Source organism: Eubalaena glacialis, chromosome 15 (genome assembly GCF_028564815.1).
Source record: "Eubalaena glacialis isolate mEubGla1 chromosome 15, mEubGla1.1.hap2.+ XY, whole genome shotgun sequence".
NCBI lineage: Eukaryota > Metazoa > Chordata > Mammalia > Artiodactyla > Balaenidae > Eubalaena > Eubalaena glacialis.
The window spans coordinates 55,008,597-55,296,954 of NC_083730.1; the positions used below are offsets into that span (position 1 = coordinate 55,008,597).

A 288,358-nucleotide genomic window follows, 5' to 3' on the forward strand; every position below is an offset into this window, starting at 1 on the left:
ATTCTATAAATCTGGGTTTAAAAAAAAAAAATGACGCTATTGATAGACCTTTTAGACTTTGCTTTATGCCAGGTTCAAACTGAGGATTGCTGAAAAGTTGTCCTGTGATCTCAGAAGCAAAATCTTTTCCAGCTGGTTGGATGGCTTTCTGAATTTGTACCAGTGTTTTATGGAACTGAAGAGTCTTTTGAAGTAGTTGGGGAAATAAACCTTAAGTAAATTATTTTGGAATTGAGAGGTGTACTGAGCTGAATTCTGCAGTAAATCTTTTGACAGAATTACTACACCTTGAGATGGCTAGAAGTTTCCAATGATGTATGAAATATCAAAAGCAGGTTGGGCAAAATAGTCCTAGGGTTGTGTAGAAAAAAGGCTGTTTGATTTTAAGAAGTGTTTTTCTGGTGGGCATGGGGGTGGTTACATTGAGGTGATAAGGTAGTTGTTTTTATTTGACTGGTTGATGTCATGTATTAATAGAATTCCTAAAATTCAGTCATCTCTATGTTCCTTTTATCAATTTTACGTGGTAGTGGTGGACCACTTGGCTATGCCCATGTTGTGTTAAAAATGCTAACTTGTTTTAATTTAAGGTTTTCATGTATCTTTTTGTATATGAGATTAGAAATGTGTGTGTAGTGTGTGTATGCACACGCACGTGTGTGCACACTAGTTTTGTTATCAAGACAAATTTTGTATTATTTTGGGTAACTTGTTTTTTTGCTGCATTCTGGAACAGAAAAGTTATCAGTTATTTGAAAGCAGAGCTGTTCCTTCTGCCTGGAACACTTTTTAATCTCAGGTGGGAATATGCTTAATGCAGTCAAGGGATAGCAAGGGGGCCAAGATAACTGGAGCAGAGTGACCAGGGGAAAAACTAGGAAGTAGTTAATAGTTAATATGAGCCTTTGCTTTTACTCTGATTGAGATGGGAAGTCACTGGAAGGTTTTGAGCAGAGAAATAATGGAGCCTGACTTAAATTTTAAAAGGACTACCTTGGCTGTTTTGCGTAAGAAGCTGAAGGGGGCGGGGGATGCAGGGGAGGGAGGAACAAGGCTGAAGGCACAGTTACCAATTAGTAAGCTGTTGCAGAAATCCAGGTGAGGGATAGTGATAGCTTGGACCAGGGTGGTAGTGGTTGAGATGCTAAGTGGTCAGATTTTGGATGTGTTTTGAAGGTAGGTGGGTTAATGATGGCTTGAGTGGATATGAAGTTTAAGAGAAAAGTTGGGGATGACTCCAAGGCTTTGTTCTAAACAATTAAGGATGAACGTGTCATTTACTGAGATGAGGGGGAAAATCCTTTGGAACCTTTAGGTTTAGGAGGCAAGATTAGGGGTTCAGTTATTGATATGTTAAAGTTTCAGATGTTTAGTAGTTCAGTAAAAATCTCTCTATGGATAGTATTCCTGTGAGTTTAAATTTTTTGTATTTCAAATAATATTCTCTTGCATTTCTAGATTCTAGATTCTTTTTGTTCTCATTTTTTTTGACCTATTGAGTAAATTGGGGTAAATTATTTTCAGAATTTTCATTTTGGTGAGATTTTAAAGTACATTGTATGTGCATTCTAAATTTTAAAAAATGGTTAAAACCTTTATATGCCAGTAAAGCAGAGCTGTTGAATGTCAGGATAAATGGACAGAAATGCAATAGAAGTGGAGAACTTTCTCAAAAATTTCAAAGTAATACATGTACATTGTTATTAAAGTCAAATTGCACTAAAAGCCTTACGGTGTTGAATATCATCCCACTCCTCACCTTTCCGCATCTCCCAGTACCTTTCTCCAGGAGCTGCCACTTTCACTCTTCTAGCTGTTTTCTTTATATCTAGCTCCATGGTTTTGGTGGTACGCAACTTCTATATTTTGATTGATCAACTTCAGATGTTATTGGCTTTTTGCCTCCATAGTTGAGAATTGGCTCTCCTGCTTTCTTCCCCATATACCTTAATAGAGTTATATTTCAAATTGGTTAAGCCAATAGTGAGTGGTACTATAACTATGTAAATATTGTTTACTGCTGAGCTAAGTATTTTTCTGAAACTATATCCCCCTTTTCATTTTTTCGTGGAGTTAGTAATTGCCTCACTTTTCTTTTGCTTAATTTTCTAAGATGCTAGGGCAATTTTTCTCCCCAAATGTCACATGCCTGACAGTATTATTTTTCATACTCAAACAGCAGGTCCAATCCCTTCTCTAACCTACCCACACTACCTTCAAGGTTCCTTTTGGGATCCTTCATTCCATCTATTTCATTGTGGGTTGGTTGCTCTCTTGGCCTGTTCTCTAAAGTGTTTGTGCAGTTAATACTGCCACTGGCAGCAAATTACTCACATTCTTTGAATTCTCAGACTTTTTTTTGGGCCTCGTCATGCAGCTTGTGGGATCTTAGTTCCAGGGGTGGAACTTGTGCCCCCTGCAATGGAAGCATGGAGTCCTAACCACTGGACTGCCAGGGAATTCCCAGAATTCTCAGACTTTTAAATTTTAGCCCATTGTGGTGGTTTTCCATTGCCTTTTTGGATTTCTTTCTCCTTTCATCTCTCTTCCTTCTTTTTTTTTGTGATGAACTTTTTCAGATTTCTTGTCTGTTTTTTCCTTTGATTGGCTATTTTATTGATTTGTAGGATTTTAATAATATAATCTGTACATACTAGTCTTCTATAGGTTATGTTTTACATTTTATATCTATGATCAGTCCATTTGGCATTGGCTTTAGTATATGGTTTGAGGTAGGAATCCAGTTTCACTTTTTTCCCCATATGATATCCAGTTGTCCCAGCACTATTTCTTTAAAAAAATCTATTTTCCCAGCTATCGTACTGTATATCATAAACCAGTTGACCATAAACGTGAGCCTGATTCTGGGTACTCTGTTTTGGGTTTTTTTTCCCCCAACATTTATTTATTTATTTGGCTGCGCCGGGTCTTAGTTGCAGCACTCGGGATCTTCGTTGCCTCGTGCGGGATCTTTTAGTTGCGGCATGTGGGATCTAGTTCCCTGACCAGAGATCGAACCCAGGCCCCCTGCATTGGGAGTACGGAGTCTTAGCCGCTGGACCACCAGGGAAGTCCCTGGGCACTCTGTTTTGTGTCATTGGTCTGTCCCATTGGTCTATTTGTCTATCCCTGAGCCAATATCACACATTACTGTGGTTTTACAGTAAGTGTTGATATCTGGTAGGGCAGGTTCACCCACCTTGTGGTTTTCTTAAGTGTGATTTCTTATGGTTTATGTAAAATAGATTTTTAAAATTTCCAAACATCTGGGCATTTTCTACTTAGACTTTTGTGGGTTATTCATTTCTAGTATAATTGCATTGTGATCAGAGAGCACTTGTGGTATCATTCCTTAGATGTTTGTGGAGACTTGCTTTAGGACTTGTATTTGGGGACACCTTTGTAAATGTTCTATGTGTGCTTGAAAAGAATATATTTTGCAATTGTTGGGATAATGTGTATATATTTGTTTCTTTAAATTTATTTATTTTATTTTTTGGCTGCGTTGGGTCTTCGTTGTTGCGCACGGGCTTTTCTCTGGTTGCGGCGAGCGGAGGCTACTCTTCATTGCAGTGCCTGGGCTTCTCGTTGCAGTGGCTTCTCTTGTGGCGCACGGGCTCTAGGTGCGTGGGCTTCAGTAGTTGTGGCGCACAGGCTTAATTGCTCTGCGGCATGTGGGATCTTCCCGGACCAGGGCTCAAACCGTGTCCCCTGCATTGGCAGGCGGATTCTTAACCACTGTGCCACTGGGGAAACCCTGTGTATATATGTATTAGGTCAAATTTAAAATTACTTGTGTTGTTTATAATTCTGTATAATTAGTTCATAATTCTGTACATTGGATTTTTTGTGCATTTGTTTTGTTTTTTTGTCTGCTTGTTCTATCAGTTGCTGAGAGGGTGTTTCCAAATCTCTAAGTTACAGTTTTGGATTTATATATTTTTCCTTGTAGTTCTTTTAATTAGGGGACTGTATATGTCAGTTTGGGAATTACACGTTTTCAGACTATGTTTTTAGGTATGTGCAGTTTGAAATTGTTACATCTTCCTGTTGAATTGAAGCTTTTATCATTAAGATATGACTCTTTAATATTGCTTTTTGTTTTAAGGTTCTTGGTTTTTTGTTTTGTTTTGTTTCTTGCCACACCACGCCACTTGTGGGATCTTAGTTCCCTGACCAGGGATTGAACCCGGGCCCTCAGCTGTGAGAGCACGGAGTCTTAACCACTGGACCACCAGGGAAGTCCCTTAACAGACTATTTAATGCTTTGGTGTCCTCTAGAGCAGGCGCTGATGAACTGTTTTTTTCCTTGGGCCAAATTTAGTCAGTTCTCCTCCTTTCCTTCATTCCTCAAAATGGTTTTACATTTTTTTTAAGGGTTGTAAAAAAAAAATAAAAAACCAAAGAAGAATACGTAATCATGACTGTATGTGAGCTACAAAGCCTAAAATATTTGCTATCTGCCCCTTTGAAGAAAGAGAATATCATGTGAGTCCACCCATGACAATAAATAGTTTTATCAAGCCTTATATTCCATCTTTGTTGGTTTATTACCTTTAGATTCACTCTTGTTCTCCAGACTGTTGTTGACGGTTAGTATAGAGACTGTTTCCTCCTAGGACTGGTCTCTTATTTCTCTGGACTGTGTTGGGATCTAATTCTCATATGACTGGGGAGAATTGGTATGTATTTCCTTTTGAGGCACCTGCTCCAGGTGCAGTAACTGAAAGGTTTTAACTCAGAAGGCTGGTTGGGGGTGGGTGTACCTTTGTAGGCAAGGGATTTGGGAGTTTATAGAGTTTTCAGCCTCCCTGTGTCTGCCCTAGATGTCCCTGCATCTTTGTTTTGAGTTCCCATTTACTACCCACCTTGTCAAAAAATAAGAGCCCACTGGTAGTACTCAGCAGGGTGGGAAACTGTATCATTTCTAGCAGATATACACCAGAACAAATACTAATTTTTTATTCTAGGACCCTTAAATTTGCTAATATTTCTGTTTGTCCTTAAGCTTTGGGTGATTTAAGGAACATTCTAATCTGTACATGAATGTAGATGGATGAATGCTGCTGCCCCTCTTTACTTCCTGCTTTTGAGACCTGTAACAGAAATGATCATGACCCATTGAATACTGGGCACGAATCCAAGAAGGAGACTGTTGGTGGAGGACACTCATTTTTTTTCCTACTGTGAAAATTCCACTTTTTCCAAGTGCATCTTGTATTGCATAGGTGTAATGCACTGCTACTCTGTGTTCTGCCTATTTTAAGCATACAGAAATTGTAGTTGGATGGTCTGTTAATATCAAGCATAAAGTTCTCAAAATAGATTATAAACACAGGTCCCTCTGGTTAGGACCCCCCCCCCCCCCCGCCTTGGGTATCTGGAGAAACTGAGTAAAAATTAAAAGTAAGTAGAAGCCTCGGGTTGATACTTAATTCTGTCTTTGGAAGCTACCCCATATGGGGCAGCTGGTTCACAGAGACTTTGCTTCTCAAGAATGAGAGATGGGATTAGAAGGATGGAAGCAGCTGCAGCTTAAGGTCAGTGTTTTTCTTGTCTCCATGAAATTTGGTGCAATATACAGAATTGACAGTTTGCTATAGAGCAGTTAAAGAAACTGCTGATTTGCTGTTGTGCCTAGAAATTAAAGGTAGCCTAGTTTGCTTTTCTTTTTTTTAAAAAATGGTTTTAACAAGAAAAAAAGGACTCAGGTTACTAATGTGAGGAATGAAAGAGGGGATATTACTAACAACCTCACAGAAATAGAAGAGGATTGTAAGGGAATACTATGAACAATTGAATACACTAACAATTTTGATAACCTAGATAAAATGAAAAAATTCCTAGAAAGAGATTGAGTCAAGAAGAAGTAGAAAATCCGAATAGACCTATAACAAATAAAGAGATTGAATTAGTAACCAAAAAATCATCCAAAAAGAAAAACTCAGTCCCAGATGGCTTTACCAGTGAATTCTATCAAGTGTTTAAAGAATTAACACCAAGCATTCCTAAACTCCTCCAAAAAATGGAAGAGGAGGGAATACTTCTTAGCTAATTCTATGAGGCCACTGTAAAACCCTGATACCAAAATTAGACAAAGACATCACAAGAAAAGAAACTATGGTTCAATATTTTTTATAAATATACACATAAAAATTCCTCAACTCAGTACCCACAAACTGAATCCAGCAACATATAAAAAGGATTATACGCCCTGACGAAATAGGATTTATCCTAGCAGTGCAAAGTTGGTTCAACATATGAGAATTAAGAAGGTGATATACCATGTTAATAGAATAAAGGGGAAAAAAATCACATAATCACCTCAATAGATGCAGAAAAAGCATTTAACAAAATTTAACATCTTTCATGATAAAAACACTCAACAAAGTTGCAATAGAAGAACATCTATGAAAAGCCTGTATCTAACGTTATACTTACCGGTGAAGGACTGAAGGCTTTCCTCCTAGGATCAGCAATAAGACAAGTATATCTGCTTTTGCCACTTTTATTCAACATTGTACTGGAGGTTCCAGCCAGGACAATTTGGCAAGAAAAAGAAATAAAGGCTTCCAGATTGGAAAGGAATAAGTGAAACTATATCTGTTTGCAGATGATGTGGTTTTATATGGAGAAAATCCTAAGGAATCCACAAAAAACAACCTGTTAGAGCTAATAAATGAATTCAACAAGGTTATAAGATACAAGAACAACATACAAAAAGCAATTGTATTTCTCTGTACTAGTGATGAACCATCCAAAAAGGAAATTAAGAAAACAATTCCTTTTATAGTAGAATAAAAAACAATAAAGTACCTAAGAATAAATGTAACAAAAGAAGTGCAAGGCTTGTACACTGAAAATTACAAAACATTGTTTAAAATTATTAAAGATGACCTAAATAAGTGAAAAGATATCTATGTTCAAGAATTGGAAGACATATTATTAAGATGGCAGTATTCCTCAAATTGATCCTCAGATTCAGTGCAGTTCTTTATCAAAATCCTAGCTGACTTTTTGGACAGAAATTGACAAACTGATCTTAAAATTAATATCAAAAAGCCAAAACAATCTTGAAAAAGAAAAAGTTGAAGGAGTCACATTTCCTCATTTAAAAACTTAACTGAAAAAAGAGCCAATGGGAGTTCCCTGGTGGCCTAATGGTTAGGATTCCAGGCTTTCACAACACTGTGTGGCCCAGGTTCAATCCCTGGTCAGGGAACTGAGATCCCGCAAGCGACGTGGCGTGGCAAAAAAAAAAAAGAGAGAGTGCCAAGAATATACAGGGGAAAGGACAGTCTCTTCAGTAAACGATGTTGGGAAAACTGGACAGCCACATGTAAAAGAATGAAACTGGAACACTATCATACACCATACACAAAAATTAACTCAAAATAGATTAAAGACTTGAACATAAGATCTGAAACCATGAAACTCTTAGAAGAAAACATAGGCAGTTAGCTCCTTGACATAAGTCTTGGTGATGATTGTTTGACACCAAAAGCAAAAACAACAAAAGCAAAAATAAACAAGTGGGACTGCATCAAACTAAACAGCTTCTGCACAGCAAAAGAAACCAACAAAATGAAAAGGCAACTTACTGAATGGGAGAAAGTATTTGCACATCATATATCTGAAAATACATGATGAATTCATATAACTCAATAAACAGCAAAAAAACAGTTCAAGTAAAAAATGGGCAGAAGGGGCTTCCCTGGTGGCGCAGTGGTTGAGAATCTGCCTGCAAATGCAGGGTACATGGGTTCGAGCCCTGGTCTGGGAAGATCCCACATGCCGCGGAGCAACTACGCCTGTGAGCCACAATTACTGAGCCTGCGCGTCTGGAGCCTGTGCTCTGCAACAAGAGAGGCCGCAACAGTGAAAGGCCCGCGCACCGCGATGAAGAGTGACCCCCTCTTGCCGCAACTGGAGAAAGCCCTCGCACAGAAACGAAGACCCAACACAGCCAAAAATAAATAAATTAATTAATAATAATAAAAAAAAATCTGTAAAAAAAAATGGGCAGAAGATCTGTCTTCCAAGGAAGACATAACAGAGAGTCAACAGGAACATGAAAAGATGCTCAGAATCACTAATCATTAGAGAGATGCAAATCAAAATCACAATGCGATATCACCTCATACCTGTTAGAATGGCTGATATCAAAAAGACAAGAAGTAAAACGTGTTGGCAAGGATGTGGAGAAAAGGGAACCCTTGTGTACTGTTAGTGGAAATGGAAATTGGTGCAGCCACTATGGAAAACAGTATGGAGGTTCCTTAAAAAATTAAAAATAGAACTACTATATGATCCAGCAGTTCCACTTCTGGGTATTTACCTGAAGAAAATGAAAAACACTACCTCAAAAAGATATATGTACCCCCATATTCATTGCAGTGTTATTTGCAATAGCCAAGATATGGAAACAATCTAAGTGTTCATCCATGGATGAATGGATAAAGATATGGTATGTGTACACAATAGAATATTATTTGGCCATACAAAGAATGAAGTTCTGCTGTTTAAGAAAACATGGTTGGACCTGGAGAGCATTATGTTAAGTGAAATAAGTCAGAGTAAGATAAATACCATACAAATTAGGTCCCTGGACCCACTTCCATGTGTGTGTGTGTGTGTGTGTGTGTAGGTGTAGGTGTAGTGTTTCTCACACAACACCAAGCAATTCTTAAGACACCAGCAGGGTGTAATTCAATTCAGTTCTGACACTATCTGCTTAGAGATAGCATCAGATCCCACAGGTTATGGATTCAGTCGACAAGACTGCCCCTCCTCCCCCCAACACTTCAAAAGCCCTGGTTGTTACTTGGGGTTCTTACTGACCAGCTACAGACTGGAGGTTCCAGCAACCCCCTCCAACTCAGAATGCCAGTCACAAGCCCAGTTTGTTACCTGTACTTCTGACCAACTGGCTGTAAATCAGAGGTTCCCACGACCTCTCCTCTGGTTCAGTTAATTTGGTAGAGCAGCTCACCAAACTCAGAGAAATATTTTACTAAGATCACTGATTTGTTATAAAAGGATGTAACTGAGGAACAGCTAGATGGGAGAGATGCACAGGGCAAGATATGGGGGAAAGGGCTCAGAGCTTCCATGCACTCTCCGAGTACACCACTCTCTCCAAATCTCCACATGTTCACAGTCCAGAAGCTCTCCAGAATCCTATCCTTTTGGTTTTTTTATGGCAGCTTTGTTACGTAGGCAGGATTGATTAAATCACTGGTGATTGATTCAACCTCCAGCCCTTCTCTTCTCAGATGTTAAGGGATAGGACTTGAAAGTTCCAACCCTCTAATCACGTGGTTGGCTCCACTGACCACTAGCTCTGATCCTTAGGTGCTTTCCAAAGCCATCATTAACATAACAAAAGACACCTTGATTGCTCTCAACAGTTAATTCTACAAATTCCAAGGGCTTTGTGAGCTGTGAGCCAGGAACCATGGACAAAGACCAAATACATATGAGAAATATAGGTTGGTCATCTGATCAAATATATATATATTCTTATAAATCACAATATTGTACTGTGTGACCTCATTTATGTGTGAAATTGAAACAACAACAAAAAACCCCCAAAACAAAAGAAGAAGCAAGCTCATAAATACAAAGAACAGAGGCCAGGGTCAGTGAAATGGGTGCGGGTGGGGAGCCTAAAAGGTACAAACTTCCAGCTATATAAAATAAATAATTCATGAGGATGTAAAGTACAGCATGGTGATTATAGTTAATAATACTATATTGCATACTTGAAAGTTGCTAAGAGAGTAGATCTTAAAAGCTTTCATCATAAAAAAATTTTTTGTAACTATGTAAGATGACAGATATTAATTTAGACTTATTGTGATAATTTCACAGTGCATACACATATCAAAATGATTATGTTGTACACCTGAAACTAGTAAAATATGTCAATTATACCTCAATTAAAAAAACCCAAACCACAAAGCTACTATAATCAAGACTGTGGTACTGGCATAAGATCGTATGGATCAGTGGAATAGAACTTAGAGTCCAGAAATAAACCCATATATTTATGGGCAGTTGATTTTCAACAGGAGTGCCAAGGCAACTCAATTAGTAAAGAATGGTCTTTTTAACAAATGGCGCTGGTTCAGTTGGACATCTACATGCAAAAGAAGGAAGGTTTTACCCCTGCGTCCCACCAAAAATGAACTCAAGATGGATCGGTCATCTAATTGTAAGCTAGAACTGTAAAACTCATAGAAAACATAGATGTAAATTTTCATGGTCTTGGATTAGGTAATAGTTTCCTAAATATGACACCCTAAATCACAAGCAGCCAAAGAAAAAGTTAGATTGGACTTCATCAAATTTAAAAACTTTTGTACATCAAAGGACTCTTATCAAAAATGTGAAAAGACAGCCAATAGAATTGGAGAAAAATATTTGTGGTTCGTACATCTGATGAGAGTCTAATGTCCAGGTAAACTGTTTCAACTCAATGGTAAAAGGAAAAATGACCAAATTTTTATTTAAAATGAGGAAAGGATTCAAATAGACATTTCTCCAGAGAAGAAATACAGATGGCCAATAAGCACATGAAAAGATGCTCAACATAATTACTCATTAGGAAAATACAAATTAAAACTGCAATGAGATACTAGTTTACACCTAAAAGGATAACTAAAATTTTAAAAATTAATAATAAATGCTAACAGGGATGTAGAGAAATTGGAACCCACACACATAGCTGGTGGGAATGTAAAATGTTGCAGCTGATTTGGAAAACAGTCCCTCAGAAGTTAAACAGAGTTTCCTTATGGCCCAATGGTTATATTCTTAGGTATATACCCAGGAAACTTGAAAACATGTTCACATAAAAACTCCTTCAGGATTATTCATAGCATTATTCATGATAGCCAAAAAGTAGAAACAGCCCATCTAACAATCCATCAACTGATGGATAGGCAAACAAAATGTGATATGTTTATACAATGGAATAGTATTTAGCCATAAAGCACAAGATATTACTGAAACATGCTGCAACCCTGCTTGAACCTTGAAAACATTACGTTAAGTGAAAGAAGCCAACCACAAAAGGCCACATGTATTTATGATTTAATTTATATGAAACATCCAGAATAGCCAAATCCATGAAGACAGTGGATTTGTAATTGCCAGGGACTGGAAGGGGGATGAGGAATAGAGAACGACTGCTAATGGGTTTGGGGTGGCAAAAATATTATGGAACTACTGGCAATTGTTGTACAACTCTGAATATACTAAAACCTACTAAATTGTACACTATAAATAGGTGAATTTTATAGTCCTATCTCAAATTACATCTCAATTATAAAAAAATTTTTTTTTCTGACCACGCAACGTAGCTTGTGGGATCTTAGTTCCTCATCCAGGGATAGAACCTGGGCCCTAAGCAGTGAGAGGGCGAAGTCTTAACTACTGGACTGCCACGGAATTCCCGATTATAAAATGGTTTTTAAAAAATCGCTTTAAATTTAAAAATATATTGGGTGATGTAATCTAAATATTTTAATGATTAAAATTTGAGTATATTTTATTATAATGTACTGTTGGGAAATTGGATGTACTCTTAAATTCTCAGGTACTTTCTAACATATATCTTGTAAAAATTATCTTTCTATATAAATGTTATTGTGGGTTTTCCGAAGTGATCATTTTATGGTTTTTTCTGTTTTATTTATTTTTTATTTTTGGCTGTGTTGGGTCATTGTTGCTACGCGCAGGCTTTCTCTAGTTGCGGCGAGCGGGGGCTGCTCTTCGTTGCGGTGCGCAGGCTTCTCACTGCCGGTGGCTTCTCTTGTTGCGGAGCACCGGCTCTAGGCGCGCGGGCTTCAGTAGTTGTGGCTCGTGGGCTCTAGAGCACAGGCTTAGTAGTTGTGCATGGGCTTAGTTGCTCCCCGGCTTGTGGGATCTTCCTAGATCAGGGATAGAACCCGTGTCTCCTGCATTGGCAAGCGGATTCTTAAGCACTGCGCCACCAGGGAAGTCCCATGTTAAGTTTGATTATTGTTTTTTGGCCCCAATATTGATTTTATTAGAATTCTATTAATAAGTTGGCTCTGGGTTGTGGAGGGATCTTGTCAGTTTGTTAACAGGTTAGAGAATGCATTTCAGTCCTTGATTGCAAGATTTTATTGAATGGAAAGGGATGTTATTAAGTTGTATAATGCTAGGTTGATAATGATTTAACACGTAGGGCAAACTAAAGTGAAGTGATCCTTAGCATACCTGAACAAGTGAGTGACAAGTACTGTAGACTTGTGTATCAGTTAACCTTTTTATTAGGGTAGGTCCCAACTGCCAAATGTTAAAATATTTAGAAATTGCGAGGAAAAGAAGTAAGGTAATTCATCATTTTTAAAATTAAAATTCTTGGCGCTAAAGTAATGAAGGAAATTAAATGAGTTTTCTGTTTTTTCAAGTTACTGTACCTCTGAGGCTTAATCTTGGGTAAATATGGAGCTTCCCAGAAAATTTAACTGCAATATGTATTAATCAGTTATTGCTGAATGAGAAACTGCCCTACAGCTCAGTGGTTTAAAACAGCGGTTATTTTTGCTATGTATCTGTAGAGCTGCTGTGGGTTAGGTGACTTAGGCTTAGCTGTGGGTGTGTGGGTGGGCTTTAATTCTCCCTTTGGGTTGGGCTTGGCACCTCATTTGGGGTTTGGCCCAGTCTTACTGTTTGTGTTTCTTCTGGGGCTTAGGCTGATGGGGCAGCATCTACCTGCTGAAACTCTTCGTGTGGTGTTGACAGAGGTAACAAGAGGGCAAGACCAACTGCAGAAAGATATTTCAAACCTCTGTTTGCATACTTTCTGCTAACAACCTATTGGCCAAATCATCAGATGCAAGGCTATGGGGGCAGGAGAGTATGCTCTGTCCACCGTGAGGCCAAAGTAAGACATATGGTCAAGCTAAGCATCTGATGGGAAGAAAAATAATACACTCCTTACATGGAGGTGGGGTTTGAGATAGAAGGTAGTGGTTATTTTTGAAGAAAAACCAAATCTATTTTATGGTATAAAAAATGAGATGGTGACCATATTGAGTTGCATGATTTTTGTATGTCAAGTGAAAAATCGTCACTAGGCCATTGTTTAGTTAGTCTAGCTTAGTCTAAGTTGTTTTAATACTTAATAGACAGTTAATAGACAATACCATTTTTGTATTCTCATGTTTTTTAATAAATTGTTTTACTTTAGCTATAGAATTCTTCTTTTTGTTTTATTTTTTTAAGATTAACAACCAAACACACAGGAACTTATTAGAAGCATCATTCATTAGAAGCATCATCCATCAACCTGAAGAAAAAAGTTATATGTGATTTTCATTTCAGGAAGGTAAGTGGCCTGTACTATTACAATTCAGTGCCTTCAAAGATAATTGGTCAGTGTGCCAAATATACTTAACATATTCAGAGAAATGTAACTTTTTTTGACAAGATTATATGTTTACATAATAAAATGGGGTAGTTAGTGAAAAGTAAGGTTTTTTTTGTCACACTTCTCACAGTTGGTCCCGTAGTTCTCTTTCCCAGAAGTCTTCACTATTACTAGTTTCTTGTGTATCCTTCCATACCTGTTGTGTGCATAAACAAGCATATGTTTCTATATCTTTCCTTCCTCCCACTGTCTCCCTTTTTTTCTTTTTACGCAAAGGGAAGTACACCCTGTTATGCACCTTGCATTATTTGGCTTAACAATGTTTCTCGGCTGTAGGTCCATATCAGTTACTTACAGTTCTATTTTTTAGACAGATTTATTAAAGCATAATTTATGTATAATAAACTGCACCCTTTTAAAGTGTACAATTTGGTGGATTTTGACAGATTTACACACTTTTGGAACCACCGTCATAATCAAGATAGAGATCATTTCCATTACCTCCGAAAGTCTATCTCTCCCTCCACTCCTGACCCCAGGCAGTGACTCATCTGCTTTCTGTTACTGTAGATAAGTTTGCCTTTTCTAGAATTTCCAAAAAGTAGAATCATAGTCTGTATAGTCTTTGTGTCTAGCCTTTTTCATTCAGCATCATGATTGTGAAGTTCATTCATGTGGTTCCAGTAGTTTGTTCCCTTTGATTGCGGAGTGTTCTGTTATATTGACATACCACATTTTTGTTTATCCATTCACCCGACTTTTGGGTTGTTTTCAGATTTTGGTTATTGGACACAAAGCTGCTTTTAAGATTTTTGGACAAGTTTTTATGTGGAATGAACAGGATTCCTTCCTAAAAAATCTTTGTTTACCTCAGAGTCTCAGAGATTTTTGCCTTTTTTTTTCTTTTAGAGTTTTATAGTTTTACATTATGTCTGTGATCAGTCTCAACTTATTTTTGTGTGTTCTGTGAGGTAAGTGTTGATTTTTTTTTTTTTTTTTCCTACTTGGATATCCAGTAGTTCCAACACTGTTTTTTTCAGACTTTTTTTTCAACTGAACATAAATGTATGGGTCTATTTCTGGATTTTCTTCCATTGATCTCTGTGTCCCTTTGTCTTGATTACTGTAGCTTTTTAGTAAGTCTTGAAATCGGATAGTGTATTTCGAATTTTTTTTTTAAAGGGCTTTGACTACTGTATGTGGTTTTTTTTGGTTTTTTTTTTTTTTGCTTTTTCACATAAGTTTTAAAATCAGCTTGTCAGTTTCTGTATAAAAAGCCTGTGGGAATTTTGCCTGGAATTGAGTTGAATCTCATCTCTGCTTTGACATGATTGCATGATATAGTATGAGTGTATCATTAATTATAAAGCGGTTTATAATGATGGATGTTGTGGATTTTCAGTCTGTTGATCCAGTGTTCCAATGAATTTTGTATTTACTTGTGTCTTTGTGCACTTGTGCAAGTATATCTGTAATATAAAGTCTTGAAAATGAAATTGATATTTAGCATTTATAATATAATATTGATTGATATTGACAAATTGTCCTGCATAGACATTGAATCACCTGCAGTAATATGAGAGTAACCTGTCACAAATCCTTGCTAAGACTGTGTTGTTAAACTTCTTGATCTTTTGCCAGTCTGATAGGTAAAATATGGTATTTTGATTTGGTTCTAATTTGTTATTCTGTTATCATTTCACCAGCCATCTGTGGTTTACTTCTGGTGAATATATTATGGTGATAAGCTTATGCTGTTTCTTACCTTTATCTTCTATTGCTTCTATTGACTTTTTAATTTCTTTAATATTAGTTTTAATTTTCAGGAGTTCCTTTTGTACTGTGAACGTTCTTATATATTTGTTTCATGGATGAATTAACTTATTTTTAGTTTTTGTCTGTGCATTGTTTTTTTCTTCCAAGCTACTTCCTCCCTGTTTTTTTTTAAGGTTCTCTTGTATGTGGTGATTCTGGTTTTGCTCATGGTTACAAGTGAGACACTAAAAACTGATTGGAAACTGTGGATGGTGGGTAGTCTCCTGCTGGTAGGGTGTGAGTGAGTGAGTGTGTGTGTGTCTGTGATTTATGACTGTGAGCCCTATCAGTATTTTTTAGGTCTTTTCTCTAGTTTTGTCAAATTCATTAGAAAATGATCTTTTAGTTTCCTTCCTAGAAGGCATAGGCTAGGCTGCTGTCCTCTGGGAGTCTCTGAGTAGGCAAAGAGGGTTTGGGGTGGAAGGATTGGGTTTCAGTAATCAGTATGTGTACTGCTACTTACTCACTCTGTTGTCAGTATGATACTTCCTCCCTCAGCTGTGACTGTTGAGCCCACAGACCAAAGACCTTTTGTTTTACTCCTTCCAAAAGTTTATACCAGTCTTTAGGGAGTGATGTAGGGGTAGTCTTCTGGGTAGTAGTAATTGGAATGGCTGTGTGGCAGTCTTTCCCCTTTTGTGAGTCCCATTTTCCTCCCCATATCCCATCTCCTGGTACTGCCAATTTCTGCTTCTTGAGGGATTCTGTGGTTTACGTAGAGCTGCTTCTCACTTGGCTTTCCTCAGTTTCTAGTTTAGGATCAGGTTTTTTTGAGTCTGGAGGTTAGTTATTTGTCCTTCTTTGTAGCTTCTGTACGTTTAATTTTTATCATCTACACTTTTGTTCTTCATCCTTTGGGTTTATGGTTTTGTCTTGCTTCGTTTTAATCTGTTGCTTTTTTTTTGGTGGGTATTACATGAGAGTAGAGGTAAATGTGTGTGTTTAAATCTGCTTTTTTTATTGTGTGTCACTGTTTTTCTATGAATATAGTTATTTATGTGTACTGTTTTTCCTCAAAATAAGATTTTACGAGCTTAACCATTATATGTCTATATTATGAATTGTATTTTGTATTTTAAAACTTTTTTTAAAACATAAAATCGATTTCATCAATGAAATAGAAACGTTTTATTTCATTGGATACATGTACCATAGTTTACTTCAGGTTAGAAATACTAAAATTAAGTGCTATGTGTAAACTGAGCTCTGAAGACTAATGGTAGGATAGGATAAAATTATGGAGTATAGATTAACATGTTGGTTAATAGATTTGATGAGATGTAAATGAATGATTACATCTTTGTACCTTTTAAACATTTTAAAATATTTTACTTTTAGGTGCTGTGTAATGTGTTGAAAGGAAATTATAAGGAATGATTTTGTCAAATTTTTATGAGTTATGGTGGCTGAAAGATCAATTCTTTCTTGTGGGAAAGGAAATGTAAGTAACCTCAAGGAATAGATTGATTTTCAACTATTCTATGCTTACATAAGACAGGTTTTCCATTATTTATAAGACTGCACTTGGGATACTTTTTTCTGTTACCCTTAAGTATACAGACTAAATAATTCAGAAAGAGAAGTTAGAGTTTACGTAAGTCATGGTTATTTCTGTATAGTATCAGCATTGCTAAATTTCTTGAATTGTACAAAATTTAATTTTTATTTTTTTATTTTTCCAGAAATGGCAGCACAAAAGGAAATCTATATTAATAGACTATTTTATTAAACGGAAGTGGTTAGATAAGAACTTTAAACGAACAGACTCAACAAACAAGGAAAGAAACGTGTTGACTGTAAGACATGTTTCCAATGAATCAAAGTCCAATAACTGTAGACTTCAGAAGAAAAAAGTTTTCAAAAACTTTGTCAAAACAGACAGGTCAGTGATAAATAACTCCTCCAGTAATAGGGCTAGGCCTGAAAACTGATATTAATTGAATAAAATTTAAAAAATAGATCAAACTTGAATTAAAATTTTTTCATAAAAAGTTCTGAAAATATCAGATTAGATTTTAAATTTTCCTGAAATTTCTATTGCCTCGTCCAAAGTAAAGCAAATATCTTTCAGCCTTCATGCCAGCTTTTCTCATGTCATAAGGATGACAGAAATCTTAGCAAACTAGTATTTTTGTTGAAAATGTGTATCAGTATCAGTTGATTTTTAAGACTGCTGCTCAGTAATAGTACTAGACATTCAACATTTACAACTACCAGGACACAAAAATCTCAAAAACTACTCAGAAAAGGAGGACCTTACTCAGGAATGATGTCCATTCAGGAGAAATCAAAAGAAAATTCCTCCAGTGTTATTAAAAAGAGTGAAGATAAGAATCTAGAAACACAAATTCAAGGTTCTCAAAAGAATCTAGTAAAAAAATCAGGTCCAAAGGAAGCTATAAAATCACTGGTTAAATCTTCCAATGAAAGTAAAGTCAATCAGCCTGAATTAGGAACATGCATGAGCACAAGGTCAGCATCCAGTGATAAAAAAGCTAGTAAACCTATTAATAAAAATATGGTGACTGTAAAGGGACATTCACAACAAGAATCTACAAAGCAGAAGAAATTATCTCAGAAAAAGTCAGTGCACAAAACCCCTAAATCAAATGAACAGCTTAACCGGAGGTCACAAAGACTACAACAGTTAACAGAGGTTTCAACAAGGTCTCTGCGTAGTAGAGACATTCAGGGTCAAGTTCAAGCAGTTAAACAGAGTTTGCCACCAACAAAAAAAGAGCACTGTAGCAATACTCAGAGTAAATCTAATAAAGTTAAAACAAATCAGAAACATGTGAAAAGAAAAGTACTGGAAATAAAGTCTGATTCTAAAGAGGATGAAAATTCTGTAACTAATGAAGTAATAAATTCCCCAAAAGGAAAAAAACGCAAAGTAGAGCATCAGCCAGCTTATACTTGTAGTTCTCAGTGCATAAAAGGATCTGAAAAGTGTCTTCAGAAGAATACTAGAAAAGAGGAAACAAAATCTGTGCCTATAACTTCTTCTGAGATAAAAAGATCAAAAATGGCTACTTCAGTGGTCTCTAAAAAGAATGAGATGAAGAAGTCAGTTCATACACAAGTGAATACTAGTGCAAAATCCCAAAAAAGTCCACAGCCATCAGTGCCTGAACAAAGTATAGATAATGAGCTGGAGCAAGCAGGAAAGAGCAAACGAGGGAGCATTCTCCAGCTCTGTGAAGAAATTGCTGGTGAAATTGAGTCAGATACTGTAGAGGTAAAAAAGGAATCTTCACAAATGGAAAATGTAAAGGAGGAGAAGCCTACAGAAATAAAATTGGAAGAGACTGATACTGAAAGACAAATACTTCATCAGAAGGAAACAAGTCAGGATGTTCAGTGTAATCGTTTCTTCCCCAGTAGAAAAACAAAGCCTGTGAAATGTATTCTAAATGGAATAAACAACTCAACTAAAAAGAACTCCAACTGGACTAAAATTAAACTCTCAAAATTTAACTCTGTGCAGCAGAATAAATTAGACTCTCAATTTTCCCCTAAATTGTGCTTATTACGACCCAGTTTTTCACTGCCTGCATTAGAAATGCATCATCCAGTGACTGAAAGTACATTTTTAGGGTCAAAACCACATGATGATAAAAATAAAGCTTGCCAGCAGGAAGAAATGAAAGAAATTAATTCTGAAGAAGTTAAACTTAATGATATTACAGTTGACATTAATAAAACCCCCAAAAAGCCTCCTGAAAATTGTTGTTTGGGTAATCAGATAAAACCACCTCCTGATCAGCCATTGGATAACCAGAAGAAAGATTCTTTTGAATCAACACCAGATAAGGTAATCTATTTTCATCATGTACATAGAGGTGTCTGAGTACTTTCTGATAAGATTTAAGTGTTTACAACATATTTTAAGAATTAAGTTGTAAAATGTTAAGGAATTCTATTTTATTAACCCAATCTTGTAGTGAGTGATAGAACTTAATGACGCCTTTAGATGTCTCATATTTACATGAATGCTTGTCATTGTTTCCTTATTTTCACCCTTCATTTTTATTTTATGTGAAGCATAAACCTGTTGAAGTCTAGCTTTTCTTTTTCCTTTAACACACTGATTTGTTTCCTTTTTCTATTAATTGTAACCACAGAAACTGTTTCATAGTGAGTGACTAAAATGTAGAACTTGAAGTTGGGCCCAATTCTGAAGTTGGGCCCAATTCTGACCAAGTTGTTAAAATTAATTTCAGCTGGCACAAATCAACTTTCCCCACCTGATAAAATTTAAAAATTAAACATTGCTAATAGTAGAGATGCCTTTTGGTTTGACTTGTGTGACCATTTTAAACAATTGGCAAATAAAATGTCTGAAAGATGTAAATAATTCAGTCCTCAGGCTAAGAATAAAATTGTAGTGGCCAAGAATTTTTAAAATGGAAAAGTAAATTGAAAAACAGAATCTAAATAGCTGGAAGAAACTTGAATGATTATCTGAGAAGTAGTTTTGAAACCTTATAAAAGCAGCTGAGCCCATTTCTTTCCAAATTAAATCATAGGTAAAATACCAATATATAAAAGCAATAGGCAGAAATTTTATATGTGTCAAACTTAAGCGCTCTATAATACTGAGTTTTAGAACTCCACCAATTTGTTTTAGTTACTTAATTTTATAATGAGAAAGCTGAGAGCAATAGAGGAATGTGAGTTAGGTCACATGTTTGGTTGTGCAAATAGATTTGAATTCAGGTGTTCTGATTCTCAGCCCATCATTCTTTCTACAGTGAGATACTCTGAATATTAGAAGATCATTTGAGAAAAAAATCGTGGGTAGAGAAAAAAGTCAAGTCACCTTAAAGTTTTAGGAGTGATTTAAAGTTCTCTTTTGAGGCATTTGGGTCTAGAAGCAAATTTGAGTAAGGAGTCAGGGCTTGTGTCAGAAGCCCCGAAAACAGATTATTGTCTACTCTCGTGGACCAAAATTGAAAGTGAACTTAAAGGGAACAGATACAATGTGGTACTCTTAGATTTTATTTTCTGTGCGAACGTGAATGAAAGCATCACATTAGAAGACAATTAGACAATTAGAAGACAATTATTCAAATAGTGATAGTAATTAAGTAGTGAGTGGTAGAATGAGTAATAAGTGTGGCCTCTTGCAGGCACAGAGTGGCTTTCTCTTCAGGGTGTGCCTTTGTCAAAATTGACAGCTACACTCCAGGTGTAGTTGCAGAGTGTATCTTTTAACTCCTTGCTGCATAAATGCCTGTCAAAACTCAAAAGGCAGATAGTTTATGGGGAATATATTGAGAAATAAGAAATCCATTCCTTTGGACTAACTACTAGAATAGAGATGTTTAGTTAGACTACATTATTTTGATCTTCTGTAATGCTGCTTTTACTGAGATGTGCTTTGGATTTATGCAATACCTCTATCTTGAGGAATGTTATGAGAAACAGTCCTATGAAACTTGTGTTAAAATTTTTATTTACATACAAATTTACTTGAGAAGTCTTGAGTTTCAAACGTTTAGAATACTACAGAGAGACCAATATTATACTTGTGTCTACCACCCAAATTTGACAAAAATTAACATTTTATTGACTTCAGGTCTTTTAAAATAAGAAAAGTACATTACAGATATAAAGACCATACTTCCCTCTACTTTCCATTCACCTCTCTCCCCAGAGTTAAATATGCTTCTAAAGTTGGTATGGATATTTTACGTTTTTATTTTTGATTTCACTGTGTATGTATATATATCTATTATAAAGAATACTTAGCATTGTTTGTATTTTAAACGTTTACATAAATGCTAACATAGTTTGTGTGTGTGTATTCTATATATACATATTTTTTGCAACTTGATTTTGTGCACTCAGCACATTTGATATTTATTGATACATGGGTATTTTAATAGTTGTAAAGGAATATACCACAGTTTATTTATGTTTTCCTCTGTTAAAGCACTTTTAGGTTGTTTCCAACTTTTTCACTGATACCAACAATGTAATTACTATCACAGAGTGGTCAGGAGATATGGTGGTGACCACATCATTTCAAGACATATTTGATTGCTTGCTGCATCCGAGACACTGTGCTAATAAGGCTACAGAAGATGTTTCCTGCCTTTAAGGAATTTACATTGTACTAGTCACTTAGAAATTTCTCTTCTTCCCATAAACGCTAAGATGTTTTAGTTCAGCCATCATAGTAGCTTTTGTTTAATGAACACTGCCTCTTTGTTAGGCAGAGGAGAGCTTCATATAATTGTCACCACATTCTACAGCATGAGTTCTGTTATTATACATATATTACAGGTGAGGAGAGTGAAGCTTAGAGATTTAAGTGAGGCTTAGAGATCCATGTAAGTGATGGAGTCAGGCTTTGAACTGAGATTGGCTGGCTTCAGAATCTAGCCGGATTTATATTTGGGGAAATAGGAGAATGTAAAAAACAATCCTTAAATCATTTGAAAACTTTTCTGTGGCTGCTTGTAATTTTGCTCTTTTTATTATATGGTGTCAGTCTCAGCAGTACTGAAAAATGATGATGGTTGATAAGGCTGAGCATCTGATAGCCCTCTGAATTTTTTGGGCTGAATTTAAATTATTTGGATTTTATGAATTTTAAAGCTCAATTATTTTATGATTTGTTTTTGAAACTAGTAATTTACTAACTTCCCAATGGAGATTAAGTAGTAACATGTAATTGTTCTTACTGTTTTTAATTTTTCTGCTTTTTAATGACAAAAATAATGTTCATTTTTCAAAAATGTCATGTTCAAAAATAATGTTACATGTTCTTTGTAACAATCACAATACAGATAGATACACACACATACATACACATAGAAAGTTAATTATTCACCTCCTCATTTCCATTTCTTTGAGACAGCTAATGTTGATAGAGTTTGTAGTATTTTCCTTCGGTAGTTATTGAGTATCTGCTTTGACAGAGTTCTGATTTAGGGGCTCTTGGGAATACAAAGATAAATATAATAATAATAGTCTTTGCTCTTAAGAGTTATAGGAGATTAATAAAAAGCAAATAACTAATTCAAAATAGGAAGTGATAAGGGCATGAAAGACAGAGATGAAGTAGATGGAAAATTTGGGGAAAGGGGATGGGAAAACTTGGAGGAGACTTCATGGGAGGGGTTAATATTTAAGTAATGACTTGAGTTTATACAGGGGGTAAGGTGTTCTAGATTAGCACTATCCGGTAGAAATATAATGTGAGCCACATAAATTGTTTAAAAATCTCTGGTAGCCACGTTAAAAAAAATAAATTGGTAAAATTAATAGATTTTATTTAACTTGTCATATAAAAATACTATTATTTCAATGTGTCATGAGTTTTAAAAATTGAGGCGTTTTACTTTTTTTGTACTAACACCTCAAAATCTGGTGTGTGATTTACATTTGTAATAAATCAGTCATACTAACCACATTTTGAGTGCTCAGTAGTGAGATGTTACAGTGGCTATTAATGGACAGTGAGGTTTAGGTAGATGAAACTCAGAAAAAGTATAGAGCCAGGCAAATATGGAATATATCTGTTGGAGAGGTAAATTTTTCAATCTAGTGTGAAGAGGAATAATAGAAGTTGATGCTGAGGAGGGTAGCTTGTAGGGAGATCATAAAGAGACTTTTAAGGCATATCTGTGTGAATTACTCCATATATTATCTTAAATTTTCTTAGTATAGTGCTAAAATTCACTGAAAGTATTGGGATAAGACTCAAAGGTTGATATAAAAGCAAATATTAACGTTTTGAATTATATGTGCTTAGAATTGCAGCCTATGTTTGGAATCTAAGCTTGAAAACAATCCAGTGGAAAATACCACTACTACTGTTTCAACTCTGCTCAGTCAAGCAAAAATTGATACAGGGGAGAGTAAATTTCCAGGTAATACTTTGAAAATATTGTTTGGATTTCACAGTGGTCAGACATATTTTTGTCAGCATAACAGTAGACTATATCCACTACCAAATAAGCCTGTTAAATCCTTCTTTTAACCATTGCTTATGTTTTTCTGATGTGTGATTATCACCATTCTTTGAAGGGGGAGAATTGCTTCTGTTGATTGGCTTGTTTACAGTACTTAAGATGATTCTTTGATTCCCTACCAAAAATTCTTTTGTTTTTCAATCTTTTGTTTGTGCACTTACTTTCTGGAGAAGTGTTACTTAATGAATTGCTTAAATTAGTGGTAGCAGTTTATTTCTCAAGTATAAATGACTGTGCTTTACCACTTCAGGTTCTTTAACCCTTAATTACTCAGTTTTCCATCTTAGTAATTCTATCTTTGAATTAAGAATTTAATCAGTTGCTGCAGTGTGTCCACTTATACCATAAAACAACTTTATTTTTGTAACCTTATGAAAATTTTGGGGGGAATTCCCTGGCGGTCCAATGGTTAGGACTCGGCACTTTCATTGCCGGGATCCGGGTTCAACCCCTGGTCCGGGAACTACGATCCCGCAAGCTGTGTGGAGTGGCCAAAAAAAAAAAAAACTTGGGCAAGTATTATTTGAACTCTTGGATGGGGATTAGTTCACCTATATCAGATGAAGCACCAGGAGAAACAGAAAAGAAATTCCTAATTTCTGTTGTTTCTCTCTGGTAAAGGAAGGATACACTTGGAGCAAAATATTGAGTTCAGATAATTGCTTCCGTTTCATGTCATTTAACCTTTTCTCTTAGTGGGGGAAGGGGAAGTATAATATGAACACAAGAAATGCATTTATTCATTAGAAAATAAATTGATTATTGCATTATTTGATTAGTAATGTGATTAAAACTCCAGAGACTACAGGGTTTTTTTTGTTTTGGTTTGGTTTTTTATAAATTTATTTATTTATATTTTATTTTTGGCTGTGTTGAGTCTTCATTGCTGTGCGCGGACTTTCTCTAGTTGCAGCGAGCGGGGGCTGCTTTTCTTTGCGGTGCTCGGGCTTCTCATTGCAGTGGCTTCTCTTGTTGCAGAGCACGGGCTCTAGGCTCGCGGGCTTCAGTAGTTGCGGCTCGCGGGCTCTAGAACGCAGGCTTAGTAATTGTGGCGCACGCGCTTAGTTGCACCGTGGCATGTGGGGTCTTCTGGACCAGAGATTGAACCCGTGTCCCCTGCATTGGCAGACAGATTCTTAACCACTGTGCCACCAGGGAAGTCCTACAGGTTTTTTTAAACATGTTTTCATTTATTTCCATTTAGAGATTGTATAATTATGCAAGCATTTAAACAGTTTCCTTTATTGTTCAGTGAGTAATTATTGGTGAAACTAGAGACAAACTTGATCTACCATTAGATCTCTTTGCAGCTCTGTAGAGCCTTTTTGCCTCTTCTCTGAAGAGTAATTTCTAGGAAGGGGCTCTAATTTTATCAAATGGTGTTTATTAAAAATAAAGCATTTAGTGCACTGAGGTTTTGTCTTTATTATAATTTTTAACCATTAGGTGGAGAGCTAGTACAAAGGCTTAGTACATAACCCATCTTTTGATTAAATCACAGGTTCAGCTCCCAAACAGCACAATATACTCACTAACCAAACATCTAAGACCAGTGATAACAGGTAAGGTATTAGTTTAATATAAGTATAAATATGAGAACTTCAGAATTTTATACCTGCAAGTTTTGAGTTTGGGGGTTTTTTCCCCTGAAAGGTTGTGCTAGTAACCCTCAGTTTTTCACATAGAGGTGATACAAGTTCTCTTTTCATTTTAGTTTTTTCTATGTCTATACATACTATTTCGTAGCTTTTATTTTTTTACTTAATGTGTTATGGGCATCTTTTCTACATTCCTTCCTCATTCTTTTAAATTCTGCAGTAGATTTCACTGTGTGAATATTCCATTGTTTAACAATTCTCTACTTTATAGAAACTTTGGTTGTTTCTAGTTTGTTCCTATCAGAAAAAAAAAGTCCTGCAATAAACACATATATCTTTGTCCACTTACGTGACTATATCTAGGATAAATTCATAGCTATAGGACTTAAGCTGCATTGCCAAATTTCCCTGCAAAGTGGTTGTGTCTTATACTCCCAGCAACAGTGTTTGAGAATGCTCCTTTTTCCCAAAAACCTCCATGATATGAGTGTTAGCAACATGTAAAAGTGTTTTCAGTAGCTTAAAAGCTTTTTGTTGTCTTTAATTTCAAAATTAAATTAGTATGATTTTTTGGCTTTACTCATTACTGAAAACAGTATGTAGGACAAACTGTAGTGACTCAAATTGCTAAAACTATGAAATGTAAAACATACTATAGTTAGTGCTGCAGTTTTTTGTTTATTTGATGCAAGTTAGTTGTTTCTTTGGGTTTCCTTCCCTGTTTTGGTTTTTAAAAGGTTATTTTTCCCCCCTTGGAATTGATATTTGTCAGTGTTGTATAGAAAATAAGGTTTTTTTTTCCTACCAGTGATTTGAAGTGATATGGATCTATAACATTTAATAGTTTTTGTTTGTTTGGTTGGTTGTTTTTTTAAAGGGAGATACCACCAAATCATTCTTGGCCTAAGTGTAATTCCCATTTGGAGATAACAATTCCAAAAGAATTGAAACTAAAAGAAGCAGAGAAAGCTGATGAAAAACAGTTGATCATAGTAAGTATACAACTTGACCTTTTTGGTGAAATGTTATAAACATCTTATTTATGCACATTGTGAAGGAATAAATTCATTTTTTTCCTAAAGAGCTTTTTTGTCGCCGTTAAGTCTCAATTATGGAAATATTCTTGGTATTATGACAGCCACCCCCCCCCCAGTGATTCCATCCTGTAACAAATAATAAAAATTCAAATTTCCATACTTCTAGTTTTATTTACAACAGATTGACACTTTATTTCACATTTGTTATTTCTTAAATGTGTCATTTGATCACTACCTTTTTTTAGTAGTTTAAATATTAAAATAACACGGAGCTTAATAAATAAGATGATTTTAAATATCTGTATTTTAGTGTATGTTATAATTTTAATACTACATTTTATAGGAAGATAAACCAATAGTTAATTTGAATTAGAAAATAAGTACAATTAGGTGGCAAGGTGGAAAAGAGGGAGATATTTTGATTGATTAAAAATCTACTTTGAATGAGCACAGTATAAAAAAATGAAGAACCCAAAATAATAGCAACATTTAATGTAGTTCCAGTTAACATAATTAATAGGATTTTTTGGTACTAGATGATTGATTCTAACTTTAATATGGGAGAATAACTTTGTAAGAATTGTCTAGAAATTTTTAGGAAAGATTAGTGAGGGAAAAAGTTGTTTCATCGAATTTAATAATGTTTCTGTTGTCAAATCAGTATAATAGTGAAACAGGATTAGACAAGTGGAATCTAGAGCTGCACTGTCCAATATGGTAGCCACATGTGACTGTTGAGCACTTGAAATGTTGCTTGTCACAACTGAGGTATGCTCTATGTGTAAACATACATACTGCATTTCAAAGATTAGTACAAAAAAGCATGTGAAGTATCTCACTAATTTTTTAAAATATTTAATACATGTTGAAATGATAACATTTGGGATATGTTTTGTTAAATAAAATATATTATTAAAATTAATTTTACCTGTTTGCTTTTGCAGCCTTTAATGTGGCTACTAGTAAATTTAAAATTACCTTTGTGGATCACATTTCTATTGGATAGTGCTCGTCAAGAGTTGATGGTAATGATGATGTTAATGATCATAATAGCAGCTAATATTTTTGAATGCATTGTTCCATCTCCTCCACTTAATTAAGTTAAGCCTTATAAAAAAGTATGAGATAGGTACTACTATTATTTTCCATTTACCAGTGAGGAAACTAAGGTAGCTGCTTACTCATTACTGTGAAAACTGCCTTCTTGAAGAGGTATTTGTATGCCTGTATTCGTTATTCACAGTAGCCAAAAGGTGGAAGCAACTAAAGTGTCCATCAGTGGGTGAATGGCTGAACAAAATGTGTTGTGTATGTATACAGTGGAATATTATTCAGCCTTTAAAAAGGAAGGTAATTCTGACATGTTATAATATGGTTGAACCTTGAGGACATTATCTAAGTGAAATAAGTCAGTCACAAAAAGACAAATACTGTATGATTCTACTTATATAAGGTACCTAGAATAGTCAAATTCATAGAGATAGAAAGTAGAATGGTGGTTTCCAGGAGCTGGGGGGGCGGTGTTGGGGAGCTGTTGTTTAATGGGTATAGAGTTTCAGTTTTTTGTTTTGTTTTGTTTTTGTTTTTTTGGCCGCTCCTTGCGGCATGTGGGATCTTAGTTCCCTGACCAGGGATCGAACCTGTGCCCCCTGCAGTGGAAGTGCGGAGCCCTAACCACTGTACTGCCAGGGAAGTCCCTAGAGTTTCAGTTTTGCAAAATAAAAATAATTCTGTAGATTGGTTGCACAACAATGTGGGTGTACTAAATACTACTGAACTGTACACTTAAAAATAGTTAAGATGGTAAATACTATGTTTTATATCTTAACCACAATTAAAAAAATTTTTTTTAACGCCCTGAAATTTCAGGTAACATTTTTTTCAATAGTTTGAATCTTTTAGAATGAACTTCCCTTTAGTTTTATATACAATCTTTTATTTACCATTTGATTTCTCTTTGCTCTGTGACCCTAGCTGTAATGCAGTAGCATACAGTTATCTGAGATCCTTTTTTTTTCCTGTAATTAGCTGAAATTATACAGTTTTAGAGCAGAGAAAATAAAGGGATTATGCTTTTTTTAGTTAATATATTATTCTTAAGGTTAGATCATATTGCTGTAATTTTTCTTGTTAAGTAAGGACAAGAATAGAAAACCTTTTGGAAACAATTACTATTCTACAGCACAAGTATGAATTGCTGGAGTACAGGTGATTATAATCAGTCTTTCATACTTATTTGATATAAAGAAAATAGAAAATGTTTAATTTTACCTTTTCTCAAGAGTTTCTGGTGACATAAATACTCTTTTTAATATAACTAGAGCAAAACCAAAGATGTCTATGAAACATTATTTCTTCTAAACTTTAGCAGTGTAATTATTCACAGATACAAAATACATACTAGTTCTTATTTATAAAGTATTTGCTGTTTGGGGCTCTAGAACTAAGATTGTAGTGTTAAAGATACTTCTCAGTTCCTTTCAGTTGTTATTAAATGCTGTGGAGTGAGTGATTACTAAAATGGAAAATGGTTCTTAATAAAATTACATACAGATTTCAAAGATTAACATCTTAGTTTTTATAATCAACATTGAATGTTATTTTAAACACTTCTCACTCTATGTTCATGTTATAGCTTTAGAGGCTGATGTTCTGGAATTATTCTTTTGGGGGGGAAAAAACCTTCTGTTTGTTTTTTATAAATAGGATGCAGGACAAAAAAGATTTGGAGCAGTTTCCTGTAGTGTTTGTGGCATGCTTTACACAGCTTCAAATCCAGAAGATGAAACACAGCATCTGCTCTTCCACAACCAGTTTATAAGTGCTGTAAAATATGTGGTAAGTGGAATTCATGACTTCTAAAATGCAGAATCAGATAATTAGAGATGAATTGCCAAATTTAAGTCATTGAAACATTTTTGTCTTTAGGAGATGGTAATATATACAAAGCCCTTGTAGTATATATACAGGCTTATTTTAAAACAGAGCCAAACATAAAACCCAGCAAATTTATTCTGGCTGGTGTATGTTGTGGGATTTTTGAATGTAAGTTATATTTTTAAAGTGTTACTGAACCTCTTCTAACAAGTAATGCTGTTCAACTTGAGTATTTTAAAAATTTCCTTTGGTTTTAATAATTATTAACTATTGTTAAGCCTGTTTAATATTCAGTATAGCTTGACACACTTTTTATTTGAGGGATTGATAGTGCTGTATATTATACCAAATAGACTGGGGATTTCCTTAACTTCTCTTTGCTAACATGAGAGCTTTTCTTAATAAAATTAAAGAGAAAAATTCTTGATGGTTAAAACCTCAGAATTTGTAGTATACTTTAAAAAAAATCCCACAAAGTAAATAAGTTTTAGTATGTATTTTTTGATGTATGTGCATTTGAGGCATAATGGGTATTATTTAATACTTGTTTTTGGAAGTAGCAAAATTTTAAATAATTTTGAACCATTTCAGGTATCTTGTGAAAATAGTAATTTAATGTAATTGCTGTTTACCCATATCTGAAATGGAATTTATTTTTATTTTATACATGTTACCTTCAGTACTGTACACTCACATTAATAAGACCTCCAGGATATCTGAACTGAGATCACCAATTCATTTCATATAGGCACCAGATGTTGGATTATTTAAAGATCTTTATTGGCTTCAGTTAAATTTGTATCCTTACCTTTGGTTGAAGGATTTATATTCATGGTTTTATTTATCCAGTTACTTCTTCCCAAGATAGATGGGGTTTTCTTTTTTTGGTTCCCTTCTGTGATGATCCTTTATATTCCTTATTTCATCTGCTTTTCCACACATACACCCTCCTACTGCTTAACTAAATAAAATATAAGGTGTGTGGACATAGAATATCTATAGCTAGATATTGATTTGTCACTTGAAATTTGTACTTTTCCAATTTGACTGTATTAATATCCTTACAACTTGAAAAGAAAAATAGCTCTATCAGGCAGCTAAATTATAGAATACTTCTTTGGCAAAAATATTTGTTTATTTTACATACGTGAATCTGGTAGAAGTTAAAATGTGTTCGGCTCAAGTTACATTATTTGATTCTTGCAACCAGTTTCCTCAAATTATAAAAAGATTTGGTTTAAAAGACTTAATTCTTTATTTTAAAGGAAGTTCTTAATTTCTGACACAATCTGTAAAGAAATCAACCAGGAATTAATGTACTCTGCTCTTCCACAATACCAAAGGAAATTAGTTTATGGAGCAAGGTGGAGTCATCACCTTCTCAACAAATTCTGGCTCTTGCAAAACTGTAAAGCAGTAGAGCAACTTAGGGAAGACTGACTCCTGCCCCAGACCCCACCCCCGCGCTCCTTGATGGGACAGAGCTATGGGTTATTTTATTTATTTTTGAAATAAGCTCAAGAGAAGGAATCGAGTTTAGCAGTTGGCCATCCTTCACTAACATCAAAGTTAATGTTCTTATCTTTTGCTGTTTTCAGATGTGTAGGTATACATAGATTTTAAGGTAGAAACTCCTCCAGAACATTGTAGCATTCTTTTCTAGTGTATGGAGAGAGGATAAAAACATACCTATGTTAAAGATATTCTGCTGTGATCACAACCCTGGATTTTGGGTTGTGACATGAATCATTTATTGGGCACCTAATATTGTGCTTTTGCGTTAAGTACTCATAAGTGTTTGATGAAACATCTAAGTTTTTTAAATGCCAGTTCATCTGTTGTGTCTGATTCTTGGAGAGAAGCACATAGAAAAGAAGTCATTTCGTGCTCTGGCTTTTATTTATTTCAAATGGGCAGTGTTCAGCGATTGGAAATCAAGTTTTCTTCCACTTAGAATAAATTAGAATGAGTTATACTTTTTATATTTTAATCAAACATTCTTTAGAAAATAAGTAGTTTTTCCTTAGGGTAAAAAGTTTCCCTTAGACATGGTAATAATCTATGACAGGTAAAAATGGCTGAAGTCTTCTTTTCAAAAGATTAAAATAACATATAAATTATATAGCCATAGTATCAATAGAAATTGATGCCACAGAGGCTACTTTTGGTTGACTAGAGTATTTTCTTTTTCTTTTCCTTATCCTCCTTGGTTTGGGGTAGGGGAGAGAGTGATGGTGCTCTCTTTGTCTGTTCCTTCATTGTACTCCATCTGCCTCATTGACACCATTTGAGGAAATGTATTTTATCTGACTTACTAGAAACTATTTAGGAAGGAGCCCCTTAAGGCTTCAGGGGGAGCCTGGATTCTGGTTTAGACCTAGGTTCATTTCAGTTTCCCTTCATGAACTAAGATACTGTTTTCCTAAAGGTGTGAAGAGAAAGCAGGAAAAACTCCCCCAAGAACATTGAGCCATGTTGCTAGGCAAGGAACCTATCCAGAACTCATCTGTATTTTGAGCTTTTAGTAATGCAGAGGAGGAATAATGTGTGGGTTCTTTGCAGAGAATTTCCTAACTTAATCTTTCTTACCTCTGTCTTTCCCTTATCTCCTTTGAATTGATTAACATTTGACTGAATGCTTTGTGGAGGGCCTTACTCTCAGGGTATTTGATATACCCTTGCCTTCAAATTTAGGAACAAAGCCTGAAAGAAATGAAAAGTTAACAATAGAAGATTTAAGTAACTATTAAAGCAATAAATCAATATTAACTATTTAAATTAAATTATAAATTAGCTTTGCAATTTAGAAGTGATAATTACTTTGGTAGAGCAGTGGTCAGAAGAGGGGTTTGTTTTCATGTCTTGATGACAAGAAAAACTTTGAAGAAGGATTTGACCGATCCCTGATTAGATGTACAGCTGCACTATCCAGTATGGTAGCACTAAACCACAGAAATGAAAAATGCTGTTCTTCAGTTACAGTAACCAGTGCTCAGTCACATGTTGCTAGAGGCTACGTGTTAGTGTAGATGTAGAATATTTGTATTGTCACAGTGAGTTCAATTAGACAGTGCTGCTACAGAAAGCTGAGTCAGGGAAGCCATGATCCAGTAACCTTTAATTTCTTTTATGTGAAACTTGAATACATGTGAATTTACTTCTGCATACTTTTTCTATATTCCTTTTGAAGATAATTAGAACAAAGAGGAAACTGGGTGTGGAGCAGGAATAAGGATTTTTAAGTCTTGGGATTGAGAAAGGAATCCGAAGCAAAGTAGCCTTGGCTCTTAGAACTGTACTCCAGCATTGTTAGGGAATAGGGAGCCCAGGTATATTTGTAGGAGGAATTCAGAGAGCCGACTCAGAATTTGGTCTGAGTTTCATTGAGTTTCCCTGCTTAAAGGTTGAAAGTTGAAAGTTAAGAAGTAGTTTCTTTAGAAACAGGTAGGAATTTGTTACATAAAAATTACCAAATGTCTTATTTCAAGCATCCAAGTTTTTTTTCTCTCTTGCCTGACCCACATTTTTAGTTTTTCTAACTTATTATATCTTAAAGACATAAAATATTGTGGTGTATAAATGTAGAATGGGAGCAGTCAGAAAGTAATTTTCCTTTGGGATGTGAAGGCCATATATTGGAGAAAGAATACCTTTAGAATGAATGTTACATGCAACAAAATTTTACATTTTTTAAAATAAATTTATTTATTTATTTATTTTTGGCTGCGTTGGGTCTTCGTTGCTGCACGCGGGCTTTCTCTAGTTGTGGCGAGCGGGGGCTACTCTTCGTTGCGGTGTGTGGGCTTCTCATTGCGGTGGCTTCTCTTGTTGCGGAGCATGGGCTCTAGGCGCGCAGGCTTCAGTAGTTGTGGCATGTGGGCTCAGTAGTTGTGGCTCGTGGGCTCTAGAGCACAGGCTTAGTAGAAAGTGTTCACAAACTCTGGGGAGGGAAAACATATCTAGTGGCAAATAAAAGCTTCAATCTGTTTTTCCCCTACTTTTCTCTATTCCAGAGATGGTACCACCATTTACTTATATCCACAAGCTGAAAACTTCAGAACAGTCCTTCAGTTTTCTTTTTATTGTGCTTCTAACTCAATCCATTAGTGAATTTCACCTTCAAAATAGATTCCAAATACTCCCACTTTTGTCATGTCTACTGCTCCTGCTCTGAACCAAGCTGGCATCATTTTTTGCCTGGACCACTTGTGTAATGCTTTCCTAACTGGTCTCCCAACTTCCATTTTTGTTTCCCTGCAGTCTTTCTCCATGTTGTCCATAGCAATCTTTTAAAAACTTGAATCAGATTATGTCCTTCCTTTCTTTAAAATTTTCCAGTGAATTCGCATCACACATAGAATAAAATTCAGAGTACTTAACTGTGGCATCAAGGCCCCACATACTCCCCCTTCTCTAATCTCATCTCCTTACACTCTTCCCCTTACTTGCTGTTCTCCTGGTCATGCAGATCTTCCTTGTGTTCTTAAACCACTTCAACCACATTCCATTCTTGGTGTATTTGTACTTATATTACTTTTTCTTGGAGTGTTCTCTCAGATCTTCACATACTGGCTGTCTTCATTCTGGTCTTAAAGACACCCTCCCTGACCACCCAGTACAAAATAGCTCCCCTTGTCCCTCTTCTGTCTGTATAACTTATCACACTCTGAAAGTTTGTTGTGTGTATTCCCCACTGGAGTAGAAGCTGTGTCGAAGCAGAGTCCTTGATAGCCTGTTTATCATGCTGAAGAGCACCTGCCAATGCGTAGTAGGGGCTCAACAAATACATTGAGGGCTTCCCTGGTGGCGCAGTAGTTGGGAATCCGCCTGCCGATGCAGGGGACACGGGTTCGAGCCCTGGTCCCGGAAGATCCCACATGCCGCGGAGCGGCTGGGCCCGTGGGCCACAATTACTGAGCCTGCGCGTCTGGAGCCTGTGCTCCGCAACGAGAGAGGCCGCGATAGTGAGAGGCCCACGCACTGCGATGAAGAGTGGCCCCCCGCTTGCCACAACTGGAGAAAGCCCTAGCACAGAAACGAAGACCCAACACAGCCATAAATAAATAAATAAAATTTAAAAAGAGAAAAAAGAAAATCAATAATTAAAAAAAAAAAAAAGAATTAAAAAAAAAAAAACAAATACATTGAATTAAAGAACAGGTTTTGATTTGAAGCCACAGAACAAGAGTGGTGAGTCTCAGTTTTCTCATTTAAAAATGAGATTAAACCAGAAGATTTCTCTGGGCTTTGTCAACTCTGATATTTGTTGATATTAAATCATTGGGAGTTAATAGTATAAATATCTTTGGGGGACATGGAACATATTGTAAGTTAGAATAGTAACATACTTCAAAATATGTAAAACAGCCCAAATTTGAATTCATTGTGGCAGTTAGAGGTTTATTAACTAGGTTTGCATATTGAATTATATATCTGACTGAATTTAGGTGCTAAAATCGTTTGTTCTTTGTTTAGAAAAATAGTCAAAGTAATTTAACTCTTTTTTTTTTTTTTTGCTAAGATGTAAGAGGTCATTATAGATTATTTTGTACCAGTGGTTTTTTTTCAGTTGTATTTAATTTTAATTTTCTGTAAGATAAATTTTTCTTTATATATAAAAATAATGCTTCTAATCCTTCTATCACAGGAATTACATCTTTGAGAGTTTTAGTTTCTCTCCTGAAATTCTTCTTTCACATAGTTTGTCCTCTTGTCCTTTAAAATCTTTAGCATACGTGTAACAGCAATTTTAAAGTTCTTTTCTGCTAATTCAAACATTTGGGTCACACTGGGTCTGTTTCTATTGACTTTTCCCCTCTTGATCTTGGATCATAATTTCCTATTTCTGTCCATGGTCTTACTTTTTTTTTATAGACTTTATTATTATTATTTTTTTTTAGATATTGAGCTCCCTGTGCTTGCTTCACTAGCTTTATTTATTTATTTATTTATTTATTTATTTATTTATTTATTTATTTATTTATTTTTGGCTGTGTTGGGTCTTTGTTTCTGTGTGAGGGCTTTCTCTAATTGCGGCGAGCGGGGGCCACTTTTCATCGCGGTGCGCGGGCCTCTCATTATCGCGGCCTCTCTTGTTGCGGAGCACAGGCTCCAGACACGCAGGCTCAGTAGTTGTGGCTCACGGGCCTAGTTGCTCCGCAGCATGTGGGATCTTCCCAGACCAGGGCTCGAACCCGTGTCCCCTGCATTGGCAGGCAGATTCTCAACCACTGCGCCACCAGGGAAGCCCTAGACTTTATTTTTATAGAGCAGTTTAAGTTTATAGGGAAGTTGAGCCTACGGTAGAGAGAGTTCCTGTATACTCCTGCACATACATATGCTTAACATTCCACACCAGAGTGGTACATTTGTTGCATCTGATGAACCTACATTGACAAATTATCACCCAAAGTCCATAGTATATATTAGGGTTCACTCTTGGTGTTGTACATTTCATGGGTTTAAAAGATACATAATGACATGTATCCAGTAATGTCATACAGAATAGTTTTTCTGTTCTCCCCTGCTTCATCCTTGCCTAACCCCCGCCCCAGCCCCTGGCAACCACTGATCTTTTTAACTGTTTCCAAAGTTTGGCCTTTTCCAGAATGGTATGTAATTGGAATCATACAGTATGTAGCCTTTTCATATTGACTTCTTTCACTTAGTATTATGCATTGAAAGTTACTCTGTGTCTTTTCATGATAGCTCATTTCTTTTTAGTGATGAATAATATTTTATTATCCTGATGTATCATAATTTATTTACCTATTCACCTACTGAAGAACATCTTGGTTGCTTCCACATTTCGGCAATTGTGAATAAAGCTGCTATAAATGTCCATGTGCAGGTTTTTGTGTGGACATACATTTTCAACTCGTTTTTGTAAATACTAAGGAGTGCAAATGCTGGGTCGTGTGGTAGGAGTATGTCTAGTTTTGTAAGAACTGCCAAACTGTTTTCCAAAGTGGCTGTACCATTTTGCATTCCCACCAGCAATGAATGAGATTTTCTGTTGCTCCACATTCTTGCCAACATTTGGTGTTGTCAGTGTTCTGGGTTTTAGCCATTCTAATGGTTGTGTATTGTATCTTACTGTTGTTTTAATTTGCATTTCCATGGTGACAGAATAGGGAGCATCTTTTCATATGCTTATTTGCCATCTGTATATCTTCTTTGGTGAGGCATCTGTCCAGGTCTTTGGCCCATTTTTTAACAGGTTGTTTGTTTTCTTATTGTTGAGTTTTAAGAATTCTTTGTATATTTTGCATAACAGCCCTTTATGAGCTAGGTCATTGTAAATATTGATATCTCCCAGTCTGAGGTTTGTCTTCTCATCCTCTGGACAGTGTCTTTTGCAGAGCAGAAGTTTTTAATTTTAAGTTTAATGAAGTCCATCTTATCAGTTCTTTCTTTCATGGATTGTGCTTTTGGTGTTGCATCTAAAGAATTATTGCCATACCTAAGGTCATCTGGATTTTTCCCTTTGTTATCTCCTAGGAGTTTTTATAGTTTTGCATTTTACATTTACATCTATGGTCCATTTTGAGTTAATTTTTGTGAAGCGTGTAAGGTCTGTGTCTAAATCCTTTTTTTTTTTTGCACGTGGACATATAGTAGTAGTTCCAGCACCATTTGTTGAAAAGACTATCTTTTCTCCATTGTATTGCTGTTGCTCTTTTTACCAAAGATCAGTTGACTATATGTGGGTCTATTTCTGGGCTTTCTATTCTGTTTCATTGTCTCTTTGTTTCTTCTTTCACCAATGTCACACTGGCTTGATGATTGTAGCTTTACAGTAAGTCTTGATGTCCAATAGTGTTAGTTCTCTGACTCTGTTCATTTTCAATATTGTGTTAGCTATTCTGACTTTTTTGCCTCTCCATATAAACTTTAGAATCAGTTTGTCAATAGCCACAAAATAGCTTGCTGGGATTTTGATTGGGATTGCACTGACTCTATAGATCAAGTTGGGAAGAACTGACCTGTTGACAATATTAAATCTTCCTGTCTTGCCTTGTAAGTTTTTCTTGGACATTGGACATTGTGTATAAAAGAACACTAGCAACTGAAGTAGATAATCAGATAATTCCCTTCCCTGCCCCCACCCCCTAGCCAAAGCTTTCCCTTCTTTCTGTCTGGCAACTACGTTAAGGGGCTGATCTCTTAGATTTCATTAGGAGTTGAGTTGGGTTGAAATTTTAGTTATTCTATCCATTTGGATTTTTAATGTCTTAAGGTTGGGATCAGGTGCCTCTCTCCAGCAGAGGTTGAGGATCTAAACTCCACAGTACACAGATCTCTCTATACCTCCTAGCCCCACTCAGCAGACGTCCCATGGGAGAGAGTTGGTGGAGAATTACCTCTGTGTTTCGCGCTTCTCCAGATTTCAGACTTCCATGTCAGCTCACTTATGACCATTAAGAATTTGATTGATTTTTCCCTGTCCCAGTAGGAGACTTTTCTTGTTCTCTGCCTGTGGCAATCCTGCTCCTCTAAGACACTGATTGGTCAATGTCTTAGGGATAAAAATGGCTGCTGGTCTCTGCTCACCTAGGTAGGGCGGGTTCATCTCTGGAAATCAGTCCACAGCTCTTCATTGCCTTAAAAAAAAACATGCTTTTTAGTTTATTGGGTGTTTTCTTATTACAGCAGGACCAGTGATCTTTTTATGACCTTCTTTATCTTAACTGGGAGTGGAACTCCCAAAGATACACATTTTGAGAACATTTTTCAGTAATGGATTTGGGACTTGGGGTGGAGTGGAGTATGGGCCAGAATTTTTTAAAATCATGAGTGAAACAGAAGAGGTCAGTAGATTTGCCCACTAAGCCCAGATGACCTTGAGATGAGACTGACATCAAATGAAATATTTCTTATATACTGGGAGATTATTGCTACAAGTTGAAAAGTGCTTAATTGATGAATCCTAATAAAGGGATGTTTTGGATTCCTTAGTATTTGAGAATGACAGGAGAGAAAAGAATCTCATAATTCTTCATTTGACTTTGTTAGGTCTGACCCAAGTATACCTTAAGAGAAATATTATTCCTATAGTAATAGATTTGATGACGTAATTACAGAAGTTTTCTTAACTGACACGATTGGGAAAATTGGGTCAGTTAATCAAAAAAGTTGATTCAAGTGTAGATCCTTAGTATCAGAATACCCAGCTAATAGTAGCTTAAATCATAAGGATATATGTTTTCTTAAGAAGAAGTCTGGAGGTATATAGTCTTGGGGTTGTTCCATTCAGCAGTTCAACAATCAAAAAAATGTTTTTTAAAAATACCCAACATGAACACTGGGTATTTCTCCTTCAGTGCCCTTCTCTCCTTAGTGTGTTGACTTTTTAGCTTCATAGCTGTAACTTCATGGTCCATAAAGTAAACTCCTGTAGTCCAGATACCATGTTCAGATTTAAAGCAGGAATGTTGGTTGGAGTGGGTATTCTTTCAAAAAGAGTTCCTCAAGTGGTTTTTTCCTTTTATCAGTGAAGAACAGCATTTTTCCAGAAGCTCTTGCAAAGTTCCCTATGTCTCATTCACCGGAAGTGGGCCTGATAGCTCCCCTTAGCTGCAAGAGAGCTGGGAATGCAAGAATCTCTCAAAAAGAAGTAAGAGAATATGATTTATTATGCCAGTGGTTCTCAAGGTAGGGGAATGGGGTGTTTATTACATAACTTCTGTTAGGTAGCATCTGGAAATATGTGGAGAATATTGACATTTGGTGGGCAGGGTTTAGGGGTACTAAACTTTTTGCAGTGCGTGTGACAGTTCCAAAGAAGGTAGAATGTCTAGCCTAAAGTGCCAGTAACAGCCCTGTTGAGAAACACTGGACTATTTGGAATTTATTGTTGGAAATACACGTATTACCGCCCCAAACAAAATGGTCAAAAAAAGAATGGGAGAGAATGGCTTGGGATGGGCAAAGAACAATGTCTTCTATAGGGTCATTACACAGTTTAAACATTTTATTATAATTTGAAGCCTATCAATGTATGTTAAATGTAATTGATGGGGGGAAGCTGTTTCTTTGAGTATGGATCCTCTAATTAGTTTAGCTTTGTTTTTTTCCTCATATAAATCACACCCATAGCCATCCTTTATGGTGTACTTTTAAAAAAATAGAGGAAGAACTTAAATATTGCAGAGCAACCTGAGAATCTGGGTATAGAATTGTTCTTGTTGCATTTCTGATTTTTAGAAGAGACTTGGCCTATTTGCTTTTTTCCAGAGAGTCCTGCCTAACTTTCATTAAAACAATTATTTTTGCACTCTCGTTTTTTAAAGAGGAGATGCAGACCCAAATACCTGTGCTTTTTTTTTTTTATAAAAAAATAAGTTTATTTATTCATTTATTTTTGGCTGCCTTGGGTCTTCGTTGCTGCGTGCGGGTTTTTATTTTTTTCTAGTTGCAGCGAGCGGGGGCTGCTCTTCGTTGTGGTCCACGGGCTTCTCATTGCGGTGGCTTCTCTTGTTGCGGAGCACGGGCTCTAGGCGCGTGGGCTTCAGTAGTTGTGGCGCACGGGCTTTAGAGTGCAGGCTCAGTAGTTGTGGCGCACGGGCTTAGTTGCTCTGCGGCTTGTGGGATCTTCCCAGACCAGGGCTCAAACCCGTGTCCCCTTCGTTGGCAGGCATATTCTTAACCACTGTGCCACCAGGGAAGTCCCTGCACTATAATTTTGTCAGTTTATTTGATTGCATTTTATAGTTAAAATAATAAATAAATTGACATAAACAAGTTTAGGAACAAACAAATGACTCTTGGTAATCACATCGCTTAGTTTTGGAATTCCAAAGTAGTTGTTTACTGGTTGACAGTCAGTGTGCCCCAGGCATCAGCTTCTGTTACCCAGGGAAAACTAAGCATTGGGTAGTCCAGCAAGTTGATTAGGTGGACATCATTTAAGAAAGTTACTGCCATGTATTAAAATATCTAATTAGCTGAGCTCTAAACTTTTTTCCTGAATTATAAATTGGGTGACTTTAATAAAAACCAGACTTCATCACTTCTTTTAGATTTTTGTTTTTCTTAATCAGAAGCTATTAGAACTCCAAGTAGTTTTAAGATTCTACCATTTTACCCATGAAAATGTTTTGCTGTTCAGAACATATTAAGCACCTCTCATAAAAACCTATTTCTTAGAACTTAGATTTTTCTCAGGAAGTGGTGAAAACTATAATTTAAAAAAACATATATACACATGACAGGGATGTTAGAGAAATGGAAAATAACTGTTGAAAACAGATGTTGCTCTGTAAATCATTGAGTTCCTTCCAAAGTAATTTTAAAAATTGTATTTCAGAATCAGATGGTCCTTAGTTATGAAAAGGCATTAATGAAAAAATTTTCTTATATACCATTATTGTATTACTTGCAAGAAAGAGCATTTAAATACTTCTCTTTTTAACATGTGCTTTTAAGAACATTTGTTCTTCAAACCTCCATTGTGGAGAAAATTTTCCTTTCACATTTTTTTCCTTAAAAAGATTTTAATTTAGGTGAATTAAAGGGTGGCCTTCAAAGTTTTTATTCTTCAACTCATCTTTTAAAAGAAAATTTATAAAAGCAGTATGTGTACCTGGAAATGGAAATTTCCAGAATTGTAAGGTATAAAATGAAAAAAAAAAGCCTCCTTTTTCCCTACCCTATTTCCAGTCTCATTCTCCACTGGTTAAGCACTTTTGTCTTTTTCAGTGTTTCCAACATTGTATGTATAGCTTATATGTATATATATATATATATCTCAAGTTGTATATAAATGTGTTTTAGTAAAATCTTCTTTTCCCAGTTTTTACTAGCTATATTTTGATGTTTAGTTTTGTTGATTGCCTTTAATTTTAATATTTATAAATGATATTTGACTCCTTGGTGACTACATTCTCCCCCTCTTTACCTTCCAAATTCTGTCAGCTATAACTAAGTTTTGTAATTGTTCAGTAAGTATTATTTAATTCACTGTAACTTAGTGAAGTAGTTTTCATTCCTCTTTTATGGGTTACAAAACTAAGACAGAGAGGTTAAGTTCTTGGTTTTATGAATAGAGGCTTTAGTCCTTCAAGCACACTCCAGCATTTCAAAAATATTTATTGGTTACTTAATTTTCAGTGCTATGACTTGGGCTATAGTGTGTGTCAAACGAAGTCTTAGTCGTTTTGGAGCTTATGGTCTATATTTATAGTAAGTCTCATTGTAGGCCTCAGCAGTCTAGTCATCCCAAAACTCCAGATCCCTGTAGCTTAATCCCTGGATCAAAGAAAATTGGTCGTAGGATACAGGATTTATCAAAACAAATAGTTTTACTGGAGGAGTAGAAGCTTTTAGGGGTTCTAGCTTCTGTTCAGTTCAAATATTGCAGAGAATGAGAAAAGTACACTGGAGGAGATCCTGCTATCATAGCATACCTACAAAATGAAAAGTCTATAAAACATCTTTAGAATTGAGTCAGATTTTTCTAAAATAAAACAAATTCTTGTGTATATTCTTTGATTTCTGACTCACTTAATGAATTAAAAAACCCCACTGTGTCATGGGACTTTCGTTTTTCTGAATACCTTCTTTAAAACTATGAAAAATTAACTTAAACAGGTTGGCTGGCTTTTAGTGGTTAAGTCATTTAAAATGGGAAGCCATGAATCTTGAAATAACTCCAGTAGTAGTAAATATAGCTAACGGATTTGAAGGTTAACTTCAGATAACATTGTGCTTTATTTTGCTTTAATAGACTGATTATATCATTCATGCCTGGTTGACGGAACACAAATCAACATATAAGATATCTTCATGTTTTTTAATTCCCAGAGGAATTTTTTGGGGGTAAATGAATCGATACAAATTAATTTATTTTACATTTAAGAGGGAAAAGAAATGACATTAGTTAAGGTCTTTCTGTGTACCAGGGACTCCTCTAAGCATTTTACCCATATTAATGAGATGACCTTTGGAACTCACCCAAGGACGGGAGTTGTTTGCCAGTGGAGCCGACTACAGAGGGTTGGAACTTTCAATTCTCACACCCTGATCCTGGGGAGGGGAGAGGGGCTGGAGATTGAGTTCTGTTACCAGTGGCCAATGATTTGATCAATCCTGCCTCTGTAGTGAAGCCTCCAAAAAACCCAGAAGGACAGGGTTCAGAGAGCTTTTGGGTTGGTGAACACGTGGAGATTCGGGAAAGGTGGTGTGCCTGGAGAGGGCATGGAAACACATCTTCATCATTATTGTTGTTAATACAAGATTATTTTTGCAAAGTATCCAAACATGAATTAAAACCAGCTGCTTGGGGGTAGTTAAAGTATATTAATACTTTTATTATACCATTTTATTAAAGTAGAAAAAACAGGAAATACAGATAAACTAAAAGGAAAAAAATTAAATCACTCAGATAACCTCTGTTTATATTTTGGTGTATGTCCTTGCTGACTTTTAAAATATTCATAAGTACATATTTACGTTTAAAATTCATTTCAACAAAATATTTTTATATATTTCAAGAGTCTGTAATTTGTTTCTCTTATGCAGTTTTTCTGCAGTTTTTTTATGCTTTCTGCCTTGGGTACTGTCAAAAAGAGCATGTGACCGAATTTTCAATGAGTTAATTTTAATTTTTGTTTCTGAAGACTTAAAATTTTAAAAAGAGATGGTATTTAGAATATATCTATTTCAACATATAAAAAGTGTTAGACTTGCTGTCGAACTAAAAATGTCTGTTTTTCAAATTCCTTTAGTAATTTCAAGTAAAATTTTAATTGAAATACAGCATGTACAGAAAGGCACCCAAATAATGAGTGCTCAGCTTAATGGTGTAGTTTTGCAAAGTGAACACCCACATGACAAGAAACACCACTAGCATCTCAGAAGCCGCTCTGTGCCCCCACTGCAGTCAGTGCTTTTCCCAGCCTCAGGTCTAACCACTCTGCTGACTGGATTCATTTGACATTCATTTTTCACTTCTGAATAAATGGTATTTGAGCAAGCCTTGGGCCTTGGGCACAGTTTTGACAATGGGTGATTTGAACTTTCCAAAACAGTCTACCCCATCTCGCCCCCCATCCCCACCACCAAACAGTGAGTCCCCAGGTACTCATCACTTAGCTTTAACAAGTCACAATTCATGGGAAATCTTCTTGCATCCAACCCTCCTAATTATTTTAAAGTGAAACCCAGGTGTCACATTATCATTTTAGTGGATATTTTTAAATATGTATTTTTAAAAGATGAAAAGATTACTCTTTTTTTTTTTTTTTTTTTTTACCTTAAACAAGATTTAAAGAGTATAACCACACCTTTAAAATTTAATTCCTTAATATCAGATATTCCCTCAGGGTTCAGAATCTCCCCAAATATCTCTTAATTTTCTATACTGTTTGAATTAAGGTCCATATGTTGCATTGGTTGGTATGTCTCTTAAATCTCTTTTAATCTAAAGTTTCTCCCTCTAGGTCTTTTTTTTTTTTTTTTCCTTGCCATATTTGTTGATAATTTTTTTGAAAAGCTGGTTATTAGTTTTATTTTTCAGGGTATTCTTTCATGGGTATTTCCATTCAGCCTTTTATGAAGTGATTAGTATGAACGTATATAACTTGAACGCACAGATCTAAATGTTTGATGAATTTCAACAATTTTATACATCAATATATTCACCACCCAATGTATTTTGTTTTCAATTGTAATCTTTTTCAAATGGAAAAAGAGGAAAAACCCCTTCCATTCTTTAGACTCTGAAGTCTAGAGTAACTACAATGGGGTTGGGGCAAAAAAAAAATCATTGATTGCTATCAGCAGTGTAAAGCGTTCTGCTTTTCAGTAGCCGGATGGGTGAATTAAGAATATTTGGGGTTTGGAAAATACCACTTGCTAACAGAGGGATATGTGTAACATGTTAGAGCTACAGGTGAAAGGTGTAAATGCACTGCATTGAAATTTATATCTTTGCAAAAAAAGCTGTGGCTATTTGGTTCTTCCTCTAAATTGCATTTACCCTTCCCAAAACCTCCACCTCTGCCTCAGTTTCAAGTAGCAGACACATTTCATCTCATCTAAGTATTCTAAAGATAGGAGGATCATGTGGTTATTGACTCCAGGAAAGAGTTAACTGCAGTTGAAGCATATAAATGTCTTCAGTATCTTATTTGACAGATATTAGCCAACTTGGTTCTTTCATCTTTGCCTTGTCCAGGATTTGAATTTATTGTCGTATTTAACTTTGGGGACTTTATTAATTGTGTTTTCTTAAAGTAGTACATGGATTTTAGTTTGATACCATTAGGAAGGTAGAGTGGAAGTTACTAAGAGTTACTGAGTGGCTACTCTCTGTGAGGTATCATCTCTTAAATGCAGTCCTCTAAACTCCTAAGTAATGTATGTGATGACAGCGATTTTGTCCATAGCCTAGGTCAGGAAACAATGAGAGTTCCAGTGATTCGCCCAAGACCATATAGCTAGTAACTACCAAGAAATGGGATTTAAACCCTGAAATTTTATTCCAGAACTCTTAAAAAGTTTTCACTTAAATATGCTGTCTTCATGAACATTAGAAACCTAAGCAGTAATAACTCTGCCCTTTGCAATTCCTGCTTTCTTAACATGTACATGAAAAAACAATCATATTTAAAACATTTTAAAAAATTGTATCAAATCCAATTGTGATAACATTTCCTGCGTGAACATGCAAGTCTCAACTTGTTTCAAGAGAAAGTTTTGTACTAAAAAGTCAGTAAAGCAAAATAATTTATCTAGTGCCTACGGTGCAATATAATGACGTTAGACCAGTATTGTTATTTTTAAAGACAGTAGGAAAATAGCTTATCAAATTATCTTTAGGTAATTCAGTTCAGGACGTATGACTTTGTTATAAGTTGGGGTTACTTAAATTCTAGCTTTTCATTGAATTTGTCGTTTAGTTTTTAAAATGAAAAGTCTCCATTTTCATTTTATGTGAAATAGATTTATTTTTAAAACTTTTCCCAAAAATAACATATTAATGTAAATTTGTTTTTAAAGAGGGTGATATCTTTTAAGCCTTTTAAAAGCATTTACCTATATTCAAGTCTGGATATGATTCAGATTTCGTTTCTAGTTTGAAAAAAATGACCTCTGTAACTATTGTTTCTGCTCCTTTTTTCTTCTCAAATCTTGGGAACGCATTACCATCATAATTATAGTCTGAATTTTACTTTACCTTTGGGTGCTCTATTTTTTAAACAAATTCTGATTTTAAATACTTTAATCCAAATTGTGATTTATACCAAGTTTGTTTCTAGACTTTTTGTCCCCAGCTAAGATCCTGCCCTCTCCCAAAAAGACCATTCTGGATTATTTAAGAAAATCAGCCTCCTTTCAGACTTGCCATAGTATTTTTAAAAATATAGTTGCCTTTTTCTTGGTTTCATTGAGCTTTAATATTCTCAAACAAATCTCAGAAAGAAGATGCTGGTTTTCTTTAATAGAAGTACATGTTGCTTCTTGAAAGGCATTTTTATTTAAAGTTGGTTGGGTAAGACAAATGGAACAACCAGTTAAGCTCATTCCTTCTATACTTATTTTTAACTTCAAAGCTCCTAGTTTTAACCTCTGGTTCAGTCCCATCTTACTAGATTTAAGTGGCTTTTGTTTTGTTTTTTTTTTCATGCAGGTTCTGCTCATTAATCACCACGAGTGTGGATCTGAAGAAGAGTTTATTACCTCTCTTTTTTTGAGTATGTTTAACTTCAGATACACACAACGTAGCCTCTCCTTCCCTATTAGATTCTTAGAAGGTAGTTATATTTTTATAGTATCCTTCTTGTGACTTTGATAGTTGTGATCAATAAGAATAAAAATTATTCCTTACATATTGGGCTACTGCATGCAAATCAGTTCATTTAAAACCTCCTGGAGGTCTTTGGCATGCCAGACATAAAACCATGAGTGTTTGTTTGTGGAGGTAACGATGTTCCAAAGAAATTTAAGACTTTAATTCTCTTATCAAGAAACTGGGTGAGTTATCCTTTAGGTGCTGGGAATCACTGACCCTTAAGGGGCTTGCTTTTGGTGTGTCATTTTCAAAATTAATTTAAAATGGGAAATGATAAATTAGAAATGCTGTTGTGGTATTAGATCTCTTAATGAATAGTAGAGAGAAATTAGCTTGTATTATACCTATTATACAGATTAGCTGATTTATCATGTCTTATAAATATTAACGAGCATATACTTTTCCATGTCTGTGATTTTTAGACACATTGATATATTTTTCTTATTGTACATGAATATGATGTGTGAAATGTGCTAAATAAAATTAATTCTTTTTTTTTAATATATATGTCTAGGGTTGGAAAAAAGAAAGAATTCTAGCTGAATATCCTGATGGCAGGATAATAATGGTTCTTCCTGAAGACCCAAAGTATGCCCTGAAAAAGGTAAATTTCCAGTGAAATTTCACACAGAATGAATAGTATAATTTTGCAGCTAATTTTAAGAGTATAACTTATTGCTGGCAGAGCACATTTAAAAACCAGTTCTGAAAACAAGAAATAAGCATTTAGTCACAACCCAACTGAAAAATTATGCTTTAACTTTGTAGTGTATCTAGCATAAGTGAAATGAATTTTTAGTGGATTGATTGATTACTGTCTCATATTACCAGTAATTTGAGTGATGGTATGAAGGCATAGTAATGAATAATGCCACATAAGTGATTTCAAGAATCAAAATTAAAATAAAAATCTGAATCATAATTTATAAAATTAAAATTAATAAATGTCATTTTATTCTGAGAGTAAATTTCTAAATAAAAGCTTATTGCAGAAGGGGATATAGTAGTAGGTCATAGTTATCCTTAAGTTAAACATGAAGTAATCGTAATGTTAAGGTAGACAATCAGATATATTCTGATTTATAAATGTAATGGAGAAAACTTAAAATCCTCTTATCTAGTGTGAGCCAGGTTTTAGTCCAATTTAGGGTTCAGAGAAATGAACCAGAGAGATAATGAAGTCTGGAACCATTTTATTTATATAGAGTACCCTAAATGTCAGGAGACCATAGGACAAACTTATTTTTAATGAATATATTAATTACATTTTCAAATAATATACTCAAAATGTTTTTCCTCCAGATGCTTTTTCAGAAGTACCTCATAATGTAAAGGAATGGGTCTGATTGTTTATCTGAAAAACATAATTAAACTAGAGTGTTTTCAACATATCTAGAAACACAAAGAAAGTAGTTTATTTACTTTTCTCAGGTTAATAGTTGGACCTCTTTAGATTTAGGAATACTTCACCTGAAAGGGAGGTTGAAGAAAAACACTTTGAACCTGTTATTTGAAAATATAGCTAACATTCCACTTACAGTACAGTTGATCCTTGAACAACGGTTGGGGGAGGCAGTGTTAATCTACTTATAATTCGGTGTGCTAGGTTCCTCTGTATCTTCGGATTCAACCAACCACGGACCATGTAGTACTGAAGTATTTACTACTGAAAAATATCCATGTAAAAGTGGACCCATCCTGTTCAAACCTGTGTTGTTCAAGGATCATTTGTATAGTTTATCCTGTGGTTCCTGACTTTTCAGGTACCCTGAATATATAACTGAACAATACCCGATACTCAAATAAGCCCCCATGTTACCACTGCTGAACAGTATAGACAGTAGTATTTAGAATGGCACATAAACCTGTCTTGTATTTGAAACATTGATCCTTGCACAGAAACAAATACTTGTTGAATTAATGTTGGATTAGTAATTGACTAAATGAAAATTAAATTATGGAATTTTTGGAATTCCAACTGTTATCATTTGGAAATGCACAGTGGGTACTTTGCTTTACTGCATGTGGCATCCAGACATTTCTTACCAAGACTCCACAGGAAATTCTAATTTCCTCATTTTCATTTCTCAGGACAGACTCTTAGTAACCTATACAATTCAGTATGTTACTGGTTAGTAACCCATAATAGGTTAAAAATTAAAATCTAAGGAATTGTGAGTCATTTGCCTTTAGGAACTGAGTCAGGTATTGTATTGTGGGATATTGTTTTAGGATTAGGAGGACTTAAGTTTTCATCACTGAATAAGAGATGTATTACATGGTATTCTGCATGTCAGAGGTGTGAGTACTTAACCCTCTTAGGTGTTATTTGCATTTTAAACTTAGTGTCACAAGTGAATGTTTATTGGACTGAATATTTGCAGATTATTTTTTAACTGGGGAAGGAACTAATGTTTGAGTGCCTACAAAAATCTTGACTTTGAGAACCTATAAAAGTTTGAGCTTATCGTATTTGACCTTGACCACAATTCTAGGAGGTAAACAGAAGCAGTTTGATGCCATATTAACATTATAGGTTCAAATCCCAGAAATCCCAGCTTTTTGGTTCTAGATGTCCCATATCTGACATGGGAAAGTTACTTTTGAATTTTATTTCTTCCATATGCAAAAGAAACTATAAGCCTCTAAGAGGTGTTGGATTTAAATGAGATACTATTGATAAAGTGCTTTGCATAATGTCTGGCCTATAAATGGTTGATAAGGAGTAAACATTTATGTCTGTCCTCTGTGTTCACCTGCATTTTACTGATGAGAGTACTCATTAAGCCTTGCGAAGAAGAAAAGTGTGGCTTGCCTGGCAAAGATTTCAGTGAAGTTCTCTCCAATACTCAAACCCATGATCCTTCTAATGGGAAGTCTTTGTTCTTATTACCTATTGCAGGAGCTCTCACTCCTGTTGTTCCCAGACTGCTGGGCTTGACATTACTCTCCATTCTTTCCTCCTTTTGCAAATTGGTCCACAGGGCTTGAAAAACATTTATTGGTCAGGACAGTCATTCAGAAGCACTCTTCAGAGGATATCCTGCTTGGAATAATATACTCAATTTATTGAACTGAAATAGTATATTTTTACATATATAAAATGCTTTTGTTGTTAAAAAAAATATTGTTCTTTATTTGGCAGGTTGACGAGATTAGAGAGATGGTTGATAATGATTTAGGTTTCCAGCAGGCTCCACTAATGTGCTATTCCAGAACAAAAACACTTCTCTTTATTTCTAATGACAAAAAAGTAGTTGGTTGCCTAATTGCAGAACATATCCAATGGGTAAGTGATTTTTAAAGAGTGGTCGTATGTAGTATGGTGTTTAAGGAGTTACGGGAATAACATAATCCTGGTAAATTTTTCAGCATTTTATGTAAGGAAGAGTATGAATGCAAGAATTCCTGTGTGTAATTCTTTACTACAGTGGAGTTGTATCTTGCATGGGAATTAGTTTCTCAAGTCAGTATAAAGTATAAGAGAAAAATTCTATAAATCAAAAGTACTATTAAATTTTGTTCGGGAAGTTTCCTTGTTGGCTGCTAACGTAATGTCTGTCTCAGTCCCTTCAGCACTGGAATAAATCAAGGGTTGGCAAATTACAGCCTGAAGGCAAAATCCAGCCTGTTTTAATAAAGTTTTATTGTAACACAGCCATGCCCATTTGCTTACATATTGTCTGTGGCTGCTTTCACACTACAAAGACTGAGTTGAGTAGTTGCAACAGAGGCCAGGTATGCTGCAAAGCCTAAAATACTTATTGCCTGGCCCTTTATGAAAAGTTGCGCACCCCTGCAGTGGATCACCACTTCTTTGGTTGAGCTCTAGATGAGGACTTGGCTTGTATTTAAGAGCCAAATTGTGCAAAAAAACAAACAATAGTATCTTTTAGTTGCCTGCAAGTGCATGCTTCATCATAAAATTTTCTAATAAAGTACAAAGTCGAAACAAATCTGCGTGAGTTAATTTCCATATGTTAAGCTGCATTAAAAAAATTCAACCTGAAATTGTGTAGTTTATGAATCTTGCTGTTTGTAATTACAAATTTGATTTAAATAGCTGACAAAGTAGTTTGGAGATACAAATTTGATATTAAATGACTAACTCATAGAAGCTTGCCATACTGTAATTGAGTTAATTTTTGCATAGTACAAATCGTGTGGGTTTATTTTTTCATTGCAGTGGATTTATTCTTTGCTTTATCATTTATCCACTTGATAGGTCCCTGAGTCTTGATTGTCCCACTTTTAAGAGATATCAACAATGTCATGCTTGATTTTCCTGAATGCCACAGTGCTTTCAGTGTGTATTGAATAACTGTTGTGTGTTTAAGGATTGTCCTTAGCAACTCACCTCCCTTAATTTCACTCCAACTAGCATGATTTATTACTCCTGAGGAGGGTTAATAGTAAGATACCGACTTGAGGGAAGTATCAGTTTTTAGACAAAAATTGATGATTGAAACAAATGAAGTTAATTAGATGAGGGAAATTAAATATTTGAAGTCAGATTTGCACAGTGACAAAGATATTTGCAAATTTTATGATAGAGCATTCTTACATCTGTTTGGCAAATGACTAAGCATTAAAAGAAATTGCAGACATCTGTCTTGTTTTTGACTGTTTCTTACAGTTTTTTATTGGCTTGTTGTTGTTCACAATGAATGTTCTTTAGTAAACCCTTGTCGTTTTCTGGGGTTTTTTTTTTTTTTTTTTCTTTTTTTGCCACGCTGCATAGCTTGCGGGAGCTCAGATCCCTGACTAGGGATTGAATCGGCCACGGCAGTGAAAGCGCTGAGTCCTAACCACTAGACTATCAGGGAACTCCCCACCCTTGTGTTTTTTAAATTTTTATTCTACCTAGTTCCAAAAATGACTTGTAGCAGTGTTTAGATAGAACATAGTTGTGTAATATTTGCTTGTTTGTTCTTTGTTAACTCTCACTTGTGTTGTCTGATTGTTTTAACTTGTGTACCACGTCCCATCAGAAGGCTAGCCATGTCCCTTTTTGGCCACTAGACTGGCAGAAGAGATGTATGTTTTTTTAGAGTATTTATTTATTTTTTTAAGAGGTAGGAGTATAGGGAAAGGACCTTTTTAACTCTTGATTCCTCTGCCATCCCTCATCCTAGTTCCTGCACAGCTGTGAACCCTAGAACTATGGCAGCAGTCCCAGAAACAGTTGTGACTGCCGAGTTCTTAACATGTCCTTTTGCTGGTCCTAGGATATGGGAGGTAGAGAAAATTAGCATTCAGTTCCTATTATGTGCCAGCTGTGATGGCAGGCTGCTTTGTATATATTTCCTTATTTAATCTCAGCAATTCTCTGAAGGAGGTGGTGGAGAGTTCCAATTTATTGGTAAGGAACCCAGAACATAATTAAGTAACTTTATCTCATGGTCACATAACTAGTGAGTTAGAACAGAATGTAGATCCAGGTCTGTTTATTTCCTAAAATGAGGGTGAAAGCGTAAGTGGTTCCCATAGTTTGTTAAGAAGCCAGACAACAGTAGTGACCTCCTCACTAAGGTCAGTACTAGACAGTTGCTTAATAATATTCCCACTTTAAAATTCTCGCCCCTCCAACAATGTCTGTGTGTATAATGGAGTCACTTTGCCGTGCAGCAGAGACTGGCACAACATTGTAAATCAACTCTACTCCAATAAAAATAAAGTTTATAATTTTCCCCCTATTTTGCTACATATAGGGCTACAGAGTTATAGAAGAAAAACTTCCAGTTATCAGGTCAGAAGAAGAAAAAGTCAGATTTGAAAGGCAAAAAGCCTGGTGCTGCTCAACATTGCCAGAGCCTGCAATCTGTGGGATTAGCCGCATATGGGTGTTCAGCATGATGCGTCGGAAGAAAATTGCTTCTCGCATGATTGAATGCCTAAGGTAACTTAAATGTAATTCTTCAAGTCATTTTCAGTAGTTTAGGATTTAAGCAGAGTTTTATATAAAGATTGGCATTTAGTTAATTTTAAATGTGTAACCTTTATTTATATTAATTTAAAATCTGCATAAGATTGTCAGTATGTTGGATCTGTGAGTGCTTTTTATGTGAAGTTAACCTGAGGGGGAAGAAAGCACTATTGGTTAAGTATTATTAAACCATTTTAACTTTTTTAATTTGCATCTATGATATCAGGCCAAAATAACCCACTTATTTCAAACTGAGTTCAATATTAGAGAATTTTAAAGATAACCAAAGAAGTATGGGAAGTTTCTTGGGAGTTTAGCTTTTGGGAAAATTTGTCTTAAGAATAGTATTTGTAAATAATCTAAATCTCTTAATAGTTTTTCTTCTTGCTTTTATTGCTTGATTTTTAATCAAAGGTATAAAGGAGAAGATTCAGAAAATCACATGTTTTTTGCTCTTTAAAGCATCTTTGCTAAAGGATTAATGAAAGAGGTTTAAATTAATCATGCAAATGAGGTTTTTTAGGTTCGTCTCTTGTGTCTGTTTATTCATAGAATACCTATCTACTACTACTTATAGGTATAGCTTTCAAAATAATCCATTATTGTTATAAGTGAGATCCTAAGACTCTTAAGTCTCTTAGAGCCTTACTGTGTTTCAGGTCTCTCTCCCTTATTTTTATTTTATCAATGAGTAGTGATCCAGAAGGGCTTAGATCTACCTACCCTTCTCTTGACAAGAGGCAGGTCTATTTTTAGCTCTTTCAGAACTAAACCTGGAAAATGCAGCTGATTAAATAATTGTCCTAAATGAGGGTATTGTCCCTCCTTTAAATCTTGTAAAACTTAGGTCTTGTCAAAACCATAAGAGGGTTCTAGTTTATAAAAACATAAAACATTGTAGTCATTGTGTTTGTTCTGTATGATACTGAGATTGCCACTCTAAGCTTCCTGTTAAAACCATAGAGGTTTCTAACTTTTTTCATTTATTGTTCCTTTATGTACCCATCTCACCTTGTTACGATTACAATATGAAAATTCTACTAATAGTCTATATCCTGGCAAAATTTAAAACATTTAAAAATAACAGCTTTATTGAGATATAAGTACATAGCACAAAATTTATCTTGTTTTTAATTAACCATTTTTTCTTCCAATTTTATTGAATTATGATTGACATACAACACTGTATAAGTTTAAGGTGTGCAACAAATGATGTGACTTACATACATCATGACATGATGATCACAATAAGTGCAGTGAACATCCACCATCTCATATAGTTGCAAAATTAAAGAAATAGAAAAATTTTTTTCCTTGTGATGAGAACTCTTAGGATTTACTCTCTTAACAACTTTCATATACAACACACAGCAGTGCTAATTATGTTTCTATCATGTTATACATTACATCCCTAGTACTTATTTATCTTATAATGAGAAGTTTATACCTTTTGACTGCCTTCATCGAATACCCCCTCTCCCCAAATCCCCACCTCTCGTAATCATAAATCTGATCTCTTTTTATGAGTTTGTTTGTTTATTTGAAGTATAATTGACCTACAACACTATGTTAGTTCCTGTTACACAACAGTGTTTCCGTATTTCTATACATTTCAAAATGGTCACCACAGTAAGTCTAGATACAGATATGTCACCATACAAAGATATTACGTAGTTATTGACTATATTCTCCATACTGTGCGTTTCATACCATTGACTCATTTATTTTACAACTGGAAGTTTGTGCCTCTTAATCTCCTGCACCTATTTCTCCCTACCCCGCTCCCACCCCCGCCTTCCCTCTGGCAACCACCTATTTGTTCTGTGTATCTATAATTGTGTTTCTGTTTTGTTATGTTTGTTCATTTGTTTTGCATCTTAGATTCCACGTATAAGTGAAATCATACAGCATTTTTCTTTCTTTAACTTATTTCACCCTCTAGGTCCGTCCGTGTTGTTGTAAATGGCAAGATTTCATTCTTTTTTGTGGCTGAGTAATATTCTGTTGTGTGTGTGTTTGTGTCTGTGTGTATGTCTCTGGTTGTGTGTATACACACAACATCTTCTTTATCTATTGATGGGCATTTAGGTTGCTTTCATATCTTGTCTATTGTAAATAATGCTACAATGAACACAGAGGTGCATATATTTGTTTTAATGTGTATTTTTTTTCCTTTGCGTAAGTACTCAGGAGTAGAATTTATATGGTCATATATGGTAGTTCTATTTTTAATTTTTTTGAGGACTTTCCATACTGTTTTCCATAGTGGCTGCACCAGTTTACATTTCTACCAACTGTGCATGAGTGTTCCCTTTTCTCCACATCCTCACCAACACTTGATATTTGTTGTCTTTTTGAAATAGCCATTTCGACAGGTGTGAGGTGATACCTCATTGTGGTTTTGATTTGCATTTCCCTGATGATTAGTGATGTTGGACATCTTTCCATGTGCCTGTTGGCCCTCTTTTTGTCTTCCTTGGGAAAATGCCTTTGCAGATTCTCTGCCCATGTTTTAATCAGGTTTTGTTTTTGATGTTGAGTTGTATGAGTTCTCTGTATATTTTGGGTATTAACTCCTTACTGGATATATCATTTGCAAATATCCTCTCCCATTCAGTAGGTGGCCTTTTTGGTCATCTTTTTAAAGTGACACTTCACTGGGTTTTAGTATATTTAGAAGGCTGTGTAACCATCACCACTGTCTAATTCTAAGACATTTCCTTCGGTCGCCCCAAAACCTGATACCCAATTTCCCCATTTCCTTCTCCCCCAGCTTCTGGCAACCAATAATCTACTTTTGTCTCAATAGATTTGCCTATTCTGAACTGTTTTTTTTTTTTTTAATGTTTATTTATTTATTTAGCTGCATCAGGTCTTTGTTGTGGCATGTGGGATCTTCATGGCAGCATGTGGGATTTTTCGTTGTGGCGCATGTTGTGGCATGCAGGCTCTTCATTGTGGCATGGGCTTCTCTCTAGTTGTGGCGTGTGGGTTTTCTCTTCTCTAGTTGTGGCGCAGGCTCCAGAGTGCATGGCATGCAGGCTCTCTCGTTGAGGAGCACGAGCTCAGTAGTTGTGGCGTGCGGGCTTTGTTGCCCCGCAGCATGTGGGATCTTAGTTCCCTGACCAGGGATCGAACCCACGTCCCCTGCATTGGCAGGCGGATCCTTAACCATTGTGCCACCAGGGAAGGCTGTGTATTTTTATTTCTCTTGGTTAAGAGAGAAGTACTTGCATATGTATATTTATTTTGGTACATACGTAGGAGAATTGGGCCATATGGTAACCATATAACATTTTGAGGATCTGCTGAACTATTTTGCAAAGTGGCTGCACTGTTTTACAACTCCACGAGCAATGTTACAAGGGTTCTAATTTCTCCTCATTCTCACCAACACTTGTTATTATCTGTCTTTTTAGCCATCCTAGTGGGTATGAAGTGGTATTTCATTGTGGTTTTTGATTTACATTTCCGTAATAGGTAATGATGTTTATTGGCCATTTATATATATCTTCAGAGAAATGCCTATTCAATCAATCCTATGTCCATTTTTAAATTGGTTCATTTGTCTTTCTCTTGTTGAGTTGTAATAGTTCTTTATATATTCTGGAGATGAGTCCCTTATCAGATACATGATATGCAAATATTTTCTACCATTTTATGATTGTCCTTTCATCTTCTTCTTATTCTTTGAAGCACAGAAGTTTTTAATTTTGAACTCCAAATTACATATCTTTTTTTCTTGTCACATATCAAAGAAACAATATCCTCATCCAAGGCCACAAAGATTTAGGCCTGTATTTTCTTTCAAGAGTTTATAATTTTAGTTCTTATATTTAGGTCTTTGATCCATTTTAAGTAAATTTTTGTGTATGATGTGAGGCAAGATCCAACTTCATTCTTTTCAATGTGGATATCCAATTGTTTCAGCACCATTTATTAAAGAGACTTTTCTTTCCCATTGAATGGTCTTGCCACCTTTGTCAAAAATGATTGATCGGGCTTCCCTGGTGGCGCAGTGGTTGAGAATCTGCTTGCTAATGCAGGGGACACGGGTTCGGGCCCTGGTCTGGGAAGATCCCACATGCCGCGGAGCAACTAGGCCCGTGAGCCACAATTACTGAGCCTGCGCGCCGCAGCAAGAGAGGCCGCGATAGTGAAGAGGCCCGCGTACTGCGATGAAGAGTGGCCCCCGCTTGCCACAACTGGAGAGGGCCCTTGCACAGAAACGAAGACCCAACACAGCCAAGAATAAAAAAATTTAAAAAAATGATTGATCATAAATGTGAGGGTTTGTGTCTGGACTCAGTTCTATTCCATTGGTCTCTTATGCCGGCAGCCCACTGTCTGGAATACTGTAGATTTGTTGTAAGTTTTGAAATAAGGAAATGTGAGTTCTATAAATTTGTTCTTTTTTAAGATTCTTTTCACTATTCAGTTTCTCTTGCATTTTCATATGAATTTTAGGACCAGCTTGTTAATTTTTGCAGAGAAGCCCAGTATAGATCAATTTGGAGAGTAATGCCGTTTTAGCAATATTAAGTCTTCTGATTCATAAACGTGGGATGTCTTTGTTTACTTAAGTAGGCTTTAATTTCTTTCCACAACGCTCTATAGTTATCATTTTTTAGGTCTTGCATGTCTCTAAATTTAATCCTAAGTATTTACTCTTTCAGTGTTATTGCAAATGGACTTGTTTTCTAAATTTCATTTTGAATTGTTCATTGCAAGTGTATAGAAATACAATTAATTTTTTAATATCGATCTTATATCCTACAGACTTGCTGAACTCATTCTTTATTAGATCTAATAGTTATTTTGTGAATTCCGGAGGATTTTTGTATATAAAAGATTATGTCATCTGTAAAAAGAGATAATTTTACTTCTTCCTTTCCAACGTGGTTGCTTCTTATTTCTTTTGCTTGTCTAATTTTCCTGTTTTAATAGAAGAGGTGTGAGCAGACGTAGCCTTATTACCCTGTTCCTGATGTCTGAGGAACAGTTTTCAGTCTTTCTTTTACCATTAACTTTGATGCCTTTTGATACTCTTTATCAGGTTGAGGAAGTTCCTTCTATTTAGAGTTGTTGGAGTATTTTTATCGTGAAAAGGTGTTGGGTAAATGTTTTTAAAACTATGATTGCTTTTATAAGACAATTATTTTTAAGTTTCTAGAATATACAGCATTACCTAAAGTCTTTATTCAAATTTTATTTGACAGGTTTTTCCAATTTTAATGATTAAAAATAATATACTTTTTTTTTTTAAACCCTTCTACTCTCCCCCCCCCTTTTTTTAATAGGAGTAACTTTATATATGGCTCATACTTGAGTAAAGAAGAAATTGCTTTCTCAGATCCTACTCCTGATGGAAAACTGTTTGCAACACAGTACTGTGGCACTGGTCAGTTTCTGGTATATAATTTTATTAATGGACAAAATAGCACCTAAAATAAATTCATGCCTGCAGTACAGAAGACATCTACTAAAGAGAATGGATTGGTTGCTGACTTTAACCAGGAACTAGGGCCATTTTTATTACAATGAACTCAGGACTGGCAACAACTGTAAGGTTGTTCCATTTTCATAAAATTGGAAAAAATGCAGTAATTGCTTATTGTTGTTTTGTTTTTTAAAGAAGATATTTTATTATCTTTTACAGAAATTTATGATTGATGTATTTTATCTATAGTTATTTAGACATGTTTACATGCAGCAGATAATTGTTCATAGTGGACTGAAACTAATGCAAGGACTATGGTCTCAGTGATAAGTATATTTTGAAGTTCTTAATTATGGAAATATACCAGTGTAGCTTGGTACTGTATTTTTTTATATTGATCTGCTGATACCAGTTATAGTTTTAAAGACTGTATTTTCACAGAGTGGAAACCGATGTTTTTGCAGTATTACTCAAGGAGGGTGTGATGTGACCTGTTTAGGAACTCAAAGCTAATTCGTAAAGGGTCTGGTATATAATTTAGAAGAATCCTCACAAAAAAGCAAAGCCGAACTTTTTCTTCCATTTCTCTCTTTCCGCTTCTTGACAGCAGCAAAAAGTGGAAGGTGGAAAAGAATTGAGGCTTTCCTTCTTGGAGAGCTGTAAGTGACTAGAATTAGAATGGTACCCTCTACTGTATTTATTCTTTCATTCTGGTTTCACTTTTTAAAATAAATGGCAACTGGCACACTTCAGCTGTTAACAGTCCCAAAGAGATTTATAAAAACCTGGGGAATAGTTGCAAGCTAAATATGGAGGACTTGGTATCTGCTTCGTTACTCCTCAGAAATACTACACTGGGTATATGCCCTCATTATTGGACTTCATTTTGATACTTGTCTATCCTTCATAGTGCCCTCTACTTTTAAAGGGTTTATATGTTGAAAAACTGCTGTGGCCTTTTATGACCTGTATATAATGTAGAATAAAATAATAAAATACTTGATAGCTTTTTCTAAGTGATAAATGTGATAATGGTGTATTATTATTGTGCTTTTTCAGGAAGTTTGTTAGTTTTGATACCTTGAAATAAGATTAAAACACTGGCTTCTTAAAAGGTAGTTTTCACCAGTTTGCCATAGGATAAGTATGTCAGTAACATCTCCAAAAGACAAGATCCTAACATGAGAATTTTCTGCTCTTTCAAAGAAATAAAGAGCCATGGCCCAAGAGTGAAGCGCCACTGTGATTTAACATAGATTAATTTTATGAGCTGAAATTAAAACCAGCGAAAAATTAGGGCTTGTAAACTATGATTAACAGACAGGTATATATTTTATCACCCTTAGATGTGTGCTTTTAAAATTAATAGAGTGGTGTAAGGCTCTGTAGTCTTTATAGGGTGGAGTGGTAAGGCAGTGTAAATATTTCCCTCTGATTCATCATGGTGGTCCAACTCTCAACACTGCTTTTCTCTTTGGGCTTGAGACTCTTCTAGTTATCCCTGGTCTCAACGTTTGCCTGACAGAGACCATAATTTTTTAAAAACAGGATGAAATTTTCAGGTGTAGTGTAGATGTCCTAGTAACTGTTAATCTCATAATACAGGCCCAATTTCCATATAAGCAATAGTATGCTTCTTTGGGGAGCCAAACTTGGTGGTTTCAAGGGGACTTGGGAGTAGAGAGGCTATATTTATTGGTTGGTTTAAAGGTTACCATTAGTGGGAAAACGGTTTCTTTTCATGTTTGTATTAAAGACACAGCGCCTCAAATAAGTTTTACAATCTAGCTGTTTCTCTAAGAACAGAATTATTAATAATACTTAACATTTGAATGTTTGCCATGTGTCATACCTTGTGTTTAGTGATGCATTATTTTATTTAATTATCATGACAACCCCATGAGGTAGAGTTTACAAGTGAGGAATCTAGAACTTAGACGATAATTAAGAGCTTACAGTAGCAGTCTTTGTGAAAGTTGCTGAAAACTGAGCTAAACCTATGATGTGTGGGTGAAGATGAGGAGACAGATGAACTCTGAGGAGATAAAACTGAAGAATTGATAGAGTTGATAACTGACCAGAGAAGGATCATGACAGGAGAATCTAGGGTAGTTTTCATTTGGGTAATTGACTGAGAAGGGCATACTGGAGAACTAGGTTGGCAAGATTAGATGGGGAAGGATGAGCTCAGTTTTGCTCACAATTTTAAGGTGGTTGCAGAATCTCCAAGTGGAAATATCTATTTGCTATATAACTGAACATGTAGATCTAGAGTTTGGGAAAAGTTTGAACTAAGCAAATTTATTAATTTAGTTATTTGAAGGTTTAGAAGAGATCACCACCCTGAGGTTTATGAAATGAGAGGGTAGGAGAGAGTATTGAGGAACACCTGAGAATGCACATGCAAGGGAAGAACTATAAGAGAGTGGTAGAAACCAAGACTCAAAGAACGGTCGACACTGTCACACCACAGTTGAAGGCTGAAGAGTGATGACAGAAGAACGGTCTCTATGGAGTGGTGGAGGCACTGGTGGACACAGTGAGTAAACACTAACGGCCACAGACATCGAAACAGGTTGATTCTGTAATTGCTGATTATATAAAGGTGCCTGTAAATTTTTTCTCTGCTACCCTTGAATAGTTGTTGGTCCATTATAAAAATGTCTAGTGTATGGACATTATAGGAACCACCAGTATAGACAGGAACCATGAGCTCTTAGGGGTTATGCCCTTGTCTGCATGGACATACAATGGTTTTATTTCATTTTGTAAGCATTATAAAAATCAGTATTTTACCAGTTGGTAACATGCAAGAGTGCATTTGGTGTATCTACTAAAAGCATGTATCGTAAGAACAGTAAGTACAGTAGACATGCAGTGATATTTTAATTGTTGCTTATTTTGCATGGCTGCCCAGCTAGGGCGTCTGGGTAGGAACACGGCCACATTCCTGCCTAGCTGTAGTTCACCAGCAGTTAAGATGGCTAAATTGATTTCTGGGATAGCGACTGCAGGCATACATATACCTTCTACCTGTTCTCATGGCTCTTGGGCCTTCTGGCAGATAAAGGGAAGAATCGGTCTTATAACAACAAAGAAGTGGTTAGAAAACTTGTTTTTTCTTTCTTATTATTCCACCTGCTGTCATAATCACTGAAGCACAGTTGACCCTTGAACAACATGGGGGTTACCCCACACAGTTGAAAATCAGGTGTAACTTTACAGTCGGCTCTTCATATCAGCGGTTTGCATCTGTAGACTCAGCCAACCATGGATTGTGTAGTATTATAGTACATATTTTTTTGGAAAAAATTTGTGTATAAGTAGACCCATGCAGTTCAAGCCTGTGTTGTTGAAGGGTCAACCGTAGATGCTTTCCTTAGCTTACTACTTGACAGTTAAGACATAAGGAATTTATAGTTTGAATGGCTGTTTCCTTGGCCTCAGAGGTTCTTCCTGAAGTCATCTTTAGTGACGATTATTTTGTTTCTTTTTTGGGTTTTTGTTTTTTTCAGGGAAGCCAGTATTTCATTGTTTTATCAATATTCTCTTAGACTCAGAGGAAGCTTATGGGCCAGTTGCCATGACTGAAGACAAGCCTGAGGAATGTTTGTTCCCTGATGTTGTTCAGCTCTACGTAGTTGAATACAAAGGTACGGCAGTCAGAGTTTCACAGCTGTTAGTCTTTCTAAGGCAGCTGCTTTGGAGCATGGAGTGGAACACAGGCAGTTTCTACTTGATCCTGAATCTGTCATCATACTTAAAATAGTTATTGCCCCTCCTGAGGTAACAGCCAGGGGCCTCTGGCCCTGAAGAATGCTTTTATGGTTCTATATCAGTCTATTATTTTAGCACTCTTGATAATAATAGAACTGAAAGGCATTTTTTTTTTCCCCTGGAATAACAAGTTAACTCTCAAAAGTTGGTGAAATTAGAGTTTAGAAATCAATTGGAGAGTAACACCTTAGGGTTATACTGCACAGTTCTACCAACCCAAAGTCTGCTTCTCAGGACACGAAAGTGAGTATAGTTGCCATCTGTAAAATAAAAGATTGGGGATGTACCATGAATATTTCTAACATCTCTTTAATAATCATTTCTAGATCTGTTATTCATAATTGTGGCACTCTGCAAATGGGCATGGTATGTAGATACCTTATATGTGTGTATCTTCTTTGGATAAGCTACAGATTTTCAGTGAACAAATATTTACTTTCTTGGACTGTTATGCCAGAAGAGTATCTTAGAGTCATCCAACCTATGACATGGACTTCTCGCCTTTCTTGGACATTGCCGTAGTCAGCTCATTCCATTTTTGAACATACCAGAACGTGTAAAGAAAACAAACTTTCTCTTTGGGGGGGTGGGAGAGAATTTTAATACATTCACCAACTTAAAGGACAAGAACATACTGTAGACACAACTTAAGACAATTTAGAATCATAAACAAAATGTGAGGTAGACTGACTAGTGAAATTCACCAAATTTTGGTTAAGAAAATTTTACAGTAATAAAGTAACACAGGTGTCTCCTTTTCTAAAAATCACAAAAAGCATTTGCATAAATTACAGCCAAAAAAATTGAATACAACAATTCTCATTGTAATTTTAGTTTACATTCAGTATTAACCTGTGTGAACTGTCATATGTGGCAAGGTTCAACAGGTCTATAGGTCAGTTATTATGCAGGCCTAGTGAACACATTCACACCACAGTATTCTTAAGGGATGGCAAGGTTCGAAGTGGAACACACCAAGGTACGTATTAACCAATCATGGTGTCCTGTGCTTGTGCAATTTTATCCTTGCAGGAGAACGACCTAACATTCTCTAAAGAATTATACTGATAAGGTGATTTTAAAAGATCCAAACCTTAGTAAGATAGGCATTGAAAAGAATAGGCAGGTCAATTTGAATTCTCCATCATTGGGGTGATGGGCTTTTGGCTTTATTCTGGCATTTCTCTTCCCCAGAGTTAAATAGTATTTAAGAGATCATCATCATTTGATTTTTCAGAGTGCAGCCCTAACTCATATGGGGTCCCCTCAGGTCAAGTAACTACTTTAAAAAATTTTCCTTAGACTATGAAGCTATAAAGCCTGAAGAAACCCTGAGAGGCCATCTGCCCCAGGTACAACAACTGTTTTAGGATTATTTCAAGTATTTTATTTGCCCTATATAGTAAATATTTTTGGAATATTGCACAAATAGTGGGTTTCTTGATATCGTCTGCGTTAGGCCCTTTCAACAAAACAGGAACAACTGAAATACATTCATATCTAAATCAGCCTGCCTCAGAAGGTACTTCTTTGCCAAGAATTCTGCTGTACTAAAATTGAGTATTTTTAAAGCATCTATAAGGCAGGTCCTCTTTCAAGGTCAGTTAAAAATGGAGTTTAAAGGAATTGTTCATTTCAAGAGACATTTAAAGCATCATAAGTAGCTATATTAAAACCAAGAGATCTGAAACCATTTTCAGATTAGTACATGACATCTTTTCACTAGCTGTAAACTCCTTGTTATCACAAACTAATAAAGCTGGTCAGTTAACACTATTTGTTCGAAGTAAATGCAGGCTTCAGGCCATAAATATGACATCGATTCAAGTTAAAAATGGCCATTTAAAGTGGGAATAAAGTGGTACATATGGGCTAATGAGAAAAATGTCAAGAGATTGTATAATGATGAGAAGAGTAATTTAAGAGTAAACTTCCAATAGACCTAGTTTGTTCTAGAACATTTTCTAAAAATCTGTTTTTGATTAAAATATGTGGTAAAAAGTCTGTAGAAACTTATGCCTCCTACTGTTGATGATACTGAACAGAGACCCCCTGTTGATTTTAATGAGTCAAAGAGACTTACTGGCATCTTCTTTAACACACGCACACCCCACTGGTAGGATTAAGTAAAACAGCCTCTCTTTCTATGGCTCTGTTTCCCATTTCAGCAATTTCTGTGGTGTTGTCAGTATAAGGTAGCTAATATTCATTCAGTGTATCTTTTAAAGGAAACTCTGCTTTAGTCTTTGACAGGAAAGAAACTAGTTCCACTTCACACAGAAGCTAAGCCTGCCTGACATTTAGCTTTGCTGGTGCCAACTGCTAAATTCCAACCAAACAAACAGGGTGGGTGTGGGGTGACTGCTGAAAGCTTCTGAATTGGCTCAACTACTGAATCAGGCTCTCCTTGTGCAAGATTAATCACTGTTCATAAGAGACTGAAAATGAAGAATGGATAAAGTAAAAGAACTTAAGCCAGGAGAAGCTACATGAATACACACAATGCCTGCTCTGCATTTACTAATTTGTTTGTTCAGTTTAAATAGTAAACTTTTAACTCCTGTGGAAATTTTGCCAAAAGTTTCAATACATACAAGATTATAAATCTTAAACTAACACTGCACAGAGAAAGACAAAGCTACTTCTTTTTTTTTTAAATACAAATATCTTCTACATTCTATCATTTCAGACCCCTGAGTAATACTGTACCAAAGTACAGATCTGAAGAGAAACTGAGGGTTCAGGCCTCAAACGTTAATCTTCAATTAATTCCACACCAACGGTGTGAGTCTCACGTAACACATTCAGGCTAGCTAATGCTGAGAGTCAGTTTCCCCCCCCCCCCACCATAGTAAAAAAAAAACAATGCAGACTCCCTGTGGCCTCTCCAAAGCATAATCCTCCTCAGCCTCCCGTGGGCAGACCACATCTTAAGTAATTGCATAACTACCTAGGGTGGAGTTAACCTGAATTTAAGTCCTGAAATTGGAACTGAAGGAGAGTGATGCCCCCCAAGGATCTAGGTCAGATTTGGGGGGTTCTTTGGAGAAGAGAGAAATATGTTGCACTTGGCTCCACAGTGATTGTACTTTAAAGGAAAAAAAACATCCCTAATAATCGTTACTGCCCCACCCCACCTAGGCATCCCTTTGCTGGTTTTGGTCTCTTCCAAAGCTCATACGTGACGTCCGGTAAGAAAGTAGAGGGGCTTGTCATCGGCGCTGTTAGCAGTTTGAAACTCGTCCCGGAGGCGGAACTGCCACTCGTCCTCTAGCTCTAAGCGGACAATCGTTTGGCGTAAGGAACTTCGGTCTTGGCAGATGACACACAGAGTAGCACCTTCAGGAAGAAAGCAGAAGTGTGTCTTAGGCTCAGGGATTGAAATGATAAAGAATCTTACCACCTCCCTCTGATTATATCCCCTAAACTAACACATGTGAGAACCAACATACAAAGTAACCTATCAGATTCGTTCATTGTACTATTTATTTTGAATAAAGTAGTTATTACAAATTCAAAAGTTGAAAAGAGTGTAAAGTAAAAGCCCTCCTAACCACATCCCCCCGTCCCCTGTAGTAACCAGTGTTAAAACCCACGTCCTAACATTTCATGTGTCCCTGTAGAGCAGGTGTTCTCAACCTCGGCACTGTGGGCCGGACAGTTCTACTGTGGGAGCTGTCTTGCTCTTGTAGGATGTTTAGCAGCGTCCTTGGCTTCTACCCACTCTGTGCCAGCAGCACCCCGCCCTGTGACAACGTAAAATGTCTCCAGATATTGCCGAGCGTCCCCTGGGACGCTCCCGCCCACCCCCAACGCACACGCACAGCTCCATATGTATTTTACACACATAGAAGTAAATACAGTTTCTGTTCTCATAAAAATGGTAGCATGCTGTACACAGCATTATGAACCTTACTTTTTTCACCGACGTCAGAGGTCATCTTGTCAGGATCATTTGTGATGCTTAATCTGCAGTTTGTTCGTAGGCAAATTTAACTCTTTGTATGGTGCATACTTATTGAAACGACTTTAGCTTCTATACCAGAATCATACCTCATTAACCTGATTTTTATTAAAATTAGATTATATGAGAAGCATCACTTCTCTTCTTGCATTGCATCATTCCTAAAATTACTAGTGGCAAACATATTTAATATGGTCACAAACCTGGCTATATTTATCTGCATTTAGTCTTAACTCTCCCCCATTTAAAAAATCAGTGGCCTGGTTTAAAAGTAAGGTATTTAATTTACTGGCAAAATGATTGTTAAAGTGCTCTTTTATATCTTTCCCACTGTATTTTGTCCAGTGGGAACTAATAGCATTCACAAGCAAGATGCTAAATTTGATTTACCTTTTAGAAACTTAAATTTCTTAAGAAGATCAGCACCTACAAAAGAGTCACAGAGGTACAAGAGGAGTCCACTGAAACACACCCCTTCACAGTTGACATTGCTGGAGTGGGGTCTGGAGCTGACGTAGCATATCGCCACCTGGAATCATCAAGCAGAAATAGCACAAGCATTTCAAAAGCAAGCAAAACCTCTGCAACTTCAGCTGAATGAAGTAGCGCCTGCCTTTTTAGCTGTCTCAGGGTCAGGTAAAGGAGACACCTTCCGCGCCCACCCCCGACCCGGCACGCGGGATCCTAGCTCCCCGACCAGGGATTGAACCCGTGCCCCCTGCAGTGGAAGTGCAGAGTGCTAACCACTAGACCGCAGGGAATTCCCAGACACTTTTTTTTATTGAAACTTCAATGGGCTGGTTAGTTAAGCTTTGTACTCCCTTTATTTTGTGTGTCAAGTTTTAACCTATTTAAAGCCTCTCTTCTTTATTTCTCATAATAAAGGACAGTTATGAGAGAAATTGATAGAAGCAAAACAAGCCCCTCTATCTAATAAGAGTATCAGCCCCTTCCCCTTTACCTCTGGTCCAATGTTAAGGTAGCAGTCGATGGCCAACACGGGACTCTTGAAGTTATGGATAGCTTTGGGGAAGAGTTTGTATGAGGCGTGCTGAAGGAACTTCTCCAGGAGAAACTGTGCAGGGGCTGCCAGTAGTGTGTGTTCGCTGTCGGGAGCACAGACATACTGAAGGGGCAAGATGGGTGCTAAGCTCTCTGACACCTGAAATCAGAGCCAAGATGATCATGGGAAATGTGTCTGTCACTATGTGAAACTGGCGAGGAAAGCACTGCATTGCATCCTAACAGTCCGCAAGTAATAGTAGCACAGAGACAGATATCAGGCTCAAATGTAAGTCTGTTATTCTTGGGTTCTGAAATTTTTTTCCCTTGGAAATAGTGCAGTTGGATTTAACAATTTATACACAGCAAGGGCAGGAGCAAATGCAAAAGTAGGCTTCTTTGAAAGTAAGTGCATTTAGCATGTACACTGTAAGAACCAACAGGAAGCCTTTTACAGCGCTGCTGGGTGTGGATGGTCAAATCCCATCTCATCAGCACCAAAAAAAAAAAGCAAAGAGGTTTCTAAGCTCCACTGGGGAGTCCACATGCTAAAAATGATGAGATACCAGTAAATCTCTTAAACAGAAAAGGGTAGGCCCATGGAATTAACCCTTAACAGGTTTTGATCTGCCTTACTTTAAAAAAAAAAAAAGACTGGCAAAGGACCATGCGAGCAGCTTGATGTACACTTCCTTCATGTGTTACATAAAGAATGTAAAAATGTTAACTTTGCCAGTTTAAGAATATAGAATACGTTTGAAACTAAAGCTTTGATGGAGTTAAGCCTTAAATCTAAAGAAAGGTAGTTTTGTTGAATTTTCACAACTTATGTTTGGCCCTAGATGAGTCCTCAGTAAGGGAAACAAGACCGCAGATTTGACATGAAGAACAGGCTCCCTTGTGTTACTTTCCAATCAAGTGGCAAGTGCTTAATGCCAGTACCTGATAACAAAGATATTAATGAAAGATCATCTTACTTTCAAAAGTAGACTCAAGCTTGCAAACTTACCATGATCTTTGGTTTAATGATAAAGTCCCTTTGCCCTCCAACCTGAACGTGTTTCTTCATGAGACTGAAGTTATTAAAGCGGCAGATGAGCAGGCCACTACTGTTCGTTCTCAGGTTAAAGTCAACATCTTCACAGAAATACCTAAATTATAATCACAACGACAGGTTTCCTTGACTACCTGTCACATCTCAACTGTGATCGTTACACACAGAGAAATGTGTCGCAGATATTGGGAGACAGCCCCAAACAAAATCAACCTTTCCCCCTCATGGAGCTGGCCCTCTTGACACTGGCCTGTGAACCTCTTGATTTGGGCATTAACAGCCATTAAGGAAGGAGGAAGTGAGGTGACTGGTCCCAGACATTCCACAGCGCCTTAGGCATTCCTGAACTGAAATATGAGCGCACATTCTGTATACTCTTGTGGGACAGGAGTGCAGAGCTGCTCCCGGTTTTAAAATCCTGGCTGCAAACAGGATAAAGCATCTGCCAAATTTAAAACACAGAAGTGAAATAGCTACAGAATGTTCTAATAGCTACAGGGTTGGGGGTTGACATAAGAGGGACTTTATGGTCTCTGACATTCTTCCTTGGCCATTTCAGATTTTCCAAGATGTGGGCATAATTTATTCAGGAGGCAAGGCCAGGGCTAGCTGGCTTTTCCCTACAGGATCCAGATTTCAGGGTCTTGCTAACATCTGGGGAAGAGATTACCTTCTGAGTTCTGAGGGTAAATGAAAGGTTAATCTTGAATAGGTTTATGGGTCCACACACTGATTTCTGTTGATGAAAAGTTTTGTCCCTGTTTCAGTTCTTGTTGAATAATAAGATGGCCAAAATATGTTTTCTAAGCATTTCATATTGCAGCACCTATCATTTAAGGGTCTGGGTCAGTTTGAAGGGTGATGAAGGGGCACTTTGGGGCTTGTGATCCCCATTTCTCTGTCCGTATAAGGAGAGTCTCAGTTTCTCAAAGACACAGAGACAGGAATAAAAACATTGCTGAGGCTAGACCTGGGCAGAAACAATCAGTGAATGCCAGGATCACATACATCCAGGAGGCCTGACTTACCTGTTGAAGTCATACTGCACATTCTGAGTCAAGTCTATGTTGAGGAGAATGAAGTCGTGCACATGGCATCTGGAGAACGGGGCCTTCAGGCTCTGAGAAGTCATCTTGCTGCTCCATTTCTGTATGCCCAGGATGGCGTAGTGGATGATTTTCGGTGTTGCTTCAATATGCTGCAAGACACTCTTCAAGGACACATTCTTACTGAAAACTCCTGTTTCCATGGGCTGGCTGTGAAATGTAGAGTTAGTTTACATAAGATACCACTCAGTATTACTGAAGAGAGGGTCACTTATGAAGAGCTAACAGCACTGTACAGTATTAATACCTGAAGGATACAATTAGCTGATTGACTTTATATTAGTCTGGAATGGAGAAGGATGTCAAACCCGGTTTTCATGCTGCCTGTCACTCTTAACCTAGGGAAGCTGCCTTCTGGGGGCCAGGTTGATCACTTAAAGGCAGAGAGTGAAATCCAGCCCATTTCAAAGTGAGTAATGAACAGGGAGTCACCAAAGAGAGGTAGCCAGAGATTAGAAGCACACAAGTATACTTCCCAGTTCTGGTAATTACGGAATAATAAAGGAATATTTGAAAACTTCACTGGCTTCAAATCCACAGGGGAAACAAGGGCACAAAATCACAATGCCTGAGCTGGAAGGGTCTAGACCATCTGGCACAGTGTTTCACTGGGGCTGTGAATATTCGGGGCCATTTACTGCATAGGACTTCTCCAGGCTTAGCATTTCATGGTCCTCATGGATTCCTGTCACCTCTGCCCCAGGAGGAGAACCATTGATTTGGGCCCAGCCATAATTTTATATGTGCTAGAATTGAGACAGAGGTGAAGGAACTTCCCCTTTTCATCCAGATAGTTAGGAAGCAGAGCTGGGGCTAAAAAGCAGGTCTCCTGATTCAGAAGCCAGTGGTCTTTCTAAATAAACCATAGTGTCTTTCAACAGACTTTTACAGCAAACCTAAGCTGTGATGCACAAATGGTCCAGGAATTTAATGGTAGGCTGAGTGTCTAAATTAAAAAATTCCTAAGCCACCACAAAATGTGCTAGTGAGAGTAGTCTCACAGATGATTGTTTTGCTCTGGAAAGCTGTACCTCTCTTATTTACTTCCCTGTGCAATGAGAGCCAAGGAGAGGGTCTTCTCCATAGCACTGTGTCACACTCCTAGAACTGCATAGGAAGCACCACTACCTGCTCTGCTCCTGAACACTGTGAATGTTCCATAGGACACACGAGTCATCCATCACAACGATGAAAGGCCAGACACACTGGCGTTTAACTCCCAGCTCTTCCAGGCGGTTCCTCTCCAGCTCCAGGTTGTGATATGACAGCTCCTTAATAAGAAACCTGGCAGCACCTGAAAGGCAACACAACCAAAGCTTGTACATCCTTCGCTCAGGCATGGCTGAGGCCCTGCACACAGCTCACATTCTCTCCGTAAGCATGCGTGTTCACGTGGTGACCATGCACATGGGTGGGGGTCAACCAAATGTTCAGAGCAGTGGCTCTCAAACATCAGTGTAGATAAGAATCACCCAGGAAGTCTGTTTAAAATGCAGATTCCTGGAGCCCACCACCAGAGATTCACTCTAGTAAGTCTGATGAGGGGCCAGAAACCAGAGATGTCTTTGCAGGTGATTCATGAACTACACTTTGAGGAGTACTGCAAGAATCCAGCTTCCCGGATAGGACAAAGGATACCACATAGAGGAGATACTTACTACTGGTTTCTTAGAGCCATGATTAGATTCTCAGCAGCAGCCATTTGCATGTCCTGCACTAGGGAGCCACCAGGGCTGCAATAGTGGGTATGCCACTTACACTAAAGTGTCCCCTGCTTTAGGCACCTTTAGGAAACTGGCAGCAGCGTCTTTGAAGAAGACTCTGGAAACTGGTATCCTTTCCCTAGGTCTGCTTTTTTGTAAGAGGCATATGGTACAGTAAGTAAGAGAAAAGACTGGAGCCAAGCTGCTTCGGTCTGAATTCTGATTCCACTGCTTTCTAGCTGTGTGACAGTGAAAAAGTTAACTCCCCTGTGCCTAGGCTTCCCCACCTGTAAGAAGGCGATGATAATGTCTACTTCATAGGATTGTTGTTTGGTGCTCAGGACAGTGCCTAGCACTTGGTAAGTACTCAGTGAGTGTTAGCGATTATTAAGATGATGATCATCAGGAATTAGCCAGGTTTTATGAGTGGGCCACCCTAAAATGAAACAAAATGTAGATGATAATGAAATAAAGAGGCTAAAAAAACCCATTAAGTCTATGGAGGAGCCAGGAAAACAGTTTGAATAGATCAAGGGTAATACTAGGATTTAGGAGAATCTACCTTTCAATATCATTGTGTATAACAGTTTGCATTCTCAACATAAGGACCATATACGAAAAGCCCACAGCTAACATACTCAAAGCTCAAAGACTGAAAACTTTTCCTTTAAGATCAACAATAGGACAAAGATGCCCACCTTTATCACTTCTATTTAACATAGTACTGGAAATCCTAGCCAGAGCAATTACACAAGAAAATGAAATGAAAGTCACCCAAGTTGGAAAGTAAAATTATCTCTTTGCAGACATGATCCTATATGTAGAAAACCCTAACGATAACACGCACACTTAGAATAAATGAATTCAGCAAAGTTGCAGACACAAAAACAATACACACAAATCAGTTGTGTTTCTATATACTAACCACAACCTAAAAGGGAAATTAAGAAAAGTTCCATTTTCAATAGCATCAAAAGAAATACAATACTTGGGAATAAATGTTAAGCCAAGGAGGCAAAAGACTTGTACACCAAAAAGTACAAAACACTGCTGAAATAAATTAAAGACACAAATAAATGGGAAGACATCCCATGTTCATGGATTGGAAAATGTAATACTGTTAAGATGTCAATATCACACAAAGCAATCCACATATTTAATACAATCCCTGTCAAAATATCAGGGTTTGTTTTTTTTTTTTCAGAAATAGAAAAATCCAACTTTAAATTCACATGGAATCTCAAGGGGCTCTGAACAGCCAAAACAATCTTGAAAAAAGAACAACAAAGTTGGAGGTCTCACACTTGGCTGATTACAAAACTAGAGTAATCAAAACAGTGTAGTAGTGGCACATAGACCAATGGAATAAGAATATAGAGCCCAGAAACATACACTTGGGGCTTCCCTGGTGACGCAGTGGTTGAGAATCTGCCTGCCAATGCAGGGGACACGGGTTCGAGCCCTGGTTCGGGAAGATCCCACATGCCGTGGAGCAACTAAGCCCGTGAGCCACAACTACTGAGCCTGCGCTCTAGAGCCCGCGAGCCACAACTACTGAGCCCGTGTGCCACAACTACTGAAGCCCGCGCGCCTAGAGCCCGTGCTCCACAACAAGAGAAGCCACTGCAATGAGAAGCCCGCACACCACAACCAAGAGTAGCCCCCACTCGCCGCAACCAGAGAAAGCCCGCACGCAGCAATGAAGACCCAACACATCCAAAAGTAAATAAGTAAAATAAATAAATTTATAAAAAAACAACAAAAAAAAAACATACACTTGCATATATGGTCAAATGATTTTTGACAAGAATGCCAAGACCATTCAACGGATAAAGCATAGTTTCTTCAACAAATAGTGTTGGGAAAACTGGATATCCACATGCAAAAGAATGAAATTGGACCCTTACCTTATACTATATAAAAAAATCAAAATGGATCAAAGAGCTAAAACTATAAAACTCTTAGAAGAAAACATGGGGGAAAGCTTGATGACGTTGGTTTTGGCAGTGATTTCTTGGATATGACACCAAAAGCATAGGCAACAAGAGAAAAAAACTGGACTACATAAAAATTTAAAACTTCTGCACAAAGAATGCAATCAACAGTGAAAAGGCAACCTATGGAACGGGAGAAAATATTTACAAACCTTATCTGATAACGGGTTAATATCTAGAATATATAAAGAACTCCTACAAGTCAACAACAATAAAAACTTTACTAAAAAATAGATTCTCCAAAGAAGATATACAAATAGCCAACAAGCAAATGAAAAGATGATCAACACCACTAATCATTAGGAAAATGCAAATCAAATCACAATAAGATACCATCTCACCCATTAAGACGCCTACGAACAACATCAAAAATTCCCAGAAAAAGCAAGTGTTGGCAAAGATGTGTTAAAACTGGAACCATTTTGCATTGTTGGTAGGAATGTAAAATGGTACAGACATTATGAAAAACAACATGCCAATTCCAAAAAAAATTAAAAACGGCATTACCACGTGATTAAGCAATTCTACTTTTGGGTACATACCCAAAAGAATTGAAAGCAGGGTTTTTAAGAGATTTGTGTTCATGTTCATAGTAGCATTATTCACAACAGTCAAAAGGTGAGGAGCAGACCAAGTGTCCCTCAGCGGGTGAATGGATAACAAAAATGGGGAGTTAGCCTTTAATGGTACTGAGTTTCAGCTTTGCAAGATGAAGAGAGTTCTGGAGATTGGTTGCATAACAATGTGAATATACTGAACACTACTGAACCATACACTTAAAAATGGCTAAGAGGGCTTCCCTGGTAGCGCAGTGGTTGAGAATCTGCCTGTCAATGCAGGGGACACGGGTTCGAGCCCTGGTCTGGGAAGATCCCACATGCCGCGGAGCAACTGGGCCCGTGAGCCACAACTACTGAGTCTGCGCGTCTGGAGCCTGTGCTCCGCAACAAGAGAGGCCGCGACAGTGAGAGGCCCGCGCACCGCGATGAAGAGTGGCCCCCGCTTGCCACAACTAGAGAAAGCCATCGCACAGAAACGAAGACCCAACACAGCCAAAAATAAATAAATAAAACAAATGTGGGGTTTAAAAAAAAAAAAAAAAAATGGCTAAGATAAATTTTGTGGCTTTTTACCACAGTAAAAAAAATTTAATTTGTGTTTATTTTATTTGCATATATGTTGGTTTATCTGCCCAGATTATCACAAAAATGACAAAACTGGCACTAAACAAATTCAGTCAGATCTGGGATGAGGGAACTTTTTCTCCTAAAGGTCAGTTAGCACAGACAGGTGTAGTTTGAGGGTCATATGCATATAGAAAAAGATTTTAGATAGTTTGGAGATCCATCGTTTGGGGGAGGATAAAGGACCAGAAATATATGAAAGTCCTAAGTCATTTGATATTGTGATAAACATGGGAAATAAAATTGCATTCAAAACAAGCCAGTTTTGGAAAATATTTTAATCCCATATTAAGGCTAAAGTTTAAGGACATGAAAAGGAATGGAATGGAGAACAAGAACGGAAGAGACCTAAGAAGAAAGGAAGAGAGAGACCTGGAGAGAAGGCCTGTGTGGGTCCAGGGCACTACTTGGGTCTCTCCTGTGTTCACTCCAGCTCTGGGCTGGATGTTCTTCCTCTAAAGCTCTTGATCCTCAGCCCTTCTGAGACTGCACTGAGATACCCACAGAAGCCAATGGGAAGTGAGTTAGATGCAGGGAGTGACCAGACAGTAGAGTTCTAGAACACTGGGTCCATGTGGAGGTTTCCTGCCTTCAGGAGGTAAATGAAGGAGCTCTGGACCGCTCTCTCCAGTTCCTCCCCGGCTCTGTCAATACACTCAACAACCAGGTGCCACCTCTGAGAAATCAGCCCATTGCTCTTCAACTCCTTGGGGAAAAGCAGGAAAGATTTCTTCCAGGCACTTCTAAGGTAACGGCCGTAGGCAGTGATGGTGCTTCCAGTCTCCAGCTGTACAGAGCCCCCAAGAACTGGCTGTGTGCCTTTAAGATCAGTGATGACCCTCAGAGATCCCTCCAGACCGGAGTGTGAACTACTAACTCCCCTCCTCCTCAGACTCTCCTCCTCACTGTGACGTTCCTGCTGCCAGCCTGCAGCAAGGAACGTTTGCGGCCTATACTGGGAAGAGTCCCAATCCTTCCCAGGGTGCTCAACCTACCAGTGACTTCTTTGGTTACTAGTCCTCAGAAGTTAAAAATTCTGCAAAACTGCAGATAAAGAGAAATGAAAACTCATTTAAAGAGGAATGAAAAGTCCTTTGGTCTGCAGGGCAAGACACTATCCAGGGGCAGAGGAACCTCTGAAAGTTCACGCCTGGGGAATGGAGCTCAGTTTATCTTTCCAGCCCTTCCCCCCACCTGGGGGCCCCCTTACCCACGCCTGCATTATTGAACATGCCAGGAAGCACCAGCATGATGTGGTTGGGCCAGTACTTGCGGTACAGCGGCATCTCATACTCTTTAACCACCAGCAGGTGCAGGTGGCTGATGCCCTCCATGGCGTGAAAGAGGTTTAGGAGTCCGTGCTCGTGGCGACCACTGGAAGGAGTGAAAATAGGGCTCTTGACCGCATTCAAATTCTGCTGAAAGAGAAAAAGAAAAAGGGAAAGAAAGGACCAGAGACCAAAAAGAAATTAGAACCCTTAGATATAAGAAGCTTAGAGAACCTGATCTAGTACCTGAGGCCTGTCAGTCCTTGTGTCCAGATGCTATCACCCACCTTGTCTGAAACCAGGGGCAGCCGCATGCTCTCCAGGTGTTTGCCCTGCTTGCTGAAGACAAAATGACTCTCTTTGGATTTGGGAATGATGAAATAGAGCTGCACCTCTTCTCCCAGCATAGAGGAAGAGAACGTGAAGGCGTGAAGGGTGGAGTCGGACATCTGCGTTTGCAGAGAAGAAAGGGAGGGAATGTAAACTCACGGTTTGCAAACCTCCAGGCCACTCGTTAAGGCTGTTACTGAGAGAGGCAAACTAACCTGAACTTCTGCCTGCCGCCAGACCTGCTGTGCGTGCAGTGTCGAGAGGGCTGGAAAGGCAGACACCTCATTTTTTAGTGGCTGCCGCTGACAAGAGAGCCAAGCATCTCGCCCCTACACAGCCTCTCCGTGTGTGGAGAAATACCTGTTGCTGGAAACTATCTGCATTTCTCTCCTTCTTAGAACCACTGCTGCTCAGTCCTACGGAGGTCCAATATACCGAGGGGATGTCCCGCCACGTAAACATTCCCAAAGGTGCCCAGTGATGGGGGAAAACGCTTCTGTGTGGGTCAAGTCAAATGAATATCATTTTTCTAAGTAAACTATAAAGACTGACATTATTAAAATGCCTCTGTGGCCCCATCTTTCCTGGCTACAGTGGAAGCTGAAGATATCTGAACAGTCATTTAGTCTAGAACTCTGGCTTCCAGGAGAGACCTCTGACTCATCCAAGCCAAATATAAACCTAACCTATTTTTTAAATTGCTGATAAGTTCACACACTCTCAGTAACCCATCTCAGTGAATAACTAAATAAAGGTCTTTACAATGCAGACAATACTTGGCTTAATGAAAAGATATCATCACTTTTCAGCAGCCACTAGAATCCAGGTAGTTTTCCCAAGAGTTTTAACCTAAATATTACATTCATAGAGAAATAATATTGTAATTCTTCCCTTAAATTCCCCTTCATTCTGCTTTGCAAGTATCGGAATTTACTACTTAGTGAGTACTGTAATCACACAGAAACTATTTAAATAGAGGGTTTTTAATAAATGTTCTAAAAACCGATGATTTATAGATCAGGGGACTTGAATCCTCTATATTCTATAAAGCATTGTGAGCTGATTTCAAACTAGCCCACCAAAAGTTTTCAATAACACAAGAAAACAAATGGGGTATGAAAGGTAACTTGTACCAGAAGAGCAGAATGATCAGTATATCCCTCCTAGTACCCTGTGGGGAAAGAGTGAAGACCTGGTCCTCCAGAGCAGACGCAAGTCTGGGGGGCATCCATTCAGCACATCCTATAAGGAGGAAGAGTTGTTCTAGGTGTTCAGAGCCAAATAATAGAAGTCAAGAAGGTAAAGTAGGGGAAAGCAACATGGAGCTTATCCCCCAAACAGGCGCTGGATATGACCATCATTGGTTGCCTTTCCCATCTTTTGTGCTTAAAGACGCTCTGGCCAATAAGAAGCTAAATGCTATGGGGTATTTGCTCACCTTCTGTGTTCCTACCTCTCAGTTCTCTCCACATAAAAAAGCAAACACTGACTCCTCTGTATGCCTATGGTCAAAACCATCACTCGCTGGTATAAGAGTGAGACTAGGTCTCTGCAAATCAACAGACTTGTTCACAGCTCAAAGGGCACACCCTACAAATTTGTAGATAATAGCACCATTTTCATCAACAACCCAAAGGAGGGAAAAGACCCTTTTTCCAAACATACTGTAATATCCAGCTTTTTCAGGATCACAGATAGACACCTCAGCTACTTTCTAATCTAAGCATGACACATGTAACCATTTTGATGAAGTGACTTAAGACACAAACTCAGTTTCTTTCACCTACCCTCCCCTGCCCATAATCCTTTATTAATAAACCCAAGTCATCTTAATCAATTGCTTCATGCATTTTGCTCACAAATGAGTGGCTCCATCTCATATATAAGCCATCCTCTGTCTAGGGCTTGAAACTGGGACTTTTCCCCTCTTGCATACAAGAGCCACATTGGGTAACAGGCAAGGGCGAAGGGGCGGCACCTGGGAGGCAGAGGTGAAGTCCATGTACTGGTGGCACTGCTCGCAGTGGTGGAAGGTGTTGTAGGCCGCGTACTTGGTCAGCATCATGGACACGGCTTCTCGTTTCTGGGGCTCCTCAACTTTGGATTCCTTTATTGCTTCTGTGTATAAAGGGGCAAAAGACCTTCCCATGATGTGCCTGAAGCCCCTATGCTTAGGAAGAAAGTCCCCCACTCCCCAGAAGGGCTTTTCCCAGGATTCTGTAACTTATGCCCTGAGAGGCAGCTATGAAAATGAAAAGGTGACATGTATGTGTGTAAAACGAGAGAAAAGCAGAGGAGAATGAATGAAGCCGCTCTCAAAGATTAAAGTGCCCCAGGCCTCTTGCCCTCATTTAGGTGAACGCTTGACCTTTAGGCTCCACTTGCACTGACCTTGTTTGACCCCTGCCAGCTTCTCAGTGTATACCAGGCTCATCAAACTGTACTTGGGGTCATGCACACTGACGTCAAAGGGCATTTTACTGAAGCTCTCGATGTCAGGCCAGGGCTCTCCCTCTGACTGGCTCACTTCACTGCTTTCGCTGTGATCTAGGCCAAGAAGAAAGAAAGTGCACAGAGCAGGCAGACCAGACCGACTGGCCTCCCTCCCTCCCTCCCTCTCTCTCAAGTGTCAGGGATGGAAAGTTGTATGTATGTATGTTGTCCGCCCAGGTGGGTGGACAAAGGCCTTTCTGAAAAATGAGCTCCCGTGGTCCAGGGTAGAGGGAAGCAGACTGTCCCTTCAGACCCCCGCCGGGAGAGACGCTTGTCCTTACTGGTCCCCATCATTAGCCTCTGCACACCCAGTCCACAAACTTCCACATCTAGGAGATCAACTGGTCTCCCTCCGCAGCCCCCCAAATTGCCTTAAAATCTTATTTAATTTTGGATGATCTGAATTCTGTCTTAGAGTTGTAGTTGTAGGGTTTTAAGACGTTGATGCTGAAGAGATTTCAGGGACGCACCGAGCAAGATTCAGTGTCTGCTGCTTATTAGGAATCACCCGTAGCTTGTAAAATCCCTGTGCCCAGGCCACACTGCCCAGAAACTCCTTCATCACTCAGGCACCTATCGTGGTGTTTAAAGCTCCTTAAGTGGTTCCGACATGCAGTCCAGGTTGACAGCCTGGGGCCCTGGGTTTGAATCCAGGCCCCACCACTTGTGACTTCACACCTGCAGGCACCTTCCCCTCTCAGGGTCCCCTGGTTGTTGTAAAGATTCCAGATGGCATATCGAAAGTGCTAAGACAGTGGCAGGCACATGGTGGGTGTCCAATAGATGATATTTGTTATTAATACTAAAAACTATAAGAGCAAGCTGAAGACAACGTTCAAAGGAAGAAACGAAGAAAAAAATTCCAACAACAAAAAAGGCCTAAAGACTAGAATTACAGCTATTACCTTTTAAACACAATACTGCTTATTTTTATATTGCTGAGCATTTTATTTAAAAGTTATTTTTTAGGGGCTTCCCTGGTGGCACAGTGGTTAAGAATCCGCCTGCCAATGCAGGGGACATGGGTTTGAGCCCTGGTCCGGGAAGATCCCACATGCCGTGGAGCAACTAAGCCCGTGTGCCACAACTACTGAGCTCGAGTGCCACAACTACTGAGCCTGAGCACCACAGCTACTGAAGCCCGTGCACCTAGAGCCCGTGTTCCGCAACAAGAGAAGCCACCGCAATGAGAAGCCCGCGTACCGCAACAAAGACCCAACGCAGCCAAAAATAAACTTATTAAAAAGTTATTTTTTTAAAGTTTTATTTTAAAAGTATGCATTTTATTTAAAAGTTAAAGCTTATTCTAGTTTTAAAAAAAGGCGTCCCTGTGCCTCTCCAGAGCACCACTGCATTCACCTGCACTAAAATGAGGGTGAAGGAATAAAGCCAAACTAACAGTGCTTCTCGTTACAAAGGCCAGGTTTGACTCTCACAGCTGTAGGCCCTGTAGCAGGATCTGAGGCAAAAAGTAAAGGCATCACTCTCCTACAGTGCCAAGGAGCCTGGGGGAAAGTCAGCGGATGATGGCCCTTAACTCCTCATCTGCTTGGCTCTGCCCCCTGGGGCCTAGTCCGCTCCATGAAGCCCAGGGTGTTTCAGTCCCCTCTGTGGTGGGCCTGGGGGTCTGGTACAGCTCAGCTGGGGACACAAACAAGGAGATGTGGATAGGAAGATGGAATTGTGTGTGTCTGTGTCTGGAATCATGGATGTGAACTGGTGAGGATGGAAATAGAGCCAAAAGCCATAGTAAAATGATTAAATATGGCTGATTTTACCTAGTCTTGTTCTGAACTAAACTAGTCCCTTGGGCTGGTCACAGAACAGATCCAACTATTCAGGAAAAGCAAGTGAGGGGAGGTCTCCAAGGGCTAATCTGATGGAAGATGACAAGGCCTTTCCCTTTTCTGGACTCATCTCTGAGGGGCTTGGGGAGAACTACCGCTTCTCTCTCCTGCCCCTGCCCCTCCCTGTTCCTTCCGGCACACGGTCATTCTGTTCTGAGATGTGAAGCCATAGTTTGAAGCCACACTCCCCCGGCTGCAGAGCTAATGCTGGCTGACCCCTGCTCATGCCCCCTTTCTGGCCTTGCTGGACGGGCTGCAGAGCGGAACTGCCTCCTTCACAGGTGACAGCCGGGGTGGAAGGGCCAAGAAGCCAGGCAGGAGGCACAGGCTAGTCTGTCAAGCACCAGCCCCTGCATCTTACTGCCAGTGCCAAGGGGTTGTTTATGGCACCAGGGTTCTGTTCTGCTCCTGGAAGTTTTCCTTTCGTCGTAGTAACCCACACACCTTCCCTCGGAGCCAGCAGGCAAAACATAACGTCTACTCTGACGAACCAACAAAGGCCTGGTTATCCAGAGTATAAAACGTGCCCTGGACCCTTAAGCAGTAGACCACCACACTCGAACTTTAAACCTGGACAGTTTGACCGTCTGAGCAGTGAACCCACCTGACAGGGCTTTATGAGATGCCCTTTGCCCAGCGTCGCACAGGACACAGAGGGGATCGGGGGTCGAAAGAGAAGACCCACCCCGACCTCAGGGAGCTCAACGCGGCCACAGCTTGCTTACAACTCTTTGATGGCTCACGACCTTTAACCTCTCGAGAACCCTGCCCATGAGCGGATGTACACATCCAGGAGGACGCGGGAAGCACCGGCTGTGGTGTTAATACCCACGGGGCCGGCTCGGAACTCACCGGTGTTGATCTCTGCCTCGTCGTACACGTCCACCTCCAGGAGCCTGATGAGCATGCGGAAGAGGATCCTCAGGAACTGCAAGTAGGAGCCAGTCTTCCCCACCTGGTGGAGAGAGGTTTAGGCAGGAGAGGGGCGGAAAGGAGAAAAGAGATTTCACACGTGGGCTCTTCCGTGTCTCCTCCTGCCGGAGTGGGGGGCCTCCGTGCCCCGACCACCGGACCCCAACGCGAGACCCCCTCTCCCCCGCGCCTTTCCACTGGAGCCCCCCCCCCCGCCCGGCACCCTTCCCTACCTGCGGGGGCCCGGTCAGCAGCAGGCGGCGGGGATGGCAGGGCCGCGCGCCCGAGGCGGGGTCGGGCTGGTTGCCGTGGTCGGCGTGGTGCGGCCGCGCCGCGGTCCAGCGGCGGTAGTAGAGGGACTGCTCCTCGGCGCTCGCGTGCCCGGGCAGCAGCGGCCGCAGGGGGCTGGCCCAGGCCACGTCGGGGTGCGGCAGCAGGGCCGCGGACGCCGGCAGCTTGCCGCCCCGCCGCGAGCCCAGGAGGCTGTAGGCCGCCTTGGACAGGATCACGACCGGGGGCAGCGCGGCGTGCGTGCCCCGGCAGCCCGGCCCCGGCTGTCCTGGCCACCGCGGCGCCCCGGGCCCTGACGAGGACGACGACGGCTTGGAGGTGGTGCTGCTCGCCATCTGGGGGCCCAGGGAGTCACACTCCTGCTTCAGGGTCTCTCCGGCTCCCGCCAGGCCCGCCGAGACCCCTTCGTCCAGCCCCACGCTGTTGGCCGGGCTCCGGAAGCTGGGGGTCAGGGGCTGCTTCTGGGACTTGTCGGCGGTGCTGGACGAGCTCACCCCGTTCTCCATGATGGAGCCTGAAAGAGGACGGACAACAGCCCGCCGCGCGCCCGCTCTGTCACCGCCGCCCCTGCCAGGGGGGACCGGCCTGGAGGCCGGGGGGCCTGGCGGTGCGCGGACTACAGAGCGTCCTGCCCCCCTCCCCCCTCCCCTCCTCCGATCCTGCGTGGGGTCGGCCAGTGGAGACGCCATAGGAAATAGGTACACCCCCCCGCCCCCCGCCCCGGCTTCCTCCGGGCGGCCTTCCTCTGGGGCCCATGTCTGCCCACCCCCTCCCCGTCGTCTTCAGGCCGCCGCGTGGTGGTCCGGGCGCCCTGGGGTCGACCAGGCCATCTCCTGCTCCTTGGCTACATCCTGCCCGCGTATTAAACTCTCCTCAGGTTACCTCGTTTGGATAAGCCTTCTGATTCATTCCAGGACCCTGACCGACACAGGCTCACATCCAAGTCCTGCCCCAGTGCCACTCGCCTCCTTCTGGGGGTCCCAGGGCCCCACGCTTCTGGCTCTGGATGCCTCCCCAGCGTGCAGCCCCTTCCATGGACGCCCAGACCAGCGTGGGAAGCGGCTCCGTGGCAAGGGAGAGCTTCATCTCCTCCCAGTGAGATGCTGCTCTTGCCCAGAGATCCCTGCACCTGTGGCCAATTCACTTCAAACATGTTTTCCCCTCTAATCCATCAGCCCCTCTTTGGCTTGAGGACAAACCAGAAGCTCATTACATTCAAGATTGCAGGCCCTCTCTGGCTCAGACCGGTGCTTCCCAGGCCTGGGGGTCATATCCCAACCTTGGGAGATCCTAGATGAACAGCCAGTAACCAGAGGCTCGTGACACCGTCACTCCACTGCTCATCTGACTTCTGTGTGAGGGCTTTCCTCTCCCTTCATCGGCCCTGGAGTCCACGGGCCTGCACACCTTGGGCAGTGAGCCCCCCTGACGACCCTCAGAGTCACCCCGAGGCCAGTGGGGTGTGTGTGTGTGTGTGTGTGTGTGCAGCACGTGCATCCTGAAAGCGGGGAAAACTCTAAAAACAGCAGAAGGCAAATCATTACCCTTGTGTGAGTTAATCAGAACAAGGCCAGAATAGTGAGGCTTGTGGGGCTGATAAAAGAGCTACAGGAAGGGGCTTCCCTGGTGGCGCAGTGGTTGAGAGTCTGCCTGCCAATGCAGGGGACATGAGTTCGAGCCCTGGTCTGGGAAGATCCCACATGCCGCGGAGCAACTGGGCCCGTGAGCCATAATAACTGAGCCTGCGCGTCTGGAGCCTGTGCTCCGCAACAAGAGAGGCCGCGATTGCCGCAACTAGAGAAAGCCCTCACACAGAAACGAAGACCCAACACAACCATAAATAAATAAATTAAAAAATGCAAACCTTTAAAAAAAAAAAAAGCTACAGGAAGGAAGTCCAACTCTCATCACCATCCCCACCCCTACCTTCCTTGCCTCTCGGTCACTGATGCTGGTATCCAAAAGCTTCTAGATGCGATAGTCCCCCTCCCCTCTGTTACCCTTTACACTCCTCCCAACCTCTCCCCTTTATTCTGACCTGGTCGCAGAGGCAGAACTGGGGAGCCTGTAGTGATGGGGTGGGGGAGGTACAGCCCTGACCCCTGACTGAGGGGAGCAGCTGGGCAGACCCCAAAGGACAGTCCCATGCTCTTCCAGGCTGAGGGGCACCACAGAAAGTCAGAAAACCCCACAGATACCTGCCTTTCAGTTCTCATGGGGAGCCCATCCGACAGCAGCTGACAGAGTGAATAGAAAGACTGGTGCTGCTTTTGGCCATGAAATTGTGTGTGTGTTTGCATGTGTGTGTCATGGAGATGAGAGAAGGGAAGCACGGGGGAGAAGGAACACAAATGGTGGTTCCCTCTGTTGTGGAGTTTTCATTTTTTATCTCTTCTCTATAGTTCATTACATTCTCCAAGTTTTCTATATAAAGCTTTATTATAACTTTCACAGTCAGAAAAAAATGGAAATAGTGCTGTATTTGCTTAATACGATTTATCAGAAGAAAACTGATGCCAAGCACTGCCATCAACCACACAGTAACACAGTAAGAGAGTGGCTGGCAGTCTGCAGACTGGATTATCCCAGTCAACCCATGGTCCCAGAGTAGCCTTCAGTATACAAACACTTGCCATTAAGTACTTAGAAAAGTCACTCATTCATTCATTCAAACACTTTGTGCCAGATACTAGGCCAATTAGCAAAACCGTACAGCTTCAGGATCTGGAAGGAAAAGAAGGCCTTTGTGCAAATATCAGATGCATAATATCTATGAGATGATTAGGGTGACAGAGACTAGGGAAAATGGTGGCAGCTGGGGTTGATGAAATTTATTTTTTGTATTATTCAGCTTATTAGCAAGCTCTTCATTAAATGCTTCCCCAGGAACGTATCTTGTGGCTGCACAAGAGTCATGTTTTCCAAGTATCTCTCCCAGAGAACCAAGGTCTGGACAGGATGCCTGAGTCACCCAAGGCTCTGAAAGCCTTGATGGGAGTCAGCAGATGCCTCTGCCTTCCATACTCCTACCCCCCTCCTCACTCCTGCCTCTGATCCCTTGAAAGAGAAAGTACTGACCTGAGGTTCCAGTGACGGCACTGCTGTTGCTCTGGGGCCTCTCCAGGTCGATCAGCAGCTCCTCGGCATCGTTCTCGCTGACGGCGGCTCTCTCCTGCTCCTTGCCACTAAGGTCCAGGGCAGCAGTGGGCCCCCGGATGACCTCTTTTGAGACGTAGCAGCACGCCAGACCCACCTCCTGCTCCAAGGCCGTGCGAGTTAAATAGCTTGAATCAATTAACCGGAGGTCACAGTACTTCAAAGACCTGCACGAAAGTAATGATATCTTTGGTGAGTCTGTCTTTGGTGAGGCATGCCATGTTTATGTGTGTCTGGGTGTCTGGGTGTCTGGCTGCGGTGCAGCAGTCAAAATCGTGAGCTTCGGTGCCAGGTAATGCCTGATGTGAACCTCAGCTCTGCCACCTCCTAGCTCAGGACCTTGGGCTAGTCACTTCATTTTCTCCACATACAAAATAGAGTAACAGTGTCCAGCTGACCCAGTTACTGAAAGGAATGAATGGCATGACAAGGATAAGGCATTTAGGACAATGCCTGACACACGGTAAGCATTCAGTGAGTGCTGTGATTATTGGTGCTGTTGCCTTCCAACCTACAGGCCCTGGATCCTTGAGGGAACAGCAGACTAACAGAGACACTTCATCCCCAAGACTCCTCATTGGGGGCAGTGCTTTTCCTCCCTGCCCCTCTGACTGCCCTGCTTCGATGCATAAACACTTCTCATCTGTGGCTATCTCCCATTCCCCAGATTGCTAGGCTATCTCTGGAAAGTCAAAAGAAAGACTTAAGGAAGGCTAAATTTCTCATATCCCTGAATAAAACAATTCTCTTCTCACTTGCCAAGTGAATGAAATGGGTGAGCATCAGCCAAGTTTTAACCAACAGCTCAGGTGGGCAACTAATGGAAAATAAAAACTAATGATTCACATTGTACCTGGGAAAGGTTTCTCCAAGGGGATCTTTGCCAGTTAATATCACAATACAAGGCAGACCTTCTAGATCTTGGTACGTCCGAGGGGTCCACTCTTCTGCTTCATTTCCTCTCCAAGTCTGTAGAAAGGGACCCATACAATAAAATTAAAACCCTTCATTTAAGTTCCCACCTTCTTAAAGGTTTCTACAGCCAGACTTTATACACATCTGTGGTTCCAAATGACTTCCAATAAGTGTGTTTGTGTGCGTACATATATTTTAATTACTACTAAAAAACATACACAGAGCACTCTAGAAGAATGTAGCCTTTCGTTTTATCTCAGTAGGATAAAACAGGAGATCTTGGTTTATATCATACATTAGCCACACAGGTCAAAGAAACATACAATATGAAATATTCCACCGATGGTGCAAACCTTACAGAAATCCTAGTTAAACTAGTTGACTCAAGGCTCTTAAGTACACTTCCTTCATATAATGGACAGACTCTTCAGACTGATTGACTGAAAAAGACCACTTCAGTTGTAAATGACAAATAAAAGAATCCAACAAAACTCCTCACACGTAATCAACTTCTCATATATATTAACTCATATATACATATACACACACAAATATCTTTAATAAATGGAACGTCAATCTTGAAAACATGAATATATCAAGAGGAAGAAAATCCCAACTTGAAAGATGTTCAAAAGTGAAAAGATCTTATAGATTTTTCTGTCTGTTTTAGAGCAGAGAGAAAATAAACCATCTCTTAAGTAGATAAGGTGGTTTCTACTACTTTTTATGAAGTGTGTAGATCTAACTGTGCTTTATATCGGCTTTCTAGCAGGAGTTATTATAAGAAATGAACTGGCATTTCAGATAATGCTTTTGGGAACAAGGACTAAGAAGTGAGGTATTAAGTAATGCATACAATTTTATTTTAAAATAGACTGGTACTTCCTTTGCTAAAATCAGAATGGGATAAAAAGAAATATATCAGGCAAGATATGATATGATATAACAGAGTTTGGTTACTGATTTGTTGATGTCTAGGAAAACCAGTCTTTGGAATTAAATATACCCACAATTACTTCAAGTAAAATGCATATAACTTGTAAAATTGGAAGAACCAACCTGAATCTTGTTGCCCAATCTTTTATCATATGTTTGCATGCCAAAGAGAACTCAGTGGATCTACATAACTGTTTACAAGTTTGAGAGACTTTCTACGTCTTAGAAAATTAATCTGTCAAAATATTTTTTAAGATATTAGAAGAAAGTTTCTCCCCCCCAAATTCAGTTTTCCATATATTTTCATGTCAAAGGGAACCAGAACATTACCTAATTTAAAGCAAATAATTCTGCAAATAGGAATCGTTTTACTCATAAGCCTTCACATTGGATTTATGATATCCCTGACACTGGGGTCTCCTCGAATATATTTCATCGTTCTAGCGAGACTGAGGTTGGGTTATAATGATGGGATAACAGATATTATGTTTTATAAGAAGATTTATTTTCAAAAGATGATTAAACAAATTCCACTTTTACTCTTGACCAATCAGAACTAGCTAAACGCCCTATAAAATGCTTTTCTGTCACATTGTTACTTCTGATGATTGATGGCTGCCATTCTTCTATGGATCTGTCATGCCCTCAGGATGATTTTCCTGCAGAGGCAGTTAAGACAACACAAAAGACTAGGCGAGCATTGACTTCAGGGATAATATGGGGTTCAAGGCCAAGGAAATCTAATGAAAGCTTCACAGGCCTTCTGGATGAACTGATTTATTTAGATGTAAACCTTGTATCCTTCCAAAGTACTTGTTATCACTTATAAGTTAACCATGGTTTCTAAAGGATAATTAGAGGTAAGCACAAAAATAAGACCATCTAATGGAAAAAGAGGCATTGGATTTTACCCAACGTTAGAGATAAAAGGCACACTGGTGCTATCTCATCAGTGGTGAAGTTGGTAATTTAGAAATAAACAGGTGAAAAAGAAAAAAGAGTGAATGAGAGTCAAAGAATGCTACAATGGTTAATTAATTTAACAAATTTTTACATGTGCCTCTTTTGTGCCTGAAACTTCATTGGGTGCTATTCATATTGAGAGGAAAAGTCCTCATGGAAATTTCAGGCTATGGGGGTAGAAATACAAGCCAATAAACAAACAAAATTTTTAAAAAAGAAATAAACAGGTGAAACAGAGACCACCTGGCAAGTGGTCGTCTTTCTTAGGATGTAAACATTCCAAAGGGATTTCAAATTTTCACTTCCACACAAATAGAGAATATAAAAAGGATGGATTGATGTGATCGAGAGGTTTTGAGTATATGGAAATCTCTTTTGTGTGGCTGGTGCCTGGCAGCGACTCATGAGAATTGAGATATAACTGCTTTGAGAAGTAATTACTTGAGACCCCCTTCGTGTATGGCGCACACTCCCAGCAGCCCTTTGGAAGCCCTGCAGGTGATTCTGATGTGCTAGCAGCCAGGCTAGGAAGCTCAGGTCTTGACTGCAGTTTTCAAACAATGGCCCAGAGGGGCATATTATTTAGGGCTGCTGATTTATACTGACTTAGTGATTGGCATTCCTGAAGGGTCCGAACAAATGACCTAAGACTCTGTAAGTAGCTGCACTTGGTCAGGGTGAATGGAGACCCAGAGAAGTCCCTGCGGCCTCACATCCTTGTAGACCATCTCCCTGCAGTAGGTGGGTGAGAGACTTCACAGAGCAGTGCTGATTATCTGCTTTTCCAGATTCCTCATCATTAGCATTATTCAGATAGGTCTCACAACGTATGCCTCTATGAATTATACTGTAAGAAGAATTTCAGGACTCTCATTTGTTAGTTATCCCAGGAATTCTGCTGTAATGTGGTCTATGACTCTAAATTAATATTGTGAGCATTATATCTATATATCCATATGCGAAATGTAAATGTTACAACTTCCACTAAATAGAGGAGCTTCTATTTTTAGACAGATTTATTTGTTCCAGCTACGTATCAAGCTAATACAAGACATTTTGTTTGCATTTTGGATTATTCAAGATAGGTAATAGAATACAATACAAAGGCTTACATTTGCAAAATGCTTTATGAACACTAAATAATAATCCTCAAATTAGAGCTCTTAGAGATCATGCAGTCCAACACTCTCATTTTGCAGATGGTAAACTGCAGCCCAAGGTGGGAATGCAAATCCCCTAAGACTACGTGCTTTCTTTTCATACAATTTGTGTCAAACTAGGTTTTTCTTCACCCAGTTCAGCTCAGTGTTTAGTGTGCAAGGTGCAGAAACCATGTCGGTCTACCCCAGACACAGTACCTAGCTTAGTACCATATCTATGTGTACGCAGGATTTTATGAAATGCTGTCAAATGTCTGGTACACACTGGATTATAGAAGTCCCCAGAAAAGTCTGAGCAGGGCATGAGGTAGAGATTTAGGTTAGTTGATTAAGACATTCTCCCCCGCCCGCCACGCCTGACAGGAGGGGTTCAGGAAAAGCAGTGCGTCCCTGGCCGTGCAGAGGGGCGGGTGGGGTGGAGAATGGGCGGCGCTTAGCCATGCACAAATCCCTCTGCAGGAGGCTCGGCTGAATCTCAGCCCAGCCCACGCCTTGGGGCCAAAGCAAATACAAAGAAACAGCAAATTGCTGGGAAATCCACATGCACGAGGGTGGGGAGTAGTTCTCTATGAGCACTGAAGATGAAACAGGATACTTTACCCACTCTGAGCAGACAGATAGGCTACATGGACAGAAAAGAGTCAGTGAACGGATGATACTTAAAGGCGTGCCCCACGGAGGTCCGAGAGAACAACTTACCTTTTTTTCTGAGAAAACAGATGGCCGTGGGCTAGATGCATCTCGAACAAGGTCAATAAACATGGGGTGAAATTGGGTCATCGCATTTTTGCACCTGCAGTTGGAGAGCATGGAAGACCAACTGCATGCATGTGCTAAAAGGGGGGCCGGACAGAATCTTATTAAACTAGGAAAGTGGACACGTCCCTTAGTTTAGCCTTAACATGGTCACGAAGATCACACTGACACATGTGCAAAACTCTATCAAACTCAGGCCTCTGAGCCACCTACACGGGAGTCCTAGAAAACAGAACAAACGTCTGTCCATTGCTAACCTTTAATCGCGCCACAAAGTGGGCTGCAACACTGAGTTCAGAGGCAGGGTTCCCGAGGATGATCTCGAAGCGGTACTGCAGCCCCAGCTTGTCGCGCACCTCCTGCAGCCGCTCCTTGGCCAGCATCGCCAGCTGCACGGAGGGCACCCTGAGAATGAGCATGTGTCCCCTCCCACTTTTGTTTTTTCCTGGGCAGCTGAGGAGGTCATCCACGATGCTGAGTGTTTCCGGCGTGCTGTGGTCTCGGAGGGATGCCATGGTGGTGAGAGCCATCAGAGCCTCCGAGTACTGCTGGATGAGGAGGTAGCAGCGGACGACCATGCTGTGCAGCCTGGGGTACCTTCAACAGAACACAGGGAGCTAGCATCTGGGCGTGGGGCCCACTGGGACAGCGAGGTCTGTGCTGTAGGAATGCAGACCAAGCATGGCGGGAAGGGGTTCGTGACAGGAGTGGGGCTTGAGCTCTAGAATGACCTTGAAGCCCACATCACTAGAAGGAAAAGGTGAGCTCACAAAACCTGCTGGGATAGGTACAGCAAGTTCATGAGGTTTAGGGACAGTCTAGTGACCCGAGCTTCTCCCAGTGCGGTCTCTGGACCAGCAGCATCACCCAACAGCAGCCCCACCTGGGAGCTTGTTAGAACCGCCAAATCCTCCCACCACACGTGTACTGAATCAGAATCAGGCTGGACAAGGTCCCCAGGTGATTTGTATTACATTGCATTTTTTGGGGGGAGGTTAGTTTTTTACAGTGTTGTGTTAGTTTCCACTGTGCAGTGAAGTAGAGTTCCCTGTGCTATACAGCAGGTTCTTATTAGTTATCTATTTTATACAATCACATTGCACTTTGAGAAGCACTGGTCTGTTCATATTTTCAACAGAGCCATAATGGATCATCCCTAGATCCTAACCTCTTGCTGGTGGCTTGGGGTTAGAATGCTTGTTAGCTTATTTCTCTCGTACTTAAGATTACAGTTAAGGAAACTGAGACACTAATGTAATGTCTGTGGAGTATCAGGAGTAAAAAGAGTAATTATTATTGCTAATTTGAGGTCAGCTCCTTTGTAGCAATAACAATATCTTCCCATAAAGATGGAGAAAACTTGGAGCTGGCTGGAGAAATAGCACCCCCTAGTGGTGTGGCCTCCTATCCACCTGAGCACCTGCTCGGTGAAGCGTGCCCAGCAAACAGCAGGGGTGTCCTTGACTCACCTCAACATTCCCCTCCCTCCACCCTTCACTGGACTGCCAAATTGGCAGTTTTTACGATTACAGAGCAGGCAGAAAATAAATCTCTCATTAATGTGCTATTCCTCAGAAAGCCAGGCCTGCTGACAGAATGAATACAAATGGGCAAAGAGGACCCACTTGCAGGCATGAAGAGGTGCTTGCAGGTATCAGGAAAGTAGGTATGGGCAAAGCAAGGCCCTGGACCCGAGCTTGGCCAAGCCTCTCGTGGAGCCTGCAAAACAATGGCGAGTCTGAACTTTCCTTCTGGATGCCAGCTGGTAGCACATGCAGCCGCCTAGCAGCTGGGTAGGCCAGTGGGGGATTTCACCTTTGCTCCACTTTATAATTCTATTTAAAGTGAAACAGTCATCACCAGCCTTACACAGAAAAGCCCAGGGTCAAATACCAGTTAGGGTCATCAAATGACTAGTGTGGTTCTGAAGTACTTAGAGCTGGAAAGGACCACAGATTCCCTGGGTTCTGACCACTCTACCTTCTCACGGAAGGAGGCTGAGTTAAAGGTTGGGAGAAATTCAGCTACTTTCCCAAGATCATCCGACTGATCAGAGACAGAGTGTGGATTTTATTCAGGTCTCTGACAATGTCTTCTTACGTGGTAAGAATTTAGTAGATTGGGGAAAAGTAAAGAAATCCTTCAGTTCGATCAGTCCTGGGCCAATCCCTTCAAGTGTTCAATAAATCATAGCTATTATTAGCCTGGGGTGGGGGTGACTTGGCTAGAGTAAGTGGGCACAGATGATCCAAGTTTAAGGCTTAATGTTTTTTGCTGGGCCATGTAGGAAAGCCAGAGTTAGATCAAAGAGTAACTTTGACATACAGGCATTTAAATTTCACACTGAAAGAGCTATGAATTTAGAAGTGAATAGTTTCCCTAGTTTGTTTTGTTTGTATTAAACTGTAACTGTAGTTTTGTAAGTATTACAAAAGTTGTATAGGAGTTGATGGGATCATCCATTAAAATACGAGTTATAAAACTTCGAGTGATGTTACTGGAAGAAAAGATAGGTTCCAAGAGGGCAGACGGAACAGGAGGGTGGGAAACACTTAAAGGGGAGACTCATGGGATGACTCTGGAAATCTAAGATCACATGTGCTGTGAAAGGATTAACATCTCACTGTCAGTTAAGTCTTCTCAAATCCAACAGCTGCAAAAATATAAAATCCTACTCCAAGCCTGCTCCTTTTCCTGACACTGCGTTATAACTTGCTGGGTAGGATGTATCCCCCTGTCCTCATCTTTATTTCTCTTTCTTTTTCTTAGCAAAGTTATAGGGCAGCTTGTTAAATAGATGGTTTGTGATCAATTAGAGCTAGTTTTAAGAACTAGAGCTGCTAAAAATTAGAATGTGCCTCATCAAATAGTGCCCAACTGCCCCCATCACTGGATGATCAAACAGAATACTGTAGTGGAGGGCAGGGAGGGACCTCTAGTAGGCTAAATTCTTTTTTTTTTTTTGGCCATGCCTCACGGCTTGCAGGATCTTAGTTCCCTGACCAGGAATTGAACCCAGGCCACAGCAGTGAAAGCTCCAAATCCTAACCACTGGACTGCCAGGGAATTCCCTATTACATTAAATTCTAATGCCTCTGCCTATTTTTTGAGCCTATGATTCAAGATCAGGGAGGAAAAAAACCCAGAAAAACCCTTTGCTCTTCCAGAGTTTGACCTGGAATCGGGGAAGAAAAAGGAGACAGAGAGTCATGAATCTTAACCCCAAGGTCGGGGATGGAGGAGGGCCACTTAGAACTGAACTCACTTAAATGATCTGTTTGTTCTTTAATTTTCTTCAGTCTACACTCCAAATCTCTCAGAATAAAGTTTTGTTTTTACTGAGGGTACTTGCCTGTGGTGGACAGAGGAGAAAAGAGAGGAAAATGTAAAAGTGTGGGGAAGGCCAGACCTCAGAGGAATGGTCTTTAATAAGCAAATCCCTCTGTGCCCAAGTCATCTCTGGGTGCAGCAATGAAGCCTGCCTGGGAGACAATTCAGAACACAGAAAGTGGTTCTACCTCCCACTCTGAGTCACTGGTTTCCTTTGTTGGTCTTGGATGATCATAGAAAACCCATGTGAGTAAAAGGTCATCTTAGGAAAGGCTATTTTTATTCTGCCTTCACATGTCATTTGCACAGCCTGGGCTCCACCAAAATTCCCTGTGACACTGACACAAAAGACGTTTGGCTATTTCAGACATGCAAGTACAGCTAAAGAAAAGGTTGAAAGTCCTTATTTACCTCTCCAAGAGTGTGTTCACCATCTTTTCAAAAGTCTCATCACATCTCAGAAGTGGGCTCGTGATTCCCCACTGAAGAGATTTACTGTACTCGCTCATGCCGAAGTACAGCTTCTCCTCGCAGCTCATGTCCTCCTGGTTCAAAACAGAGCAAAACCCAGTGACGGCAGGATACAATGTGTCTTATTTTCTGGGGGTTGGGGGAGGAGGGACCTGTAATAGGCTATTGCCTGGAAGGTTAAAAAATTTGTGAATAAGCAATTAGGACTATGTCAAGCTAAAAAGCTTCTGCACAGCAAAGGAAACAAAATGAAAAGGCAACCTACTGAATGGGAGAAAATATCTGCAAATCATTTATCTGATAAAGGGCTAATATCCAAAATCTGTAAAGAGCTCATACAACTCAGTAGCAACCCGCCCCCCCCAATCCAATTAAAAAATGGGCAGAGGATCTGAATAGACATTTTTCTAAAGAAGACCTACCGATGGCCAACAGGTACATGAAAATGTGCTCAGTAGCACTAATTATCAGGGAAATGCAGATCAAAACCCCAAGGGGCTATCACCTCACACCTGTTAGAATGGCTATCATCAAAAAGATGAGAGATGATGTGTCGGTAGATGTGGAGAAAAGGGAACCCTTGTGCACCGTTGGTGGGAATGTAAATTGGTACAGCCACTATGGAAAATAGTGTGGAGGTTCCTCAAGAAATTACATATTTGTATGTGTGTGTATGTATATATACATATATTTGGTGATGAATGTGTTAATTAACTAGATAGAAGGAATCCTCATCCTTTAAAAATGTATACATAAATCATCACAATGTATACTTTAAATATCTTTTACTTTTATCTGTCAGTTATACCTCAATAAAGCTGAACAAAAACTGTGTTTCCTTATATAACCTGATACCAACTCTACAATCATCTCTGAAGTACTAACTGAAATTTCCTTTCACTTCAAATGAACTTAGTATGTGATTAGTGGTATGTTGATATGCTTTCTTAAGCCAGATTATAACTACATCGATGGTTTGTTTTCTCTCTCTTTTGTTCAGATGTTTTTAGAGGAAGAGAATTTCTTAGGCTTGTACAGTCAGAAGGTCAGATTTTTTTCCTTCTCGAAGCAGCTCTGTAAATTGATACATATGAGTTCTACAGAACTCGTTGGAGATCAAAAAACTCAAAAACGCCTCTATTACAGAAAATTTAACTTTTCTGATGTTATTTAATGATGGTGATTCTCTTGCCCTTTTACAAACAAAATTCATTTTAAAGGTGAAATATATAGTTTTCTTCCTTCTAAAACAGAATACACAATATTTAATCTATGCCCCTTCTTGATGATTCAATCATCACTATGAAAATGAATAACTATTTTGGGATGTGACACAAAGATTTCCTCAGAGGAGCCTGACATGTGTGATAAACTGCTTGTCCTTAAACTAAGTAGCTCCAGAATAATCAATAAACTTTTTGAGTTCATGTATCTGGTGTTTTTTTTTAAAAAATAGTTTTCCTTCCTCTGTTGTACGCTACTTTTTCATAGTCATTTCTTCTTGCTGTCGTGTTGCCTGTGCATTTTATTCTCACTTTTATTTGTTATTTATTAGGTACTGACGTTTTTCTTTAAACACTCTCCAACTCATAAAGGTTACACAGCAGCTTAAAATGTATAAGATGAAATTAGGCAAGTAGAGGAAGAAAAAGCAAGGATAAGAGCAAGGAGACTGGGCCAGGGATGAAGTTAGTACTCTCAAAAATGCATCCCAGAAGTTTCTTCCGTTTTGTTAGAAGTGGAATATGAATTTGGTTCTGAGCTTTTAAGTAACCCATCCAAAGAGATGTGCAATTGTGTCATTTATAAGGTCCATAAGATAAAAATAAAATACTATAATTGGCAGCTTTTAATTTTTTGAGGCCCCCCCAAAACAGTTTATCCTGCTTATTGGAACAGGGTCTTATTTGAGAGTAAATATGCTTCATGGGAGGGCTAGAGTATGTTCTTATAAATATCAGAGCCTTACAGCAAAGATGGAGTGACATCTATAGTTTACTTGTTTGCTTGTTTCTTTCTGGATTCTTGGCTGTGTTCTGAATAGCTGTGTCAAATAAGTCATTTCAGGATGAAAGAAGTCAGTCACCTGAGTTTCCCTCTTTATCTTTATTGGCACAGAGTAAGGGGAAAAGCTTTATCTTACATGTATGTGCTTTTCACATTCCTTCTCATCCACAATCATGTTTCTTTGGGAAGATGTAAAATCCTACTCCAAGCCTGCTCCTTTTCCTGACAGCATTATAACCTGCTGAATAGGAAGCCTCCACCTATTTTCATTTTTACTTCTCTTTCTCTTAGCAAAATGAGAGGGCAGCTTGTTAAATAGATGGCTTATCATCAACTGGAGGCAGTATGGTTTTAAGAACTAGAGCTACTAAAAATAAGAAGTGAATAGTTCCCCCATTCTGTTGTGTTTGCATTAAACTGTAAGTGCAGTCTTGTAGGTTTTGTAAGTAGAAGTTAATGGGACTATCTTTTAAAATATGAGTTATCAAACTCAGAATGATGTTCCTCTAAAGAAACACACATCCCCAAGTATCACAAATCATAAGTGATACAATTTATCGAATCCTTGTATCTTTGGGGATAATGTCCCTTCTCTTAAGAAAATTATCTCCCCTCTCAAAGTCCTGCCCTCTCAGTGACCCCCAGCTGCAGCCCTCCCTGTTCTTTCACTACGGTCTCTGCTTTTCCTCCAGCCAAATGCTCTGCTCTGTGGACACTGTTCCCTGGAAGGTCACCAAGGATTCCTGAGGCCAAACCCTCAGTCCTTGGCCTCACTGCCCTCTCAGCCGTTCTCTTCATTATTTTCTTCCATGATTTTATCTACACCAGCTGCTTCAGTGATTAGCATTTCTGAAAACTATTCCAAATCCTCATTGTAAAGCCCTAATCACAACTCCCACTTTGCATTTGCGACGACGGTGCACTCGTCCCAGTCTTCACTCAGCCCACATCCATCTCATCTGCCCTCCAGAGGTCCACCTTCCTCTTGACTTCTCTTTTCCCAATAAAGGCATTGCCTCAAAGATATCTCTGACTCTTCCCTCTTCCCCAATAAATAAATCCTAAAAGATTTACCATTTCTTCCATCCTTTGTATTTCCAGGACCACTATTCTGATTTAGGTTCTTGTTCATTCTAACCTGAATTATCAGAAAAGCCAAATGACACATCTCCCCCTTTCTAATCACTTTGACTTGGCCTCTATAGTTGATAAATTGCCGTAAAATGCAGCCTCTTAGTAGCTACTAAAGCTGAACTCAGAACTCAGCAATTTCACTCCCAAATGTATACCCAACAAAAATGCATACATATGTCTACTAAAATGCTTAAAGCAGCACTATTTGAAATAAGTGAATAGGATGAATAAATGAATTGTGGTGAGTCACCCAGCGTAATCTATATACAGCAAAAAGAATGAATGTTTTATGACTCATGCAAAATATAGAAGAATCTCACAAACAATGTTGAGCACAAGAAGCCAGATATAAGAGAGTGCCTACTGCATGATTGCATTTATATAACGTTCAAAATGGGGCGAACCAAGACAGAAGAGTGCTTCCCTCTGGTGAGAGAGTGCCTGGCTTCTGGAGTGGTGCAGGTGTTCTAGTTCTTCATCTGGGTGCTGGTCCCATGGGTGTGTTCAGTTTGTGAAAATGCATCAAGCTGTACATTAACATTGTGAATATAAAAAATAAAAGAAATATGTATATTCTGCTATTTCTTTTTTTTCTTTTTGAATTTTATTTTAGTTATTTTTTTATACAGCTGGTTCTTATTAGTTATCCATTTTACACATATTAGTGTATACATGTCAATCCCAATCTCCCAATTCATCACCCACCCCCTCCTGGCCCCGCAACTTTCTCCTCTTGGTGTCCATACGTTTGTTCTCTCCATCTGTGTCTCAATGTTATTTCTAATAATATTATGCCCTTGCTAAAATATCGTTCATGCCTGTGTAATAAGTGTAAGCTTTTCCAGCCTGGTCTCAAAGATTCCATATGTATATTTCCAGGTTTCTTTTCATCCCACTAAGTATTCTCTGAAAAATGCCTGATGCTTACTCCTCTGTGGTCCTGCCCGAGCTGTCTGCTGCCAGGAGTGGCTGCTCCCCTGTCTGTCTGCTCTGTCCTTCCTCTCCTCCAAAGCCCATCCCAAGTGCTCTGTCCTCTATGTCGCCATTCCTGATGCTCTCAAATGGGTGGGACTTCTCCCTCCTTTCAACCCACAGAGCACTTTGGTTTTCTGCAATTGTCTTATTCTACTTTGTTTTTATTTCGTTACATTTTTTGTTTTGTTTTGACAAATCGTATATATTTAAGGTGTACAACTTGATTTTTTTCTTTTTTAAAAAAATTGAGATATAATTGACATAAAATTATATTAGTTTCAGGTGTACAGCGTAATGATTTGCTATCTGCATATGTTGTGAAATGATCACCACAATAAGTTTAGTTAACATCCATCCATCACCACACATGGTTATAATTCTTATTTTCTTATGGTGAGAAATTTTAAGATCTACTCTCTTAGCAACTTTCAAATATACCATAAAGTATTATTAACTATAGTCACCTTGCTGTACATTATTTCCCCAGGAATTATCTATTTTATAACTGCAAGTCTATACCTTTTGACCAGCTTCACTCATTTTGTCTACCCTCCAGCCCCCGCCTCTGAAAACCACCAATCTGTTTTCTCTATCTATGTCTTATTCTACTTTGGAATAATAGTGGCTTTTATACGTACTTTGCTTTCTCCTTAAACCATCAGCTCTCTGTGTGTTCTTGGAAAGATCTAACACAAGCCCACAAGTGCTCACTAATATTTTTTGAGTCTACTTTCTTCGCTTTTCTCTATTATTCCTTCTTTAGGACATTGGCTTCAGGATAACTAAAGGAAGCTAATCACTAGAGCTTCGCCCCTAAATGTGTAAAGTTGTTGTAAATTAGATTCAATGTTTTTACCTTTTCTCCGTGTTCATCTCAATGTCATAGGGATGATTTTTTTAAAACTTTAATTAGAATATAGTAACTCCCCACCTCTCAATTATTTTGACTATGATCCTGGATATCATATCTCTAATCCACAAATACTTCACTAGATATCTCTAAGATTGGAATCCTTTAAAAAATATAACCACAATACCATCATTATATTTAAAAAAATTAACCACAATCATAGGAATGACTTTTAAGGAAAATTATTTTAAGCCTGTTTCTCTATTATTTCACATCAGGAGAAAACAAAGGGCAGAAGCTATGAGCCCATCTTCCTCTCACTGGAGTGATCCCTTCCAGAAAAAGACTGAACCAACTGTTCAGGATAGGATAGTTCTCCTTTTTCCCCCCTAACAATATGTTCAACTTAACGTTTAGTTGGAGCCCTATCTGTTGGATTAAAAACAATGTTTCCTTTTATCAGTTCTACTGGCTATCCCATTCCATGTCAGGACAACTACTGGGGTAGACCCTAGGCACACCATACGGTTTTGGTTCAGAGGCAAAGGAACTCCGGCAGCCTCTTATCTCACCCATAACTTGCCCACCCAATTCATGGACAGAGCTAGGGTGGAGAAGATACCAGCAAAGTGAAAGCTCAAAGCAACCTCCTTGTGACAGTCAACACACCGAGACAGTTCTCACAAGGGAGGGACTGGTGATGCCAACGTGAGTCAGGGACCTGAGCTTGCTTGACTGTAAGGGACACACCAATACTCAAAGAGAAGGGCTCCAAGTCTTCTTTCCTACTTCATAACAGAGTGAAATGCACTGGGTTGAAAAATAAACAGTTATTCTTATGTAAGACATTTCTGGCCTCTTTTACTTAAACATGTTTATTTTAAAATATCTCACAGTTCAATATTTCTAAACAAAGGTTCTATTGCTTAATGGCTGATCTTTATTGTTTTTTAAATAAAACTCTCATTTTTTTATTTGCTAATATATTTAGCGTACAGTTTATAGGTCACAGAAAATATCTTTTAAGTATTAGGGACTGGACCTGGATGTGTACAATGCTGAGCTATTCTCAACGCATTAAATGATACTACTGAGTAATTTAGAGTGTTTTGTTTTGTTTTGTCTGTGGAGTCCTAACCACTGGACCACCAGGGAATTCCTGTTTAAAGTCTTTTTTTTTTTTCCTTTTTGGCCACACTGTGCAGCATGTGGGATCTTAGTTCCCTGACCAGGGATCAAACCCGTGTGTCCTGCGGTGGAAGCGCGGAGACTTAACCACTGGACTTCCAGGGAAGTCCCCTGAGTAATTTAGAGTAACAGTACCAGCATCTTCTGTTTCAACTAGAAGTCTGTAAGAACTGATTAAAAGGAAAAATCCAGTTGCTGGGAAGCATGAGAATAATTAACATATAGATATACATCTAGATCAGTAAGACTGAAACAAGAGGACAATAAAATTTCCAGGTTTTAGATTGGAATGAATCATTTAAAGGCACAAAGCTAATCCAGGATATTGATGATGGTGTCAGATGACATCACATTTTAGGGGGACAAACTATACTGGATAGACAATTTTGTATCTGCATGATAGCCCAGAAAAGAACCACCAAATCAAATTTATAGAGGACACTATTCACTAGTTTTTAGTGAATAATAATTGTAATTATATGGAACTTTTAGAAGAGAAAGCATTATGTTAGTCAGTTTTTTGAACTCTTTTGCCATGACCATATTTTATTACAAGATTCTGCTCCCCAGGGGAACTGAGAACATGACTATGTATCAGAGGGTAGAACAGAGACTCACTGTGCTGTCCAGCTGTATCCAGTGAACCTCGTTGTTGGCGCTGATTCGGGACTGTTGGGTCTGCAGAGTGTATGGGCAGGAGGTGACCTGGAGCACCAGGAGGTTGAAAGCTTCCAGAACCTCTCTGCAGTTAATGACTCTGTCAGCCAATCCATGGCCAGGTTCACCATGTGACAAAGAGCCCGAAATGACACTGTAGAAATATTGAAAGTCACATTAAAACCTCCTAATTTAACTGATTAGATGCAGAATCAGAATATCAAAATGGAGGTAATGTTTTAGCTCTTATTTTTCTAGTTCCTATTAATTGGGGGCAGGAGCAGAAGCAACCAACATTTGATTTGGAAGAGCAAAGGTGACCCACCTTCTTACCCCTTTCACACAGATTCCAGGGATTTTTTTTTCCTTTTTCAGTTTGTCGCTGATACACCTCAAAATGTAAACTCAGTTATCCAAGCCAAGGGTATCCAACTCCGTAGCTGAGGTGGATCACTTCAGTTTGAGAGCCCACCTGAATGAGGGAGCTCTCCATCAAAATATGATGCTTATAACTGTGCAATGATCTGTACCCCCAGAGAGGCCCCAGAGCTACAAGGAATCCCCTCTGTGTTAACACACTCTCCTTCCTCCCTTGAAGCTGCTAGACTGTGGGGAGGACACCCCCGGCCTCCTCTCCACGACCAACATTTTCATATCTCTGAGTCATTTTCAGTTCCGTTCAATGTGGAGGTACCAGGTTTCCATGCAGCCTCAAAACTCCCCACACCCAATCCCGCTCTCTCTCCCTCTCTCCCACCCCACCCCACCCCTCTCCCTCTCTCTCTCTCTCTATATATATATATATATTCAAAACAGTAATCTCAAGGCCCATGAGAATTAAATACAGAGAGATCCAGTGTGTAATCCTCAGAGCTATTACCCCAAACTTTCAAAGATGAGGTATATAAGGTCAGTGAGCTATTTCTGCTCATAGAACATGAGCAGTAACTGAACAAGGTGTGGGCAAAATTTCTTCTCTTTATCTTTCCTTCCTCCCTCTCTCCCTTCCTTCCTTCCTTGCAAATCTAACAAGTTATACCAGATCTTTTTTACACCTACATATGGCTCTGGACTTCAGATTATGGAGTACCAAACACATTCTGGCTTATGAACAAGTGTTTTTGCAATTCTGACATTTCTACCACAGATTTTAAAAATCCCAGATGCCTAACCTCAGTGCGTCCTGAGGAAAGAAAATCTATGAATGCTTGATGATGCCTGAAATTTCCCTCCCCCTACCTGGTGAGGACAAACCATGATATGTAATCCTTGACAACTATTTGCCCTTAAAAAAAAAACAACAAAAACAATTACTTGCTTTTTTTCAATCCATAGGAATAAAGATACCCCCTACTAGATAAGTACTGTGATTTGATCTGACTCCGTCACACCACACAAACTGTTATTTCATTAATAAGCCCATAAAGAGATAGGATGGTCTCTTGTTTAAACAGGTAAATTGTGGAAGGTTTTGGATCTGCTCTCAGATCATTGAAGTGGCATCTCCACTGCTGCTAAAGGGAAGAGGGAAGAGAGAAAGGCAAGGAAGAGGAGAAATAGCAGGAAAGGAAGGAAGAGAGGACAAGGAAAAGGAGAAAATGAGAAGAACCACGAAGAGGAGAGGGGGCGGGCGGGAAAGCACACAGCCCTTCTGGGAGCTCACTCACCGCAACCCCCTGGTTGCCACCCTTTCGCTGAAGCAGCTGAGTCCCACAATGCTCTTAAGACAGGATTTTAACAGGAATTTGTAAATTTGCCCACAGTATAGTTAAAATAAAATCAACATTAAAGCGGTAAGAAAAGTTGAGAAAGCAAGGAAAGGGTGGGAATAAGTTAACCATGAGAAGATGCCAACTGGTAGGGTCCATGGTCTTTCAAGTCATCACCTTTTAAATTATTTAGTACATGACCATTACTGCTGTAGAAGAAATATTGTATTTGCTCACTCTGAAGCAATCACCTCGTTAGTTCCACATGGGAGTTGTCATGAACTAGCACAAACAGTGTGTACGGGTTCTGTTTCACCCTTCTCATAAAAACTTCAAACTTGGTTTGAATCTCATTGTCTAGACGAACAACATATTTCTCTGCTCTCTGATAGGCTGTCCCATTTTCCTCCAGACCCAAGTCTACAAGGACACCTGCCAAGAAGAAAAAAGAGTTTATCTTTTTTACACACATGTCTATGAGATTAAGTTCAGTGTACTGATATACTGGGTACTAACCATATATAGAGATTTACAGAGCAGATAGCTTTCCTTTTCCATATTCCCCACAACAGTTTTGAGGAGGAAATATCAGGTTTCCTTTTCTTTAGAATACAACACCCACCTCCCATACTTCATACAAATGACAACAGGGACTGACCTGATACGTTAAGTAGAAGCTTGAATGTATGAGACCTCTGTCTAATTAAATTCTATTTATATGTGAAATATAAATTTATATTTATATGTGAATTTAATTACGTCTAATTAAATTCTATTTATCTGCTAACAGCTACTATAGGCCACTTGGAAAAAATGAAGCTTTGGACTACAGCTCTTGGCCAAATTGATATAATCGTGTAAATCTTCCTTACCCCAAATTTAGCGACAAAACACATATAAGAAAAAAGGAAAATAAAATCTGATGTTCAAAGATACATCGCTAGATCGTCAGCTTTTTTAGGTAGTATTTTACTCATTTTATATAGTGACAATGTTGCACAGTACCTAGAGTATGGGATGCCCTCAACGATTGTTGGATTATGTACCAAATTACTAGAATGAACTGAATTACTCAAGATAATTATATTCTCAAAATGTTAGAAACTGTAAAACTTGTACTGTATCATTATCTCTGTCTATAGTAAAATTATTTCTACATACAAACATCTAAAATAGTTCTAGGCACATGAAGCTGTTGTTGGATAATTAAAACGCCAAATCCTTTAAAATGAAGAGACAAAGTGATAATTATGTGAGGTGAATTATGTGAGATGAAGTGTGTGTTAACTAACCTTATTGTGGTGAACATTTCACAATACATACATGCATGAAAACATCACACTGTATACCTTAAACTTAGACAATATGTTAATTATAGCTCAATAAAGCTGGAAAAAAACACTGCCCCCAAACAAGAGTGCACAACACTCCCCTGCCCAAGACACTCAGCCCTCTGAGAGAAGAGCCTTGTGACTCAAGCCCATGACCCTCCAAGCAGAAGGAACCAGAAGACTGATTAGGGTTAGCTATGTCACATTTGGGGGTTAGATATGGTCCTCCAAGGATATCTATTTAACATCCAATATCAGCCACATCCACCAGTCCCAACTGTGTGGAAAAAAATTTAAATTAAAATAGATAAACAAGTTAAGTGAAGAGACTTTTATGAATTATGTTGACTTAGTTTTGTTTGTCTAGTTTTTCTTTTCATATAAAACCAGACTAATTAACAGCTATATGCAATTAGCATCTAGATGCCGTAATACTAATAGCTCTAAATGGTATAAAAGAAAATAGGAAAAATGTTTTACCATATGAAAAATTCATTATACCAGAAAAGGTAAACAGAAAGGTAATTTTGCTTTCAAACTTTTTTCATTAGGAGCCTTTACTCAGAGATTGTTTTCAATTTCCACCCACGTGTAGTCAAATGATGTTGTGAATATTTCCAAAAGCAATTAATCAAACATTTAATTTGGCAAGTAGTCTGATTTTTTGGAACGTGGATTGCTTATAAAATTTATTCAACATTCGATAGAGATTTACTGAACATCCATTATATATCAGGTACTATGTCAGGTATTGTGTTCAGCCTGGGGATACACAGGAGGGCAGGACAAACAAAGATCTTAATCTCATGGAGCTTATGATGGAGAAGATGGATACTTTTGACACGTGTCATGATGAGAGACAAAGTCCTCTGGTGTAGAGGAGGTGAGCAGAGGCACTTTAAGAGGACCTACTTAATCTCTGGTGGTTTCTGTTTCCTTATTTGTAAAATAGGGAGAGTACAACCAGTTGAAAATTAGTCTATATTTCCTAAGTTTATCCTTAGGAAATAAGCAGTGAGAGTTAGGAGTCTCTTAATATGATAAGACCATAAATAATTCACAAAGAGAAAAAATGCATCTTATGGATTATTGAGTTGATCACATTTCAAAACAAATGAAATGCCGACCAATTGTATGCCTTTGACAGGTCAAGTCCATACATGCCCTTAATGGAAAGACAAAGTTCCATGAATCTCAGAGGTCATTCTCTTAGACATAACATGGTATATTAGTCTATGCTGCCAGCTGGCTCTGCAGTGGTATATCTGGGTGGGGGGGAGGCACATCAGAGGTACTTGATTGTTTTATTTCTAATGGGGCATTTTTAGTATATCATCCTTACCTTTACATTTTGTTTTAGACTTGCTTTTAGTTTTAAGTTTTGTTTCTTTCCTGGTTATGAAAGTGATAGATACTCATCTTGGGAAAACTGGAAAGTATAGAGATATATTAAAAAAGAAAAAATTATCCATGATTCTTTAACTCAAAATAAGTCACTGTGAACATTTTTGTGCATTCCTTCCTACTTTTTTTAAATGGATATTCTGCTACCTAGCTCACATTTTATAACTGTATATCCTGACTTTTTTTACCTATAACTGTAAAGTGAGAAACAAAACTATCCACAACCAGTCTAATGATACAGTATTTATCCTTTCATAGAAGCTGGTGGTCTTATGCAGTGTATATTAAAATATAAACAGAATATAATTTAATATTCCATTTTAATTCCTTTCTCCCTTCACAGCTTCTCCTTAGTAAATATAAAACAAAAATGGATATGGTGTCTTCCTTCAGAGGGCCTCTTTCAAGAGGTGTTAATGGCATCATTACAAGCATTTTATTTCAACTCAATAAAAATATCTTATGCTCTTACCATATTTAGAAATAAATGGAACCACCAATTACTTAAAAAAAGAGAGAGAGAAAGAAACAAAACTATCACTATTTACTAATAATATGTCTTGGTAGAAAACATAAAATAATCCACCAATAAATCAATTAAATTAATAAGAATTTAGTTAAGTTGATGGATTCAAAATCAATTTATAAAAATTAGTTGTATTTCTTTATACCAACAGCAAACAGTTAGGAAATAGTATTTAAAAAAAACTATTTTACAATGATGTCAAAAAATATTATCTATGAATAAACCTTATAAAAGGTGTATAAGACCTTTATGGAGAAAATGATGAAACTATTAATGACATTAAAGAAGACTTAAATTAGAAGTATACCATAAACATATAGTTAAAATTTAAAATTGTTTAAAAATGTATATGGCAGAGCAAAGAACCAAGAATAGTCAAGACAGCCCTGAAGTAGAAAAGGTGGGAGAGATCTGCCTTACCAGAGACTAAGAATTATACAGCTGTATTAACAAGACAGTGGTTTTGGCATGGAGCAAACCCTGGAAACACACCCACATGCATATAAAATGGAGATTTATGATAAAGCTTGCAATGTAGATCAGTGGTAAAGGATGGGCTCTTCAACAGTCAGCACTGAAGAACCAAGAAATTATATTGGATCTTACCTGATATGCAAAAAAAAAAAAAGAAAAAAAAATTCAGGTGGATTAGAAACTTAAATGTAAAAGACAAAACTCTAAAACTTTTAGAAGACAATAAAGGAGAATAACTGTGGCAACTCATAGAGGATTTCTTAAACACAAAAGGCCAAATGATAGATAAACTAAACTTAAGAAGGTCTATTCATCAAAGATGTTATAAATAAAAAGACGAGCCTTCCAAATCTGTAACTAGTATTACTAAAAAGGATTAGTATTCAGAATACATAAATTACTCCTACAAATCCAAGAGAAAATGGGCAAAAAAAAAAAAAACTTTAGCAGGCATTTCCTAGAAGAAACCCAAATGGCCAATAAACATCTGAAAAGATGTTCAGCCTCATTAATAATAAGGGAAATACAAATAAAAACCATAATAAAATGGAATAATACCATATTAATACAAATTTTAAAAAACAAGATAATTGTAAGAAAGAAGTGGATGAAAGAAAATACTTATGTATCTCATTTCTGCAAAACAAATCCAAGAAGGATAAACCACAACCTAAAGAGATTGGTTACCAGTAGGGGGGTGGGTAGGAAAGGGGTGTAAAGAAGGGAGAATGGGAATGAGTAGGTATGAGAGAGAGATGCTTCTCTGAATATACCGTTTTGTATAGCTTTGGCTCTTAGAACCATAGAACAAAGTTAATCAAGAATGGAGTGGGGTGGGGTGGGGTGGGGTGGGGTGGGGTGGGGTGGGGTGGGGTGGGAGGTACTTCCCTGGTGGCGCAGTGGTTGAGAATCTGCCTGCCAATGCAGGGGACACGGGTTCGAGCCCTGGTCTGGGAAGATCCCACACGCCGCGGAGCAACTGGGCCCGTGAGCCACAATTGCTGAGCCTGCGCGTCTGGAGCCTGTGCTCCGCAACAAGAGAGGCCGCGATAGTGAGGGGCCCGCGCACCGCGATGAAGAGTGGCCCCCGCTTGCCACAACTAGAGAAAGCCCTCGCACAGAAACGAAGACCCAACACAGCCATAAATAAATAAGTAAAATTAAAAAAAAAATTAAAAAAAAAAGAATGGAGTCGGGGGGCTGGACTTCCCTGATGGCACAGTGGTTAAGAATCCGCCTGCCAATGCAGGCGACACGGGTTCGAGCCCTGGTCCGGGAAGATCCCACATGCCGCGGAGCTACTGAGCCTGTGCTTTAGAGCCTGTGAGCCACAACTACTGAAGCCCACGCGCCTAGAGCCCATGGTCTGCAACATGAGAAGCCACCGCAAGGAGAAGCCTGTGCACCGCAACGAAGAGTAGCCCCCGCTCGCCACAACTAGAGAAAGCCCACGGGCAGCAATGAAGACCCAATGCAGCCAAAAATAAATTAAAAAAAAAAAAAGAATGGAGTGGGGGGACTTCCTTGGTGGTCCAGCGGTTAAGACCCTGTACTACCAATGCAGGGGGCCGGGGTTCGATCCCTGCTCAGGGAACTGGATCCCACATGCCTCAAGAAAGATCCTGCGTGCCACAACTAAGACCCGGCGCAGCCAAATAAATAAATAAATAAATATTAAAAAAAGAAAAAAAAAAAAAAGAATGGAGTGGGGCATGGGGGGTTGGATGGGAGGAGAGGCAGGCAACATGGAATCCAAATGGTAACAAATGAAACCTAACATAACCACATTGAGGGGGGGTGAGCATGAAAAGAGCAAACCTCAGTAAAACAAATCAGTGTTTTGGCTGGAAACCATAAGGCTAAAGACCAAAAGAATTGTACGGCAACACTTTAGCTGGCAATCTGTTTTCTCACAGGGGTGTGGGTTAGCAATTGTGTAACTTCTAGGGAAAAAAATCAAAGCAGTGAATATGTACATTGTAGATAACAAGAATCAGGTTTCTCCCTGTCAGAGAAAAAAGTTACAAATAGAGAAATGGGGAAGGACTAAAAGGAACCTTGCAGTGTTCACATGGAATTGGAGATAGCAGTTAAGGCCATGAAAAACAAGGTAAAATTGAAGACATGTCCCAGGTTGCAGGAGACTAAGAGGACAAAAGAACTGAATGCAATGTTTGATCCTGGATTGAATCCTGGAATGAAAAATGACATTAAGGGAAAACTAGTGAGGTCTTTAGTTGGTTAATAGTTTTGTTCCAGAATTGATTTCCTGCTTTGATCACGGTACTATGGTTATATAAATTCTCAACTTTAAGAAAAGCTGGTGAAGGGTTTATGTGAACTCCCTATTTTTTAACAGCTTTATTAATATATAGTCCACATACATTTCACCCATATAAAATGTGCAATTCAATAGCTTTTAGTAAATTCACAGAGTTGTACAACAATCACTACAAGCAATTTTAGAACATTTTCATGAAACCCCAGACCCTTTAACCATCATCCCTCAATTCCCCCCTCAGTCCTCCAGCCCTAGGCAATTACCAATATATTTTCTTTCTCTATAGGTCTGCTTGCTCTGGACATTTAATGTAAACGGAATCATAACAATATCTGATCTTGTGTGACTGGCTTCTTTCACTTGGAATACCGTTTTCAAGTTTCATCCATGTTTTAGCATTCATCAATACTTCATTTCTTTTTATTGCTGAGTAATATTCCATTGTATAGATTACCACATTTTATATATCCATTCATTATGGGCATGATAGACATTTGAACTGTTTCCACTTTTTGGTTATTATGAATAATGCTGCTGTAAACTTTTGTGTACAGGTTTTTTGTGTGGACCTATATTTTCACTTCTCTCTCATTTCATATCTAGGAGTAGAATGGCTGGATCATATGGTAACTCTTTGTGTAACCATTTGAAGAGCTGCTAGACTGTTTTCTAAAGTAGCTAAACTATTTACATTCCCACCAGCAGTGTATGAACTTCCAGTTTCTCTACATATTACTTGTTATTGTCTCTCTTTTTGCTTATAGCAATCCTCATGGGCATGAAGTAGTATTCATTGTGGTTTTGATTTTCATTTCTCCAACTGCCTAATGGTGTTGAGCATCTTTTCATGTGCTCTTTGGTCATCTGTATATCTTCTTTGGATGTGTGCCCATTCAGATCCTTTACCCATATCTTAATTAAGCTATTTGTCTTTTTATTATTGAGTTATAATAGGTCTTTAAATATTATAGATAGAAGTCTCTTATCAGACATGATTTGCAAATAATTTCTCTCATTCTGTGGGTTCTCTTTTCATTTTCTTGATGGTGTCCTTTGAAGCACAAATGTTTTTAATTTTGATGGTGTCCAGTTTATCTGTTTTTGTTGTTGTTGTTGTTGGTGGTGCTCTTGGAATCGTATCTAAGAAATCACTGCTTGATCCAAAGTCACGAAGATTTACACCTATGTTTTCTTCTAAGAATTTTATTGTTTTAGGTCTTACATTTAGGTCTTTGATCTGTTTTAAATTACTTTTTGCTTGTGAGGTAAAGGTCCAACTTCATTCTTTCACATGTGGATATCAAGTTGCCCCAGCACCATTTGTTGAAAAGATTACTTTCTCCATTGAATGGACTTGGCACCCTAGCCAAAATTCAGTTGACCATAAATAGCAGGGTTTATCTCTGGACTCTCTCAATTCTATCCCATTGATTTATATGTCATCTTTATGCCAGTACCACAATGTCTAAATGCTGTAGCTTCATATTAAGTTTTAAAATGGGGCAGTGAGAGTCTTCCAACTTTGTTCTTCTTTTTAAATATTGTTTTGGGTATTCTGGGTCCCTTGAATTTCCACATGAATTTTAGGATCAGCTTGTTAATTTATGCAAAGAAGTCAGCTGGGCTTTTGATAGGGAATACATTGAATCTGAGATCAATTTGCGGAATATTGCCATCTTAAAAATATTAATGTTGGGCTTCCCTGGTGGCGCAGTGGTTGAGAATCTGCCTGCTAATGCAGGGGACACGGGTTCGAGCCCTGGTCTGGGAGGATCCCACATGCCGCGGAGCAACTGGGCCCGTGAGCCACAATTACTGAGCCTGCGCGTCTGGAGCCTGTGCTCTGCAACAAGAGAGGCCGCGATAGTGAGGGGCCTGCGCACCGCGATGAAGAGTGGCTCCCGCTTGCCACAACTAGAGAAAGCCCTCGCACAGAAACGAAGACCCAACACAGCCATAAATAAATAAATAAATAAATAAAAAGAGCCTCTTATTTTTTTAAAAAAAAAATTAATGTCTTCCAATTCATGAATGTAGACTATCTTTATATTTATTTAGGTCTTTTTAAATTTCTTTCAACAATGTTTTCTAGTTTTCAGAGTATAAGTTTTACACTTCTTTCATCAAATATATGCCTAAGTATTTTATTCCTTTTGATGCTATTATAAATGGATGTTTTTTCAGCCAGCATATTGTGATAATTTTCTTTTTTTTTAACATGTTTATTGGAGAATGGAATTATTTTTAAATGTCATGTTTGGATCTCTTGTACTGTTTCTGTGACTTTTCTGAAGATATAAAATTATTTAAAAATTAAAAAAACTTAAAAATAAGCATGACCATATCAAACATTTGCAACTGAAACACATACATCGCTAGTGGGAATGTAAATATAACCAACCACCTTGGAAAAAAATTAGCATTATTTAGTAAGGTTGAAAGTGTACATAACCTATGCCCCAACAATTCTTCTCTCAGAAAAACTCTTGTACATGTGTACCAGCACTGTTTGAAATAGTAGAAAACTAGAAACAACCTAAATGTCCATCAATAGGAGGAATGATTTTTTAAAAAATGTGTGTTATATTCATTTAATAGAACACCAAAAAGCAGTAAAATTAGTGAATTACAGCTACACACAACAACAGGATTAATCGCAGGAACGTAATATTGAGTATAAAAAGTAAATTACAGACAAATGCACTTACAAAAAGGTTTAAAGTATACAAAATTAAACAATATATTGTTTAGGAGTTATGTACTATGGCAAAACTATAAATAAAACAAGGGAATAATAAACACAAAATTCAGCATAATAGTTACCCTTGAAAGAAGACGAATGTTAGCATCAGGGTGGAGAACAAGAGTCTTCAGTAAGTTATTTTGATGGGTATGTGGGTGTTCACTATATTGTGATTTTTAATACCTCATAAAATTTATAAATTTGATCTATTCAATATTTAAAATTTCTTAAAAGGGGGGAAGGCAAATATATATCCATGTTTAAGAAACTTTTTAAAGACATTAGTAACTATACTAAATTCTATTTGATGGATATAACATCAATGTACAGTGACTATTTTCCTGTCACTTTCTACTTTGAATACTATAGAAAAGTTGAAAGACTAGTGCAATAAATACCTGTATACCCTTCAATTAGTTTCACCAATTGTTAATATTTTGGTACATTTGCTTTTTCTCTTTATTACTTTTTATTCATTGTTGTTATTATTGCTGAATAATTTAGAAGTAACATATAATATTCACCCTTATATACCTCAATATGTATTTCCTAAGAGCAAAGGCATTCTCCTACATAACTAAAATACCATTATTACATCCAAAGAATTGAACTAACATTGATATAATATTCTCTAGTACACAGCATACATTTGTTTTTTTTTTTAACTAATTTTTATTGGAGTGTAGTTGATTTACAGTGTTAGTTTCTGCTGTACAGCAAAGTGAATCAGTTATACATATACCTATATCCACTCTTTATTAGATTCTATTCCCATATAGGTCATTAAAGAGTACTGAGTAGCGTTCCCTGTGCTATACAGTAGGTTGTTATTAGTTACCTATTTTACATATAGTAGTAGATATGAGTTTCACAAATTGTCCCAGAGCTGTGTTTTTCACTTTTTATTTTTAGGTCTAAGATCCAATCAAGAATTAAGCATTGTACTTGGTTGCAATGTCTCTTTATTCTGTATAATTAAAACAGCTCCCCTGTCTTTTTTTTTTTTTTTTTTTTTGGTCTTTTCATTGATATTTTAAAAAATGCAGGCTAGTTGTTTTGTAGAATGTCACACAATCTGGATTTTTCTGATAGTGTCCTTGTGATTAGATTCAGGTTAAACATTTTTGGCAATTGTACTTCATAGGTGACATCATGTACTTCCCCTTGTTCATAATGTCAATCTGTCCCATAATGGGAGATGGCGAAGTTTGATTGCATGGACATGGTACTGTCTACTGCCAGATGTCTCCATTGTAAAGATGCCTTTTCCTCTTTGTAATTTTTAATATGTGGGATGACACTTGAGACTGTGAATATTTGTTACTGAATACATTTTACCCAATGCTTTCAGTACCCATTGATGATACTTGCCAGAATCAATAATTATATTGGTAGTGCAAAACAAGGATTTCTTAATTCTGTTATTTTCATATGTTGATTAGCTGGTACTCTTTTATAAAGGAGAGCTTGCGTCCCACCCCTCACTCCTGCCCCTTTTATTTTTTTTAGCATTACTGTGGACTCATGGGCTTTACAAAAATCCAGTAGGTTACAATCCACTGCCATCATTCCTTTAGATGCCCCAAATTACCAAGTTTGGGCAGCAAAATCTCCTTCAAGCAGGCTGCTGTGTCCTTTCAACATGCCTCCATCGATCTTTGAGTACTTTCCCACTTTCTGGAAACCAAGATTCCAGACTGTTCCTACCTCAGAGCTGGTACAATGGGGAAGGGTATTTATAACCTAAGATCTAGATGCTAAATGTGCACACACACATTTGATACTAAAATATCATTTTATTTTTAAAGATTATTTTGATGTGGACCATTTTTTAAGTCTTGAATTCACCACAACACTGCTTCCGTTCCAAGTCTTGGTTTCCTGGCTGCGAGGCATGTGGGATCTTAGCTCCTCGACCAGGGATCAAACCCTCACCCCCTGCAGTGGAAAGCTATGTCTTAACCACTGGACCGCCAAGGAAGTCCCAAAATATCACTGCTTTTAAAACCTTTCAGTGGACGAAGCTAAGAGACATTTAGTATTTTTCAAGTTATAAGTTTATACTTCTATCTCCAATTTAAATCTAAAATGAATATTTCTCCTTTCTTTCATGTAAGAACACTGTTTTTCAACATTAAAATATTTACCCATTTTCTCTATCCTGTGATATACACAAAATAGCTTAAGATTATCAGTACCACTTCCAACCACATACTGATTAAAATTCAAGATTCATTTGCAATTCTTTTTGCCCTTAGGATATGATATATCACACTGAGAATGTTCAATAAGAAAACCGTGTTTAAAACAATCCTTGAATTAATTCTTTTTGGTGTGTGGTTATGTTATCAATTTGATATGCAGTTAGGTTCATTTATTTCTGTTTGCATTTAATATTAAGTTTTTTTCCCATCATCTTAATTTAATTTAATTTTTTGACTATGTAACTTATTTATAAGGATCAAAAGTCAAAACTATATTAAAAGTTATACTCATTCCACCCCTATCTCTTCTACCCCACATAGGATAACTTTTTCATTATTTTCTGGTTTTACCCTCATGTTTTGTTTTGTTTTTTAAAAATATACTTAGAGGTGTGAAATCTGAAAATGGTCAGAAGTGCCGAGAAATGGCTGGTCTGAGAAAGGTCACTTTCTATATTCTTGATAATTTATTTATCACAGTTCTATAGGATTAAATAAAAGTTTATGTTCTAATAAATCATGAGCAAATCTCACATTTTTCCAACTCCACAATAAAAAATGGACATCAGCAGGGTCCAACTGGGATACTGATGGTAGCACCAAGAGATTCAGGGCCATGTCTACCTAAATAATAAATCTTACTTTTTAACATGAATGGGAACTTAGGAGGCTTCAGTAACTCTTCTTCTTTTATGACATTTTGCAACTTATTGAGTCCTAGAACAGACCCAGTGGTGGTTGGGAATCACCTAAAGTGTTTGGTGATTGGTTGGTGTTCCCTGAAGGTGATTGATCTGAACGTTGGGAGCTACCTTAGGTGGTGCCCCAGTTGTGGACATCTTCCACAGAAATAACCAACTCCAAAGAAGAGGAACCTTCGTGGACGGACAAGGACTCCAAGCAACTAGACTGTAGCCACTTGTGCCCCCTTTGGCTTTACTGAAGGCTACGGAGCCAGATGTGTTTAAGCATTAGCCTGAATTCCCCTTTATGGGATTAGAGAAAAACAATATCATGTCCTCCAAGGCCATTCCTCGCAAAACTTTAAAGGGGAAACAGCAATTTTTCAAGCATCTAAGGGTCTTGAAGGGGAATAAAACCAAGAACACAGGCACCAAGTCCACAATATCTTGTGAGCACCAGTGTCAAAGCCATAGAGGTGAAAAGTCTGAATGAGCGGCCAGAACCCATCACTAGAAGGAGCTAATCAGCCTGAGTATCAGGTTAAACTGATAATAATCAGGGAAATCTAAAATGTCCAGGTATCAGTAAAAATGACCCAGTGCTCACCTCAATGCCCCACGGTACTGCTTATTTATTTGGAGAGAACAATGTGGTCTGGCTTGAATGTTATTACCTCTTGATGTTTTTTAATAAAGAATTTTATTTCTAAATTTTTTATTTCTAATTTTTATTTCTTGCTCTTCCTGTCAAGAAGACATCCTAAAGAAAAATAAAACTACTCTCAGTTTTAGCTGTTCATCTTCCCTTGGGATCGAATTAATTTCTCTGAAGTTTTGGTATGCAAAAATATTCTAATGCTTAAAAGGAAATGAAAATCATGTTTATTTTTTAATTTTTGGCTGATTTTATGGGTTTGTTATAACTGCTTTTACTGATATGTCTTCAGATCCCTATTACAAAAAAGTAGAATATAAATAATCAATTGCTATTGTTGTTTTTTAAAAAAGGAAATGAAAATCCAGAAAATATTAAATCATTAGAGCATGCTGAATTTTTAAGTATTATAACAATGGACATTCCTTCACCCTGGCTATCTCTTTTCAGCAAATAACCTGGGAGGAGGACAGGGGGAGCGCGGCGGGCGGGCAGGCCAAGCGAGGACTCGCTGCCGGTGGGCGGGAGACATGGATCGTGGCGAGCAAGGTCTACTGAGAACAGACCCAGTGCCCGAGGAAGGAGATGTTGCTGCCACTATCAGTGCCACTGAGACCCTATCAGAGGAGGAGCGAGAATAGCTAAGAAGAGAACTTGCTAAGGTAGAAGAAGAAATCCAGACTCTGTCTCAAGTGTTAGTAGCAAAAGAGAAGCACCTAACAGAGATCAAGCGGAAACTTGGGATCAATTCACTACAGAAACTAAAACAGAACATTGCCAAAGGGTGGCAAGATGTGACAGCCACGTCTGCGTACAAGAAGACCTCTGAAACCTTATCTCAGGCTGGACAGAAGGCTTCAGCTGCTTTTTCATCTGTTGGATCAGTCATCACCGAAAAGCTGGAAGATGTAAAAAACTCCCCAACTTTCAAATAATTTGAGGAAAGGGTTGAAAACTTAAATTCTAAAGTAGGGGGAACCAAGCCTGCTGGTGGTGATTTTGGAGAATTCTTGAATTTGACTGCAAACGCTAGTTCCACCACCACGGAGCCTCTTCCAGAAGAGACATAGGAGAGTCTGTGAGATTCCACCTTTTTTCTGCTACTCACTGCCAGATGCTGCAAGCGAGATCCAAGCACATCTCGTCAACATTCATTGCCATGAATTTCCACCAGATGTGCTTTTGTTGAGCTTTACATATTCCTTTGACCAAATAGTTCGTGGGTTGAACAACGTAAAAATATCTTAACCTCTATTCCTGGGAGACACCCTTTCATGTGCATTTAAAGCCCTTTATTTAGGAAATATCATTATAAAAACACATATAGTACCTGGAGATCCTCACTAGAATGACCTAAGAAGCTGTGGGTTATCATAATTGCTTTCCTACTTTACAAAATTGCTCTGGATCTGGGATACCAGTTTGATCTTTGGCTTCTATACAATTTTCTTTTTTCCTCGTTGAATCTCTGTATATTTGATTCCTACATAAGATTGCTCTTTAAAATTTTCTGTATCCTGGTTATTAAAAGTTTTGGCAAAATGTTCTTTACCTCCAAGGGAAGAACTACCAGCTACAAAAATTATTTCGAATAGATATTGTTTTGGTATAAGTTATCTTATATCTTGGGTGTTTGAAGACATGAGACTAAATATTCAATTGGTTATAGTTTTGTAAGTGACAATATGTACAGACAGTAATTCAAAATCCTAGGTGACTTGAGAGTGGAGCCCTCACATCCTTGTTTATCACCATCTGTGACAGTAACCATTTCAGTGTCATGGTTATTATGCCACTTATAGCTACTTATTTTTCACCAGATTAAAATTTTAGTTTTGGAGTAAATTGTAAGTTAACGTTCTGAATCAAGCATATTGTATTATCAATACGTTGAAATATGAACACTCTCCGCAAATGTTCAGTTCAAAAGCCTGAAAGTTTTTTAGATCTAGGTAGCTGAAAAGTGCTAAAATCAATCACATTAGGGGAAACATTGTTGTCTTCATTTAATTCATTTAGCAGCATTTACAGTAAGTAGCACACCAAGTTATATGACTAATATAACTTGAAAAAATTTTATACCAAGGGGTTGGTGATAACTCCCGAGGATTTAATGCATTAATAAAAATCAACTCATCATTTTCTACTTACTTGTTTTCAGTGTGTTAGAAATTACAAAATGATACTGTAGATATTGCCCCCTGCTTTGAAAACTGAGTGTCAGGGCTGAATGAACCAAAGCCTCTGGAAGTATCTGCATGGAGGCCAAGGTACTCTATTAATGCTAATGGCTACTTACTCATCACCACTATCTTTTCCTTATGCTGTGTATGGTTATGGCCTACAATGTTGTATTTGTTATTTATCAAGTTGTGATTGTTTTATTATTGTTTAAGCCAAATGTTAATTGCCAAGCTTGGAGTGACCTAAAGCATTTTTTAAAAGCATGACTAGATTTACTTTGGGATAAATGATTTTATCCAAATCTGAAAAGCTACAAGTGTTGATTGTTATAAAATATTGATAACATGTTGCCATTCTTGATTGCTGGAGCTTTTGTTAGCACTTCAGATGCAACTGAAACTATGCTCTATTACATGTGAAAAGCTTAATAAATTCTGTATATCAGTAAAAGAAAAATAAATATATAACCTGGGAACTGAAACAGCTGGTTAAAATTCCGGGTAATTGCTTTTGGTGCCCATTGCACTGGTGGTCCCAGTTTTCTGGTGGCCTGGCTGGCTCCCTTCTGTCCTCCCAGTGGGAGAGAATTCTCTGATTTGGGTTTGGTGAGACTTCTCTGTGTGGGTGTATATGACTATGCTGTTTGTTTGGGTCAAGGAGGGAAGCAGCACTAGATCTGCACAAGAAGAGCATTCTGAACACACAGGTACAACTTCAGAGCCCTGTGTGAACTGACAGATACACCTGATACATACCCATCTTAAGGGTTTTACTCTTGGCCAAAGTAGGTTTGCTAAACATGGTTTTACTGACTGAATTTGTTTTTGCCACAGGACTGCCACATCTTAAATATTAATTACTTCTATGTCTTCCTCTTATTTATTTATTTATTTATTTATTTCAGCTGTGCCACACGGCTTGTGGGATCTTAGTTCCCCAAACAGGGATTGAACCCAGGCCACGGCAGTGAAGGCACCAAGTCCTAACCACTGGACCGCCAGGGAATTCCCTATGTCTTCCTCTTAAAATAGATTTTAACTTAAAATTCAACAGAATGTTACAAAACTTCAGTTCAACACATTTATTAAGTGTCTCCTGTGCCATAGACAAGACAGACCTATACCCTGAATATTTGCTTTCTAGCTGAAGAGAAAGATCATTAATCAACACACAGCCACTATGCAGTCTTGAGTGTCAGGCTGGTGCACCACAGGGAACAGAGTAGCACTGGAGCATGACTTGTAGAAGGAAGGCTGGGAAAGGATGTGTCTTGGAAGCCAAAGGCACTGCAGTGCTTAAAGGAAGGAATGGAGGGCACCTGTGCTGTCAGGAGTCCAGATAAGGACAGAAAAGGTCATTGATGACATTGGTGAGAGTCCTAGAAGCGTGGCAGTGGGGAGTGGAGGCCGGTTTGCAGGGTGCTGAGTGACTGGGAGATGAGGAAATGAAGATGACAACAGACAACTCTCTCAGTAAGTTTGTCACTTAAGCCGAGGAGGACGAACTGGAGGGTTAGGTAGGATAACAGAGGCTTGTTTTGTCTCCGAGAGAGTGGGGCAGGTTAAAACTGATGGAATGAGCTCCAGGAGGGAAGGAAATGGAAGGTGACAATGAGAGAAGAGATCATCAGAGTGTGAGGTCCATGAGAATGAGGAGAGCACGGCCTCCAGAGCAAGGTGGGAGAATCAGGCTTACACAGAGGAGGGCAGCTCTTCACTGATCAGGAAGGAAGGGGGAATGACGGGTGTATATGCAGGTAGGTTTCCAGATTTGGAAGGAAGTTTTTATCTGAAGTCTTCTTCCTTTGGGGGTGGCGGAGGGGAGAAACAAGCGGCATGGTCCTTTGCTAAGAGAAGGATGAGGTCAGAACTGTGAGTGAAACGGAGTCTGCAAGAGCCAGTCACTGTGGAGAGCGGGAGAGAGAGCCAACTAAAGAACCAGAAAGAATTTATGAGGCATCAATCGGAAAGGTTGATTTTTTTTCCCCACACAGTGTATGTTGCAAAGAAGTCTGTGGTCTGGTGTTGGGGTTGTTAGAATTTACAATTCCAGGATCCAGGAGCGTCTGGGATATGACTCGGGAGCAGGCGACTGAGGGGCAGTAGAGGTAAAGATGTTTGCAGATGAGAGCTTAATGTAGAGAAGCTAGGATTTGGTGGGGTCATCCACTTGGATGGGAGGTGATGGCTGTGAGGCAGGTGCCAACGCTGTCTATAAACTAGGGGTGGGCACTGGGCAGCTACTACTTGGTTGGAAACTGACTTCACGGATGCTAACGTCAGGTACTTGTTCAGTTATATTTGTACAGAGGAATCTCTGGGGTTTCCCTACTCCACCTCAGGGCAGAGTGCTTTCCTAGTACTTTCTTCCCTGGGATCCCATTCCCTGCTGCCTTTCTCACTTCCTTTCTTCTGCTTACATTTTCTGCTGACTAACAAGGAGATATAAGGTTGATGAGACCAAGAAAATACATTTTAGAAAGTGAAATTGCCTTCCTTTATCTCTTCTCCTCCCCTCCTAATCTCTACCACTGCCTTAAAACCTATCTACATATCAGCAGACGAAACTGTCTCTCTGGTTCTTTTATGATCAGGCATGTACTGAGGTGTCAAATTTATGCCATTCCCCTGAGCATGATAAAACTTCCTTGACTGGATACTCCTAGATCTGCTCCCATTTGCTGGGGGCTCCCACGGATACCATTTTAAAAGCAGGAAGGAGGAAAATATGGACAGTTACTAATCCTTCCTGTTTTCATCCTACTCATGTTGAGTTGAAAGTGGCTTGCATTTTGATCGCATTTTGATAACCTACTATTCTAATTTATAGAATTTGGAGCTTCTTGAATTAGAAGAACTATGCTACAACATCAGTCTGTAAAAAAAATGACACTAAAACAAAAGAATTTCCTATGGTCTAAAAATTCCTTATGTTGTTTCTCCACTGATCACTGCAGCATTTACAAGTCCATCTGGGGCAAACTTAAAAATGTTTAACCCATTTCATTTCTTTTTTTTTACCTTCCAGTTCTTTCTGTAATGTTTTCTTTTGTCTTCTTTTCCTCCCTGCCTCCCTTCCTTAGTTAGAAAGTAAGTTAAGGTATCAAATGCTTCACCTTAGTGCTGAGTCTGCAACAACGTGATGGTTTCTATTTTCAACTTTTTCTTTCAGCCACACAAGGGCTGCCAAGGATGTGGCCTTTCTGCATGTCCTGGCTGCTTCTCCCTGCCTGGTGCTTTTCCTGGCAGGCTGGCTGCTGAAATGCTTCCTTTAGGGAAAGGCAAATGGAACCAGAGAGCAAAGCACTTGGACACTGGTGTTCCCTCTGCCCATCCCTCCCCTTCCTCCCTCCAGCCCCAGCTCTCCCTTTGAACCCGAACCCGTAGTTGAGCCCCTATTGGTGCCAGGCCCAGGAGAGGCAGAAATGAGGCAACAGGCACACAGAGATGAGAAAACAGTCCTTGTCCCCAAAGCACTGCCCTCTGGACCTTAGGCAAATGTAGCTCTCCTTGATTCACATGGCAAAATATGAGGAAACGGAGTCAGATGACTTCTTGAGAATCCTCTGTGTTTTCATAGCAATGACTTTCAAGAGTTGTTTTAGTGGAGAATCTCTGCTCTGGACAATCTCTTTACACCTTAAAATGCTTCTGGTCCTTCGGGTTCTATCAACTGTTATGTGTTCCAAAAATACAAAGGTATTCAAATTAAAAAAGCAAATAAATTTTGGTGTTGTTATGATATGGAATATCATATACATTCATTACGAATGATGCTTACAAAAGCTTAATGATGTGGAAAAATGTGCCTGCTATAATATCAGACATAGGCAGAGAAGAGAGCCTGGAACACTAGGTATTAAGTCATTTTAACAGTGATTATCCTTGAGTGGTGGGATTATAAGTGTTTAAAATTTCCTACTTTCTTTTATTTTTCAAAATAAAGAAAACCACAACTCCGGTTTTTTCTATAATAAAAATGAATACAGTTATTTAAAAATATATAGAAGTGATTGTTTTTGCAGCAAAAATTTTCAGTATGTATGCCAAGGCCAGATGTGAATAATTTTAAAAATATGCTTTGCCTTGAATTTTCTGAATCTCTCTGTAACACTGATTTTCTTGGATTCTAAGCTTATGTAACTAGTCAAATACCAGTCCTTTCTGAGGAATGATAATCTCAAAATACTCACTTTGGAAAAATCTGAGGGCATTGAGAAGGGAAAAGGAAGGACCAATAGAGTTTCTCTATCTGTCAAAAATGCAGGGTTTTATTTAGGGTCTTGCATTGATTAAGAAAGGTGAAAATACAGGTCATCAAGAGGTTATTTGAGGAAAAGGCTCTGGGGAGAGAATAACCACTTGACCATGGATGATTTCACCCCTTGAAACAGGTGCTAAGATGACCTGGCTGGAGTATGACTGGGATATCAGATCACAAACTCAGGAAGGCCACAAATGCCCTTTGGTACAAGTAAAAAACCTACAAGAGAAGGTGCTCCCTCCTTAGTAATGAAGTGGAAAATCCACAAGAAGTAGCAAAAATCTGGTTAATGCCTGGTGTGATGAAAGCCCCTCCATTTCCCTCAATGGAGGGGGCGGAAAGAAAACGACGAATGGCCAGTAGCTGAGGATGTCTAGAACTCACTCCGGTTTCTGGGAGAGCTGTGAGAGAAGGCGTTTGACCGTCTCTGGCTAATTCACCTATAAGTCAATATTTCTAACAGGCCATTTTGTAACTTGTCATTCAAAATTTTAGAGGCTAAAACGCAGGTTGCACTGTTAACCAGGCGCTTGGGTCTCGACAAGGCATGGAAAGACTTTACATGTCTCAGTCACAGCCACTAAGAGATGTTAAAGAGGGAAAAGCCTTTTGTTAGTCAGCTCATCTGGCCCATGGAACTTAGAACGAAAGATTTTTTGTAGAGCTGTGCTAATCAAAGAGTGGTCCTCTGACCAGCCACCCAGGTAGCCCCTGGGAGCTTGTTGGAAATGCAGAATCTGGAGCCCACCCAGACCTACTGAAGGGGAATCTGCATTTTAACAAGATCCCCAGTGATCTGCATGCACCCTAAAGTTTAAGGAGCACTGAATGACAGGTGTGGAACATATAAACTGTATTTTAAGCTCTTCTGAAGTTTTCTGCTTCCTGTTTTCAAATATATTGAAAATAAATTTTTTTACTGTGGCAAAAAGATTTATCCTCCAGTTAAAATCTGTGTGTGTGTGTGTGTGTGTGTGTGTGTGTGTGTGTGTGTGTGTTTTCCCCCAGCTAAGGTACTCAGAAGCAACTTCACATTTATAATTTCTTTTTCAAACCTAGTTTACAAAGGCAGGCATTTTCAGCAGTCTCAATTTTCTAAATTCCTTAATGCTTCTTGTAATTCTAAGCAACTTTTATGTTTGAGAGGGATGTTATTTACCACAGACTTCTAAAATATTTGCTCCCTACCTTTTCATATTTTCTGGAAAAAAATTTTTTTCCTCTCTACTTATTCTCTTAAGGTCATTAGGAGAAATTCTAACTTTGAATTTTTTTTAATGAGGTTTCTCATTGCTGACACAGGGGATGGGGTTCTGGTTTCTAGGCTGAAAATCTGCTGGTAGTGTGCAAAAGGTATAAGAATCCTCCTATGAGAATGACTCACTGAGCCACAGAAGGACTTCAGGTGGCACAGACCCCGTCATCCCAGGCAGGGCTATCTTTGCCTTGAGGAAATTTCTCTTCATAAATGAGTGGCCAGTTTCTAATCCACTGATGACATCACAGACTTAATAGAATCAGGCAAACATGCACAGCAATTTACCCTTGACCTAGGAGGGAAAAGGTCAGAGTACTTTGAGGAAATACTCACAGATAAATTTGAAGTAATATTTAAAGTACTCCTGTGATATTTATTACTGTAAAAAGGATGGAAGTGCCCTAAAAATGTTTGGATTAAGCCAAAGAAAGAGGCAGAGGGAATCTAAGGCTGGATGTAGGTAGGGCCCTCTTTGAAAGTTCCATCTTACCTGATTGTCGAATCCGTTGAAGCGTTTGCTGGACCAGAACCTCTGATCTCGGGACAATGATGATGAAGTCCACTTTGCTGAAGTGGCCGAGGTCCAGGCTCTGGCTGCCACTGTCTGCTATAGCACACACCTGGGACAAGAGTTTTCTGGCAACTGTAAGCTGCGGTTGATAAATCTGGAAGGGTTCATTATCTAAATCTAAAATTTAAAAAAGTCATAAGAGCAAGATTAATTCACTTCTGTGATGGCCTCTATGAATCCATATAGGGACAAATAATACACATAGGGTAGAGTGATGTTCTATCACCAAGAATCCTCACTTTCTATCCTCACTCTATTGACTTTTAATAGATTTGCCCACTTTTCCCTGACAACTTGGCTGAAAGGATGTGCTCAAGAGCGAATGTAGTAGTTTTACAAATGTATTATTTTAATATCAATTGTCTCACAAGGCATGAACTCAGCACCCCTCCCCTGCCCAGAAATGGGGGGACAGACCGTACTCTTGCAGCAGGAGCCAGGACTCATCTCTGGAAAGGGGAAGAGTTTACTGGTTTCTTTAGGACTATCAGCACAGGTCAGGTGCCTGAGCCCAGACCCAGTTCAGAGCTAATGCCATAACCATAATCATGCTGAGTTCCTCTGAGCTTTTCTGGACGGCACTGCAGTAAACATTTCCTCTCCAGCAAGTCAGTTGTAACATGGCTTGAAATTCTCCTCCCCATGACACTAACTTCACCTTTCTTCCCACTTGGCTCCACTTTGCCAGTGCTTGTGACCTAGCAGGTCTGGGTGACTGTGGTCAACTCCCATGCTGATGCCTGTACTATCTGAAGAGACCTGACCCATGACATGGCCAGCTGGCTGCTCAATAGGTGACGTATTAGAAAAACATTGCCCAGATACTCTAAACAAGCCAGTAGCTTTTTATTACAAGTTATAGTCAAGCGATCAATCTCTCTTACACATGCGTGCATGCACACACACACATAATGAGAGACAGGCTTAGTCAGCTAAACACCTGAGCAGAAACATTTAATGCTTCTTGAAAGGGCTGCTTTTTATCAGGAACACATGTGGAAGTCTGACTGGAACACACAAGGGCCCAATTAACCTGTGCTAATGAATGTTTTCTAAAATCAAGCTGCAATACTTCCCAGGCAAAGACGGTAGTCATGGGACCCCAGCCACCATGGAACCCTGACAGTGAGTGGAGATTTATACAGGCGGGTCTCCCTACTGGCTGAGAGAACCTACTATAAAAGCCCCAAACTGCAACTTTTAATAATAGCCCAAATAGTTTTTGACCCACAAAGATTACCAATCAAAATAAAAATCTGTCTTTGGATAGTTAGGCTGTTGTTTCTTTCATTTTGTGGGTTAGATGAATGGGGACTAACACAGGGGAGCATAACTTTGTAGAATTGAACTTAACAAAGTTTGAAGTTGGAAACCTAAAAATATCTTTAAGCAATGTTTCTTTTCTTTTTCTTTTTTTTTTTTAACCACCAAGATCTCTTATTTATTATTATTTTAAGCTTTTTTTTTTTTTTGGCCACATAGCTTGTGGGATCTTAATTCCCTGACCAGGGATTGAACCCAGGGCACCAGGGAATTCCCGAGCAATGTTTCTTAAACAGGGAATCAAGGATATGTACGTGGGCATCTGAGAATTTCAAAATTTTAACTTTGTTCACATAACACATTTTAGATCATCTGGATGATCACTTTATTGTCATGCAATGTCCAGAAGTCAAAAACTTTTGCCTTTGAATTCATTTTTACGCCTGAGCTGATGGCAAGCCATGCTACTTTTCCTGCTGAGGTCATCCTGATGCATAAAGGATGCATTCCCATCAAGTGGAAGCCAAAAGGCTGTCAGCATCCACTTGTATGGATCTGCTTCGTATCCATCCTTCTCCCGTTCTCTGTTCTGTCCTTTCTTATATTGTCCCTATCAAACAGGGAACTGGGGAAGGATTTGAACCTAAAGGAATCCAATCTAGCGATTGAACTCCTCACCCCTGGTCCCACCGTCCCCCTTGGCATTCTGCAAGCTCGTTGTAGGTCAGATGATACGTCAGTGTTTCTGCTCCAGCTGCCAGGAAGACCTCGCTAACACTGAGATTATGTGTGTTTTACACATTGGAGAGTAGATGCAGGGAGCAGAGAGCCAGGAGCCCTGCACAGACTGTAGTCTAGATTCTTTGAAGTAGTTCTTTGAAGCCCTACATGAGCACCCACAGTGGTGGGCACAGCTGGTGGAGTTAAGGAAAGTACACCAAGGACCCCCGCTCCCCCCAAAAAAACAAAAACAGAGAGAAGCACTGCTTAAAATAAAGTCTTTGGCTTTGATTTTAATTCTAGGAGACATTTACTAAGAACAAAGGCGTTGGGCCCAGGCCACAGGGTAAGGCATTTTTAACTTGAGCCAGATTTATCGTGTAGATAATGAGGAAAGGCCTGTCATAGTCTGTGACTTGAAGACAAGACCTCAAAACCCTCAGAACGACTTAGCTTCTATGTCTGTCCTGAGGACTAGTTTCCTCCTTTTGGCCTGAGGTGACATTACCCAGGTTCTGCGTGGGGATCATAGCAGCAGCCTCCTGAGGTGACACACATTCATTAAGGTCTCCATTGAAAGGGGTCACCACACTATCTCCTCTTCTCTGTTGCATTTTTTCTAGCAGCTTGTCTAGGTCATCACCTATTACAAAATAAAGTGGAGATAAGAAAGTCACAAGGAATGACATGTTTGTATCAGTCTCCAAGTTGGGCAGTTACGCTGGGCTCCCGTCAAGATCTGTTGGTCATCCCACTTTTCACGTCGGAATTTACACTCAGCCACCCCTGTAGCAGGATCTCGGTAGCCAGAGCTACCCTCGTTTGTATCGTGCTTACAGGTTCCATGCTCTCACATACTAAATCTCTCTCAGCCCCTATAATACTCAGAGCAGGCAGGACGGGGTCATTATATCTCCATTTGACATATTAGAAAACTGAGACCTGGGGAGGCAGAGCGTTGCCCAAGGTCACACAACAAAGCAGTGGCTGAGCTGAGGCCTCACATCCTTGTGCCTGGACCCCTTTGCTGTGTCAGTAACAAAATGCTTAGGAGAAACCATTCCAAATGAGGGAAGATCAGCGGGCAAGCTTAAGCTCCACACTCAGCTCACGCTAAGATTTCAATTCAGAAAATCACGCAGCCAGGGGCCGGCAGTGTTGCTGAATCTGACTGTCACTCACCTAACGATGTGGTTTTGAAATGCGATGCCAGGAAACTGACCTTTCCTGTGATGAGCTCATAACTAATTTCTTTCAAAAACTCACTTGTGGTGAGCATGCTCTCTGCCAGAGCTCTGGACTGATGCTGACCTGCAGAACAGAGGGGGAGACAACATGCCAGTGAACCAATGTTCACCGGGAAGTGACTTAGAACAGCAAGAACTGGAAACACAACTAAAGTATGCAGCTAGAGGGACTTGGCTAAGAAAAGTATGGCACATCAAAAGATGGGCAATTACACAGCATTTGAAATGACAGTTTCAAAATTTCATTTGAAAAGTTTATAATACAAAGTTAGGTGATCAAGGGAAAAAAATAACATACCTTATGTTTGTAATGGTGAGAACATACCATGCATCTATTTAAAAGGCTCAGGAGGAATGTGAAAAACCTTTAAAAAATTGTGTCTGCATGGCTATTATGAATATCAGTCTTAAAAATATAAACTTATGTTGTTTTTTTACAAATGAAAATTAGAAAATGAATGTGTTACACTTTCTGATGAAGCTTTTTGAAAGAAATATGTATCACAGAGAGATGGGCAGGTGGGTTTGGTCAAAGCAAGAGGGCTTGGCCCCTTTGCTAGGAAGAGGTGAGAGCCATTCACTGAGAGGAGAAAAGCAAAATTTGGTCCAAATGGCAACTCAGGACGGTGCCTGATAGAAAATCAGCACCAGAAACAAAAATCCATTTTGTAACATACCAACTTTCTGAACCTTTTCTTTAGGGTCAATGTTATAACATTAAATATCCTCTTAGTGAAGAGGTGAATATATGAGCTAAGTTCCTGGCAAATATGATTAACTGGCTTAAACCACCTGTGGCAATGGCTTTATCACATGCTAGAGTGGTAACATTTCCAAAACATCTTAAGGACAGAAGTTACATGAGGCAAGGGTATCTGTTACTAGGGTGTGCTTTGAAATAATGCTCCCACACCAGCTGACAGGGACACCAGCCAAACTAAGGGCTACAAAAATCTGATCTGAGGAGCAAAGGAAAAGTTAAAATTAGGAGGAAGGACCCAAGTTGGAGCCCTTGACCAGAGATTAATTACATGGATGCCTGAAACACCCCATTAGCATTATTCAAATGGACAGATGATTGAATGAATGGATTGAAAAAATTACTCACCTAATACTACCACACAAAACTCATTTCCTCTGATTTTCGATGCACAAATTGTCACAACATAATCTGGTAGTTTTTGATAGTGTCTCATTTCACTGAGAGTCCTCAATGTCTCTGAAATGCCCTCTGCCAAGGAGTTCTGGGTCACAATCACATGAACCAAGTCTTGAGATACGCTGGCAATTAATCTAGCCAGCCAGGGGAGTTGTCCTGGTGACACAGGCGTGCACTGACCACCCATCTGCAGGGCTCTCTCTCTCAGAGTAAATTCCTGCATAGCTTTCAGCATAATTTGCTCAAATTCTTCCCTGAGAGGTATCTGATCAGGACCTAAATTGAAGAGAGTTACAGCTAGAATTTTTTTTTTTTTAAATCACAGCTAGAAAACACACACACACACACACACACACACACACACACACACACACATCAGTGTGCAGTCTATTCCAGCTGGCAAATAAGCTCTTTTTCCTGTAGTGGCCTCAAGTATACTGCCTCTACTAACCATTTTCCATTGGTAAATTACCTTCTCTCTTTTCTGTTTGCCTTGATACATGTTTTTTTAAAATGCAGACTTCTGTTCTTGATATCTTTAAAAGAAGATGTGCTCAAAGACAGTATCAATTCCATTGTATGCCTTGGGAGATGGTCACTGAAGGTGGTATTTTTGTTGACATATTAAACTTGGCATTACAGAAATAGTTAACGACTAATGAAGCAAGAAGCTAAACTAATGGTATACAATCAGCTTCAGGCTTCACTCATTTCTCATTTTATTCATAGGTACCTTAGAAAAACATTTTAATGTATTGCCTCTATACCTGATTTTGAGAATACTGTCCACGAGGAAAACTAAGTTTAATTATTTTTCACTCCCAATTTATATTTAGGCAGTTCCACGCTTTCCCCAGATAGAGAATGCTCTCATCAACTAGTTACTCCCCAGGGTTCTGGGTTAAGAATGGCATGTGGCCCTCCTCCCTGGCCGAGGTTATGGCTAAGCTTACATGGGTGATCTGTGGTCCCTGGAATTACAGGGATTTTGTTTCTCTTTAGAAACTCAACCAGTCTTTTTTTTTGTTTTTTATTTTTGGCCGAGCCGCGCAGCTTGTGGGATCTTAGCTTCCCTACCAGGGATAGAATCCACGCCTCCAGCATTGGAGGCGCAGAGTCTTACTGGGCCGCCAGGGAAGTCCTTCAACCAGTCTTTAAGACAAAATAAGCAAGTCAATGTCTGGCATCCAAGTGACACAAATGAATTCCTACACTTAGTTTAAATTGAAACCGGCAAGACTATGTTCACTCCTGCTACTCAAAGTCATTTCTTTTGCTGTGCAGACCTGAGATTTGAAACTCAGCCTCCTGAAACAGATATAGACCCCCTCAGTGTCTGTGATCTGAGATCAAGCAATAGCTTCAGAATCCAAAGCCAAAATCCCCTTGCAAAGAATACAGGGATGAGGGACTGGACTTCTGTATGGGAACGAGGCACCTGAGTGAGTCAGAAACCTTTCCTTCCTCTAACAGGGGTTTAAGTGGCCTCCCTGGACCCTGCCCATCTTCTCAGGAAAAGTAAAAAAAATGCAAGTTTAGTAATGGATAGGATAAGGAAAATTAAATAAAATATCATATATTTTAAAAATAAACAATTTTAATTGGAAAAAAACAGTTTTTTCCAGGATTGGTTGGAGCCAGAAGGAAGCAGGAGAGTGAAGTCCTCACAGATTTCTCTCTACTACACATGGAAAGAGGGCAAGAAAATGGCAATGCTTACATTGTGTTTATGTTTTCGTACCTTCCCCAATCCCTTACTAGTGGATGCCTTATTATCACCTGGGAGCCACCAAAGCTTCTGATCTTCATTTAACTTTATCAAATTAGCACCACGGTTCGTGGCCACTGAGTACACACTTAGTAGTGAGCTCAAAGCGCAAGATCTGTACTGACTGCATTGAGAAGAAGGGAAGATGGTCATGTACTTAAAGCTTTCTTCCATCAGAACAAATGACAGCTCAAAAGCATGTGGCTGTGACTTCTCCAGTTCCCTCCTGCCTCTCATAGACAATCTGAGGAGGCTGGTTAACAGGTGTGTCCATAAGGCTCCCTCCAAACCACCATGGAGTAACATTTTCTGTTACGCAGCATAATTAATTCCAAATACAAAGGCATTCTGGGAAAATAAAATATCATACATGTTCATAGCGTTCTCGGTTGCCTTAAAACTCACTTTTACAGAGTTTTGACTGAATTACTGTTAGGAATTGAGAAATGGAGGAAAATGTATCAAAGTTTAAATGAGGTAAGAAACTTTTTAGAGTAAATTGCCCTGCTTCCAATCACCTCCCATCATTTCTGCATCCTTAGCCTTTAGAGCTAAATTGCAGGAACCTTTTCTCCACTTTTCACAAGCTTGATAATATATAGTAATTTTTTTTCTTCAAATGCTTATCTCCAGTAACTCAGTGTAGCCCAGGCATCAGGTCCGAAGGCTTTTCAGATAGAGCCACCATAATAGGAAAAGACAAGTTTCCAACAGACTCAGAGTCCTCCAAGAATCTCTGGATTTGCTGATTTCATTATCTACTTCAAAACATTTTCAGATTGTGAAATAACAGAGACATTTTTTTTAAAGTGATTGTAGTGGAAAGGTCTGTTCTTTCTGAAAAAACTTGCTTTCCTTCTTCTCTGTTACCTTCAGATAACTGAGCCATCCAAGTATTACACCTGTCCTTTTAGAAGTTTGGATTTATTTTTTCAAATGTCAATTTATAATCTTTAGCATATGTGAAAATTTTCTTGCTGCCTTCTTCAAAACTTCTGAAGGCAAAAAAAAAAAAAAAAAAAAAAAATTAAGGACTCCAGAAGAGTTAAAGAGAAGAGATGTCTCAATGTACAAAATTTAGATTAAGAAAAAGAAATATCTATTTATGTTGGACATTGAGAAACATAATTAATTGGTTGAAGTAAAACTCTGGAGAGAACTGATCCTGCAGGGCAGAGAAGAGTTTTGTCTAATTGAATGGAGATTGTTCTATTTTTTAAGAAAAGAGCTTTTACTAATTTAAGGAAAGAGGTTTTGTTTTGACCATTTAGTTTCTTTAATTAACTTGGACTTTGACTATTTAAATTGTTATTGAGATTTTAAAAAATGCTATACTGATAGGCTTGGTTAACTAAAATAGCATTACTTTATGTGGCCTTGTATAACTGATTCTGGATACATGTAGAAGCTAGTTTTTCATCTTGGAACACGGTTGAAAGTCAGTATGTATCAATTAAAATTATGACATCAAATGTCAGACCCGGGTGATTTTTATAATTTTACTACCTACTAATAAAAATGATTAGCAGGTCCTAGATTTATCATGAAAGTGGCTCATGAGATACCTGAAGCCTTGCAAGTTTCAAAAGCCCGTGTCAGAGCAGATCCCATTTCAAAGTAGATTCCATGTCAAAGCAGGCCTTTGGGCTCTCAGGGTACTAAGAGTTGCAGCCATGATTGCTAGCTGATCTCCAAAGACTGAAGCTGAAGCTTGTGTGTGTGTGTGTGTGTGTTTAACATTGTTTGGCCCATGTTTTTTATTATTTAACACCAAAGTATTTTAAAACATTAAAAAAAATTCAGAAGAGTGCAGATAAAATTTTTAATGTGTAATTTTACATCTTGAACACTTTCCTAAGTAAATCAGTGGTTTGAAGCCCTGGAGTAGGTATATAATTAGGCTGTATATTAGATGGCCTACTGCAGTTTGCAAAATAAAGGACATTGCAATGTAAATGCTGTGGAGCCACTAAAGTACTGTCAGGGCACCTGGATACACCCACTGTGGGGCTCAGGAGGAGATATCAAATAGAGGAAGTGAAAGGTTCATGACCTAGGTATCCCCTTACCCTAAGCCCAGAAAACCTTCCAGGGAGGTCCAAGTTACTACCTCAATGAAAGGAAGCAGTTTGGGACTACATCAAAGGGATGGAGCTGGAGAAGAAAAAAATGGGTGTAGGGGCAATGGATAAACAAGATAAAAAGGCTAAGTGGAAAATTGGAAAATAACTGTCTAACACAATGGCTACATTTGCATTCCAGATGGTAGCTGCACTTTCAGAAAGGTGCCTTGGCCTGACTCACAAGGGAGGTACCCATGGCACAGCCCTTGGACAGTCTGCCTACATCAACTACTTTGGAGACTTTAGGATCATTATGGCACTGGACACCAGGTGGAGCAATTTATCTCTTCTAGGACCCAAAGAAGCAAAGCTAGGAGCAAGGGAGGCTCGATCTGAGAGAAATAGGGGGGAGAAAAAGAAATAGGAAAGAGAAGGAAAGGAGTAGGAAAGAAATGGAGGCGAGGAAAGGGAAAAGCCATAGAGAATGAGGTTGAAGAAAAAGAACGTTAGACGTGAAAGAGGGGAAAGTAAGAGGTGGATAAATGTGAGAAAGTGGGTAAGAAAGGAAAAGAGTATGCTCCAAAAAAGAATAAAAATCGTCGCCATCAAATGATTATTGAAAATAGCTTACCCAGCCGCACGAGGTACTGTATTGTCAGAAGAATCATGTTTTCCACGCTCAGGAGTTGGCTGCCAGTCAAACCTAACTGTTCCAAATCTTTGTTTTCCAACTGCGGAATCTTGTAGCAATTCACCAGCAGAGGACTCACAACAATGTCACCAACATTTCCATAGAAATAGGGTAAAGTGCCATAGCCTGCCCCAATAGAAGCAGGTCAGTAAAGTTCAACATTTCTTTTTGAGGTCCAACCAGGTATATTTGCTCAGCTAGGATCAACGATGCTTAACAAAGTTCCCTGCCCTCTGAGATGGCTACCAAACAAATCACTCAAATATATCAATCCAGGGAATTCATGCGAATGCTCTAAATTCTAAATTCTACCCTTTCATTAAATTAGAAGAACAGGAAGCAAAATACTCAAATTATATTAATACTCAAACTATATTATATAAGAGACATGTTAATATTATATCTCTGCCATACAGGACTGATGAGAGTTTGCAGAAACATCTCTGTACCCTTTGTAAAACTGCAAGAATAAAATGTTTTCAGATAAAATTCCTGATCAAGTTTCTTTTCAGAAAAGAAGTCAGAAAACAAACAAACAAACAGACAAGCTACAATAACATGTGTCACTTCTTGAGGTTTTCTTTTAAAAAATTTAAGCTAAATTCATTGATCAACAGCAATATTCTTCCAGCTGCAGGGACTTGGAGGTTCTTACTCTTTTTGCTATCTTAGCCATTTCTGTTGTGTTCTCTTCCTAATTGTCAGTAAACAGCCTTAAATCATCTTAGAAGTAGATAGGACACAAATGTGTTGAAAATACACCCTGTATTGGTGGTATGGTGAAGAGAACAGTCCCTCTGTGAGTCTTTCTAAAAGGCAGACACCAGAGGGTCCTCATGTTTTATGTATCTTTCCAAGGCTTAGTTGCACTGTGCATGCAATTCAAATGTTCAGTAAGAACTTCCTGACTATATGGAATTTAAACAACTGGGATTCCCCCTAGTGCCTATAGGTCCAGGAGCAGTGGATAGGGCAGCCTGATAAAGAACAGGGCTCAAAGCAAAACCATCCATGTCTGGCTCAAGCCAACTGCAAGAAACAGATAACACCTCACATAGACATACCATAAAGATCTAGTGGGCTTAAACACCCTATCTGTTTAGTCCCGAAGGTAAAGCCAGCAGTCTTCTTCTTCTGGCCTAGGCTAGCCCCCTGACAAGGGCACTCTTGATGTGGGTATGAAAGGCACTAAATTAGTCATGGAATCTAGGGATCCCTACATTTCTACACCTCCACTTATAGAGAGCTTGGAAAGGCTCTCACTCCTAAATGCTTCCCCATGGTTTAGATCTGCAGCTCTGGGGCCTCTTGGTTCTCCCAAGTGGGCCTCTTCGCTGGCTCAGCTTGTTCCTTTTCTCTCCGGTTTGGCTCCCTTTGACTGAAATGAGCCCTCCCCAACCTTGTCTGCTCTCATCCCCCCCTCAGTTCCCCAGCTGAAACATCACCTCTGAGATGATGGAGAGCTTGACTGTGAACCTCTAGACTGCCCCACTAAACAGTGCTCCTTGTGGGCCAAAAGACTTTGCCTTATTCCCAACTTCTAGTCCCATGTTTAGGATATCATGAAGGAGCTGACCAATAAATGCTTAAAGAATTAATAGATGGATCAATGAATACCTTCATGAACACATGAATAGACACGCAGTGAAATGGAGAAGTGTTCCTAGATTCCAGCAGACACAGGCAACTTGGAATTCCTTTCCTTACCTATCAGGATTACTGGTCTAACTCCTGAGTTACTCAGCAGATTTTCAGGAACAATTACAGTTTCCCCTGCAGGAATGGGTCGAGGTTGTAAAATTCCAGTTAATGGGGTCTGTGGAACTGGGGCAGATAAAAGGGACTCTGGAAAAAAAGTTGTTTGACAAGAAGGATTAGATAGGAAGGATAAATGAAATATAGTTGAAATCAACACAGTGTTAATACTTTTAATATGCAAGTTTTATAAGTTTAATGGCTTTTTTATTAAAGTAATTTGTGTTTATTGTATAAAATAAGAAGTGAGAAAAACAAACAAAAATATCAACCATTATCAAATCATCTGGAGATAACTACTATTTAGCATTTTGGCAGTTTTTCCTTCTAGTTGTTTTTCCACATACAGTATTTTGGATTCTGTTTTGTATTTTATCTCCCCCCACCCTAGATTATCAAGGCATATCTACTCATTACAGAAAATGTGAAAAGTATAGAAAAGTGAGAATAAGGATAAATTCATCATTAATCAGTACTACCTAGAGGCAACCACAGTAACATACCGGCATAATTCTTTCTGTATTTATCATTTCTCTGTAGATTTTAGAATCATTTTTTAAACAAATGTAAATTTTTAAAGAACCCCATCTATGTCTTAGAATTGGTATATTTACATTTGTCTGTGTTTCATACAGCAAGGTAGATGAGCATTTGAACATTTAATTGTAAGCACCAAATGGCCACAGCTTGGATATTATAAAGGAGAACCAGTTGGTTTTTCAGGATTCTAGTCACAGACTGAACCATCCAATTCAGAAATAATAAGTATAGGTCACATAAGGAACCAGATCACAGGAGGATACATCAAATACCACTATTGGCAAAGCAAGTTCATTTATGCTCTATAATGATGGATTGGTAGCATCACGCCCTACATAAAGAGTGGTTTATTGATACTATAGTGTAAATCAAAGACAGATGGTGAATCAAGATCTTTTGTGATGGCACATGTGCTTATAGGGATGGCAGATGTGATGGGGACAAAATATTAGCTGCTATAGTACTGGACACAATAGTTAGTTAAGGAAATTTATCTTCAAGGGTTCATGGAAAGAACGAGAGAGGGAGATAACCTTTGTTAATTTAAGGAAACTTAAAACCCATCTTCTGTTGAAATCTTACCAGTTCTTGAAAGAGGGCGAACTGCAGGAATAGGTACAACTAAACCAGGTTGGGGGACAGGTGACCCAGGATACCATCCTCGGTGTCGTTTCTTTGGTGGCCCAGAAATGAACATGGTAGCTGAATACAAAAAGAAAGATGAGCCTTGTCCTTAGTAATGGAAGAAGGGAAAGAAGCCAAAGTAACATAGGACCTTTACTATGATTATACTCAGAAAGTCGAAGTCACTTTTCTAGATGTAAAGATAAAGTTAGAAAAAGTCACACACTAACAGCACTAACAGCTGCAGGCTGTTTTACAATGTACCGTTTCACCCAGATTATTTCATCTGATTCTATCAACAACCCTGTGAAGTTGTAGGACAACTACATTGTTATACCCATTTTGTAGATGGTGAAAGGAAGGCTCACATTTACCCAGAGTCACACAACAGAGAGGAACTTTGAACCCTGTACTTTGGTCATCAAAGCCCATGGCTTTTCAAGACACTTCTTATATATTTGTTTCAATGTTATTTCCTAGGTAGGCCCACCCTTGTAGAATCACCAAGATATGTAATCGTAATTGTTCATACCAATCATAAATTTTCAAAACATTGTACGAGAAGCTAAGGAAAAACTGGGAGTGTGCTGCCAGATAATTCATCATTCAAACTCTCTGGAGCACTTCTTCCATAATTAAGTGTTATTTCAAAACTCTAAGATGGGTATTGTACCTTGGTCTCCTGAGGCAAAGCTAGGTCTTGGTGACAAAGAGTAATTCCCTGGGCGGGCTGGAGTGGAGCTAGACGCACTGCTCTTTCCTCCATGGCTACTGTTTCCATTAGCAGCATCTGTGGTACACAAGAGGAGCCACTCAGAACAGAGTCTGGGCAGGACACTGCTTTCTGTGATGCTGCAACCATATGACAAACCTCACATAGGATTCAAAGAAATCCCACTGACGGAACAGCCCAGTTGTATAGAGCCAACTACAACCATCAGAGTAGTACTTTAACTAACATGAAATGTCACCCAAAATAATTTTCTAGGACCCCAAGAGATCTTTTAGAATTATTTTCAGTGAAGTCTTTGGAGATGGTGGGTAGAAAAGAAGAGAAAACTTTTTTTTTTTTTACCTTTTATCATGGAAATTTTCAAACATATATAAAAGCAGAGAGAAGGGTATATAAACTATGTACCCATCACCCAGCTTCAACATTTATCAACATGTGGCCAATCCTGCTTTATTTATACTCCCTATCTTTTCCCTCCACCCACATACACACATATGGGCTCTGGATTATTTTGAAGCAAACTCATTTGTCATATCATTTCATCCATAAATACTTTTGTATGTGTTTCTAAAAGAAAAGGACTCTTAAAAAACATAACCGTGATCTTTTTCATACTTAAAATTAACAATGATCAATAATTTCTTAATATCAAATATCCCATCAGTATTCAAATTTCTCCCAATCAGCTCAGAAATGGCTTTTTACATTTCTTGTTCAAACTGGGGTTCAAAAAATATCCGCACACTGAATTAGTTGCTATGTCCCTTAAACCTCTTTTAATCTATAGAATTCTCCTTCTTCTTTTTCTTTCTAACAATTAATTTGCTGAAAACCTGGCAGAATTTCTCATTTCCTGTATTTTGCTGATTGGATATCCATGGTGTCATTTGATGTCTCCTCTAATTCCTAAACTAATCATTAGATATAGATGTTGGCTCAGATTCAAGTTTGATTTTTTTTGGCAAGAGTATCTCATAAGTCCTGTTGTATACTTCCATTAAGAGGCACATAATGACCAGTTTTCTCTTTTCTTGTGATGTTAAGATTCATCAGTGGGTTTAAGAGTTGTCAGCCTAATCTTCAAGTTACAAAGTTGTTCATCGGCCTCTCATCTGATGGTGTTAGCAATCATGATGATTACTGCCAAGATCCATAATTTCATTAATTTTTCTTCTATGCTGTAAAAACTTGGATTCAGTTTGTTCCAGTCTGTAATCTAAACGGAAGGCAGATTCTGCAAGAATTGTTGGACCAGAGTAAGAACAAAAGTGGTCTGGATAAATTATGATACCTAACTATTGGAAAGTTTCCAAGAATGATAGGTTCTCTTTCTCTTTATTTTTCTTCTACCTCTTGGACCATTTTTTTTTCTTAAACACTGAAATTTTCTACGGGTCTGCCTTTAGTTCATAGCTTGCCTTACCCTACATTTCTCCTTGGCTGACACTATTTACGTGGTGATTTTAACCATATGCTGGTGGCTCAACTTTATACCATTAGTCCTACTTTCCCCCTACGATAAATTAAATTACCGTTGAGTAGCTCCACTTGGATGCCTCATGGGTATTTCAAACTCATCATGTCCAAAATTGAACTCACAATCTCCTCCTGGGGAACCTGCTCCCCTTGCTGTATTCCCTATCTTAAGCAATGGTACTAACCATTAGCCCAGAAAGATGGACGTCAACTGAGACCTCTTCTTCTGCTTTACGCTCCCATTAATCAGTCAAGTCTGCTCATTTTACATCCTGAGTAGTTCTCCAATCTGTCTCCTCCTCTCCAACCTATTCTCACCCTGGTCAAGGACCTCATCATTTCTCACCCAGACTACTGAATGACCTGCAACTTGTATTCTCAACGCTTTCTTTTTGCTGCCAAAATGATCTAGCTTAAGTTAAAATAAGACCATGTCACTCCCCTGTGCCATAAGTTATAGAGTGAAATCCATACTTCTTATCCTGACCTCCTATGACCTTTCCCTTTTCTGCCTCTTGCTCACCTCCTGCTACTCCCTGAGTTTTACATTGTATGTTTCTAACCAGTCCAAAGTGCTGGAAGTTCCTGCACATGTCATGCTGCTTCTTTCTTTTCCTTTTCCTTTCAAGCTTTGCTCCTGCTTTTCCCTGAATTTGAAATGCCTTTCCCCTATTCCCTGACCAGGGTTTGAACCCACGCCCCCTGCATTGGAAGCACAGCATCTTAACCACTGGACCACCAGGGAAGTCCCCAAGAACTCGTTCTCGATTACTCCCTAAAATGCTGGGCTAACCCCTCATCCTCTGTGCTCCCCTAGGATATTATGTATTTATTGCAGTACACTGAAAATATCTTCTTTTAGGTTGATCTCCTCTGCAAGGTTACAAGTACATTAGAGGTCAGGGATTGAGCCTTACTTATCTTAGTACCTATCCCCAGTTCCTCATTATAGCAGGTATCCAAGAAATTTTTATTGAACAGAATCAACCTGCTTTGTCTCCCCTGTGTGCCAAATGTCATTCACTGACTCTTCTGGATGTAACACAGAAAACACAAAGCTTTGTATAAAAATGCGTTATTGTAGACAGCCCCACTTTTGCCTTCAACTGGCGAAGAAGGAGCTTCTGTTTTCTTCTACCAAACTGTTAATTAAATTTCACACAAGTCTCTTATGGACTAGGTATTTACCAAATAAATATAAGTGAGGAGGGCTTCCCTGGTGACATGGTGGTTAGGAATCTGCCTGCCAATGCAGGGGACACGGGTTCGAGCCCTGGTCCGGGAAGATCCCACATGCCGCGGAGCAACTAAGCCTGTGTGCCACAACTACTGAGCCCGTGTGCCACAACTACTGAAGCCTGTGTGCCTAGAGCCCGTGCTCCGCAACAAGAGAAGCCACCGCAATGAGAAGCCTGTGCACCGCAACAAAGAGTAGCCCCCGCTCGCCGCAACTAGAGAAAGCCTGTGTGCAGCAACAAAGACCCAACACAGCCAAAAATAAATTAAAAATAAATAAATTAAAAATATATATATAAGTGAGGAAAACATCACCTGCAGCAAAAGTCTTCCCTACAACCTGCAAAGACAAAGCCAGTGGCTTCACAACATTCTTATTCCGGGTCAGGTCCTGAGCTCCACTTAAATTGATTGCAGAATTAGCTGGACTGAGAACTGGCGAATCTTTAAAATGAAAGAGGTTGTTCAAATTAGAAACTATATATGCAGGAAGGAAGTTAATTCAACAAGAGTGAGCTGAGAGAGACTATAGTAGACTATAGAATTTCAGTTTTTCCCTTGATCTATTTTAAGAAAGTCCATTTCTCTGTACATAGGTTTTATTTTCTTTTTTATGTATTTAACAAACACTCACTAGTGGGTACTATGTGCTAGGTGCTAGTTTTAAGTTTAAGCACTTTAAATATATCAATTCACCTAATTCCTATATGAACTCAAAGAGGCTGGTACTATTACCTTAAATAATGGTAGCCATTTAACTTGGTCAAAGTCATATGATGTGGCATCAAGGATATCATCATGTGCCATATTAAAACTGTCTCCACAGTTTCCCTCAAAGCCATATTTTAATGAGATATATTTATCTCTATCCAGATAAGTTTGTCATTTGAAAAGTGTCGTGTAAGCTAAGTCATTGCAATGTAGGGGAAAGAACTTTTCTCTGAAGAAAAGTTGCTTTAATATTTGGAATAAACTAGAATTTTTCCCTATGTAATACCAGAGACATCCAAAAGAAAATTCTTATTTGGCAGAAAAACCATATGCCATTTCAGAGGCAGGTTATGCGAGAGATAAAGACTCCAGCCAACTAGAGTTTTCCGAAATGAATATAATAGACCCCAAATCCCTGACTCTACACCAGCAGAACAGCTTAATCAGGTAACACAGGAAAGTGTCAAAGGGACTGTTAAAACTCTGAGAGTCTGAAAAACAAAGTGTTCTAAAGAACAGGATACTGATGGTGCTACATTAGAAATGATCTAAAATATTAGTGCTCATGCCACAATGTGATTCCTGATACATCTGATCAGTGCTTATCATAAGAACTCAAAAGACTGAAATGGTTCCCTACTGGCTCAGAAGAGTTATGTGCCTCTCTGAGGGAATGACTTACATCAGGGAGTGATTTTAAGGTCTACAGGAAGAATAGAGGCCAGCAACTGCACATAAAAACATTATAAAGTGACAGGAAACTGAAGACAGCCTGAGTTTTTCAGGTATTAACAGAGAACCTTACAGGACAGGAATCCCAGGTAAATTTGACATGTCACTACACAGGTTGGTTATTACGTTTCAGGCCACAAATATGTTGTTTGGTGCAAGACTAGTAGCTTACTACACTAGTTTATACCTAGAATTTTAGCATATTTCTAACAGTCCAGGTGAGCATACAGGTGAAATCTGGTTAGCAAATTATAAAGGGTGGTAACCTTTTCAAGTCAATGAATTCAAATTAGCACAAACAAATATTTAAATAATAACAAAAGGGTACAAAATCAATGTACAGAAATAAATCTTCCTATATAAAAACAATGAACAACAGTTAGATAAAAGGCCTAGGAATAAGCTTAATAAGAAATGTACACAACTATATGAAGAAAAATTTATCATATTTCTTATATAATGTCTGGGATTTGTTGTAAAACATTGAGGGAGAGAGGGAGAGAGGCAGTAATACTGAAAATATGGCCATGTGTTCATAATTATTTAAGCTGGGTAATAGGTCCACAGTGATGGTCCGTGATATTATTCTCTCTATTTTTAACTTTTCATATTAAAGATTTTTAAAAATTAAAAATTTTTTCTGAAGACCTTGAAAATAGGCCTGAACAAACGTTAAGACAACCATGTTTCAGATCAGAAATATTCAATGTCAAAAAAATGCCAATCATTCTAAGTTAATTCATAAATTTAATATGATCCTAGGAAAATACCAACAGGTTTAGATATTATTAGAATTACTATTAGAATTATTAGTAAGTAAGCAAATTGTTTAAGTAAGCAAATTGATGTAATGTTGATATGAAAAAAATAAGCACACAAGAATAGCAAGAAACATTCTGAAAAATAAGAGAAATGACAAGAGGCTAACATGATGATATAATAAGACATAAAACCACAGTCTATAAAATACTGTGGTCCTAGTGCATTAGTAGACAAACAGAACAATGGAAGAAAAAAGACAGTAAGAAGCAGATGCAAATACACATAAGAATTTAGTATAAGACAAAGGTAGCAGCTCAAAGCAGCAATGAAGATGAACCATTCAATAAACTGTGCTGTGGCAATTGGATATATAAGAAAAAAATTAAGTTGGATCTACAACTTACACCAAGTACCAAACAAAATCAAATGGACCAAAAGTAGAAACTTAAAAACTGATGATACAGAAATAATAGGAGAAAACATGGGAGAGTCAATTATCACCTTGAAATGGAAAAGGCCAAACTATTGTTCAAAATGCAGAAGCCATAAAAAATTTATATATTCAGCTACATAAAACTTAAAAAATTCTGTATGACAAAACACACTATATATGCAAACAGTAGCTAGAAGAGAGCTGGAGTGACCATACTAATACCAGAAAAAATAGACTTTAAGAAAATATTATTACTAGAGAAGAAAAAGGACATTTTATAATGATAAAAGTGTCAATCCACCAGGAAGACATAACAATTATAAAAATATAAACATATAAACAACAGAGTCCCAAATTCATGGAGCAAATCCTGACAAAACTGAAGAGAGAAATAGGCAATTTGATGATAACAGTTTGAGACTTCAGTACCCCACTTTCAATAATGGATAGAATAACTAGGGAGACAGTCAAGAAGGAAATGGAAGACGTGAGCAGCACTATAAACCAATTAGACGTAACTGATATCAACAGAACATTCCCTGAACAAAAGCAGAATATACATTCTTTTCTAGTGCACAGGGAACATTCTCCAGGAAAGACAATATGTTAGGTGATAAAACAAGCCTCAATAAACTTAAAAGAATTAAAATCATACAAAATACATTCTCTAACCTCAGTGGAATCAAATGAGCAATCAATAACAGAAGGAAATTTGAGAAATTCACAAATTTGTGGCAATTAAACAATGCATTACTAAATAACCAATAGATCAAAGAAATCACAAGGGGAATTAGATATCACTTTAAGACAAATGAAAATGAAAACACGACAATTGAAAACTTATGAGATACTGTTTAAAAAGTGTTTAGAGGAATATTTATGGCTGTAAATGCCTATATTAAAAAGGGGGACTTCCCTTGCGGTCCAGTCAGTGGTTAGGACTCAGCACTTTCACTGCCATGGGTCCCTGTTCAATCCCTGGTTGGGGAACTAAGATCCCACAAGCTGTGCAGCATGGCCAAAAAAAAAAAAGGAAGAAAGGACAGAAGATCTAAATAGATATTTCTCCAAAAAAGACATACAGATGGCCAAAAAGCACATGAAAGGATGCTCAATATCACTAATTATTAGAGAAATGCAAATCAAAACTACCATGAGGTATCACCTCACACCAGTCAGAATGGCCATCATAAAAATGTCTACAAACAATAAATGCTGGAGAGGGTGTGGAGAAAAGGGAACCCTCCCACACTGTTGGTGGGAATGTAAATTGGTACAGCCACTATGGAGAACAGTATGGAGGTTCCTTAAAAAACTAAAAATAGAGTTACCATATGATCCAGCAATCCCACTCCTGGACATATATCTGGGGAAAACCATAATTTGAAAAGATACATGTACCCAATATTCATTGCAGCACTATTTACAATAGCCAAGACATGGAAGCAACCTAAATGTCCATTGACAGATGAATGGATAAAGAAGATGTTGTACATATATACAATGGAATATTACTCAGCCATAAAAAAGAATGAAATAATGCCATTTTCAGCAACATGGATGGACCTAGACATTATCATACTAAGTGAAGTAAGTCAGAGAAAAACAAATATCATATGATATCACTTGTATGTGGAATCTAAAAAAATGATACAAATGAAATTATTTACAAAACAGAAACAGACTCACAGACTTAGAAAACAATTTATGGTTACCAAAGGGAAAGGTACGGGGGGAGGGATAAATTAGGGGTTTGGAATTAACATATGCACACTACTAAATATAAAATAAATAATCAACAAGGACCTACTCTACAGCACAGGGAACTCTACTCAATATTCTGTAACAACTTAAATGGGAAAATAATCTGAAAAAGAATAGATATATGTATAACTGAATCACTTTGCTGTACATCTGAAACTACCACAACATTGTAAATCAACTATATTCCAATATAAAATAAAAATTAAAAACATAAATAAATGAAAAGGAAGAAAATCTCAAGTAAAAAAAGTAAGAAAAGTAAACTAAACCCAAAATAAGCAGAAGAAAGGAAATAATAAAGACTAGAGCAGAAATGAATGAAGTAGGGAATAGAGAAACAATAGTGAAAATCAGCAAAACCAAAAGTTTGTTCTTTGAATAGATGAACAAAATTGACAAAACTTTAGCCAGACTGACCAAGAAATAAAGAGAAAAGATGCAAATTACTAAAATCAAGAGTGAAAAAGAGGGCATTGCTAGCAAACTTACAGAAATAAAAAGAATTATAGAGGAATACTATGAACAATTGTATGCCTTTGTTATGGACTGAATTGTGCCCCTGTCCCCACAAATCATATGTTGAAGCCCTAATCTCTAGTACCTTAGAATGTGACAGTATATAGAGTCCTTAAAGAAGTAATTAAGGTTAAATGAGGCCATAAGGGTAGAGTTCTAATCTAATATGACTGGTGTCCTTTAAAAAAGAGGAAGAGACAACAGGGATGTGCATGCACAGAGGAAAGGCCATGTGAGGATATAGCAAGAAGGCAGCTGGTTATCTGCAAGCCAAGGAAAGAGGCCTCAGAAAAATAAAACACCCTACTGCACCTTGATCTTGGACTTGCAACTTCCAGAACTGTGAGAAAATAAATTTTTGTTGTTTAAGCCACTCAGTCTGTGCTATTTTGTTATGGCAGCCCTACTTAACTCATAAAGACATCAAATTAGATGACTCAGATAAAATGGACAAAAAGGAAATACTAAGGAATACACTATAAAACTACTAAAGCTAATACATGAGTTCACCAAAGTTGCAGGATACAAGATCAATATACAAAAGTCAATTGTATTTCTATGCACTTGCAATGAACAACACAAAAATAAAATTAAGATAAAAGTTCCATTTACAATAGCATCAGAAAAAATAACTACTTAGGAATAAATTTAGTAAGAGAAGTGTAAAACTTATACTGTGAAAACTATAAAACATTGTTGGAAGAAATTTTTAAAGACCTAAATAAATGGAAAGATATTCCATGCTCATGGATTGGAAGACTTAACATTGTTAATACGGCAATACTCCTCAAATTGTTCTACAGATTCAATAGATTCAGCAAGCCATACCAAAATTCAAGCTGCTTTCTCTGTAGAAATTGACAAGTTAATTCTAAAATTCATATGGAAATGCAAGGGGCCCAGAATAGCCAAAATAATCTCAAAAAAGAAAAGCAAAGCTAGAGGGCTCATACTTACCTATTTCAGAACTTCATACAAAGCTACAATTACCAATCAGTGCAGCACTGGCATAATGAAAGATGTACAGATCATCGGAATAGCATTGAGAATCCGGAAATAAAACCTTACATTTAATGGGCAATGAATTTTGAAATGAGTGAGTGCCAAGAAAATTCAAGGTATTAAAAAATAGTCTTTTCAACAAATGTTATGGGAAAACTGGATATCCACATGCATAAGAATGAAGTTGGACCTCTTCCTCACACCATATACAGAAATTAACCAAAAATGGATTATAGATCTAAATGTAAGAGTTAAAACTATAACACTCTTAGAAGAAAACATAGCAGTAAATCTTCATGGCCTTGGATTTGGCAATGGTTTCTTAGATGTGACACCAAAAGTACAAGCAACAAAAGAAAAAAAAAATAGATGAATTGGACTTCATCATGATAAAAAAAAAATTGTGCTTCAAAGGACACCACCAAGAGAGTAAAGAGACAACTCATAGAGTGGGAGAAATATTTGTAACTCATATATCTGGTAAAGGACTTGTATCCAGAATGTATAAAGAACTCTTACAACTCAATAATAGAGAGACAAATAACCCGACTGAAAAATGGGCAAATGATTTGTAATAGACACTTCTCCAAAGAAGATGTACAGATAGCCAATTAGCACATGAAAACATGCTCAACATCATTAGCCATTGGAGAAACACAAGTCAAAACCACAGTGAGATACTACTTTACACCCACTGGGATGGCTAAAACAAAACAAGACAGACAATAACAAGTGTTGACCAGGATATGGAGAAATTGGAACCCTCACACATTACTGGTAGGAATGTAAAATGGTGCAGCCACTTTGGAAAATAATTCCTCAAATGGATAGACACAGAGTTACCATATGACTCAGCAATTCCACTCCTAGCTATAAAATGAGAGGGAAGTGAAAACACATGCCCATACAAAAATCTGTACCCAAATGTTCATAGCAGCATTATTCATAATAGCCCCAAAGTAGAAACAACCTAAATGTCCATCAACAAATAAATGGAAAAATAAAATATGGTATATCCATAAAATGGGATATTTCAGCAGCAAAAAGGAATGAAGTACTGATACATGCTACAACATGGATGAACCTTGAAAACATTACATCAAGTGAAAGAAGCCAGTCACAAAAGGCCATATGCTGTAAGCATGTACTCAGAAAGCACAGTTAGGCATTAGATAAGGTCAGAGTTAACTTTCCAAAATGTAAATCCTTTCATGTTATTCCCTAATCTTTACCACCTTGCGCATGCTTCTATTCTTGAATTTATCAGGCATGGTGACATTGTCATATTCAGCATTTAACACTAGTGGCTTTGATTATTTGGGAGCAGCCCCAATGTCCAAAATGCAATAGCCGGTGATCTTGCTCAGACATGAATTTGAACTGTAGGCTGTTGTGCAGAATCTGGTGCTTAGATAGTGAGTAAGCAGCTGATTGCCCAGCATCTGTATCTCACCAAGCCCTGATTATCTCTACTAGTGAACTTGTAAGCACTGGAGGATTTGCAAACTTGGAAAATTCCTTGAGCAAGTCACAGCTCTATGCTCTATGTTGTAGGAGTTTGTAACTTCCTATTTTTCCGACTAGGTCGTGAGCTCCTTGAGGGCATTCCCAGCTCCTGGCACAATGTCTGCCACATCATGGTTAAAGAAATAGAGTGGAAAAAAAGAAGCCAAAACGACTTCCTTATCCTCTTTATGCAATAGTTCAATAATTCTCTGTTAGTGCAAAATCACTGGGGGGGGGGAAAACTTTCTAAAAAAGGGAGCAATGTGGACCTCCCTGGTGGTGCAGTGGTTAAGAATCCGCCTGCCAATGCAGGGGACACGAATTCGAGCCCTGGTCCGGGAAGATCCCACATGCCGCGGAGCAGCTAAGCCCGTGTGCCACAATTACTGAGCCTGTGCTCTAGAGCCCATGAGCCACAACTACTGAGCCCACGTGCTGCAACTACTGAAGCCTGCGCGCCTAGAGCCCGTGCTCCACAACAAAGAGAAGCCACCACAATGAGAAGCCCACGCACCGCAACGAAGAGTAGCCCCCGCTCGCCACAGCTAGAGAAAGCCCACTCGCAGCAATGAAGACCCAACACAGCCAAAAATAAAACAAAATAGATAAATGTTTTTAAAAAGGGAGCCATTTAAGTAGCAAGTTGAAAGAATCTGAATTCTGGTTTTCTCACTTAATAACTCTTTTTTAAAAAAACCAAATATTAACCTTTTCTGAGATTCTGATTCATGATCTGCAAAATGGTCCTAAAACCTACCTCACGGTAGTGATTAACATATTTAGCAAGTGCCTAGAACACAGTAGATATTCAATAAATATTTGTCTTGCTAAATCTTAAGTGTTTTCCAGATGCTTGAGAGCTGAAATCTTTACAAGCTCTCTTTTTGCCCTTGGCACCTGTATTAAACTTAGCCTACATAATTTGCTTCTTTCCCGAGTAAAGTACTCCGGACCTATTTTCACATTCAGACTGCAATTAATGTCCTTCTAATAAGACACAATATTTCTATTAATGCATGCTGAGGCTGCATCATTTATTTGTCAGCCATATTTTACTTTTGACTCAAAAAGTAGTATTTAATTAAAACATGATAATTAAAACACAACTACCCCTATAATTAATGCTAAATCAGATATCTTCCTAACCTGTTCTTAGAGTATTCATTTTTTAAACAGCTTTATTGAGACATAATTGACAATAAATTGCACATACTTAAGGTATGCAATCTGATAAGTTTTGACGTATGTATATACTTGTGAAACCATCACCACAGTCAAAATAGTGAACACATTCATCACCTCTAAATCTCCTTGTCATCCCTCTTTCCTGTGTTTCCCTTGCTCTAAACAATCACTGATCTGCTTTATGTATTTATTTATTTATTTGGCCATACGGCTTGTGGGATCTTAGTTCCCCGACCAGGGATTGAACACCGGCTCCCAGCAGTGGACGCGTGGAGTCCTAACCACTGGACTGCCAGGGAATTCCCTGAGCTGCTTTAGATTAGTTTGCATTTCCTAGAGTTTTATACAAATAGAATGATATTCTTTTTCTTTTGTCTGGCTTCTTTCGAGTGAATTATTGCCTTAATTATTTTGAAATCCATCCATATTGTTATGAATATCAATAGCTCATTACTATTTATTGAGTTGTATATAACAATCTATTTATCTGTTCACCTGGATAAACATTCACCTGAATGGACATTTGGGTTGTTTCCAGTTTTTGGCTATTACAAATAAAGCTGCTATGAACATTTGTGCACAAATGTTTGTTGCATATACTCCTTTTCTCTTAGGTAAATATCTAGGAATGGAATGGCTAGACTATCTGGTAGGTGTATGTTTAACTTTTTAAGAAACTGTCAAACTGTTTCCCAAAGTGGTTTTACTATTTTACATTCTCAGCAGTGTACAAGAGTTCCGATTCCTCCACACCCACACCAACACTTGGTATAGTCAGTCTTTTAATTTTAGCCATTCTAAGTATGTGGAAAATCTCATTGTTGTTTTAATTTGTATTTTCCCAATGACTAATGGTGTTAAGCATCTTTTCATGTGTTTAATTGTCATCATATATCTTTTGCCCATTTAAAAAATTAGGTTATTTTCTTATCCTTGAGTTTTTTTTTTTCATCATCGACACAGTATACTTTTTATTACAGTACTTACACTAAAAAATGACAGAGGAAATGACATTGCATTCTGTGTATATGCATTTCTGTCAAGTTACAAATTTTGTTCCTGAGGTTTTCTTTTAACCCTCCCACCACAAATATTTGTTTTACTTTTTTACTAAGATTTCATTTTATTGTCTTTTTTTTTTTAGTTATTTCTGAGATATACATTTTAAAGTAATAACTAGAATTATGACTTATAACATTATACCAGAACATATAAGATTGTTAGAAATTTCATGTAATGTCTGAAACATTTATATTAACATATTTCCATACAAATAACCCAAAGAAAGTTTAGTATTAGTTGTTTTTTTTTTGTTGTTTGTTTGTGTGTACTGCAGGTTCTTATCAGTCATCAATTTTATACACATCAGTGTATACATGTCAATCCCAGAATACATTTATTTATTTTAAATAAAGAATACATTTATTTATTTTACTTATTTATTTTTGGCTGCGTTGGGTCTTCATTGCTGTGCACGGGCCCTCTCCACCTGCAGCGAGCAGGCGCACTCTTCGTTGCGGCGCGTCGGCCTCTCATTGTGGTGGCTTAGCCTCTAGGCACTTGGGCTTCAGTAGTTGTGTCATGCAGGCTTCAGTAGTTGTGGCTCGCGGGCTCTAGAGCGCAGGCTCAGTAGTTGTGGTGCATGGGCTTAGTTGCTCCACGGCATGTGGGATCCTCCCAGACCAGGGCTCGAACCCGTGTCCCCTGCATTGGCAGGTGGACTCCCAACCACTGCGCCACCAGGGAAGTCCCTATCATTGAGTTTTTAAAAGTCTTTTTCTGGATATGATTCCTATATATGCTTTGCAGAGAGTTTCACCCAGGCTGAGGCTTGTCTTTTCTTTCTCTTAACAGTGTCTTCTGAGGAGCAGAAGTTTTAAATTTTAATGAAGTCCAATATATCAATCTGTTCTTTTATGGATTGTGCTTTCCATGTTGTATATAAGAAATCTTTGCCTAACCCAGGTCACAAGTATTTTTTTCTACCTTTTCTTTTAGAAGTTTTATAGTTTTCAGTTTTACGTTTAGATCTATGGTCCATTTGAATTATTTTGTATGTGGTATGAGATATGGATTGAAGTTCATGTTTTTTCATATTTATATCCAAGTGTTTCAGAACCACTTGTTGATAAGGTTATCCTTTCCTCACTGCATTGCCTTCTGTCTTTGTTAAAGGTACATACATGTGTGTTTGTTTCTAGACTTTCTATTCTGTCCCATTGATCTATTTGTAGAATATCTTCACACCAGTACCATGCTGTTTTGATTACTGTCACTTTATAATAATCTTGAAATCAGGTAATGTTAGCCTTCCAACTTTTTCTTTCTTTTTTCAGAGTTGTTTTGGCTATTTTAAGTAATTTGCATTTCCATATGAATTTTAGAATTAGCTTCTCAACTTCTAACAAAAGAAAAAAAAAGCCTCTGAGATTTTGGGTTGGATTGTGTTGAATCTATAGGTCAATTTGGAGAAAACTGACATCTTAACAATATTAGTCTTCCAACCCACGAACAAGAGATGTCTCTCCAATTTATTTAGGTCTCCTTTACTTTCAGCATTGTTTTCTAGTTTTCAGGGCACAGTTCTTTCATACCCTTTGTCAGATTTATCCCTAAATATTTCATGTTTTTAATGCTATTATAAATGGTAGTTATTTTAAAAATCTTAATTTCTGATAATGCATTGTTGATATATAGAAGTACAATTGATATTTGTATATTGATCTTTTTTTTTTTTTAAAGAAAAGTTTTTTTTTTTTTTAAGCTTTTTTTAAAAAATTAATTAATTTATTTTTGGCTGTGTTGGGTCTTCGTTTCTGTGCGAGGGCTTTCTCTAGTTGCGGCGAGTGGGGGCCACTCTTCATCGCAGTGCGCGGGCCTCTCACTCTCGCGGCCTCTCTTGTTGCGGAGCACAGGCTCCAGACTCGCAGGCTCAGTAGTTGTGGCTCACGGGCTTAGTCACTCCGCGGCATGTGGGATCTTCCCAGACCAGGGCTCGAACCCGTGCCCCCTGCATCGGCAGGCAGACTCCCAACTGCTGCACCAGCAGGGAAGCCCTGTATATTGATCTTGCATCCTGCAATGTTGCTAAACTCACTTAGTTTTAGTAGCATTTTTGTAGATTTCATTGGATTTTCTCCATAGAAAACCTACTGTCTATGAATAAAGACAGTTTTACTTCTTCCTTTCCAAATTGGATGTCATTTTTTTTTTTTTTCCTTGCCTGACTGCACTGGTTAGAACCTGCAGTACAATACTGAAGAGAAGTAGTAAGAGTGGACATGCCTATCTTGTTCTGATCTTAGGGAGAGACGATTTAGTCTTTTATCACTAAGTATGTTAGCTGTGGGGTTTTTTTGTAGATGACCATTATCAGGTTGAGGAAGTTCCCTTCTTTTCCTAGTTTGTTAAGAGTCTTTATCAGGAATAAATATTGAATTTTGTCAATGCTTTTTTCTGCATCTGTTGAGATAATCATATGGTTTTAGTTTAGTTTTTTAACATGGTAAATTACATTGATTGGTATTCAAATGTTAAACCAATCATGCATTCCTAGGATAAACTCTACTTGGTCATGATATATTATCCTTTTAACATATTGTTGGGTTCAATATGCTAAAATTTTCTTACTAAATTTTGTATTTATTTCATGAAGGATATTGGTTTGAACTTTTCTTATAATGTCTTTGATTTTGGTATCAAGATAATGCTGGCTAGAATGAGTTAGGAAGTAGTCCATTCTCTTCAATTATTTGGAAGTTTGTATAGAACTGGTATTATTTCTTCCTTAAAGATGGAATCTAACAGTAAAGCCATCTGGGCCTAGAGGGTTTTTTTTTTTAAGGTTTTTGTAGCTATTTTATTTATTTATTTTTTAACATCTTTATTGGAGTGTAATGGCTTTACAATTGTGTGTTAGTTTCTGCTTTATAACAAAGTGAATCAGCTATACATATACATACATCCCCATATCCCCTCCCTCTTGCGTCTCCCTCCCACCCTCCCTATCCCACCCCTCTAGGTGGGCACAAAGCACCGACCTGATCGCCCTGTGCTATGTGGCTGCTTCCCACCAACTATCTACTTTACATTTGGTAGTATATATAAATCTATGCCACTCTCTCACTTCGTCCCAGTATACCCTTCCCCCTCCCCGTGTCCTCAAGTCCATTCTCTACATCTGTGTCTTTATTCCTGTCCTGCCCCTAGGTTGTTCAGAACTATTTTTTTTTTTTTTAGATTCCATATATATGTGATAGCATATGGTATTTGTTTTTCTCTTTCTGACTTACTTCACTCTGTATGACAGACTCTAGGTCCATCCACCTCACTACAAATAATTCAATTTCATTTCTTTTTATGGCTGAGTAATATTCCATTGTATATATACCACATCTTCTTTATCCATTCATCTGCTGATGGACACTTAGTTTGCTTCCATGTCCTGGCTATTGTAAATAGAGCTGAAATGAACATTGTGGTACATGACTCTTTTTGAATTATGGTTTTCTCAGGGTATATGCCCAGTAGTGGGATTGCTGGGTCATATGGTAGTTCTATTTTTAGTTTTTTAAGGACCCTCCATACTGTTCTCCATAGTGGCTGTATCAATTTACATTCCCACCAACAGTGCAAGAGGGTTCCTTTTCTCCACACCCTCTCCAGCATTTATTGTTTATAGATTTTTTGATGATGGCCATTCTGACTGGTGTGAGGTGATACCTTATTGTAGCTTTGGTTTGCATTTATCTAATGATTAGTGACGTTGTGCATTGTTTCATGTGTTTGTTGGCAATCTGTATATCTTCTTTGGAGAAATGTCTATTTAGGTCTTCTGCCCATTTTAGAGGGGTTTTTTTTGTTTTGTTTTTTTAGGAAAGATTTTAACCACATTTTCAATGTATTTAATAGATATTGGGCTATTCATGTGTATTTCTTCTCATATAAGCTTTTATAATTTGTGTCTTTCAAGGAAATTGTTCATCTCATCTAAGTTGTCAAATTTATTGGTATAAAACTGTTCCTAACATTCCCTTATTATCCTTTTAATATCATTCAAATCTACAGTGATGTCACCTCTCTCATTCCCAATATAGGTAATTTGTGTCTTCTCTTTCTTTTTCCTCTGTCTGGTTAGAGCTTTATCAATTTTACTGATTTTCTCAAAGAAGTAGTTTCTGGTTTTATCAATTTTTCCACTGTTTTTCTGTTTTCTGTTTCACTGATTGCCACTTTGATCTTTATTATTTCCTTTCTTCTCTTTACTTTCGTTTTAATTTTGTCTTATATTTCCTAGTTTTTAAAAGTGGAAGCTGAGTTCATTGACTCAAGAGATTTCTTCTTTTCTAATACAAGTTTAGTGCTATAAATTCCCCTCTAAATACTGCTTTAGTGGCATCCCACAAATTCTGATATGTTCTTTTTTCATTTCCATTCCATTCAAAATATTGCTAATTTCCCTTTTGATCGATGGATTATTTATAAATGTGTTATTTAGTTTTCAAATATTTAGAGATTTTCCAGAAATCTTTCTGTTATTGATTTCTAGTACAATTTCACTTTGGGCAAAGAACATTCTTTGTACTATTTGAATACTTTCAAGTGTATTAAGACTTGTTTTATGGCCCATAACCATGATAACATAATTACTTCTGTTCCTCTGTATGTAAAATGTCTTTTTTTTCTGACTTGGTAAATGTTCTATGTGAACTTGAGGAGAATGTGTATCTTGCTGTTGATGCGTGAAGTGTTCCATAGATGTCAATTGGGTCAAGTGGGTTGATACTGTTGTTCAGATATTCTATATCCTTATTGATTTTCTGTTTACCTGTTCTATCAATTGTTGAGAGAGAAGTACTGAAATACCTAGCTATAACTGTGGATTTATGTATTTCTTAAAATAATTCTATCAGTTTTTGCTTCATGTATTTTGAAGCTCTGTTGTTAGGTGCATAAATGTTTAGGATTGCTCTGGCCTCTTGATTAATTGACCCCTTTATCATTATGAGGTTACCTCTTTAATCTTTGGTAATATTATTTGTCCCAAAATCTATTTTGCCTGATACTAATATAGCCAGTCAAGGTTTCTTTTGACTACTGTTAGCATGGTAGATTTAAAAAATACTTTTACCTTTTACCTGTTTGTGTCTTTTTATTTTAATTGTATTTCATGTAAGCAGCATAGAATCAGGTCTTACTTTTTTCCAATCTGATAATATTTGCCTTTGAGTGGGGGTGGTTTTTTTATTAAAAAAAAATTTATTATTATTATTATTACTTTTATTTGGCTGCGCCACACGGCTTGCAGGATCTTAGTTCCCTGACCAGGGATCAAACCTGTGCCCTCAGCAGTGAAAGTGTGGAGTCCTAACCACTGGACTGCTGGGGAATTCTCTGAGTGGGGGTGTTTAGATCACCTACATTTAATGCGATTCTTGATGTGGTTCGATCTGAGTCTTTCATCTTGCTATTCATTTTCTAACTTGTTGCATCTATTTTTTGTCTCCCTTTTCCTCTTTTCAGCCTTCTTTTGGGTTAATTAAGTATTTTTATGATTCCATTTTATCTTCCTTGTAGCTTATTAACTATAACTCTTAGGTTTTTTAGTGGTTGATTTAGGGTTTATAGTATATATCTTAACTTATCACAGTCTAACCTCAAGTAGCATTATACAACTTCATGTATATATAGTACAAGAATTTTACAATATATTCCATATCTCCCCTCCTGGCCTTTTGCTATCATCATGCATTTTACTTTTCCATACGTTATAAACCTCATAATATATTATTATATTTGTATAAGTCAATTATCTTTTAAATAGATTTAAATAATAAGAAAAAAATGTATATATTTACCCAGGTAGTTACCTCTCCCAGTGGTTTTCAATCCTTTGTAAAGATTCAGATTTTCTTCTGTCTGGTATTATTGTCCATCTATATGAGTGACTTCCTTTAGCATTTTTTTATAGTGTGAATCTGCTGGTGGTGAATTCCTTCATATTTTGTATGTCTGAAAATATCTTTATTTCACCTTCATTTTTGAAAGATATTTTTGCTGAGTATGGAATTCTAGGTTGACAGTTCTTAGTTTTCAGTACTTTAAAGATGTTGCTCCTTTGTCTTATTTATACTGTTTCCCATTAGAAATATAATGTCATGTTTATTTTAGTTCCTCTGTACGTAACAGAGGAACTAAATTTTTCTCTTGCTGTTTTTAAGATTTTCTCTTTATTGTTGGCTTTAAGCAATTTTATTATGACATGCTTTGTTGTGGTTTTCTATATATTTCTGTGCTGAGGATTCATTGAACTCCTTGGATCTGTGGGTTTATAAGTTTCATCAAGTTTGGGAAGTTTCTGTCCTTTATTTCCTCAAATATTTTTTGTCTCCCCCACTCCCACTCTTCAGGCACTCCATTTTCAGTATAAAAGGCTGCTTGTAGTTGTTCCATAGCTCACTAATGCTCTTTTCAGTTTCTTTTATTTTTTCTCTCTGTGTTTCACAGTGGACAGTTTCTATTACTATGTCTTCAAATGATTAATCTTTTCTTCTCTAATGACTAATCTGTTGTTAATCACATCCAGTGTATTTTTCATTTCAAGCATCGTAGCTGTCACCTTGAGAAGTTCATTTTGGGTCTTTTTAATATTTTCAATGTTTACTGAATTTTTTGAAACTATGAGATATAGTTATAACTGTTTTGATGTCCTTTTCTGATAATTCTGACATCTGTGTCAGTTCTGGGTTAGTTTGATTGATTAATGAGTCTCCTCAATATTAATTGTGTTTCCCTGCCTCTGCATGCTTGGTAATCTTTGACTGAATGTCAGGCATTGTTAATTTTATCTTGTAGGATGCTGGATATTCCTGTAAGTACTTTCTCTTCTTCTTCTAGTTTTATGGAGATTTAACTGACATACAGCACTGTATATGTTTAAGGTGTACAGCATAATATTTGACTTACATACATCATGAAATGACTACCACGAGAAGTTTAGTGAACATCCATCAACTCATATACACACAAAATAAAAGAAAAAGAAAAAATCTTTTTCCTTGTGATGAGAACTCTTAGGATTTACTGTCTTAACAACTTTCATATATATAATACAGCAGTGTTAGTTATATTTATCATGTTGTACATTACATCCTTAGTACTTATTTACCTTATAATTGGAAGTTTGCCTATAAATATTCTTGAGCTTTACTCTGGAATGCAGTTAAATTACTTGGAAACAATTTGATACTTTTTTTTTTTTTTTTTGCAGTTTTGAGGTAGTGCTCAGTCTAGGGCTAAGTATTCTCTATTACTGAGATAAGACCCTCCTAAGTACTCCAACCAATGCCTGATAAATTGTGAGGTTTTCCTGTCTAGCTGGTGGGAACAGTCCCTGGCCCTTGCCCTGTGTGAATGTTCCCTCTCATCCTTTTGGATGGTACTTTTTACCAGCCTTGAGTAGTTTGCTCACATGCATGCATCAACCAGTACTATGCTGAACATTTCAGGGGACCTTCTGCACAACTCGGGTTCTCTCTCTCTGTGCAGCTCTCTCCCTTCTGGCACTTGGTGCAATGAACTCTAGCTGCTTTGGTCTCCCTTCACTCTCAGTTTCTTCTACTCAACTTAGGGGACCTATTGGGCTCCACCACAGTTCCCCCTCCCTGCATCATGGTCTGGAAACTCTCCAAGCAGTAAGCTGGGAAAATGGTAAGACTCACATTTATTTGTTTCCCGTTGATCAGGAATCAATGTCATTTGTTGCCTGATGACAGTGTCTTAAAAATCGTTTTTCATGTAGTTTTGTCTTTTTTTTTTTTTCTGGTTGTTTCAGGTGGGAGGGTAAATTTAGTCCTTTTTTATTCATTTTGGCCACTTATTCATTTTTATTCATTTTGATTATTCAATATCAAAGTGGATATTGAGCTGATCTCTATGGACTTTTCAACCCTAGTGCTCCCCTCTCCTCTTCACATTCCTCCTGCCTTGAAATTTGAGACACAGGAACATTTTACAGAATTCTAGGTAGAGATCAATATCACCTATGTATAACCCAGAAATTGCCTAATAAAATTGTCACTAGTGAAAAGAGAAAGTTCAAATTCTGGTTTTGTTACCTTCTAGCTGTAGCTTGGATGTGTCTATGTTAGGTACTGGTCCTTATTCCTACACAGCATTCCTATAAAGAATGCTGGAGATTGTGAAAACCAGGTCTTTTCCACTGACCTATACATTTGGCTTAATCCTGAGAATTTTTAGTGCTTAACTATGAAAAATATGACATAAAGGAAAATTCATAGAAACAAACATGTTAAAATCTCACTTCTCCCACAAACCATTCTTTATTCTCTAGTGTATGCCCTTCTACGTTTTATCCATGTTATATTTTTTACATGATATAACAAAAATACCCATAGAGTTTTAATATTACTTTTTTTTACTTAACAGGATTATTTCCTATGTGGTTGCACCGTATTTTTTGACACCTTTGTCATGTGCGTATGCTATGATTTATTTGTTTCTATATTAAAAGATTGCTTTTCCTTTTATGCTAATATAAAGAATAACTGCAGTGAATATCTTGACTTTCTTTTAGGTTATTTTCTTGGTTAAGCCCTTTGAAGTGAAATTACTAGAGTAGAGGATATAAATATTTTAATGGTCTTGTTACATATTGCCAAATTTCTTTCTTAAAAGGTCATATCACTGCTTACCTCCACCAGCCTGAGGTCTGAGATTGTCAGTCTTACCACATCCTTGCCAGCCCTGTATATTATCACTTAAAATAGAGTATTGTGGCTAATGCAACTGGTGAAAATGACTTTTCATTGTTATTACTTGCAGCTTCTTCATTTCTGTAGAGTGGGCCATTCCTCCTTATACTTGCTAATGAGTTACATTTTCTCTTTTGTGGGCAATAGGAGTCTCACAAGCACATTCACGGCCCTGCCTCAGAGGAGTATGGTCACTGGCTTTCTTCCCTCTCCCCCACCCATGCATTCATTCATCGGATGCTTATGGAGCCTCTTCAGCAGGCCAGATAGTATGCTAGGCTCTGGGGATAGAATAGGGGAAGAAAGCAAAGATACAATCCCTACCCAAGGAATATACAGTGTAAAGGAAGAGCTTACATGTTCTCAGTATCTGGTTGGGAGTGGGAAAATCTGCCAGCCAAAGGGTTCCCAACACATTTGGAAAAAGGAGACTGTGTTTTGGTAAAGTAATAATTTGAATATTCATGAGGAACTAAGCTTAGAAAAACCTGCTAGAGGAACTTTTGATTATTCTGACCTCAGGAAGTTTAGTGGCTAAAGGACAAATCAAATAAAGAAAGGGACAAACACAGTTACATTTTAGGGACAGTTAAATAATACATTCTAATGGAAACTGTTTTCTAAATGGCTGTCACCCTGGACAGAGGAATTGTAGTTGGGGGGCAAATGGAGACAAAATAGTAAGGTCTGGGTTGAATGTGGCACATCATGAAATATTCTGGACAAACAGAGGGCAGCATGAGAGCTCTAAACTCTTGGAAGGCAAAGGAGAGGAGGCCAAGACATTGTAGGGAAGGGAAAATATGAGCGCTTAGAGATTTCTATCAGGGTTGGCTCTGCCCCTTCCCTTCTTGGAGACGAAAGTCAGCTGAGGGGCTGCATGCTGCAGCTCTATCACCACAGCAACAACCCCACAGTAGATTCAATGCAGTGGGAAATAGAAAAACTCAAAAGGACTGAAACATTACGATTACACCATAGGATCCCTGGCCTATGATACCACTTGTTCTCAAAGTGTAACACTGCGTACCATACACGTATGTAGTTTGAAAGGGTAAATTTGCCCTTTTTCCCAATGAGATATATCAAAATACAGGCGAGTTCACAAAATATTTATGTATAGTTTAAAAATTAATTATAGCGACTTCCCTGGTGGCGCAGTGGTTAGGAATCCACCTGCCAATGCAGGGGACATGGGTTCGAGCCCTGGTCCGGGAAGATCCCACATGCCGTGGAGCAACTAAGCCCGCACACCACGACTACTGAGCCTGTGCTCTAGAGCCCGTGAGCCACAACTACTGAGCCTGCGTGCCACAACTACTGAAGCCCTCCCACCTAGAGCCCGTGCTCTGCAACAAGAGAAGCCACCGTGATGAGAAATGAGAAGCCTGCGCACCACAACGAAGAGTAGCCCCCGCTTGCCGCAACTAGAGAAAGCCCACGCGCAGCAGTGAAGACTCAACACAGCCAAAAATAAATAAATAAACAAATTAATTAATTAATTAAAAAAATAATTATAAAGCAAATACCTATGGAAATAACCACTATCCAAGTCGAGGGAAAAAAACAAAACAAAACACTGCCAGCAGCCAGTAGCCTCCTTTGTGCTCTTCCCCATCCCTTCTCCTTCCATCTCCCCAGAGACAACCACTGTGCTATGTACGTATTCCTAAAATAATTTAGTTTTGCATAGTTTTGAACATAACAGAAATAAAATCATATTGGATAGACTTCCGTAAGTAGATTTTTGTTCAACATTTTGGAAGATTCCTCCATCAGGTTGCATGTAGGTATTACTTGTTCATTCTCATCGCCAAACGGTATTTCATTATATAACTACATCATAACCTATTTATCTATTCTATTGTTGATGAACATTTGAGTTGTGTTCAGTTTGTCATTTGCAAAGAACACTACTCTGAACAGTCTTGTACGTATCTCTTGATGCACAAGTACAAGAGTTTCCTTAGGGAGTGGAATAGCTAGATCATAGGATATGCATGTTTTCTACTTTTCTATGTATTGCTAATTACTTGCAAAGTGGTGCCATCAATTAACACTCCTACCGGCAGCATATGATGGTTTGTGTTGCTTGAAATCTTTGCCAACATCTACTGCTGTCACACTTCAAATCATTGCCAGTTTGGCATGTATATAATGGCATCTCACTGTATTTTTAATGTAATTTCCCTAATTACAAAAGTGGTTAATCATCTTTTCATGTATTTATTGGCCACTTGGATTTCCTCTTGCGTGAGGTGCTTGAAGTCTTTGCTCATTTTTCTATTGATGTGTCTTTTTCTTATTGATTCATAGGCATTCTTTATATGTCCTTTGTACTAGTCCTTGGTTAGTTTTATGTATTACATATCTTCTCTCAATTTATGGCTTGTTTTTTCACTCTACAGCACCTTCTAAAAACAGTGAAACGTCAGTTTTTTCCTTTGTGATCAGCACTTTTTGTCTCTACTTTTAAGATATCTACAATATCTAAGATATTCTACAATATCTTCTTAAAGCCTGACGGTTTTGCCTGTTGCATTTAGATCCTCCAGCTACCTGAAATTGATTTTTGTGTATAGAGTGAAATAGGGGTCCAGTTTTATTGTTCTTCTACATAGTATATCCAACTTCTGAGGACCATTTGTTGAAAGAAAAGGTTCTGCTGATGTGCAAGTCACTCTATACCCACATGTTATATGAATCTGTCTGGGGACTTTCTATTCTGTTCTGCTGCTCTGTGTCTATCCCTGTGCCAACTCCACTCTGTCTTTATTAGTAAAGCCTCATGAGCTTGATATATGATAGGGCAAGTCCTTTCATTGCTATTGTTCTTCCTTCTTTAATACACAAGCATTAGATGGTAAGGGGTTTACATTATTTTAAGCCTACAGTGGTTCATCCAGAGGAAAATCCCATTTCATGGACAATACATGTCTCCAATAACAGGGCCAACTTCTCCATTAGGCATAGAAGTCAGTGCCTTGGGTTCACAATACTTCTAGGGGTTCATGAAAATGTTTTAATTTCTTTTAAAATCATAAGAAATGTTTTAATTTCTTTTTGTTGAACAAAGTATTTTAGCATATAGTATTAATATATTCATCTTTATACCAACACAGTCATAAAATACAATTTTAAATACTTTAGGCAAATGTGCCCAGGGCCTAAGAAAGTCATAAAGTCATATCAGGTCCTGCCTGATAGCATCTTCTTAAAAATTACACTATTAGTCACAGGGGCAGAGTTTAGGTGGCTCATCCCTGTCCTGCCCTACGGGCTAATTTTTCCTCCTAATGGTAGATGAGCATACCATCTTCATTTGGAAAAAGAGTACATACCAGTAAGTTAACAATCCCCCAAATGCTAATTTAAAATTTAAATAAAAATGGAATTCAAATAACGTTTATTGGGAATTCCCTGGCAATCCAGTGGTTAGAACTCCGAGCTTCCACTGCAGGGGGCCACAGGTTCAATCCTGGTCGGGGAACTAAGACCCCACATGCCGCGAGGTGTAGCCAAAAAAGAAAAAAAAAAAAAAAAACAACAAAAAACACCGTTTATTTCCAGGCATTTGCCAGGTACTAGGGGGTATAGGGATAAACAAAATGAACTTACAGTTTCTAGCATACAAAAGAATACAGATGGTCAACAAATTATTATAATTGGGAGAATGGCACACAAATAGAAGTATAGTAGCAAGGCTGAGCTAATCCTTAGTTGCAAAATAGGTATTGTTATTTTTAGTTGTACAAATGAGAAAACCAAGACATAGAACAATTGAGTGGCTTATCCCAAGCCTCAGCCAATATACATCAGGGGCAGTATTTGAATACCAAGACTCTGACTCCAAGCCCTGTGCAGTTTACCATCTGGTCTGAAACAGTGCTCATTCTGTAGTAGACACTCAATAAATTAGACTGGATTCAAATGAGGGAGAAACGTTGCCACTCCAGAGGATTTCACCTTTCTCTTAGAGCAGCTTTTTAATCTTTCCTCCCCACCCTCCAGCTTTATTAAGGTATATTTTACTTATCATAGAATATACCCAATTCAAGTGTACAGTTCAATGATTTCTAGTAACTTGACCAAGTGGTGCCACCATCACCATAAATCAGCTTTAGAACATTTTTATCCCCCAGCAAGAAACCTCATGCCCACTTTCAGTTAATTTTCATTCCCACCCCTTGCCCCAGGCAACCACTAATCTATTTCCTGTCTCTATAAATTTGCTTTTTCTGGACATTTCATATAAATGAAATCATATAATATGTGGTCTCTTCTGTCTAGTTTCTTTCACTTAGCATAATGTTTTTGTTTTGTTCTGTTTTTTGGCCGTAGCTTGAGGTATGTGGGATCTTAGTTCCCTGATCAGGGATTGAACCCAATCCCCCTGCAATGGAATCTCAGAGTTTCAACCACTGGGCTGCCAGGGAATTCCCAGCATAAAGTTTTTGAAGTTCATTCACGATGTAGCATGTGTCAATAGTTTGTTCCTTATTATTGCTGCATGGTATTCCACTGTATGGATACACAATTTTGTCTATCCATTCACGAGTAGATTGACATTTAGGTTGTTTCCAGTTTTCAACTGTAATGAATAAAGCTGCTATATGAACGTTTGTATGCAAGTTTTTGTGAGGACACATGTCTTCATTTCTCCTGGGTAGATAGAAGTAATACCTTATTATGGTTTTGATTTGTATTTTTCTAACAGCTAATGATGTTGAGCATCTTTTCATGTGATTATTGGCCATTTGTGTATGTTCTCTGAAGAAATCTCTATTCCAAATCTTTTGCCCATGTTTTGATTGGATTGCCATCTTATGACTGAGTTGTAAGAGTTCTTTGTAAATTCTGGATACAAATCCTTTACTAAATATGTGTTTTGCAAGTATTTTTCTAGTCCATCATTGTCTTTTCATTTTCTTAATGTTGCTTTTTGAAGTGTAAAAGTTTTGAATTTTGATGAGGTCAATGAAATTCACTGACAAAAAGACAGTCTGTCCAATAGGTGGTGCTGGGACAATTGGATATCCACATGCAAAAAGATGAATTTAGATGCTCCCCTCACACCACACACAAAAATTAACTCAACATGACTCACAGACTTTAATGCAAGAGATAAAACAATAAAACTTTTAGACAAAAAACATGGAAGAGAAACTTTCAAGATCTTGGGTTAGGCAAAGGTTTTTTACATCTATTCCTTTTTTCTTTTTTCTTTTTTTCCTTTTTTTTTTGGCCATGCCATGCAGCTTCTGGGATCTTAGTTCCCCGACCAGGGATTGACCCTGGGCCCTCGGCAGTGAAAGTGCGGAGTCCCAACCACTGGACCACCAAGGAATTCCCGTTTTTTCATCTATTCTTGAATTCTTGTCCTTATTAAACACAATACATATACGTGTATATGTTTGTATGTGGTATGTCTGTGTAATGTAGGTAGATAACTATGTAGCCACCTTCAATCACAAATCATAAAATATTTTACCAGGATTGTTGGCTAAAATTTGAATTATCAATCACACAAATATGTTGAAAGAAAATATGCAAAATATAAGTGGCAAGCCAGCCAGAACAGAACATCCAGAGCTTGGCAGTTGGAATGTGAGACAAAGCTGTGCAAATAGTAAATTAATCCCCTCTTCAAATACTTTGCAATGTGTGTACCTACATTTCAGGCTAAGAAATGTTGATTACAGGCAGTCACTGATTGTAGATTAAGAAGGCAATCTCCTACAGGAGGGTGAATCTCTATCTGCTAAGAAGATGCTGCATACTCTAATGTTTGCAATGATATCATAGGCTAAGGTAAAATTCTTACAGTCTATTACTTTCAAAATACATAGGAAAATTATTGTTGAAGACTCCATAATTTGTCAAGAAGAAAGTTTTAGACACAAAGCTTTACTTTTAAAGGCACTATCTTCTATTAAATTCTCTGGATTGCACCTAAAAATAGGTAATTGCATGGTCAAATTACCATTCTCACCCCAACAAGGGATACACAAGAATATTGGCATAGCACTTGGCCACTTGTGTTCACTGTGAGTCAGTCAGTGTCTTGCCTGTGTCCCTTCGTGGCAACTGAAGGAGGCTTTGCTAAGCCTGAATCTTGAATTCCTCTATTCAGAGCAATATTCATTTTCAAAATATATTTCTGCATAATCAAAACTGCTTATTAACATTTCATTACTTCTTATTAATATTTCAGTATCTTTTCATTTTTTTCAGGTACAACTGGTTATTTATATATATTCACCTCTCCCTCTTAGAAAAGGTAACATGTTTTATCCCTTATATGAGTGGTTTTTAAGTCATTGGAGCCAGTAGTCAAGAACTGGAACCCTGCCTTACAGCCTCTGACAAGGGTCTGAGAACATAATAAACCCTTGGTAAGTTTTTGTTGGAATGAAGTAAATATTCATTACTAATACTGTAGTTTTTAAATTGTATTTCATTAGCCTCAACTTCTAATGGCAGAAAATATACTACAGAATCAATCAAATTCTAGGAGAGACATCACTGTAATGAAAGCTAATCTTTCAATGCCAAGATCCCAATACCAATTTTTTCTTTCTTCAATACCTAGTGACATGATGTTCTCTCATTTATTCTAAACGAGAATTTAGAATATTCTCTTTCCTCTTAAATTACAGCCTCTATGAAAATCTCTCGAACAGTTTAAAAGTTAGACTTTTAAAATCCAGGATGAAGTGGATTTAGCTGAGTACAGACACATAGCAAGAAGTGCCCTAGATAAAGTTAGCTTTATTATCACTACAGTTGTTGTTAACATAGTCTAATAATCACTTCCATCGAAAATAAGTGCAAACGATTTACCAGCTCATTAAAATTTCATAAATTTGGAAGAGGATGCTAAGTAGTGAAACGAATAAAGACAGCCTTTTTTTCAACTTGTTGTGGTTGAGTGGATACTGGCAAAGCACATATGCTATGAAGTTTGTGGGTAAAATAGCACTTCTCAAAAAACAAGTGAACTGAAAAAAAAAATTCACAAATTCTTTTAAAATACTTTTCTTCTTGCCTAAGATATAACCTAGACTGGTTCTGAGTAATTTTCTCAAATACTATCTGCAGTGATCTTTCCAGTTACAGCCCTCCAGCCTTTCAGCCACCTGGAAACATTAAGTCCCCCTGGAGTCTTATCCTGACCTGAGTTCAGGCCTCTATACTGGAGGAATTTTCAGAAGCTTTAGACTAGTAACTTATCTGCTCAGTATCAGATCAGCCACTCTGCTGATCCTGCTCCGATACCGTAACCTAGTTTCAGGCACACTAAAATTTTATCTGGTTATTTGTAACCAAGCTCCTATCTTGTACTACCTGAAACTAGGTCCTAGATTCTTCCACTGCGATCCTTCGTCCTACTTTGGGACTTTACTTTGCATCCAAGTTGGTGTAATACTCCCTATACTGTTGAGCAAGCCTAGTTAGAGCCCTACTGTAGAATTCCAGTCTTCATGAATATGTCTCCAATACATGCCACCTGATGGCTATGATGCAGACTTCTCTCACATCTGTATTTCTACTTATTGCCTCCTGTCAGACTCCTCTAGAGACAGGCCCTATGCTTGAACTAAATTCCCTACCAACTGTCAGATCCTTTTTCCATGCCTTGCCTAGCATCGGCAGGGCTGCTGGGATTTGGGGTCCTGCTCCTCCACAGACTGATCCATCTCAATGCTGAGTTCTAATTCGAATAGTAACTCAATACCTCTATTTAAAAATACGTCTGTTCAAACCATCCAACAGTAAGTTTAAAATGCCTCATTAAATATACATCTGCTGCTTGAAATTCCAAAAGAAAATACCCGATACCTGTCTGAATGAATCCTGATTTGTATCCATTAGTTGTGCCATTTTCTGGGGCCACGGTTGATGACACTGAAGAGTTTGGTTTAATAGAGTGGCAAATGGTAGAGGATTGTCGGCTTCTACATTCTAGAAAGGAGTAAGAATCACATTATGTAAGGAAAACAATATTCTGTTAAAACAGGTGAGGGAGACACAATCCATAAAATCTCTAAAATAAACTGCTGCTCCTCAAGTGGCAGCACTTTCCTTAATAGAGATCCCCCTTCCCCAACCTTGACTCCAACAGAATGTTCAAGCTGGTGAACACAATTCGTCTTCCTAGAGCCAAATGTCATGTTTGGAAGGCAAAGAAATGGTTACAAAGAACAACTAGACTTTTGTTCCTCACAGACTAGTTCCCTGGAGAAAAATTACTCATAACCTATATAGTCATGTTAGTTTCATGGGTAATGCTGAGGTTAAAATATCAATAATTTATAAAAACCAAATAAGCTTTCAAGCACCAGTTAACCTTCGGTCCAGGATTGATTTACGTGTAGAATAGTAACCTAGAGTCCTTCTAGGCTGCCTTCAACCTTCTCTACTCAACCTTAATTTATGTCCAGAAACAGAAGCAAAGAAAATATTATGCACAGAGGAGAAAAATCAGAAATTCTCAAATTCTTATTATTCTCAGTTCTTATTAGAGGAAATAGGTAGACAATATTCAGGGTACTTACTGATCATACAAAACTAAGCTTCATTTTAAATGAGCCAATATTACTTGAGGCTTTGGTGTAATATTTTAATAATACTTCATACTGATTCAGGTAGATAGCAAATACTGTGACAACCTGTGTCACAGGTTTTCAGGGCTCTAACTTCCAACCAAATTATACTATATGTTGTACTATATTAGTCTTTAAAGGTAGCATGTGAAAAAGAAATATAAATGGTTGTAAATGACAAAGTCAATTATAGTGGGTCCCTTAGAGAATTTCCAAGTTTATTGGATACATGCAAAAGTTAGAGGCAGTTTTCTATAATCTTCTGTCAATGACCTTCCTAGAAGAGCTACTGTATTTTGACTGAAAAGGATATCTCCATGTTATGTATATTATATGCAAATATGTAGTTTGATAGGTATGTACATATATACAATTCCAATTCCAAAATAGAATGGCTATAAATGTGAGGCTCCAGAAGCCACCCAGGATCATTGTGTCACAAACTATTTCACAAATGTTATTATTTACCAGAAAGGTGAATTGTCACTGAGGACTAAATAAGAACTTAAAAATATTTTATGCAACCAAAACAAAAGCTAAAAAAGGCAGTTAAAAGGCAGGGAGGTGATACTTATCCTATTTTCACTCTTTTATTAGGGTTCATGACATTTAAAATGATTTTTCTAGAGGAAAATTCTTTAGACTTTATCAGGATAAAGAGTTATCTATAATTTACCATGCTTACGATTTAGTGGTCACAGCACTGATCACGGTCCTGATGACCCCTGGCTCAGAACATGTAGCCATTTCCTAAGGAGTTATATAATCTCTCCTCAAATGCAACCAGGAGTCATTATGGTGAAAGATTCAGAAACAAATCTTCAGTTGTAATTTGGATTTACTATGCTATTTTTCATGGTCAGGCCAACATCTTGCACAGACAACAAATAGAAATATTAAAGACAATTATTCTATTGTCTTTAACAATATAATAATATTAATAATGGAGGGGAAATCTCAGCATCTAAGAAACTGCTCAAAAGAATAAGGATTAGATGTCCCACTGCATTAAACAATGTACAGAACTTGTGGCAAATCCTATCAACCACAAGATGATGTGACATTTCAACTGGATTCATTTTCAAAAATAAGTTTAAGTTCTTCCTAACTGAAGAGAAACAAAACTTTGTCAACTTAATACTGCCTTTTCCCAGGTATTATGAAGAGAGCATTATTTATTCCAAAGTTTGCTTAGTTCTAATAGAAAAATGAAGACTCAAGAATTACCAAAGACCCTAAATAAAGTAGAAAGAGCATCTGACCAGGAAACTGACACTTTGAAGCCCTCTCTAAATGACAGAAGAGCTAGAAAGAGCCCATTTTCCCCCAAGAGCTATATTCCACACCCCTAAGGGACAAATACAAGGAGAAATGCCCTTTCCCAAATTTCAATAGTTTCTGTTAAAAACAAAAAGGAGCAAGTCAAATAACCTGCCAGAGGGCTTTACATTTTTGGATTGTCTTCTGAACTTGGGATATTTATCTATTCCATACCTGGATGCTGAACCCCATATGGGTCACTTGTCAATACTATTGTAACATCCACATTCCCTTCCCGTTCCCTCCCAGAAGTTGACGCTACCTTTCCAGCAGATAAGAGGTCCCTTCGACAGTACACCCTGGGAGCTTCTGACTAGGTAGTACTTTAAGTGCTTCTGCTTCTTTGGCTGGGTGGTGAGCTTCAAGTTTATGTGGTTGGAAAATTCCGTGAAATACCGAAATCCTCTTTCTCCACAGCCGATACAGTTTCCAGAAAACCCTAAAAGGAAGAAAAACAAAGTTACTGGTGGCCTTGTATGTTGTTACAATACTTTCACATACAAAAAACATAGAAATATTCACTCTTTGGCTTGACGACTTCCTAATTTTGAGGAAATAATTCAAAGGAAAAAAACATGTACAACAATTTAGCAGTTATTTTATAACAGTGAAAGACTGAAAATAATTTTTAAATGCTCTAAAAGGATAATGGTTAAGGAAATAGAATAGATAGTATCATATGATAGACTTTATATAGTTAACATAAAAAATACGAAAAATTCTGGTCCTAGAGATATCTATTATTTCTTCCTTACATATTCCCTTCTTAACCTACTGGCTCTGGTTCTCCACCCTACCCACCATGTGGACTTAACTCCATAGCCACAACTGATTAGACTGTGGACCAATATTTGACCCAATCTAGGATAGTCAGAGTCTCTCTCCTGGAACGCTGAAATAAATACAAAAAGAATCAGTCAGATGGTACTGATCCCTGGATATGTAAGGTTTTGTAAAACTGGAACCCAAGTCAGGGCTATGCCACCTAGGGTGTGGGAGAGAGCAAACTGAGAATTGTGAAGAGGAAGTTGGTCTCCAGATAGGAGAGCACGAACAGAGATGTATAAACTCAGGGCATTGTCAGCTTCCTAGTTTCTATGAGATCTAGGGAACACAAGTTCCCTAAGGGTCCCATTTCTTCTCTGTTCAACCCCTCTTTATTCAAACTAGCTCATTATTCCTTAGACTTAACATCCAAACAATTCTCACTCAGATTAATCAAACAAAATAAGACTTTCAGTGATCTTCTTAGAACAGAGGACATGGAAAGAAGAAGAAATGGAGAAGGCTGGGAGGATGAGAGGTCATGCTTTGCTTGATTGGAAATCAACTTTTCAACCTCCCTTATTACATAGAAGAAAAGTGGACAGTAAGAGAGTGAGTTCTTCTGGTTGTGAGTTATGAGGACATAACATATGTATGGTCATATTGGCAAATAAGGGCATTCCAAATTTCATAAACACAATATCTCTATATACAAATAACTAACTGAAAATAAATTCACTTATGGAATAATACACTCTTTTAAAACCACCAAACCAACCTGTTTTATAATTAACAAAGATATATAAGGAGAGTAGAGAAAGACCATGAGGATTAAAGACAAAATATCTCACAATGTCCCAATCTCAGGATGCTGACAATCAATTCAGAACATTTAGAAATGGGCATTCCAATTTATTATTATTTATTCAATAATTTTTTATTGAGCACCTAACCTATATGCCAAGCATTTTGCTAAACACTGGAAAAACAGTGGTGAACAAGAGATAGTCCCAACTTCTGGTCAGTTACATAAAATTAGTAATTCTATATAATTAGCTTATTACCATCACTTTATAGAAATATAAATATCAATATAATTTCATAAATTATTTAAAACATATTCAGAGATGGATTGCATTTGAGAGCATTTGGCTATTTGTCTAATACCTTGGAGCTGTAGGCCAAAAAAAGAAAGATGTCAATGACTGCCTAGTTCACCAAATTCCTAAAGCCAACCATCCATCTAACCATTCATCCACCCATCCACCCGTCCACGCATCCATGAATGCATGCATCCATCCACTAATCCATGCATCTATCCACCTGTCCATCCATCCATCCAACAAATATCTGTACTCTACTATGTGCTAGGCACTATTTCAGGTACCAGGTTTTTAGCACTGAACAAGGAAGACAAAACCACTGCCTCCACGGAACTTACTTTCTGATGTGATCATTATGCCTTGATAGAAAATTGGCTGACCTATGAGGCAGATGCAACATACCCAAAACACAATAAAACTAAGAACCTTCATCTGAAATAGAGACAGTGCCAAAAAATGAGGCTTATCTGATAGGTCCAAGTAGTTCATCAAAGATTAATGTGAGAATTAGAATTAACAAATTACTGGGGTTAGATTTTATCTTTTATCTTTTCCTCTACCTGTTTTCTGAGGTGAAAAGCAAGACTTGAGTATGAAGAGGGAGAAAAGCAACGGATCTGGATAATCTTCAAGGAAGAGAAACTTCACATTAATGATGAGAATTAACAATATAAAAGAGTAAGAACTTGAGAGTCCATTTTAAAAACTCTGTATAGTTTCTGTATTAACTTTGGTTCAAGAGAGATTTTATCTGCTCAAAGTTCTTGCTGTCACTATCACAATAAATAATATCTCTTACAGCCAAATTACCTTTCTAGTTTTTCTAGCAATCAGGTCTTCGAATTGCATGGCAGATTTGGGGCATATGTGTGGCCAAGTGATCAATTTATTTTAAAATCAATTCCCCCCCCAGTCTTTGGAATCTGTATAATTTATATAAAAATTTAGACAAATTGATACTGGAGTCCACAGGGATTCTAGAATATTTTAAGCTTAAAAAATTTTCCCACTATATTTTTTTAAAATTTTATTTGTTTGTATTTTTTATTTTTTTTGGCCACACCGTGCGGCTTGTCGGATCTTAGTTCCCCAACCAGGGGTCGAACCCAGGCCCTCCTCAGTGAAAGTGCGGAGTCCTAACCACTGGACCACCAGGGAATTCCCCCCACTATATCTTAATGCATACTAAAATCAACCATCATAAGTAAGAACTGTTAGATGAATATTAACTTTTTGACAATAGAGTAATGAACATATAAAAATCTCATTGTGCTTGTTCAAGAGAAAACTTTTATCATTTTATTGTACTACACTTTCACTTGGAGAAGTGGTTAATAAAAAATTATTAACAAAGTTCCATGTCTATAAGGGTATTTAATAAATATGACAGAATGGCAGAATAATTACCATTTAAAGAGCAAGTACTATATGCCAGGCACTGTGCTATTGGGTACCTTATAAACATCATCCGTTTGATCTTTATAATCCTGCCAGGTGGGCATTATTGGCGCCTTTATATAGATGAGGAATCTGAGACTTCAAGAAGATAAGTAGCTTGCCCAAATTCTTAAAGTGCTAACTAGAAAATCTGGGATTTAAACCCAGTTCCAATTCCAAAGCCCAGGCTCTTTGGTTTCATATTCCCAATTACAAAGGATTATAAAATCTATTATTCTGATGGTGTTTTCTGTGTGAGTCCCATGATGTATTCTAAGAGGATTCCTCTAGTCATGAAGAATCATTGAGCAAAAAGACATTATAAGAGATTTTTCTGTGTCTGCAGTCAGAGCCACATATGAACCGTTCCATTCGATAAAACTTTGATGCTTTTAAAGTGCTAAAAAGAAGTTTCCCAAAGTTGTTCTACCAGAGCCAACTAGGTTCTTAGCTCTGTGATGGAAAAGACTATGTCTTATCATTCTTGTGCCCACATATCATAACCTAACGTGATTTTTGGAACAAATACTGTTGAATGAATGAATGAACAAACGAATCCTTGGATCTTCTTTGTTAATTTAGTCCAATGTATAAACTTTACCATTAGGTGTCTATATTAAACCATCTGCTCAATTTCACTGAAGGAAAAAAAATGGATATTTTAACAAATGAGAGCCTATGAAAATCAAAATTAACACTTCTTTTCCTATGAACCAAGAGAAGGCTTTGAACTGTAGTTTAAGGAACGTTTATTAACCATGTGCAGGATCACTTTCTGACTCAAGATATTGACCTATGTATTTCTAGACTTTCTGATGATGCTTTATAACTAGGAAGAATGCATCAAGCTAAACAAATACACAGCTCACTGTAAATACAATTCTTTGCCCTCTTCTTTTTTCTTCGTTTTTACTGATATTCGTGCTGAGGACATGTATCTGATTCTATCTACAGTAACAAATTCTGAGAAACAAAAGCAATTCCAGAGAAACACAGCAGCAAAAAAAAGTAACAAACCTCACATGCCCTCTTCTTTCTTTCTTCCTTCCTTCCTTCCTTCCTCCCTTCCTTCCTTTTTCTTTAGGCCACGCCACATGGCAGTCATGTGGGATCTTAGTTCCCCAACCAGGGATCGAACCTGTGCCTCCTGCAGTGGAAGCGAAGAATCTTAACCACTGGGCTGCCAGGGAAGTCCTTACATGCCCTCTTATTTGCCTTTTTAATTATTAAAAGTTAATTTAAGGGGTTTGAATCAAGATGGCAGAGTAAAAGGATGTGGAGCTCACCTCCCCCCATGAACACATCAAAAATACAAATACATGTGGGACAATTCTCACTGAAAACTAACTGGAAACTGGCAGGACTCCTGTACAACCAAGGCTGTAGCGATCAGGTCGAGACCTGTGCCCCTAGAAGAAGACTCAGAGAAAAATAGAGATTATGCGGGTGGACACCCACCCTGTGGAGTGAGTAGTCTGAGCCACAGATTGGATGCCCCAGTCCTGGGGTTTTACGTGGAGGAGACAATCCCACTTGGCTGGTTGGAGGGCCACTGAGACAAACAGGAGGGCTGAGGGAAGCCTAGACTATGCTCATGAGGAATGTGCACGCTGGCTTGCCCCCAAGCAAGGTGGAGAGAGGTCTGCTCTAGCAGCTGCCGGGTTTCTCACAACCACCTTGCCATGTACCCCAGTCCAAGCTGAGCAAAAGCTCTGGTGCTGCTCACTCCATGTCACAGTGTGGCACAGTGTGGGATGTAGAGGTGATCTGGTGCCACAGCGGCGTCTGAGTGGGGTGGTAGCAGCCATCACTTACTCAAGCAGCACGTCAGAAATGTTCCAGATCTCTGACACAGGTGTTCCACCATAGCCCATCCCCTGATACACACTGAGACTCCATGTGGGTCCCACTTGCACTGCAGAGCCTGGGGGCAGTGATCAGCTGTGAGGGACAAAGGGGACTTGCCCCAGAGGCTGCATTTGAGTGGAGCTGCAGGCAACTGCACAGGCAGTGCATCAGATCTCTGTCTGTGGCCGACATGAGCCAAGAGCCTGCACAGGCCCCACTTGCTTCAGCACTCCACCCCTCTGGGGCAAGGGTCCCCATGCAGGGAGAGGAAAAAACACACACTTAAAGGGAACAGAGCCAGCATGAGCCCGACCCTCAGGGCTTCTGCTCCAGCAACTTGGGGTCAGACTCTGCCCCCAATACAGTGGTGATGGCCACCAAGCAGAGGGGAAGCCCTGTCTCACACCCAACTTCAGCTCTAGCCCCTCCATCTCCAGCCCCACCTCCTACCTATGTGACAGCTGCCAGCACACCCTGAGGAAGGATGTGACTTGCATCCACATCAAATCCAGCTCTCCCAGCAAAGGCATAGGCCACATGCAGTCTGTATAGGGATGCTCCCACATAAGGACACCCCTTCAAGACTGAAATAAGTAACTGTTTCATCTGAATTCATAGAGGCAGAGAAAGCTGAGCAAAACAAAAAGACAGAGGAACTACTCTCAATTGAAAGAGCAAGAGTAAACCCCCGAAAAAATAAACAACAAGACAGAAATAAACAATTTACCAGATAAAGAATTCAAAGCATTGGTAACAAAAATATTAACTGAATTAGGGAAAAGAATTGATGTACACAGTAAACACTTTAACAAGGAACTAGAAAATATAAAAAAGACCCAATCAGAAATAAAGAACTCAATAGCAGAAATAAAAAACACACTAGAAGGAATGAATAGGAGACTAAGATACAGAAGAATGCATAAGTGATCTGGAAGATAGAGTAATGGAAATCACACAATCAGAACAGCAAAAAAGAAAAACAAATTTTAAAAAATGAAAACAATTTAAGAGATCTCTAGGATATAATTAAGCATTCCAACATTGTCATTATAGGGGTCCCAGAAGGAGAAGAGAGAAGGGGATCGAAAATGTATTTGAGGAAATTATGACTGAAAACTTCTCAAACCTGAAGATGGAAACAGATATCCAGCTTCAGGAAGCACAGAGAGTCCAAAAAATGATGAACCCAAACAGACCCACAGCAAGACATGTAATTAATATGACCAAAGTTAAAGATAGAGAATTCTAAAGGCAGCAAGAGAAAAACAAAGAGTCATATACAAGGGAATCCCCATAAGGCTGTCAGATGATTTCTCTGTAGAAACTTCACAGGCTAGAAGGAAGTAGCATAATATATTCAAAGTGCTGAAAGGGAAAAACCTGCAACCTAGGATACCAGCAAGAATATCATTTGGAATAGAAGGAGAGATAAAGAACTGCTTAGACAAGCAAAAACTAAAAGAGTTTGTCAATACTGAACCTACCCTAAAAGAAATGTTAAAGGGTCTTCTCTAAGTAGAAAAGAAGTAAAAATCTATAGAAAATGGAAAATCCCACTAGGAAAGGCAACTATATAGTAAGAACTGAGGATCAACCACTTAAATAAGCCAATACAAAGATTAAAAGACAAAAAATTATAAAAACTGTAACTACAATAAATGGTTAAGGGATAAACACATGAAGATGTAAAATATGACATTAAAAACACAAAATGTGGGGGAGGGGGGTAAAAAAAGTAGATCTTTTAGAATATGTTTGAATTTAAATGACGACCAGTTTAAAACAGTAGATATACTTATAGGTCAACATATATGAACCCAATGGTAACCACAAATCAGAAACCTACTAGAGATACATAAAAACTGAAAAGAAAGGAACTACTGAAGAAAATCATCAAACCACAAGGGAAGAAACAAAAAGAAGAAGAAATGAACAGAGAAGAACTGCAAAAACAACCAGAAAACAAGTAATAAAATGGCAATAAGTACATATCTATCAATAGTTACTTTAAATGTCAATAGACTAAATGCTCCAGTCCAAAGACATAGTAAAAAAGTAATAATAACAAGAGCCAAACTTATAGTAATAGAGAGTAGAATGGTGGTTACCAGAGGCTAGGGTGTGGGGGAAAGGGCAGATTAAAAAAATAAGGGAAAATGGTGGTTGTCAGGGGTTAGAGGCAGGGGGTAATGGGGAGTTAGTGTTTAATGGGTACAGAGTTTCAGTTTTGCAGGATGGAAAGAGTTCTGTGGTTGGATGGTGGTGATGCTTGCACAGCAAGATGAATGTACTTAATACCACTGAACTGTACACTTAAAATGGTTAAGGCGGTACATTTTATGTTATGTGTATTTTACCACAATAAAAAATTGGACACACAAAAAAGACATAGGGTGACTGAGTGGATTAAAAAATAAGACCTTTTTATATGCTGCTTACAAGAGACTCATTTCAGAGCTAAAGACACACACAGAGCTTAAGTAAGGGGATGAAAAAAGATATTTCAGCAAACAAAACTGACAAGAAAGCAGGGGTAGTAATACTTACATCAGACAAAATAGACTTTAATACAAAGGCTATAACACACAAAAGACAAAGAAGGGCATAATATAATAAAAGGATCAATACAAGAGGAGGATATTACACTATTTAACATATATGCACCCAATACAGGAGCACCTAAATATATAAAGAAAACACTAACAGACATAAAAGGAGAAATCGACAATAACACAGTAATAGTAAGGGACTTTAACACCCCACTTACATCAATGGACAGACCATCCAGACAGAAAATCAATAAGGCAACACAACAGACCAGTTGGACTTAGTAGATATCTACAGGACATTACATCCAAAAATAGCACAGTACAAATTCTTTTCAAGTGCACATGGAATGTTCTCCAGGAAAGATCACATGCTAGGCCACAAAACAAGTCTCAACTAGTTTAAGAGGACAGAAATTATATCAAGCATTTTTTTTCCAAGCACAACAGTATAAAACTAGAAATCAATTACAGATAGAAAAATGGGAAAAGAACAAACACATAGAGACTAAACAACATGCTACTAAAAACCAGTGGGTCAATGAAGAAATCAAAGAGGAAATCAGAAAATACCTCAAGACAAATGAAAGTGGAAACACAGCAATGCAAAATCTATGGGATGCAGCAAAAGCAGTTCTAATAGAGAAGTTTATGGCAATACAGGCCTTCCTCAAGAAACAAGAAACATGTGAAATAAACCTAACCTACCACCAAAAGGAATTAGAACAAACAAAGCCCAAAATCAGCAGAAGGAAGGAAATAATAAGGATCAGAAAGAAAGAGATAATACAGAGATTTAAAAAAACAATAGAAAAGATCAATGAAACCCAGGAGCTGTTTTTTTGAAAAGATAAGCAAAATTGATAAACCGTTAGCCAGGCTCACCAAGAAGAAAAGAGGACACAAATAAACAAAATAAGAAATGAAAAAGGAGAAATAACAACTGATATCACAGAGATACAAAAAAAGCCATAAGAGAATACTACAAATAGTTATACACCAACAAACTGCACAACCTAAAAGAAATGGACAAATTTCTAAAAACATACAATCTGCCAAGACTGAATCAAGAAGAAACAGATGATTTGAACAGACTGATCACTAGCAGTGAAATTGAATTTGTAATAAGAAAACTACCAGCAAACAAAAGTCCAGGACTGGACAGCTTCACATGGGAATTCTACCAAACATATAAAGAAGAGCTAATACCTATCCTTCTCAAACTATTCCAAAAATCAAAAAGGATGGAACACTCCCCAAATTCATTCTATGAGGCCACCATTACCCTGATGCCAAAACCAGACAAGACATTATAAAAAAAAGAAAATTACAGGCCAATATCTTTGATTAATACAGATGCAAAAATCCTGAACAAAATATTAGCAAACTGAATCCAACAATATATAAAAAGGATCATACACCATGATCAAGTTGGATTTATTCAAGGGATGAAAGGATGGTTCAATATTTGCAAATCAATCAATATGATACACCACATTAACAAAAGGAAAGATACAAATCACATGATCATCTCTGTAGATGCAGAAAAAGCAATTGACAAAATTCAACATCCATTCATGATAAAAACTCTCATCAAAATGGGTACAGAGGGAACATATCTCAACATAATAAAGGCCATTTATGACAAATCCACAGCTAACATCATACTCAAGGGTGAAAAGCTGAAAGCCTTTCCTCTAAATTCAGGAACAAGACAAAGATGCCCACTCTTGCCACTTCTAGTATTGAAAGACCTAGCCGCAGCAATCAGACAAAACAAAGAAATAAATTCAAATTGGAAGGGAAGAAGTCAAACTGTCACTATTTACAGATGACATGATACTTTTTATAGAAAAACCAAGTCTCTACCCCAAAACTATTAGAACTAATAAACAAATTCAGCAAAGTTGCAGGATACAGATTAACATACAGAAATGTGTTGCTTTTCTATACACCAATAATGAATTATCAGAAAGAGAGAGTGAAAAATAATCTCATTTAAGATCACAACAAAAAGAATAAAATACCTGGGAATAAACTCAACCAAGGAAATGAAAAACCTATACTCTGAAAACTATAAAACACTGATGAATGAAACTGAAGATGATACAAAGAAATGGAAAGATATCCCATGCTCTTGGATTGGAAGAATTAATATTGTTTAAATGGCCATACTACTGAAAGCAATCTACAGATTTAATGCAATCTCTATCAAAATACCCATGACATTTTTCACAGAATTAGAACAAATAATCCTAAAATTCATATGGGACCACAAAAGACCCTGAGTTGCCAAAACAATCTAGAGAAAAAAGAACAAAGCTGGAGGTATCACCCTCACAGACTTCAGACTCTACAACAAAGCTACAGTAATCAGAACAGCATGGTACTGGCACATAGACACATAGATCAATGGAACAGAATAGACAGCCCACACCTAGGTTAATTAATCTATGACAAAGGATGCAAGAATATGCAATGGAGAAAAGACAGTCTCTTCAATAAGAGGTGCTGGGAAAACTGGACAGCTACATGTAAAACAATGAGATTAGAACATTTCCTCACACCATGTACAAAAATAAAATCAAAATGGATTAAAGAGCTAAATGTAAGACCTAAAACCTAAAACTCCTAGAAGAGAATGTAGGCAGAGCACTCTGACATAAATCGTAGCAATATTTTTTTTGGATCTGTCTCTTAAGGCAAAAGAAATAAAAGCAAAAATAAACAAATGGGACAAATGGGACCTAATTAAACTTAAAAGCTTTTGCACAGCAAAGGAAACCAAAAACAAAATGAAAAGACAACCTATGGAATGGGAGAAAATATTTGCAAATGATATTACCAAAAGGGGTTACTATCCAAAATACATAAACAGCTCATACAACTCAGTATCAAAAAAACAAACCACCCAATCAAAAAATAGGCAGAAGACCTGAATAGACATTTTTGCAAAGAAGACATACAGATGGCTAATAGGCACATGAAGAGATGCTCAACACTGATGATTATTACAGAAACGCAAATCAAGACAACAATGATATCATCTCACACCTGTCAGAATGGCTGTCATCAAAAAGTCTACAAATAACAAATGTTGGTGAGGACGTGGAGAAAAGGAAACCCTTGTACACTGTTGGTGAGAATGTAAATCGGTGCAGCCACTATGGAAAAGGGTAATGTGGGTTCCTCAAAAAACTAAAAATAGAACTACTACATGATCTAATAATTCCTGTACTGGGTATATAGCCAAAGAAAATGAAAACACTAATTTGAAAAGATACATGCACCCCAACGTTCATGGCAACATTATTTACAATAGCCAAGATATGGAAGCAATCTAAGTATCCATCAACAGACAAATGGATAACGAAGATGTGATACACACACACACACACACACACACACACACACACACACACAATGGAATATTACTCAGCCACAAAAAAGAATGAAATTCTGCCATCTGTTGTAATGTGGATGACCCTAGAGGGTATTATGCTTAGTGAAATAAGTTAGACAGAGAAAAACAAATACTGTATGATATCACTTACATATGGAATTCAAAAAATAATACAAATGAATGTATATAGCAAAACAGAAACAGACTCACAGATATAGAAAACAAACTAGTGGTTACCAGTGGATAAAGGGAAGGGGGTGGATGATAGGAGTCAGGGATTAAGAGATACAAACTACTAGTATAAAATAGATAAGCAACATGAATATATATTTCAGCACAGGGAATTATAGCCATTATCTTGTAATAACTTTTAATGGAGTATAATCCGTAAGAATATTGAATCACTACAACGTACATTTGAAACTAATATAATATTGTAAATGAACTATGCTTCAATTTAAAAAAGAATAATTAAAAAGTAAACCCACTCTTTGTTATTTCCCATGATGTAGGAAAGCTATGTTGTGAAAAAAGTCCAAAGTAATACTAGAAAGTAAAACAATTCTGACATAAAGTTAAAACACTTTACATCATAGGTATATTCCTAGTTATCTTGATTGAACTAATGCTAAATATAAAATGAGAATCACATCAATCAAGTGTAGTTAGAAATAATGGGTGGTAGAGAAAAACTACCAATGACTTACAAACTGGATAATCCACAGTTGAATAATTGAGAGTTTATTTGATATCAGATCCAGATCAATGACTCTATGGAGAGTGAATCCTACTTTATTTCACAAAATATTTATTTTTGATAAATTGTATGGTGTTCTTTAATGCCTAGTTTAAAAAAGTCTCTTCATTAAGGTGAATGTTTTGAGAGTTAATAAAAAAGTGAAAGCTAATTTTTAAGAAGTTACTAAATGAAAAAGTGTTTCTTACTTAAACTAATATGTAATCCCCAGCTAATTCTGTGATTTTAAAAATTCTGTGATAATTTAAAATAAACTTGTATTTTAACTCCTTTATCTCAGAAGGAATTTTATAGGTATGAAATACTCACCTAAAAGTGCATTTTTTCCATGATCATCTGGTAGAAATCGCTTGTCTACAGCACACACTAGGATGTGTTCAGGAAGATTGGGAGACTTGGCCCCCACCAGGAGGAATCCTGCTGGGATGTCGATTTGTTCCATACACAGAGATACCAAACGCAAATCCTTTCCTGCTTGACAAAAACCTAAAAACCAGTAAAAAGGACACAGTGGAATGTTTAGAGCGTTTATAACTCCTCATCACCCATTTGGAGAGTTGATTACCTGTGGGAATCACTATTAAGGACTAAATTTAAAGTCCATGTACTCCAACCAAAAGACACATCTATCATATGTGCTCCTCTGAGCAGAGCTAAAAAGACACTAAAAGGAGGTATTTCCAACTGTTTTAGCCAACACTGATGACTTTATATTTTCTGATCCACAAGTAAGCAAATGATAAATACACAACAAACTCTGAAAAACATATGGAATTTTTATGTGCACATAATATAGTATTTTTACTTTCAATGCAAATTCACTTCTCTAAATGGGGACAATCATAGAACACAGATGTTCTCCATTTCATATAGGAAGAGACTGAAGCTCGGAGTTTGGTGAATCATAAATGAATGGATCAGAACTAGAACTCAGAACTGTTTAGGTTATTTGCACTAGGAAAGACATGACAAAACCTTACATATCAATTTACATTCCCACCAACAGTGCAAGAGGTTTCCCTTTTCTCCACACCCTCTCCAGCATTTATTGTTTGTAGATTTTTTGATGATGGCCAGTTAAAAAAAAAAAAAACCTTACATAACCACTTTGTAACCATAATGTATTACATTAATTCATTAGTTCGTCATTTATTAAAAATGATTGGCAACAGATGCTGTCCTAGGCCTGGGGATAGAGCTGAACAAAGTATACCTTCTCTAAGAACTCACTTGTAGTCAGTTAGAAGAACGTATAAGGAACTGATAATTACAAAACAATATTACAGAGGACAGCTATGTTCTGCTACAAAGCACCAATCTCCACATCTTCTGCAAAATGATTCCCACCACTCTAGTTATGTGATTTCCCTGGACAGCTGTGATATTCCAGATTGAGCTGGAGCTGGCACCCAGTCCAAGATGGGCCACTGGAATATCTCACCTTTCTGGTCATAGCTGATCAGTCCAGGTGTGGGTACCCGACATAAACCAGGACAATGGAGGATGGACATCTAACTCTCACACACAAACCTGAGGAGACCACCATCATTATTGCCCAATACAAAGTGGGCCAGAACCATGCTAGGTTCTCCCAGCATCCATTCATATTATGATGTTAACCAAATGCCAAGAAACAGTTGGAGGCCATCAGTTAGTATATGAGAAATAAAAAGAAAACAACATCCAAACATTGTATGAAGCTATGGTGCATAGGAATCTGCTGCATGGTCTGGATCATTAAACCTAAAAAGCAGACACAATGGAATTAGAAAAAGCAAGAAATCAAAGACTAGAATGATAAACACACTGGGCTTCAACCATTTCAAGCTTGTAGATCCCCTTTTAACATTAAAAAATTCAAATATAACTTTTAGTGTTCACAAATTGAGAAAAATAATCTCAAAATGTTATTGTGAATTCTTTAACAATTTAAATGAATCTGTATTTTATTATTCACAATATCATCTATACTTATTTGGACAATAGTCATTTATACATGTGAGTAATATTATTTATTCAGTTTACAAACATATTTTGGACCCTATAGATACATAGAACCCTTAAAAAAATCTGCTGTCCCCACCCCCATTAAGGGACAAAATTCACAGGTTTGAAAGTTGGGAGATGATGATGATGATGATGATGATACTAGTGGCAGTTAAAATTTATGGAGCACTTAACATAAGACAGGTACAGTGCTAAACACTGCAGAGATTTTCTCATTTAATTCTCTCAACAACTCTAGCTAGGTATCACTATCTCTTTTTCATATATGGAGAAAATGAGGCTCAGAAAGGTGAGAGTATTTGTCCAAGGTTACAAAACGAGTCCCATAATGTCCAGTGATGTAAGACATGGAAAGTTTGCTATATAAAAATAGGTGAAAAGCATATTATTCAACTTGGCCAAAAAAAGCTCTTAAGAATAGTTATAATCCAGAGCTAAAACCTGGAGGGGTGAACACAGACTTTTTCATGAAATTCTGAAATACTAAATCTAGGGGCATTTTAAAGTCTTAAAAGGAGCATTAATTTTTTTAATCAAAGGAATTATTAATTTGTGTATAGACAGTAAACCTAGAAACATATCTCCCCCAGGAGGTAGCACCTTTATTATGACTTTCTCCAAAAGGCAAAACATAAAATACCCTCCCAAATGGTGTAGAAAATTCAATGATGAGAGGTTTACGATTACCTATTGATGGAAACAGGACGCTTGAGGAGCTTTCTCTGTCGCTAAGAAGTAGTACTACAACCTTTCTAAACTTTCAGTCATTCCATATTAGAAAGAATAGACAAGTCTGTACCAATCTGTACCAATTTGCAAATTATTACAAGCTTTTTAGAACATCAGAGCTATATGGAACCTCAAGGTCATCTGATAACAGGATTTTCCAACAAGTAGTTATCAAAATCCCAGAGATTCATAAAGGTATTCCATGATACTTGGGAACTATAAGTGAAACTAAAATAGGTAACATTACCAATTTCTGAAAACTAATAAATAATTATTCTAATATCCTACTTTCATTTTGTTTATTATTATTATTTTTTATAAATTTATTTATTTATTTATTTTTGGCTGCATTGGGTCTTAGTTGCTCTGCGCGGGCTTTCTCTAGTTTTGGCTAGTGGGGGTTACTCTTCGTTGCGGTGCATGGGCTTCTCATTGTGGTGGTTTCTCTTGTTGCGGAGCACGGGCTCTAGGGCACGCGGGCTTCAGTAGTTGTGGTGTGCGGGCTCTAGAGCGCAGGCTCAGTAGTTGTGGTACACAGGCTTAGTTGCTCTGCAGCATGTGAGATCTTCCCGGACCAGGGCTCAAACCTGTGTCCCCTGCATTGGCAGGTGGATTTTAACCATTGCACCACCAGGGAAGTCCCTAATATCCTACTTTTAAAACAGAATGTTCTAAGGGATTTCCATGCTACACATGTAGGGGTAGTGGAAATCAGCTGAACGAACTCAGGACTCACTCAGCTGAACCCCATATCAATGTGTGGTTTTGATTATTACACATTTTAAAACTGATTCTATTATCAGTCACATGTATTGATGTGTTGCTTAATTTATATACCCATAATGGGCTGTTGGCTAATAATGGGAAGCTTAGGGAACACGGATTTGATGGACACAGTCATTTTATAAGTGTACCTAAGATGCTCTCTGCTAGATATGAAAGTTAGATTCAACCCCAACCCCACTCATCAAATTATAAAATTATATAAAATGCACCAATATGTTTCTAGGGCACCAAAAAAAAAAAAAAAAGCAATGATAAGGTAAAATGTTAGTAATTATAATCCAATTTGGCTTTTCATGTAAGAGGGAAAAGGCTACCTCTTTCAGCAGCATGTTATTTGTAGAGAAATTCTGCAAACAACAGCCTGAAACGTTTTCATCACATAGAGCAAAAATTATAAAAATAAATTAGTACATCCTTTTAATCCTAAAACATACAAACCCCAAAATTTGGGTATTAAAAGTAGATTTTGACTCTTTTTTTTGATGCTGGGAAATATTTAAATACACTTGGCTCCCTTTCTCCACCCCCCAAAAGTAAAACATTTTATTTTTGAATTTGTCAACAAAACATGCTTTTCCTTACACAACCAATTTAAGGTAAATTAAACAGCAATGACTGAATGATAAAATGTAGGCAATATTTTCTCATGCATGAATAATATCAAAGAGTATAGTAATATACTAATCTAAAACAAATATTTTCTACTTAAAATCTATTCTTTATCACATGCCATATAGTGACAGAATTAGTTTTTAAATTCCTAAGGGGTTCAACAGATTATGTATTACTATAAGAGATTTGTAAGTCAAAGATTGGGTAACACTAATCTATCCCAATCTCTTTAGTATGTAAATGAGGAAACTAGGGCCCAGAAAGGTTAAGAAAACAGCCCAAGGTCAAATACCCAGCAACCCACCAAGTTGGGACCCAGGTCTCTTGACTCCAGGTTAGAGCCTCCTTCGTCCTCCTTAACATCGCTCTGACTCACAGAATGCTTCACCTTCCCTGGTCTGATGTAGGACCCTCTCCTATAGCTTCTTCCTTGCCTATCCTTGCTGAGTCTCATCACTCAACTTTCCAGGCTGAATCCTGGGGGGTACTTGACACAGTAGCCCCTGCCACCCATGGGCTATGTCAGCATCCACCTCTCTCACACCTGCTGATGAATCCTTAAAATTCATGGTTTTGCAAGTCACAAAGGTGTCCCTTGATAAGAGAGTGACATTTCTGGTGAGCTTTCTCAAAGCAATACATTGCAGCCAAAGGGAGATTAAGGGGGAAAAGTACAATTTCAGTTTTGGGCTAAACAGGGATAGAGTAGAGAAGACACAGTCAGTGTGGAAAATATCTGAAGAAAGCAGGATTTTCTCTGGAAGAAAGATGATTTCAGAGTGATTTCTGTGGTATAATGCAAACTACACAGTCCACTCAAATTAAGAAGCACAAATAGCTTTCAGGGCTACAGCATTTGAAGGTTTTCCCATTTATGATATGAGGACACCTAGAGGTGAAAAGTAATAATTATTAATGACGATTCTAGGAGAAGAATGTTTTTCTCATAGGAGGAAGCAAACCTCCTCTTAAAATTTTTTTTCAGAAAGTGCTTGTGACAATGAAAAGAGAAAATGTCCTATTTTATCCAAAAAAGAAAACCGTAATCATGGGAGCATATAAAAGGGGCACAGGAACCAACTGAAATTGCTACCAATGGCCAAAACTGGAAAAATTGGAGCAAAAAAATAAAGTAGTATTGGATTATAACCCAAAACATAAAATAAATATTCATAAGTGTATAATGATATAAATAAATGACTGTATAAATTAATAAACGAGGGAGAAGAGACAAATTTCCATGCAGTAGAATTCCAAATAATGTATTAGATACTCTGCCCTCAAGGATGTGGAGAATAGCTCCCTATTCCTTAAGTGTGGGCTGAGTGCAGTGACTTTCTTCCACAGTAATGGTAATGAGGGCGGGGCGGGGGGGAGCGTGGAGATAACACTATCTCAGCCAGGTGATCAAGGTCAACATCAATAGTCATAAATCATGTTGATAGTACGTACCCTTGATATAGTATGATGAAAATGGCACTTTACCTCTGTGATCTTCCTCCCCCAAACCCATAACCCCAGTCTAATCAGGAGAAAAACATCAGACAAATTCCAATAGAAGGTCTGCTAGAATATACCTGACCTATAATCCCCAAAACTGTCAGGGTCAGCCAAAACAAGGGAAGTCTGAGAAACTGTCACAGCCAAGAGGAGCCTAAGGAGACATAACAACTAAATCTAATGTAGTATCCCAGATGTGATTCTGGAACAGAAAGAGGACATTAGGTAGAAACTAAAGAACACAAATAAACTATGGACTTTCATTATTACTAGAATTACTAGTAATGTAACATGCTAACAATAGGGCAAACTGTGGGGATATATAGAAACTTTGTACTATTTTAGCAATTTTTCTGTAAATCTAAAACTGTTCTTAAATAAAGTCTAACAAAGAACAGACTTGTGGTTGTCAAGGAAGGGGGAGGGATGGATTGGGAGTATGGGGTTAGCAGATGCAAATTATATATAGAATGGATAAACAACAAGGTCCTACTGTATAGCACAGGGAACTGTATTCAGTATCCTGTGATAAACCGTAATGGAAAAGAATATATATGTGTGTGTGTGTGTGTGTGTGTGTGTGTATGTATAACTGAATCACTTTGCTGTACAGCAGAAATTAACACATCATTATAAATCAACTACACTTAAATTTTTTTAAAAGTCCATTTTTTAAATGTCCTGTTTTATCTTCTTGCCTTCTAGTTAATCACCAGCACAAGCCACACAGGTGATTTAATTAAGAGGAAAGAGAATAGGTGAGAAAGAAAAGGCAAGGCTGAGTCCAGGAACAGGGTCAGGAAGAAATCAATCCAAGGCCAGAAATGGTTGCAAAGTCAAGGAAAAGTTCCTGAGTTCACTTTGTAGTTAGTTTGAGAATATGCTCACAAGGGTCTGTACTGTTTCCTCCAAACCTTCATTCTTGGGATTCAGATCAGCTAATTATATACAAAATATATCATCAGGGATCCCCAATTAAGAAAAAATATATTATGCAAAGAGCAATATTTAATTTAGTTATTTTAAAAGATTGAAAATAAGCTCTGTGTGTCTCTAAAGAAGTAGCTAAAGAATCTATGAAATGTGATTACATTTCAAGACCTATAGGATCCAGATATCTGGTGTAGCAGGTAGTTCAATTTCCCCACTATTAGAAATATGTCAGAAAATTAATATAATAAATATTAAATCTCAATTAAAACCTAAGATAAAATAAGAAGTAACCTTATTACTCCCCTCTAGGGTGATTTTAAATTATATCTGAACTAATCCTGAAAGAAAGATAGGATCTTTCTTTTAGAGGCTACTGGAGGACCTGGGAAAAAGTACCCTAAGGCGGGGGTGTAAGCCTATTTACTGTAGTCAAGGAAAGAAAAGTACGGTGTGGGGCACACAAATAATTTATTTGACAAACTTGCCCCTACTCTCAAACTCATTTTCTGGGAGTAATACTGACATGCTGCCTTAAAACCAAGACTCTTGCAGCAAGTGATTTTAATTTTAAAGGGGAGCCATAGTACAGAGCCCTTCTTTGTAAACCTCATCTGCATTTCCTTAATAGCCAAGGTTTTCACTTCACAGAACCAGATTTTGCATTCTCCAATTATCTCCAGCTTGAAGGTTACAGAGTAATCTAAATGGGGGAGGGGAAGTTTACTGAAACAGCTGTAAACACAAACTAATCAAAGCAGTATTTGGAGGCCTAAAATTTGGCGGCCCTTTACCCCTTTAGACATCAACTGCCTCCCAGCAGGGTAGGAACCTACCAATAATTTACATAAGAAATTAGCAACCAGAATTTACATCTGAATGGCACCCCCAGAAGCCCATGGGGTGTTAAGTATCTGCTTATCTAAATTGCCTCTAAAAATAGCTTTACCTTCCTTTAAGTCTTAGGAGTCTTAGGTAAATAGAGGATTTCCCATGAAGAGGTGGTATGCTGAAACAAATCCAGGCACTGTATTGCCCTATTTCACTGTCATATTCATAAGGAAAATTTCAGGGCTCTTCTGCCTTTGAGGGAGAGGACTCTTAGAACTACCTTAGAATGAGCCAAGCTGAAAGAGCTATGGGCAAACTATAAACTATCAAATTATGAACTAATTAGAAATCAGGCTGGGATGGCCAGAAAACAGCACCGTATACCACTAAATGGAGGGAAGAGAGTATAATTTAAGTTGTTACATCACCAAAACCATGAAAACGTTTTATGTAGGATTTTCTTTTTAAAAGTGAGGTTAAAGCCTTGGTAGAAGAGGAGGTTGAAGATAAATAAAATGGGATTATCAAAATATGTTCATTTTAATCTTCTAGCGATAACAGTATACTGGATGAATGTTCAAAATATATGGAAAAGGTAAATATTAAAACACCTGATATCTCTGTAATTGTTTTGAGAGTGGAACAGAAAGACGTAGAAAGAGAGATCACTAAAATAAAGTTTCTGAAAGAGTCACATTCTTGCAGGAAGCACCTGGAGCATTGAAAAAGTCCTGAGCTAGGTCTAGGCTTGCCTCTGCCACATACCATCTCAGAGAAGTCATTCAATTGCTGTGAATCTCAGTCTCTTCATCTATAAGATGGGGTGATAATGCTTGTCTTTCTTAATAGACATCTGCTATGAAATCACAGGCAATAATGTGAGTGAGAGCATAATCATTCCTCATTCCTTTCCGTAATTACTGGTTTCCAGCCTTGAGCACCCCATGCAATGATTGGAAACTAGCCAGACAATATTAGAGGAATTGGAAAAAAAAAAAAAAAAAAAGGAAACCCACCATCTGTAGTGCAAGACCCTTCGGGGGCAGGTTTTTGTGAATAGGGAATTGGTGGGCTATTTGAATCAGACATTTCTTCATCATCTTCGTCATCTTCCATTTCATTTACTGTTAGATTGTTAGAAAAATCCAGGCTTCCATTTTGAGTGTAGCGGTGTACCAAATCTTTATCCAGATCCTCCACCTTGGGTTTTACATCTGGGTAAGCAAATAAATCATAGCTAACTTAATAAAAATACTTGTGGGAAAATAACCAAAAGAAAAATTCATAGTTCTGAAAAATATCTGAGGACAGGGAGACTGGCATTGGCTAACATTTAACCCATTTATTTCAGATATCCCCAGATTTGGAGATCCCACTTCTATTAAAAGGAGTCTAGAAATGTGTGGGATTGAGAAACTTACCTGCAGATGAGAAAGGATGCTGGTCAGGGTCCAAGTAAAGCTGGGAAAAAATTGGTCGTGGTACCACACTACTACATCTGAGAGAGGCTTCTATGGAGTTGTGGAGAGCTTCTTCAAATCGAGCAGATTTCAGTTGCCCAGCATATGAATTCCCCATGGTCTACACTACCTCCCAAAGAAAAAGAGAAAGGAGAAAACTGATACAATTAGAGGGCCATATGTCTGCAAAGTACACAGATAGCTGATATAAACTATACCCATATATCCTAAGATTGGAACTATATGAACTTTACCTATATTTCTTGAGACAACTTATCAATATATCTGTTACATCACTTTTGCTTCTTGTCTTTAGAATCCAAAGGGGCTTTCAAAAAGCCCCTTTAAGGGATCTTGTATCTGAGGATCAAACCATAATAAGTGCTTTAAGTGAAGGTTCTCCAACTAGTAAATCAAGATTGACCTGTCAATCGTGAAGCCCAGCATGGTGACAATGGGGCCACACCTTCTTAAACTGGTGGGCTGCCAAAACCCCATAGGAACACTATCAGTGGTTTCAGAGTAAATATCAAATTACTTCTCTCTCTACTAAGATCTTATTACCCTAGGAGGGAAAAAGAGTCCTCTCTGGAAAAAAAAATAAAAGCTTTATGATAATATATTTGACAAATTCCTGAAAGCAAGATTTGAGCCTTTTAAAATTCAAAGAACTTGTTCATGTATTATTAGTATTTATTTGAAAAACAATGTTATTTCTTTTGCTTAGTTTGAATCACAGTCTTATTTGGGACCCTTTAGGAAAGTACAGAACAAGAAGTTTTGAAGCAATCGCCTTTACTTCTCATCACTAGTTACAAAAACTTCCATATATATCAATAATAACTAAATTTATTGGGTGCTAAATGTTGGCTATGCTAACGATTGGTCTGAGGTCCCCAAGACCCTTTCTGGGTTCCATGAGGTCAAAACTCTTTTCAAACTATTACTAGGATATCATTTGCCTTTTTCATTCTCACTCTTCATATGTTTACAGTGGAATTTTCCAGAGGCTATATGTGTGATATTGCAACAGATTGAATGCAGAAGCAGACAGGCTACTCTTTTCATTAACTTTTTTTGGGGGAAGTACAGTTATTTTTCATGTTATTTATGTTGTTATATAATGGGCTTATTGTTAATTTTTTAAATTAATAAATACTTTGAAATTTTCTTAATTCTAATAAATATAATATACATAAACAAAACTCAATCATTTTTAGGAGTATAAAGGGGTTATGAGATGAAAAGTCTGAGAACTGTTGGCCTAGACAGTATACCAAGCACTTCCCCAAAATTACTTTATTTAATCCTCAGTATTCTGAAGTAGGTATGACCTCTTCCCACTTCATAAATGAAAAAACTGAGGCTTGGAGAAGCCAAGTGACTTGCCCACTATCACCCCACTGGTAAAGGTCAGAACCAGGACTCAATATCCAGATGACAAATCTTGCACTCCTAGAGGATGGGCTCAACTTCGGTAAATCTCATTTCAAGAAAGGCAATTTTGAGAATATCTTAGCCCCACTTTCCCCATCAAGGAGAGGGGTAGATATTAAATTTCATCTGTATCTCCAACTCTGACTGACTCCCTGGAGGACTATTTGAGAGGACCCTGAGCATGCATCAGGCTCAGCAGGTAAAGGGAGCCAAGATCCAGTGGTGATGACCCATGAGCAGAGAAGGGGTGATGCATACCACATCTCAACCCTCCTCTCGGCTTTCCTAGATCACACAAAGGAGCTCCATAGGAGATTCTGGTAGCCCTGAACTGCTTCTATATATAGCAAAGGAGGCTTCTTACATGATTCCTGGTAGCAGTGAATAGTATACAGAGATTCCCATCAGAGGGTCTCAGTTTATCAAAGCTTTGTTGGAGATTCCTATGATTTGGAGGAAAAGCTGTAATCATATTTTGACAACCTTTCTCAAAGTAGGTAATAAGAAACCAAATGCCATGGATTTAAATTACTTGGTTCCTCTTCACAAGAAAAAACCATTTTGTAACTATGTGAGGTGATGGATGTTAACTAAACTAATTGTAGTAATAATTTTGTAATATACACACATATCAAATAGTTATGTTGTACACCTAAAACTAATACACGTTATATATGTTACATCTCAGTAAAACTGGAAAAAATTAATTACTAGGTTATTTCTTACAATAAGCACATACACAAAAGTATACATATAATACCCAATTCAAAGTTGTAAGTGGCAGAAAATCAACAAAGCCCGTCAAATGAAATTTTCCTGAAATACCAAGTTTTTGCCCAAGCTTCTAAAACCCCACCAGTACAACTATAAACATTTAATTTATCTAAAGCCATTTATTTTTCAACAGAACCACGCGTAATCAAAACAGGGTGCGGGTTGGAAGAGAAATATGCTGTGTCACTAGTTTATGCATCTAAAGTCAAAATCGAATAGCCATTTTACCTTTCTTCCTTGTTGAAGGGAGAAAAATACCAGGAACTAGCACAGTCAACCATGGGATTTTTTATCCGTGGAGAACAATGGAATAACTTCAAAGGTGGACCTTTAGCCTTTCTCCAGAGCACCAAATGCCTAGAAATCTTGCCTCTTCTTAATCTATTACCTGCTCAACAAATTATCTTCCTTTCATCATTGAAAACCTACATTCTCCAAGAGATCTTTTTAGTTGAATAAAGAAGTGCCCAATTATACATGGAAGATTGCATGATCTCAATCCTTTCAATTTAAGCATAGTTTAAGGAGTAATATGACAGCTATATCAAATGAATATTGTGCTGATTAAAATATTAAAGTAACATAAACATGGACGATCCAGTTTCACCACCATAAAACATACATATTATCCTACAAGAGCATAATCCTGAGCAATACTGAGATGAAGACAACGGGAAGTACCTATGGAACAGCCTTGGGAGAGTAAAAAGAAGGGGCTGACTATTCCAGATGAAAACATAACTGGGCAGTTTTAAAAATGATAATGATAAGGTGAAGAATGACAAAACTGACCCCAAACTTTTTTGGTGCTGAGTATGGAGTTCTTCATTGACAGTTCAATGCTACCCAAAGATGGGCAGAGTTCAAAGGAAAAAGCTCTTCTAGTGCAATGTATTCTTAATATCATATGCCGTAATATTTAGTGTCACTGAAATCATTGGCCTTATCCACCTAGATTACCAGCCTTCCTTTTCTCTGAATCTCAAACAGCCCCCAGGGCCTGCAATGACATAGCATCCTACTAAGAGTCAGTGTGAATAAATCTAACTTCAGGTCAGAAAATGGAGAAATACTTTTTAGAATCAGTTGTTAAATGAAATACAAAAAGAACAGACTTGTGAATTCCGTACATATGCAGATATTTTATGTCTCTGGCTGACATTAAGTTTGTGAGACTGCAGCGTATTGCTTTTCCATGTTTTCTTTTATTACTGTGAAATTACACAGGGAAAACTATATTAAATGTTTTGTTATAACACTACAGACCTCTGAGATGCAAATAGGCACTCTTGGGGTATTGAGGAAATCTCTAAGAAAGGGATGGTACCCAATATGAGCTCTTTCTGCACCACTAATTAATTGCTCAAAATACAAGTGGAATCAAGTACAAACCACCATGACAGTGTGGTTTGGTGCCTCTCTGCTCTAGCCTTTTCTCTTCTCTACAGAAATACAGACAAAAGAAGGGCGGAGTAGAACAGGCAGCTTCTATCACTGGTGGCTTTAGGAATAGGGACTGGAGCCGTAAGGAAAAGAGTAGCTTTGGAAACAGGTGCCTGCTAATGCCTCCATCACCTCTCCTCAACTCTTTTTCTGCTGAAAATGGGAAGGAGAAGCAATACACCCTGCAAGAGGCTACAACTTGATCAGTAATGTTTTTATTCCCTTTTTGTCAATGGTTTCATGGTTAATAATTACTGTATTATTAATGCAGTAACTACTTTTATAGTAGTTATTAAGTACACAGGAAACAAGGAGAAAATTTTCCTTTAACCTAACTCTCCAAAGGCTTTTTTAAAGTGTCAGATCAGATTTCAGAATATATACATATATATATTCTGATTTTTCAAATGTTCAGTTATATGTGAAGCACATATCACAGTGGTAGGCACCTAGCAGGCAGATGATATAGCTGCTGCTGTCATTATTATTCTTACTAGTGATGGTCATAGTGGTGATGGTAGTAGCAGTAATTGTCATCATTGTTATTGGCAAGAAATGTGAAAGGAAACATTCTTCGTTGAACCATTATAATAATAGTAACATGGAGAACTTACTAACCGCCAGGAAAATACTGTTACTGCCCCCATTTTTAGGAGAACCGAGGCCTAGAGAAGTTAAGGCACTTGCCCAAGGTCATACTATGAGAAAAGGCCAAGAGACAGGAGTGGACTCTAATCAGTTTGTCTACAGCAGCAGCTGTCTTAGGCTATCTAATCATGTATGCCATTCAGTTGTTAAAACACCTACAGTAATGACCCAACTGGGAAATGGATACTCCATAAAGTACTCCTAAATTGGCAAGCCAAGCCAAGCCAAAATAAATAAATAAATAAATAAAAATCAAGGAAGAAGATTTTTGTTTGCTGATTTGTCCTTGTCTACATATATCATGGTTGCAAGACAAGGCTGAAAAGGGAGTTTGAACGTAGGATATGGGATGAATAGACACAAAACCAAGCAACAATTTAAAAAATTGAAACAAAATAAAAACACCACCTCTCTCTTCAATTAAAAAAAACCCAAACCTCACTTTAAATGTTAGATGAAAGGTAAAAATGAACAAAGAGTAAATTACTTCACAAAGAATAACTAAATTGCCCCTCGATATCTTCAGGGATTTGGTTATAGGACCCTGGTGGGTACCAAAATTGGCAGATGCTCGAGTCCCGCATATTAAAAGGCCAGTACAGTCGGCCCTCTGAATAGGCGGGTTGATTGAATCTGTGGATGCAGAACCCTTGGATACAGAGGGCCGGCTGTGCACACATACAGGAGAGGAAGCACAGGCCTGCCCCTAGACTCCAAAGCATCAGATCAGTTGGCATCATGTCCCCTGACTTTGGGAATTCTCTTGCTGATACCCGTTTTTCCCCATTGTTTTCAACTTTAGAAGATGCAGTCATGTTTCATTAATTCATTATGTGGCAAATCTAGAAATCAAAAACATTCTTATCAACTCCCTAAAATATTAGGAATGTTTACATAACTCTTCCTATCTTCCTCCAATCTTTCCCCTTTCTAAAAGAAATTTTAATTTTTCTAGTGAAGACAAGAGAAAGTTTTCTAAAGAATGATAAAAAGAAACGAATTTGAGACTGTATCTTCCTTGTCTTTCTTCTCGCATCCGTGTAAAAAGAAGTAGATTTCAGATATTGCCCAATCTATTACTGTTAAAAAGTTAACACAATTTAATTTCAATTTCCCTCATTCACCCATGGTAGGACACAATTTAGGTAGGTAGAAGTCACAAGAAAAAGACTACAATATTGATAATATGATATGAATTTACTAGAAATGTCATAAATACATTTCTTGTAAAGATAATATCAATGCAAGCAGAAAAAAGTCTAGAAGTACATAAAATAAACTGTTAATATTTATCTATTGGGGTGGAGCTGTTTTTAAATGATCTTTCTATTTCCTTATTGGTATCTTCCAATTTTTAAAGTAGTGAACAATATTATAACAATAAATGAAAAGGAAAATATCATATAGCAACTGAGTTAATCCCAACTCTATGACTATCCCTGAACAAGTAGTTTTAAAAATAGACTTATTACTCAAAAAGACAGTAAGAACAATGGAATTTGCAACGTGCACACCCCCACCCTCTTCCTGGTATTTTAGATTCCAGGGGAAATAAAATTCATTCCAGTGTTTAGACTAAGAAACTCCCATTAAGCGTTGGCATTTCTACTACTACCTTCTAGCATAAGACTCCAAAGCATTTTTTCCCAGTTATGATACACTTGTACTGACCCAACCATCTCCCCCAACAAGTTCTTTTGACCAAGTAAAAATATTTTCAAGGTACTGCACTTGGGCTATTAATAAAGGTTGACTTTTAATACCAACTATCTGGAGAAGGTAAGCATTAATTTTTTTAAAAGTAGTTTTTAAAAGGTTTTATCACAGTTAGTGACTAGTAAGAACAAGACGAACTCTGATTTTTTTTTAAAATCATGTACAGTTGGCCTTTGGTAGCAGCGGGTTTCTGCACCTAACCACGAAATCAGTCCTCAGTTGGTTAAATCCGAGGATGCAGAAGCCGGCAGATGCGTAGGACCAACTATTCTAGCCATTTTAAATAAGGGACTTGAGCATCCGTGGATTTTCGTATCTGCGGGGTCCTGGAACAAATGCCCTGTCGATACCGAGGGAGGGCTGTAGGGTGTAAAAGAAAAAGAACTGAATCTAAGACACTAGGGTTGCCTGGTTTTAATAGCAAATTAGGTTATGGAGCAGGTAGATGGGAATATATATTTTTTAGAAGGTTTCAAATTTGTAGTTCCAAGCTTTGTCTACTGAAAAGTCCCAGAAGCAATGACAATTCAATAAACAATAAGCACTTCCTAGTACTCTGTGGTTTCCTACTAGCATACTCACTGAAAAGAATCAAGTCTCCCTGAAGGCTCCAATTCCAGGTCTGGGGCAGGAAATACCACATTTGGAACTACACATTATGTGGTTGGTTGAATCCGTGGTTACCAAGGGCTGACTATGGACTCGAGCATCTGTGGATTTTGGTATCTGCGGCAGGTCATGGAACCGACTACCCCGTGGATACTGTGGGACAACTGTATACACTATGATCCTTGAACATCTTGTGCCAGAAAGCAAAGAAGCTATCAGAGACTAATTGGTCATGTCAAAAGACATAGGAATCAACATGAAGGGTTCCCATGGGCCAAAGATGAGAGAAATTGAACATAAAAGAGAATAAATGCAATGGACTGAAGCACATTTAAAATATAAAAATGGGCAAATTAATTTTGCCTCTCAAGTAGAAAAAGAGAACTCCTCTTGGGGGAAAAAAAAAAAAAACCCAAACAAAGCACCTGATTTCATGCTACTAAAAGAAAAAGGAAAGAGTGAAACATTTATCCTGCTCTTCCTATACTCTGAAGAATCCAAACAGCCCTGGTTCTTGAGAGTTTTTATTTTTTTGATGAAGAATTCCAATCAATAAATGTAGAAAGAATGACAGAATTTTAAAATGATCACTTCGCAACCCTTAATGCAAAATTCATTTAGGCAATGAGAATAAGTGAAACCATTAGATAAAAGGTTGATGCGGAGGGGTCTGTCACCTCCTGAACCACTGATCAAGTTTAGCATCATTAAAAGTGAGGCAATGAGACACCGTGTGCCTCCCCATGGGAGACAATATGAAGCACACACACTACCTAGGACGTATTCCTGCCAAAGGGTGTAAGGAATGTAGTCAAACTCTAGAGCTAACTTCCATTTATAGGATGGAGGACCAAGTTAAATGAAACCAAGTGGAAACAAGCAGATTCAGAAAGAGGGACAGGTAGACAGAGCAACTGATCCAGTTTCTGCAAGGAGACAAGGTTATCTAGTTTGTAGGTGATGGAACTAGAATTCAAATTTAGACTCAAAAGCCCATGGTTTTTTTTCCCCCCACTAAACCAAGCTATTTGAAATAGAAAAAAAGGTGAGAGTGAACATGATACATTCTGTGTGTGTGTGTGTGTATGTGTGTGTAGTTGTCTTCGGTTTGAATTTTTTTTTAAGGCACAATTTATTGACTGTGCCAGGCATAGTACTAAATAGACAACTTCGTATAACTTGTCAGTGGTTTGTTATCTTTTTCTCTATAGATGTTGTCACCCACTTTCCAAAGTTTAACAATCATCCACTCAGCCAGGCAGCATTTATAGAAATTCCACTAGTGAAGTGGTTAAGCACACAGGCTCTGGAGTCACATGACCTTAATTCAAATCCTGCACCTACTACCCTGCATGATATTGGGCAAGTTACTTAATCTCTCATCTGTAAAATGGGGTACAATCAACATCATAGGTTTTTGTGAGAATACATGAGAAGTTATGCACATATAATATTTTTAAAATAGTGCCTGGCACAAAATAAATGTGCAGAAAATGTTAGAAGTAATATGTGGGGGTTTTTTTAAGCTTGTGCTACATCAAGGATACTAAGAAAAGTTGAGGCACCTCCTTGTATGTGTTGGGCACAGCAGTGGATTTGGGGGCATTGTTCTGGGAACAAATGACCAGCAATGTAAAAGTTCCAAAAGCTGGTGTTTGGTGGTATATACAATTCACTTATTAAGAAATTTTACAATCATACATACAAATCGTTATTGTCCCTTATAGCTATCAGATTCTTTGACTTCATATAAAAAAGTTACTTGTTATAGGCATTACTGCTTACATGTCCTTTCTCTGTCAAAAATATTCACTGATGAGAGTGATAATGTGTAACTACTAGAGCAAGAAATCAAACATGGCTCTTTCAAGTTCTCAAAGAGTCTATAATTCAAAATTAAAAACAAGCATTTATTCACAGTTCTCTCTTTTGTGCTTTTTGCATTTTATTTATTCTTTTAAATTGATATTTGTTGCTCTTAATTAAAATTAGTTGGGTCTAGTATTTGTCTGACTCCCCCATTAAATTGCCATCACCTGGGGGAAAATATTGTGTTTACAGCTGGAGTTGAGTTTAAAAAAAAAAAGAATACATTGAGCTTTTTTGTGTCTTATCCAATTATACATTAAACAGGTTTGAAGAGATACTATCTCTTCCCAAGCACATTCCAAAAAAAGCACAAAATTAATGATGCATTCAAAACAAAAGTGTTCTATTTCATTTTTATTCATCCTCCTTGCTGAAAATCTTTAGAAAATGGAAACAGATTAAAACACAAAGTTTCCAACCTCTTTTAATAGTTCTGTACATTTAAACCTGGGTGACTTTCTTTTGACAGTTTGTGAAGCCAAAAGTATTTTAAGTACTGAAATAAAAACCTAGCCCTGTAACTTTATTCTAAAATTAACTGTTTTTACCAATATACTTACAGATATGCAATATGTCTTAAATTGCCATAGAAATAATTACTGTCATATGCGAACTAATTTCATAATGATTATGTAAAACCTGTCAAAATTAAAAGATAAAGGACAATGCTATTTTTCCTTTGTGACAAGGAGTTACGTGTTACTACTGGAAATTTTACTTTCTTCCTTGAAATACCAGAAATTCTTCTGTAAAATAAACACATCTCATCAAGACTCTCTGGAACTAGTATAATTACCAGAGGCAATCGCTGTGTTAGATCAAAGAAGCAAAAAAATAATAGGCAACGTGTGACCTCTACCATGTCACTAGAGACCAATTTTTCAACAGGGAGAAGAGTCAATAATCCAGAACAGAAAACATTAAATAACCAGAAATGCTTCCAAAGTGTGGCTTACCACATCCGTCAAGGCTGCCACACTCAGAGAGTTAGGAGTCTCTATGGTTTCCGAGAGAACAAACTTCTGGGGATTTATCACAACAATCATTAAAATCTGCATAAAGCACCAGAGGCAAAAACCAATTTCCCAAATGCAGAGTAGAATTTCAAAAGATACTACAATGATTTTCCAAATTTCATAGGATGCTTTAACAAGTATAAAGGGAAGAACACAGATGATTAAATATTTTTCATATAACATTCACCTAATTTTTCTTATTTACCTATCCCCATTTAATTTTCCTAAGAAATTGTTTGGAAATCAGGCTATGAACATTAACCAGATAAATATAATTAGTAAGAACACATTAAAGACTTCTGCAGGTTTTTTGTTTTGTTTTCGTAATAATAAAACAAAACAGGGCTTTGGTCTCCTTTGTAATATATGTAGTTGACTAATAAGAATTATAAGGGTGCAAAGAGGGGTAAAGAAATTCCCACTCTCAGTAATTACAGTCAAATAGAAATACATTTAAAATTGACTTTTAAAAAGCACCACGAATAAAACTGTGCCTTGGAATCAGCAAAATCTGACTGATTTTCTTAGCTGCTACTGCTGTCTTCTTCCAAATCAGATGTGAGTTAGGGACTGAACACACGTATCTGAATTATTTAACCTGCAAACACCCATTCAGCTGGTAATTCAGAGAGTAGTAAAATAGGGGCTTAGCTTAAAAGAAAAAGCACTGGAAATTCAAAGCAACTGTGAACATTCTGGTCTTATAGGGATGTGTTACTCCTGCTGCCTTCATCTTTCCACTTGGTCATCTGCCCCTGTCTTTCCATCTTCTTATCTTATTAACATTGCTAATTGTATTTGTCAGTTTTGCCACAATTTCAGTGCTACTTAAACAGCTGTGGGTTTTCTCTAGGCAATTATCAGTCACTACACTTAGGTTTCTAAATTAGTTGTTGAAAGGCACTTTAACCTTGAAAAAATAGACACAGAGCACACTGCACTGTTAAGCCTTACATTTATGTACATGTGGCTTTAAAATGAATAATTATTTAAAAGGATTTTAAAAATCACACACACAAGTAATTCAAACTTATTGTAAAGTTATACATTAGCAAGAAAATGCTTAACAAAGCCTATTCTATACTACTCATCATTTTATCTTTCCCTCTTTACTATACGTATTGTAATACACACATTCTATGTCTAGGTACATGTATATAGTATATAAACTGGGCCATCAAAATACTGCCAAATTCCTCTACCTTTTACTACCTATCTGCCAGGTGGCAACACCCTTCGAAAGTCTCCACAATCATATAAGTGGTATCTTGAAGTCACCGGCTGCATGGCAAAGAGTTCTTACCACATGCAGATTGCTCCGCTTTCTCCATTTCCTTTCAAAGAGAAAATTACTTATTCTATTTGTTTTTCTTGTTCTCTATTCTTGACTCTGACATTGTTTTTCTTCTTACTACTACAAAATGCACAAGAAACACAGTCAGGGAGAAACCCAAGGTTTAAAGTTATTCATCAACTGATACCCATTTCTATGAAATACAACTAAATTTAAAAAACAAAACTTCTGTAATCCAAAAATAAATGGCACATAAAGTGCCATGTATTCCCTTTGTATGTTAAAATAAAGTCAAAGAACATTTTAGAGTTAAGTTTTGGCGTTTTTAAAGGTTTATAATATCCTGCTTTGGGGTCAGTCAACAACTTGTTAGAATAATTTTAAAATTAATGTAAGCTCATTCCTTACCCACCTCTCCCCCACCACCCCAAGACCTGCCACTTTCTGCTCCAAGGAAAGAAAAAGGTGGTATTTCAACAGTGTAAAATTCTTCACTGAGAGACAAACATTAAAATGATAAACATTTTGGAAAGCAAAGTACACTTCAAACCCTAACTGTTCTTGCAGACCTATATTGACTCTTATAGTAGTTGCCAACATTTGGTAAGGATTATCCTTCCATTAGACAAAAGCAAGCATTCCTTAGATAAATCAGGAGTTTTTGCCATGAGACTCATAAAACCTTTTCACAACACAGATTTTCAAGAGAATCCTTTAAGGTTTTAGGAGGCTGCTCCTTTTACTCAGTAACAAAATACACCCCATGGTGTCTCACTGACCCCACTCAGCTGTCCTTTGACCTCTTCAATTGTTGAAGCCTAACTCCAGGGCCCGCAGAATTTGCCTCCCATATCAAAAAGGCAATGTTGCTTCCTCCTAGCACCTGGTGTAACAAAACGCAACAGTTCTCCCTCTCTCTGTCTCCTCTGCTCCTTCTCGGACCATTTTCCAGATGTTCCAGGCCCAAATGTTAAGCCAATACTAGGTTTCAGGATCTGCGTGGTCACCATGAAGGAGCAAACAGGGACCCGGCTAAAGTGGCAATGACCCTCTTGTTCTTTTTGGCCTCAAAAGGATACGATGGGTCATAAAAGAGGAAAAGATCTTTGGCCTCTTTTGGAAATGCCAGACTGTTGAAGCACGTTTTAACTTCCAAAAGGTGGGAGCCAGTCTTGGGTTATGCCCTGAACAGACAAGAGTTACCTAAACAGTATCCCTAAATTCTCAATTCTAAGCAAACTTTTGATTTTCTTTGACATAGGAGGGAACAAAGGACAGTATCACCTTTTTTTTTCTTTTCTAAATTAAAAAGGCTTCCAAAAATAGAAAAAGAAAACTTTTATAAAACTTTTAAAACATACATCTCAGGATACTATTATATGATAAAAAGTTTAAACATATGTGGTCACTAGATATGGTTTGGGTTTTTCTGCAGAGGCCAATAATCTAGATGTCTCTCTTGTTAGACAACTTGAAAGATAAAACCACAATCAACAAAGAAGAATCAAGAACTGAACTCTTATTGTCTTAATTTAGGTATACAGGAAATATAACACAGAGGCTGTTGTAAGAAAAAAAAACCTTAGAGCTGAGAAAGTGTTTTGTTTTGGGTGTTTTTTTTGTTTTTGTGTTTGTTTTTTGGTGGAGAGGATGGGGGAGGGGAGAGGAAAGCAGGGAGGAGAGGAAACAGAAGGAGAGGAGCTCTTAGAAATATCTGCTTCATCAGTTTAAGTACCAAAGATAGTAGCTTTATCTAAATTCTAAATATATTCCAAAAAATATTTGATCTTAAAAAATTTGGAAGGGGGCATATTATAATTGTACAATACCTTGGTTTATTTATTAACATTTTTGAATCACGTTCATGATTAAGTTGGGCTGTCAACACTTCAGGGAGCCTGTTGCCTAGATTTTACTTGTTTAAAGCTTTTTTGTACCTGCAAAAACATAAAAAATAACATATACGTGAAGACATGAGTTAAGTTCCAAATGCATTATATTCCACAATACGGTAATTTAAATAATTACAATTCTACAAAAATTCCAATTAGAAATGGATTATCAAACTCTTACACAACTCCATATATGTCATAAATGGCAAATACAGATATTCCTCCTTCTTAAATACTCCCCAAATGATCACTCTTTATTCTATATACTCAAAAAGAATTTCTGTTCTGAAGAGTTCCCCCTACTAAATGTAAGTTGAATAAATCTGTTAAGTCTGCATTTTGGACAGGTGTTACCATAATGCTTAAAGCCCAGAGACTATTTTTATTTTCAGAAATGAAATTAGTGAAAGGTAATTTCCTTACCCTAAGGAGTTTGAGTTTTATAATCTCTGGTGCTTGACCAAAATTTATCTTCCCAAAGAAGTATCAAAAATTTAAGACATAACTAATATTGATTAAAATTATTTTTCTACTTTTTGAAATGAATGCTTTAATAATTCCCAGGGAAGAAAGCCTGCAAGAATAAAAAGAGCTACAGTTTCCTACCCTTTTGAGTAGTGTATTCTTAGAAGAAATTAAAGTAAATAATTATAATTACATATAACTGGTTGAAAATTACAGTGTGCATATTATTCTCTCTGCTAGATTATAGTCAATATAAACTATTGCATGGAAAAAATAGAAAATACAGTCATAAGGCACCAAGTGAAATAAAAACTATTTGTCATTGTTTTTTACATAACTTAGAAGTGTTTCTATTTTGTTGCTGTGTCTAAAAAGAAAAGAGGATTTTCCTAAGAATGTTCTAATTTCAAAATGCATATTTATGGCACTAAAACATTTAAAGTAATATTAACGTATATTTCTAAAAAAAAAGCTTTCATTTTATTCTCCTTTTATGCCAACTTGAAAGAGAGAAAAGAACCATTTTAGATTTTGAAATAAAAATATCTTACCTCTCTTACTGTCAGAAGAACGTCTTCAGGCAAAAGAACAATTAAAAATGCAAGTCGCAGATTTTCAATCTCATGTATTTTGCACCCACCCACCCACAAATAGACATCTTTTTGTAAGTCAGGAGTCTTGCTCCCTCCATCCGAACCCAAGATTACCCCATATGGTCAGCAAGGTCAAACTGCATTACTGCCAATGAAACTATATGACTCCACAAGGACCTTAATGATTTTAAAAAAAGGTCAGTAATCCAATTCCAATGGCTTCAGAGTCTAAAATTGCTAATTTTTGGCCACGTGCTGCACACTTCACCTGCTAGTAATGACATTTTTGTATTTTCTTCTAATTACACTCAAAGTTAAGACCTTTGGCCCCGGGCCACAGACCCCTACTCAGGCTGCACACATTCTCTTAAACGACCTGATCCTTTGTTGTCACTCTTACTCTTTCATCTATTATTTACACCCATAGAGAAGGAAGATACTCCACCATTTGTAAAGCTTAAAGCTTCTAATCATCTTAATTTCTTTGCCTTTCAACCTATGGTCTTTTTCATAGACGAATGCCAAAAAGTTTGACAAAATCATTTTTTTCAACCGCATACACACACCACCTTCCCCTGTCTTACTCCCCGGCCAACCTCCCTCCTGTTCCTTCTCTACCACAGAAGGGACTTTGTATCAGCTGGGATTCACAAATTTTGACTTTCACCAACAAAATGAATTTCTAAATATAATACAAAATCTCCGCCTTGCTCTCACAGATCGATAACGATTGTATTTCTCTCATCAAACAGCCTATTAAATTAAGTGGAAGGTTACTTAAAATTACTTAATGTCTGCCCCCCAGCCTCCCTAAGGCATAAGCATAGAATTTTCAGAATTCCACTGCAAAAATATCAAAGAAACTTCAGTAAACAGTAAGGATGTTAGTTATGTAGCTGAAACTTTTCAAACGTTTTATTATCTACAGATGCTCAAATGCTTACAAAAAAAGGAAAAAAAGAAGAGGAAGGAAAGCATAACAAAAAATACATACAAAGAATATTTATATGTAATATATTACAGATAAAAGAATCTTTACCACATTTTAAAAGACTAGTTCTCCAAATAGCAAAATCCTTACATAAAACATTCTATATCTTCGTAATTTCCCAACACTTTTCCCACACTTAAAAAAAAAAAAAAATGTCCAGACACATTTTGAAAATCCAAAGCACAGAATTGTTTACCATGATGCAGATGTCCCCTTCAGATCACGGCAGCCACCCCGAGACTCTGATTTCCAAGATGTTTATAAAAGGACATATGATCCATCTTTGCTCTCTCTTCCTCTATTGCTCAGCTTACTCTTGATTTCTAACAGTATTTCCTTGTTGTCTGTCCTCTCTGCAGACCCTGAAACCCCTTGTCTTTTCTTATTTTCACCATTTGCTTCAACCAGCAGTTCACTGGAGACCCATCCATCTTGTAATGCCTAAAGTGACAGATGCTCTCAGGAACCACCACACTGCTGAGTGAACAAAAGATAACATCACCTCTAGGAACTCCAGAGAGAAATACAACTGCAACCTTAAGACAGGGGCTGACTTGACAGACATTGGACCATAAATCTCTTCTAAGCAAAAAAGAAAACAATTGCCACACACACAAAAAAATCTGACACAATCAAAGGCAGAAAAGAGTGATTATTTGTGGATTGCCTTTTCACTGCGGCTCACTTTTCCCCCCTCAACACTTTTATATTGGGGCAATTCACTTGCCAAGAGGCAAGAGAAGTTCTTGGGGAAAAAAACCTTCCTCAAGTATCTTCTTTCATTCAACAATATTCAAAGTGAAATTCATTTACATGTGTGTTTCAGTAAATCTAAGGCTTATGATACAGCATCCTTAAGGCTGACCCATCTCGTTTGCATAAAGCAATATCTAGACTCAGAAATGCTGGCTCAGTTCTGTCTCTGTGAAAGGCATATGCATACTCTGCAAATTAAAAACACGTTAGAAATTAAAAAGCAATACATAACACAATGTCAACAATATGTGTAGCTCATAAAAGAAGCTCACCATTCATTCATCAGACAACCTCCAACTTGGGTTAAAGAGACAGTTAACAAGAGGATTCTGGAAAGGACTACAGCTCTCTTTTTTAACAAAGAAAAGGTCATATTAACATCTCCCAGAAACAGACTAATGACATGGATGCTATAGATGCAGGGGACTCTGCTTGATGTCATCTAGGTTTTTTTTGGGTTTTGGTTTTCATTTTTTTAAGCATCTTACTTAAAATCTTCATGCAGCTAAAGGCAAATTTAAACTCTAACATTTAAATTTAATTTTAAATTAACTCTAACATTTAAATACAGTGAAGGGAAATTTTAGAAGAACAGAAAAACAACAACTGATTTGGAGGGCAATTAAGAACACTGTGATCAATGTCAATTATGAGGATTAACAACCCGTTTTTATAATAGATATCAAGGAACACAGAACTCTGCTGCAGCTAAATTCATTATCATTTTCAAACAGGGTAAATGATACAAATATCTTTGTTAAATCTAAAATAAAGAGTCAAGTGCTCAAGAAAAGTTCTGTCAACCTTATATCTAAGAAGAAATGTCAGCATTTACAATGGCATTTCTTTAGTACAAATATTTTAATTTTTCTTTAAAATTTTTGCACAAAAAACTTTTAAGTTACACTTATTTTTCTTTGGAGTCACTAATGACTCTTCTCATCCCTATTTTACTAAAAAAAAATATAAAATTTAAAAGATACTTTTTTATCTCTTGCATTTGGATTATTTGTGGGGTAAAAGAAAAATTTTCAACTTGATAAATCAACATATCTTTTTCTTAAACATTGTTTTATGTTTCCTTTATTTCCTCAAATGCTTCAGTGTATCTGTGCAAATAAGATAATACAAATATTTCACAATCTCAGAATTTTCTGATTTTTATTTTAATACTGGCAAAACATAATGCATATAAAATAATTAAATGAATATATACAATTAGGTAACTCAATGGGGAAAAGATTAAGTAATTACAGGCTGCTTATCAATATATAAAGGACTTGTTCTAATATGGACTTGATCTTTAACTAGACAACTTTAATACATATTGACCTTAGGTAATCCCCCCAAAACTCCTGGTCCAAAAGCACCACATCGTTCAACACTCTCAAACTTTGGCATTAATATCAAGAGAGAGACGTGACCTTGAAATGACAGTTCCATTGCAGAAACTCAAAAAAAGACCCAATTAAAAGATCTACTTTAAACACAATAGGATCAATATTGCATGCAGGAAAAGTACACCCCTGTGGAAAGTTCTTATTGTCTGACTGATCAAAAACAAAACAAAACTTTTCTTTTTTCAGGGCCTCCTCCAGATCACAGTCAGTGCCAGAAATCCACACAGGAAAAAAATCCATCAAAATGAAACCCTAAAAGGGTTTACCCTTCACCATCCTATTTGCACTTCAAAACCCTGTAAGGCCTTCAGTTAAAGCCCAGGGCTGAACCATTTCAATAATAAGAGAGGTGGCCAGCAGTGATTTATCTCCCATTTGGCCTCTGGACAGAGCTGTAATGTCTAGGAAGCTTCCCTTCCTTGACTCGAACCCTCCCCCAAGTCTCAACCTTGATTTGTGCAGCTTTGGATCTGCAATACCTTATAAACAACTCATATGCCCCTTCCAATCAGATGCAAGAACAGTTTGTAACTCAAGATTTGAGTACATTTTCTTGGCAATGCTTTCACAAAATGGAATGCTGCTGAGGTAATCAGAGCATTGAAAATACCAGGTTAAATTTCAGGTTCTCTTTGTTGTAATAAGTTGGAGAAGAAAGAAACTTCCTTAACTTCAGCCTTTTTCTTCTCACACATGTTGATTGTTGTCAGAACTTCTTAAACTTTTTCCAATTTATACCTTGATATCCTTTACATTTTGGGCTACATCAGCCAACTTCCTGCAGTGATGTTCATGTAAATTTAAATCCTTGCATTGTAAAATATCTTAACAAATCCAAAAAAGTGGAGATTTCACAGGTCACAGACTCCTGGGTCAAAAAGACCTTAAAAACAGATATCAGACCACTATGACTCAACTGATTTATTCTACATTTGTTATCAAATTTGAACAGTAACTGTCATCACACGCACTCACCCAATTTTCCTCTAGTAAAATAAACACCAAACAATGTCAACAGTTATTTAAATTGAAATATAGGTCCCAGAAGTTATCATATGGGAAACAGTGAAGTTACTCCTTAAAAATGGAGAACATTTTGTCACTAGGCATGAATTTTCTATTTTAAAATTATGTTCATATGCTTGCTAGTATACAAAGAAGATGAAAAATATATGCACCCTTTCCCCCACATGTTCATTGTTTTCTGTTTTCATTTCAATGACAGGAGTTTGTTTTTCTAATTGATTCTGATAAATTCCATCTGAATGCCACATTAACAACTTGCCCTAAATGATTCCACTATAGTGATTCTGGTTTTATAAGATGAAAACTTTCAAGTTATTTCATCAACTTTATAAATTTAGAGACTCCACAGGCAAATATAAAAGCATTTCATTTAAACCTAATATCAGTTAAGAGAAGTTTAAAAGAATAAAATTAAATATATGACTGATAGTTAAAAATACAAGAAACAGATTTTTGTTAATTAAAAGAAAAGAATTATTTATGTTTTGGTGATATTTATCAAAAAAAATATTTACTTCCATTAAAAAGGTACAACTAACTATCCTTACACCTTGTTAGCAAATATTTTTCATTTTCAGAGCTCCAAATACCACAAATTCTAAAAAAACCAACTCTCACAGCCAATGACTTTACTGCATGCTACCAGGTCAATGAATCTCAGATTTGTGTATGAGATAACATAAAAATTCAAACTGCATATATAAACCAAGAAAAATAGATAACTGAAAAAACCTACGGGACATGAATTTTTATATAACTGAAACAAACTTTGTCACTAATAATAATATTCAGGAAAACAAATTTCTTAACCTACCACATGACATTAAAAAAAAAAGCTTTCCTCAGAGAGTCAACAAGAGTAATTGATCCACCACAGAGGAAATATTCAATCTTCATTAAATATTTATTCAGTGCAATAGGTTGTTAGGTCTATTTAGACCTCAAAGAAGAAATAATTCCTGTCTGGTAGGAATCGGGTCTTGGGAGAATTGAATGGAGATGACAGGCAGTTCCTCAAGTCATGACACTATATTTCAAAATGACAACGCTAAAAACTGGAGGTGTGCTACAAAATGTATGCTACTACTTTGAAATCTGACACAGGGACTTCCCTGGTGGCACAGTGGTTAAGAATCTGTCTGCCAATGCAGGGAACATGGGTTCGAGCCCTGGTCCGGGAAGATCCCACATGCCGCAGAGCAACTAAGCCCCTGCGCCACAACTACTGAGCCTGCGCGCTAGAGCCTGCAAGCCACAGCTACTGAGCCCGTGTGGCACAACTACTGAAACCCGCGCACCTAGAACCTGTGCTCCACAACAAGAGAAGCCACCGCAATGAGAAGCCCGCGCACGGCAACAAAGAGTAGCCCCCGCTCGCCGCAACTAGAGAAAGCCCGCGCAGCAACAAAGACCCGACACAGCCAAAAACAAATAAATAAATAAGTAAATTTATTTAAAAAAAGAAATCTGATACAAAGAAACTGATACTTTAAGGGAGTATTAATTTTAATAAGGTTCGACTGGGTAAGTGAGCAACTTGATTTCCTATTAATGTAGCACAATAAGATTTGGATGTCCAAGATCTGTGGTTCCCAACCCTCCCACCATAGTCAAGTCACCTGTCTTCTCTGGGCCTGTTTCCATATCCATAAAATGAAGGATAAAAGTAATACATTTCCAGATCAAAAACACTATGGTTGTAATGGGGGAAGGGAAAAGATCCCGTTCACAATGGCAACAACAAAAAGAACACTCAGGACTCATCTTAATGACGGACCTGTGATGACATTTTTTAAATTGCCAAAGTTGATTTGGGTGATTTAGTGAAAATTTACACACACAGAGAAATATGCTGAGTAGAGAAGCCTAATTGTAAAATTACTTGTTTCTCAAACAAAATAATAAACAACACAATTCCAATCAAAATAACAGTAGAATTTGGGGAGAACATTATGAAAACATCCATAAATTCATAAGGAAGATTATCAAAGAAAAGATGGTAAAAACATCTTTTCAAAAAAGGTTATAAGAGTAGGCAAGTCAAAATAAATGTTAAATTATAACATAAGAGCTTTTGGCCATTAAATCCATGCCACTAAATCCAGTGAATATTTTTCGGTTCTCATCTAACGTTCTTTCTGAGTGTATTTCTTGAAATTTCCTTTCCTTCCACTGGATTTCACCTTAAAACTTTCTGGTTTTCTTCCTTTCCTATGCTGCTTTTCAATTTCCTTTGCACTCCCATATTACACTACCCAGCAATGAAATGTTGGCATTCCACTGAGTCTAGTCTGTGGTAGCCATCTTCCAAGATGGCCCCAATGATTCCCACCGCCTGTGTAATCCACTCCCATATCAAATCAGGGCTGACTTATGTGATCAACAAAATATGGAACAAGTGACAATGTGTGATTTCCAAGGTCATAAAAGACATTGCAGTTTCTGCCTTGACCTCTTGGATCACTTGCTTTAAGACGGGACAACCACCGTGTTGTAAGGACACCCAAACAGCTCTCATAGGTCCTCATAGGTAGGAACTGAGGCCTCCTGCCAACAACCAGGACCAACTTCCCTAGTTGCTCTCCTTGCCTCCTCTCTGGCACCCTCCAATCACTTCTCTGCATCACAGTGCAAATATAATCATGTCAACTCTTTGCTAAAGACTTTTGAAGTTTTATACTGCTGAGGATAAAAATCAATATTGGAAATGTCCCTGCCTATCTCTCCAGCCTTATCTTGCACTGTTCTCTTCCTAAAGGCGGTGCTCCAGCAACACTGACCAACCTTTAGACACTTACGTTCCCTCTGCCTGTGATACCACCCATCCTTTTACTTTTGCCTACTTAAATCACCTCATCCTTTAGATCCCAACTGAAGCACTGCTTCCCTAATCCCCTCGGCCCTTTGCTGAAAGCTCTCATAGAAACTTATTCATCTCATGCTTAACTTTTAATTCACTTTTGAGCTATATAATTTGTGTGATCAATTGTTTTAATGTTTGTCTTTCTTCCTAAATTCTAAGCTACATTGAAAGTAGGGACAATGTTTTTGGGGTTTTGCCTATTATTGAAATCACAGCACCTATTGTGGTGTCCTCCTACATAGCAGGCACTCAAAAATATTGTTTGAATAATTTAATAATTTAAAATATAGGGCCGGAACATGAATGAGAAGCTCATTGGTGACAGTCCAAAAAAACCTTATTATCTATAAGAATTATTATATGATAATTGAGGCATTATAAAACAATAAAGGGAAGGAGGAATTGTTCATTTAATTATACTGAAGTAATGATCAACAACTTAAAAAGTAACAGCTAACAAACAACTTAGAGTAGACACTAAAAATAAATACCAGAGAGACAAAAGATTAAATTTAAATATCTATACCTAAATACATTTTTATGCCTACCCACATAAGACCATATAAAAACTAAGAGGAAACAGAATTAAATATTTTTTACACTGATATTTATCATGTACCAAGATTTATTATGGTATCGTAGTGAGAATTTAGCTTTCTAAGCCTGGAAATCACAAAGGATAAGATTGACAGATTTGACTAGTGAACATATCAAACTTCCATATATTTAACACCTAAAACAAATAAAAAGAAAAACTTTTCTAGCTAATGAAAAGAGTTAATGTCTACTATGTATATAATAAAGTAGAACATTAATATCCCCACTCCTGGGCACAACTTACTATTCCATCCATAAGGAAAGAGTTAAGCACATTATAGTAACAGCAACAACCACTACCATTTAGTGAATACCTACCATGTACCCCACGTACATTGTCTCATTTAACCTCACAAATCCATCCATAAATGGAATTCTATAAAGCTATAAGAAGTATATTTTTGACATAGAACTATGTTCATAATATATGAAATGGAAAATATAAGACAGTAGGTTCTCATTTCTATGAGGAAAGAAATACATAAGTAACCTATTAAGTTAAAGAGCTAACAATATAAATCCAAACAATGTGATGTAAATTTAAGACAACCTTCAGAATGGGAGAAAATATTTGCAAACGAAGCAACTGACAAAGGATTAATCTCCAAAATATACAAGCAGCTCATGCAGCTCAATGTCAAAAAAACAAACAACCCAATCCCAAAATGGGCAGAAGACCTAAATAGACATTTCTCCAAAGAAGACACAGGAAGGGGGAAGGGTAAGCCAGGACGAAGTAAGAGAGTAGCATTGACATATATACACTAGCTATCTGTTTTACATAGCTAGTGGGAAGCAGCTGCATAGCACAGGGAGATCAGCTCAGTGCTTTGTGACCACCTAGAGGGGTGGGATAGGGAGGGTGGGAGGGAGACGCAAGAGGGAGGGGATATGGGGATATATGTATATGTATAGCTGATTCACTTTGTTATACAGCAGAAACTAACACAACATTGTAAAGCAATTATACTCCAATAAAGATGTTAAAAAAACCACAAATTTATATAAAATATATAAATACTGGGTGATGTGTTTATAGAATGTAATTTTTTTCTTCATGCTTATCTTTATTTTCCAATTTTCTATAAGAAGTGATTTCAAATTTTATGCATGCTGCAACTTAACTAAGCTCTGTATTCTTTTATTATTATCAACGTCATCACCATTACTATCTTCATTAACTTTGACTGAACATTCGATATTTGCAAAATATTGACTTTCTTATTTGACAAGTAATACCTTTCCACATTATAGGTTTATTGTAGACAAATGGACAGTGACAAATACAGTTTTATGAATGTGCACATAGTAAAGACTATAAATAAATACAACTTGTCCTAATACCCCATAAGATATCATTTCTACTATCATAAGCCAGTGAATTTGTTAAACTTATTTATGATAGCTTGCTTATGTGGAACTTTGAAAAAATTTTCCATGACAATATAGGAAATAGTCCAAAACTGAAAACCCCTAAGATGAAAGACAAAGTTCACAGGAAAAAGTGTCAACTGGGTTTTTTTTTTTCCCAGTACAGATGTTTTTGGATTTTCTCCATTCATATCTCAAATTCCCACTCCTAAGCCTTCGTCTACTTCCTATAAATGTTCTACCTTTCTTTAGTCCGTACTTGAAAAACATGGGATCTAATCAGTTGTTAATTATTGTCTTTGCTGGTGACTCTTACATCTAAATCATTGGCCATAAAGTCTTTTCTTCTGAGTTGCTGCTCTCCCCTCAACCTCAGTATGACCATTCATTATGTCTAAAATGAATGTCTAAAACAAAACTCATTAAAGTAAAAGCTATTCCTATTTTCCAATTTCATTATTTTCATTTATTCACCTAGAAAGTACTGTGAACTGTGCTAGAAAGGATGATAAAGGCAGTCCCTAATCTCAAAGAGATCCCAATTTAAAGGTGAAGACATCTGTACATGCATAAATGTTTAGTAGCAGTAAGAACAAAGTACTATGAGGGCGCAGAGAATGTAGCAATTCTGTTTAGAGAAATGAAGAAAATATCAGAGAAGAGATAACATATGAGTGTCTTTAAAGGATAAAGTAGAATTGGGAGGACCTCCCAGAGCAATATAACAGAATGTCAAAGGCATGGTATATTTTAAAAATACGGAAAAGTTCATTGTTGGTGGGCACTGTGGCAAGAGAAGAAAATTTAAAAAGTAGGTTGGGGCCAGTCTGCAAGGGACCTTATAAGCCAAGTTAGGAATTTGAATTTAATCCCAGAAGCAGGAGAAAGCCAATGGAAGTTTTCAAAAAAGGAATTAACATAATTGGATTTTTTAAAAAAATAGAAGGTAACTCTGGTGATAGTGCAAAAGTTGGATTAGAGATCAGGAAAGTTGGATTGGAGACCAGATAAAAGGTTCTGCAAGAGTCTAGGAAGTGGTGGTGGAGACTGCCCACAATCAGGGCAGAAGGAACAGAGAGGAGGGGCCCTTTCAGTAGGCAGTTAGAAATTCGGGACTCAGGAGTGGGGACTGAACAGATAGATCCTGGAGACAGACAGCTGCCATACAGATAACTGAAAGCAGTACTGGTGAGATTTCCTAGGGGCTGCCGCTGTAGAGAAAACATGTGGAGTAAGAGGGTCAATGAGGGAAGCCCCAGAAACATTGTCATTTCACTGTCAAGCAAAGGAAGAGGAAAACCCAGCAAAGCAGGTGGAGAAGGAGCAGTAGGAAGGAAACCAGGAACCAACAGGGTTGTGAAAGCCAAGGGACAAAAGGGATTGGAGAAATGGGAGGTGGTCAACAGTTTCAACAGGTAAGAGAGGTCAAATAGGATCAAGAATGAAAATGTGCCATGGCATATAGCAATGACTCTTCCAAGAAGTATGGTGAACTAGGATGGAAATAAGTTGGCAGCTGTAGGAAAGGTAAAATGGCAGGGAAGAGTAATTAGAAGGAGGGATGCTTGTAGGAGGAAATTCTTCCCTCAAAGAAAAGGGAGAGGTGACAGTACAGAAGAGAGGAGATGATTAGTGGAATAAGGTTCTAAAAGGGATAGAGAAGGGAGAGAGGAACAGGATGGAAGACACCCATACATGGCAGAACCACAAGACAGGAGCCTGGGTCCCTGATGACAGCAGAGATGCTTTATCAGCCTTAGACAATTACCTCCAAACTTTATGTGGGAAAGAAATAAACTTCTAACTTACTGTTTAGTGTATCTTGTCATTTGCAGACAAATGTAATCCTAACTGATATAGGAGAGAAGGGTGTTGAAAAAATAAGCAAGCACCTCTCAAAAGCATGAAATAGCACAGTATATACAGAAGACAAGACCAATCTGGCATTACTAGACTACCAAGTGGGAGAGAGGGAGGGGGAGGAAAGGAAGCCATGTTTTTAATCACTTGACCATGTTATCCTTCATGCAATTACATACAATGTATTGAAGGCCCAAGTGTGAGGAGTTGAGACTGGATACTGTAGATAAAAAATAGCCACACAAAAGAGTGTTAAGCAAAGGAATGATATGTTCCACATTTCGGCTTTGAATAGATTCCTCGAGTGTCAGGCTGGAAGGGGATCATGAGGAGGCAAAACAGCATGCTGTGAGAGTGTTGAGAAACCTCTACTGTAGTCCTGGGGAGAGATTATGATGCCTGCATGGGTGCAGTGATGGTAGGGTTAATACTTAGGAATTAAACACTTAGGAATTAAATAATTCCTAAGGAATTATTAGGAAATACTTAGGAATTATATCATTAGGAATTGGTGACTAATGACATGGGCAAGCAAATCAGGATGAAGCTTAGGTCTCTACCTTGCATTGTTTTTCTCCATCGCCACTGTTAGTGCTTCAATTCAGGCATGCCACGACCTCATGTATTAATTTAACAAATATTTATTTAGTGCCTTTTACACGTCAGGTCCTGCAGATACAATGGTGAACAAGCTAGAAATGGTCTTTGTCCTTGTAGATCTTAGTTAGGGATACCAGTGCTGAAAGCTTCGTAAGTGCTATCTCATTTCATCCTCAGAACACCCTAAGATATTAGTATTATTATTGTCTCCATTTTTCAGGTGAGGTAACCCAGTCTTATAAAGTTTAATCATTTGCTCAGGATCACATGGCTAGTTGATAAGTGGTGGTGTCAGGAATCAGACCCAGAGCCATCTTACTTCAAAGCCATGTTTTTAATCACTTGACTAGGTTATCTCTCATGCAATTACATATAATGTATTAAATAGTATGACAAGCAATACAACGGTTTGGATTACTGCAGCCTCCTAACTAGGACACTCTTTCAGCATTGGCATGTTCTGGCCAAAATAGTTTTTCTAAAATGCAAGTTGGGGAGGATGATGGTGTCTTCTCTGATTAAGGGCGCTCTGAGGAGGAAGATGAGGTTTTGAAGGGAAGGTGATGCACTCAGGTCTTAGAAATATTGATTTTGAGATGGATGTGAAATATCCAAATGGAGACATCCAGCAGTAATTTGATAGATGAATCTGAAGTTTAGGGGGAATCAGGTTGGAGATAAAGCACTTGGCATCACTAGTTCTTAGAGGTCAGCTGAAGTCAAGGCAATTACTAGGACTCTTTAGGGGCTCCTAGAAGTGAGAGGAGCAGCCTGCTGAGAAAAGGGCAGTTGGGTAGAGGCTTGAAGAGAATGGAGTAGATTTGAAATAATTACTTAAGAAAAAGGAGACAGACTCAGTCAAGGATAGTCAAAGGAATAATTAAGTTGTATTTAGAGTTAGGGAAAACAAATTTATAGGGATATCAATCTGAGCGGTGGGAGGATTTTCTACCATAGCAATCACTAACTCAAGAATAGGAAAACTTGCCAAAATTTCATTATTTTACTAGTTTCTTTCTTTTCTCCCAGTGTGAGTTCCCAGAGCACCCTGAATTGACTTGCTAATGAACACTTGACCTGTCAGATTCTATTTAAGTCCATCTCCCCTTTGGACTTTGAAATTTTCAAGAAGTCCTTGGAGACTTGGAAAACCTTTTTTAAAAATCGTTTTTATTCCTAGCAACTTGCAAAGCATTGTGTGTATACTTGTTTTATCTCCAGGTTGAACTATAAAGTCTCTAAGGGCAGGAACTGTCTCACGCACAGTATGTCCTCATTAAACGTTTGTGAGATTGGAAAGACTTTAATCTGTAAACCCCAATGTAGAAACTAACCAACTGTCTATTACTATCAAGCAGTGATTTTTAAGTTTTCAGACTTGGAATAAACAGTCTCTCCCTTCAAACTTTCATTCTGTTTTTCATCAAGAGGTAATTAGGACGCCTCCACCCTAGTACGTGCCATTTTGTCTTTGGAGTTTGGGTGGGCCCTGCTAGCAGCTCTTTAGGCTCTGTGACCATGGATGAGTTACTAAGCATTTCTTGGCTTCCTGAATCCTTGTTAGTAAAACTCAAGAGATTGGACCTGATGATTGCTGATGTCCCTTCTCATTCTAAAATCCAGAGATTCCATGACCCCTGGAAGACCTTTAAACCACACCTGAGAACCACTGCCTTATAAAATGCAGTTAAAACACGGGCTCCATGTTTTACCATCGGAAAATGGGCAAATAAATCTCTCTCCCTATAAAACTGGGTTATAATCTACAATGCATATCACTTCTAAAATGAAGACACTGACACTTTATTTTTAATTATTGATTTGACCACTGGTTAAAACATTTTATCAGATGCACATTTGTGTTTCAACGTAGGTTTACCCAAAAATCAAATAAAAGGGCACTTTGGTAATAAAAAGAGAAGAAAGCTGGAAAAATATGAAACATCATCTTGGATCTCATGTGCACTTTGGTAACACTTTCCTTTCTTTCTTTTTTTTTTTTAGATGAGAAATCAAAGAGTGTGACTCAAGATTATAGAAGTACTAAATGGCAAGCCTGGCACTAGAAACCAAGGCTCCTAATCATATACTTTTTTTCTTTTTTAAACAACCAAATTGGTCAAAAATCCCTGAAAGACAAAAACAGATGAAGCTGAAATGCCAGTTGGTTGAGTTTAAACAGAGGCCCCACTTTGTTCTTTCCAGGTTCGATAATAAACAATTCTAGTGATTAGCATGAAGGGCTGGCAGATGAAACATTCTGACTCCTAAAAAAAAAATTTGTATTTTTGCACCACAGTTAGTAAATCAATTGTAAAAATTAAAGTAAACGGAAAACAAGGAGAATTAGCAAACCCAGAACACAATTTTCCTTCACTCTTTTGGAAGACAGATAGAAAAAAACAAAACAAAATTCCCATGGCTCCCTTCATTAGCAGCAAGGGTGGTGAGTCCCTTTGTAAATCCCACATATAAAGGCTCAGGGCTACCTGCAGAGCCTAGGAGTACCAATCACATTAGTGAAGACACCAGATGACCAAAGGAAGCCGTGAGGGTCTGGGAAAGCTAGTAAACAAAAGGCAGCATTCCAAATGAATGCCATTGCTAGAGCCTGCATTGTAAAATGCCTGGATTTAAGAACCCTAAAGCAGATTAGCTTAAGACAACAAAAGATTCAAGTAAGATACAAAGAACTCATTTTGACACATTAAGAAATTGTCTTCATTAGATCATCAGGTACTTAAGAGTAATTATTAAAAAAAATAATTCCACTTAAATTGCGTTTGAGGCAGTGAGGCCTAGAAGAACAGAGTTCAAAAAATGGTTCTTGAATACGTGTTCATGACCAAAATTCATGAACCAGACACATGGGCCTTTTCCCTTCTACTCTTCCTGACATTTTAAAGGGCTATAATGACTTTAAAATTTGTTGTACACATCATTTCAATTTTACCACTCTACTTACGAGTGCTACTTTAAATACCAACTAGAAAAGCTCAAATCTCTCCAACTGTAAGTGACTTTTCTTCCACATTGTTACCTCATTTACAAAGAAAACATGTAACAATTTTGGGGTGTGAATGGTCACTAAGAAAAGAAGCAAAATATTAGGCCATGGTACAATTTCCTGAATATTTTCCATCACTTTACATGCTTGTTTTGCTTTTGTTGCAAAGTTTAAACTCAGATGCAATTTAGATACTTAAATTTGAAAATGTGGAAGGAAAACTTACTTCCATGTGGAGAAGGCTGAGATCTGCTGTTATTTTTTTTCTTATTGGGCAGGGGGGCAATTAAGAAATTATGTTAAATATATTTAATAACTTCCACTATTGTTTGCCATTTTATTCACTAAAGAATCCATATTGCTAAGACTAATAACACTGATGTAAAATAGAAACAATTACTTATTGAAAGTCCTGTAAAAAGACATGGCCACATATGTGTAAGATTAGACAAAATGGCCTTCCACTCAACATTTTCAGGTGTTCGGACCATCAATCAGTCTGAAATGGTACAATTGTATTTAGAGACCCCCTTTATCAGTAGCAGGTAAGCAGATGGGCAAAAGTGGTTCTGATAATTTAAACAGTCCTAAAATCCTAAAGCCAAAATTGAGATATAATAATGATAACTTTTCCCTGTAAATTTTAGTTTTTGAAAATTAACTGCTCATCCTCGGTTTTATTTGATTATAATAATCAACCCCTCACCAAAAACAAAAACAGCTCAGCTCCCACTTTCCCACTTTCCCTTTGAGAGGTGCTCCCAGTGTTTTGTCAGACCCTAATAGGGTCATAAGCAAAGCTGCACAGACACAGAAGGAAACAGTTTACACCTAATGGGCTGGTATCACCTGAGGCTTTTAGGCCAGGTGAAAACTTTTGACTTCATTTGTGTTCAAGTGGAAAAACATTGGAAAAGGTCCATGAGTCTGAATTCCGAAAAGCTTTTTGGCTTCCCCACTCTTCTAGGTTTAAACATTATGTAATCGTCATAATAAAATTATAGTAAGGTTTAAAATTCTTATAATATTTATACAAATAAATAATCAGCCAACCACCCTTATTTGACAGAGGAAAAAAGAAGTAGGGAGATAAAGGGACTTGTGGTTGAGCCACATTGCAAGTTGGTTGTAGTAGATGAGGACCCTGTCAAGTCAGTGACAGTGTATTTTCTCAGATGGCTCCTTATTTGCTGACTGCATACATGGAGAGTCTCCTTCATTTTCTCATCTACGCCTTCCCTCTCTCCTTGATACTCAGGAGGCAGGACCAAGAAGGCCTGACCTGTGCTACTCCTAAAGCAATAAAGAGAGGCAGTGTGGTGAGTGATAAATCTGATTCAAATCATGCTCTGCTATAATACTTTACAATCATGTGGCTTGAGGCTAGTTATCTGCAAAATGGGAATAATATCTCCTACTTCATAGGGTTAAAACAGAGAAGATAATATATGCAAAGCACCTGGCATATATCAGGCATATAATAAATGTTAATACCCTTCCTTATATAAATCCCTAACCATAGGAAGAATAATGCTTGAGTTCTTTCATGCATGTATATTATCTCAGTTAATCTCTGTATGATCACCACACTCATAAATAGCCAAATTTATGGATGTCCTTAAATGCATGTCCTCTGACTCCAGAACTAATGTTTTTTTTTATTGTGCTGCTACGTGAGGGGTTGTGCTGGTGGAGACCACATTACATTCCTTTATCATCAGCTCCTGTGGGTGGGATAAGGAGCATGGGCTGAACTGAGAGAGATCTTAGAAGCAAGCAAAGGAAGTAAAAAAAATACAATCCAACAAACCCATGCCACTTAGGGTAGTTGCCAGAGGGATATACTGCCCTTGAAGTTCATCAATAAAGTATCTTTTATTGGTAAAAAAGGCAATGAGAACAAAAGTAAAACCCAATTGTAATGTCCTAGGTTCCAGATCTTTATAAGAACGTGATTATTTTAGGTTGGCCAAAGAAAAGCTCATGAAAATAATAGACCTTGCCTAAAATCTTGTCTAGGTCTCAGGTTGAGAAAGATTTCCTAATTGTCATTAGATATAACCAACAACTAAATTAACCAAAAATTTCTAAACAACACCTCAGAACTATACAGGGAACATGGATACACTTTACTTCATTTAATCCTCACAGTAACATGCTAAGATACATACTATATTCATTAAATACAGACTCTAAAAGATTGAGTAATTTGTTTGAGAAAATTTGCAGCCCTGAGATTCAAACCTACAACCTTTAAACCCTATATGTCACGCTCTTCAAGCTAAGTCACACTGTGTTCTCTATAGCAACAGAAGAGAATATATGAAATGGCCCAAACTGTTATCAAAATTGTTAATTAAAACTCAAGAGAGAACTAACAAATTTTAGCTGGTTAAACATGAGCTTACTTACACAAATTGTGAAAATCCCTATTTAGAGAATTCTGAGGTTAGAATGACATCCATAAGGAATTACTTTAGATTTTAAAACAATTTTAAAAGTTATTCCTGGTTTACTACAGAAGTCAGACTAAAAAAAAAGGGAGGGGGGATTCCTACCTCACTCTTATATGACTACACAATTAAGTACATTTTGACTCTACTAGTTGCATTTTTTTAAACATCAAATTTTCTAATAAGATAAATTTAAAACAACCCAGAATGACAATTTTTCATCAAGAAATATGATCTTCACTCTCCCTTATAATCTTTCATTCTATTACCTACCCTGAGAAAATCTTTGTTGAGAGGTAATACATATAATGGACTCAAGGAGTGTGGAGCAATGGCCTAGTTGGAAGGCAAAGTGCTCTTTATTTTTGATATAAAGTAAAGAAACTATGGAGAATCCTAGGAAGAAAAAGCATGGAGAAAAGTGATCACAGCTACGGATAGAGGCAACCAAGAGCCAAGTGAGGTGGAATGATTCAGTCCTGCTGACCTGGGGGCCCAGAGAGGCTCTGAAGGTCATTCTGCAGGTCAGATGGTGATGGTGGTAGAAAGTGCTGAATGAGAAATCAGGAGGCACAGTGAGGAAGAACAGAATGGATGTTCCCTTTTGTTTCAGCAGCTGCTGCAGCATGGGCTATACTTGACCCGAATGTAACAAAATAGAAAACCTACTGATTTTCCTGATGAAACCCGTGTGGCCACTGAGACACCCTTTAAGCTCAGAATCCTTTAGATGAGTTTTTCACAAAGTCTAGTTCAAGGACTACAACAGAATCACCTGAAGAACATGTTTACTCTGTACATTCCTTATCTTCTCCCTCAGAGATTTACAAGTCACTGGTTCTAGGGAAGGACCGAGGAATCTGAATTTGAACACTCCAGAAAGCACTGCCAGATTTAGCAAATAGGCAACCCTAACCCCACATGATTCTATGACATTAGAGTTTGAAAACTACTTATTTGAATAAGAAAAGAGATCAAAAGTGTGTATGACTGTTAAACAGGATGCTTACTTGTAACAGTTAGCCAAATACATTGAAAAGAAAATTTAAAACTTTGCTGCCTGATCTTAGGGCTGGATATTAGGCTGCTTTGTGCTTCAATCTCCTCCTTTGGAAAATGGAAACAAACTAGTGAGGGTGCCTGCTAAGCCCCTTGCCATTCTGTGGTTATGCTCAGAGGAGGTACCTGAGGGCAGAAGAGAGTTAGAAAAGGCCACTTTGCCAGGACAACAAAAACTCGCCCCAGGGATAATCATCAGGTCCACCCGGCCCACCATTACTTGGATGCTGGTGGCATTTGACCTTTACCATTTCCTTTCAGGCTGGCCCTAGCAGGGAACAAGAGCATTAAAAATAAAAATTATAAACACTGTTTATCCACTAGGTTTTTAACTATAATATCTAAAAAAAAAAAAATCAATCAATTGTAACACTGAAAACAAATAAAAGAATCCCAACAACGTCCTGGGAAGTATCGTTCTCATAAAACTTCATAAACATCATTGGGATAAAATATTATGCTTAGGATCCAAAGGAAAAAACCCAACTCCTCTAGGTTTTGTATTCCACTTTTCCTTCCAAAATGGCTTCTAACCAAACTTTAAGTAATGATTGGATTCTGCATTAGATGAAGGGTATATTTCTAAAGAACATTGTGGAATGTTCAACTATGAAATAAGAGGCATCAAGTCTGTGGCATTCTGAGGTAAAGGAGGCTGCAAATGATACTCCTATTTCATGGAAAAGTTAAACAGAAAAATTGCAATATTATTAAATACCAATTATTAAAGTCTTTCATTAGAGAAAGAAAGCCAGAAAGAAGGGGAATCCTCAGAAAGTGGTCCAGGAGCATAGGCGGGTGGAGGTGGGAATAAAAAGACATACTGGGGAGTCTGCAAAGATAAATCTTGACCACCCACAGTATCCTGGTGGTTAGTAAATGCCACTGTGCCTCAGAAATCATGGTACTGCTGCCTGTGACGTCTTGCTCGCCACAGTTTGTGTATGCCATAAAGGGAAACAAATGGAAAAATTAGTCACTTTAAGTTGAGCTCATGCACACAATTAAGTATAATCTGACTCAATGTAAGGGGTACCCAGCAGAATTTGTTTGCTTACTTGAGATTTCTGGCCGTTATCACTGTCATAAAGGTCCTGTCAGTTTACTACTAGCAGGTATGTGGGAGCTTGGGTCGAACATCATCTGATGTCATTCCCAGTGCTGAGGGCTTTATTTTGTTTGTTTCTATATAATGATGTTCTTGGACTGTGAGAGCAGCCAGGGTCTTTCCTTATTATAGTGACACAAGTCACTTTACAGAAGGAAGGAAGACACCTGATTCACACAACCAGGCATGGCAAAGGGAGCATGTGAACTTTCAACAAAAGAGGAAGCTTTGTACCAGATGTGAAGAAGTTAAGTTTATTTTTCCATTTAGCTTGTTTATTTAAGTAAGAAGGAAGGAGACAGTGCCTGCTTCCCATTCCAAACTGCTCATGGAATGACTTCTCTTTTTTTTTTCTTAATAAATGAACAAAGTTGGCTATTGCAGTTTCCAGAGGGATCTGGAAAGAAGCCAAGTCACTAATGATTACACTTCATCTATAGCTAGTTTAACCTTTGAAACCTGCCAATCTACAGAGAAGATCAAGAGGGGAGGTCAAGGCAGCCTTGCTCATCTAGCATTCTCTGTTTAGATGGAAAACGATTTATTAACGAAATCATTTTAGGAAATGCAAAGCACATTATAGAGACTTTATTCAAGGCCTCACAAGATTCATTTGAACATCTAACAGCTGAGAAACTCTCAAGTCTTAGTCTATTATCCCTTTTAATCATTGTGTACAAGAAGCAGAGTGATAGAGCTTTTACATTGAAAACAAAATATCCAGAGAAAAACATCTTTTGTCCTTGATTCATCTATCTTTTCACAGTAATTTGGTCTGGCACATCATTTGTTTCTAAACTGAAGATCTTCTTGGTATATATGCAAAGACACATGCTATCTTTTTCACAAATTGTTGAAACATTCCTCTTAATGCTGAAGTATGATATGCTACTAATAAATAATATAAAATATGCCACAAAACAATCATTAGTATTTCAATCATGTATTCATTATCAAAAAGGCCAGGCTACAAAATATTAAGTGACCTTCCCTTATTATCTGTTTACATATCCATTTTTTAAAAAGCTGACCTCCTCTCCTTCCCCCATAGTATCCCCTCATCCCACTTCTGGCAGGAAAAAAAAGAACAACATCACTAAGATTAATGGAGCATCAGTAAAGTATTTTAGGTACAAATGACCCACTTTTATGTACTGCCAGAACAACTCAGCAAGGGTTTAGGAAGGAGAAAACCTGAAGTTCTTTTCCATTGAATTTATGCAGCTGGTGGTGCTGAATTGATTGTTCTCCTTTAATGGCAGGGTCAGAAAGACAGAGAGAAACGTAACTGGCTATATTTTATTAATTAGTAAACTGTTTTTTTTTTTTCTTCAAATGTTCTATGTCATTGAGATGAATTATCTCCAGTTTTAATTAAAGCCCTCTCAAAGTTTAACTCATCCTGCTAAAAGAGGGGGCAAGAGTGGCATAACAGAATGATTTTTCTTTCAGAAAGACAAAACACAAAATATTCTCTTTATAAAGGAAGGAGAAAAGGTATCCCATCTACTCCCCAGATTTCTATTTCTTAGAACTGTTTCTTAAACATATGTGTTCAAGAAAATCATCACTTTGGTTTATCAGCTTCAGAAACTCAAACTGAAAATAGACTGGTAATACATCAAATTTTAGATCCTGCCTGAAAGTCAAGAATCCCAAATTTTGAACTTAAATCTATTCATCTAAGTATGACTATCAAGTGTGAATTAAAATAAAACTCACTGAGTCTTGGCTATGAACTCTCACAAAGATCTGAATCTGGTCCTACAATTACTACAGTTACTACAAAACTTACAGTTACTAACATCAGCTAACATTTAATGCTCAGTTTAAAGATTTTTTTTGCCATGCAATCTAGTAGTTGATTTTTATTTAAAACCATGGTGTAGCTACCATTTTACAGCATTAGTGTTGGGGTCCCAGGAAAGGTAGGGAAGAAGTGTCTACAGTGAGATGGTCACTGCAGATCTATTCTTAAGGCTGGGATATAAAAGCCTGCCACTGGTGATACACATTCACAGCGCCTCTAAAACAATACATTATACACAGTATCAATATGTGATACAATTAGTAAGTAAACACATGCATATGTGCATGTGTATGCCTGTGTATACATGTGGGTACGTGCATGTGTGTGTACACAGTAATGCCTCCTTCCAGACATCAGACTTCTGGGAATCCTCAACCACTTAGCCTAGAACCAGTCACGTAACTGGAAATAAGAGAAAAATAAAAATTTACAGCAATGTAATGAAAGGAATGTAACTGGTTTGTACTGTAGGTACAGGCGACCCTCAGGTATAAAGTCAAATAGCAGTTTACCAGCCACATGAGGCACAGATTCCAAGGAGAAGTAATAATTTATCTGAAGGGAAGAGGCTCCATATCTATTAAAAGTAGACAGTAAAAATAAAAATATGGCTGCTCAGGCCATTTAGTGTAGAGGCAAACAACCCTACACTAAATACTTCAACAGTCACTGAGGACATCATTGTATTTCAGTGCAGCACAACTGTAGGTCTTTATAATCAGGATCCTGAGTAAGTTAATGTGCATTATTTAAAAGACAGAGTATTAAGTAATGTATTTTAAGGAAGATCTTTCACTGAAACAATTGTTTTTTAAGTTTAAAGGCTTCAGTTATCTGGAAAATAAAGTTATCTGAAACAATTTTACTATTGTAATATTTTATGCAATGTATTTTGTCTCTAACTTTCAAAGGTTTTTCTGAATACTGATTTGTCAGGCTCAGAGAGGTTTCAAGGAAGGTAAATATCTTAAAGAGTATCACTATTTACAAGCAGGTTAAATTATACAATAAGGAGTTGATTTTTTTAAGGATACCTTTTCAGATTATAGAATTATTTGCCCAGTTAAAAACTGTGTTTATTAATCTGTTATACAAGTTTTACATTGTACTGCAGGGTCTCTTCTTCTACATTACTATAACAAGATGCCATTCCTAGCTTGTAATAAGTTATCACTTGTACTATTATTATATTATTTTAAAATCTGACGCACAAACTCTGGTATTAAGGCCTCTGAAGAGATTCGCATGAGGAACAGGAGGAGGAGTTGCTTAAAGCAGAAATTCCTGATTCATTAATTACTTGTTGAATATCACAATGTCATGGATGTAATCCAACGGTCCTGGAGGATGCTTAGAAGGCAACAGAATAAGAAGATTTCAGAGTAGCTGAAATCTTTAACTCTCTTTCTTTGAAAATCTTCTGTCACAAGTCAGAAGGATAATGTCTCTTTTCACCCAATGAGAAAGCTGTTCTCACACGAGCATAATTAATCTTCTGACACCATAACAAAGAAATTCCTTAAAAGGATTTCTCCGATTTCCTCTCAAGACAGAAGATTGTCTTTATCCATCATCTGTTCTTCCTGATCCCTTCTTTTTGAATATCCACATCAGCAGAATTGTCCATCAGAAAGGACAGCAGGAGGGAAATCTCTGCATGATTGATAGGGCCCCAATGCTCCACAGGCCTATTTAAGTGTGAGCATCTATTGTTGCAAACTTACTTTACAGCAGTTAAACAAATATAATAGTCACCAATTCAACCATTGTGCAGCTTAGACTTGACTAAAACTAGTAAGTGAAGTTTACTAATGACAAGGCACTGATTTTGAAGCCAGATAAAACTTTGCAATTAGCCTGATGTCTACTTACAAAAAAGAAAACTCTCAAAGTTATGCAACAGCATACATATATTAGAAAGTGTTATATACTATACTGTATATAGATGGACATTCCCATTAAAAAACAAGAAAACTCTGATACTTCTTATCCTAACAGTCACTCAGTACTTCTTACCTACATCATGGTTATCTGGAAAGAACTCCCCCCGAACTGCATGTGTCATCATCCAAGAAAATCAAGTGCGGCAAAGAAAAAAGTACTACAAAAAACGTCCTTAAATTTTTTTTTCAGACTCATCCCAGTAAAGTTTTTTCAAAGAGAGATGTAGGTATGTCTATGTGTTCTTACTCCCATCTGTGAAAGAAAACCAAAGGCCATTTGAGGCTCCTTGTGAGTACCTGCTACTTCCTTGGGTAGAACTAATGAACCAAAGTACCATGGGTCAGTTCCAAGTAGAGGAGCAAGGCATGCTGGGCAAAGGCCCTACCAAGGACAATGCAAGCCTGGCTCCACTTACAAAGCGACCTACGTGAAATGGAAACAGATCTAGAAATCTCACTAAGCTGTAAGAGGACACCCAATATCAACAGCAGAGGTTACGGCATGCTCTGTGTTCTTTATAGATGCTGCCAAGAAAGGCCACTTAAGCCCAGACACCGGGACACACTGACACCATGTGTTCTGTTTGCACCACAGTGACCTTGACTACTCAGTTCTGGACGCACCCTGTGAAAATATTTGTTTATCCTTCCAATCCCCAAACAGTGAGGCCAGCCCATAGGCCAGGGACTCGGCTCATTGCTGCTCCCCTGGGCATGGTTAGAAGGACAGGCTGCCACTGCCTGACCCACCATGAGGCTTCTTCTCCAGCTGACCTGCCTCATCCAGCGAAGGACCGCAAATGACAGGTGGCCCAAAGCCAGGACCCACGTGTTCTGCAAAGAGTGGCTTAGTTTCGGTTTTTCTTAAATTATAGGGTTATGTTCAGGACTGGTTATCCTTTGGAAGATCTAGGAAAAAAGAGCTCTATCCAGGATAAAGACCTAGGAAAATCCTTGTGGATAAAGACTCTAAACAATTGGAATATAGAATATAGCCCAGAGTCTGAATGTAGAGAAGCTGGAAGTCAACAGAGAATGAGCTGGTAGTAAAAGTCACCCAGGAGAGAGGGCCAGATTGGAAAGGCAGGCGAGCAGCACAGAGGGGACTCTGAAACGTTCCCTCACCAGCCGAGGACCCACAAATCTCTCAAGGGCTCACATCACCAACAGCTAGCTCCACTTCGTTGGTCAGTAGTTCTTTGGTGAACAACTTGTCTTTGCAACAAGATTGTGTGTGTTGGAGCAGAGGTTGGGGGGCAGGGAGGGTGGCCAAGAATCAATCCCCATCACTTTTGTTTGCCAATTATATATTGTACAGAATCTTGTCAAGATCAATAAACACTAACTGGTTAGAATGGAACTTGAGTAATAGGCCATTAGTGCTGCCCAAGGCCAGGTGTGTAGGATGCAGGACCGGGACAGGCAAATCTTCCCATACACTCTGGGTGAAAAAGCAATGAGGTCCTTGAGTTTAAGTCCAAGTTCAAGAGAGAGAAAACAAACTAGTGGTTACCAAAGGGTCGAGGGAAGGCACGGGGAAAATTAGGGGTAGAGGATTAAGAGATACAAACTACTATGCATAAAATAAATAAGAAACAAGGATATAGTGTATAGCACAGGGAATTTTAGTCATTATCTTGTAATAACTTTTAATGGAGTATAATCTCTAAAAATACTGAATCACTATGTTGTACACCTGAAACTAATATAATATTATAAATCAACTATACTTCAATTTTAAAAAGTCCAAGTTCAATAGGAATATCCTCTTTCCTATAATGAACCTTGCAGTTAAATCCTTGATAAGAAAACCTACCAGTGTATATGGGAAATCTCTGTGCCTTCCTCTTAATTTTCCCATGAACCTAAAACTGCTCTAAAAAAATAAAGTCTTTAAAAAAAAAGGCCCAAACAAAATAAAACCCACCAGCGTTCACACAAACTAAAGGGAAAACAAACATTTCATTCTTTCGCCCTTCAGAGATATCTTTGTAAGATGAGGATCAGTTGTAATGTGGTCCATTACAAATATTTAAGACTAATCATGTTCACAGAACTGCCTTTAGATTAAGACATGCATTGACTGGATCCGAGCTCTCCCACTTCCAAGGGTGCACACGATTCAGTCTCTCTTAGCCTCAGTTACCTCATCTGTAAAGTAGGAATAATAATGGTGTCTATACCTTACAGGGTGTTGTTGTGAGGATTAAATGTAAAACCTGATGCTTGGCAAACACTCAATACAAAACAATGGATTATTTGACATTCTCTGTTGCACTTTTTCTCCCCTCATTCACACAACTCTCTAGGTGGGCACACCCAGCTCTATTTCTGGGAGTTTATCTTCACACACACACACGCACACACACACACACACGTGCGCACGATATAGTAACCTTTAGTGCTAAGGAAGGAGCAGACCCAATAGATTGAGCTAAATGGACACTTTGGAGCTGTTGAGAGAAAGAAATGAGGAAATTAGGCAGAACAAGCAAAGAACAGAGGAGGCCAGGGTGACACGGGGGCCAGCAACAATTTCTCAGGATTCTTTTTTTTTTTTAAAGAATCAATTTTATTTACTTATTTACTTTTGGTTGTGTTGGGTCTTCATTGCTGCACACAGGCTTTCTCTAGTTGAGTCCAGCGGGGGTTACTCTTTGTTGCGGTGCGCAGGCTTCTCATTGCAGTGGCTTTTCTTGTTGCGGAGCATGGGCTCTAGGCGCGCAGGCTTCAGTAGTTGAGGCACGCAGGCTTCAGTAGTTGTGGCGCACAGGCTTAGTTGCTCCGTGGCATGTGGGATCTTCCCAGACCAGGGCTCGAACCCATGTCCCCTGCATTGGCAGGAGGATTCTTTAACCACTGAGTCACCAGGGAAGTCCCAATTTCTCAGGATTCTGAACTACTGCAGGCCTGTGTGAGCCTCGTTCTGCTTTATCCAGCTCAGCTTCACCACCTGGTTTCCTGGTTATCTTGGCACTGTTTTCAGATTGGGGTCTTACTGAGATACACAAAGCACATTCTGTACTTGTTTTTATTTCCACTCAATTCAACGAATACTTATTTTGTTCCTGTAGTTGCCAAGCATCGTGACAGATGCCGAGGATACATCTGGGAATAAAACAGTACCATCCAGAAGTTCACAGCTCAGGGTGACTGACGTGACAATTACATACAGTATTAGAGAGAACATGCATAGTTTTCGAGAAGACTGGAGTGAGGGTGGAGGCGGCACGTGGTTAGGACTTCAAAGATGAGCAGGAGTTTGCATGACAGAGGAGGGGGGGTTTCACATAAAGGAACTGTGGGGTGAAAGAAGTAGGTGTCACATCGTATGTGTGTCCAAGTCATAGAGTGCATGAAGGCAAAATGCCAACAAGTTAGGCTAGAGAGTGAAGCTAGGCCAAGAAAGGGAATTAGGCTTGTAAAGAAAAAACATTTAACAGATACAGGGCGTCCTTAAAGATTGTAGGCAAAAGAGTGACACAGTCAAATTTGTTTTTCAAAAAGATAATACATGGAACCAAATGGAAGACATTGGAATGGGAACAGGAAGAGGAACAGTCAAAAAGTAGAGAGCTTGGTAAGATTAGAATGGTCTGGCAGGAGACAGTTAAGGGCTAACAAGGAGAGTGGAGATGAGATGTCATTTATTCAAGACTTAGTAGGATGCTGAATTGATCGGGTTCAGTGCCTTACTGGACACAGAACGTGAGGAGGGGAGAAGCCCTGGATAACTGGGAAGTTTCTAATTTGAGCACTGGGGTAAATATCATGCCATTAATTTGGAGGGGTGGTAAAGGAAGAGTTGCCCTGTTTCTGTGTGTGTGAATTTGTAGAATAACATGCCTGAAGGCCTTTTATTTTTCTTATTTAACATCACACTGCAGATTAATTTATTGATTAGTTTTTGTTTTTGTGTTTTTATGGGTTTAATGTGAATTCAGTTTTTTTTAGTTTTTAAAATTGTATATATTTGAAATATAACATTGTGTAAATATAAGGTGTACAATATGTTAATTTGATACCTTTATAGACTGTCATATGATTGCCTGAAGGCTTTTTGTTTGCCCTATGTCACTAACACCTGGACTCCCCAGGAGAGAATTCAAGAATAGATTAAAACTTTAGGAAAATAACATTTCTCAATTTGTCATTAATAGGGTATTCCTTTACTTCTACATCCTTTCCAAGGGAATCCTATGACACCCACTATTAATTCTAATTTTAACGGTTGCCCCAGAAATTCAAAGTTTCATGGTTTATTTTATAAAATAAATGGCTCAATGGGTTTTGTGGCTAGACAAGTCTGTTAGGATGAGACAACTAGGCGAAAAAAGAAAAAAAGAAGAGCAGACATCTGCCAAAAGGCTATATGTGCCAAATGGGAAATGAGAGGACGTTTGGAGAAAGAGGAAGAAGGAACAACAGGCCACTTGATACCTTCATTTTACTGCTAGGGAAGTTTCTAAACTCTGATCATTGCTTAATGATCAGTTTCAGACATTAGAGGTCCAGGCCAAACATGGGTACTTTTCAGAAGGTAGCAGCAGGCTTAGTGTCACATTATAGTTTTATGAGCTACATCAGATTAAAAGATGATTTGTATTAACAATTAACTAAGGTGTTACAAATGTAAACAAAATGAATGACATTTTAATGAAAAGCACCTTGGTTTATTCACTACACTACATGATTACCCAGCACATTCATTTTGATAAAAAGAATATAAAATTACTACTGAGAGTGGGGAAGGATTGTGGACCAGATGTTTGGAGCTCCAGCATTCAGATACCTTGGACCATGAGGTGTCTTTAGGAATGGAAGGCATAGTAGTAGAGCAAAAGATGGAAAGAGACTGGGACCATCTCAGGCCCAGATGATCTCCCCTGGGAGTTCCTAAAAAGTGAGAGAGAAATAAATTCTATTTTATTTAAGCCACTATTTCTTAGCTCTTTGTTGCTCATTGTCAAACCTAGTTCCAGCAGAAACAACTCCTTTTAACATTCTTCCTATATTATCTTAGGGGCTTTTTTTTGGTTTAGTTTTTGTGTATGTGTGTATAATTTCTCTCACAAAAAAGTAGGTATTATATTGTACACACCGCTCTTTTAAAAATCAATTTATGATGTTACACTAAAAAATAATCTATGACAATCTTTGAAGATTATCATAGAATTCTACCATATGAATGTACCATCATTTATATAACCATTTCTCTGTTTGAGGACATTTAGTAAGTAGTTTTACTTATCAGTGGACTCTCTCAATTTATTAAGTTTATTAAGGACCAAAAATTATATGGCTATATCTTCACCATAAGCCAGCACGATAAATATTCTCTGCCATATAGTGTTGAGCTGTGTGGCCATTATTTCACTCAATTCAATTTCTGTCTAAGTTGGATTCAAGCACAGAAGAGAGGTACAGAGAGAAATGTGGCAGATATTTAGTTATTTATCCACCAAAGATGAAGAACAGCACATACTGCTGCCAATCTATATAAACTTACGATAATATTTTATCAAAAAGTTTCAGACTAGAAGGTTCAACCCCACAAAAACATTTTCTTTATAAGCTCCTTTATGACAGCTTCCCTAGCCTAACTGGGCAGAAATAGATAAAACTGAGACAGAACTTATCTACTAATTAGGTGACATTAGGAAGCTCAAAAACTATAAAATTATGTCTAAACTTGACATAAAGATCAATAAGACAAACCCTTACCAATATTTTTATTCAAAATCATTCTCAAATCCCAGTGAGTGTCCTAAGAGTGATGAAAAGTTAGTCTTGTGTATTAAGTCATCAGAATCTACAACTCTACCATGATGTAGTGACAAGTGCTATTGAGAACTGTAACCCTAGGAGCCCCGAGGAGTCCTCATATGCACCAACTAGCTTATGTCAGGTATGGTCTCCTTCTAGAGCAGGAACGTGGACTAATTCCCCTTGGACACATTTTCAATAGTAAGAGTTAAAACAAAAATTTTCTTCTGGTTGATTTTTATACAAAAATTGCCAGTTACCTGGCACAAAAACAGAAATATAGATCAATGGAACAGGATAGAAAGCCCAGAGATGAACCCATGCACATATGGTCACTTTATTTTTGATAAAGGAGGCAAGAATATACAATGGAGAAAAGACAGCCTCTTCAATAAGTGGTGCTGGGAAAACTGGACAGCTACCTGTAAAACAAAGAAATTAGAACACTCCCTAACACCATACACAAAAATAAACTCAAAATGGATTAAAGACCTAAATGTAAGGCCAGACACTACAAAACTCTTAGAAGAAAACATAGGCAGAACACTCCATGACATAAATCACAGCAAGATCCTTTTTGACGCACCTCCTAGAGAAATGGAAATAAAAACAAAAATAAACAAATGGCACCTAATGAAACTTAAAAGCTTTTGCACAGCAAAGGAGAACATAAACAAGATGAAAAGACAACCCTCAGAATGGGAGAAAATATTTGCAAACGAAGCAACTCACAAAGGATTAATTTCCAAAATTTACAAGCAGCTCGTGCAGCTCAATATGAAAAAAACAAACAACCCAATCCAAAAATGGGCAGAAGACCTAAAGAGACATTTCTCCAAAGAAGGTATACAGATTACCAACAAACACATGAAAGGATGCTCAACATCACTAATCATTAGAGAAATGCAAATCAAAACTACAATGAGGTACCACCTCACACCGGTCAGAATGGCCATCATCAAAAAATCTACAAACAATAAATGCTGGAGAGGGTGTGGAGAAAAGGGAACCCTCTTGCACTGTTGGTGGGAATATAAATTGATACAACCACTATGGAGAACAGTATGGAGGTTCCTCAAAAAACTAAAAATAGAACCACAATATGACCCAGCAATCCCACTACTGGGCATATACCCTGAGAAAACCATAATTCAAAAAGAGTCATGTACCACAATGTTCATTGCAGCTCTATTTACAATAGCCAGGACATGGAAGCAACCTAAGTGTCCATCAACAGATGAATGGATAAAGAAGATGTGGCACATGTATACAATAGAATATTACTCAGCCATAAAAATAAACGAAACTGAGTTATTTGTAGTGAGGTGGATGGACCTAGAGACTGTCATACAGAGTGAAGTAAGTCAGAAAAGAGAAAAACAAATACCATATGCTAACACATATATATGGAATCTAAAAAAAAATAGAAAAAGAAAAGGTTCTGAAGAACCTAGGGGCAGGACAGGAATGGACACGGGGAGGGGGAAGGGTAAGCTGGGACAAAGTGAGAGAGTGGCATGGACATATATACACTACCAAATGTAAAATAGATAGCTAGTGGGAAGCAGTTGCATAGCACAGAAAGATCAGCTCCGTGCTTTGTGACCACCTAGAGGGGTGGGATAGGGAGGGTGGGAGGGAGACGCAAGAGGGAGGGGATATGGGGATATATGTATATGTATAGCTGATTCACTTGGTTATACAGCAGAAACTAACACAACATTGTAAAGCAATTATACTCCAATAAAGATGTTAAAAAAAAATTGCCAGTTACCTAAAATTGCCAGTTACCTGTTATTTTAGCATATGAATAATACCTTTCCTATTTAATCAAAATTTAACTTTCCCCTAGTACACCGTGGAAATAGAGATGCATCTGCACTCAACCTCTCACAAACCAAGTTCTCTAATGCAGCTTTTACTCTTGTCCAGAATAATAGGATAATATAGTGCTTCTTCAGTTAGGTTCAGTAGACATGAACTGAACATCTGTGTGCTGAGTGTAGTCATTTCATTAAACAGTATTTGTAAGAAGCATTAAGTATGTACACATTCAAATTTTCCAACATTTCAAATACAGTAACAACTTCTCTCTCTAGGGGTCACTGACCCAGAATTATCAACTACTGGAAACACAGTCCAGTGTCTAAAAGTAAGCAAACAAGTATACAAACAGACACAACAGACAGCACAAAGTTCACATTCTGAAAGTATCTGCACTTCACTCAAGGGGAGCCACTCAGGCACTCACCCAAATTCGTTTCCTCTCGTTTTAAACACAGTTGGAGGAAGTTCGATTATATGATTCCTAGCTTTTGGCAGACTAAAAGGAATGAGATGCCAGGGGCAAGGACAATGACAGTAAAACAAAACAAAAAAAAAGTGAAGTTTTAAATCTGACACTGACAATGAAGACAGAAAAATAATTTTCAAAAGGAGACAAGGAGAACTTAAAATACACAACAATCTGGAGACACTTAGAAGTACATGGGTCTAGTCTATAGTTTGGCCCAAAACCAAGATGTTGAAAATAGCCAAAATAATTGATAAAGTTACACTTATTAAGCAATTAATAATCTATAATAACCTTTTGAAAGAGGTGTGTAAAATTGTTACTTTTAGCGGCTTCCCTGGCGGCGCAGTGGTTAAGAATCCGCCTGCCAATGCAGGGGACACGGTTCGAGCCTTGGTCCGGAAAGATCCCTCATGCCTCAGAGCAACTAAGCCCGTGAGCCACAACTACTGAGCTTGCGCTCTAGAGCCCGCAAGCCACAACTACTGGAGCCTGCGCGCCTAGAGCCCGTGCTCCGTAAGAAGAGAAGCCACTGCAATGAGAAGCCCGTGCACTGCAGTGAAGAGTAGCCCCCACTCACTGCAACTAGAGAAAGCCCGTGCTCAGCAACGAAGACCCAACGCAGCCCCAAATAGATGACTAAAATAAATAAGTTTATTTTAAAAATTGATACTTTAAAAAATCTAAGCATCTCAGAGAATAAATTCTAAAGGTCCTTTACAACTAAAAAGTTCTATACAGTCATGATTCTCTAGAAAAATCAGGAACTCTTTATTTCCCCATGATGTGGGTTATATACTTCTCTTAAAATTAAAAATAAAAAAATACGATTTTAGTAGGCAACGTACACTCACAGTAATATAGAGAGAGAGAATGAAAAGTAACTTTTCTTCCATTTAATACCTCTCCCTAGGGACAACCACTATTATCAGTTTCTTATTTATTCTTCTGAGGGAAGATAGAATGTAACTAATATAAATACACACATGTACGTATATCATATATATATAATATATGTATTGACACACATGGTAGCATACTACAAACACTCTTGTTGGACATCTTTACATACCAGAATATAAAGCGCTTCCATATCCCTTTTTTCTGGTTGAATAGTATTCCATGATTGATTTAAACAGTTCACTAGTGAGTATCCAATCTTTGGCTATTACCAAGAATGCTGCAATGATTAATTGTATACACAACCATTTCAAACATGTACCTAAGTAGGATAAATTCCTACAAGTGGAATTTCCATGTATATGCACTTAAAATTTTGATAGATATTGCCAGATTGCTCTTCACAGACATTATATTAATTTCCACCAACAATGTATGAGAGAGCCTGTTATGGTCACCATACCTTTACCCACAGAATCATAACTTTTAGAACTCTGATTATTCAATTGGAAATTGAACTGAAAAAACAAACTGGAAAAACAATAGCTCACTGCAGTTTTAATTTGTATTCCTCTTATTATGAGTGAGGTTAAGCATTCTCTCAAGTTTAAGAACAATTTAAGCTCCTTTCTATGAAATGTGTGTTCATATTCTTTACCCATTCTTCCACTTTTTGTTGGCTGATGTAGAAACACTCTTCACAAATTAAGGGAACTAGCTATTTTGTCTGTCACATGAGTTACAAATACTTTTCCAGTTTATCATTTGTCTTCTGACTTTTAGCTATATTGTTATACAATTTTTATTTCTATACAGTTGAATTTATCAGTCTTTTATTTTCAAACTTGAAAAGCCCTTCCTAATTTAGGTTAAGGGAAAAATTTCCACGTTTACTCCTATAATTTTTATACTTATATATTGTTCATTTGTAATTTATTTCGGTATAAGATATAGAACATGGATAATTTTCTTTTCCAATTGCATCCAATTAACTTAAGCCCATCTACTGAATAGTGCAACTTTCTCACTCTGATTTGAAAGGTCTTCTTTATTATATCCTAAGTTCCAGTGTGTATTTGGGTCTCTTATAATGACTTCAATGTTATATTTGTCATAGCTTCATATATAAGTTTTAATATCTGAGATTGTCCTCTACACCACTACTGTTTTGTTTTGTTTTGTTTTTATAAATTTATTTATTTTATTTATTTATTTTCGGTTGCATTGGGTCTTCGTTGCTGTGCGTGGGCTTTCTCTAGTTGTGGCGAGCGGGGGCTACTCTTCATTGTGGTGCATGGGCTTCTCATTGCATTGGCTTCTCTCTTTGTGGAGCACGGGCTCTAGGCACGTGGGCTTCAGTAGTTGCGGCCTGCAGGCTCAGTAGTTGTGGCTCACGGGCTCTAGAGCACAGGCTCAATAGTTGCGGCGCACGGGCTTAGTTGCTCCGCGGCATGTGGGATCTTCCCGGACCAGGGATTGAACCCGTGTCCCCTGCATTGGCAGGCAGATTCTCAACCACTGCGCCACCTGGGAAGCCCACCACTACTGTTCTTACTCAAAATGTTTTTTGAATTTCTTGCTTCATTTTACATGTGAACTTTAGGATCAGCTTTCTGGTTCAAAAAAATCACTTTGTAATTTTTATTGAGATTTCATAAATTTATATATTAATTTAGGGAAATTTTATATTTTACCATTTTGGAACTTCTTATCCAAGAACATGATTAGCCTTCCTTTGTGGTCCTAAGTACCATTTCAAAGTTTTCTTCAGCTAGATCAGGGTTTCTCAACCTCAGCGCTATTGATGCTGGACATTCAAAAATGTCTCTAGATATTGCCAGATGTCCCGTGGGCTGGAGGGGGTGGGGGGAGGGCAAAATTGGCTAGTTTGAGAACTACTGATCTAGATCGAGCATACTTCTCTTTAAGTTTAATACCAAGTATTTTTGTTTTTTCCTTTTCTTGCTAATCTGGATGATATCTTTTCTTCTAGTACGTCATCTAGTTAGTTGCTTGCATATACATATAAACACTACTTATTTCCACTTTTAAATTATATATCCAGCCACTTTCTGAATTCTCGTTGTATCTTATAGCTTTTCAGTTGATTCTCATAAGCTTATGAGGTAATCACATCATCTGAAAAATGATAGTTTCACCTCCTCTTTTTCTATTTTAAAAATATTTTTCCCTTTTTCTTTTCCAGCTGCATTATCTAGAGGTCCACAATGATGATAAATCAAGTTGATAATAGTGAACATCTTTATTCTGAATGCTTCTAATATTTCCCCATTAAGCATGGTGTTGGTTTGGGGTCAGACACATGGTATTATATATCATGCAAAGGAATAGTGTATCATGCAACTGAAGTATCCATCTCCTATTATTTTTTTAGGAGTATTCAAGGGCCTCTGTCGAATTTACAAATTGCCTTTTCAACATCTGTGGAGAAAATTATATGCTATTTCTTTGATGTAGAAAAATTTTTTAAATTTTTATTTTATTTTATTTATTTATCAACATCTTTATTGGAGTATAATTGCTTTACAATGTTGTGTTAGTTTCTGCTGTATAACAAAGTAAATCAGCTATACGTATACATATATCCCCATATCCCCTCCCTCTTGTGTCTCCCTCCCACCCTCCCTATCCCACCCCTCTAGGTGGTCACAAAGCACTGAGCTGATCTCCCTGTGCTATGCAGCTGCTTCCCACTAGCTATCTATTTTACATTTGGTAGTGTATATATGTCCATGCCACTCTCTCACTTTGTCCCAGCTTACCCTTCCCCCTCCCCATGTCCTCAAGTCCATTCTCTACACCTGCGTCTTTATTCCTGTCCTGCCCCTAGGTTCTTCAGAACCTTTTTTTCCCCTTTTTCTTTTTTTTTTAGATTCCATATATATGCGTTAGCACACGGTATTTGTTTTTCTCTTTCTGACTTACTTCACTCTGTATGACAGATTCTAGGTCCATCCACCTCACCACAAATAACTCAATTTCGTTTCTTTTTATGGCTGAGTAATATTCCATTGTATATATGTGCCACATCTTCTTTATCCATTCATCTGTCGATGGACACTTAGGTTGCTTCCATGTTCTGGCTATTGTAAATAAAGCTGCAATGAACATTGTGGTACATGACTCTTTTTGAATTATGGTTTTCTCAGGATATATGCCCAGTAGTGGGATTGCTGGGTCGTATGGTAGTTCTATTTTTAGTTTTTTAAGGAACCTCCATACTGTTCTCCATAGTGGCTGTATCAATTTACATTCCCACCAACAGTGCAAGAGGGTTCCTTTTCTCCACACCCTCTCCAGCATTTATTGTTTGTAGATTTTTTGATGATGGCCATTCTGACCGGTGTGAGGTGATACCTAATTGCAGTTTTGATTTGCATTTCTCTAATGATTAGTGATGTTGAGCATCCTTTCATGTGTTTGTTGGCAATCTGTATATCTTCTTTGGAGAAATGTCTATTAGAAAATTTTTTGAACAATTCTAGAATCCCTAGAATAAGCCCCACTTGTTAATATTATCTCATTCTTCCAGAATGCTTTTGAATTATCTTTAGTTATCCATTTTGTGCTCTCTTTGTTGGTTTTTTATACCACTGTCATGATAGTATCATAAAAAAATAATTTTAAAGCTTTTCAAATAGTTTAGATGTAACTGAAAATTTTTTTAAATTAATTAATTAATTTATTTTTGGCCATGTTGGGTCTTCGTAGCTGCACATGCGCTTTCTCTAGTTGGGGCAAGTGGGGGGCTACTCTTCATTGTAGCACGCAGGCTTCTCATTGCGTTGGCTTCTCTTGTTGCAGAGCACGGGCTCTAGGCATGCAGGCTTCAGCAGTTGTGGCTCGTGGGCTCAGTTGTTGTGGCTCGTGAACTCTAGAGCGCAGGCTCAGTAGTTGTGGTGCACGGGCTTAGTTGCTCCACAGCATGTGGGATCTTCCTGGACCAGAGCTCGAACCCGTGTCCCCTGTGTTGGCAGGCGGATTCTTAACCACTATGCCACCAGGGAATTCCCTGAAATTTTTACTTCTTAGAAATTTAATAGAACTGTCCCATGAAAACATCTGGGATTTGTGCTCTTTTGAAGAGCTCCTCAACAATTTTTTCTATTTTATTTATTGTGACTGGTAAGTTTACAAACTCTGTCTTCTGAGATCAGTTTTGATAATTATATTTGCCTATAAAGTTGTCTCTTCCATTCATATTCTAAAATTTATTTGTATAGTTGATCAACATTATTTTTTAGGATTATTTTAACCACTCTTTTTTGTGTGTGATTGTTTCCTTATTAGCATTTACTTTGTGATTTATATTTTCTTCCTCTTTTTGATTAAATTTTTTATCACAAATCTTATTCCCCCTACCCCTGCCAAAGATCAAGTTCTTGCATTACTTTATCATTGCTGCCTTTTGTTGTTTTCTAATTTATTTATTTCTGCTTCTACCTTTATTATGCTTTGATATGTTTTCCTTGTGTTTGTTGTTGTTCTAACTTTAGTTGTTTGCTCAATTCACTTATTTTCATTCTATTTTGTTAACTAATTTATGCATTCTAGATAATAAATGTTTCTGTGAAAGCTGCTTTAACTGCATCTAGGGCTGTCCTGCATAGCAGTTAAGAATCCAAGCACTGGAGCTAGACTACGTGGATGCAAATCCTATCTACTTCATTTACCAGTGGTAAAATTAGGAAGCAAGTCACTATTCCTTGCTGTGGCTCTATTTTCTCATCTATAAAATGTGGATAATAATAGTTTCTTTACTGAATAGTTATTATGAGGATTAAATGGGTTAATACGTAGAGCAATGCCTGACACATAGTAGGGGTGTTAAAAATAGTTCTTGAATGAATTAATTACATGATGGATAGGTTTAATCTCAACTTTAAATCATCTTTTATATTATGCTTTCTATTTTTATTGTTTCTTTTAAAAATCATCTTTTACAATGTGAGCTGTATTTGCTTTCTGTATGTATGTATGTTTTTTTCTGGTAATTTTGAAGTATTTTTGTGTTTGGTTATTTATAACTTTATAGATTACATTTTTAAGAATTCTTTTTTTTTAAATATTTTATTTATTTATTTATTTATTTATTTATGGCTGTGTTGGGTCTCCGTTTCTGTGTGAGGGCTTTCTCCAGTTGCGGCAAGTGGGGGCCACTCTTCATCGCGGTGCGCGGGCCTCTCACTATCGCGGCCTCTCTTGTTGCGGAGCACAGGCTCAGTAATTGTGGCTCACGGGCCCAGTCGCTCCGCGGCATGTGGGATCTTCCCAGACCAGGGCTCGAACCCGTGTCCCCTGCATTGGCAGGCAGATTCTCAACCACTGCGCCACCAGGGAAGCCCTATAGATTACATTTAATCTTCTATTTCCTTATACATTATCTACTGACTCCATACTGTAATGACAAGTTTAGTATATTTCTACTCTTTTCTTCCACTCTTTACTCTTTCATCTGGTTTTATTATAATATTTTTTTCTGAGTTTTTACCCTCATAGTTTAAATTACACTTATACCTCTATTCTTGATTTAAATCATATCTTTTGACCATTGGCTATAAAAGATAAGGAAATCAGCGTTCTTCAATTGTCTGCAACATTCCTTCCCCGTTTCCCCTGAATTTTTTTTTTTTTTAATATCGGTTAGGTTTTAAAATTTTATTTCTCTTTCCAGATATTTTAAAGTCTTATTTCCAGAGTTAAATGGGTTCAATATACTCCTTCAGTTGATCCTGTGACAGTTTATTAATAGTCACAAAAGACTCATGGGAGCTATATTCCTGAGTTCTTACATGTTTAAAAACGTTCATCTATTACCTTTAAAGGTTAAATGATAGTTTGCCTGAGTATGAAATTTGGGGGTAGGAAGACACAAATTTCCTGGCTGATCTATAATATGTCACCTGTCTTTTAGAATTGAATACTGCTGTGCAGAAGTCTCAGGCTGGCCTAATTTTCCCCTTTCCAGATGAGTTGATCCTTTTGCCTTTATCTTTGAAATTCATTCAGTTCATTAGGATATGTCTTTATGTTGATTATTGTGCTTTAATTTTTTAAAAGCTGGGAAATAACATTTTCAATCTGTTGATCAAAGATTTCTTTAGATTCTGATAAGGTTTCTTAAGTTATATCTTTAAATATTATTTTTCACCCTTTAAAAAAAATCTTCTTTAGGGACCATAGTTATACAGTTCCGTATTAGAGTTGGCAGATGTGGAGGACGTTGGTGTGAGATTTGAGAGGTGGAAGTGAGGAAACAGCCATTACCAGAGTCCAGAATACTTCTAGATTTTTAGGGTTCCTCCATCAATATCTTTTACAGAACTTTCACCACATCTATTTCAACAGTAATTGTTTTTGGCAACTCACCTTTACCAAGTCTGCCCAAATTGCTTAACATAGTTTTCACAGAAACAATAACTGTCTTTGTTTTTTTTAATCTATATTTCATTGGTTCTTTAATGTCTAATTAAAATGTGCATTTATAGTAACAACTGGCAAGTACACGTTTGGGAACAAACAAATAACTCCTGGAAGGAGAAATGCATGGGCTACCGGATAACAGTCATGATTATTCAGCTATTGGTGTGCTACCCATGGGTATCTGGTAAGCACGTTTTACATGTGTGATGGAGAACCCTGGTTACTCCTATGCAGTTAAAAGAGTTATCACTATAATCTGAATCTGTCACATCCCACAAATCGTTTTTGGAATAAATCTGTCATGTTTACTTATCATTTACTTCCTCTCTATGAAAACAGAAAATAGAATATGCACAAAAAAGTATCTGAGTTTCATAATCATTAGACTTACATTATTTTGAGTTTTCTAAATTTTAGGTACTGGAAGGTAGAGACCGATTATGACTGCGTTTTGACCCATAGAGGTGGCCTTGTTAAGGTCACACTAGTTCTTTGGAAGAATCTTGATCAGATTCTTATAAGAGGTGTGTAATTAAAAGAATGTAGAAAGGATAAGGTAGAACTTTTAAGGTCATTTTGCTGTCTATATTTGGGGAGAAAAAAAGCAAAAAAAATCCAAGACACCCTAAGGATTGTGGAGTCTTCATCTGAATTTAAGAACTAGTCCACTATTACTTACTTTTAGTCTTAACCTTCCTTCTTTTGCTGCGGCCTGATCAAACGATAAATCTAAAGATTCTCTAAACATTTTTGAATACTTACTACATACCAAGCTCTGAAATGGCTATTTTCACAGGTACCATCTCATTTAACGCTCACATCAATCCTGGAGGACACGATTTATTCCGCTTTTCTATATGAGGAAACAGATCAGCAGGGTTGGGGACTTAACCAAGGTTACTCCGATATAAGCAGTCAAGCTGAAACTGACTCCAGGTCAGCTCAATGGCTTTTCACTTCAGAGCTGGAAAGAATATGAGTAGGCGATCGTACTTCTTAGCCCCATGAAATACAATTGCTAAACTTAGATTTGTCTCACAAATACAAAATTATTGTGTAACGAGTTTGCAATTATTATTTTTTAAACATTATATAACTTGGGATAGGGGGATTTTAAAAATGTATCAGGAAAAGGGTCCTATCTCAATAAATTGTCTCGTTGCCAAGAAATGGTAATAACAAGATAAATTTTTAAAAGTCATAGTAATAAGTGATGCAAGTATAACTTTGTATTTCCATTCTCTCTTTTCAGCAACTTAAAACAACTTCTGGAGACATTGCCTACTATCTTTCACAAGACCCCAATAGCAAGAGGTGGTTGTTACTGCCAGTTAACATGGGGGAAAGCAAGCTCAGAAAGTCCCAAGAACATAAAAGTATGTGGCTAAGGCAGGAATAATCATCTCTGTGCCTGGTGTTCTGTCCATTAATACTGGCTACATCTCTTCAGCCACCATCAAAATGAGTCACTACCATTTGGCAGAGACAAAAAGATCTGGGAGACAAATTTCAGCTGTAATCTTAAGAGTATTCTAAACATAATATTGCACCTTTTCTGATTTTCTGTAATTTGAGTCAGACCTCTCTCTTAGACAATGACTGGAACAAAAGGAAATTGCTCATGTCCCAGTTCTGCTGAAGTCTTCAATAACACAAATGCTAAAGGTGGCGGATTTGCTTCTTGCTTGTCACAAATACATGCTTCCCTGGTTTACTGCAATAAGCAGGCTGTAGCTAGGAACTTACTCCGCAGTAAAATTAATAGCTACATTCTCCACCCAGCCTCTCAGTGAATTTTGAAGAGATGGGTCTGGATAGAAAAGGATGTGCCTTTCTATCCAGTTAACAAAGATACCCAAGATGATGGAAACTCCAGTCATAGTCTCTGTGGAGTTCTGGGTTTAAATTTTTTGGTTTAAGTTATCTTAACATCTATGCATAAACATCAAAATAAATTATGAAACTCTCACCAGACCCAGAAAAAATGAATTGCCAACAGCTCCCACCACCTCCAAACATGTTCATCTTAGTTTCACTCTTTGTACTTAGATTTTGCTGGGATACTGTTCTCTAGCTGATCATTCTATGCTTTATGTGTTCTCTTTCCCATTAATTTGCAAACATCCCAAGAGAAGAGAACTTCTATCTTTGTTCTGCTCCTAGCTCACAAGTCATAGAAACAGGGAGAGGCTGGTACAGATAGCAAAGTAATACTGATGGCCCACTGCACACCAAGTCCTCTTCATATGCTATTACTTTGACTCCCCACAAACATCTTATGATTCAGCTATTATTATCCCCATTTTACAAAAAGGGAACTTGAGGTTCAGAGGAGTTGAAAGATTTCTCCAGTGTTACAGAGGTAGTAAACAGTCAGGATAAGATCCAAACCAAGATCTCCACCCTCTCTTCCCACTGTCCCACACTGCCTTCCTCTACACATTTTTAAGAGGTCCTTCATGGTAAGACTTTCATCATAGAAAGGCAATGAATGCTATTTTAAAGATAAAAAGGAGAAGAAAAATAACTTTTTCCAGCCTCCTGAGAACTTTGATAAAGAAAACCAGTTATTGTACAACTATGCTGTACTTATTAACACTTTTGTCAAAATTTCAGAGTGTTTTATGTTATTTTTCTCCTGGTTATCAACACAACAGCATGCTCACTGTAGGAAATAACAGATGATCCCTGACTTACGGTGGTTCCACTTATGATTTTGTGACTTTACAGTGGTGAAAAAGGGATACTCATGTGGTAGAAAGCATACTTTGAATTTTGATCTTTTCCCAGGCTAGCGGTAACCCCAGGATGCTCTCTTACGATGCTGGGCAGCGGCAGTGAGTGTAGACCCCGTCGGCCACGTGATCACGAGGGTAAACCCTGATGTGCTTACAACAATTCTGCACCCAGACAACCATTCCGTTTTTCACTTTCAGTACAGTATTCAATAAATTACATGAGATAGTCAAAGTAGGAGGGTGAAACATAGTCTGGTACCTTGATTTATAGCTTTTAAATATTTAGACGTGTTATGTGAGCCTCCATTTTTCCTCCTGCCCTAGGCTCCAAACATGTTGTGGCAAATATATTTTTTCATGGGCGTATATCATGATACACCTAATCCTTCTCCTAATGTTGAACATTTAAGTAGTTCCTAAATTTTTATTTTAAATGACATATATTAAACATCTGTCTATATATATATATTTGCCTTCATTACTGATTGCTTCTTATGATACACTCTGAGAAGAAAAATTACTGGGTCAAAGGGTATAAACTCTTACTATCCAATATCTTAAACTAATGGTTAGATTAATGGGAGACCTCACTGAATGCAAACCCTACCTCTCTCTCTACCCTCTACCTACATACCAATTCCGTTGACTTCCATTAATGGTTACAGAGACTATGCCTATTTTTAAAGACTTTTATACATGGTCATTTTGTTTCAAGATAGGATGCTGACTCGCAAAGTATCTTTTTTTTAATTGAAGAATAATTGGCAAATAATATATTACTTTCAGATGTACAACAGAATGATTTAATATTTGTACATATTGTGGAATGATCACCACAATAAGTCTAGTTAACATCCACAAAATATCTTTTGATATTCTTTCGAAGTCCATTAAATTTCAATCCTTTAAATCAGGAATGGGCAAACCACGGCCCTTAGGCCAAATCCAGACTGCACCCATTTTTGTAAATAAAGTATCACTGGAGCACAGCCCTGTGCATTCATTTCCATATTGTGTACATCTGCTTTCACACTACAATGGCAGAGTTGAGTCACTGCAACAGAGACCATATATGGCTGGCTTACAATGCCTAAAATATTTCTATCTGAGTCTTTAGAGAAAAAGTTTGCCGACCCCTGATCTCAGAATACAAACCATGAAACAGGGAATTAGAGAATACTGAGTAATAGTAAATCTACAAGAGTTTCTTCCCCGTTTCACAAATCAGGTGCTCTGGCCTGAGCAGGCATGGCATTTTTGTTTTGGTGTTCCTGCTGACATCTTGATCAAGCTGCTGCTATTTCCTCTGCTTCACAAACATTTATCAAGTACCTACTATGTGTCAATCAGACTTTGTACCAGGGGCTGAGGGCTCATGGAAGAATAATTCACCATTTTGGGGCTGCAAGGAGATGACTGGTTTTCCAAGGGCATGTGTCCAAGCTTTCATAAAGCCAACGGGATCATTCCAATCTTCCTAGACCATCTCCTATCACCTTGGAGGTTCTAAGAATGAGTTGTGTAAAGAGCAAGTGTTATAAAGAAACTGTGGCAGAGAGCAGAAGCATCTTTACTGTAGCAACTTGGAGTCTGAACTGCAATAATTAAGCCACCTTGGTGAAAAATCACTGATAGCAGACACAGGAAGAGCAGGCAAACAGGCAAAACAAACAACTCCTGTGTACCAAGTAATTCCTCCTGCATAAATTCCTTTGATGTTTCTGCCTTAGCCAGTCAGGGAAAAGAATTGCCCACTTTTTGACATCAGGATGAGCAAGAGATTGATAAACTGTTATCCTGTTTTACTTAAAAAATTAAAATTCCTATTTATAAGAAAGAGCCCATACATGTGTAGTGAGGAAAGAGAGAAATAAAAGAAGCCAGTACTATTGTTTTACTCTCCATAAAGATGGGGGCAATAACAGAGTAATTTGGCTTTGGGAAAAGATAAAAACCTGAGCCAAGTATTTCAGAAGATTCTAAGAAATGTGGTTTGGATCCAAGTTTGAGGGAAGTATTTTTTGAGTTTTAATGAAAAAATAAAAGGGAGAAATTATTTACAACCCAGATACTTTCTCACTTTTTGTTGGCACAATTAATTTGTCATAAAATTATATTAGAAAACTACAAACCAAAAGCAAATGTCTTGAGGGACTTCCCTGGCGGCTCAGTGGTTAGGATTCCGCGCTTCCACTGCAGGGGGCACGGGTTTGATCCCTGGTCGGGGAACTAAGATCCTACAAGCCGTGCGGCGTGGCCAAAAAAAAGCCAGTGTCTTGAATGCTCTGTTGTCTTGGATCATCACTGGTACAGCTATCTTATATCACTGGGGTAAAAGAGAGAAGAGTCTGTGTCTGTAGACTTGCTCTCCTCCTCTGCCTCTTATTAGCTGGTCAACCTTGTGTAAGTTTCCTCACTTCTCAGAGCCCCGTCCTCTGCAAAATTTTGATAATAACACTTACTTTGCTGGGTTCTCTCAAGGACTAAGTAAGGTAACATGAGTCAGCTCATAACACAGTTACTGGCATTTATTTGCTGAGTAAAATATATTTCTGTTGTAGTCATCATAATTTACAATATATGTTAAAGCCCCCAAACCAGACTTCACAGAGTTCGTGAGGTAGGCACTTGCCTCCGTGGTTTGCCTTGGCAATTACCTGCCTGGCTCCCATTTTTCTTTTTCAGTCACTAAAATTCTACTAACAGAGATGTCTTCCTTTGGCTATTGAAATCTTTTCTCCCATTGAGAGTGGTCAGCAAAAATGTGTATGCCTCCTCATGCTTGACATCTTGACATGTTATCAGCTGAGCCATCTCTGGGGATTAGGTGGTATCTAGCTGAACATAATGTCTTCAGGATAAAGTTCCCTCGTTAAGCAGCGTATGTGCCTGGAGAAGGGCAAGAAATATTTAGCAGGCAGGTGGGTGGGTGTCACTTTGGGCATAATTTATCATTTTGTCAAGGATTTATCTCCAATGGCTTATTTGTGGAAATACGCTCATTTGCGAAGAGGAATACCTATCTGCAAAAGGAGAGACCAGTCCTCTGGGTTCATGGCAATTCAGAACCATTAGAATGACTTGTTCTGACCTACTCAGAATAAACAAAGCTCCATGCAACTATTAACTATTTGCATTGCCCAACTCTGTTATAAAAACACAGTTCTCAGAATATCTCCAAAGTCTCTGCCAAGGTCTTTGTTTTGTTTATTTTGCTCTTGTGAGAGAAGTCAGAGATAACTAATACTTGCATTACCAATTGGCTTCTGTAAAGTGTCTTGATTATTACATTCTTTTTCAAGTGCTTCAAATGTCCCTTCTACCTAGTCTTTGCCTGGCCAAGAAAATCAATTATTTTCCTTCTGTCCCTCATCAAGTATTAGAGCAGTTTGTCTCGACTTCCTCCTCCTCCATCACTCCCCCTTCACTCCTTGTAAATGTTACTTATATATTCACGGCTTTATGGATTTTGCTTTCTCAAAGTTTACCCATTCAGGCCCTCTACTCACCAAACCCAAAGGCCTCATGTCCATCTTCATCCTCTACAACAATGGGTCTCTAATAAGATGTGTGCTATGCAAGACAATACTTGGGGTGCAGAAAGAAAAAAAAAATTAACTTTTATTAACATTTAAAATTTTAACCTTAAAATTTTGACTTTGTGTATTTTTTTTACAGAGACTCCTGGGGGCATCTGAGATCCTTTCAGGGCATCTGCAAGGTCAAAACTGTGCACAATAACACTAAGATGGAATTTAACTTTTTCACTCATTCTCTCATGAGTATAAAGTGAAGTTTTCCAGAAGCTACATGACATGGGATATTGCAACAGATTGAATGAGGAAGCAGATATGAGAACCCAGTTGTTTCTATTAAGCCAGATATTAAAAGGATTTGTAAAAATGTAAAACACTGATGTTCTTGTCATTAAATTTTGTCCTGTTTTAGAAAAGTTGTTTTTCATAAAAGTGTTACTTACATTAACATGTAATGAATGGTTATTGCTATATTTAAGTGAAATAAATATTTTAAAATCTTAGTTTTAAATATCAATATGGTAAATATCAATAGATATACTGATACAATAATGTGTTGGAGCTGGCTCCTACCAGTTTGCAAGAGAGCTATTCATAGCTAGAAATAGTCCATGGTGAGAGTTTACACCACAGAAATCGGCAAATGCCACAAATCAAAGCTTTTGTTTTGAAGAACTGGTTTACCAGCACACCACTGGATATAACTCACTTAAAAATTCTTTGGGATCCTTAATAATTTTTAAGAATGTAAAGAGTTCCTAAGACCAAAAAAGTTGGGAACCTCTGCTCCACAGCATCAACACTGTTAATAGCTACATTCTTGATACTCTTTCCATACCCCCACCTCCCTCTTCACACCGGGCACAGCACAGAATCCCCTTCTGCTCATCTCATCCTTATTCTTCACTCCTCCCATTTCCCCTCTAACCTGACAGAGCACCAGTCATTCTCCTAAATTAGTCTCTGAAACGTCTCTCTGCTAAAATATATTGCTTCTCAAAGTGCAACAAAATCACTTGGGGGTGCTCATTAAAAATGAATATTTTTAGGACAATTGTAATGACTCAAACCCACTGAAACACAAGTCTCTGGAGAGGGTAGAGTAGTCAACTTTTTAATATCCAGGGGTGATTCTTAGGACGACCCTAAGTTTGAGAAGCCTCTAGTCCTCTCTCTAGTCCTCTCTTTGGGGATCTCACCCATTTCCATATTCTAAACACCTCTTCTTTGTTTTCTAGCCTCAGCCACTCTCTTAAGCTCCAGACATACATCTTTAAATGCTCCTATGACATCTCCATAGATTGTTTTGCCACCACTTCAAGTTCAATATGCGGTACACATAACTCCTCAACTTCCCAAGCAAATCTGCCACTCTTCTGTTGTCTTTCCTTAGTCAATGACACCACAGTTATCTCAACTACTCAGATCTGGACTATTGAAATGATGGTTACTTGTTACTTCTGCTCCACAGCTCCCACATTTAACTAGGTTCCCAGCCCTATACATTCCATCTCCGAAACATCACTTGCTTCTCTCCCGTCCATTTCCAACCTAGTCTTGGCCTTCTTAATTCTGCCCTAGGTGATTAAATCACCTTTCTCTTTTGTCAAGAAGTTCAAATTCTCAGTGATTTGAAAACCAACACCCTTTAGTGCCCCTATGACTTCTAATGCCATCTGCTGTCAGGTAAATACTGTAAAACAGTCTTGGAAAGTTCTTTTGGAGATTGCTGTGTGGTCATTCATCATTCACTCTATCACTGGGTATAGGTACATGGCTGCTTCCAGCACAGAAAAAACGACCTCAAGATGGACAGAAGCAGGGCTTTGGTATGGGACAGAGCCTGAGATTCTGCTGCTAGGCAGGCAGAGCAGAGATACTGAGGAGTCATCCCAAAGGGTTATAATGCCAATACTACACATGCACTTGGGGGAAGGACAGACTAGAGTTAACAAGAGAAGGCTGAGTAACAGTGGGAGAAAAAATTACATGTAAGGTCAGTGAGAAGGGAAAAAGGTTGAGAAAAAGAGCAGACAAGGTGTGCTGGATATCTCCTGTTCATCCCTTTGACCCCACCTGTCCCCATCTCCACCCTGCTCTGTGCTGGGAGGCTGACCTGCATGCACCACATCCACTGAGGTTACCTGTGCTCTGGCTTCTGGTTGGGGTTGGCCTAGGGGAGCCCTGGAGGGAGGGAGAGTATAAGGAAGGGGGAGAGTGAAGTCAGAGTATTTTCCTACGAGCCAGCTCACCTGTGGCTGGCTTAGTCCTCCACTGAAGGCTGCAGCACCTGCCAGGCAGCCCTGTCCTCGGCCCCCACGGTGCTGGGTCCCAGTAGTGGCTCCCTCCCTAGCACCTCGGGCCTAGGGTGGTAAGCACACCCTGCGGTTACCAGTCTTGGGGTCCTTACTGCCCCTTGCGCTGCTCTACCTCCTGCCTACACCTTCGTAAACAGTCACTCTATGAACCCCTCAAACCATTCCAATTTGAGTATACCATGTGTTTCCTGCTGGACCCTGATCGATATATGTGGGTACAGAAAAAAAATTCAGTGAAACTAAATAGAGAGCAGGAGGAGGAGGAGAAGAGTTGATAACTAATTTTCTTCCAAGAAACATGCCTTTCACCTGTCTTGGCCACATTCTTCCTCCAGCCCCCTTCCCATCTTAAGTTACCTTCTTCTCCTTCCATGTTTTTCTTATCCACCTTCCTCATTACTTTATCCATCATCATCTCTTCTTTCCATATCCAATCCTTTTAATTCACTAACTTAAGCTTCTTCTTCCTCCTGGACAGTTTATCCAACTCTTTGTCCATTCTGAAATAAATATGGGGCTTCATCTGTCAACACAAGGCACCACATGGCTTTCTGGGCCCTGCTTCACATAAACTTCCTGGTGATGGGGCCCCTCCAAACCTTCTGTCTTCTCCACAGAAAACCAGCACTGACTTCGGCCTCATGGCTTCTTTAAAGACACCCCCCTTTTTCAGATTCCTCTAAATATCCACTAAGGTACCAACCTTTTCTGTCCATCATTTTTGTAAGCCAAGGTATTTGGACAGGGGACCCATGGTCTAGATTTGCACTGTCTACTATGGTAGCATCTAGCTATAGCGTGGCTATTAAAGTTAAAATTAAAAATTCAGTTCCACAGTTGCATTAGCCATGTTTCAAATGCTCAATGGCCACATATAGTAATGACAACTATACTGAATATTTCTATCAACACAGAAGGTTCTATTGGATAGATTAGGGTCTAGATTAGGGTTTCTCAGTCTTAGAAATATTGACATTTGGGGCTGGATAAGTCTTTGTTGAGGGGCTGGGAGGGGCCGTCCTGTGCATCGTAGGATGTTTAGCAGCATCCCTATCCTGTACCACCAATGCTAGTAGCATTCTTCCAGTTGTGACAACCAAAAATGTCTCCAGATGTTCCCAGACTCTGGTTTAGATGAAACCATTCAATTATAGATGTGTTTTGCTCACCCACAGAGAAGGGCAAGATAAGTCAAAGAAAAAAATACGTTAAAATATACTTGGAGCAGGAGTTGAGATATACCTGGAGCAGGAGATAGAGTAAGGAAAGGAGACCAGAGAGTAGAAGATTTCCACAAAACTCTTGTGCAGTTTATTACAACATTTTAGTAACAAGTCCTAGTCCTTCAATAAAGTGCAGTGAATTTTCTTTGGCTGCTCCCATGACACTTGGAACACTCAAACAGGGTCATCATAAGGTACAATGCCCCCATCCCACACCCTGAAAATATCAGGGAGAGTTTTGGCTGACGTGTAGATTGATGACGTCTCCCATTGGGAGCATGAAGTGCAGGGCTTCCAAAAATCATCACATAATGATGTCAAAGATAACCAGGAGGCCTTACTAACTGGACAGGGTCACTCACACACATTCCTCCCCCCAACACAGGAAGGGAGTGTCACATCCTCCTTGACCTGCCCAATTCTGTGGCCTCTGACTTTTACAGCTCTTCAGGGTTAGCAGGCATTGAGAGCAATGTAGGGAAAAGTTACCACAGCCTGGGGTTCTACTGGCTACAAGTCAACTATGCAAAACAGGTTTCCCAAAAGGTGGCCACCCATCCTAAGGGATGTCCTACAGTGAAGACACTTTTTAAAGACAATTGCCCACATTTATTTAACCATGGGCCCCTTCTTCTGAAATAACACCTACTGAATATGTTTTACCCAATGTGAACATAAAGAAAAGAAGACCTGTATTCAACCTGAAATCTTCCATCTGCCCAGAAGGGTTTCCTTGACACTCTAAAAGATTTCCGTCTAGCAAGATGAAGGCACAAAAGAGGTCCTGTTATGGGCTCAGGAAATGGTCACGCTTGAGAATCACAGAGGTCACTGTATGGAACCAGGAGTTGGGAACTAAGAACAGAACAGGCCAGGATCAGGCATCAGGCACAACTAGATAGGCTGGTGATTTTCTGCTTTCTTATCAAGCCCTCAAGGCAGGAGGCCACTGAAGATTAATAAGGTCTATAGCACCTGGGCTGTAGGGACACAGAAATCAGGCTGACACCTGCCCACTCATTCCAGGGCCACAAAGAGCAGTGACAGAGGTTCAGGAACTGGGCATTAGAGAGGTTTAGAGAACTAGTGGGATAACTCAACAAAACAAAATAAATTACAGGGTGAAAGTCTCCTGCAGGCTCAAGCAAGGCACTGTGTGGTGCTAATACTCTAAAGATGAATAAAGCAAAGCCCATGCCCTCCGTGTACTCACAATCAGCCCCTATGGACCAATGCTGACGGTGGTGGTGATATTCTTAACCTATTGTTTAATCCTGGCACATGTGTGAGGCTGGGATGGAGGGACTGCCTGGTCCAGGATCATGAATTATAATTATCTGAACACTAGAATGTTCTGTAAATACACAGTTAAAATAAAGATATAAGAGGGCAGGGACTAAATAGTGCTCACCTGTGTTTTTGCCTCCATATACCATGTCTGGTTTACAGAAGCCATTCAATAAACATTGACTGAATACTGAATGAAGTAATAAAGGTAAGGCTTGTCTATCTCACATGATAGATTCCCCCAGAAGGCAGGGACTTTTTCTTTTATTTTGTGTGCGCTGCATAGATTATTCAGGTGATAGGTATACAGTAGATACTTAGACAAGAATAGTTGATAGTATCCAAAATAAAAGAAATGATAACATTTGCATTAGACAGGATCCCAACAGGAAACAGACAGAACATTTAAATTAGGACAGTTTGCGGAGACTAATCTGAAAGGGACTATTTGCAAAGTTGGGGACACAGTGCTGGGGATACTGTTGAAATTCAGGATTGTAGCAGCAACACTGTTACCAATCCTAGAGGAAAGAGATGAGAGGAAGGATTGATTACAAGAACCAGAACGGAGAAAGTCTTAGAGTGAAGAACCATGACCTTAGGTCGAGGGCCACAGGCAGCCCAAGGCAACCCCACAAGGAGGGAGCTCAGAGAATAATTAGCCTGACCTCACTCTCCCTCCCTGGATCTCCTATGGGGACTCTGCTGTTGGCGGAAGGCAGGGGGCACAGGAGCCCTTGTGTAGTCCTCACAGGCAGTCTCCTGGGTACAGGGAGGGAGAGAAGAGAAGGGGAGAGAGCAGAACAGGAGGAGCAAAAGGAAGATTTCCTTAGCAATAGGTGATTGCTATCCCTGAACTGGTGGTGTCTGGAAATGTTTAAGATGCCAATTCATGGGACTTCCCTGGTGGCGCAGTGGTTAAGAATCCACCTGCCAATTCAGGGGACGCAGATTCGATCCCTGGTCTGGGAAGATCCCACATGCTGCGGAGCAACTAAGCCTGTGCGCCACAACTTCTGAGCGCATGCACGGCAACTACTGAAGCCTGTGTGCTCTAGGGCCCGTGTGCCGCAACTACTGAGGCTGCGTGCCACAACTACTGAAGCCCGTGGGCCTAAAGCCCGGGCTCCACAAGAAGAGAAGCCACCGCAGTGAGAAGCCCGCGCACCGCAGCAAAGAGTAGCCCCCGCTTGGCGCAACTAAAGAAAGCCCACGTGCAGCAACAAAGGCCCAACGCAGCCAAAAAAAAAAAAAAAAAGATGCCAATTCATGATCAATTTTTCCATGATGTAATGAGAAAGAATCACTTTAAAACTCTTATTCTATATTGATGGTCAATAACTGAGTGTTAGGAGTACCACTCTAATTTAAAAATGGGATTTCATCCAGGCCAAAAATCAAATCCCAATCAACAGGAAAGTTAAGGTCAAATAACAGAGAAATTATGAACCTTAATTCTGCCAAACCTGAAAGTCAGCCAAAAATACACTGACTCTGGACTCCTGGTTAGAGGTGAAGGTGTGGTACTTCCCATCAGGAAAACTGATCAAAGGACAATATATTGCTGCATATAACTAAAGCTTCTATTGTTAGAGAATATAGCAGAACTCAGTATTTGGGGGTTTGTCAATGGAATAGGGGGAAGGAAAGGTGTCCAAAGCTCCTAAGGAAAAATTACTACCATGCATTAGAACACAGACAGTTGATGACTGGGAAATTCGTGAAGAAAGTCAATGAGAAAAACTCTCTTACCTTGAAGGCTGCTACTTTTCCAAAGCGAGTGGAGAGGAAAACATTATCCATCAAATGACAAAAAATAACACAATGGAATACTGGAAAGAAGAGGCTAAGAAGAATTCTGATGTGGTCTCAGCAATAAAAGAAACAAAAACAAAACATCTTTATCATATTTTAACTTTGGTGAGTATATGGCCTGCAGCCTTTTGACATTTATTAGCAAACCACAGCAAGGGAAAGAAAAAGATCCTTCAGTTTTCTCCTCTCTTCTGCCTTAATCATAGGCATACAGCCAACGTATTATACTTGATTTGCAAAGATTTACAGTCACAAAATAAATATGTAAGTGTTCATTATCTACATGTTCATTAATTCCTGGAAAATCATAATATATTCAGAATCTTTACAGTTAAATTAATTGCTACTTCCCATACGCAGTCTGGAATTTGATGTTTTCTTTCTCAAGAGAGACATATGCATGGCTACTGCCTGTTCAGTGCAAGCTGTACTCATCATAATGAGCACTTATCAAAATTTCAGACTCATCTGCAAGGAGTACACTTTGTTCTGTTGTTCAAGCATATAACACGCACAGCAAGTTGCAAATACAAGATATGCACAACTGATAAATGATGACTAGTTTATATGCACAGATACTGCAAGAGGAAAAGCCAACTGACTACAACTGGCAATCTCATTTGCCTTGCCACAAATTAATAGAATAACCAGAAGAGAAAGGTCTCTTCCCTTGCCTTTGGGCCATTTAATTATCATGAACATTTGGCAGGAGTATTCTAACTAAGATACAGCCTATACTCACTTTTATGGATTCAGTAGTTTATATTCTTCATGGCACTAAATATTCTTTTTTTTTTTTAACATCTTTATTGGAGTATAACTGCTTTACAATGGTGTGTTAGTTTCTGCTTTATAACAAAGTGAATCAGCTAAACATATACATATATCCCCATATTTCCTCCCTCTTGCATCTCACTCCCACACCCCCACCCCACCCCTCTAGGTGGTCACACAGCACCGAGCTGATCTCCCTGTGCTATGCGGCTGCTTCCCACTAGCTATCTATTTTACATTTGGTAGTATATATATATAACCATGCCACTCTCTCACTTCGTCCCAGCTTACCCTTTCCCCTTCCCGTGTCCTCAAGTCCATTCTCTACATATGCGTCTTTATTCCTATCCTGCCCCTAGGTTCTTCAGAACCACTTTTTTTTTTTGGATTCCATATATATGTGTTAGCATACGGTATTTGTTTTTCTCTTTCTGACTCACTTCACTCTGTATGACAGTCTCTAGGTTCAACCACCTCACTACAAATAACGCAATTTCATTTATTTTTATGGCTGAGCAATATTCCATTGTATATATGTGCCACATCTTCTTTATCCATTCATCTGATGGACACTTAGGTTGTTTCCATGTCCTGGTTATTGTAAATAGAGCTGCAATGAACATTGTGGTACATGACTCTTTTTGAATTATGGTCTTCTCAGGGTATATGCCCAGTAGTGGGATTGCTGGGTCGTACGGTAGTTCTATTTTTAGTTTTTTAAGGAACCTCCATACTGTTCTCCATAGTGGCTGTATCAATTTACATTCTCACCAACAGTGCAAGAGGGTTCCCTTTTCTCCACAACCTCTCCAGCACTTATTGTTTGTAGCTTTTTTAATGATGGCCATTCTGACTGGTGTGAGGTGATACCTCATTGTAGTTTTGATTTGCATTTCTCTAATGATTACTGATGTTGAGCATTCTTTCATGTGTTTGTTGGCAATCTTTATATCTTCTTTGTAGAAATGTCTATTTAGATCATCTGCCCATTTTTGGATTGGATTGCTTGTTTTTTTGATTTTGAGCTGCATGAGCTGCCTGTATATTTTGGAGATTAATCCTTTGTCAGTTGCTTTGTTTACAAATATTTTCTCCCATTCTGAGGGTAGTCTTTTCATCCTGTTTATGGTTTCCTTTGCTGTGCAAAAACTTTTAAGTTTCATTAGGTCCCATTTATGTGTTTTTATTTCCATTTCTCTAGGAGGTGGGTCAAAAAGGATCTTGCTGTGATTTATGTCATAGAGTGTTCTGCCTATGTTTTCCTCTAAGAGTTTGATAGTGTCTGGCCTTACATTTATGTGTTTAATCCATTTTGAGTTTCTTTTTGTGTATGGTGTTAGGGAGTATTCTAATTTCATTCTTTTACATGTACCTGTCCAGTTTTCCCAGCACCACTTACTGAAGAGACAGTCTTTTCTCCATTGTATACTCTTGCCTTCTTTATCAAAGATAAGGTGACCATAAGTGTGTGGGTTTATCTCTGGGCTTTCTATCCTGTTCCATTGATCTACATTTCTGTTTTTGTGCCAGTACCATACTGTCTTGATTATTGTAGCTTCGTAATATAGTCTGAAGTCATGGAGCCTGATTCCTCCACCTCCATTTTTCTTTCTCAAGATTGCTTTGGCTATTCGGGTTCTTTTGTGTTTCCACACAAATTGGGAAAGTTTTTGTTCTAGTTCTGTGACTAATGCCATTGGTAGCTTGATAGGGATTGAATTGAATCTGTAGATTGCTTTGGGTAGTATAGTCATTTTCACAATGTTGATTCTTCCAATCCAAGAACATGCTATATCTCTCCATCTGTTTGTATCATCTTTAATTTCTTTCATCAGTGTCTTATAGTTTTCTGCATACAGGTCTTTTGTCTCCTTAGGTAGGTTTATTCCTAGGTATTTTATTCTTTTTGTTGCAATGGTAAATAGGAGTGTTTCCTTAATTTCGCTTTCAGATTTTTCATCATGAGTGTACAGGAATGCAACAGATTTCTGTGCATTAATTTTGTATCCTGCTACTTTACCAAATTCATTGATTAGCTCTCGTAGTTTTCTGGTAGCATCTTTAGGATTCTCTATGTATAGTATCATGCCATTTGCAAACAGTGAGAGCTTTACTTCTTCTTTTCCTTTTTTTTTTTTTAAATTAATTAATTTATTTATTTTTGGCTGTGTTGGGTCTTTGTTTCTGTGCGTGGGCTTTCTCTAGTTGCGGCGAGCGGGGGCCACTCTTCATTGTGGTGCGTGGGCCTCTCACTGTCGCGGCCTCTCTTGTTGCGGAGCACAAGCTCCAGACGCGCAGGCTCAGTAGCTGTGGCTCACAGGTCTAGTTGCTCCACGGCATGTGGGATCTTCCCAGACCAGGGCTCGAACCCGTGTCCCCTGCATTAGCAGGCAGATTCTCAACCACTGCGCCACCAGGGAAGCCCTACTTCTTCTTTTCTGATTTGGACTCCTTTTATTTCTTTTCCTTCCTTGATTGCTGTGGCTAAAACTTCCAAACCTATGTTGAATAATAGTGGTGACAGTGGGCAGCCTTGTCTTGTTCCTGTTCTTAGTGGAAATGTTTTCAGTTTTTCACCATTGAGAATGATATTGGCTGTGAGTTTGTCATATATGGCCTTTATTATGTTGAGGTAAGTTCCCTCTATGCCTACTTTCTGGAGGGTTTTTATCATAAATAGGTGTTGAATTTTGTTGAAAGCTTTTTCTCCATCTATTGAGATGATCATATGGTTTTTATCTTTCAGTTCGTTAATATGGTGTATCACATTGATTGATTTGCATATACTGAAGAATTCTTGCATCCCTGGGATAAACCTCACTTGATCATGCCGTATGATCCTTTTAATGTGCTGTTGGATTCTGTTTGCTAGTATTTTGTTGAGGATTTTTGCGTCTATGTTCATCAGTGATAATGGCCTGTAGTTTTCTTTCTTTGTGACATCTTTGTCTGGTTTTGGTATCAGGGTGATGGTGGTCTCATAGAATGAATCGTGGAGTGTTCCTCCCTCTGCTATATTTTGGAAGAGTTTGAGAAGGATAGGTGTTAGCTCTTCTCTAAATGTTTGATAGAATTCGCCTGTGAAGCCAACTGGTCCTGGGCTTTTGTTTTTTGGAAGATTTTTAATCAGTTTCAATTTCAGTGCTTGTGATTGGTCTGTTTATATTTTCTATTTCTTCCTGGTTCAGTCTCGGAAGGTTGTGCTTTTCTAAGAATTTGTCCATTTCTTCCAGGTTGCCGATTTTATTGGCAGAGTTGCTTGTAGTAATCTCTCATGATCCTTTGTATTTCTGCAGTGTCAATTGTTACTTCTCCTTTTTCATTTCTAATTCTATTGATTTGAGTCTTCTCCCCTTTTTCTTGATGAGTCTGGCTAATGGTTTATCAATTTTGTTTATCTTCTCAAAGAACCACCTTTTAGTTTTATTGATCTTTGCTACTGTTTCCTTCATTTCTTTTTCATTTATTTCTGATCTGATCTTTATGATTTCTTTCCTTCTACTAACTTTGGGGGTTTTTGTACTTCTTTCTCTAATTGCTTTAGGTGTAAGGTTAGGTTGTTTATTTGAGATGTTTTCTGTTTCTTGAGGTAGGACTGTATTGCTATAAACTTTCCCCTTAGAACTGGTTTTGCTGCATCCCATAGGTTTTGGGTCATTGTGTTTTCATTGTCATTTGTTTCTAGGTATTTTTTTGATTTCCTCTTTGATTTCTTCAGTGATCTCTTGGTTATTAAGTAGTGTATTGTTTAGCCTCTGTGTATTTGTATTTTTTACAGATTTTTTCCTGTAATTGATATCTAGTCTCATAGTGTTATGGTCAGAATAGATACTTGATACGATTTAACTTTCTTAGATTTACCAAGGCTTGATTTGTGACCCAAGATATGATCTATCCTGGCGAATGTTCCATGAGCACTTGAGAAGAATGTGTATTCTGTTGTTTTTGGATGGAATGTCCTATAAATATCAATTAAGTCCATCTCGTTTAATGTCATTTAAAGCTTGTGTTTCCTTATTTATTTTCATTGTGGATGATCTGTCCATTGGTGAAACTGGGGTGTTAAAGTCCCCTACTATGATTGTGTTACTGTTGATTTCCCCTTTTATGGCTGTTAGCATTTGCCTTAACTATTGAGGTGCTTCTATGTTGGGTGCATAAATATTTACAATTGTTATATCTTCTTCTTAGATTGATCCCTTGATCATTATGTAGTGTCCTTCGTTGTCTCTTGTGATAGTCTTTATTTTAAAGTCTATTTTGTCTGATATGAGAATTGCTATTCCAGCTTTCTTTTGATTTCCATTTGCATGGAATATCTTTTTCCATCCCCTCATTTTCAGTCTGTATGTGTTCCTAGGTCTGAAATGGGTCTCTTGTAGACAGCATATATATGGGTCTTGTTTTTGTATCCATTCAGCCAGTCTATGTCTTTTGGTTGGAGCATTTAATCCATTTACATTTAAGGTAATTATTGATATGTATGTTCCTATTACCATTTTCTTAATTGTTTTGGGTTTGTTATTGTAGGTCTTTTCCTTCTCTTGTGTTTCCTGCCTAGAGAAGTTCCTTTAGCATTTGTTGTAAAGCTGGTTTGGTGGTGCTGAATTCTCTTAGCTTTTGCTTGTCTGTAAAGGTTTTAATTTCTCTGTCAAATCTGAATGAGATCCTTGCTGGGTAGAGTAATCTTGGTTGTAGGTTTTTCCCTTTCATCACTTTAAGTATGTCCTGCCACTCCCTTCTGGCTTGCTGAGTTTCTGCTGAAAGATCAGCTGTTAACTTTATGGGGATTCCCTTGTATGTTATTTGTTGTTTTTCCCTTTCTGCTTTTAATAATTTTTCTTTGCATTTAATTTTTGATAGTTTGATTAATATGCGTCTTGGTGTGTTTCTCCTTGGATTTTTCCTGTATGGGACTCTCTGTGCTTCCTGGACTTGATTAACTATTTCCTTTCCCATATTAGGGAAGTTTTCAACTATAATCTCTTCAAATATTTTCTCAGTCCCTTTCTTTTTCTCTTCTTCTGGGACCCCTATAATTTGAATGTTGGTGCATTTAATGTTGTCCCAGAGGTCTCTGAGACTGTCCTCAATTCTTTTCATTCTTTTTTCTTTATTCTGCTCTGCAGTAGTTATTTCCACTATTTTATCTTCCAGGTCACTTATCTGTTCTTCTGCCTCAGTTATTCTGCTATTGATTCCTTCTAGAGTATTTTTAATTTCATTTATTGTGTTGTTCATCATTGTTTGCTCTTGAGTTTTTCTAGGTCCTTGTTAAACGTTTCTTGTATTTTCTCCATTCTATTTCCAAGGTTTGGGATCATCTTTACTATCATTATTCTGAATTCTTTTTCAGTTAGACCGCCTATTTCCTCTTCATTTGTTTGGTCTGGTGGGTTTTTACCTTGCTCCTTCATCTGCTGTGTGTTTCTCTGTCTTCTCATTTTGCTTAACTTACTGTGTTTGGGGTCTCCTTTTTGCAGGCTTCAGGTTTGTAGTTCCCGTTGTTTTTGGTGTCTGTCCCCAGTAGCTAAGGTTGGTTCAGTGGGTTGTGTAGGCTTCCTGGTGGAGGGGACTGGTGCCTGTGTTCTGGTGGATGAGGCTGGATCTTGTCTTTCTGGTGGGCAGGACCGTGTCCGGTGGTGTGTTTTGGGGTGTCTGTGACCTTATTATGATTTTAGGCAGCCTCTCTGCTAATGGATGGGGTTGTGTTCCTGTCTTGCTAGTTGTTTGGCATAGGGTGTCCAGCACTGTAGCTTGCTGGTCTTTGAGTGGAGCTAGGTCTTAGCGTTGAGATGGAGATCTCTGGGAGAGCTTTTGCCATTTGATATTACATGGAGCCGGGAGGTCTCTGGTGGACCAACGGCCTGAACTCGGCTCTCCCACCTCAGAGACACAGGCCTGACACCTGGCTGGAGCACCAAGACCCTGTCAGCCACACGGCTCAGAGCCATGTCCTCCAACTTCGATGTGCCACAAAAGCCCTCAAGACGCTGTGAAGGAAGATTCTGGTTTGGTCTCTTGGACGGGGGCCGAGTTGCTGCATTTTTAACAAGCACCCATGTTACCCATGCTGCCAGCCCAGGACCACACTCTGAGAAGGAAGACCTAAATATTGTTATTCACTAATTCAACCACAAGTTTTAATTGAGCACCTACTGCACATACCAAACAGTGGTGCAGGTACTGGAGATATATCAGCAAAGAAGATAGGCAAGGTCCCTGCCCTCATCGAGCTTACATTCTAGGGGAGATGGCAAATTATAATAAGTAGGTAAAGAAGTTAATAAGAACTTTAGATAGTGACCTTTCATCTAAGAATAAAATAAAATAGGTAATGGGATGAAGAGAAACAGGGGAGGGAGAATTTAGGTGAAATATTCAGGGAAGGCCACTCTGAGGAGTTGACAGGTGAGGAGTTGACAGGTAAGCAGTTGATAGGTAAGTCTTGAACAATAGGAATAAGTCAGCCATGTGGAGCTATGGGGAAAGAGCATTGCAGACAAAGAAGAGCTATGGTATAAGCCCTGAGGTGGGGATGAGCTGGGGACACTTGAGTAAGAAGGTCAGTAAGTGAGAGGGAAATGATAGGAGATAAGACAGCACCAGTAGCCAGATACCAGACCATGAAGTGCCTTATAGGGCAAGGAATCTGGATTTTGTTCCAGGAGTGATGGGAGGTTGCCGTAGGGTTTTGGGACAGAGAGGATATGATGTCTGTTAAAAGGATAACTCTGGCTCTGAATGGAGAAGAGATTGTAAGAGGGAGAAGGCCACTGCAGTCATTCAAGTAAGAGAAGATGGTGGTTGGAACTATGGTGGGAAAATAGACAGACTGAGGACCTATTCTGGAGACAAACCTGCTGGCACATTGAATGGGGATAGGCTCAGGGAAAGAAAAACATAAAAAAATAACCCCTAGGTTTTTGACCTAAGCAACTAGGTATTGTCATTAACTGAAAGGGGGAAGAAAAGGAGAAAAGCAGGTATGAGGTAGGTCGAGTGGCTATGTAGAGGATTCAAGAGTTGCATTTTACACGTATTGTATTTGAGATACCTATTAGATATACAAATGGAGGTATAAAGCAGACAGTTGCACGTATGTATCTCGAGTTCTGGAGAAAGGTCAGACATACTTTTTTTCATCTAAATGAAAAATATTATTAGAAAAATAAACTCAAGAGCGGTGGGGACTGCATGTTTAAATTTACTCTGGAGGCAACTGTACCTCAAATATTGAAGTGCTGAAAAAACACAGGACAGTGTGAAGTAGTAACTATAAAACCCAAACCTGAAATATCACTTTTGATTTGTCTGCTTGATGTTCCTACCAGCTTAGCTCTAGTATTCCTCCACCAAAAAACATATGACTGACAACTCCTTGTAGCAGAGAATTACCACAATCAGGAAAACAATAATATGGGCTTAGCTAATGAAGATTTGAAATACTGTACTGATTCAGAAGCAGATGTGTTGATTTTCTAGCTCAAGCCTGAACACAACAGTCCCTCACTGACAATATCTAGGAAGAGGCAACCTCAGGAAAGATCTGTCAGTGCTGCTACTTCAAAAGAAGAGAAAATTCTATGAGGGGCAACTGACTAAAAGGTGTTAATAATGCCTTTTTGGGGGGCATTGTAGATCAATAGAATTTCATAGAGATATAAACACCTTCTGACTGGTTGTTCCTCAAAACAGTCTCAGCTCCTGCTTGACTGGCTTTCTTACTCAACTACACATTCATCCGTTCATCTTACTCAGTAGATGATTCATCATGGATTCAGAAAGGGAGAAAAGCATTTCAGCTCTTATAAGTAGAACTCTTAAAGTCCCAATAAGTATTACCTTATAAATTATACAATAAAACAGGTTCAAATAAGAAGCCAATGTGTTGAATTTAATAGACATGCAAATATTGAGAATTTTTACTTGGGCTGATTTCTTTACAGTGTGGTCTAACCCCACAAAACCCCTTTGTAAGATCAATAGGGCAGGAAGTGGCAAAGTCATAATCAGTGACCTTAGATCTTTTTGAAGTGCAAAGAAGCAGAGTAACAGCCTACAGGATAAAACTAACATCACACCTTTGAATCAGTAAGTGAAGAGAGAAGATCATTAACAGCTAACCTATTCTTTAGTGAGACTTTCAAAACCAATTAGAAAGTCTCTGAAAAATGTTATATTTATGCTTAATAGTTTAGTCCTTCTAAGAATTCCCCCCCACACCCATACATTTCAGAATTTTAAAAAAAACCCTCCCAAAGCATAGTAATTTTCCTTTTGGGAACTTCTTTTTCTACTTTTAGTGTAAATCTGAGAGATTATTTGGTGGTTTCTGTGCAAGTCTAATAAATGACAGTAACGGCACCCAGGGGGTAAGAATACAGTGTATATACACTTCAAGTTTTACCTTAAACGTGCCCATGTGAAGATCTAGACTTTAAGAACATGCTGCATTCAAAAGGCTTGGCAACATAGATTGAAAGTGATCATTAAGACCCTCTGAATACGGAATCCCCCCTCCTTCCAAAAAGTATATTACTGCAGTTCAATCCTGAGACATCCTTTGGGCAGTGTGTTATGTTTCTCCAATCTTCCAACCCCCGCCCCCTCAAAAAATCTTGTGCATCTTTGGGCTTCCCTGGTGGCGCAGTGGTTGAGAATCTGCCTGCCAATGCAGGTGACACAGGTTCGAGCCCTGGTCTGGGAAGATCCCACATGCCGCAGAGCGACTAGGCCGGTGGGCCACAATTGCTGAGCCTGCGCGTCTGGAGCCTGTGCCCCGCGACAGTGAGAGGCCCGCGCACCGCGATGAAGAGTGGCCCCCACTTGCCACAACTAGAGAAAGCCCTCGCACAGAAACGAAGACCCAACACAGCCATAAATAAATAAATAAATAATTAAAAAAAAAAAAAAAATCTTGTGCATCTTAGATCTTAGTCTGCTTTTCCTTAGTTTCAACATATTTATACACCCATAGAGAGGACGGGGGAAAAAAGAGAAGAAAAAAGAAGAGAGAAGGAAGAAAGCAAAAGGCCATCATTGTTCACTTTAACATGGCAGAGTTAAGAAGTGGTAAATGCTGTCAAAAGCACATGGTCTAACAGGGCGTCCATGCTCTCAGCCTCTCTTCTCAAAGTTTCCTCCTCTTCTGTCTCCCTTCCTCTGTTTTCCTCCCTTTAGCAACCTCCTCCCACCCTAGTCTCTATGCCACCAATGGATACCGTGCAGAAGCAGGCTGAAAATCAAATGATGGATATGTTTCAAAAGTCGTAATAAATTAATGTAGCATATTAGAATTAGCCAGTTTCAAGATTTGGTAATTGGTTTGAGCCAAGCTAAGTATTCCAAATTAGTGATTCCTCATTCAACAAATTTGGGGAAAAAAAAAATGATGTTTTGTTATTTCCAATCAGACCTCACAACCAGCAATAAAAGTCTGATAGGATTTATCTGACATGTAATCAAATCATGTCCCCTAGCTATTTCTAGTCTTTTAATAGGAAAAATGACCACAGGAGACCTAAATAATATTTCAGTTCCACCACTTCTAGGCTTTCTCCCAAAATTTCGCCAATGTTTAGCATTCTAGGGCATGAAAAGAATGCAGGTACCTCAAATGCTTCTAATTCATGGGCCTAAAGTTCTCTGGGAACAAGCTATACATGGATACTATTTGCTAAAAGGAGTAGTTGGGCTCCCGGGGTGGGGGGGCAGGGGGAAGGAGGTGGATCTGCTAGGAACTAAGATGTTCTGAGTCAAAAGACAGCCTCTGGGAGGGAGTTTCTGCACACAGGCTTCCCTCCCAGGATACCAGCAACCAACGATGCGCTTCCTCCTGTTAAGTTCTACAAAGCAAACAAAACTTGCCATCCTCGCTCCAACAATGCACATAGATAAGGGAGGCCAAAATTCCTTTAAGAACCAATGAAATAAATGGCAAATTATCTCAATTACACTAAATGATTCTACGACAATCTGCAAGAACATTTATATGTTCTTTTCTGAATAGCGTTCTGCCAGATATCAAACACTCTCCAAATGCCAGCAACATGGAGGGTATCACACATACTGAATTAAACACAGGCTCTACCTTCCAAACACAGAGACAACACAGGAAAGACTCAAACTTCCTTTAGGCATATGCTAGGCATGGCTGGATCTTGGGTAACCCTTACAGTGCCGGAAAGGCCTCCCTGAAATTAAGCTGGAGAATAATTCTCTAAGAGTGAGAGTCTAATTGTAGGGTAGTGTGACTTTATTCAGATAGGCAGCCTTTTTCCTTCCTACTCAGAAATGTTGTGTGTGTTCGGGAGGGTAGGGAATAGGGAGTATTTCAAGGTAATATTTCAAGAAAAGATGATGAGAAAGGGGAGAAAATAGCATAAAGCAAGAACATAGCAGTGAAATAAGTTTTCCATACTAGTTTTGTATAATGCCTGGCATGTAGGTGGACATATGAGTTAAAAGTTATTCCATTCTTCCTACTTATTTTGGGCTGATTTTATAGAACAAAACAACGTAACTACATCAAAGCATCTGCAAAGATAAAATCTAGGGACTTTTCAAAACCCAGAGCATGTTTGGAGAGGGGGAGGGGAAGGGGAAGAGGCAACAGAAGTTAGAGGAGGATAAAATAGTTACAAAACTGGCTTTTGAACAAAAGCAAATAGGAGCATAAAACACTTATGAGTGTTTTCATTCATACTATTTCTTCCTAAATCAATGAAAACATTGGCTTATGATAGATTTACACCACAGTGAAACTCTTGACAACTTCAAAATCAACTTCATGTTTGGGTTCCATTCTTTCAGGTGATGAATAGTGGGAAATCAGTGAAGGAATGTCACTTGAAGTCAGTCATTTATCATGAACCAAAATGGCTAAGTGCCCCATAAACTGCAATGATCCATTTCCTATTAGCATCACACAACAGAAGGCAGCCTCATCTGCATTAACAAGTCTTATGACCTCCGCAGGCAGAGAAGCTAATGTTAGGAAATAGGTTATTTTTGTTCTGTTATAAATGTTCATTATTATACCATAAAAAAATTTTTAAGGATATAAACTACTGATTGATTTATTAAGGAATTCTTTTAAAAGGTTTTCCCCATCTTAGGCTTTTTTATTATATTTTTACAAATTTAATCCTGGTAAAGTAGTTTCACTCTTTTTGGTCAAGCTCTACCTGGTTTTCTGTATGTAATACATGCTTCTTTTACCATAATGTCAAATATCAGGACAAACTACAATCAAAATAATTCCCTGCTCCCTACAAAATTTAGGTGACACTGACAGTTTTTCAATGTCCCAAGTTTCAAAATATATATCCCTTTTAAATTTGGGCAAATACTAGTTTTCCTAATTCGAAGAAAAGGCATGAAAATAGCATGTCATGATTTGAAACTAAGTAAAACTGTTAAAGTAGTTAAGTTCAATACTTTCCCATAAAACAGTCTAACAGTTTAAACGTGTTAGTGGGTCACATCCATATGACTAGTAACACTCTTGCTTACAAACATGGTCAGGAGTTACCTTCCTCAAACAAATGGTATCACTTCCAAACAGAAAGAAAAAAGAAAAACAAACCCAAATGGCAAGATGAGAAAAGCAACTAAGGAAAATGGGTACCATATAAAAAGATTAGGAAAATAGGACTATTTACTAAGATACTATACATCTATAATTTTTTAAAACCTCCTCCTTTGAAATGAATCACACACACAAAAAATATTTTATCTGAAGGTACCATTTTTGCTTAATTTTTAACTGCAGAATATAGTTTAAAATGCCCTATGTATTTTTACTGTATCTTTGAAGATTCTTCAGCCTTCCCTCCACCCCTTCATTTTTTTCCCTCAAAAGAAACATTAACAAACTTGGAAAACAAAAAAGTATATGGCAAACTATTTTTAATCATTTACACTCAATTATGAGCACCCCAAGAACAATTTCATAAAGTCACAAATTCCCAGGGGGACAAAGAGGAATTAGACATGGTCCATGTCCTCAAGGTGCTTATAGTCTATTGAGGGATATAGGATACACTCATAAATAAGAAAAAAAATTTTAAAAACCCTAAGTGCATTATTACAAAATAAGTATTGAATATATTAAATATATCACAGAACTTTTCAAATATCAGGACTAAAAAAAATACTTGTTGACTCATTAAAGAGAATTTTAGGAAATAAGAGAGAAAAGGAGAGAGAACAAACTATGACCTGGGGTGATGGGAAGAATTCATGGAAGGGGACAACTTAAGATTGGTGTTTAAGAATGAGCAATTTAGTGTACTGATAATTTCAACATTTTTTTTTCCAAACAAAATAATCTCCTGGAACATACAGGTTCCCATGTAAGTGTTGTCCCAGCTAGAATGTATCATTCTGAGTCTCCACATCAGCCAGCCTTTCATACTTGGACTTTTAACCTCTCCATTTCCTGAAATTCTCCCTCGCTGCCCATTCACCAAATGATGACCATCATTGTTATCCTTTCTCCTTTGAAATCACTAATAACCCTCAAGTCAGATGATCCCACCCACCAAGAACTAGAGGATCCTGCAGAGTTAGGGCTAAATGTTTATCACCTTATTTATGCCAAGTAGATTTTAATCATCAGAAACTTTCCTGACTCTTTGAGAGAATGCCATACAAGGATAAACTAAAATAAAAAAAGTTAAAGGTGTCTCCAAAAAGGTACGAAGATATCTGTTGTAGTTCCTTCCAAGCTTTGCCCTGGATATTTGGGGACAGGTATTGACATGTTATACAGATTCCTAAGCATGACCATGCTCTTAACTCTTGCCCTCTCTCACCTTGTGTGGGAATTATTACAACTGCCCTCTACCATGTCTCCTAGACCCTACAATATCCCCCACCCAGTGCATTCTCTATGCTTCTGTCAGGAAAATCTTTCTAGACCACAGCACGGTACACATAACACCCTTTGATTAAAAAATCTTCAGGGGATCTCCACTACTGATAGAGTGCAGTCCAATTCTTTAGCTGGTACTGCCCTGCCATTTTTCCCCTCAAGGCACCCAGAGAAAATGCAAGAATATTTATGGAGCACATATAGATAACCAGAGACTTCTTGCAACAAGAAGTACAAGCATCCCTAATGGCTTGAGGGCAAAGCAGTATCACTGTCCAGCACAATTCATTCCTAGCCCAGCACAAGGGCTGGGAAAATCTGGTTAGGTAATCTGCCCTCTTCAAACATATCTCTCATTTTTTCTCTACAGCAAGGCTTCTCAAACTTTACTGTGCATACGGGCCACTTGGGATCTTGTGAAAATGAAAATTCTGATTCGCTAGGTCTGGGATGAGACTTGAAATTCAGCATTTCTAACAAGCTTCCAGGTGGGGCTGGCTCTCCTGGTCCGAGGACTGCACTCTAAGTAAGGAGACTATGGCAATGGTCCTCAACCGAGGCTGTACCTGAAAATCACCTGTGAAGCTTAAAAAAGCCAGCTGCCCAGGCTACAACTCAGACCAACCAGAATCTTTAGGAGAATTGTTTTTAAAGCTCCGCAGGTGACTTTAATGTGCTGTCAAAGTTGCATTTTCTACTTCAGCCAAACAAACCGTTCTCTCATTATTCCCCCTTCCCTGTATCTCTGCCCCTTCTCTGCTCAGGTAAGTCCTGCCCTCCTTGTAGGACCTGTTGCTAGTCCTCCCTCTAGGAAGATGTCTCCAACCCAGGATAATATCTGCTGGACCCTCTGAGACCCTCTATACTGCCTGTCCCGTCCTTATCCTCTGTCCTGCATCAGCAGTGGAGTGTGTGCTGATCCAAACAGGTGCTGTTTATTACCCATCTTCACACTCTCAGGACCTGGCAGGTACAAATGTTAGATGTACCTTGCTATGACTTTGAGATGCACTTTTCGGGAAATTCAGCAAATAACAGCAAATGAGCTCTTTCGCGTCTGAAGAGAAAAACACAAAACGAAGAAGTCCTCATAGAGCACAAGTGCTTTCTCAGCCAGGAAGGGATATTTTCAGGACTTGACCGTGTCTGCCAGACAGGTGCAGAGATCTCTCAGTTAAGTTCCTCTTCGTTAAGGATAGCAGAATTTCTAACCAGTCACTAAGATTAGCTCTCAGAAACGGGCAAAAAGGAAGAAAGAAGCCAGAGCCCAGGGTCATGACCTTTAGGGTAAGATGTGGAGAGGCTCAAATAACAAGCCATTCCCCCCATGGGGAAGCAAGAATTCTCTGGGCATGATGGTCACGGGAGCCCATTCAAATTTGGGAATGAATGCACTGGGTCCTCCAATTTAACAGACTAATTCCCTAACCACTCCATTTTTGGATATAAAAGGCTCCTAGTGCCATAAATATACAGAAAAAGAAAGGAATTGTCAATATAGGTATTTTCAAAACCTGAGTTCATGAAATGCTTAGTTAATGGAGTAGACTATCTCATATCAGTCTCTTGGCCAGAAAATATTTTCAATATGAAATAAGAAAATTAAAACAAAAACAAAAACAGGTGGACTTCTAGTGGTGAGAGTGAGTCACAGAAGACAGACCAAGGGAAATCCATCACAATTCCAAACTGAGAAAAATTTAAATTGAGAGATTGAGGGTCACTGATAAAGATATTGATCTCTGAAGTAAAATAGGCCTGGATTCAAATCCTGACTCTGTCCACTCTGTGTCCTCAGGCAAATTCCTTTGCCTTTCTAGGCCTCAGTTTTCTCTCTGCGAAATGGGGATCCTAAGGGCAACTCATGCATCTATTTTAAATGATAAATGTGGCCATTTCTCCAACAATGTATACCACACAGTAAGTGCTAAAAATGTTAAATTTGTTTTTAATCTGTTCAATTAGGCCTTTCCCACAAGAGCCATGTCACATAGTGGTAATATTACAGTGACCTACACTTAGACCCTACCAAGCCACACACATTTTCCTGAACTTGCAGACATGTTTTTAATGCCTCAATGCTTCTGCACACTATGGCTTTGGCCTGGAATGACCCTCTCAACTTCCTCCCCTCCTCCTCTGCCAAAATAATAATAATTATTACTACTATTATTAATTATTACTACTATTATTATTATTTTGTTTTGAAGTCTCACTTCCATACAACCTCCTCTCCTCTGGGTGTTTTCCCTGTCACCTCCACCATCAGAGGCTGTCTCCTGTGCTCCTAGAACATATCAGAGGGAACTGTATTGGAGTACACTTCACACTCTGAATTGTGAGCACCTGTGTTTCTTTCTCTTCTTTGTGAATTTCTAGAGCCATGCTGTCCAAAGTGGTCACCACTAGCCTCATGTGCCACTATTAACATTTAAATTAATTAAACATAAATTAAAATTAAAATTCAGTTCCTCAGTCTCATGAGCCACATTTCAAGTGTTCAAGAGACACATGTGGCTATGAATACTGTCTTGGGCCATCATCACAGAATATTCTGTTGAACAGCACTGTTCAACCTCTTGGGCAGGGATCATGTCTTGTTTATTCCTAGTGCCTAGCACTTACTATAGTGAGTTTGTAAATGAATGACAATATCGACAAATACAGGCATGTCTATACATACTCTTTTGGCTGAATGAGAAAGGATTATTCATTTATGTTTAAGCCTACAAGAGAAAATGTATATAAAATACCTAGCATGAAGGCCACCACAAGGCAGGCAATGAATAAAGGGTGCTTAATCATATGAACGAGTTGGTTGAGAAGTTGAATTCCTTGCTTTCTGATATAATTCATAAAGGTATTCTGCCAGAAGACCATTAAGATTTTATTTTAAGGGAAGTCTCTACAATGGTTGAATGGTCAGTCCTATTTGGTAGTTTGGTTGTATCTTACTTGCCTAATCTTGCCAAGTCTACTTGCTCCTTAATCTCAGCACCAGAGTATATTCCTCCTCACGAGAGTGTGAAAATCAGCTCTGTGATGTCTCCAACGGACTCAGACCAGGCCAGCAGCATGGCCAACAGAAAACATTTCTCCCGAGGCCAGATCAGGCTGCAAGACAACTCCTGTGAATCCTGCTTTCTTCCCTATGGTTTCCCCAGCCTCTCTCTGTCCGTTGCCCACCCTGAACAAAGATTGCTGAGATACCCAGCTACTAAACTGCCCCTGTTTCACGATACCACCCAGTCTAGTGTTGGTCATCTCTTCCCTTGTCCCTTCTAAAATCATTCAGCCAAGTCCAAACCCTACAAAAAGACCTGGATCTTGCTGGGTGTCCCACAGTCCACCTGCTGTGCTCTCTCCTCTGCTGTGTCAAGTTAATAAATTTTAACTATGATTACGGTAGCTTTCCCGTGGTCTTTCCCCTGTGACCAAACTTCAGGACCTATCCTATAATGGCATTCATTCCATGCCATATAATTTTCTAAGCAGAAAGTGACAGAATTTCTTTTGCTCATTGATTTTCTGGTCAAGAGCCATGTTTCTGAATTCAGCCATAAAAAGAATTGAAGCACTGATACATGCTCCAACATGGATGAACCTTGAAAACATTATGCTCAGGGAAAGAAGCCAGACACAAAAGGCTACATACTGTGTAACTGTATGTATATGAAGTGTCCAGAATAGGCAAACTCAGAGATAGAAAATATTAGTGTTTGCCAGAGGCCAGTGGGAGGCAGAAATGGGAGTGACTGCTAATGGGGATGGACTTTCTTTTTAGGGTGATGAAAATGTTCTGGAATTATATAGTAGTAATGGTTGCATAACCCTGTGGATACACTAAAACCACTGAACTCTACACTTTGAAAGGGTGAATTTTATGGTATGTGAATTATATCTCAATTTTAAAAAGAACTGTTTCTGCCTTTGACTGGGAGTACAGTTTTCTGTCCAAGTGACAGAACCATCAAGGAAAAACAGCGTCTTAAAGCAAGCTCATCAAACTATTTTGGATGGAGTTACTAATTGATCCCAGTAGCACCTAACAAGGTTTCTCAAGTAAATCATTCTATCTTGTCTTTATTCATGTTCATGCCTAGTTTGTTTCCCTCTCATTTGTTGATTCCACCTATTTCTCTAAAGCCCATCAGTTCTGTCTTTGGAAATTTTACAATAAAACTGCCCCAGCAGATAAAACTCTTCAAATGTTGTTCTATAATTAAAACCAATGCACAGATATCGCTTTTCTGGCCCTCTTGTTTCCACCTTACCCAAAGTACACATCCCAAGATGGTGTTGGGCATAGAAGAGTTAAACAGGGATGCCCCAGAGCTGCTGGTATTGGAGCAGGTCTAAGGATGCCAGACAGGACATATTCAGGTTCTATACAATGCAAAATCTACTTTCAACTGGAATTACAAATAGGAAGTAGCACTTCCCTCAGAAATAGCTTAAAACACCCCATCTACTGCCATGCCACACAAACAACATTCATCTCACAGAGAAAAAAGGCATCTAATCAAGAGACCACTGAAAACAAAGAGGCACAGAATGGCAGCACCATAAACTGATGATGTGGACAACCAGTACTAGGCAAAGCATATTCACAGGAAGGACAGCCTTGTACAAAAATCTAGCATGTGGAAACGGTATTTGAGCCTGCTCTGGAGCAAGTATCAATACATTAGTAAAACACAAGGACTTTTCTACTTTCCTGTGGTTTGTAATTAAGGTTCTCAAGCAAGGGGCAGGCATCCCCGCACGAAAGCTGGCGATGTAGGACACAAACAGAGTTCAACCCAGATCACGGCAGAGAATGGTCCCTGGCTATGCGGTAAGAGCTATCACCAGCTTCCCAGAGAGGAAGAAACTGAAAACCCATTAAAACATTTACAGTTCATACTATAGAATATTCAGAGTAAACTACGTAGAGCAGTGATTCTTACTTCACAAGTGTGGCTTCTGTTATTCTTCATAAATCTTTCAGCCTTTTGGTGTCATTATATAGAGATAGATACCTGCACACATGGGTGTGCTGATGGTTTCAGGGCCCCTAGAAATTCCACAATCCACCCCTCATGCCCCAAAGTAGTCTCTACTTAATTTATTCTCTTTCTTTAAGGTTTGAGTCCCCAGTGAAATGCTTGAATTTAGCCCTACAAGGAAAGCCCAGGTGACCAGTTACTTCACCTACTTCACAGTTAAGTCCAAGATGGGCTGATTCACAATTTCAGCATGTTGTTTAATACAAAGCCATCCTGTTCACAGTATCTTCAGGAAACATGGGTTCCTCTCTTCTTCCCTCCTTTAGCAGTATAAAAGAATAAAAATATGGGCTTTCTCTGACCCTGTACTCATTCACCCAACACACACTGAGTACCAGGTACTACACCAGGTGTCGGGAACACAAAAGAGAAAAAGCACTTACTCCGTAATGGTGAAACACGCATGTGCCCAACAGGGAAATGCCCCAGGTGTCCCTAACTCGGGGTGACAGTGAGTCAGAGAAGGCTTCACCGCAGAGGTAACACTGGAACTGACTTGAGCCAGGCTTTCCTCAGGCAAACGCATCTGAGAGAGCAGGGGCAGGGAGTGCATTCCAGGCCAGCCAAGGGAACAGTGTGTGCAAAGTCACTGAGATGTGAGAATGCTTTGGGCTTCAGAAACAAAGGAGCAAGTCCTCAGTGCGGCTCGGGCACAGCCTGGGCAGGTGGGAGAGGAGATGAAACAGCCCGATTACGATCTGTGATCACCTGGCTGAAGAATATGGCAGAATATTGGCCTCGGAATCATTTTTAATGACATCAGTGGAATGATACAGAAAACTCCTTTAGAGAATTAATTGCTTGCCTGGAAAAACATCCTACAGTAGGACAAATATTCCTCATTGTAAAGCACTTTGAAAAAGGGAAATCTCTATCTAAACGACAGCTAATAATGTCACTTGTACAGGTCTGCTAAATGTTACACACCTTGAACCTACAATAAAGTTTCACCATAAACTTGAGATGTTCTACTTTAAATGAGCTGAGTTTGGGGGTTTTTTTGGGAAAATAATATCCAAATCATGATTTAGAAAGAGAAATGGAACCATCTGCCCGGTAGTTAGGAATTAGATAAGCATTTATATAAAATGTAATTTTGGGGACTTCCCTGATGGCGCAGTGGTTAAGAATCCACCTGCCAATGCAGGGGACATGGGTTCGATCCCTGGTCGGGGAAGATCTCACATGCCATGGAGCAACTAAGCCTGTGCGCCACAACTACTGAGCCTGCGCTCTAAAGCCCACAAGCCACAACTACTGAGCCCGCGTGCCACAGACTAGGCCCGCGTGCCTAGAGCCCGTGCTTGGCAACAAGAAAAGCCACTGCAATGAGAAGCCTGTGCACCGCCACGAAGAGTAGCCTCCCGCTCGCCGCAACTAGAGAAAGCCCGCGCGCAGCAACGAAGACCCAACGCAGCCAAAATTAAATAAATAAATTTATTTTTTTAATGTAATTTTTTTAAAAAAGTAACAACATTTTTTACATTCGAGTATTGTGATATCAAGATAAAACAAACTTAGTGGTTTAAATACCAAAAGATGAATCATCCATTTCATACAAAATACAAGCAACTTATCTGAAAAATAAAGGCTAAAAAACTTTATCCTTGGAATATGGTAAGACCATTAGAATTCACTGTAGCCTCCTCACTCTCTTTTTTGGCTACATCTGGAAGGTAATTAAAATGATCCATTTGGGAGTTGAATGAAGAAGTAGAACAGGAAACCAGGTGTTCATGCTATTATATTTTCCAACACTCCAAGGCCAAAGCCCACTTTACCTTTTCCATTTCCCAGAAGCCAGGTAGCAGCACAGCATTTGTCAGCAACCATGAAGACAGAGCAGTAAGTCACTACTAAGCTCCTATAACACATCCAGCTCAGTCAATATAGCCAGTGAGCTGTTGGTTATGAATAAAGTAGCTCTGATGGAGCCCTTTTTTGCATTTTCTACAAACACTATGCATTGTCAGCAGGAAAAGCTCCTTGTCTTCATAATTCTGGAGGCAATTAGCAGCAACCCAGAATGCATCCTGTTGCTATGGTAATGGCATACCACCATCAGTTATCACCCATGGACAAATATATACGATTCTGATTTAACTGCTTAGATAAAGCAGAAAATAACCCAGGTTATCACAGTGACTGTACTTTTCTCATCCAGATAAACACAGACTGTTCCCCTTCCTACGCAGAATCAAGGGCAAGACTGAGTGCAAAGTAAACTTGAATCAACCGGCACAAGATAATTATTTAAGCCAGTGTCAGCAAAATGGTAGTTTACATTCTATCCAAATAGGTACATATATTAAGGACAAGACTAAAAAGCATATTTTACTGAAGCTCCCCTCTGGTGAATCTTCACCATTGTACTTCAGGGAACCAAAAAGAAAGAGAGATGGCTCTTAGAAGTTTCCTTTCAGTAAATCAGAGTCCCCTCAATGGGTTGGGTAGCTCAATCTCTAACTGATGGGTATGATGTGCAGTCTTCATCTTCTCGTCCTCAGCCCTAGGAGGGTGAACAAGAAAGAGAAAGAAAGCATGGTGGCCTTCAAAAATTCACGCCAGTTTTTTCAATTCCTCAGTAAAGAAGAAGTCACCATAGGCTAAGTCTACACAGAACAGTTATGGTGACCCACACGCTCAGTGATAAAAGGAGTAATTTCTAAAACCAAAGCAACCCGCTTAAATCAGGGGCTATCCCATACTCCCTGTCAGGCATGGACTTGGGAATGGAAGGAAGAAGTCTGGGAAGAAAGGTTCCCACATCCATTGCCCCCAGAAAGAAGGAAGAATAACAAGAGAGGTGGGAGTGAGTGTCTTCTATTTGAAAAGTATGTCTCTCTTCTGGTGTATCTCAGACTTGCTGTTCTCCTGCTATCACATGGTCCCTCAACGTCTTCATTACACCAGTCTTGAGACACACACTTTGTATGGCTATGTAAATGTGTTTTAATTAAAGGGCCTGGTTGCCATGACTATCATTGCTGTTAACGTAACTTTCCTCATTTCAAAATGGGGATAGTAATATCTACCTCACGTGGGTTGCTATGCGGAATAACTTAAATCACTTTATAAACTGTAAAGGGTTGCCTCAAATGTTATTTCTGAGTATAATAATGCCTTCATTTCATCATTACCTTATTGGCATTATACTTTATCAACCTCCCAAAATATATATTACAAAGTTAAATAAAACGTTTCTGTATCCCCGTGCTATTTTTCACTATTAAAAAAGAACTACATGGGATTTATTCTTGTCCATTTACATAAGTACTATAATATTTATTGGGCAAAAAGCAGGCTCTTAATTACTATCCAAAGTTCTATTTTACAATGTAATTCCCTCTGCTAAAGTCAAGACAGGTGGAATGTCATCCAGAGAATACCAGAAAAGTAGAGGAGAGCTGTTTTTCTTAAATATAACTTCCCACGTTTCTTTGGAGTTTCAGAAGTATAGGTTATATAAAAGATATTTTTACCTCAGCTCTCAAAAATCTACTAGATGTATGCTCAGAGACAAACTATGAAAACAATAATATTTAATTAATATGAAATGAAGCCTTTTCATTTTTATTTGCTGTTGAAAAGTAAGAAATAACCCCGTTGGCATTTTTCAAAGCTGAGCTCACCACCATTCATTAATATGCAATACTGACTGGTCAGCTCAGAGGAGTGGTACTTGGTCCAAAAGCAGCCATCTGGCTGCAACCCTGCAGCGGCACAAACACTTTCACTGGAGAAATGAGGGACTGTAGAACTTTGCTCCACAGACAGGCACACACCCATTCCCCCCAAGTGGAAAAAAAGGCTTTTTCTGCATAGACTTTTTGTTTATCTGGGTAAAAAAAAATCCTCATGGACTATTTTCAGCTAACACAACCCAAAATGTCTTATGCACAACAAACAAAAAACAAAGCAACAACAACAAAGGCAATAATATTACACTAACATAAGTTAAAATAATTTTTAATTTATTATATGCAGATACATTTAAATTGATTTTGATATTCTTTTTCTCTTACCACAAGGCTGTTAAAACCTATTATAGACTCTTCCTCCACTTCATTAGATTTTTTTTTTTTAACATCTTTATTGGAGTATAATTGCTTTACAATGGTGTGTTAGTTTCTTCTTTATAACAAAGTGAATCAGCTATACATATACCTATATCCCCACACTTTATTAGATTAACCCCTCTACCAAATGAAAATATGGTAACTTTAACTCTCATGCTTGGTATAGAAATATATTCAATGGCAGTGTTTCTCTAGTTAAAGGTGGGAGTGAGTCCAAAGGTACTTGGCTGTTACAGGGAACAAACATATGGGGTCTTTCTTTTTTTTAATTTTTATTGGAGTATAGTTGCTTAACAATGTTGTGTTCGTTTCTACTGTACAGCAAAGTGAATCAGTTATACATATACATATACCCACTCTTTTTTAGATTTTTCCATTTAGGTCACCACAGATCATTGAGTAGGTTTCCCTGTGCTAAACAGTAGGTTCTCATTAGTTATCTATTTTATACATAATAGTCTATATATTAAATTAAAATTTATTTTTAGTAACATGTAAGAAAAATAGATAATTTCAATTAAGCACAGATGACAGGGTTGAATCTGAATGTATGATAATAAACAATTACAAATATTAGGGTCATGTATTAGGGAATATGTATTTCAAATAGCAATGAACACTGTAGTCCATTTTAACAAAAGACTTCCTCACCTCCCCTAGGAGCTACTTTTACTGAGTACCAATAGTGTGGTGGAGCGTACAGCTCTTTAGAACAATGTGTACAAGTTCTTGTTCTAAGTTCTGGTGTGGGAAAAAATAGTATGTGTGACTAATTACACACTCTATTTCTTAAACAAACAAATAAAAAACTCACACCCCAAAATAGTTTCACAGAATTAATCCTTTAGAGGGTAAGCTCATTTGGAAAGCCATGGCACCAACTGGACTTAACACAGCCTACACAATGGAGAGACTACAGAACTACGTGATTAGAATTAAATTTATAAAATGCCACTTAAAAATTGGAATTGAGAATCTCTGGCCTAGTGTTACCATCCACCCTAGGTTCATGCAACTTCGTAGGGTTAGTTTGCTCCAGCCATGACTATAACCCTCAGAACTGCCTCTTGCTAAACCATTTCATCTCTTCTATTCAAGGCCAAATCTCTAAAAATTTATACAAAAAACAGTTGAAGTGCTGAAGAGAATGGCAAATGGGCTATCTGGTATCCAAGGACAGTGATAATCCTCAAGTCCATGGCTCAAAATGTTAAGCAAGATTTGCCAAAACCTCTGTATTTAGACACTCACTTAAGAACCTAAGAAATCTGGGTTCTGGGTTACACACTCCAACCAACTGACAATCACTCCATTCATCTGAAGCGACCTTGGGGCAAGTTACTCAACCTTTTTTAGAGCCTGTTTCCTCATCTGAAAAATGAGGTTAATAGTACTACCACACAGCATTGTTGTAAAGATGAAACGAGATAGCCTATGTAAAGAGCTTAGTACTATATTTAGTACATAATAGGTAGTCAGTAAATATTTCTGCTACTGTTCCGTCTTCACTTCTGCAGCCTCAGAATTGACCAGGTATTTATTACTCGTCTTTTGCTTAAACTCTCACGACTTAGTTCTTGAAAGTCCCACTGTGTTTCATTTTACCCCTAAAATCAATCTTAAACATGAAAATCATTTCCAAAGGTACCATTTCAATTACATTACAGACTCCCCCTTCCTGCTCAAATCTTTTCAGGCTCAAAGCCTACAGAATGAAGAATAAGCTCAATTTTCAGCCTGGTCTCACCTCAAAACACAAAGCACCTTTTCTTACCCCTGAGCATTCATTCTAGTCAAACAGATCTCCTAATCAATTCCGTGGACAGGTGATCCAAGTCCATGTGTGGGCACATCAGGACAGTCCACCCTCTAAACCAGTGCTACTCAAAGTGTGGTCCAGCAATTTGACTAAGTAATTTTAGTCTGCTGGATCTAATATTTTTTAAATGGAGGTTATATTTTGTATGTCTTTAAAAAATTTTTTTTCTAGTTATTTATGCTTGTCATATTTTACAAAATTATTAGTCTACTTGAATTGAAAAAAAATAAACTGGTGCTTTACCACACACAGTTTGAGAAGCACTGCTTTAATGTACTATCCTGCTCAATTAAATGCTATCTTCCTAGGACCCTAGAACAAAGCTAGTCTCCCTTACCCAATGTGGTGGGTTCCAGGTAATCTGACCACTGAAGGCAACAGTAAGCTCTAAAGAACCCACTCTACCTCAGGAGCAAACACAGTCATCTATTATATACCTGTGTTAGTTGTTTTGCCCACTGGAATCTTGCTACAAGACAACTTACTATGGCATGGAATTTAATATAGGGTTAATCCATTTTGGCCCCTTCTAGCCATTCTCTGAGTTTTTTTCACTCCTTCAATGAGATGTTTCAGTTAGAAAAATATTTAAATAAGTCCTCCCACTGCATGAACCCTGAGGACAACATTATGAGGAAGGTCTAGTTGGTTTGTTCTTTCATCAGTAGTGTAGCTTCACCAACATCATCCCCTTATCTGTAAGAGGACTTTTACCAGTGCATTTTACATGAATATAAACCCCAGCCCCCATATGCAGAGCCAGGTACAGAAAGCTTCTATTGGAGATTTTTGATGATCAGGTGCACAAAAATGGCCAACTATTTAAGCGGATGTCTGGCTAAGTTCCTTCTATCTTGAGTCAGAAATTTAATTTAACAAACATATTTTTTTAAACATCTTTATTGGAGTATAATTGCTTTACAATGGTGTGTTAGTTTCTGCTGTATAAAAAAGTAAATCAGCTATACATATACATATATCCCCATATCTCCTCCCTCTTGCATCTCCCTCCAACCCTCCCTATCCCACCCCTCTAGCTGGACACAAAGCACCGAGCTGATATCCCTGTGCTATGCAGCTGCTTCTCACTAGTTATCTGTTTTACATTTGGTAGTGTATATATGTCCATGCCACTCTCTCACTTCGTCCCAGCTTACCCTTCCCCCTCCCCGTGTCCTTTCCTGTCCTGCCCCTAGGTTCTTCAGAACCTCTCTTTTTTCTTTTTCCTTTTCTTTTTTTAGATTCCATATATATGTGTTAGCATACGGTATTTGTTTTTCTCTTTCTGACTCACTTCACACTGTATGACAGTCTCTAGGTCCATCCACCTCACTACAAATAACTCAATTTCATTTCTTTTTATGGCTGAGTAATATTCCATTGTATATATGTGCCACATCTTCTTTAATCATTCATCTGTTGATGGACACTTAGGTTGCTTCCATGTCCTGGCTATTGTAAATAGAGCTGCAATGAACATTGTGGTACATGACTCTTCTTGAATTATGGTTTTCTCAGGGTACATGCCCAGTAATGGGATTGCCAGGTCATATGGTGGTTCTATTTTTAGTTTTTTGAGGAACCTCCATACTGTTCTCCATAGTGGCTGTATCAATTTATATTCCCATCAACGGTGTGAGAGGGTTCCCTTTTCTCCACACCCTCTCCAGCATTTATTGTTTGTCGATTTTTGATGATGGCCATTCTGACTGGTGTGAGGTGATACCTCATTGCAGTTTTGATTTGCATTTCTCTAATGATTAGTGATGTTGAGCATCCTTTCATGTGTTTGTTGGCAATCTGTATATCTTCTTTGGAGAAATGTCTGTTTAGGTCTTCTGCCCATTTTTGGATTGGGTTGTTTGTTTTTTTGATTTTGAGCTGCACGAGCTGCTTGTAAATTTTGGAGATTAACCCTTTGTCTGTTGCTTCATTTGCAAATATTTTCTCCCATTCTGAAGGTTGTCTTTTCATCCTGTTTATGGTTTCCTTTGCTGTGCAAAAGCTTTTAAGTTTCATTAGGTCCCATTTGTTTATTTGTGTTTTTATTTCCATTTCTCTAGGAGGTGGGTCAAAAACGATCTTGCTGTGATTTATGTCATGGAGTGTTCTGCCTATGTTTTCTTCTAAGAGTTTTATAGTGTCTGGCCTTACATTTAGGTCTTTAATCCATTTTGAGTTTATTTTTGTGTATGGTGTTAGGCAGTGTTCTAATTTCATTCTTTTTCATGTAGCTGTCCACTTTTTCCAGCACCACTTATTGAAGAGGCTGTCTTTTCACCATTGTATATTCTTGCCTCCTTTATCAAAGATAAGGTCACCATACGTGCGTGGGTTTATCTCTGGGCTTTCTATCCTGTTCCATTGATCTATATTTCTGTTTTTGTGCCAGTACCATACTGTCTTGATTACTGTAGGTTGTAGTATAGTCTGAAGTCCGGGAGCCTGATTCCTACAGCTCCATTTTTCTTTCTCAAGATTGCTTTGGCTAGTCGGGGTCTTTTGTGTTTCCACACAAATTGTGAAAATTTTTGTTCTAGTTCTGTGAAAAATGCCATTGGTAGCTTGATAAGGATTGCATTGAATCTGTAGATTGCTTGAGGTAGTATAGTCATTTTCATAATGTTGATTCTTCCAATCCAAGAATATGGTATATCTCTCCATCTGTTTGTATCATCTTTAATTTCTTTCATCAGTGTCTTATAGTTTTCTGCATACAGATCTTTTGTCTCCTTAGGTAGGTTTATTCCTAGGTATTTTATTCTTTTTGTTACAATGGTAAATGGGAGTGTTTCCTTAATTTCTCTTTCAAATTTTTCAACATTAGTGTAAAAGAATGCAAGAGATTTCTGTGCATTAATTTTGTATCCTGCAAGTTTACCAAATTCATTGATTAGCTCTAGTAGTTTTCTGGTGGCATCTTTAGTATTCTCTATGTATAGTATCATGTTACCTGCAAACAGTGACAGCTTTACTTCTTTTCTAATTTGTATTCCTTTTATTTCTTTTTCTTCTCTGATTGCCATGGCTAGGACTTCCAAAACTATGTTGAATAATAGTGGTGAGAGTGGGCAACCTTGTCTTGTTCCTGACCTTCTAGCTGGGAGGGTTTGGATAAGTTTTATGGAATAGGGTGCATTTGAAAGAAACTTAAGAGGATGGATAAGGCATCAACAGCTAATAGGATGAGGTGGAGAATGAAGAAATGAGCATGAGATTAGTTTTACACACACACACACTCGTTAGGTTATTGCCCATAAACATCCTCCTCAAAGTCTGTAGGAATTGTATCAAAAACTATTATATCGGGCTCCCCTGGTGGCACAGTGGTTGAGAATCTGCCTGCTAATGCAGGGGACACGGGTTCGAGCCCTGGTCTGGGAAGATCCCACATGCCGCGAAGCAACTAGGCCCGTGAGCCACAACTACTGAGCCTGCGCGTCTGGAGCCTGTGCTCCGCAACAAGAGAGGCCGCGATAGTGAGAGGCCTGTGCACCGCGATGAAGAGTGGCCCCCACTTGAGAGAAAGCCCTCGCACAGAAACGAAGACCCAACACAGCCAAAAATAAATAAATTAATAAATTAATTTTAAAAAATCTAAAAAAAAAACTATTATATCATTTGTAAAAGCTGTAAACTGTTAAGGAAATCCATTCTCTCATTACTGGATTATATTGTATTTTACGATTGTTAACTCAAAAAGTGAATATAATAAATCAAATTTCCAATGTTAGGAAAAGGACAGTCCGCTCAAAGAAATGTTCAGTTTACATTTATAATATTAACAAGGTTCTTTAGTTATAAAATATTAACATCAGCATCTTTAAGTGCAGAAGCCCAGAGCAACATTCTAGCGTGAAAGGTGACAAGCCAGAAGAGAATTTGTATCACCTAGGAATTCTCAGACACTTGAGGAGGGGGCTGGACTGAGGAACAGACCTAGTTGGGTATGAAAGGAAGGAGACTCATCCTGCAAGCTGGAGAGCATGTGACATTCAGATCACAATAAAATAAACACAGGTAATCTCTACCTGACACTTCATCTCAGCAGACTCCCAGGTTCTCCTTATATGTTAGCTCCTGACTGGCTGTAAATCATGAGTGTCCAGTCTACCAAGACCAGGAAACTGAATTTCTTAAGGATCAAAAATATATATTCCAACAGTTGTTTCTTTACTCTCCACTTCCCTGGAGCTTAGAAATGATATTTTTTCCCATTAAAGTCTTCTTAATGGAAAACATCCTTTTTGCTACATTTCATAAATATTCCTTACTTTCCTTGTTTTAACCTATCATGTATCTGTCAATGTAGTTGGAAGAACATGGGCTTTTGAGAATCAGATAGATGCAGGTTTTCCCAGAATGCAGATCATACCTGATACAGTAGCAGGAGATGAGACCAATGGATGAAGGACTTGGAGAATCAATCTAGATGGAAAGATGCCTTGGAGTATAATTGTTATTATTATGGATAACATTTATTGAGTGCTTGCTGGGCACTTCACATGGATTCTCTCATTTAATCTTCACAACATCTTTGGACATAAAAACACTTATTAACCCCATTTTACATAGGAGGAAACTGAGGCAGAGAAAAACACACTAAATTGCTATCATTTATATGAATGCTAACATTTACATGAATTTTATATGAACTTTTCTCCTTTTCTCTCAGTACTAAGGGCAATGATAACCATGTTGACTCGGAGAAGAAGAAGAAAGGCAGGTTCCTAAGATGCCATTTTGGTGCCCAAAGCAACCACACAAAACAAGGCCTGAGATCTACAAATTCAGTGCAGTCCCTATCAAAATTCCAACTAACTTTTTAGCAGAAATTGACATGCTTATCCTAAAATTCACACAGAAGTTCAAGGGACCAAAAATTGCCAAAACAATCTTCCAAAAGAACAAAGTTGAAGGACTCACGCTTCCAACTTCAGAACTACAGTAATCCAAAAACTACAGTAATCAAGACTGTGTGCTACTGGCATAAAAATAGACATACAGATCAATGGAGTACAACTGAGGGTTAAGGAAAAAACCTTATCTTTATGGTCAATTGATTTTTGATAAGGGTGCCTAGTTAATTCAAACAGGAGAGAAGAATCTTTTCAACAAATGGTGCTGAAACAACTAGATATCCACATACAAAGAATGAAGTTGGACCCCAACGTTATACTATACACAAAAATTAACTCAAAATGGATCACAGACCTAAATGTAAGAGCTGAAACTATAAAACTCTTAGAGGAAAACACTGGTGTAAATCTCTGACACTTGGTTTAGGCAGTGGTTTCTTAGTCATGACACCGAAAGCACAAGTGACAAAATAAAAAACAGATAAACTAGACATTATCAAAATTAGAAATTTTTATGCTTCAAAGGACACCACCAAGAAAATGAATGCTACAGCATGGGTGAAGCTTGAAAACATAAAATGAAAATATGAAGTGTTTAGAATAGGCAAATTTGTAGTGATAGGAAGTAGATTAGTGACGGCCTAGGGCTGGGGGATTTGGGAGGAAATGCGGGTAACTGCTAATGAGTAAGTGTTTCTTTTTTGGGGGTGATAAGTTTTCTAAAATTGATTGTGGTGATGGTTGCACAACTCTGTGGATATACTAAAAACCATTGGATTATACATTGTGAATGAGTGAATTTTATGACATGTGAATTATATCTCAATAAAGCTGTTTAAAAATAACAGGTACTTGAATCAACTAGAGGGTGAAAGGCTGATGGGCACCACACACAAAGGGGAAGGAAATGGAGTGCTCCCTGCCCCTCATGTTGGGTTTTCCTGGCCACTCAGGGACTGAAGAGGGTAGAGAAAGAGAAGTAGCTGCCAAGGAGGGAGCTAATTTTACAATTTGGACAATCTTTAAAAATTACACTTTAAAGTGTTAGTGACAAGGTCCCAGTTGTCATGCCCTGGTTATAGCACAGAGGGAAGTGCAGTGAAAGTTGCAGACAGCATGCCTTGTTTCTCAGGAACCAACTTGATTTTGGGCTTCCTGAGACCCTACTATCTAACTCATCCATTGAGCACAGTGTCCTAAAGACAGTGAATTCAGGCTGCAGGTGGCTGTTCATTTCAGAACAAAACCCTCAGCCTCCCTCCCTCCAGGGACCTGAGTATCTGCTTATGTAAAGGGTGAGGTATATTTCGTGGATGCTGAGAACTCCTGGAGCCTGCTCCAGAATGCCCAGTCTCTTCCTCACTTGGCCAAGTGGTAATCCATTAATGCTAATTTTTAAAAAATTTTAACTGAGTTTTTGGTTTAAAAGCAGCCTTCTCAGCATGTATTCAGTAAAGCACAGCTACAAACCAGTGATGAGATATCCCAATACAGACAGAAATCTGAGGCTGCCCAAACTAAGATGGGTACCGTACCCCTCCATTTGGAAAATTTAAGTAGAGTAAAAGCACTGTGAGGTTGCTTCTGCCTTTCTGCAAAATAAGACAATATCTAGAGGGTTTTTTTTTCCATAGAATTCCCGCTTTTCTTCACTTCTTCAAATCAATATATCTGACTTAAAAAGTATGTTCAGGGCTTCCCTGGTGGTGCAGTGGTTAAGAATCCGCCTGCCAATGCAGGGGACACGGGTTCGAGCCCTGATCCGGGAAGATCCCACATGCCGCAGAGCAACTAAGCCCATGCGCCACGACTACTGAGCCTGCGCTCTAGAGCCCACGAGCTACAACTACTGAGCCCATGTGGCACAACTACTGAAGCCCGTGCTCCACAACAAGAGAAGCCACCTAAATGAGAGGCCTGCGCACCGCAACAAAGAGTAGCCCCCGCTGGCTGCAACTAAAAAGAAAGCCCGCGCGCAGCAATGAAGACCCAACGCGGCCAAAAATAAATAAATAAATTTATTTTAAAGGAAAGTATGTTCAGCAAAACGTCAGAAGCCATAACACAGAACAACTTAAAAGGTAATAGTAACAAATGATAGGCTCCCCATATACATAATCTTCTAAAATAAACTGAAAGGAAATTATATATGTAAAAGCCAATTTGTTTTTCCCTGAAGTTATGTATGTTTACTTAAGTTCAAGAGCAGTAGAGCCTTTCTAGGAATTATCCTAAGTAAATAATTTAAAAAAGGAAAAGCTATATGCATAAATTTATGCATTATATAATTATTTTTAACAATATAAATTTTGAAACATCTGAAATGTTCTAACATAAGGATATGGTAATTAGTGTATGACACATGTATTCTATGGAGTATTTTGTAATTGTCAACAATAATTATGTAGCACATGGGAAAATGGTTAGGATGCTGTTTTATAATCACTGCACTAAACTGTATGTAATAATTACAACTGTGCATCAATATATGTGTATGAATAAGAATGGAAGAAGGCAAAAATATATTACAAAAGTGGGATTTTACATGTTATTGTTTGCAGGATGAAGGGAGAAGAGCTGGGAGAAGTGCAATTTGTTAATTATGCACATAAAATTTCTATTTTGTAGGTCTAAATTTGTTGACGTGAAAAGTGTTCATGTTCAGATTTTTAAGTGAACAAGGATATATATGGTATGATAAAATCATGTATTGTTTTGTTTGCTGGCCAGTAGGGAATTTTTAAAGCAAATTTATTGTTATAATTTATATACCATAATATATACCCATCAATGATTTCTTTTTAAGATTTTTTTTTGATGTGGACCATTTTTAAAGTCTTTACTGAATTTGTTACAATATTGCTTCTGTTTTATGTTTTTTGGTTTTTCTGGCCGCGAGGCATGTGTGATCTTAGCTCCCTGACCAGGGATCTAACCCACACCCCCTGCATTGGAAGGTAAAGTCTTAACCACTGGACTGCCAGGGAAGTCCCACCCATACAAATTTTAGTAAATTTATAAAGTGATGCAATGAACACCACGATCCAATTTTAGGACATCTCCATCACCCCCAAAACTTCCCTCATGCCTGTTTCCAGCCAATCCCCACTCCCAACCCCACTGATCTGCTTTCTATCTCTATAGACATAATTTATATTTTTGATACAAACAAAAAATTAATAAAAATAAATCACATGTTTATGTATTCATACAGAAAAGTCATAATGGACATGCACCAAAATTTTACGCAGTGGTCCATTTATAGATAATATTAATTAAACATTAAAAAAAATTTTTTTTCTTAAGTTTTAAACCAATTAACATCTATTGCCTATAGAGAAGGGTATTGGTTTTGCTTTCCTTTCAAAAACGGATATATGAGAATTTCACATAAATATGGCAGATTATGCAAATGTATTTACTTTCATTTCCTATAAAAACTTAACTAAAAGCATAGCAAAGGATTTTTAAAGGCATGAAATCATAAGGACAAAAGAGAACAGAAGCAAAAGAAATAGCAACAAAAAATTTAAACTGGAAAGCGGATAGATAAGCAGATGACCTCGCAGAATTGAGAAAATTGAGTCCCATGTCAAGTTTTAGAAACAACCAGTTTACACAGTAAAACGCATACCTCCCCCAAAGGCACTGCAAGGTTAGGTTCCAGGTATGAGGATAAAGGTGAGGCTAGAAACAGGAGGATTAACTGAAATTCTCTTTTAAGAATCAGATAAGGCCCCAGAGCCCTTCCCCAAGTCCAAGCAGGTAACTCTATCTCCTGCATCTGCAGAAAGCTGGAAAGGCACAGTTACGGGGGTGGCGGCAGGGGGCAGGGGGAGCAGTACCATTCTGCAAATACGGGGATTAGGTGAACATTTTATATACTAAAAGCTGAGTCCACCCACCGCCAGACCTCTTCTCCAACTCAGCTTCCAAAAAGGTGGTATCCAGTCCTACACCATCAAGTGAGAAGGTCAGAAGATTTTTCTCCAGAGAATCTAACTAGTCCAAGAGGAAAGTCTTAACATACCAACAGCGAGCATTTCTTAGTGAAATGGCCCACAGGTGGCAGGCCTCACCATGGGATCAGAGCTTCTTATCAGCTTTATGGGGCATTGCTCTTAAGTAAGACCAGACAACCAGGATCACCAGACAACTGAGGAATATCTCAGACATAGAAGATAGCGACCAAAACAAACAAACAAATGAAAAGCAATCTAGAGAAAACAGAGACTCTATAGGGAGAAAAAGGTATTTAAACATTTGTTTCATTAATATATTCAGAGACAGAAGAGACCACATGTCTAGAACAATATAAGGTAGATATAAAAACACACTTTACACAATGAGTTGAAAACTTATGTACATAAAAAAACCTGTACACAAATGTTTATGGCAGCTGTATTCATAATTGTCAAAACTAGAAGCAACCAAGATGCTCTTCAAAAGGTGACTAGGTAAACTGTGGTACATCCTTATAGTGGAGTATTATTCAATGATAAAAGGAAACAAGCTATCGAGCTATAAAAAACATGGAGGAAATATAAACGCATATTGTTAAGCTAAAGAAGACAGTTTAAAAAGGCTTCCTACTGTATGATTCCAACTATATTAACATTCTGGAAAAGGCAAAGCTACAGAGACAGTATAAAGATCAGTGGTTGCCAGGGTCTTATGGGGAGGAAGGATGAATAGGTGAAGCACAGATTTTTAGGGCAGTGAAGCTCTTCTGTACAACACAGTAATGGTAGATACATGACATTAAACATTTGTTAAAACCCACAGATGTGTACAACAAGAAGAGTGAATCCTAATATAAACTATGAACTTCAGTTCATAATAGAGTATCAATATTCATTCATCAATAACATTCATTCATCAAACAAATATACTACACTAAGGACTTCCCTGGTTGCGCAGTGGTTAAGAATACGCCTGCCAATGCAGAGGACACGGGTTCCATCCCTGGTCAGGGAAGATCCCACATGCCGTGTAGCAACAGGGCCCATGTGCCACAACTACTGAGCCTGCGTTCTAGAGCCTGCGAGCCATAACTACTGAGCCTGCGTGCCACAACTACTGAAGCCCGCGTGCCTAGAGCCCGTGCTTGCAACAAGAGAAACCACCACAATGAGAAGCCCGTGTACCGCAACAAAGAGTAGCCCCCGCTCGATGGAACTAGAGAAAGCCCGAGCACAGCAACGAAGACCCAACACAACCAAAAATAGATAGATAAATAAATAATTACAAAAAAACCCAAATATACTACACTAATGCAAGATGTTAATAATAGGGAAAACTATGGGGAGGGAGTAGCGGGGGGATATCTGGGAGCCCTCTATACTTTCTGCTCCATTTTTCTGTAAACCTAAAACTTCTCTAGAAAACAAAGTTTATAAACTAAAACAAGACAAAACAACCAATAAGGTACTCATTTTAAAACACTTGCTAAATTAGCAGTGAAATTGGTACTCTTACACTTCAGGGGGAACTATTAATTGCAAGAATCCTTTGGAAAATCATTATGCTATTGTGTCTCTAAAAGTATAACTTTCAACTGAGCAATCTTACTTTTGGAACTCTACCATAAGAAAAAAGTACAAAGTATTGTGGGGAAAGATCCATAGTACCAAGTAAAAAAGTGGATCTCATCTAAATTACCCAGTGGGTAAATGGTTAAATAAATTATGGTACATCGTTAGATGGTATTAGGCAACGATAAAAATTATAATCATAATTATTTAGTAACGTCACAGAAAATTTTTCATGAGAGGAATACTAATTTTAAAAGCAAGATACAAAATTATATACGCAATTATAATTATAAAAAAAATTTCTGCAAAACGCTGTGTGAAGTTGGTGGGATTATAGAATTCCCTTTTTCTCTATCTCCCAAACTCCCTAAAATGTTATATTTGATTTAAACAAGGAAGGGGTTTGAAGTGATGAGACAAATTGCATTGTTGGTATTACTTTAATGTAATACTGGATTTAGTGATGTCTTTTCTTTAATAAATTTATTTATTTTTATTTTTATTTATTTTTGGCTGCGTTGGGTCTTCGTTGCTGCGCGCGGGCTTTCTCTAGTTGCGGCGAGCAGGAGCCACTCTTCGTTGTGGTACGCGGGCTTCTCATTGCCATGGCCTCTCTTGTTGCGGAGCACGGGCTCTAGGCACGTGGGCTTCAGTAGTTGTGGCACACGGGCTCTAGAGCACAGGTTCAGCAGCCATGGCGCACAGGCCTAGTTGCTCCGCGGCATGTGGAATCTTCCCAGACCAGAGCTCGAACCCGTGTCCCCTGCATTGGCAGGCGGATTCTTTAACCACTGAGCCACCAGGGAAGCCCCTAGTGTGTCTTAATGATACTTTTTTACCCTATGGAAGACTTAGACCTTAAATGCTTACTTTTACAATAAATATTTGTCAGAAAAATTAGAGAAACATGGAGTTAGTTGTAGATAATTTACTTTATAGGACATGTGTTCAGTTGTATAGGAACTATTACTATTCTAATATGACTGTTAGGATATTCTAATGTTCATTAATTTCAAATTTCCAAAAGTCTTGAATTGACTTTTTAAAAAATAAAACATTATTATTGGCATTAAGACAATCTGAGTTTACAACATATAAACACGTTGATACATGATCAGTTTCTGGCCGGAGTGTGACATACATATCTTTTTTTATGACTTCTGATTGCCACTTTATTCATTCAAATCTAGGCTCTGAAGATCATAATTCCTCTACTTTATAATACAATGTGACTGGTGTTTTCTCTCTTGCCTATTTTTATAGTTGGTGTTACAAATTGCTCAAGGATTAGTACTCTGACTTAAACATTCTAAGAACACTTGATACTAGAACATTTTACACTCAGAACATTTTACACTGTGTTCTCAGTGCTGCCAAGTACCAAGAATTCAGGTACTAACTGAAACTGTGCTAAGTGCTAAATGTAAAATTTTCAATGGTTACTGCTAAACTTCATGTTTTGAGGAGAACACTGTTGTAGCCTCTGCATCCTACAATCTACAAGCCTAAAAGGCTTCAGTACTAAATAAAAGTCATCTGTCATAGCTATTTAATCAGTTTCAACAAGTCTCATGAGTTTTTGTTGTTTTATCAACAGGCCCTAGAAAAGAAGAATGTTTTTTGCACTTCATCATCCAGCCAATTTCCCATCCTTAGTTCATTTCAGAGGACAATCTACTGATTGATTAGTCATGATTTCTGTCGGGAACACTTGAATCCTAAATAGGTTCCATCCTTTCTTGTTTTCACTCATCTTCCTTACTTCCACTGTCTCACACATTTATTGAGCAAACTCAGTGTACTGGACACAGAGATACAGAGATGAAACAAGTAGTCCCTGCTCTCGAGAAGCTCAGAATGGAATTGGGCAGAGATACAAGTCACGGAGCATTATGGCACAGCGGTTCATGCAATATGACAGGGAATAGGGAGTCACAGTGTGGAATGGCATGAGGGGGATTATAGGGGGCTGAATTCTGCTGTGTTCAGTTTGCAATGATCTTAGGACATTAAGGCATGTGGATATCCTAGTAGGCACTTGACTGAGGAGTCTGGAAAAAAAAGTCCAGGGTAGGGGTAGAGATTTGTGAGTCAGTAGTATAGAGGTAATGAGATTGCCTAGGAGAGAAGAGGGGCCCAAGGATGGAATTCTGTTTAAGAGGAGGGAAAATGAGTAGCAGCATGCAAAGTTCTTGAGGGAAAAGAAAGAGGAAAACCAGAAGACAGCAATACCAACAAAGAAAGTGAAGCCAGTTTTAAGAATGAGGTAACAGTCAACTGTATCATAAGCTCAAATGAGTCCAATAAGGCAGGGATGGGAGAGGTACACACTGTGTAGCAACTTGGCCAGGGCGCCTTCACGAGCCTCAGTGGGAGGTAAATCATATGACACTATGTGAGGAGACGGTGACAAGTGGGGAGTGTGTGTTCAAAAAGCTTGGCTGTGGGCTTCCCTGGTGGCGCAGTGGTTGAGAATCTGCCTGCCAATGCAGGGGACACGGGTTCGAGCCCTGGTCTGGGAAGATCCCACATGCCGCGGAGCAACTAGACCCCTGAGCCACAATTACTGAGCCTGCGCGTCTGGAGCCTGTGCTCCGCAACAAGAGAGGCCGCGATAGTGAGAGGCCCGCACACCGCGATGAAGAGTGGCCCCCACTTGCCGCAACTAGAGAAAGCCCTCGCACAGAAACGAAGACCCAACACAGCCATAAATAAATAAATAAATAAATAAATAATTAACTTAGTTTAAAAAAAAAAAAGCTACAAAGATCTACTGTACAGCACAGGGAATGTAGCTAATATTTAAAAAAAAAAAAAAAAAGCTTGGCTGTGAAGGGAAAGAGAGATGTGCAGGGACAGCTGGTGAGGAGTGTAGGGTTCAAAGGATCATCAAAGAGCTTCCTTTCTACCTTTCTTCTCTTCTTTCTTTATTTTCCTCTCCCTCCATCCTTCCCTTTGTCTTTATCTCATCTTTCTTTCTCTCTCTTTTTTTAAAATTTATTTATTTTATTTTTGGCTGCATTGGGTGTTTGTTGCTGCACGTGGGCTTTCTCTAGTTGTGGCGAGTGGGGGCTACTCTTCGTTGTGGTACGCAGGTTTCTCATTGCAGTGGCTTCTCTTGTTGCGGAGCATGGGCTCTAGGCATGCGGGCTTCAGTAGTTGTGGCACGCAGGCTCAGAAGTTGTGGCGCATGGGCTTAGTTGCTCCACAGCATGTGGGATTTTCCCAGACCAGGGCTCAAACCTATGTCCCCTGCATTGGCAGGCGGATTCTTAACCACTGTGCCACCAGGAAAGTCCCTATCTCTCTTATTTCTCTCTTTATTCTTTCCTTCTTTCATTTTTTGAAATAGAAGAATAGAGGTGAAATAGGTCTAAGCTACAGGAAGGAAAACAGTTTAGAGGCAAACGCTGACAATAAAGCAGGAAGAAGATAAAAATGGATTCCTTGTCTGAGGAATCAGAAGAGGTTGCGAGCCAGTATTTACTGCATGAAGTCGTCTTCTTGTTTTTCCTCTGTGATTTAGAAGCAAGTGCATTTTCAGATAGCTAAAAAGGGA

General features: G+C 38.1%; 2 protein-coding genes and 1 pseudogene across 5 annotated transcripts; 2 read left to right on the top strand and 1 right to left on the bottom strand.

Annotated features, from left to right (window-relative positions):
• The first annotated feature begins 17,413 nt into the window (after positions 1-17,413).
• On the top strand, positions 17,414-57,894 carry ESCO1 (establishment of sister chromatid cohesion N-acetyltransferase 1). 4 transcript variants are annotated; one of them, XM_061169496.1, is made up of 9 exons: positions 17,414-19,034; positions 22,986-23,103; positions 24,707-24,767; positions 25,681-25,795; positions 28,547-28,678; positions 46,027-46,116; positions 48,658-48,801; positions 51,224-51,411; positions 56,739-57,894. In XM_061169496.1, exons 1-9 carry the CDS (start codon positions 17,487-17,489, stop codon positions 56,884-56,886), a joined length of 2,544 nt encoding a protein of 847 aa, XP_061025479.1. In that variant the 5' UTR covers positions 17,414-17,486; the 3' UTR covers positions 56,887-57,894. The 4 variants fall into 4 exon arrangements, 2 of the variants coding, with proteins under 2 accessions (XP_061025479.1, XP_061025480.1); XM_061169497.1 differs by lacking the exon at positions 56,739-57,894 and adding an exon at positions 55,485-55,823; XR_009697348.1 differs by lacking the exons at positions 51,224-51,411; positions 56,739-57,894 and adding an exon at positions 45,351-45,474 and having other exon boundaries at positions 48,658-48,745.
• Positions 57,895-63,528: 5,634 nt separating this feature from the next.
• On the bottom strand, positions 63,529-197,567 carry GREB1L (GREB1 like retinoic acid receptor coactivator). The gene is made up of 33 exons (XM_061169191.1): positions 197,522-197,567; positions 184,848-185,012; positions 184,443-184,640; positions 176,341-176,517; positions 164,435-164,611; positions 162,089-162,211; positions 136,178-136,306; positions 133,091-133,207; positions 132,376-132,495; positions 131,206-131,343; positions 129,439-129,624; positions 124,926-125,252; positions 123,753-123,881; positions 123,079-123,213; positions 120,507-120,704; positions 100,262-100,442; positions 98,263-98,455; positions 91,431-91,564; positions 87,947-88,286; positions 83,813-83,928; positions 82,882-83,126; positions 79,746-80,317; positions 79,453-79,555; positions 76,652-76,807; positions 76,239-76,378; positions 74,218-74,379; positions 73,873-74,077; positions 68,910-69,075; positions 67,704-67,931; positions 66,631-66,772; positions 65,581-65,781; positions 65,010-65,148; positions 63,529-63,994 (listed from the first exon to the last, which is right to left on the bottom strand). The coding sequence occupies exons 2-33, from the start codon at positions 185,002-185,004 to the stop codon at positions 63,831-63,833; spliced, it is 5,898 nt and encodes a 1,965-aa protein (XP_061025174.1). The 5' UTR covers positions 185,005-185,012; positions 197,522-197,567; the 3' UTR covers positions 63,529-63,830.
• On the top strand, positions 112,842-113,248 carry LOC133075415 (tumor protein D52-like; annotated as a pseudogene).
• Positions 197,568-288,358: the final 90,791 nt, after the last annotated feature.

Excerpts from the sequence above, each read along its gene's own strand:
- GREB1L (XM_061169191.1), bottom strand. The coding sequence starts at position 185,004 with ATGGGGAATTCATATGCTGGGCAACTGAAATCTGCTCGATTTGAAGAA. Across the intron at positions 67,932-68,909 it reads AGTGTTCAGGAGCAGAGCAG|CCAGCCCATGGAAACAGGAG; the intron begins GTAGTGGTGCTT and ends TACATTTCACAG. Across the intron at positions 63,995-65,009 it reads GAAATTTAAGTTTCTAAAAG|GTGCTACTCTGTGTGTCATC; the intron begins GTAAATCAAATT and ends TTCTTCCTGAAG.
- ESCO1 (XM_061169496.1), top strand. The coding sequence starts at position 17,487 with ATGATGTCCATTCAGGAGAAATCAAAAGAAAATTCCTCCAGTGTTATT. Across the intron at positions 24,768-25,680 it reads TCTAAGACCAGTGATAACAG|GGAGATACCACCAAATCATT; the intron begins GTAAGGTATTAG and ends GTTTTTTTAAAG. Across the intron at positions 46,117-48,657 it reads CAAAGTATGCCCTGAAAAAG|GTTGACGAGATTAGAGAGAT; the intron begins GTAAATTTCCAG and ends TTTATTTGGCAG.